The sequence below is a fragment of the Podarcis pityusensis genome, assembly GCF_964106645.2.
Source record: "Podarcis pityusensis genome assembly, chromosome: 6".
Taxonomy (NCBI): Eukaryota; Metazoa; Chordata; class Lepidosauria; order Squamata; family Lacertidae; genus Podarcis; species Podarcis pityusensis.
In genome coordinates, this window is record NC_138030.1 from 1,944,684 (window position 1) to 2,215,775 (window position 271,092).

At 46.8% G+C, this 271,092-nt stretch overlaps 9 protein-coding genes and 1 long non-coding RNA gene across 11 annotated transcripts in view; 2 read left to right on the top strand and 8 right to left on the bottom strand.

The window, feature by feature from the left end:
* The window catches only part of LOC308480070 (BPI fold-containing family B member 1-like), a 19,360-nt gene extending 16,432 nt beyond the window's left edge, over positions 1-2,928 (bottom strand). Inside the window, exons 1-4 of the mRNA XM_081011346.1 lie at positions 2,865-2,928; positions 2,452-2,578; positions 1,432-1,588; positions 717-824 (exon numbers count right to left, since the gene is read on the bottom strand). Coding sequence (XP_080867472.1) covers positions 717-824; positions 1,432-1,588; positions 2,452-2,563 — 377 coding nt within the window. The 5' untranslated portion in view covers positions 2,564-2,578; positions 2,865-2,928. The remainder of the gene's footprint in view (positions 1-716; positions 825-1,431; positions 1,589-2,451; positions 2,579-2,864) is intronic.
* Positions 2,929-8,467: 5,539 nt separating this feature from the next.
* Positions 8,468-34,185, bottom strand: LOC308480108 (uncharacterized protein). Its single transcript, XM_081011453.1, has 11 exons — positions 34,045-34,185; positions 24,952-25,086; positions 21,420-21,927; positions 20,536-20,640; positions 18,565-18,711; positions 17,092-17,155; positions 16,710-16,770; positions 16,475-16,566; positions 15,115-15,157; positions 14,131-14,185; positions 8,468-12,471 (listed from the first exon to the last, which is right to left on the bottom strand). Exons 2-10 carry the CDS (start codon positions 25,073-25,075, stop codon positions 14,151-14,153), a joined length of 1,179 nt encoding a protein of 392 aa, XP_080867579.1. The 5' UTR covers positions 25,076-25,086; positions 34,045-34,185; the 3' UTR covers positions 8,468-12,471; positions 14,131-14,150.
* A 7,647-nt stretch (positions 34,186-41,832) lies between these two features.
* LOC308480012 (BPI fold-containing family B member 4-like) lies at positions 41,833-62,401 on the bottom strand. Of its 2 annotated transcripts, none has more exons than XM_081011215.1 (16): positions 62,278-62,401; positions 61,949-62,080; positions 59,714-60,251; positions 57,630-57,734; positions 55,794-55,937; positions 54,524-54,584; positions 54,105-54,165; positions 52,787-52,878; positions 49,325-49,537; positions 47,972-48,025; positions 47,341-47,511; positions 46,027-46,094; positions 45,641-45,683; positions 44,835-44,898; positions 42,930-43,006; positions 41,833-42,183 (listed from the first exon to the last, which is right to left on the bottom strand). In XM_081011215.1, the coding sequence occupies exons 2-16, from the start codon at positions 62,058-62,060 to the stop codon at positions 42,160-42,162; spliced, it is 1,827 nt and encodes a 608-aa protein (XP_080867341.1). In that variant the 5' UTR covers positions 62,061-62,080; positions 62,278-62,401; the 3' UTR covers positions 41,833-42,159. The 2 variants fall into 2 exon arrangements, with proteins under 2 accessions (XP_080867341.1, XP_080867342.1); XM_081011216.1 differs by having other exon boundaries at positions 61,949-62,083.
* Positions 62,402-70,518: 8,117 nt separating this feature from the next.
* LOC308480026 (BPI fold-containing family B member 3-like) lies at positions 70,519-88,131 on the bottom strand. The gene is made up of 16 exons (XM_081011239.1): positions 88,066-88,131; positions 86,789-86,913; positions 84,709-85,174; positions 84,480-84,584; positions 82,836-82,976; positions 82,676-82,739; positions 81,786-81,846; positions 80,529-80,623; positions 79,578-79,754; positions 76,340-76,393; positions 76,069-76,236; positions 75,331-75,398; positions 73,658-73,700; positions 72,677-72,740; positions 72,496-72,572; positions 70,519-70,835 (listed from the first exon to the last, which is right to left on the bottom strand). The coding sequence occupies exons 2-16, from the start codon at positions 86,898-86,900 to the stop codon at positions 70,797-70,799; spliced, it is 1,734 nt and encodes a 577-aa protein (XP_080867365.1). The 5' UTR covers positions 86,901-86,913; positions 88,066-88,131; the 3' UTR covers positions 70,519-70,796.
* Positions 88,132-97,815: 9,684 nt separating this feature from the next.
* LOC308480067 (BPI fold-containing family B member 6-like) lies at positions 97,816-119,875 on the bottom strand. Its single transcript, XM_081011342.1, has 16 exons — positions 119,801-119,875; positions 117,638-117,818; positions 116,325-116,424; positions 114,499-114,603; positions 114,084-114,230; positions 112,853-112,916; positions 112,633-112,693; positions 111,245-111,336; positions 108,811-108,987; positions 108,014-108,058; positions 105,254-105,412; positions 104,727-104,800; positions 103,554-103,599; positions 100,433-100,496; positions 99,142-99,221; positions 97,816-98,164 (listed from the first exon to the last, which is right to left on the bottom strand). The coding sequence occupies exons 2-16, from the start codon at positions 117,765-117,767 to the stop codon at positions 98,078-98,080; spliced, it is 1,431 nt and encodes a 476-aa protein (XP_080867468.1). The 5' UTR covers positions 117,768-117,818; positions 119,801-119,875; the 3' UTR covers positions 97,816-98,077.
* A 9,479-nt stretch (positions 119,876-129,354) lies between these two features.
* Positions 129,355-151,332, top strand: LOC308480191 (BPI fold-containing family B member 3-like). Its single transcript, XM_081011630.1, has 14 exons — positions 129,355-129,460; positions 131,681-131,785; positions 132,567-132,722; positions 133,827-133,890; positions 134,775-134,838; positions 139,181-139,272; positions 140,168-140,344; positions 142,773-142,829; positions 143,943-144,110; positions 144,237-144,304; positions 145,891-145,933; positions 147,135-147,198; positions 149,075-149,151; positions 151,121-151,332. The coding sequence occupies exons 6-14, from the start codon at positions 139,210-139,212 to the stop codon at positions 151,142-151,144; spliced, it is 741 nt and encodes a 246-aa protein (XP_080867756.1). The 5' UTR covers positions 129,355-129,460; positions 131,681-131,785; positions 132,567-132,722; positions 133,827-133,890; positions 134,775-134,838; positions 139,181-139,209; the 3' UTR covers positions 151,145-151,332.
* A 1,914-nt stretch (positions 151,333-153,246) lies between these two features.
* BPIFB2 (BPI fold containing family B member 2) lies at positions 153,247-177,481 on the bottom strand. The gene is made up of 16 exons (XM_081011386.1): positions 177,401-177,481; positions 175,569-175,705; positions 174,130-174,235; positions 173,898-174,002; positions 172,775-172,921; positions 171,699-171,756; positions 169,937-169,997; positions 166,055-166,146; positions 163,254-163,448; positions 162,595-162,636; positions 161,286-161,462; positions 157,448-157,515; positions 156,841-156,886; positions 154,841-154,904; positions 154,609-154,685; positions 153,247-153,632 (listed from the first exon to the last, which is right to left on the bottom strand). The coding sequence occupies exons 2-16, from the start codon at positions 175,672-175,674 to the stop codon at positions 153,591-153,593; spliced, it is 1,386 nt and encodes a 461-aa protein (XP_080867512.1). The 5' UTR covers positions 175,675-175,705; positions 177,401-177,481; the 3' UTR covers positions 153,247-153,590.
* An 18,945-nt stretch (positions 177,482-196,426) lies between these two features.
* On the top strand, positions 196,427-219,722 carry LOC308480090 (uncharacterized protein). The gene is made up of 16 exons (XM_081011403.1): positions 196,427-196,729; positions 196,954-197,080; positions 198,291-198,378; positions 201,756-201,863; positions 203,587-203,712; positions 204,444-204,495; positions 205,989-206,049; positions 207,395-207,486; positions 209,180-209,353; positions 211,276-211,317; positions 213,259-213,414; positions 214,391-214,464; positions 214,834-214,882; positions 216,074-216,131; positions 217,809-217,888; positions 219,319-219,722. Exons 2-16 carry the CDS (start codon positions 196,972-196,974, stop codon positions 219,358-219,360), a joined length of 1,311 nt encoding a protein of 436 aa, XP_080867529.1. The 5' UTR covers positions 196,427-196,729; positions 196,954-196,971; the 3' UTR covers positions 219,361-219,722.
* A 12,960-nt stretch (positions 219,723-232,682) lies between these two features.
* On the bottom strand, positions 232,683-235,533 carry LOC308480308. The gene is made up of 3 exons (XR_013988019.1): positions 235,476-235,533; positions 234,575-234,654; positions 232,683-233,086 (listed from the first exon to the last, which is right to left on the bottom strand). It is a non-coding gene; the product is annotated as an uncharacterized lncRNA (long non-coding RNA).
* Positions 235,534-236,712: 1,179 nt separating this feature from the next.
* LOC308479500 (uncharacterized protein) lies at positions 236,713-262,663 on the bottom strand (the record flags this gene model as incomplete). Its single annotated transcript, XM_081010213.1, has 13 exons — positions 262,575-262,663; positions 256,776-256,902; positions 255,469-255,556; positions 251,187-251,294; positions 248,493-248,609; positions 247,737-247,788; positions 246,354-246,414; positions 244,922-245,013; positions 243,570-243,743; positions 240,568-240,609; positions 237,994-238,149; positions 237,447-237,520; positions 236,713-236,776 (listed from the first exon to the last, which is right to left on the bottom strand). Exons 2-13 carry the CDS (start codon positions 256,882-256,884, stop codon positions 236,713-236,715), a joined length of 1,137 nt encoding a protein of 378 aa, XP_080866339.1. The 5' UTR covers positions 256,885-256,902; positions 262,575-262,663.
* Between the last annotated feature and the right edge of the window lie 8,429 nt (positions 262,664-271,092).

Below are 271,092 nucleotides of genomic sequence, written 5' to 3' on the forward strand. Positions count from 1 at the left end.
GATGCTTTTGAATTCTGGTGCTGGAGGAGACTCTTGAGAGTCCCATGGACTGCAAGAAGATCAAACCTCTCCATTCTGAAGGAAATCAGCCCTGAGTGCCCACTGGAAGGACAGATCCTGAAGCTGAGGCTCCAAGACTTTGGCCACCTCATGAGAAGAGAAGACTCCCTGGAAAAGACCCTGATGTTGGGGAAGAGGGAGAGTGCAAGGAAAAGGGATGACAAAGGACGAGATGGTTGGATAGTGTTCTCAAAGCTACGAACGTGAGTTTGACCAAACTGCAGGAGGCAGTGGAAGACAGGAGGGCCTGGCATGCTCTGGTCCAGGGGGTCACGAAGAGGCGGACACGACTAAACGACTAAACAACAACAACATCCCAGACTCCTTCGCTCTGCCTCTACTGTTTTTCACTTGAGGTGGGGAAAACATTGGGTGGGGGGCATACTGTCCCCCTTATCTTTCCACATAGGGGGGGTGAGAGAGACAGCGGAAGACAGTGGAAGATAGGAGTGCCTGGCGTGCTGTGGTCCAGGGGGTCATGAAGAGTCAGACACTACTAAACGACTAAACAACAACAACAAGGGACGGAATCCACAAGCCTTTCTGTGTTGGAATGCACTGATCTTACAGCATTTTTTGAAATCCAGGCTCCCCATCAGCCCGCCTGTGTCCTGTTCCACCCAGCCACCCTTTAAGAACCGTAGGGAAGCACTCACAGATTTATTTCAATCTCCACATCTGCTGGGACGGTCACAATAATGTGCTTTGCTACCTCATCCAAACGGATGTCGAGTCGGAGAAGCTCTATGTTTCTAATCTTCACCCTGTTCAGAATGGCAAGGGCACAACATTTAGAACGTATTTTACGGAGCACAGAAATAAAGCATAATAAACAGCGTAATAACAGACGGCATAATAATAAAATCATAACACCGGTCCCCCGTGTCCCCAGCTTTAACAGAGCATAGATTACCATATTTTTCGCTCTATAAGACACACCAGACCACAAGACACACCTAGTTTTTGGAGAAGGAAAACAAGAAAAAAAATATTCTGAATCTCAGAAGCCAGAACAGCAAGAGGGATCGCTGCGCAGTGAAAGCAGCAATCCCTCTTGCTGATTTGGCTTCTGTAATAGTTGCACAGCCTGCACTCGCTCCATAAGAGGCACACACATTTCCCCTTACTTTTTAGGAGGGAAAAAATGAGTCTTACAGAGCAAAAAATACGGTATTTAATGGTTGAAGTCCTGGGTAAAGAATTATGCTTTTGCCTGGTGCCTCAAGGACATCCCACACATGGGGAGCCACCACAGAAAAGGCCTGTTCTCCTGTTGCCCAACTCTGGATCTTGCAGAGAAGGCGCAACATTTTAAGCTGTCTTTTTTCAGTAGCGCACTCCAGATTCCGGCTGTCACATCCCACAGCTCACCCCAAGATGTTGCCCAGAAGCCCGTCCACCAGGCCTCCGAGGACGGGGAGGTTTCCCAGGCCCAGCAATCCGCCAGAACCGCCTTGCAAGATGCTCTGGAGGGGCAAATTCTGGAGACGGCCGACCAGAGCCTGGCTGTCCAACCGATGGGAAATCACTGAAAGCCAATGTGAAAAGGGCAGGTTAGAGATTGATGGGGTCAGAGGGACTATTCTGCTTATGGGCTTGAGAACCTATAGCGGCGGTTGCCAAACTTTTTAGAGACCCTCTTGTGTAGACCAAGCAGTTTAAAAAGGAGAGGAAAGGGACATTTTAACCATCGTTGCTCAAATGAAAATTACCTATGTCTACAGCCAAGAGTCAGGTATACAACGCAAAAGAAGGAAGTCCTTTTCCTAATAACAGTAAAAAGGTAAAGGGATCCCTGACCATTAGGTCCATTTGTGGCCGACTCTGGGGTTGCAGCGCTCATCTCGCTTTATTGGCCGAGGGAGCCGGCGTACAGCTTCCGGGTCATGTGGTCAGCAGGACTAAGCCACTTCTGGTGAACGAGAGCAGCGCACGGAAACGCCGTTTACCTTCCCACCGGAGTGGTACCTATTTATCTACTTGCACTTCATGCTTTCGAACTGCTAGGTTAGCAGGAGCAGGAACCGAGCAATGAGAGCTCACCCCGTCGCGGGGATTCAAACCGCCGACCTTCTGATCAGCAAGTCCTAGGCTCTGTGGTTTAACCCACAGCGCCACCCGCGTCCCTCCTTTTCCTAATAAATGCAGCCAATTCCTCAATATGAATGGAGGCAGTGGCTCAGGCACTTCTTAGTTCCTGCTTGGAAGCTGAGGGTTAAGGGGCACAGACTTGTATCGGCTGAGGCTTGTACATGAGGAGAGAAAACGGGCTTTGGATTGCAATGTTCAGAGCATCCACGTGCCGTCTGGCTCAATGAAGCAAAGGGAAGCAGCGCCAGGCAGGGTCAGGGAAGAGCCCCCTAGAGCCCCTTGTGCAAACCCTTGACTTACAGCGCTGAAGCATTTCTGGTCCAAGATTGACAATGGCCTGAGGGCTGGCATATCCTTGGGTGTTCTGAGCCAGGAGGCCGCAGAAGATGGCGAGGGCCAAAACCGGAAACATCTTCTGTCCTTGGACCTGTTGAGAAGGATGGCGTCGGTGTGATAAGAAACAGGAGAGAGAGGAAGGAGGAAGGTGAGAGGCAGGCTTGCTTTCTGCTGTTCAAGAGCGGGTCAGACTAGATGACCCCCTGGGGTACCGTATGTTTGTATTATGCAAATCTGGAATGCCCCCCCCATGCCATACCAAAGTAACACAATTAAGCAAGTGGAATTCTTCCACTTAGCACGGCTGAGGAATATTTTTTCCAGCCCTGAGTGACAATCTGCCTCTCTTGTGGTGAGTGCACGCGGACCTTTCTTACCTAGATTGCGTAGAAAGTCTCGTCTCCGTCACCTTCTACTCCGTCTGTCTCACGAAAAGCGGGTGGCATTTATATACCTCACCAAGGAGGAAAAGCAAGGCCCCGTGGAATGGCTTCCGCTGTTACCAATCACCAAATATTTGTCTATAGGTTGAATCCTCCCAAATAAACAAATATTGATCATCCCGGCAAGCAGGTGTCAAGTTCAAAAGCAAGTCCCGAACCAGGACTGTGCTTGGGGATTTCTGGCAAGATGAAGCTTCTGGTTATGGCTTAGTTAAATCTCATGGAATCATAGATCGTAGAGTTGGAAAAGACCCTCCAGCCCCATTTGCTGCAATGGAGGAATCTCAGCTAAAGTATCCATAACAGATGGCCATCAAATCTCTGCTTAAAAGCATCATGAATAAGAAACTGGGTACCCACTGGCCCAAATTTGTGTACCTTTGGGAATTGGGAGTCCCAGCTGGACTAGTTTGCCCAGAAGGGATCAAATGAGTTGTGACTCTGGATGGCTTCTTCATTTCTTCTGCCCCTGAGTTCTGCCTCCGCTTTCTGGTACTCACAGGCTGTGTTGGGTCTGTCGATATTCTGCCAATGGTTTCCTAATGAAGAAAAGGGGTGTTGGGGTGTTAATATAAAGGTAAAGGGACCCCTGACCATTAGGTCCAGTCGTGGCCGACTCTGGGGTTGCGGCGCTCATCTCGCTTTATGGCCGAGGGAGCCGGCGTACAGCTTCCGGGTCATGTGGCCAGCATGACTACGCCGCTTCTGGCGAACCAGAGCAGCGCACGGAAACGCCGTTTACCTTCCCACCGGAGTGGTACCTCTTTATCTACTTGCACTTTGACGTGTTTTCCAACTGCTAGGTTGGTAGGAGCAGGGACCGAGCAACGGGAGCTCACCCCGTCGTGGGGATTCGAACCGCCAATCTTCTGATCGGCAAGTCCTAGGCTCTGTGGTTTAACCCACAGTGCCACCCACGTCCCTTTGGGTGTTAATATATCCTCAACATAAAATGGAACTGAATTCAACAAGCTGACCTCTGGGTCCATTATGCTTCATGCATTCACCCAGAGGTAAGCGGCCATTCAAATCTCTTTCCACATTTGCCCATGATGTATGTACTTGGAATTTAGAAAAATGTGTCTGTTCATTACCTTATTCAAACACCCCTGGACGCTTAGGGAGAAGGGCCTGAGTTTTTTAAAATGTGGATGGACTTTTATTTAGATCAGTGGTTCCCAAACTTTTTTTCTTGGACTTCCCTCCTGCCCTTTGTGGGTCCTATTGTTAATCATTTCCTTCTGCATCTTTTATGACAACACAAATCTTTTATCTCTCCATTGTGTGCAAAATTCACCATTAAACTACAAGTGATATTCCAATCCAACTAATGATTTTAACTGTTTACAATGGTATTGAAGATAAGTTATAAATTTTACCCATTCCTTATTATTTTTGGTCTTCCTGATTCCTGGTCTCACAATTTCATTGTACACAGGTTGTACATTGACAATAAAGGTATTATTATTATTATTATTTCTGATTCTTCCAGTCATTTTATAGATATTTCGGCATAATCCATTAACTTGATCTGCCATTCTTCTTTGGTAGGGACTTTATCTTATTTCTATCTGTGGGCCAACAAATTTAGGGGACGATCTCCTAAAAAGAAAGCTCAATGACTTTGGTTTGTTTGCTACTCAGTGGTCCTGCCTCCATCATATGGTCTTCTCCGCTGAAGGGAGAGCCCACCATTTACAGTGGACCATTCAAGTCTGCCATGTTATTTGGCTATGATGCAGTGACCTGCCTACCAGATTTGAACTACATGGTCAAAGAAACTGCCAGGAGCAGCCTCTTAGGTACGTTACTTAAGTATGTTTCTGAGCACAATTCAAAGTGTTGGTGCTGACCTTTAAAGCCCTAAATGGCCTCGGTCCAGTAGACCTGAAGGAGCGTCTCCACCCCCATCGTTCTGCCCGGACACTGAGGTCTAGCTCTGAGGGCCTTCTGGCAGTTCCCTCGCTGTGAGAAGCCAACTTACAGGGAAACAGGCAGAGGGCCTTCTCAGTGGTGGCACTCGCCCTGTGGAACGCCCTCCCACCAGATGTCAAAGAGAAAAACAACTACCAGACTTTTAGAAGACATCTGAAGGCAGCCCTGTTTAGGGAAGTTTTTAATGTTTAACAGACCACTGTATTTTAATACTTCGTTGGAAGCCGCCCAGGGGGGCTGGGGAGACCCAGCCACATGGGCGGGGTATAAATAATTTATTATTATTATTATTATTATTATTATTATTATTATTATTATTATTACCACAAGGTCCTTCCATGGCCAGAAGCTTAGAAGTTTAGATGGTTGATGTGGTGGTGAACAATGAATGGGACTGTTATGTATTCATTGGTCTGTGTTTGTCTGAGCTTGAGTCTGGACTAAGGATTCTGGGCTCCTGTGTTCTGATTTGAGACATGATGTGCAGTCACAGAACATTTCAGGATTTGGGCCTCTGCCATTGGCCCTTAAACCTTGAGTCATGATTCGCAGCTTGGAAGTTTAGACAGCCAATCACGTTGGCAGTGAGAGTGGCCCAGACTTTCAGGAAGGTATATAAGCAGTTGCTTTGCCCCTGTTTCCCAGTTATGTGGTTCAGTAAAGGTTCTTGCTGTGATCACTGTGTCTTGCCTCGTGGGAAGCCACCTATGCTTCAGGGACCTCCATGTTCAGGGGCAGAAAATCTGTGAATTTACCCCCTGCAGACCCTGGGAACTGTTTGAAGCCTTCCTAGAGGCATCTGGGGTGAGAGTGTTGGGCTAGACTGAGCTTGATGTGTGGTCCAGTAGAACTTGTATTAACCAAGGAGCCCTTATTTCCGCAACGGACTGTTCCATTAACTGATCCTGATATAAATGTTAGCGTTAAAAAGACCTTTTTGGCACCCCAGCAGAAATTATCTCCTGCTGTCAGACACATCACTGACACTTCCTCCGAGGACGCAATTAGCTCAGTATCTCTCGGTTCATCAAATAAACTTCTTTGGTTTGTGGTTTTCTTTTCCCCTTTCCCCTCTTTTGTTAATATCTGGCAAGCAGAAGAACATTTTTAAAGTGGCGTGATGGTTGCGCACACTGGCCGTGACCTCCCTTGAACCCTCTTCCCATTGTATAGCCTTTTGTCCTCAATCGTTGACTGAAACTAATCGCAGAGACCAGGAAGAATCTGATATGCCAGCAGGGCAAAGGCTGCCCAGGGTGGTTTGCTAAACCTATGCTGATGCAAACTCTTGGCATGTGCCCCAAAAGGACCCCTGAGCTGTCAGAGAGAGTTGTGGGGCATGATCTTGGATCATGTGTCCAAAACGTGATGATGATGATGATGATGATAATTTATTTATAACCCGCCCATCTGGCTGAGTTTCCCCAGCCACTCTGGGCGGCTCCCAATCGAGTGTTAAAAACAATACAGCATTAAATATTAAAAACTTCCCTAAACATGGCTGCCTTCAGATGTCTTCTAAAAGTCTGGTAGTTGTTGTTCTCTTTGACATCTGGTGGGAGGGCGTTCCACAGGGCGGACACCACTACCGAGAAGGCCCTCTGCCTGGTTCCCTGTAACTTGGCTTCTCACAGGGAGGGAACTGCCAGAAGGACCTCAGAGCTGGACCTCAGTGTCCGGGCAGAACGATGGGGGTGAAGATGCTCCTTCATGCTTGGATCATGTTAAGAACATAAGAAGTACCTGCTGCATCAGGCCCACAGCCTACCCAAGGCCAGTATCCTCTTCCCCCAGTGGCCACCCAGATCCTCGTGGAAAACTCTCCTGCTAGCAGGACAGCACTCTCCAATCCCACAGTTTTCTGCAACGGTTCTTTAGAAGCACTGCTGCCTCTTACCCGGGAGACAGACAGGGGCAGTCTTTGGTCTTCCACATTTCAGCAGCATCATGTGAGAGGCCAAAATTTGATGCCCCTCGCCTTCCATTCTGCTTAATTCACTATGTCATCATTATGACGTCCTGTGGAGCCCCCCTAAAGCCCAGTGCTAACTTTACAATTCTGAGTTTCAACTGCAGAAGTTGGGGACTGATTGAACTTCCAGTGTTATGTACTGAGTTGAATAGGATCCAAAATGCAGCAGTCTGATTGGTCCTAGAACAATAGGATTCAGAATGCAGCAGTCTGATTGGTCTGCAGGAGCCACCCAATCCAGCTCCAGGTGGAAGTGAATCCGCAACCTGATTGGCCTACAGGAAAATCCCGGAATTAGCCAATCACATGGGGCCCATTGTGTAAATAATGTATATAAAGCAGACATTTTGGGGGAACTTCCATTCCTCCTCACTACTATGACCTGAATAAAGAGCATGAAATCCACACTAGACTCTGAGTATATTTCAATTCTGATGACCCTTTTCTGAATCTTTCCCATTTATTTGGTTTGCTAGTAGTTTTATCTTGCCCAGGGCAACCCAAAGCAACTTTGTAAGGTGAGGCGACCAGGAGTGTATGCAGGACTTCAAATATGGTTGCAGCATAGATTTGCAAAACGGCATTATGCTATTGGCAGTCTTCAATCTCTTTCCTAATAATCTCTGTCATGAAATCTGCCTTTTTCATAGTTGCTGCACACTTGCCAGAACCACCGAGAAGAATGACAAAGCAGGTGTGTGTCTGTGACACCACAGGATGGGGGTGAAATTTGGGTCGGTTCACATTTTAGTGCAAACCTTATTCACCCCTCCTAAAATAATAGCATAGCTGTCAACGTTTCCCTTTTTAAAAGGGAAATTTCCTTATTCTGAATAGGATTCCTCGCAAGAAAAGGGAAAAGTTGACAGCTATGACTTCCAGCCTCAAAAACACCACTCCATCATTGAGCCACAGCAGCCTCCCCACTAAATGTTTCCGTGTCCCTTCCGGCTCAACAATGTTATGATTCTATGTACTGGTATGTATCAGTGTCAAGAGCACTGGGGTCTCCATCATATACATATGAAGCTGGCCTCTCTCTTCAACTCAGAACCTTTCTTCCTTTCTTCTCCTCTGAAATGAAATCTGTTTGCTTTTGGTTTTTCTTTATCCTGCGGCCGCCCTAGAGATACTCATCTTTCCCCATAACAGAAGGCTGCAGAGGGTTTTCTCAGAACAACAAATATTTAAAGGCACTAAACCATGACCTTGGCTTTTCTCCTTCAAGCTACGCAAACATAGCTGGCCCCAAAGACAAAACCGTCTCCTTCTGGGAGCGCCATTTCCCTGCGTTGCGGTCATTAGATAGTGGTCAGGCTCCCAAGACGGTAATGCTTTTGCCCTTTGGAGGTGCCAGGTCCTTCTCACGCCCTTTCCAGATTATCGCCAGCAGTTATTGTCTAGCCACAAAAACGGGTAACTCAATCGGCCCCTTGGCTCGCGTCTCGGTTTACACTGTGATGAGGATACAGTCGTGGCACATCAAGCTGCTGAGAGAGAAGACTCACAAAGGACGCCTCTGGTGGGACACATGCAATTGCATAACTTCATTCAGATTGCAGAAGGAACAAGAAACTGCCTTCTTGAATTGGGAAGACAATTAAGAACATAGGAAACTGCTCATGCCAGCTCAGGTCCAGATTATTTATTTATTATGTACATTTAAGACAGTATTTCCCACACTTCTTTGACGACTCTGACCCCTTTTTATCCCCTGTGCCCTCTACCCTACGAAAGGCATTATTCAGAACAGTGGTTTGCATGACCCACTAAGGGGGATAATCGCACGATGACATTCAAAACAGTAGGAATTAATTGTGCATTTATTCCAAATTCCATTTCAAACTATTTAATTAATGCAACAAAAATAATGGACTTGATCTAGTGAAAAAAAAATTTTTTTTACACATTCTTACTAACGAACACATAGTAGGAAATTAATAGCATAAAGTATTTATATGCAGCTCCTTACAAAACAAACCTACACCTGTTACAGTTGTACTGCAACTAATTTAAAGGAAAATCAAGACCTATTACGAATAATTGGCTCTCTTGTGACTCATGACAACACAGAATCGTAAGTAGAAACATGACCAAAGGAAATAGCTTTGAAAGCGATAAGAGCACTAAAACTTTAAACATGAAGTGAGGAAAGTGTTTTGCTCTAGGTTCTAGCCTGATCAATCATATCCTTGAGGCAGTTCACAGAAGATGAAAATAATAAAGAATATAAGGACAAAATAAAACGGCAGAAGCAAAAAGCCACAAAATGACAAAAGGCAGCATAAAACAAGCAGCAAGATCCAATTGCAAATCGAAAAGCTTGGGAGCATAAAAAACACACGCCTTAACTTGGCAAGAAAAGGATGATGAAGGCGTGTTCTCAGGGGCTGGCGGGAGTTGTGATGCAAAACATCTGGAAGGAACCACCTTGGCAAAAGTAGGCAGTAGCTCTCCAGGGCACCAGAAAGGGGTCTTTCGTCTCACTAACTAGTTATGCCAAAAATCAGATCTGGGAACTTCTTTGTCCAAAGCAAGTCTTCCGCTGCTCATTCCTTAATGTCGGTTAAGGCTGCAATCCTCTACATATTTCCCCAAGAGCAAGGGCTCATCCAGATTCCTTTTGTGCCACACTTTCCAGACATAGGTCTATGCTTTCCAGGTCTGTAAGGTAAAGGGACCTCTGAGCATTAGGTCCAGTCGTGGCCGACTCTGGGGTTGTGGTGCTCATCTCGCTTTACTGGCCGAGGGAGCCGGCATACAGCTTCCAGGTCATGTGGCCAGCAGGACTAAGCCACTTCTGGCGAACCAGAGCAGCGCACGGAAACGCCGTTTACCTTCCCGCTGGAGCGGTACCTATTTATCTACTTGCACTTTGATGTGCTTTTGAACTGCTAGGTTGGCAGGAGCAGGGACCGAGCAACGGGAGCTCACCCCGTCAAGGGGATTTGAACCGCTGACCTTCCGATCGGCAAGTCCTAGGCTCTGTGGTTTAACCCACAGCGCCACCCACATCCCTCAGTTCCAGGTCTTTATCCAAGCATTTTTTTTGTCCTCCAGCTTTCTTCCAGGAAAGCCTGCTGAATTAGAACAAACGGCAACCCACAGAAAACCCGATTGATGTTCATTCTGTTTCAGCAATAAGCAGCCAATTTTCCTGGGAAAAGTGGTGGTGGAAGATACAGACCTGGGAAACACAGATCTGTGCCTGGGAAGTGCGGCACGAAAGGAAGTCCGGATCAGCCCCAAGTCTATTGAACATTTAAGTTGTTCAAACTTCCAAGTAGGCATGTATGTGGGTGTAAGCCACAGTCATGTAGGTCCATGGAAATCGATGGGTGCGACTGATTTCAGTGGTTCTACTCTGAGCATGCGGAACACTGAATAGCACCCATAGTCCAAAGGCACATGATGTGGTGACCACATTGAAGCTAAGCAGACCAGTGTTTGGGCTCCTTGGAACCCCATGGACAGGGACTTGAGCCCCCAAGAGAGAAAGAGACATATTCAGGCAATGCAGAAGGGGGTATAAGCCTATAGGATTCTGCCTTCTTAGTATTCATCCCAAAAACCCAATATTCAGCTAACTGGAGGACTTCTTAAACTGGATTTTTAAAGTTAGATATGGATGAGTTCAGTGCTTTATATTTTACAAAATTAATAGATTTTTATGCACTGCTAAATTTTAACGATTGCACATTTTTAATTCTTAAATTAGAAAATGCCTGAATACTTGCATGATCAAACAGACAACTGAGCAAGCATTTCTACAGGTCTAGGTTTTTCTGTTCCTCATTCAGGCTACAAATTGATTACCTGTCAACCCTTCCAATCAATTAATTGCTCTGATTCCCTAAAGCAACAGTTTTCTCTCTCTCTCTAGGGAGTTCTGGTTTTCGTCTAGGTAGGAGTTGTTGTCTCCTCACACCGGCAATTTTTATGTGAGTAACTTGTGTCCCTTGCAGAACTGAATTAATGTTATAATTGTAAGAAAAATTATTCACATCCTTGCTCTTATCTGATCTGTTTGTGCTGATCGACCTCAAGGAAATGAAAACAAGCCTATGTTTTTATATTGTAAGCTGCCTCATGATCCTCAGACGAAGGGCAGTATAGAAATTCTATTAATAACAATAATTAGCTGCAGTAGATATTCTTTAAAGTCTGTTTGCCCCCAGCAACTAAGTGGGGCAGAAGTAAAGCTTCCCTGGTCCACATCTAAGGAGCTGTCCCATGAGAAAGTTGAAACCCACATCTGAAGAGAGAGTGGCCTTGGGATCACGGCCATCTTGCCCACCTCCCAGGGAAGGCATCCTGGCAGCCCACTGAGATACACGAGGGATGGACTAGAATTCCCTGCAGCGGGAATTCTACTACATGCTTTGATAGATGTAGAACAAAGAGTTTGTGAAAGGATGCTGTTAGGAGAATCTGCTTGCTGAGACCGTATTATGGAAGTTTGTGCAAGGAAAACCTGGCCTTGAGCTAGCCTCATGCTGCTGAACTGGGCATCAGGCATGCTTTGTCTCAGAGAATGTGACTCAATTTCGATGCATGTGTGGAGCTAATGCAAGGCTGTGTAACTGATAGGGTCACGGACTCCATTTTTGTGGGTTTCTCATCAGCAATCGTTCTGACCAAGTAAAGACCATCATGGTACTGTATGTTTATTTAAGAAACCCACGGGACCCCCTTGGGTCTGATTCAGCAGCCAGGGTCTTCTGCAACTCTCCAGAATAAGCAACGACGCCTTGCTGGATGTTTGTGACCCCATATCTAAGGGCACGAGCTACTAGTTCACATTTCTTTTGCCTCTGTGTCCGGTTGCCATTCAGGGCAGTCAGCAACACCAGCTGGTCTCCTTCATCCTCACACCAGCCCTGTAGGCTTCGATTGTCCCCATGCTGCAGACTGAATAACTGAGGCCAAGAGCAAGGACTTGCTCAAGACCACACAGAGGGTCTGTGGACAAATTGGGACTGTAGCCAAATCTTAGGGGTTTGGATTGGACCTGTACCTCTCACTCTGGGTGTTTGACCAAATCGCTCTGGTCTATCCAAGTCTTCCTCCACCTGCTGCCCTCAGTATGTTTTGGACTACATAGGAAATAGGAAACTGCCTTATGCAGACTCAGACCACCAGCTATCTAGCTCAGTAGCTTTCCAGGATTTCAGGAAGAAGTCTCTTCCAAGCCTGCCTAGAGATGCTATCTGGGGTAGACCCGGGAACCTTCTGCTTGCAAGGCAGGTGCTGAGCTAAGGACCTCTCTGACTACAATTCCCAGCATACCTGCAAAGGCTGGGACTGAAAGTTGTAAATATCCTAAATATCTTGAGAGCACCAGGTTGGGGAAGGCTGGCCAAGGTATATTCAAGTTCAAGGGACAATATGGTCTCCTGGCATTTTGGGGGCTGCTATAGAGAAGTTGAGGAACATTATCCACCAGCACCATGGAGAAGATGAGGAGAGATGTGTTAAGGATTCACCCCTCAATTCAGTTCCATCTGCCAAGGAGGGCGCTGTTCACAAACTGGATTTTGTCCAGAGGTACAAAGGCACATTGAGAAGACAATGAAAGGTCTGTGAGGCAGGTCATGAGCCGAGAAGCCAGAGGAGCTGCTGGCAAGCTTCATCCTAAAGAAAACACGAGATCAAAGGTGCGGCCGAGCATCTTAGCCGCGTCTGCATGCTTTAAAAGGTAATTAGAAGAGGGAACATTGGCACACCTTTCAGTGAAGTGGCACAAGAGGTGAAGTGGCGGGTTCGAATTACAGGGAGGGGACTGAAACCTGAGGAACGTTAATTCATCAGGAATGTGTCCAGCTTTAGGAACTAACAAGAGACTCCTCCACAAAGACCAGGGTTTATTTATTGCTTATTTGTGGCACTTAGATCCCACCTTTTTTTCCTCCAAGGGGGCCTGTGTGGTTCTCCTCCCCCTCCACATTTAATGCCCACAACAACCCGGTGAGACAGGTTAGGCTGAGAGGCAGCGACTGATTTCCAAGGTCAGCCAATGCACTTCATGATGAGTGGGGATTTCAACCCTGGTCTCTGTCAGGCCCTAGTATTGTTTTGGGGGGACAGGAGGTGGGCAGGTGTGGAGGACTCCCTGGTCCTGAATGGGGTAACTGTGCCCCTGAAGGACCAGGTGCGCAGCCTGGGAGTCATTTTGGATTCACAGCTGTCCATGGAGGCACAGGTCAATTCTGTGTCCAGGGCAGCTGTTTATCAGCTCCATCTGGTACGCAGGCTGAGACCCTACCTGCCTGCAGACTGTCTTGCCAGAGTGGTGCATGCTCTAGTTATCTCCCGCTTGGACTACTGCAATGTGCTTTATGTGGGGCTACCTTTGAAGAGGACCCGGAAACTACAACTAATCCAGAATGCGGCAGCTAGACTGGTGGCTGGGAGCAGTCGCTGAGACCACATAACACCTGTCTTGAAAGACCTACATTGGCTCCCAGTACGTTTCCGAGCACAATTCAAAGTGTTGGTCCTGACCTTTAAAGCCCTAAACGGCCTCGGCCCAGTATACCTGAAGGAGCGTCTCCACCCCCATCGTTCAGCCTGGACACGGAGGTCCAGCGCCAAGGGCCTTCTGGCAGTTCCCTCACTGCGAGAAGCCAAGTTACTGGGAACCAGGCAGAGGGCCTTCTTGGTGGTGGCACCCGCCCTGTGGAACACCCTCCTACCAGATGTCAAAGAGAAGAACAACTACCAGACTTTTAGAAGACATCTGAAGGCAGCCCTGTTCAGGGAAGTTTTTAATGTGTGACATTTTGATGTATTTTTAATCTTTGTTGGAAGCCACCCAGAGTGGATGGGGAAACCCAGCCAGATGGGTGGGGTACAAATAATAAATTATTATTATTATTAGTCCGACCCTCTCACCCCCACTGGCCAGCACTGAATGAACAGCTTTTTCTGCAGAATGGAGATCCAGGTTAGGGGCGGAGCCTCCTGTCGCAGGTTCAGCGAGTGAACTGCCAATCGCATCGTGGGACAGGCTGACGGGACCCTGTTCTGTCACACCGGCTGTTTTCAGGGGCTGATCACCCACACTGCCGCCTTTCGTGGGGGGCTTAAAGGCTGGGAGTGGGTTGCTGGCAGCCCCTGCAGCAAAGGGAAGTCCTTCACTGAGGTTGCGCAGAAAATCCGTGCACGGGTGCGTGGATGGAAGTGACCATCTATGGTTCCTTGTGAAACCACCACGCAGCCATGAAGCCACAGCAGGGAATGGAGGCCGTGAGAGTTTCAGGAGAGCAGAAGGTCTTGGGGATCTTTACTCACCAGATGCTTGCAGAAGCTTGTCAGCGAGTCTTGTGTCCACCAAAAGAACGGGCAACTGCAGAGAAGCAAGCTGATTATTGATTCCCAACCGGGCAGCCCAACCATCGCCTTCCACTCCCACCCATTTGATCTGGCATGGCTGGGGTAGGCCTGATTCCTGGGACATCAAAGGGTGCGTTGTGTCCATAGGGGATCACCCTTGCAGCCTCAACAGCATCCTTAACATTGGGTGCTCCCTTTATAAAATTCAGGGCAGCACCTACACTTTGGAACTCCCTGCCTGTTGTCATCAGGCGCCTTCGCTTTTGGGGCATGCTAAAAACATTTTTTGTTTAGACGAACTACCCGGATCTTTAGAAAGCCAATGCAAGTTTTAATGTGTTTGCAGTCCGTTGCTATTTTAACTTAAGTTATGCTTGTTTATTCATCCCACTGATGATTTTGTGGTTTTATCTCTTTTGTAAAACGCTTGGAGGTTTTATTTTATAATCAAAGGGTGAACACATTTTTATGAAATAACTAAATAAATGCAGTCAAACTAGTTGCATTAGGAGCAGCCATGTTTCCTTCCCCTGTTGACGTCCAAAGCCTTTTTTTCTTTTTTAACCCACAAACAGAGGCAAAAGTCTCAATGGGTGAGTGGAGAATTACCCTCCTCTCTTCCCTAATGCAGTCCCTTTTCTCCCAGCTCAGATCTGAAACAGGAAGTGCCTGAAGCAGGTATTGGGCACAGCCAGGTAAGGTGGTCCCAAGCAGTGGGTTCAGCCCACCACACCTGTGTGTACACCTTTTGCTGCAAAAATAAGCCTCCACATCTCACCTCACACGTGAATAAGGCAGACATATCCATGAATAAATGGGGTTGCCCCCATCCTGTCTGGGTTGGCCCTTGGCCCAGATAGGCGCCAGAACCCCAAAAAAGGAAACATCGTGATTCTTAAGTATCGCAGCCCATAGGGATGGTGGGAAGGAGGGGAAACTTACAGTCGAGTAGCCACTTGAGGAAGGCTCCCGGAAAAGGCTTGTCCTACAAAAGGGGAAGAAAGAGAGTCAGATAAAACATGGCACACATCTTCAGGGACTGGGAGAGATCACTCCATGAAGAAAGTTCTGCTTTCTTCATAAGGATGCAAAAATAGCCTGCTGGATCACGGAAGGACCATATCTGCATGTGTGCCCTCTGCTACATGCTTCTCTTTTTCCTTCCCTGCAATAAGAAAATATTTCTACTTCTGGTCTCAATCTTGTTTTGCCCTCTCTAGCCCCCTTGTGCACACTAATTTCAGGAAGGGGGTGGCGTCAGCTCGGCCCTGCAAAGTGGTGGCATTGCTTGGGTTCCCTTCAAGACATAAAGACATACTTAAAGGTAAAGGGTAAAGGGACCCCTGACCATTAGGTCCAGTTGTGGCGCTCATCTCACTTTACTGGTCAAGGGAGCCGACGTGCAGCTTCCAGGTCATGTGGCCAGCATGACTAAGCCACTTCTGGCGAACCATGCCATTTACCTTCCCGCCAGAGTGGTACCTATTTATCTACTTGTGCTGGTGTGCTTTCGAACTGCTAGGTTGGCAGGAGCAGGGACAAAACAACGGGAGCTCACCCCGTCACGGAGATTCGAACCATGACCTTCTGATCAGCAATCCCTAGGCTCTGTGGTTTAACCCACAGTGCCACCTGCGTCCCTCAAATTACATAAAACTGCCATTTACCTTCCCGCCAGAGTGGTACCTATTTATCTACTTGCACTTCGATGTGCTTTCGAACTGCTAGGTTGGCAGGAGCAGGGACCGAGCAACGGGAGCTCACCCCGTCGCGGGGATTCGAACCGCCGACCTTCTGATCGGCAAGTCCTAGGCTCTGTGGTTTAACCCACAGTGCCACCCATGCTCCCACTTACACACATGCAAAAAGTGGCGCCGAAAGGGGCTTGGAGGAAGTGGGGAATCTCCACCTACTGTAAGGGATCAAGGCAGCCGTGGACTCAAAAAGGTTGAAAATCACTGGTTTCGACAATATAACTGAGATAGCTGGGCCAGTTGTGTGACTCACTCTGTTCTTGGGCTGAATCTCATGCATCTCCACACCCCACTTTTATAAAAGAGGAGGCAGAGATGGGAAGACAGGCAAAGACCCCAAGATTGTGGGAAATGCACCCCTGGGTGTCTACGGAAGTGGAAGCTGTGATCCATATTTATTTCCATTTAAGGGTAATCGTAAAAGCTTGAGGTCCCTGGGGAGGGGAGCTTTGTCCAAGAGAAGCTTGGGCAGAAGAAGTCCTTAGAACATGGAAGCACCCCAGGAGGAGCAGGAGGTGCAAGAAAGCCAATACACGTGAAGAACACACCTTCAGGTCCATTTCAGAAAACTGTCCCGTTGAAATCGGCACGCTGGAGAGAGCTGTCTGGAGTTTCCCAAGGAGCCCGAAGGAGGCGTATTCTGAAGAGGGAGGGGAGAGAGGCATGAATGAGGGCAGGGGGACCACGAGAGAGTCCATTGGAAGCTGGGATGGGGCAGGATTACGCCATCAGCATCTCCCCACAAGCTTGCAAATGAGAGGAAGGTTTAGAAAGGAAACTTACTGTTGAGAGCTTGGAGTTGCATGTTGACAACATTGAACCAGAGTTGGAACACTGGGCACATCTGGAAAGAAGAACAATGCCAACTTCTGAGATATCACAAGATCAGAGTTCTTCAACCTTGGGTTCCCAGTCATCTTTGCCAATAGGGATGATGGGACGTAGTCCAAGAACATCTGGGGACCCAAGTTTGAAGAACACTGGACTAGATGACCCTTGGGGTCCCTATCATCATCATCATTATTATTATTAACATGGAAATAATAAGTCAGATGCTCTGCCACTGAGCCATGACCCTCCCCCAACTACTTGCTCTCCAGTTTCCATTCTTCCAAGCCATTTGTCAGCCTTTTGCCCCAATACATGCAGACTATTGGCTACTCACCACTGAAGGCAGGAGGGTACGGAGGCCAGAATTGATGACGCCACTCAACAGGTTTGCAAGCAAGCTAAGGAGGAAAGGGACAAAACAATCCCAATCAGATTTCAGAGCTGGATCCCCCAATGTCACAACGTGTCTCCTGCTCTTATCACCAAGGAATATGACTTGTTATCTATGTATATATGTTTATGTGTTAAACTAATAAAGATTATATTTTAAAAAAAGGAATGTGACCTTATAGGGAACTGAGTCTTGACTATGATGATTGCTGAGGGCTACTTTGGCCTTGATCCAGGAGTCGGTTGTGCAGTGAACATTATAAAGATGCAGGTGACTGGTAGCCAATAAGAATCGTAGAATCGTAGAGTTGGATGGGTCAATGAGGGACATCTAATCCAACCCCCTGCAATGCAGGAATCTCAACACGTGGTCCCCTATCCAATTTGAAACCATACTGGATTCTACTTGGCTCTGCAGATGTGCAGAGGAGGGTGGTGCAGCAATAAATCTGCAATTTCCCCTTTTCCTAATAGTGAGAGGATTTCTCTGCCCCCTTGCATACTGTTAGAATATTTGAAAAAACCCTATAATTCTAAACAAAACAAGGAATGAAGGGAGGAAATGACAAGGATTCAAAATGGAAACACAATGAAGCTAGTCCCACTGAACTCTGGGAGCTTATCCCCACTTTACTTTTGCTCAGCTCATTCCAGGTAGAGAGATCTGGTCCATGGATGAGCATTGTTTTGTTTTGTTTTGTTTTGTTTTGTTTTGTTTTGTTTTGTTTTGTTTTGTTTTGTTTTGTTTTGTTTTGTTTTGTTTTGTGTTTTGTTTTGTTTCTGCCCTGACCTTCCCCACAAAAAGCTGAAACGGCATGAAAGTCAGTTCAGGTTTCCCATACATTGACGTTTCTTCCAATTGAGCTTTAAAGAGTAGATTTTGGCGGCAAAAACTTCATAGCAAAAGAAAAAGAAAAGTTCCTCAGGCACGGAGCGTTAAGTTAAAAACTTTACCTTGAAAGAGTGGAGGAAAGCAAAGTGTGGATAAGCCCTGAGAGTGAGCAATAAGAGCTGGTTGGCCAATCTGGTTTACATCCAGTCACTGATTCCATTAGCACAAGGACTTCTGCTTCCACAAATGAACGTTCCTCCTTGCTCCTCTGTCCCCACACTCCCCCTAAATCTGATCTGGGGGTTCTTCCAACCCTTTGGAGAAGATTTAGGGAGGACGCATGGTGTACATAATGGGGAGTTCTACTGTGGAAGCAGAAATGCTTGGCTAATGGAATGAGAGATGCCACCTTCTGTTTCAAACACCGCAGTGATTCTCAGAGAGGCAGAGTGGATGAGGTGAAGTCAGAACAGGTAAGGATAGAGGAGAAACTGGGAGAAGATTTAATTTTAGTCTGATTTATTTACACTTCCCAAAATGATAAGGAAACCACCCAGATAAGTCCCCAAAACCTTTAATGCCCACCTGCTTGGCAGCTTGATGCTGAAGCCAGCGACCATATCCTGGCAGTTCTTAAGGACCAGCTTGAGATCTCCCGGTTTGTCTTGGGTTAAGGCCAGGTGAGGGCTGATGTCCATCACCACGGAAGTTCCGCTGAGAAAACTGAGCACCCTGGGAGACAAAGTCAGACAGGGGGGCTGGGCTTTGAGTGTTGGGAAGGGACCTGCAGGGGCCAGAGAGTGTTCTGGGATGTGTCATCAGCTCATGTGGGGAATGGCCAGAGGCTGTAGGGCCTTGCAGAGGCGCTCAGCACAAACTAAAGTGGAAGCTTGACCCAGAACATGCTCAGTGCTCTCTGGCAGCTGTGGGTTGCAAAAGAAAAACCGCAGAGAGGAAAGCTGCCTCTCTTGTCAACCAGCTTTTGGGAAACACCTGGGTCATTGTTTGAAAACCTCTATTCCGTAGCACTAAAACTGATGGGCATCGAATGAAGCTGGATGTTGGAAGATTCAGGACAGATCAACGAAAGTTCTTCTTCATATAGCACATGGACAAGCTGTTAAACTCGTTCCCACAGGAGGCCATGAACCTGGGTGGGTTTGAAAGAGGATTGGACAAATTCATGGAGGAGGAGAGGGCTATTGGTGGCTACTAGCCAGGATGGTTACGTTCTCCCTCCACAGTTGGAGGCAGTGATGGTTCTGAATACCAGTTGCTGGAAACCAGTTGCAGGAGGGGAGAGGAACCCCATGCCCGGGTCCCGCTTGCAGGATTCCCAGGGGGAGACATCTGGTTGTCCACTATGAGGATAGGATGCTGGACCAGATGGGCCTGTGGCCTGATCCAGCAGCCAGCTCTTCCTATATTCTTAGATTAAGACATTGTGGAGCACTCCATGCTCTGGGGATGTCTCTTTGTAGAAAGGCTGGATGAGAATATAGTGTTGCAACTCAGTGCAGGCCACCAACAGCACATAAGGCAGGACCAGACCATGCATGCTTAGACGCGCCTCTGCATCTCCCTCCTGAAGGTTGTCAGGAGCAATGGGGAAGTCCCACAAGGGCATCTCAGCCCTTCTGGTTGACATTGGTTTAACTGCAGAGCTTTGGGGCTGCCTAGAGCTGGTTATGGTGCTGGAGGAGACTCTTGAGAGTCCCTTGGACTGCAAGAAGATCCAACCTATCCATTCTGAAGGAAATCACCCCTGAGTGCTCACTGGAAGGACAGATCCTGAAACTGAGGCTCCAAGACTTTGGCCACCTCAGGAGAAGAGAAGACTGCCTGGAAAAGACCCTGATGTTGGGAAAGATGGAGGGCACAAGGAGAAGGGGACAACAGAGGACGAGATGGTGGGACGGTGTTCTCGAAGCTACCAGCATGAGTTTGACCAAGCTGCGGGAGGCAGTGGAAGACAGGAGTGCTTGGCGTGCTCTGGTCCAGGGGGTCACGAAGAGGTGGACACAACTAAAGGACTAAACAACAACAAGAGCTGGTTGGGGCAGATGAGTGGGACAGTGAAGAAGAACCTGGGGGAACTCAGAAGCATTTGGATAAGGAGAGGCATTGACCACAGTCAATAAATCCTCATTAAGGTGTTTGTGGTGGGAAGGAGCTACCGGAAGAAACCAGGCAACCGGCCCATCCTTTTTGGCCACCTCGACTTGGTATGGAAGCATCTCTGCAAAATCTCAGGCAGAGTTCCTTCCTAGCCCTCCTGCTTATTGGAATCCCTTCAGCTGGAGATGTTAGGGACTAGCCTTCGCTGACCTGGTGCTCTCCCTGTCTTTTGCACTATATCTCCCATCAGCACAGATATATGATGCCAGGGCTGATGGGAGATGTAGTCTGGCAACATCTAGGAAAAGAGAAGGTTGGGGAAGGATGCATAGAGGTGCAAAATATGTCTTCTGCTACTGGACTTTTGCCCTTTCCTGCTCATGTTAATTTCAGAACAAGCTGAATGTGAAGGAAGCAGCTCTCGCTCTCATGACTCACCCTGGCAAATTAGTAGTAATAGTTGCATGTAGGTTGAGCTGTAGCTCATTTCCACGGATGACCTTCCAGGACCCTCCAACAACCTCAAGGTTCACAGCATTAAACCTGTGAGCAACATAACAGAAGGGAGAAGATGCATGGAGACCCCAGAATGGTCGGCACACATTGCAAAGTCATGTATCCATCCCACTCTCTCCTCCTAATGGCACTCATGTGGTTCAACCCCAACAAGATAATAGATCTTGCCTAATAAGATGCTCTTAGAATCATAGAATTGTAGAGTTGGAAGAGATCCCAATGATCGTCTATTCCAACCCCCCGCAATGCAGGTCTCTCAACTAAAGCATCCATGACAGATGGCCATTCAATCTCTGCTTAAAAACTTCAAATGAAGGAGAACCCACCACCTTCTGAGGGAGTCCATCCCACTGACAAATGGCTGTTACCCTCAGGATGGCCCTCCTAATGTTTAGTCAGAATCTCCCTTCTTGTAACTCGAATCTACTGGTTCATGTCCTATCCTCCAGAGCAGGAGAAAACAAGCTTGTTCCCACTTCCATGTGACAGCCCTTTAGGTATTTAAAGTTGGCTGTCATATCTCTTCTCAGTCTCCTCTTTTTCAGGCTAAAGATGCCCAACTCCCTCAACCGTTCCTCACAAGACTTGGTTTCCAGACCCTTGGTCACCTTGGTCACCCTCCTCTGCACCCCTTCCAGCTTATCAATACCCTTCCTAGTGGTAGAAGGGAAGAGAAGGAGAGCAGAATTGGCCTGTAGTGCAACCAGGCCAGAATTAGGGGTGGTGATGGACCTACAGGCTCTCATTCTGGTTGGGGACGTGGTCTGTCAACTGCAACGGCTGCTCCCTTGCCCACACCAACTCACCATTGGAACGGCTCCTTGGATCCTCCACCGCCGAGGAGACCTCCCAGACCAAGTAGGTTTCCACCAAGAAGGCCGTTCTCTCCACCAAGAAGATCACCACCCAGGAGGCCATTTTTGCCGAGGAGATCGCCACCCAGAGCACCACCAAGCAGGCCGCCACCTCCAGATTCACCACCACCACCAAGTAGACCTCCGGTGGTGTTGCCAAGAAGGCCTCCTCCACCACCGAGCAGGCCATCTCCTCCAGCAACAGCGCCGAGCAGGCCACCTCCATCGCCACCTCCAACAGCGCCGAGCAGGCCACCTCCATCGCCACCTCCAACAGCGCCGAGCAGGCCACCTCCACCTTCTCCTCCACCGCCACCAACAGCTCCAAGCAAGCCACCGCCTTTGCTGTCACCTCCACCACCAACAGCTCCAAGTACTCCATCTACTGCTCCTCCTCCGACAGCACCGAGCAGGCCGCCTCCAAGACCACCGAGTAGACCACCTTTGCCAGAATCACTGCCTGCACCAAGAAGATCCCCGTTATTTATATATTACATTTATAGCCCACCTTCTCTCCCCGAGGAGCTCAAGGTGGCCTGCATGGTTCTCCTGCATATCCTTTAATCCCCAGAACAACCCGGTGGGGTGGGTTGGGCTGAGAGGCAAGGAGTGGAGCCAGGCCACCCAGCAATTCATGGCTGCGTGGGGATTTGAACCCTGGTCTCCCTGGTCCTAAACTCCACCCTACCACCGCTGTTTCTGAGATAGTGAGAACCATCCAAGGAGACATGTCCCCAGCGATGAGAGTGGAGGCGCACATCAGCCTAACATCAATCTATAAATGGCTGTCACTGAAACTGCTCCACTGATCCCTTGTGACCAGTTCCAGTCAGGTTGGTAGACAGCAGTCCTGAACACTCTTCAGAAACTGGGGTTTGCCCCTCAAGCCCTTCTAAGTCTGGACTTAGGCCAAGCAAAAGCTATGGTTAGGCAAAGAATTATAGACACCGAGAGACAACAGGACTGCTGAAGGTGCCCCGGCTACAAAATTGTAGTAATTGAGAGATATATAGCTGCTCCAGCAGCATATCTCTTTTTTATTGTATCCAAAAATGCAAAAGGGGCTTTTACACTTGCCAGAAGCTCAGCTTTGCCCTCGCCAGTCTTGGAAGGATCCTTTAAAAAAGTCCCATATGACCAGAGAATTTGCGCCTGTCCATTGGGGGATATAGGGAGCCCTGAACACATATTTTTTAGATGTCCCTTTTACGATGAGGCACGTAGAGAAACCATTGACCCCCTGCTGGTGAGGCTTACTGACCTGCCGGTAAAGCAAAAATTCAATCTTCTCCTGTTAGGCAAAGACCACAAGACGACCCGGATTGTCGCCAGATTCTGTACACAGATCTGTAGGCGCAGACCATCCGCTGATTCAATCTAGTTTGTTAAGAAAATTCCCAAAACCAGATCCACGGGCGACTTTGGGTCATTTCTCTATGGTAGTCTATCTTAAACTTTTTATGTGTTTATACGCCTATCACACTTTTAAACTTAAAATCCATTGTTATATATTGTTTTAAATGTCTTTTTTGCTATTGGGATTGTAGTTCCATTTGTGTTTCACAAGCTGGTCTCTGACCGTAATAAATTTCATGTTCAGATATGTCCCCAGGAGCCCCTTTTCCCCAGCAATGTCTGTGTATAATAGACCTCCCGTGCCAAGTATATTGTCAGTACGGATGCTATTTAAGTAGTCAGACATAAAAATATTTATAGACTACAGTTTCATTAAAAATATATATCCAAGTGGCTTACAAGAAGAACCTGCTGGATCAGGCCAATGGCTCAAGGTCCTTTTCTCGCAGTGGCCAGATGCTCCAATGGGAATCCTGCAAGCAGGATCCAAGCACAAGAGCCTTCTCTCATACTCTGGTTTCCAGCAACTGGGATTCAGAAACATCATGGCCTCCAACTTTGGTGGCAAAGTAGAGCCACTGTGGCTAGCAGCCATTAATAGCCCTTTTCTCCTCCGTGAATTTGCCAAACCTCTTTGAAAGCCTTCCAGGTTGGCGACTGTTGCTGCCTCCTGTAGGAGTGAGTTCCATAGTTTAACTACATAAAGGGACCCCTGACCATTAGGTCCAGGGAGCTCACCCCGTCACGGAGTTTCGAACCGCGACCTTCTGACCATTGGGCCCAGTCGTGACCGACTCTGGGGTTGCGGCGCTCATCTCACTTTACTGGCCGAGGGAGCCGGCATACAGCTTCCGGGTCATGTGGCCAGCATGACTAAGCCGCTTCTGGCAAACCAGAGCAGCGCACGGAAACGCCGTTTACCTTCCCGCCAGAGCGGTACCTATTTATCTACTTGCACTTTGAAGTGCTTTCGAACTGCTAGGTTGGCAGGAGCAGGGACCGAGCAACGGGAGCTCACCCTGTCACGGGGATTCGAACCGCCGACCTTCTGATCGGCAAGTCCTAGGCTCAGTGGTTTAACCCACAGCGCCACCCGCATCCCCTGTACCAGTGGCACAAAACCTTTGCTAAAATAAAGGAGGCAGAACAGTCTATTGTCACATCTCTAGGTCTCCAGGGAGATCAGGTGTCTGCAGTGTATTTCGACGACAAAAAACCAAATAGAGATATTTAGCCACTAACTTGGTGAGCTCCTGATCATTCCCCAGTAATAGAAAATGTATGGCCTCCAACTCTGGTTTCCATTTGGGGATGCAGAACTGATCTAGAAATTGCTGGCGGAGATCAGCATATAGTTCACAATTAAGAACCGTGTGTGAGGGTTTCCACCAGGTGGTCTTCACCTGGGCAAGATCATTCTCCTTCCACCCTGCCTGAGAACCTTCCCCAAAGGGGGCTTGATGGATTTGAATTAAACCTGGCCAGGGAAAATGCCCTTCTTTCTTGAGGGTTAAGCAGACATTCAAGGTAATTGTGGTTAATTTCATGTGCCCAAGAAAGTTGAAAGTTAAGACGGGAGCATGTTTTCTCTGCTGCTACTGTTAGTTCCTGGTGCTCAATATCTCACAACCTAGTTTTCATTATAGCCTTGGCGGATGGTAGGGACATCGATCACAAAAGTTCCACTGACAGCCTGAGTTGCTGTACCATCTTGTTAAACTGTTGTAGTCCTGGGGAAAGAAAGGGGTCTAACAAAACTTCGCTGAGGAGAGCATCTTTACCAGCATAGAGGAAATCTCGCCCAGGCGACAGTCTCTACCTTGTGTTGACCTCCCTCTAGACACAAGGCTGCATAGGGTACACAGCGTGAGACAGTAAAGATCTTGAAGAGGAAAACTGCTTGGACTCATTCTACCAACTGGGTAAACCCTGGCAGCCAAACTGGAATACCATAGTACAACTGAGCTATAATTTTGGCGTTGAAGACCTTGAGGGCAGAAGTTTCTTAGAAATGTGTTTCCCAAGGAATTTCATCTTTGCTTTCCTATAACCCATGGAAAGTGTGGGAGCTGGACTTGTGCTGCCTCTTCAGCTGCCCCTCGTGTCACCCGTTTGAGGTCCAACTCACCTTTTTCAGTCTTTGCTGAGCCTGAACCAAGAAGACCGCCCAGCCCAAGACTTTGCGACGGAGCCAAGGACCTGCAGAAGATGGTGACCAGGCACCACGTCTTCACCACTGTCAAGGTCTTCATCCTCCTTGCATCTGCGAAAGAGAGGGGGGCAGAGCAGGTGGAGGGGTGCTCAGGTGGGAAGGGAACAAGCCAGATGTGATATGAACAGCCACATTTTCTGCTCAAGGTGTGTGGCTTCTGGGTTTTCTTGTGTGTCTTTTTTTCTATTTTAAGCCTGCAGTACAGAGTGTTGTGTTTTGATTGTATGGACGCTACTCTGGAAGGTTGGTGGTTCAAACCCCCCCCCCCCGGACACCTATGATTCTTGCACCGGAGAGGGTTGGACTAGATGGCCCTCAGAGAACCCTTCCAACTTTATAATTCTATGATTCTAAGATTTCTTTGGATGAGATGTTAAAGTGGTGGCATATTTACTAGACTCTCTGCAATGGTATACAGTGGTACCTCGGGTTACAGACGCTTCAGGTTACAGACGCTTCAGGTTACAGACTCTGCTAACCCAGAAATAGTACCTTGGGTTAATAATAATAATAATAAAAATAAAATAATAATAATAATAAAAAAATAATAATAATAATAATAAAAACATAATAATAAATAATAATAATAATAATAATAATAATAATAATGTGTTATTTATACACCACCCATCTGGCTGGGTTTCCCCAGCCACTCTGGGCGGCTTCCAACAAAGTATTAAAATACAGTGGTCTGTTAAACATTGAAAGCTTCCCTAAACAGGGCTGTCTTCAGATGTCTTCTAAAAGTCTGGTAGTTGTTCTTCTCTTTGACATCTGGTAGGAGGGTGTTCCACAGGGCGGGTGCCACCACTGAGAAGGCCCTCTACCTGGTTCCCTGTAACTTGGCTTCTCGCAGCAAGGGAACCGCCAGAAGGCCCTTGGCGCTGGACCTCAGTGTCCAGGTAGAATGATGGGGGTGAAGACGCTCCTTCAGGTATACTGGACTGAGGCCATTTAGGGCTTTAAACGTCAGCACCAACACTTTGAATTGTGCTCAGAAACGTGCTGGGAGCCAAAGTAGGTCTTTCAAGATTGGTGTTATATGGTCTTGGCAGCAGCTCCCAGCCACCAGTCTAGCTGCCGCATTCTGGATTAGTTGTAGTTTCCGGGTCACCTTCAAAGGTAGCCCCACATGAAGTGCATTACAGAAGAAGAAGAAGAAGAGTTTGGATTTGATATCCCGCTTTATCACTACCCGAAGGAGTCTCAAAGCGGCTAACATTCTCCTTTCCCTTCCTCCCCCACAACAAACACTCTGTGAGGTGAGTGGGGCTGAGAGACTTCAGAGAAGTGTGACTGGCCCAAGGTCACCCAGCAGGTGCATGTGGAGGAGCAGAGACGCGAACCCGGTTCACCAGATTACGAGTCTATCGCTCTTAACCACTACACCACACTGGCTCTCACTGGCTTGGACAGTAGTCCTGTTACCATAAAGCACCAATGCTGCAGCAAGCAAAGGCTTTAGCAGCTCAGCCAGCTGCTTGTGGCTGGAAAGCCAGACAGGATGTTTGTGACTGTTGCCATGGGAACAAAGGGGCAGTCCATTCTGTACTGAGCACCGGATGTTAGCTCAGTGTGTGTGTGTCATATGACCCGTACTGGATGTACTTGGGAGGAGTTTCTCCTTGCTGTTGTTGAGTGCAGACATAATTCTCTGTACTGATGTAAGAGGCAGAAATAAATGATGTAAATAGTTTTCTGTCTGCTTCTTTCCCCTCCCTGGGGACACCAAAGGGGAGAGAGGAAGAACGGTGTGTTCCTCTCATACATCTGAGAAGAATCGCCGGACCTCGCCTGCTTATCAGCAGAGGTTGGGAGACGCGGGGAGGTCGACAGGAATATCTGCCGGTGCCTACGCTGGGCACATTCCTCTGACCCAGGCAGAATTCCAACAGTGGCAGCCTTCGGATGGTTGCGATTCATCGGACATCTGCATGAGAGGCTGGTGGATTGTCCTCCTCTGCTCCAAGGAGGAAGGCAAGCGTCTGAAAGCAGCCAGAGGCTCAACAGACAGCTGATGGAAAGAAGAGGTGTTTTCCAGAGCAACAAAGTTCAAGGTATGCTGCATTTCGGGCTAAAAGTGTGAACGCAGGAAGATTAATTCCCTGGTTCACGGAGCTGCGTTTCAAAGAAAACAAGAGCTCCGGAGAAGAAGCCTGCATTCCACAAATTTTTGTGGTAGATAAGATGTCTTATTGAACTGCATTGTTGCTAGGTAACGGAAAGTTGGAAAGTTACTGGCAAAGGGGCTGGACTCTGAGTGAGCCTGGGAAAGCGAAACAAAATCAGAGAATGTTTTGGCTACAAGGAAGGGACTTTCAATAGCAGCCTGAGTTTAGCTGCCAGGTGCAAAAAGCACAAACAACTTGCAGTTTTGCTGCGTGAGAAAGGAAAAAACGACTGTTGGATTTTACAGTTTGTTTGAGAGTGTGGGCTGGAAAGCTGAAGAGGCTTGGCTTCAAGATGGATGCCAAGAAAGGAGCTTTGCCTTGCCCACCTCCCTTGACCAATGACAATTATTCATCTTGGTCTGTGAAGATGAAGGCCCTGCTGCAGAATCAGAGGCTTTTTGATGTAATTGAAAACCCCATCCCTGCAGCACCAACCAGAGGTTGGGAGTCACAGAATGTAAGGGCCAGGACTGCTATAATTCTGTGTGTCTCAGATGATCAGTTGGTGCATGTTCAGCATTTAGAAAATGCGAAAGAGGTATGGGACACGCTGCGTACAACGCATCAGAGAGATGCTGGTTCTTCAGCGTTGCTGTATTTTGAGAAATTGACCAATCTGAGACTTGCGCCTGATGGAGATGTTCAAGCGCACCTGACAGAAATGAAGTTTCTGCGTCAACAGATGGTGGAACGCAATTTCCGTCTTCAGGAGGAAGTGTTTTGCTTCATGATGATAAACAGCCTTAGCCGCACCTACAAGGTTGTTGCCAGTCAGCTTGGTTCCCTACCGGCCGCGCAGCTGACCGCGGAGAGAGTTTGTGCTGTGGTCCTGAATGAACACGACAGACTTGCTGCACTGGAAGAAAAAGACAGGGGGAGGGAAGAACAGAGTTCTAATTCCCCCACTGCTGATGCTAATGGAGAGCATGGTGTAGCATTGAGTGCTGTCCGATGCTACAATTGTGGACAGACTGGGCATCTACAGCGAAACTGTAAGAAGCCGCGCCAGTCAAGAGGAGCAAAGAGCAGCTCTACGAAGCCTGAGGCGTCAGGCAAAAGCCGTTCCAAGTGCCAGGTGAAACCTGCAAAGGCTATGATGGCGAAAGGAACCACGCCAGATGTTGGGAACTCGTTCATAATTGACACGGGCGCAACGGTTCACATGTGCCCGCACAGAGGACTGTTTTCGACGTTGAAGAAGCAAAGCTTCACTGTGAAACAGGCCAACGGTCAGGAATTGGAAGCGACTGGAATTGGGACTGTGTATCTTGAGAGTCTGAACTTGACTATAAGCAATGTTTACCTGGTTCCAGAACTGAGATTTAATCTGCTGAGCGTGTCGCAGATTGCAAAGAAAGGACTGAAACTGTCCTATGATGCTAAAAGCTGCAAGATCTACAAAGATGGAGAACTGTTTCTTACTGCCAAAGAGAAAGATGGACTGTATTTGTTGACTTTTGATCAAAGTGATTACATGAAATGTAATTCTGATGTTTCTAACGAAATCTCTCTTGCAGGTGTGACCAGTGTGAGCACTAAGACCAAGAAGGTCGACAGAGCATTTCAGCGGGTGTATGCTGATGTGATTGGTCCTCTAGAACCATCTAGAGGCGGTGCAAAATATTACCTTGTGTGTGTGGATTGTTTCACAAATTATTCTTGGGTTTATATGATGGAGAAACCGCAAGAAACTTTAGAAAAGTTTCAGGAGTTTTGTGACAAGGTTAAAAATATGCATGATGCTAACATTGATTGTCTTTTCACAGATGACAAACAAGTTTTTCTGTTACAGAAGTTTCAGAGGTTCCTGGATGGAAAAGGGATAGACCACAAAGTGGCACTTTCGCAAGAAGCGTGGAACAGGGGGGTCTGTGTAAAAGTGAACAAAGAATTGCAAAAGGGAATGAATGCGCAATTGCTGAGTTCACATTTGCCACATGTATATTGGGCCGAATCGCTAGCGTCCTATCTTCATGTGTGGCTGAGAAAAGTCTCAACAGAGTTGGGATGTTCTCCTTTTGAGAAGCTGTTCAATAGAAAACCTTCTGTTGCCTATTTTAAGGTTTTCGGGTCTCATGTGAGAACAGAAGCTCCAGGTGGAGTAAAGAATGCCAGAGGCATTTTTGTGGGTTATGAAAAGGGTCTCTACAGAGTAATTTTGTCTGAATCTGGTCAGGTGATTCTCACAAAGTTCCTAGAGAGTGCTCCAAAGCAAGAGCGGATAGTACAGACATTTCCCACAGGAAACGATTCAGATGATGATGATGATGAGTTTGATCTTATTGAGTTCAGTAGTACTGATGATGACAGTGAGAGCTCAGAGAGTTCAGTTGTAACAGTCATTGAGAGGAAATCTCACACAATGGATAGACCTTCACAGGCGAAGGAAGAACCACTGATTGCTACTGGTTCTCAACAGAGTCCAAAGGTTGAACCAGTGAGCACAGAGGATCAGAACCTCTTACGTAGGTCTGAGAGAGCAACAAAGGGTGTACCACCCAAGAGGTATTCAAAGGAGTTTGCTAACCTTGCATATGTTGCTGTTGTAAACGACCAAGGACAGATTGAAGCTGTGTCTGAGTCAGAGACAAAGGCACAACAGAGAGTTGTTAACCAAGGTAATGCGAAGTCACACAACCAGAGAGGTACATTGGTTAAACCAGTGGCGGGTAGTTCCAAGGGTGGAACTGAAACAACAAGGGAATGTTATAAATATAACAACTGTTTGTTTTCTTCTCTGGATGACGCTTTGCTCGCAGCACACATTGATACTTTAGGGGGAGTATGTTACCATAAAGCACCAATGCTGCAGCAAGCAAAGGCTTTAGCAGCTCAGCCAGCTGCTTGTGGCTGGAAAGCCAGACAGGATGTTTGTGACTGTTGCCATGGGAACAAAGGGGCAGTCCATTCTGTACTGAGCACCGGATGTTAGCTCAGTGTGTGTGTGTCATATGACCCGTACTGGATGTACTTGGGAGGAGTTTCTCCTTGCTGTTGTTGAGTGCAGACATAATTCTCTGTACTGATGTAAGAGGCAGAAATAAATGATGTAAATAGTTTTCTGTCTGCTTCTTTCCCCTCCCTGGGGACACCAAAGGGGAGAGAGGAAGAACGGTGTGTTCCTCTCATACATCTGAGAAGAATCGCCGGACCTCGCCTGCTTATCAGCAGAGGTTGGGAGACGCGGGGAGGTCGACAGGAATATCTGCCGGTGCCTACGCTGGGCACATTCCTCTGACCCAGGCAGAATTCCAACAAGTCCAAGCGAGAGATAACTAGAGCATGCACCACTCTGGCAAGACAGTCTGCGGGCAGATAGGGTCTCAGCCTGCGTACCAGATGGAGCAAAGTTAAGAACTTTGCTTCAGGATGAGAACAGAAATCGTGCTCTGGCAGCACCACAGTAGCAGGAGGCCCCATTAGCTAAAGTGGTGCTTCAGGTTAAGAACAGTTTCAGATTAAGAACGGACCTCCGGAATGAATTAAGTTCTTAACCCGAGGTGCCACTGTACAGTGGTACCTCTAGATACGAACGGGAACCGTTCCGGAGCCCTGTTCGCATCTAGAAGCAAACGTAACTAGTGACAGCACGTCTGCGCACGCACGCGTCACTTTTCGCTAATTCTGAGCATGCGCGTGACGTCATTCTAAGCGTCTGCACGTGCGCAAGTGGCGAAACCCGGAAGTAATGCGTTCAGTTACTTCCGGGTTGCCATGGAGCGCAACTCGAACGCGCTCAACCCGAAGCACACTCAACCTGAGGTACCACTGTATTTTCATTCTGAAGAACAAGGAGAGGCAAGTCTGATAATTTCCTCCCTGCCGAACAGCAGAATTTGGTCTGTACCACATAACTTCATTATTGTTGAAGATGACCCTCCTTCCTAGGAGTTCCTGGCATCATTAACTGAGATTCTGACTTGCTAGAATGTCTCTCGCGTTCTGCCTTTGATCAGCGCACGTGTGTGGACTCATTGCCATGACTATTGAAAGAGAGAGGAAGGCCAGGATTCGGGCAGCAGCCTTCAGAGCAGGATAAAATCAAAGGGGTTTGCTGGCATCTCTTTTGCAGACATGCCATGGGACAAAATTGGCTCCTTTGAAATCTTTGAAGCCTGCCTTTGGGGAAGAAAACATGAAGTTATTCGGTATAAAAATAAGCGCTGCTATTTCCTGCTCAATTAAATGTGCCGCTTGTTAAATGCAGGGCTTAAAAGGAAAAAACCCCAAACCTACCTCCATAATAGCTATGGACAAGTGACTGCATGGTCTCCTTGCGGAGCCAGGCTTCTGAGATGACACAGAAAGGTTACTGTGCTCATTTTTGTTTTTAGTCGTTTAGTCATGTCCGACGTTTTGTGACCCCCTGGACCAGAGCACGCCAGGCACGCCTGTCTTCCACTGCCTCCCCCAGTTTGGTCAAACTCATGCTGGTAGCTTCGAGAACACTGTCCCACCATCTCGTCCTCTGTCATCCCTTCTCCTTATGCCCTCCATCTTCCCCAACATCAGGGTCTTTTCCATGGAATCTTCTCTTCTCATGAAGTCTTGGAGCCTCAGCTTCAGGATCTGTCCTTCCAGGGAGCACTCAGGGCTGATTTCCTTCAGAATGGAGAGGTTTGATCTTCTTGCAGTCCATGGGACTCTCAAGAGTCTCCTCCAGCACCATAATTCAAAAGCATCAATTCTTCAGCGATCAGCCTTCTTTATGGTCCAGCTCTCACTTCCGTACATCACTACTGGGAAAACCATGGCTTTCACTATAAGGACCTTTGTTGGCAAGGTGATGTCTCTGCTTTTTAAGATACTCATTTAGACTGACTGATTATCATCTTTCTGCTCAGTTTCCACCAGTGGGAAGGGTCTTTGGGACAAACAGGTGTGACTTTATTATTCTCGCTAACAGTGAAGTCAAGTGGTTGAGTGCCGAAAAGGATGGAGGCAAGCCTGAGCCACAGAGAAAGAAGGAAAAAAACAAAAACAAAAAAAAAACAAAAGAGTGAACCCCAAGGTATGCAAGGGGGGGCATTTCCCTTTTTTCTAAAGGAGCAAAAGGGGGAAGGGGAGATCTCCATGATGACCCCTCATGATCAGCGGCCTCTGGGAGTGATGCAATATCAGAAGGAAAAGGAAAATGGGAAAAGGACTCATGAATTCACAGGTTCACAGAACTGCAGAATGGGGAGGGACCCTAAAGGTCAGCCATTCCAACCCCCTGCAATACAGGAACCGGCTGCTCCAGCCCCTTAGTTTCCTGGAGAAGGGAATGGATAGCGATCACAGTGGAGAGACTTTAATACAAGCATGGATGGGAAAAAATCTAGCGTTATTCCATTTGGAGTCATGGTGGTGGGAATTAACAGAAGTAAAATTAAAAGAAAGAACGTGGTTAAGGTTTATTAATAATATTAACCATTAGGGGACCCATCTTGGACTTTCTGTGAGAAAAGGAAATGAAACTGAGGCACCTTAACTTGGAGGAAAGATGGTTTGACAGAAAGTGGAGTCACTGGATGCTCGCATTGACCAAAGGTTCTAAATTATCTTATCTCCGTCTTTTATATAAATGGCAGGTGGGAAATTGGAAGTTCCTCTCTTGAAATTTTTGCTCATGTTTCTCTTCTTTTGCTTTCTTTGTTTTTCTCGTTCCTCTTTTTATCCCTGTTGTCCCTTTCTTTTCCTGTTTCTTTTCTTTGTTTTGCATCTTTCGTAGTTGCAATTTTATTGTACTGTCAGGAAATTTCAATTAAAAAATCTTACCAGCAAAAAGAAAAAGAGAGAGAGTGTGAGTCCTTTGGGTGTGGAGTGTTCATTCACACGCAAACTGAGCTTTCCAAAATATTAGACATTCCAAAGGGCACTTCCTTGTTATGTGGGATGAAAGGAACCTTTGTTGGTTTCCGTAGAGACGCCACATTGCAGAATCCCACCTTCCCCCCACCCAGGGATCGAGGTGACACCCCTGGTTTCCCCCTTCCTTACTTAACCCCCACAACAACAGCCCTGTGAGGCATGTTAGGCTGAGAGAGGCAGGGACTCGCCCCCCAAAATCACCCGGTGATCTTCATAGCCGAGCAGAGGATTTGAACTCGTCTCCAAGGTTGAAGCGCTGAAAATTGACCTTCCTTTTCGGAAAAGCCACCATCATGTCAACAATCACCTTTTAATCTCCCCTCTGCTTGGAATCATCCCTATCTTCTTCTTCTTTTACTACTATTGATTTTATTTCATATCCGCCGTTACTCCAATGGCTTGGGACAATTGCTGTTTTTGCCAATTTGATCTCCAGGAGCGAATTGAAAGTACATTTCCAAACCTCTGTACACCATTTGACTGTAAAAACAACAACCTCAAAGCAGTTTACAAAAATATAAAACAATTTTAAAAAATACAGCAGTACTTTAAAAAATAAATATAAAAAATATTATTTTTATGATTAAAACCTACAAAAAGTTAGAATACTAAAAGCTGGGCAGGCTTGTCCAAGCAAGACTGTTTTTAGCAGGCGCCACAAAGAATACCGTGAAGGCTTTTTCTTGACCTCATGTGGCAGGGAGTTCCAAAGTGTAGACGCACCACAACTGAGTTCTTACCAATGCAGAATGGGGGTTATGCAGCAGTGCCAATTCTGTCAATCGAAGGGGCTGAGTGGGCACATTTGGGGTGAGGCAATTTCACAGGCAAAACTGATCCCCTTTAGGCATTCCTACGCAAACTGCACCGCCCCCCCCAGCTGCTCTTTGGAAACAGAACAAGCCAAGCCAACCCTGCTGTGTCTTGCTTGGGGGAGAAGCAGAAAACGCTGCAGCAAAAGCGTCAGGAGTTTTGTGTCTCTTACCTGGGACGCCTTGACATTTGCAAACAGGTCTCCGGGGCTGCCTTATCTGCTGCCGCTGCTGCTGCTCTGGCACAAGAGCCCTTATATAGCCAAGCCCAGGGCTGGTATAAGGGGAAAAAGAGGGTTCTGGATTGGCAGCACTCAGAGATGGTATCAAGGCCCTGCACAAAGGATGGATTTCGACACTCAGAAGCAAACAGGAGGCACTTGAAACCGCTCTGGGATGCCTCCTTCAGCACCTGGACTTCTGCTTCCTGGAGATCTTACATAACTTTGTTGTTGTTGTTGTTGTTTAGTCGTTTAGTCACAACCTCAGATATGCAGATGACACAACCTTGATGGCAGAAAGTGAGGAGGAATTAAAGAACCTTTTAATGAGGGTGAAAGAGGAGAGCGCAAAATATGGTCTGAAGCTCAACATCAAAAAAACGAAGATCATGGCCACTGGTCCCATCACCTCCTGGCAAATAGAAGGGGAAGAAATGGAGGCAGTGAGAGATTTTACTTTCTTGGGCTCCATGATCACTGCAGATGGTGACAGTAGTCATGAAATTAAAAGACGCCTGCTTCTTGGGAGAAAAGCAATGACAAACCCAGACAGCATCTTAAAAAGCAGAGACATCACTTTGCCGACAAAGGTCCGTATAGTTAAAGCTATGGTTTTCTCAGTAGTAGTGATGTATGGAAGTGAGAGCTGGACCATAAAGAAGGCTGATCGCCAAAGGATGGATGCTTTTGAATTATGGTGCTGGAGGAGACTCTTGAGAGTCCCATGGACTGCAAGAAGATCAAACCTCTCCATTCTGAAGGAAATCAGCCCTGAGTGCTCACTGGAAGGACAAATCCTGAAGCTGAGGCTCCAAGACTTTGGCCACCTCATGAGAAGAGAAGACTCCCTGGAAAAGACTCTGGTCCAGCCCTCTGAAATGTAGGAATCGCAGCTCAATGCAGGAACAACATCTTTGCATTCAATGTGTCGTTTTATTTTTAAAGGCAAGTAGCATCTGCTTGTGGGGCGGGGTGGCGAGTGATCTTTTCTGGGATCTAGAGCAGGGGCAAAATTGCTCCCAGTGTGTTTTTGCCAGTGCCAAGAACCCCCCCCCCCGTTTCCTGTGATCCCAGGGGGTCTTCCTCTCTCTGCTTCTGGACCATGCCAGAACACAAAAGAATGATGGGAATTGGCTGCAACCTCTAAATCAGGGGTCAGCAAACTTTTTCAGCAAGGGTCCGGTCCACTGTCCCGCAGACCTTGTGGGGGGCCGGAGTATATTTTGGAAAAAAACAAAATGAACGAATTCCTATCCCCCACAAATAACGCAGAGATGCATTTTAAATAAAAGCACACATTCTACTCATGTAAAAACACACTGATTCCCGGACCATCCTTGGGCCAGATTTAGAAGGTGATTGGGCCGGATCTGGCCCCCGGGCCTTAGTTTGCCTACCCATGCTGTAGTCTAGAGGAAGATCGTGGAGTCAAAAACAAAAGCCCGAAGCAGGAATTTCCTGAGTCCTGGGAAGACACTTGGATACTATGACAGAGAGAAAGGGAACATGATGTACAGCCAAATAAAACAGACATGATCTTGTGCTCACCTAAAAGCACAACTTCACCTTCCTCTAGTGGTCTCTCAAGTACCAGAGGGACTAGAAAGTCTTTTTTCTTCTTCTGGAGGGACAAAACTGAAGAGAGCCTCATTTTAGGGCTATTTCCTGATCATTTGCCCTTTCTGCTTTCTTGGAACGTTACAAACAATATTTGCCCGGCGTTTGCAATCTTACTTCCTCCTATTAATCTCAGTGATGCAACTTGAGAGAGAAGAGCGACTCTGAGATTGCCAAAAAGGCTTTCATACTGAATCTGAAGTGTAATTCCTGGGAACCTGAAATAAGTAATAAAGTTGGCTGCCAACTCCTTAAAGATAGACACGATAATTACCGAAATGATTATGCATTCTTTATCAATCTTCTGAGAAACAATACACAAACTTATGCAAAGCCACAGAGGCTTGCAAACTACCCAACCTACGATAAACTTATAATGTCTGATTTCAATGGATTTTTCAAGTGTTTATCTCAGTCTTTTGTTTTCTTTATCTTTTTAGGTAAGTTCAGGAAGATACCAACAAAAGGTAAGTTCGGTGTTGTTCACAATACTGAGAGATGCTAGTGAAGTTGTAGATGGATGTTGATGAAGTTGTAGACAGGGTGCCGGCGTTTTGCACCAGTTTCGCCCTGGCAGTCCCAGTAAGGCCGCTGTTTGCCCCCAATGGGGCTTGCAGGTAGCACACTCCCAAGGCACTGTATTTTTCGCTCTATAAGACGCACCAGACCATAAGATGCACCTAGTTCTTGGAGGAGGAAAACAAGAAAAAAAATATTCTGAATCCCAGAAGCCAGAACAGCAGGAGGGATCTGGCTTCTGGGACAGCCTCTTGCTGTTCTGGCTTCTGGGATAGCCGTGCGAAGCCTCTCCTGGGCAGGGGGATGAAGGCTCCCCCAAGAGCCACACTCCCTTTAAAGAGTGCGCGGAGTATGTGTGCGGCTCTTGGGGGCTTTTCAGGGAAAAGCCCCCAAGAGCCGTACACACACTCCCCGCAGCTCTTTAAAGGGAGCGCTGAGCAGAGCCTCCCACCTACTTTTTAGGAGGTGAAAAGTGTGTCTTATGGAGCGAAAAATACGGTAGTTTTCCGGGCTTCTTCAGTGGTCTAATCTCAAAGCCTTGATATGTATATTGATATTCAGTTTCATAGATAATACTATTTCTTAGCTTAAGCTTAAGAGACTGATTTGCTTAGCAGATAGTATTCTCTATGAAATTCTCTACCTTGGGAGTGTGCTACCTGCAGATTGAGAGTCTTTTGGTCCAGCACTCTGACATGAGGATTTGCGCCAGAGCACCAGACCAAGAAAGGAGCACCTGGAATTCAAAACAGAAGTCAGGATTGGCTTCTCTGATCCATGATGTGGGCAGCCAGATGCCTCAATGGGAAACCTGGAAGCAGGGTCTGAGCACAAGTGTCCTCTCCCTTCCTGTGGTTTCCAGAAACTGGGATTCAGAAGCATTTCTGCCTCCAGCTGTGGAGACAGAGGAGAATCATCCTGGTGAGCAGCCATCAATAGCCCTCTCCTCCGCCATGAGTCTGTCTCACCCCCGTTTAAAGGTTTTAAAGGTTTGTGGCAACCAATAATCCCTCCTGTGGCAGTGAGTTCCATAGTTCAACTATGCGCTGTGTGAAAAAGTACTTCCATCCAGGTTGGTGGCCATTTAATGATAATAATAATAATAATAATAATAATAATAATAATAATAATAATAATAGATTATTTATACCCCGCCCATCTGGCTGGGTTTCCCCAGCCACTCTGGGCGGCTTCCAACAGAACACTAAAATACAATAACCTATTAAACATCAAAAGCTTCCCTAAACATTTCTGGCTCCTGCAGCTGTGAGTTCCATAGTTTGAAGCATTGTGCAAAGAACTACTTTCCTTTATCTGTCTTAACTTTCTGACATTCGACTTTGCTGGGTGTCCACAAGTTTTAGTGCTATGAGAGAGAGAGAGGGAAACTTTTCTCTTTGCACTTTCTCCATGAAGTGTACAGTTTTATAAACTTCTATCCTGTCGCCTTTGACTCGCATTTTCTCCAAACTAAAAAAATCCCAAACGAAGCCCCCTTTCTCCATAGGGGGTCTCACTCCATCCCTTGACCATTTTGGTGGCCCTTATCTGAACCTTTTCCAACTCTGCAATGTCCTTCTTGAGGTGAGGTTACCAGAACTGAACACAGTTCTCCAAATGTGGTTGGACCATCAATTTGTACAACCGCATTATTCTATTGGCACTTTTATTTTCAGTCTATTTCCTGACGATCCCTAGCATGGAATTTGCCTTTTTCACGTCCACCGCTTCCTGTAATAAGATCCGCTGGACTTTCCCTCTGTTTGCTTCCCCTCCACACACCAGACCTTTAAACAGAGTCAAAGCTTTTGCCTGAATTAATTGTAACCTTAAGCAAACTAGCCAGCTTAATAGAGTCATAACCCGACTTTGCACCAGCTGACAATTAAATTAATTTAACCTATTAAATATGGCGCTCTTATCACAGTTCCCAGAAGGCACAAGCATCATTTCAAATATTTGCCTTTAAAAACCTCAAATTTAACGCACAGATTTTTATTTTATTTTTAAACCACTCAGCATGGCAGAGGGAATTATTAGAGGGTGGGACTGCCCTCTTGTGGCTGGTAGTGGGAATGCCAGTTTTGTATGATACGTCTCTTCAGTCTGTTTTTCTCCTATTGGCCAAGGAGTGAGATGCTCAAGGAGATGGTCCTCATGGTTGGTCATCATACAAGTAAGCCCAAGGCTACAGAGAAAAGCTGAAAAACTATCTACGGGTCAGGGTGCCCATTTTTGAAATATATCCGCCTCTTCAAAATAAAAGAAAAAATCCAGTCTCAATCTCAGCCAGTCTTCGCAACCTGGTGCTCTCTAGGTGTCCCATAACCTGTAAAATTACTTGCCTGAATAAAGATCCTTCTTACTCACACGTGAGAGCCTCTGATTTTGTGATTTGGGGCAGGAGCTAGGACTCAAGTTCCCACCATTCCTGCCCCCAGGTCCCCCCCCCTCCTGTGCCAGAGCCTGCCAAGCCAAACTCGATCCCGACGTGTTGGGGCAGGTGGGAGTGGCAGCCCATCGCAAGGAAGACAAAGGCGGCAAGAAGGGGAGAGACTCCATCAGAGAAGGCCTCCTTCCACCTGCCTTGCTCCACCCTCTAGTCTCTGCTTCTCAATTTGTATTATATTATTTTATGTACTGTGGCTTGCAGTTGTTTTACTGATTATTGTTGTTGTTGTTTAGTCGTTTAGTCGTGTCTGACTCTTCGTGACCCCCCAGACCAGAGCACGCCAGGCACCCACTGTCTCCCACTGTCTTCCGCTGTCTCTCTCACACCCCTATGTGGAAAGATAAGGGGGACAGTATGCCCCCCACCCAATGTTTTCCCCACCACAAGTGAAAAACAGTAAAGGCAGAGCGAAGGAGTCTGGGATGTTGTTGTTGTTTAGTCGTTTAGTTGTGTCCGACTCTCCGTGACCCCCTGGACCAGAGCACACCAGGCCCTCCTGTCTTCCACTGCCTCCCGCAGTTTGGTCAAACTCATGCTTGTAGCTTCGAGAACACTGTCCAACCATCTCGTCCTCTGTTGTCCCCTTCTCCTTGTGCCCTCCATCTTTCCCAACATCAGGGTCTTTTCCAGGGAGTCTTCTCTTTTCATGAGGTGGCCAAAGTATTGGAGCCTCGGCTTCAGGATCTGTCCTTCCAGTGAGCACTCAGGGCTGATTTCCTTAAGAATGGATATGTTTGATCTTCTTGCAGTCCATGGGACTCTCAAGAGTCTCCTCCAGCACCAGAATTCAAAAGCATCAATTCTTTGGCGATCAGCCTTACTGATTATAGTTTAGAAATTATTTATTGTAACTGTTGAATGGACTTCTGTTTAACTTGTATATGTTATTATTATTTAATACTATTCTAATGATTGTTGAATGTTACTTTTTGATGTAAAAAGGTAAAGATAAAGGGACCCCTGACCATTAGGTCCAGTCGTGGCCGACTCTGGGGTTGCGGCGCTCATTTCACTTTATTGGCCGAGGGAGCAGGCGTACAGCTTCCGGGTCATGTGGCCAGCATGACTAAGCCGCTTCTGGCGAACCAGAGCAGCGCACGGAAACGCCGTTTACCTTTCCGCCAGAGCGGTACCTATTTATCTTCTTGCACTTTGACATGCTTTTGAACTGCTAGGTTGGCAGGAGCAGGGACCGAGCAACGGGCGCTCACCCCGTCGTGTGGATTCGAACCACCGACCTTCTGATCGGCAAGCCTACCCACATCCCTCTAACCACAGCACCACCCGCATCCCTCATAGTTTAGAAATTATTTATTGTAACTGTTGAGGAGATTTCTGTTTAACTTTTATATGTTATTATTATTTAATACTATTCTAACAATTGTTGAATGTTATTTTTTTGATGGAGGTTGCCTATTTTAAAGTTATGTTTTATTATCACATTTTTGTATTGCATTTGATTGTTATAAGATGTACATTTTTTGTTTCTTCAGCTTGTTAACCGCCTTGAGTATTGTAAGATAGAAAGGCGGTATACAAATTAAAAATGATGATGATGATGATGATGATCTAAGCTCACAGCCTATCCAGGCAGTGGCTTGCAAGGAGGGACCTAAAACATCCTTGTATGCTTCTGAACACCGAGAGGTTCAGCTGAGCCCACTGGTGCCCCTTCCTCCTTTCTCACTGGTTTGTCTACCTGGCATCCGGCACCTGAGCCAGATGCGAGAGGGAGGTGGTGACAAAGGAACGTGGGAAGATGCTTTATGCCTGACCATTTACCCCTCTAGCTCAGGGCCCTCGTATTTATGAGACTGCCTCTCCTGGTCTGCCCCACAGAGGACCGTCCATGAATAATCCTAGTTTAGAGGTCCCGGGCCCTAAGGAAGTCAGACTATCTTCCACCAGGGCCAGGGCCTTCTCAGTGGTGGCTCCGACCTGGTGGAATGCTCTGTCCCATGAGATCAGGGCCCTGCAGGATTTAACCTCCTTCCGTCCGGCCTGTAAGACAGAGCTATTCCGCCTGGCCTTTAATTTGAATTCAGCCTGATCTTTTATTTCCCTTCTCTTCCCTCCCCCTCCCCTTTTTATGAAGATTACCTGCTCTGGGATCCCACAGCTAATTCTCCCCTGGCCTCCTTGCTGGCCCAAGTAGGACCAATTCAGCCAGCTAGCCCTGGGGGTTATCTAATTGATTTTTGATTTTTGAATTTTATTGTTATTCATGTTTTTATACTGTATTTTATGCTGCTTTTATAATTAAGTGTTTTAAAGTGTTTTAAACTTGTTGTTAGCCGCCCTGAGCCTGGTTTTTGAACTGGGAAGGGCAGGGTATAAATAAATTATTATTATTATTATTATTATTCTGACTTGTAATGGCACTCCAGGGTTGTAAACAGAGGGAAAGATTAATAATAATAATAATAATAATAATTCCCCCATCATCACGCGCTGTCTGATCTTTCTAACCGGAGATGCAGGAGACTGAATTTGGAACCATCTGCACGCAAAGGAGGGGCTCTGCCACTGTGCTACAGAAGGTAAAAAGAGCCTGTTGGATCAGGTCAATGGTCCATCTAGTCATGGCAGGGCAGGGGGTTGGACTAGATGACCCTTGGGTCCCTTCCAACTCTAGTCTATGATTCTATCACTAAAAGAAGCAAGTTTTAGAAAAACAAAAGAGCTGCCTCATTGGCACAGATCCTTCTCTTTGATATCAACAGGCCCTCCCAGTGACAATCCATTTGCCCTCATTTCATCGCTGCCAGATGTTTGCTTGGTTGTTGTTCCGCCTGGCCTTTGGCTTGGAATCAACTTGATCCCCTTCCCCTCTTTCCTTTCTCCTTCTGTTATGGAACTCCTATTTGGGGACTTCCCTGTCTTTTTTCTGGCCCATGTAGGACCAGTCTGGATAGTTGGCCTTGGTGAAGACTTGACCTTTTCATCCCCCAAAAGTTTTTGAGTTTCTGCTGAAATGAGGCTGCATTTTAATGTTTTAATGTTGTATTTTAATCTTGTTTTTAAGTTGTATTTCAATCAATTTGTTTTATATTTGGTGTTAGCTGCCCTGAGCCCGGTCTTGGCTGGGGAGGGCGGGGTATAAATAAAATTTGTTGTTGTTGTTTTTGCAATGACTCTAAAGAGACTCAAGGTCACCCCAAATGCAGTGGAAAGGAGAAACGTTTTATTAAAACAATGCAGGAAATGCAGTTTGTGTGTTTATGTGTGTGCACCCTCTCGGAAACGGCAAAGCCGAAGGGAACGGAGGAAATGCCACGATCTTGTGAGTGACAGGGTCTTGCTGGAATCCTCCTGCACTCAAAACCCAGTCTGTGTTTTCCTGGAAGGAGCCCGGCCTGATTCAAATGCATTGTACAGTTTGAAAGATGATGTTGTGGGGCAAATTGGTCTGGAACTAGCTGGCCTTTTCTGCGACTGCCCTTGCGCTCCACTGAGTACCTTCTCGTCTCCTCTTCGACTCACGCAGACAACACAAGCAGATCCTGCAAAAAAGGGCGAAACCAAGAGCTTCAGTTCTCATTTCTGGGACCCCCTCAGCTCTGGTCCAACGTCCTTGTTAGTGGACTCATAATAATAATAATATTATAATAATTTATTATTTGTACCCCGCCCATCTGGCTGGGTTTCACCAGCCACTCTGGGCGACTTCCAACAAAGATTAAAAAAAAGTGTCACACATTAAAAACTTCTTCCCATAAGAACACAAAAAGAGCCCAGACTCTGGACCAGACCAAAGGCCGACCTAATCCAGAATATAGCAATATTTCAAGACATTGTGACCAAATTCTGCATGACGGTTCCTGACATCAAGGAACAAATTTTTGTCTGTGTTTGGATATAAACTGGATGCCATTTTGAATCAAGATGGCGGGCGGAACCTTTCAAAACCCCAAATTTAACCAAATTTAAGAAACTGTAACCAAAATTTCCGTGACGGTTCCTGAAATCAAGGAGCAGGATTTTCTCCATGTCTTAATACGATTGGGTGCCATTTTGAAGCAAGATGGTGGACTGCATCTTTCAGAACCACACTGATTTTAACCACTGATCTCCAAACTGTACTTTTTGGTTTCTAAGAATTCTCAAAGAACTACAGGCACTTTCTGCTAGTAAGTCAATTTAAAAGTCTTCAGGCGTCAAATGCTTCTTTGGGAATGAGCTTAAGCCTGTCGTGACAATTAAGGTGTGACAGAATACCGCCAGGAATTTTCAGAGTTGGTGCACTTACTTCAATGACATCAATGTCAGCGTTGTCAAAGTCTATATTCAGCAACTTGGGGAGAGGAACTCCATTACCTAACACACCTGCAGCCAGAAAGGAGAAAAAATATTAGTTTTCTAGTACGAAGGGGAAACTGTATGTGATGAGGTTGTCTCATCTTATTTATTTTGTACATGCTTCACAAATGCAATTTTACTGCTGATTTTCTGCTGTTTGCATCCATGGTATTTCCCCACAATGTTGGCAGTATAGATCTTTTTTGATAAATATTGTTTTGTTCTGATATCTGCCACAAAATATCACCTGCAGAAAGAGGCAGATTTGATTATTCCCTCCGGGAGAGATGGAACGAGGGATCCCAAAGGTGTGGGAATGTTCAGGGATGCAGGAGAGGATATATTGTTTGATTATAGCTTTTCCAACTTGTGTAAACAAGTTCACAATTTAGCAGAGCAACATTCCCCTTTTTAAACTTGCAGCGGATGGGTTTGCTCAGGCTTGCTAAAGCCTCTATAATAACTGTTCTGGTATTTTCCCCTTATTCCCTCATAAAAGATAAGACACGACACAGTCTTCTATAAAAGTATAAAAAGGTTTACTCACACATCATTCTGTTCACAATAGGATCCCAGAAGGCAAACTTAGCTTAGAAAAGTAACATACACCTGGAAACTATCTCATAAGGAGACAGTCCCTCTGCATCTTTGGCTAAGCAGATGTTGCTTCTTTGATGCATGTAGTCAAAGAGAGAGAGATGGCTGCCCTGCCCTGTGCTTTTGTCGTTACCTGCACAGGTGAGGCCACACCCACCTCTAGTCACATGCAGAGGAAGTCTGTCCCAGCCCAGAAAGAAACAGGAAGTTTACCTGCTGGCTGGACAAACATTCCTCCCCTTGTGTAAACATGTTCACTCTAGGAATGTTGTACTTGACTGCTCTTGTGTTTCACATCCCACAAAAGGGAAATGTAACAAGATATGGGAAAACCAATAGGTCAGCACCTTTCGGGATGGGAGAGCCTTCTTTTCCAGGAGTGATCTAAAGCTTTCAAATTCTGTGGGATCCCTAAAGCAGGTTGTAGGAATCTGGCTACCTGTCCCTGGTGTCAGATGAGCAGCAAGATTTGTGCAAGCGGCTTCTACAGAAATTGGGAGTTTCAGATTTCTCCTGAAACCAGGAAACCAGAGTCTCCAAAATGTACTGAGCTGTTGCAAATATGAGCTGGGCCTTCCAAGAACAAATTTCTCTATTTTGCATTCTTTCTGGTTCACACCTGCCCCTATTTTAAGGTTACCAGATTTTTTTCAATGAATCCGGGGACACTTTTCAGCTTCAGCAGGAATGATAGGATTTTGTATGGGGACTGATTTGTTAATCTGGGGACTGTCCCCAGGAAACAGGGGCATCTGGTAACCTTATCCTATTTATAAAAAATGATAAGACTGTCAACGTTTCTTGGAATAAGTGTTCCACTTGGGAGTGGAAGACCTTTGCACATTTATGAATGATCCTTGCTGTTTTCTGTCAAAATACTGTCCAGATTGCTATTACACCTGCTGCTAAACTGGACCCTTTCACGTCCGATCTTCTTCTATGAAACAACCTACATTTTCCCATCATTTTTATTTTTTATTTTGCAACCAATCACCTCTCTGTTTATTTAATTTCCCTGAGCTGTGGCTCTTCTCCATCCCTGCAGCAAAGCAATTTTTATTCAGGGATCCAAAATCAAGGCTACCTGCGACATCCCTGCACTCCCATCTCATTTCAGCTCTCTGAGCAAAAGATGTCTCCAGGACTACAGACTGAACTGCCCATGGCTTGGCACGCAATTAGTTCCGCTCTGAATTTTCATGCAGCGCGAAAGAAAGTTGTTGGAATGTCAAATCACGGTTTTGTAGAACGTCCTTACCATTCATAGCGGGAAGGAACGCAACATCAAAGATCTTGCTGACCAGCCCCTCCATGAGGGAGACCTGCGTCAACAAAAGAAGTGATTTTCAGTTCAGTTGATAAGTTTATTGTTCTCATCAAAGAGCATGAGAAACCTGTAGCGATAGCATCAATAAAATAATATATATACAGCCATACCTCGGGTTACAGACGCTTCAGGTTGCATTTTTTCGGGTTACGGACCCACCGGAACCTGGAAGTACCAGAGCAGGTTACTTCCTGGTTTTGGTGGTTGCGCATGCGCAGAAGTACTAACTCGCACTTTGCACATGCGCAGAAGCACCGAATTGCAGCCTGCATGTGCACAGACGGGTTGCGAATGCTGCGGGTTGTGAACGTGCCTCCCGCACAGATCACATTCACAACCTGTCCACTGTACTGGTTATACTGTTTTTATGTAGTGTTTCCATTTTTATGATACTATTTTATTTATTCATGTTGTATATTTTGCACACCGCTTAGGAATTTTAAAATAATAAGTGGAGAGCTGGGAAGCAGAGTTCTCTCCATCAGCTCTGCTGTCACAGGTCAGCCCCATCAGGAACTACAGCTTAGAAATTGGTGCCTGAGATTTTATTTCTCCTCTTCCCTCCTTGTCCCTTTCTCCTTGTGTGTCGTGTTCATTTCTCACGCTTTTTAGATTTTAAGCCTCTGAGTAGGGACCATCTTGCTTTGATTGTACGTAAGCCACTTTGGGAGCCTTTTTTGGCTGAAGAGTGGGGTACAAATGTTCTGAATAAATAAATAGATATAACATATTCTTACATCAAATTTCCCAATGGACGAGGAAGCCACTGAGAGATGTGACCTGCAGAAAAAGAAGAAAAAGTGAGAGCAGTCATTGAGGATTCAGACAACCTTAGTTGACTCCAGGGAGGGAAATAGAGATCAGATGCAAAAGGCCTTTCCCACATCCCTCTAAAGGGAGGAAGCACAACTCAGGGAAGGAATGAGGAGAGAGATCTTCAAGTGTTATTTTTATTAATAAAAACCATTTAAAAACAAAAGAGGCTTCTAAGCAGTTTACAAGTTTGAAAACCAATTGCACAAATGTTGAAATATAAACTTCCATAATTAAAATGTGTAACAAAACAATCCCATTATAACACTTAAAATATAAGTGCCCATAAGTTAAGAAATGCCACACTTACTTCTCAAGAGCAACGCTGATTTTCAGTTTGTTGTCCTCAACGGAAAACGAGGCCAGCAAAGTTGTGTCCTGCGGTGAAAAATGGGGAAATGGTTCGTTTCTTAACCAAGCCCTTCCTGATTCCCCATAAGCCCTAGAAAAGTCTGGGTCCCCTAACCATGACTCAATGACTCGAGAGTCACCCCCTGTCTTGACTTTCCCATTGCAGGGCCACACCGGTGGTGGCTCCATCGCATCTTCAATCTGTCCATATCACGCTGCCAGCGTCAGATAAATACTTGCCAAATGGCCATAATTATAGTGTTTCTAACACTACTAAGTTCCTCGGCCAGAGCCTGAAACACAGAATGTGTATCCCTATATAAATTTGGACAATATTTTAGAAGTTCATTGTGGTCCTAGGGGTGGAGCTGATGTAAGGACCACATGGGGACAAGCATGTATGGCAAGCAAGTATACCTGAAGGAGCAACTCCACTCCATCGTTCAGCCTGAGGTCCAGCGCCGAGGGCCTTCTGGCGGCTCCCACCCCGTGAGATGTGAGGTTACAAGGAACCAGGCAGAGGGCCTTCTCGGTGGTGGCGCCCGCCCTGTTGGAACGCCCTCCCAGCAGATGTCAAGGAGGTAAACTATCTGACTTTTAGAAGACATCTGAAGTTTCTAATGTTTGATGTTTTATTGTGCTTTAATCGGTCCCAGCTCCCGCCAACCTAGCAGTTCGAAAGCACGTTGAAAGTGCAAGTAGAAAGTGCAAACCAAACCAAACCAAACTGGAATGTTTTAATGTGGTTTTTATTGGGTTATTAAATTGGAAAACTTAATAAATATTATTTGGAAGAAAAACAACGACTGGCCCAGAGATGGAAAGAAGCTAAAGTCCTGACCAGAGACGAATAACTGATGAAGATAATGGACTATGCCGAAATGGCAAAATTGACCAGGAAAATCAGAAACCAGGAAGAGAAGAACTTTTAAGAACGAATGGGGGAAATTGACACTGTAAAGAACTAAAAACTTTGGCAGGATTTGAGTAACATTTGTAATGTACCAAAAAAATAAGGTAAAATTGGATTATTCAAGAAAAACAGGGAAAATAAGGGAAGCACTGGGAAAAGATTGAAAATAGTAACCATGGAAGGGCGAAGGGGAATCAAAGCATTCAGGGAATCCTAAATGATGATGATGTTTATTGTTTGAATTTAAATTTGTATTGTAAAACACAATAAAAAAATATTTTTTTTTAAAAAAAGGAAGCCTATTCCAGAGGGAGGGAGTGAAAGTGGGAAGGTGTGATGCCGTCATTTCTCGATACTCACAATTTCCAGGGTGCAGAGAGATTGATGAGCGTCATTTGGCTTCGACGCCAGTATTTCAGCACTGGCCATGAGGTGGATCAGGCCCTTGTCTTTCTGCAGCTTCACTGTTGGAACATCAGGGACCGACACCTTCAGAAGGAGGGAGCGCGGCTCTGGGAACATCTGGAACACCTGCAAACCATGTTCGCTTTATTACTTTGTTGTTGCGTTTTATAGCCCACCTGTGTCTGGAGGGCACCGGGTTGGGGAAGCCTGCTATAGATCTCCCTTAAAATCTCTTGAGACTGAAGTGAAAGAATTTATGCAGGGCTAAAGGTCTAATGGGTGGTTTTCTTTGAATTTATGATACCTGTACAGGTATTTTTGCAATGACATCTTAGTGGCAAACAGTCCTTTTGTTCTTGCAGTTGTTAGTTATGTTTTATGCAGGAACCAGGCAATGGAGAATCTTCTTGTTGTTTTTAACTGGGCGCCAATGGAATTATTGCAGCGCCCTTTGCGCAGCTTTCCCCACCGGAGGCTGCTTGGATTCCAAAGTTCACCTGTGCAGGTAAAACTAAGCTGAAGCGCACCAGGCTGCCCCGGGCAGATCTCAGATCCGGGCAGCACAGCGTCAAGTGAGTGGACTCACCGAAGGAATCAAGGCCCCGAGAGTCGATGTCGTCAGAGGAGGAAGCTCAGGGAACTGGGGAGAAGGAAGGGGGAAAGAAAATGGGCAAAAGATAACGCAGTCTCCCCAGCTCTTTGCTAGTTATTTTACTTCTTCATGCAGTGCACCGTTAAACTATGGAACTCCCTGCCACAGGAGGCAGTGGTGGTGACTAAGGTGGAAGGCTTCCAAAGAGGCTTGGACAGTGATCCATGTGACGGTCACCTCCAGGCTTGATTATTGTAACTCACTCTACGCAGGGCTGCCCTTGAAGCTGACCCAGAAACTCCAGCGGGTGCAGAATGCCGCGGCGAGGTTCTTTACAGGGTCCTTGCCGCAGAACCACATTCTCCTCCACCTCCTGTAAGCCCCACAACTTCCCAGTGACGGACATTAGGCTGAGAGGCAGTGACTGGCTCAAGGTTACACCAATTGGGCTTCACAGCCAAACGAGGATTCGAACTCTGGTCTCCCTGGTACCAGTGTGACACTCTAACCAGTACACAAGATACACTCTTGCTGCACTTTTTGGGTGGAGAAGTGCTTCCCAAAATCAGAGCAAAGGTGAATTTCAAAGGAATGGTGTGCTCCATTCACATACTGTTTTGGGGAGTACTCAGTAGCTTCACATTAAAATGAGAAGTGGGTTTCTGCACTGCAGAGAGCCTTGCCTTGCAACTACATAACCAAAAGCAAAGATTTGGCACTTGGGACGAGGCAGGCGAATTTGGAAAACAAGGGTCTAGTTTTCTGAATTCCCCCCTGTTATGTACTGAGTTGAATAGGATACAAAATGCAGCAGTCTGATTGGTCCTAGAACAATAGGGTCCAGAATGCAGCAGTCTGATTGGTCCCAGAACAAGAGGATTCAGAATGCAGCAGTCTGATTGGTCCTAGAACAATAGGATTCAGAATGCAGCAGTCTGATTGGTCCTAGAACAATAGGATTCAGAATGCAGCAATCTGATTGGTCCTAGAACAATAGGATTCAGAATGCAGCAGTCTGATTGGTCCTAGAACAATAGGATCCAGAATGCAGCAGTCTGATTGGTCCACAGAAGCCACCCAATCCAGGTAGAAATGAATCCGCAACCTGATTGGCCTACAGGAGAATCCCAGAATTAGCCAATCACGTGGGGCCCACTGTGTAAATAATGTATATAAAGCAGACATTTCAGGGGAACTTCCATTCCTCCTCACCACTATGAGCTGAATGAAGAGCAGGAAATCCACTCTCGACTCCGAGTAGATTTCACCCCCTGTGCCTTCAGCTTCCCGCCTGGCTGAGAGGTGCCAAGAGATGCCCCCCCCCCCAGCATCCGCTTCCCAACTCACCATCCCATCCGAGATGTCGATGTTCAGGGCCTCTTGCTTCTGCAGAACAGCCACGACGGAGCTGAGGAAGTTCACCGACAGCCCCAGCTGGGAGTTGGTTGTGTCGGCCATGGGGGGCATGGGGGGCATTGGCACCCTTTGCGGCATGGGGGGAGCTTCCGGCTTGCCCAGCGGGTAGTTGAGGAGGGGTCCGGCCACCTGCCCAACCACAGTCTAGAGGGAAGGAACAAGGATGTGAGGCAGGCGGTCCCATTTCGCTGCGTGCGTGATGGGATGGAATCCTAGCTTTGAGGCGGTTTTCAAGGTCATCTAAGAAAGGTGGCAGGGACACAGGTGGCACTGTGGGTTAAACCACAGAGCCTAGGGCTTGCCGATCAGAAGGTCGGCGGTTCGAATCCCCGCAACGGGGTGAGCTCCCGTTGCTCGGTCCCTGCTCCTGCCAACCTAGCAGTTCGAAAGCACCTCAAAGTGCAAGTAGATAAATAGGTACTACTCTGGCGGGAAGGTAAACGGTGTTTCCGTGCGCTGCTGTGGTTCGCCAGAAGCGGCTTCATCATGCTGGCCACATGACCCGGAAGCTGTACGCCGGCTCCCTCAGCCAATAAAGCGAGATGAGCGGCGCAACCCCAGAGTCGTCCGCGACTGGACCTAACGGTCAGGGGTCCCTTTACCTTTTTAAGGAAGGTGACAGGAAACACTAGTCTAATAATCCTGGCAGCTTGAAGGCCTGGATGTGAAATTTCCCAGCCTGGCTCATCTCCACAGTCATCCCAGGCTTTTTGCCCTGAGCTGCTAAATTTATTGGGGTGCCAGTGAAGTCTTGCACTGTCATTGGCTACTAACCACAATGGCTATGCTCTGCCCACAACAGTTGAAGACAGTGATGCTTCTGAACATCAATTGCTGGAGACCACAGGAGAGGAGAAATTTGCTCTTGCCCTTGGGTCCTCCTCATGAGTTTCCCATAATGGGCATCTGATTGGCTGCTGTGTGAACAGGACACTGGACTAGATGGGCCATGGGCCTGATCCAACAGGCTATCCTTATGTTCTTACTTAAGAGGGACATTATCCCATTATCCTTTGCCAAAGGGCAAAAGATGCCATGCAGTGGCACGGAATAAACAGCTGCCCCTTCTGCATCCCAGGCTGGGACATTCTCTGTCCTCAGGCAATGCAGCCACCGGCCGAGGTGTCACAAATTTGTCCAGAGCCAGCCTGGAAGGAGATCTGTGACTTGAAGTGCTAATACTTCAGGCTGACCCAGTCAAGACAAAGAACTGCTTATCACACCCCTTTCCTAGGGCTCATCCTCACCGCACCTGAACATCCACGTTTTCTGCTTTCGTTTTGTCCTCTGCTGACCTCCACAGGTCCATACCTGACCGCTTTGTGCACAGATAACAAAAGTTTTGAAACCTGGAGTTAGGGCTTCAATGGATTTATCTTGGTTTTCATTCCCTCCACCCCTCTGTCTGCTTATGGACCTGCCCCTCCTTTCTTCATCGGTGCCTGTACACACACACACACACCAAAACACATGCACCATTTGTTATCACTCCCCCCCCCCCCAGAAAAGCATGCTGCAAAACAGGAATAGAGAAGATTTCCACCCGGAAATAGGCAGATGGGTTTAGGGCATCGGGTTCCCAGACCTCGAGGAACTTCGCACTGTGTGAATCCCATTGACTTCCTTCCTTCCCTTCCACCTTTGTGCTTAGATTTCCCTCTCTCCATCCCCAGGGGAGAGAAAGAAAGCTTTGCCCTCCCCTTGGAGGAAGGGAAGGAAGGAAAAAGAGACACAAAGCTTCTCTCTCTCTCACACACACACTTGGAAGCGAAAGAAGGAATGGCCTCCTCAACACTCCCCGCCTCCTTGTTTAAAGCTCTATACGGCCTAGGACCCTCATACCTACGGGACCGCCTCTCCTGGTGTGTCCCACGGAGGACCTTATGGTCTTCAAACAAAAACATCTTGGAGGTCCCGAGCCACAGGGAGATCAGACTGGCCTCAACCAGAACCAGGGCCTTTTTGGCCGTGGCCCCGATCTGGTGGAATGTTCTGTCATAAGAGACTGGCTCACCTGGAAAACTTGTGCATGCCATCGATATCACACACATCTGATTTTTCTGAAAGAGCTAATAGCGTGTCTTTGGGGAAGGTGAACAAAACACAACACTTTGTGGCTCTAGGCAGCTGCCACCACAACCGCCTACCGACCAGAAATGGACAGGGCCGCTCCCAGAAGCGACAATGAGGACTAGAGTCCTACAAAGGAGGTGGAGGCAGAAGGGAGGTGGAACTCAACCAAGCAGAGATAGCGGAGGAAGTGTCCACCAGTGTGACCTCACCAGCAGATTCTTAAGATCGCTTTTCGCTTTACTACCAGTTAGCGAAAAGATGGGAAATCAAAATGCCATCCTGGCAGTAGGAAAGTCTTTTGTTCTTGCAAAATAATGAGGGAAGAAGTAGGGCACAAAATGAATTAAGTGGGGGTGCAGATGGCCCCCTGGACAAACTGGCCCTTGGTCCACGAGTCCCTCCCATACCTCAGCAAGGAGCTGTGATTTCCCCTTCCCCAAATAAGACCCAATTTTCATGCCTCTGCCTTTTTTGCCCTGTTTGGAGAGAACCTTTTGATGCTCTTCACAGTCTGAGTTTTCATAATGCAGTATGGCTGGGCATCATCTGCAAATCTTTTCTGACACTTGAAACAACAACTGCAAAATTTTATCTGAGACTCTGACGATGAAGGACCTGGGGCCCACACCTTGCCCTTAAGCCACCATCCATGTTCTGTGCTTCTCCAGGATCAAGGCTCTGAAACATACCCTGGAATTCATGAGAGCTGAGACAGGGTCGTGGCTTTCATTTAGCAAGATTGAAAGTTTGAGACTCTCTGCCTTAGTCTTTGGCTCATGACACCCAATGCATCCACGTTCCCTGGCGTTCCTATCCATTGCCTGATACAGTGGTACCTCTGGTTGCGAACGGGATCCGTTCTGGAGGCCCGTTCACAACCTGAACAGAACGAAACCTGCATCTGCGCATGCGTGAGTTGCGATTTGCTGCTTCTGCGCATGCACGTGACATCATTTTGCGCGTCTGCGCATGCGCGAGCGGCAAAACCAGGAAGTAACCCGTTCCGTTACTTCCAGGCCACCATGGGACGCAACCTGAAAATGCTCAACCTGAAGCAAACGTAACATGAGGTATGACTGTGCTTTGCAAACAGTGACAGAGGAAACTAATAGGACAAAGGACTCGTCCCTCTCCCATTGTTATCCTCTCTAGTGAGTTCAATAAAAGCAGAGCAAGGAGAGCCAGACTCAAAGTCCACTCCCATGGCGGAAGTTGGCCAAGACCCACAGCCAAGCAAAACAGGTGACTTTGTGGAGTCCGAGCCAATCCACGCAGGGGCCACCCCACCATCAAGATCCATCTCAGCAAACTGGGACTTACATTCAAATCAATTTCCAGGAAATGTCCCGTCACGAGTGGAAGGCTGGAGACAGTGTACTGGACACTTCCCAATATACCCAGAGGGACCAGAGCTGAGAGGAAAGAGAAAGGGAAGGAGGAAGAATTTAGGATTTCTCATGCTTTGGATTGTCAATATTTCCCCAGGCTTCTCATAATCAGGGGATTCTGACTTAACATTAGGAAGAACTTTCTGATGGCAAGAGTCATTTGACAGTAGGATAGACACCCCTGGGAAGGTGGTGGGCTGTTAGGTAGCCGAGAACACAACCCCACAGCAGGTTGCCAGGAACGGATAAGACGAGGAAAAGTTCTGACCATCTGCTTTTTATTCAATATTTACGGAGAGAGGTTTGGAACACAGCCTCTTGGAATAATGGTGTTGTCCTGAGTGACTCTCCACCCCATTTTCCTCCCAATTCCTTATTCATCACCATCTCCTCTACGGGTAGTGCTGGGGGCCCTTTGCTTCTAAGCCTTTGCTCTCCTACTTTCAAGGCTCGCCGGGTTCTGGGAGCGGGGATGGTGGTGGTCTGGAATGCTTTCTAAAGACACTGTATCCATCAGCTGTCGCCCTCCTGGTGGTTCTTCTTCTTCCTCCACCTCTCCCATTATTTCCCAGCTTTCCCCCTCATCTGCCTCTGAGCTGTGACCTCCCTCAAGCCCCCGTTGTAATTCTGAACTGTCTTCTTCGTCTCTGGAAGGGTCAGGCTGGGGAGGAGGTCTTCACCGTTCCTCCTCTGCCTGGTCCCTGACATGGACTCCCCTTCACTGGATGCGATGGCCTGGGACTCGAGCTCAGACTCGGAACCATAGGAGTATCAGTCCGCGCCGGATCCTTTGCCTCAGGCATCACCTGAACCAAGTCTGGGGCCTGATTCTGAAGAGCCCCAGTCTGCACAGGTTCTCCTGCAACAAGCACCAGCTGGGCCGAGTCAGGGGCCTGAGCCTGCCCTGGCTCCAGATGCAGGGATTACCTCGTTGCCTCCAGCTGGGCCATCACTTACAGCTGCTCCACTACCGGTTGGGTCAGGGGAGGCTGAGGCGGCCTCTGGGTCTAGTAACCTGCCGACCTCTCCCCAGCTGCAGAGACTCAGGTCTGAGAGAAGGAGAGACCTGAGTACTCGCAGGAGGAGTGCTCGCCTTCAGGCGAGACAGGGAGGTGAGTCGCCAGGGGATCAGGACCGCCGTTACCCCGACAGAGATAAAAGGCTGTCGGACCCCGCCCCAGGTTGCAGGAGCAGTGAGATCATCCATATGAAAGAATGGGAAGACAGAAGGAACCACAAGAGACACTTACAGTTCACAAGTCCCAGCTGATCGTTCACTAAGCCCAGGGTGATGTCTAGGACTGGACACAGCTGAAAAATTCAATGTTCTAATGAGACATTTGTGGCAAAATGTCTGGAATCAAATGGTAATACATGCAAAGCAATTGTCCTAGCAGTTATTGTTTTCTTCCTCCTTTTAAGTTTCGTCAAAGACTATCTCTTTTTTATTATTTTTATTTATGCATTTTCCAAAATTTAATACACGCATCTCACAATTCTCTTTATTCATCTCATTTCTCCAGACATCAAATACTTATCTCACAAGGACAGAGTTTGGTCCCCAAGCCAGGAACTACACTGAATTTCTACAAGTATTTCTACCCTAATACATTTCCTGAGCCTGATCCCATTGCTCATTGGATGATACTTGCCCCGGCTGATCACTTACCAGTTCTGGAAGGAGCTTGTTAAGGACACGTGCCAATAAATTATCCACAATAGGGAGTAGGCTGGAGGGGGGGGGGGAGAGAGAAAGGAAAAAATTATCCCCCAAAAAACCACCCAAACAGTGTAAAAAAGAAGTAATTAAGTATTGTCTGCAGTCTTAAAAACAAGCAAGGTGTGAATGAAAACCAATGAATTTGCTTGACTGATTTTCAGTCCTGAGCACAGATGGGCATGAAAACTGAAAGAGTGTTACCGAAATTCTCGAATACTCCAAAGCATGGGCAAAGGGAACTTTCTCCTTTGCAAACCAGCTTGAGTTTAAAGCCTGTCTGCAAAGGGGAGTGCTTCATCAGCTGCTGTGTCAAAGTGACCGAAATATACTCAGAATCGAGAGCGGATTTCATGCTCTTTATTCAGCTCATACTGGTGAGGAGGAATGGAAGTTCCCCCAGAATGTCTGCTTTATATACATTATTTACACAATGGGCCCCACATGATTAGCTAATTCCGGGATTCTCCTGTAGGCCAATCAGGTTGCGGATTCACTTCCACCTGGAGCTGGATTGGGTGGCTCCTGTGGACCAATCAGACTGCTGCATTCAGGGTCCTATTGTTCTAGGGCCAATCAGACTGCTGCATTCTGGGTCCTATTGTTCTAGGACCAATCAGACTGCTGCATTTTGGATCCTATTGTTCTAGGACCAATCAGACTGCTGCATTCTGTCTCCTATTGTTCTGGGACCAATCAGACTGCTGCATTCTGAATCCTATTGTTCTGGGACCAATCAGACTGCTGCATTCTGTCTCCTAGAATCATAGAATCATAGAATCATAGAGTTGGAAGAGACCACAAGGGTCATCGAGTCCAACCCCCTGCCAAGCAGGAAACACCATCAGAGCACTTCTGACATATGGTTGTCAAGCCTCTGCTTAAAGACCTCCAAAGAAGGAGACTCCACCACACTCCTTGGCAGCAAATTCCACTGTCGAACAGCTCTTACTGTCAGGAAGTTCTTCCTAATGTTTAGGTGGAATCTTCTTTCTTGTAGTTCTGGGACCAATCAGACTGCTGCATTCTGAAGCCTATTATTCTAAGACCAATCAGACTGCTGCATTTTAGATCCTCTTCAACTCAGTAGATAACACCCACCCAGGGGACATCAGGGGAAATCAGGATCTGGCCCACCAACCTCATCCCTGGAATAAATAATGGGAGTCGCTCCATCCCCAACCCCATAAGACGTCAGGTTGGTCAGATGGATGCAGCTCACCCTCTAAGGAGCCTGACTTTAATGCCTCCAAGAAGGGTGTCACAATGGTCGATCACCAGCTTGGGGTAGCCTGTGCCATCCATGGTCAGGCGGACAATGGCCGTGAGGTTCACCTCCACTGCGATGTCAAGGAACCCAAGAAGGCTGCATTGGAATGAAAAGAGAGAGTCTGGTGAAGTTTCTTTGCATGATGCTTTTAATAGCCTTCCCCATCCTGGGGTCCTCCAAAGGTTTTGGATGACATCTCCCACCATCCCCATCATCATACAGCCATGCTGACTGAAGCAGCTGTGGTTCAAAACATCTGGAGGGCACTAGGTCAGGGAAGGCTGCTTTTAAGTTGTTGGGAGGAGGTTGCACTTCCCACATCTGTAAGATGAATGAGCCAGTTGAAGCTTTTTCATTGGAGGGGGGTCTGTTTGGGATGCCACCACTAGGTGAAGGCCAAGGAACAGCGAGCCGGTCAAAGGCCTTTTCTGTTGCATTCCCCTCGTAGTGAAACTCTCTGCCTCTGGAGATCCATCACTCACCACAAATATTGTGGACATATTGTGGCTATTGAGGACATATTTTTCACTCAGCCTTTGAGGTTATTGCCAATTAGGCTGAGGAAAACTGGAAAACAGTCTATATGGAATTGTTCCAACTTGCTGTTTCAAGGTTGAAGATGATTTTTATGTTACATTCTCTTATGTGTTTGACAATTTGATTTGTGAATTGCTCCGGGGGTTTCTAAACTAACCTACTATATATTGCGGAAAGCTGTTTGTTGTGCATTCGGACACTTCGTAAGATATCATAACCGAATTTATCATGGTAGTTCCTCAGATCAAGGGACAGGTTTTCTTCTGTGCTTGAATACAAATGAGTGCCAGCTTGAAGCAAGATGGAAGATCAAACCTTTCAAAATTGCACTGATTTTAACCACTGAGGTTTGTTTGTTTTTTCTTATAATTTCCAAGCAACACTGGGTACAAGCCTACTGGTCATTGTGTGGAGTGTAAATTGACCCTTTTCTGCACTGCAGCTAACAGAAGAAAAGAAGAAGAGCCCAGATGCTGGATCAGGCCATAAGTATATCTAGAGCAGAATCCTGTCTCCCTCGCTGGCCAACAACAGATGCATTCAGGAAGCCCACTGCCAGGTCTTCCTGAAAGTACCCACTCCCATGGTTGCTCCCCCCAAACTGCTATATTCAGAGTCATTCTTCCTCCTAGCTCCTGAAAGCGAGTCCAGAATGAAGACCACCACCACTCAAGAGCTGGAGGCCAGAGGAATGCAAGCAGCCCAGTGTAAACCTCTGGCCAGTCTAAAGAGCAGCTGGTATGGTGCATCTCCTCCTTCCTGTACCATATGGTTAAGAAACTAGGGAGCCTTTGGGCAAACAATATCCTCTGCAGTAATGGTTAGAAGAAGGAGTGTCTCCACCCCCATCGTTCTGCCTGGACACTGAGGTCCAGCGCCGAGGGCCTTCTGGCGGTTCCCTCACTGAGAGAAGCAAAGCTACAGGGAACCAGGCAGAGGGCCTTCTCGGTAGTGGCGCCCGCCCTGTGGAACGCCCTCCCATCAGATGTCAAAGACAAAAACAACTACCTGACATTTAGAAGACATCTGAAGGCAGCCCTGTTCAGGGAAGTTTTTAATGTGTGACATTTTAATGTATTTTTAATCTTTGTTGGAAGCCGCCCAGAGTGGCTGGGGAGACCCAGCCAGATGGACGGGGTACAAATAATAAATTATTTTTTTATTATTATTAAGAAGAAGAACCTCAACCAGAGCCAGGAAGCTGCCGGCAACATGTGCATTAAATTGCAGGGGTCAAGGTGCTCTGCTTACCTCTTACCGTTGAGCGCTACCCTGGTATATAAATCCAAGTGGACTCCAATTCCAGGCAAGAGTCTAAGGTTGATCCTGGGAAGGGTCAGCTCCACAATTCGTAGCCTACAAGGAAGAAGCAGGCAGTGAGGTCATCCAGACAAAGCTCTCTCTTATGACCTACGAGAACCACTCTTTGAAAAATGGATGTGGACACATTTGGACTGGAGATCAGAAAAAACGTTTTTACCTACTAAATGTAAGCATGCAAGAAGAAGACCCTGATGGATCAGACCAAATGCTCCTCTAGGTGAGCATCCTGTTTCCCTAGGTGCCTCCAGGAAGCTCACATCCAGTGCTTTACCAGCTGCACTGGCTCCCGGTGGAGTACAGGGTCAGGTTTAAGGTGTTGGTTTTGACCTTTAAAGCCCTATGCGGCCTAGGACCCTTGTACCTACGGGACCGCCTCTCCTGGTATGCCCCACGGAGGACCTTAAGGTCCACAAATGACAACATTTAGGAGGTCCCAAGCCTCAAGGAGGTTAGCTTGGTCTCAACTAGGGCCAGGGCCTTTTCAGTACTGGCCCCAGCTTGGTGGAACGCTCTGTCCCAAGATACCAGGGCCCTGAGGGACTTGACATCTTTCCGCAGGGCCTGCAAGACAGAGCTGTTCCACCTGGCCTTTGGTTTGGACTCGGCCTGACCCTTATGTTTCCTTCCCCTTATGGTCTTGATTTATCGGCTACTTTAAAATGAGGCTGCATTTTAAATTGCATTTTAACCTGTATTTTAAATTGGTTTCTTTTTCCCCTTCTCTTTTTCCCCTGTCATGTTTTTACTGTGATTTTATTTATGTTAGCAGCCCTGAGCCCGGCTCTGGCTGGGGAGGGCAGGGTATAAATAAAATTTATTATTATTATTATATTATTACAGGTAGGGCTTGGAGCAGCAGCCAACTCCTGCTAGTGGTACCCAGAAACCGGCCTCGAGGGTCATGCTCCTCTCCTCTCACGCTGGAGGCAGTTTGCAGTCAACATGGCTATGCAGGAGCCACTGATAGCCAGTCAGCTTCTATTAGGTGCTCCTCCAAGACCCTCAATAATTTGAAAGTGGTCCGTGGGAAGAAAGGTTTGGGAACTACTGGTGTAGACAATATTTTACTAGAAGATGAGAACGGAAGAAGAGCTGCCTGCTGGATCAGGCCCAAGGGGTCCCACCTAGTCCAGCATCCTGCTCTAAGAGTGGCCAATCAGATGCTTCTTATGGGAAATCCACAAGCAGGATCCATGCACAGGAGCCCTCTGGCCTCCTGCAATTTGCAGCAACTGGTATTCAGAAGCATTGCTGGTTCCAGCTGTGGCTAGTAGCCTTTGATCGCTCTCTCCACCATGACTATCACTAGTCCTTGTTTAAAGACATCCAAGTTGGTGGCCCATATCCTTTTTGAGCTGAGGCGACCAGAACAGTACCCAGTATTCCAAATGTGGCCACACCACTTTCGCTCCCACTACCTTGATTGATATAGTGTGACTTTCCTGTGACTTTAGCAGGGTGAGTCACATACTGTATTATTATTATTATTATTATTAGTTAGTAGCTTTACCTTGCCCAAGGCAATGCAAAGCTACTTACAAACAAACAAATCCGCCACACAGGCTGGATCTACACTCACCTTTTAAACGTTATGAGAACGGTATTAGGAATATCGTTCTAAAAACGTCAAAACAGGAAACATTCTCTTTTGCTTTCTCCCCACTGCCTCCCTGGTTTCTGGTTGCTCTGCAGTGCCTGGTGTCACATTTTAATAACGTTGAAGAGCAGAACGTCATGTGGCTATATGGTTATCGGAACCATTCCTTAACGCTTTCTTAGCGTTAAAAACCATGAGTGTAGATCCAGCCACTAAAACCAGGGGGGACAATACACTGCAAACATCCTACCCACTCCTAAAAGGCCACAGATGGTTAAGGGAGGTTTCTGCCTGAGAAGAGCATTCCACAAGAGCATTCTGCAGGGAGCCACTGCAGAAAAGGCCCTGCTCCCGCGTGGCCACCCTTTATAAGCTGCCGATTAATTGTTGTGAGGATTACGACTCTCCTGCTTACCCTGTGAGTCCCTGGACGGTGCTGAGTAAGCCTCCTTCTCCCAGGATGCCAAGCACGCCTCCACCTCCAAGAAGCCCTCCGTTGCCCAGGAGGCCCCCGTTGCCCAGGAGCCCGCCACCGCCGCCCAGAATCCCTGCAGTGCCAAGCAGACCTCCGCTACCCAGCAGGCCTCCCGGAGCTAGCAGCCCACTAGCACCCGGACCACTACCAGCCCCGCCATTGCCCCCAGGAACCGGAGGGGCAGCATAGGCAGCTTGCATCCCCACAGGGTCACCGCCACCTCCTCCGCCACCAAGCAAGCCTCCGGTGACCCCACCCAGGAGACCCCCACCGCCGCCACCACCAAGGACGCCTCCCAGAAGGCCACCACCACCACCTCCTCCGAGTAAGCCCCCAGTGACACCTCCCAGGAGACCCCCGCCGCCACCACCACCAAGGACGCCACCCAGCAAGCCACCGTCCCCGCCGCCGCCTCCGACCGGAAGTTCTCTCATGGCTCCTTGGAGGGCGTTGCTCTGCGCCATTGAGCTGGAGACGGCTGTGGAAGCAAGTCGGAAAAAGAGGTCAGGGCAGACAGGACGGTGCAGCCGGAGGGTTTCGCTGCTGGGTCTCGAGGGAAGCTCTTCCACGAATGGCACATGCTGGCTGGGTTGCAAAGGGCAGAGCTCAATGGGTTAGATTAGGGGCTCCCAAACTCCCCCACCCCCACCCCGGTTCCATAAACTCGGCTCCAGGGCCCCCTGCCCTACAAAAACAGCCTTATTCAAAATAGTGGCTTGCGTGACCTGCTAAGGAAGAGAGAAGCACATTATAATTCAGCAGAGATGGGGTGGGCTTTGCTTCCCTTGACTTGGGGGGGGGGGAGAGCTTGTTACGATATTCTGTTCCACCTTAAGAGATGTGTGGAATTGTTGTATGTCACATGCCTGTTTACACTCCAGTACAGCTTGCTGGGAACTTCCGTTTCGTGTATAGCTTTTGCTTATGCCCTTTTGCTTGGACACGAAGGGGAGAAGACATGTTTTCTTTGTCCTGAAATAAACTGCTTGTAAATATGCTTTACGCAGCCTCTATCTGCCCTTCTGTTGCGAAGAGTTTTTTTACTCTGCTGGCTTGCGTGCTCAGCTTCTGAAGGATTCTGAAGCTCAAATCGCAGTTACATGCTGATCCAAGGACTGGAGATCTTCTGGCTACCGGCCGGTGGGCTGGAGGCCTGCTTCTGTATATGCAGTTTTGGAGCCCATGCTTGAGAACTAGCAACTTATATCCCAGCTCAACCACTGAGATCACCGGCAGGAACATCCCTAGTGAGGCTCGTTTGACAACAATGAGAAACCGAGCCTTTAGCGTCATCGGCCCAGGGCTGTGGAACTCTCTGCCACTAGAGATTCACCAGGCGCCTTCTGTGCCACCTTTTAACTGCCTGCTGACAACTTTTCTGTTCCGCCAGGCCCAGGCAGGCAATTAAGAGTGGATTACAGGTTTTTTGTTTTCTTAACTTTGCTGTTTTTAACTTATTGTGCTTTTATTGTATGGTTTTGTCCTCTTTTTACTGTTAAAAACCTCTTCTATATGTTTCTGCAATACAGTGGTACCTCGGGATGTGAACAGGATCCGTTCCGGAGCCCCGTTCGCATCCTGAATAGAACGTAAGATGTGACAACGTGTCTGCCCGTGCGCGGGTTGCATTTTGCTGCTTCCGCGCATGCGCATGACGTCATTTTGAGCGTCTGCGCATGCGTGAGTGGTGAAACCCAGAAGTAACGCACTCTGTTACTTCCAGGTTGCCGCGGAGAGCAACCCAAAAGTGCTCTACCTGAAGCACATTCAACCCGAGGCATGACTGTATAGCAGCATATAAATATTTTTGTAAACAAACAAAAACACATAACACCTCTGTCTTGTCTGCATTCATTTTTTGGCCCACATTCAGCCAACACTGCCTCACTCTTGTCTGAACCCTTTGAGGTTTGTTGTTTTGCAGGCCCCCAAATGCTCTGGAACTCGACCCAGGTGGTGCTCCTTAGAGTGACTGCAAAACTCACCCAAAGTGAAATCTTACACGAAATACTGGGAATTCTGGCTCAGGTAATGCAGCCAAGGAATTTTGGAAATGTTAGTAAGGTCAACACTTTTTTTAGGATATTTGCACTCCCAGAATTTCTTAGGGTAGGAGATAAACTGGTGGACCTTGGTCTGTGAGGTCCATTCCAATCCTAGCATGGATAGACTTACCGTTATGCAATACGCCCTTATTGACCCGGATGACAGCATCTGTTGGAAGCAGCTGGCTCTCTGATCGCATCAGCAGGCAGCTGAAGATGGCAACACACCAGACGGCTAACATCTTGGCTGAAGCCGCCACACCTGCTGAGATAATTTTATCCTTATTGGTAATTTCATTGTTTTACCTTTCTTGCAACCCACTTGGAGGGTTGTTGTTGTTTACAAGCAAGCGGTGCATAATTTATTTATTTATTTATTTATTTGCAAAATAAACTAATTAAAAGGCAAATTGGTTAAACTCTGCCAGAGGGTATTCTTGCAGACCAGATCTGAGTTACCTGAGCGCACCTTTCTGAAACTAAGGGCTAAAGGAGAGAAATCAGCCCTGCTTCTGCGAATTCTCGATCACGGAGAGTGTTTGGTGCTGCCCATTGCCTCCTTGCGCTTGCCTTCTCCTGGCTCTGAAAAAGCAGAGGTGGCAAAGGCCATTTATATCAGTGGTGTGCGACGGGGCGGGCATGAAACCAGCGCCAGGGACGTGGAGATAACGGGCTCAGTATGCGGTTTGCCATATTCCAGTAAAAATAATGATTTGCAAATCTGGAACGGGAGTTAAGCAAGAGGGATCAAGTGCCCTCCCTCCAGGTTCCAGGATTTCTTTCTTTGCGTTTGGCAGGAACGATGGAGGAGGAACCGTCTCTCAGCCCACAGGGATTCTCGTTTCTGCAATCTCTTTCTGCTTTGAACAGGGCAGGCAAATAGTTCTCGCCTTTCAGGGCTTATCTAGATAGATCTCATTGTGGACAGTGGCACATTTGGGTAATTTAAGACTTTGGACTTAATGGTCTTGTTCTTGTCTTTGTAAGGTCAGGAGTTTTATTTCACTTACTTTGGAATTTGGTAAGTCAACTCTGCTGTGCTTGGAGGCCTCCTACTCATTCTCCAGGTGGGGACCTGGACTTCTGTGCCCAATTTATGCCCTGATGGCCCTGCTGATTATGGAGATTAGGAAGACAGTTCCGGTGCTCCAAGTCTCATAGAATCATTGGAGTAGAGTTGGAAGGGATCCAAGAGTCATCTAGTCCAACCCTCACACTGCTTTATATTCAGAGTACAGTCGTACCTTGGAAGTCAAACAGAATCTGTTCCGGAAGTCCGTTCGACTTCCAAAATGGTCAGAAACCAAAGCACGGCTTCTGATTGGCTGCAGGAAACTCCTGCAGCCAATCGGAAGCTGCGGAAGCCCCGTCGGATGTTCAGCTTCCAAAAATATTTCCCAAACTGGAACAGTCACTTCCGGGTTTGCAACATTCGGGAGCCGAAACTAAGCTGTTTGAAAACCAAGGTACAACTGTATTGGCTCTCCTTAACAAACCACATAGTGATGGAAGGACCCACTATTCGCATAGTTTTCTGGTTAAAGGTTTTTGCTTTCCCCAGAGAGCTGCTTACTGGATATCATTGCATGTTATTACAAAAAAAAGATGGAAAATTCAGGACTGATAAAAGAAAGTGCTTTTGAACTAGGGAACTCACTGCCACAGGATTGGTGGCCACCAGTCTTTAAAAACCTTTAAATAGGGATGAGACAAATTCACAGAGGAGGAGAGGGCTATTGATGATGATGATGATGATGATGATAAAAAATTTTATTTATACCCCGCCCTCCCTGGCCAGAGCTGGGCTCAGGGCGGCTAACACCAGTAAAATTACAGTAAAAACATAATAGGGGAAAGAAAGAAAAAAACCAATTTAAAATACAGGTTAAAATGCAATTTAAAATGCAGCCTCATTTTAAAAGTAGCCCATAGATCAAAACCATAAGCAGAGGGAAGACATAAGGGTCAGACTGAGTCCAAACCAAAGGCCAGGCGGAACAGCTCTGTCTTGCAGGCCCTGTGGAAAGATGTCAAGTCCCACAGTGCCCTGGTCTCTTGTGACAGAGCGTTCCACCAAGTCGGGGCCAGTACTGAAAAGGCCCTGGCCCTAGTTGAGACCAATCTAACCACCTTGCGACTCAGGACCTCCAAAGTGTTGTCATTTGTGGACCTTAAGGTCCTCCATGGGGCTTACCAGGAGAGGCAGTCCCGTAGGTAGGAGGGTCCTAGGCCACATAGGGCTTTAAAGGTCAAGACCAGCACCTTAAACCTGACCCTGTACTCCACCGGGAGCCAATGCAGTTGGTAAAGCACTGGATGAATGTGATCCCTGGCTTCTAGCCAGGATGTTTCTACTCTGTCTCCACCGCTGGAGGCAGAAATACTTCTGAATCCCAGGTTCTGGAAGCCGCAGGAGGGGAGAGGGCTGCTCTTGTGTTCGAATCCTGCTTGCTGGTTTCCCGCAGGCATCTGCTTGGCCTCTGTGAGAGCAGGAGGCTGGACTAGATGGGTCATGGACCTGATCCACCAGCCAGTTCTCCTTATGTTCTTATGACTTCTAAGCCTCAAATGTGCTCTCCTCACGAGGCAATGGACTCTTTGAATGGCTGTCTCTTCTGCTCAGAAATAAGGGGAGTGAGAAATGATATATAGGATCAGCAGAGAGCAATTGTTGAAAAATATTAAATAATATGGATGAATCCTAATCATAGCTGTCAAGCGTCCCTTATTTGGCAGGACAGTCCCTTATCCCAGAAGAAGAAGAAGAAGAGTTTGGATTTGATATCCCGCCTTTCACTCCCTTTAAGGAGTCTCAAAGCGGCTAACATTCTCCTTTCCCTTCCTTCCCCACAACAAACACTCTGTGAGGTGAGTGGGGCTGAGAGACTTCAAAGAAGTGTGACTGGCCCAAGGTCACCCAGCAGCTGCATGTGGAGGAGCGGAGACGTGAACCCGGTTCCCCAGATTACGAGACTCTTAACCACTACACCACACTGGCCATGTGGTGGCCAGTGCCATGTCCCGCTGCTGTCCCTTATTGATGATGTCCCTTAAATAAGCTACTGAAGGTAATGGGGCCCTTTCTATGTCCAGCTGTCCTTTGTCAACAACAAATTGTTGCTGTTTTTTTGTGTTGAATATATGCTATATGGTAATTTATGGACCTAACAGGTACCTAAAGCCATTTGCACGCAACAAAATATGTATTTTATCAAAGTAATTGTTGATCCCTTATTTTGGCTGCTGATCCCTTATTTTCGAGGCTGCTGGTCCCTTATTTTCAAATCTGTAAGTTGACAGCTATGATCCTAATATAAAGAACTAGACTCAGAGCTGAAAATCTCCTCCCCGCCCCCCAACTGTGATGTCCATCATGGGCACCGGCGAAGTGTTCCATTTCAGGGATTTCCTGTCCTTGAACCTCAGTGTCCTTTTCCTGAAGATTAGCCTGAGAGGATCTCAAGTCTGTAGCCCAGCGCTGATAAAGCTGACGCCCTGTTTTGACAGCTTTGGGTTCCAGTCCCTGCAAAGGCCGTTCTCAGAGAGATGCTGAGATTAGCGTCAGCTGCAAACTGCCACCAGACCATAATGATATCCTTGTCCTGGCGAAATGAACAGTTAATACCCTGGTGAGATAAAACCCAGCAATTAGTTCCCTGATCAAATGAGGGTTACACAACAGGGGTTGTGGGGGGCGGGGCGGGAATTACCTTCCCAAACAAAAAGCAATTTCAAAGCTCATCAGCTCCTTTTCTCCAGGTAAGAAGATCTGTGGGGGAGGCTGGTGAATACTGACCTTAATTCCAAGAGAAAGCACATTGAAATGGGCCAGTGGACCACAGCACACCAAGACAAGACAGGCTATAATCACATCACCATTAACTAATCCAGAATGCGGCAGCTAGACTGGTGACTGGGAGCAGCCGCCAAGACCACATAACACCGGTCTTGAAAGACCTACATTGGCTCCCAGTACGTTTCTGAGCACAATTCAAAGTGTTGGTGCTGACCTTTAAAGCCCTAAACAGCCTCGGTCCAGTAGACCTGAAGGAGCATCTCCACCCCTATCTCTCTGCCTGGATGCTGAGGTCCAGCACCGAGGGCCTTCTGGCGGTTCCCTCATTGCGAGAAGCAAAGCTACAGGGAACCAGGCAGAGGGCCTTCTTGGCAGTGGCGCCCACCCTGTGGAATGCCCTGTCAAAGAGAACAACAACTACCAGTCTTTTAGAAGACATCTGAAGGCAACCCTGTTTAGGGAAGTTTTTAATGTTTGATGTATTACAGTATTTTTATATATATATATTTTTGGAAGCTGCCCAGAGTGGCTGGGGAAGCCCAGCCAGATGGGCGGGGTATAAATAAATTATTATTATTATTATTATTATTATTATTATTATTATTACTACTGTGTTATCATATTTTTATCCTCCTGACCAAAATGCCTAAGGGGATTCTGAGATGGAGAATGAACATAAGAAGTATCTACTGGATGAGACCAGTGGCCCATCTAGTCCAGCACCCTGTTCTCAGTGGTGTGATGGCCTGGGACTTGGGCTCAGACTCGGAATCAGAGGAGTCTCAGTCCACACCGGATCCCCTGCCTCAGGCATCATCTAAACCAAGTCTGGGGCCTGATTCTGAAGAGCCCCAGTCTGCACAGGTTCCCCTGCAACAAGCACCAGCTGGGCCGAGTCAGGGGCCTGAGCCTGCCCTGGCTCCAGATGCGGGGATGACCTCGTTGCCTTCAGCTGGGCCATCACTTACAGCTGCTCCACCACCGGTTGGGTCAGGGGAGGCTGAGGTGGCCTCTGGGTCTAGTAACCCTCCGACGTCTCCCGAGCTGCAGAGACGAAGGTCTGAGAGAAGGAGAGACCTGAGTACTCACAGGAGGAGTGTAGGAGTGCAAATATCCAGAGTGTGGGGTCAGGTGGGATTACTATGAGGAATTATAAAATATGCATCAAGCCATTGTGTGCACGATGAATGCATTGTGTTGACTGGGTTTAATTCATTGACAATAATTTCTGATCAAATCCCACAACCCTCTGCATCTCTGGCCATTTCCTCTACTGCCCATTTCTTTTTCTTGACAAGTCACGTACACAGCCCAGTTGCTTCGCCAGGCAGGCGTCCTGGGCCATAAAGATAGTGGGCAAGCTTCTTTGATGTAGCTTTTCTGATATGTTAATATTAGGATGTTAATATTAGGATGTTAATATTAGGATGTTAATCTTAGGGCCAGGAAACAGATCTCACCTGAAGGTGATAATGATCGCTGTCTTCTTGGCCATCCTTCTTTATCATGTATATTGCTTGTTTATCATCTCCGGGGTTGCCAAATGCACTCCTTTGTAGTTCTGTTTTGTTTACCCCAGAAATATGTGTGCTTAATTAGTTTTGGTAGTTTAACTTTGTCCCCACGTGGGGTTTGTTGAAATGCTCAGAAGAATCTGATTGGTTCTTACGAACACTCTGTAAAAGTTCTTTTGTGAATAAAACCCGAGGGGTGGAGGGTGGCAGAGATTATTATACACACCCTTCCCAGAGTCTTGCTGGTTCAAGCCTCTGTGTATATTCTTATTAATCAGAGTTCAATCCTTCCTTTGCTTTGGGAACGCCTCAGAGGAGGGCTCGCCTTTGGGTGAGACAGGGAGGTGAGTCGCTGGAGGATCAGAACCGGCCATTACCCGGACAGAGATAAAAGGCTGTCGGACCCCGCCCCAGGTTGCGGGAGCAACATTGCTGTATGCCGGATGCTGCCTGAGATCCTGTTCCTGACCTTGCCTGATTATCCACCTCATGTCCTGCTTTGGCCCTGCTGACTCCTCGTGGATTTGGGACTGGATTTGGGACTGAATCATAGAATCATAGAATCATAGAGTTGGAAGAGACCACAAGGGCCATCGAGTCCAACCCCCTGCCAAGCAGGAAACACCATCAGAGCACTCCTGACATATGGTTGTCAAGCCTCTGCTTAAAGACCTCCAAAGAAGGAGACTCCACCACACTCCTTGGCAGCAAATTCCACTGTCGAACAGCTCTTACTGTCAGGAAGTTCTTCCTAATGTTCAGGTGGAATCTTCTTTCTTGTAGTTTGGATCCATTGCTCCGTGTCCGCTTCTCTGGAGCAGCAGAAAACAACCTTTCTCCCTCCTCTATGTGACATCCTTTTATATATTTGAACATGGCTATCATATCACCCCTTAACCTCCTCTTCTCCAGGCTAAACATGCCCAGCTCCCTTAGCCGTTCCTCACAAGGCATCATTTCCAGGCCTTTGACCATTTTGGTTGCCCTCCTCTGGACACGTTCCAGTTTGTCAGTGTCCTTCTTGAACTGTGGTGCCCAGAACTGGACACAGTACTCCAGGTGAGGTCTGACCAGAGCAGAATACAGTGGCACTATTACTTCCCTTGATCTAGATGCTGTACTCCTATTGATGCAGCCCAGAATTGCATTGGCTTTTTTAGCTGCTGCGTCACACTGTTGGCTCATGTCCAGTTTGTGGTCAACCAAGACTCCTAGATCCTTTTCACATGTACTGCTCTCAAGCCAGGTGTCACCCATCTTGTATTTGTGCCTCTCATTTTTTTTGCCCAAGTGCAATACTTTACATTTCTCCCTGTTAAAATTCATCTTGTTTGTTTTGGCCCAGTTCTCTAATCTGTCAAGGTCGTTTTGAAGTGTGATCCTGTCCTCTGGGGTGTTAGCCACAGGGGTGTTAACCTAGACCATGCTACTCGGGTTACCCCCGGGCCCAGCACAAGTGGCCAACCAGATGCCCCTTATGGGGAACCCACAAGCAGGGTCCAAGCACAAGACCAGCTCTCCCCTCCTGTGGTTTCCAGCTCCTGGCATTCAGAAGCATCAATGCCTCCGACTGTGGAGAGCCATCATGACTGATAGCCATCAATAGCCCTCTCCTCCTCCGTGAATTTGTCTAATCCAATTTTAAAGGCATCTGTGTTGGTGGCCATCACTGTCTCCTGTGGCAGTGAGTTCCATAGTTTAACTATCCGTTATGTGAAGACGTACTGTCTTTCATTTGTCCTGAAATCCAGGAGGCATCCAAGGGAGGAAGTGATCTAGTAATAGGTGACTTCAGTTATCTCCACATAGACTGGAGTCAGGACAAAGAGATGCAAATTCCTAGGTAACCTAAATGGCTGTGCACTGGGGGGGGGGGACTGTAATAAGAATTTTAAAGTCTTAGATATATAATAAATGTTCATAAATGTACCAACCAAGCACATACATAGGTCAGCACAGGAAGACCAACCTGAAACCATTTTTTATTCCCAAACTGACCAAGTGTTTTCTCTGCAAGGTCAAAGTAAAATGGAAAAGCCTCCCCATTGTCTTTTCCTTCACAAACCCTGTCTTAAGGGTATGTCTGTCTGTGTTTGAATAGGGTAATCCTGTGACCTGGCTCAGGAACTAAGTATTTGTCATTATAAAAGACTGGCTAGGCTCCCCAGGGTATCCAATCAAGTGAGCATTAACAGGTAACCTGTCAGACGAGATAAACAAGGTAAACAATGCACTCAGATTTCTGCTGTAGACTGCCTTTTCTGTGATGTAGGTATGATGTTTATGGGGTGGTGGTCTTGGGTTACACCCCTTCTGTGATGTATGTATGATGTATGGAGGGGTGGTCTGGAGCTCCAGGGCAGGGAATTTAAAATTTCTATATAAGGGCAGGCACTCCTTTGTTCTGGGGTCCTTCTCCTTTCCTGTGTGTGAGGGGAGCACCCTGTCACAACAGATCAATAAAGATCAGGCTTACTAGCTGCTTTGCTTCTCAATATTCTCTGGTTGGCCTCTGTTATTTTCTCCTACCAATAGGGAACCTACGTAAGGACTCTGTATGGGCTCTTGGATACCCCATAAGGGGAAAAGGGCACATTTTTGTTCACAACAAGACCATGGAGCAAATCACAGGGGAGGTGAAGGCACCCTGGGATGAGTTTCTTCCAGGGACCAGGTATTGCCGCCCAAAGAAATTCCACGCAGAAACTGGTCCCTTTGGAGATTCCTAGTTTGTTTGACTCAGCGCTGCACTACACTAGGACAAGTTGGTTGTGCAAGCAGAAGTGAATATTAAAGACCCTGGCATCGCGTTCACAAAATTGCCCTTTCACTGAACAAAGCAAATGTTGGAAGTTTGAGGCTGAAGAAAATGAAGAAGGCCACTAATTTGGACGGCTTTAAAATGGAAGCCATCAATGGCTACCACTCATAATGGATGTGAACTGTGGTGGTTTCCCAGGTCCTAATAGTCCAATACTCTAACCACTACACCACACCACATCACTGGTGATGCTAGCTGATGGGCAGGAGGACAGGGTTTGATCCTGAATTAGCTATGCCCACTGCGCCCAGCAGGATTCAATGCTTGCTCTTCTGCTGATGAGTGGGGGTTGAAGCCCTTTGCAAAAGGGCTCTTTGAAGCAGCTGTGCTTTGTAAACCACTTTGAGTGTTGTTAGGGCGTTGTTGTTTTTCTATAACCGAGTGGTATATAAGTTTACGGAATAAAATTAATATGGAGAAGTAGCAGTGGTCCCGTGTCTCCCTTTACTAATATTTTAGGGGGCTACAGATGAGGAGGGATGGTTTGGCTAAAACTGTAGCCGTGAGGAGAGATGAAAAGGTCTTCAAAGTGTATTGAAAGTGGAAGAAAAACACAGACAGGCTATAAATGCTGAGAATTTGACATATTTTTACTGAGCGAGGCAGTCAAGAAGCACCCCAGACAGTACACAAGCAGCCCAGAGTTCTTGCCAAGGCAGAACTAGAGGAAACATAGCTGAGGTCATTCTAAAGGCAGCTCTGCAGCTCAATGAGACGATGAAGAAGGATGAGAGAGGACTCTTCTGCAGTCAGATTCCTGGGCCAAGATGTCACCGGGAACAGCAAGGAGCGAGGAGGAGACTTCTGCCTCGGAGCTCATTTCTGCAGCTGTGCGGATACGTCTGCTCTAGAGGAGTTTAGGAGTCACGCTCGCCAGCAATGCATTCTGCCGAGAAGAAAAGCATCACAGTTACGAAAGAAACCTGGCTGCATTTCAATGAGAAACTGGAACATCTCCAATCACTATGTGAGCCCAACACATGGCTATCCTGCTAAATTTGCACATACCCCAGTTTCGTGGTGCAGTTCTCCAGCAAAATAACAGAAACTGCATATATTGGAGGAAAGTGTGCGAAAAAGGCATATGTTCTTGAGCATAGCATACTAATATGTGTGTATTAGTCAGAACTCCATTACAAATGGCAGTATTAAGAGAAAGCAGCAGTGAAAGGCATACAATTCATTAATTAAGCTACATCGTGCAAGAGAGTGTATTCAGAAAGGACTCATTCAGGTGTCCTACATGCCAGGAAATGAAATTCCTGCTGATCTGTTGTCTAAAGTTGTTAACAGAGAACAACTTAAGGTTTATGTACAGAGGTTGCAATTGGGTTGAACCACAGGTACTAGAGGTTACACGGAAAGGGGGAGGATGTTAGGATATTTCCATTCCACCTTAAAAAGGGGACAGGCTGTTGTGAGTCACAGCCTGCGTATTTCCTGCTCACAAGAAGTTTCTGTTTTGTATATAGCTTTTGTTTCTCTCTGTTGCCTGACACGCAGGCAGGCAGTCATGTTTTTTCCTTTGTTCTGACCAACGCTGAATAAAGCTGTAAATATGCTGCTCTCCTGGGTGAATCTTTCATTGTGCGAACTCTGCGAAAAGGGCGTGCATGAGTCCTGGAATGTGGACAGTTATTTCTGAGGCTCGTGTCGCTAATTGACTGATACTGTTCTACGGGAGACCGGCGTGGAGGCATGATGGCATTTGTCTCCCTGGCAGTATCCCAACATGGAGAACTGGATTTAAGACTGGAGAAAATAGAAACAGAAACACTGGAAGGGATAGATCTGTCCTGACTGAATTAAAAGCATGCTTTGCTCCTGAATCTGAAATCCCTTTGATTTTCTTTGCCTCTTGTCTGTTACATTTCTCCTACTATCACATCAGTCAATCTCATCAAATAAAGACATATGAAGCTCCTTACATCATAAGCCACCCACTCTCCTCTCTCCAGCAGTAGAAAGCATGCTTTCCCCTGCCCCTCTTCCTCCCCTGACATGCAGGTCATGTGTCAATCACTGGACCGTTTTAAACTGAGCCCTATTTAGAGTAAACCCCATTGAAATTAAGGAACGTCACATCCATTAGCCTCAATGGAGTTTACTTTGAGTCAGAAGTAGCACTGCAGAACGCGGGTAGCACTGTGGGTTAAACCACAGAGCCTAGGACTTGCCAATCCGAAGGTCGGTGGTTCAAATCTCCGCGACGGGGTGAGCTCCCGTTGCTCAGTCCCTGCTCCTGCCAACCTAGCAGTTCGAAAGCACGTCAAAGTGCAAGTAGATAAATAGGTACCGCTCCGGCGGGAAGGTAAACAGCGTTTCCGTGCGCTGCTCTGGTTCACCAGAAGCGGCTTAGTCATGCTGGCCACATGACCCGGAAGCTGCACGCCGGCTCCCTCGGCCAGTAAAGCGAGATGAGCGCCGCAACCCCAGAGTCGTCCACAACTGGACCTAATGGTCAGGGGTCCTTTAGCATTGAATACAACCCACTAAGTTGCGGGTTCCCAGGCGCATTTTCAAGAAATGAGCAGCTGAGATCTTACATCAACAATGTTGACATCCCCAGCGGCGAAGTTCAGGTTGAAGAGGTTAGGGAGTGGGATTCCTATCTCCAGGGCACCTGGAAGAAAACCAAGAAACAACGCTAGACATGCAGAATGGGTTTTGCATCCCAAAGGCAATGCTGAAACCGAACGCCTATTGCTACAAATACGGCTCTTTTACCGTTGATCACAGGCAGGTATCCAATTTTGAGAAGGTTTGTGATCCAGGTTTTGAGTACGGCAACCTGCAAAAGAAAGAGAGACTTCTGCATCATCAGTTGGTGAGAGAAAGAGATGTGCATAGCTGTCAACGTTTCCCTTTTTTTAAGGGAAATTCCCTTATTCCGGATAGGATTCCTTGCAAGAAAAGGGAAAAGTTGACAGCTATGGAGATGTGACCTGCTGGGTTGCTTACTTCAAATATTTCCCAGCTAAACATTAGGAAGAACTTTCTGACAGTACAGTGGGCGCTCGGGTTGCGAACGTGATCCGTGCGGGAAGCACGTTCGCAACCCGCAGCGCCGCACCTGCCCATACGAGGGTTGCGATTTGGCGCTTCTGCACATGCGCAAAGAGTGATTTAGTGCTTCTGCACATGCGAAAGCGCCGAAACCCGGAAGTAACCAGTTCCGGTACTTTCGGGTTCGGCGCGGTGCACAACCTGAAATCGCACAACCCAAAGTGTCTGTAACCTGAGGTATGACTGTATGACTTCCTCAGGAGGTGATGAGCTCCCCTTCATTGGAGGTTCCTAAGCAGAGGTTGGGTGGCCATCCATCTGCCAGGGATTCTCTGGCTGAGATTCCTGCATTGCAGGGGGTTGGACTGGATGACCCTTGTGGTCTATTCCAACTCTATGATTCTATGATTCTATGACCCTTCCAACTTCACAATTCTATGATGGGACTTCACCCTTTGTAGCTCAAGCACCCAAGGGTTTGTGTGGCTGCCCCAGATGCCGTCTCCACCTCTGCTCCAGCAGAAACCCCCAATCCTGGACGAGTTCAGCCATCTCTTTCTCTTTCAAGTTCCAGGTCAGATGCAGAGACCTTGGGAGTTCTGCTCATGGGACAGGACTTCTTCTCCCCACTCCACCCCGCCCTGCTCCCTCAAAATCTTCTCCAAGGGGTCCACTGCAGTATTTGGTGGAAGGGAGTCTTACATCAAAGGAGCCGATCTGGGAAGACGAGACGTTGAGGCTGACGCTGTGAAGGGAAAGGAAAGGAAAGCATTGGGTGCTAGGCTGCACATCTGGCACAGAGAAGTCCTCCATCATCTGATGGCCCCTAGTCATCTTGGACTACAACTGGTTGGGACTACAGTTCCCAAGACATGTAGAGGACATCATGTTGGGGGAGGCTGGTCTGCAGAGCTTCCAGAGCACGGCCGGGAAAAGATCAGGAAGAAAGGGGACTATAAACACAGTGCAGAATCGAGAATCATGGACTACACCTCTGGTCCCCCCCTGCCCCCCTTACCTCTTAGCAACCCCTAGGTAATCCCACTGCCCTCCAGGGGGCAGCATCACCCACTTTGGGAACCACTGGTCTAAAGGGAGACTTTCTCCAAATCAGGGACGGATTTTGGTAATGTGGCCCCAACCAAGGACAAAATTTGATGAGCCCCCTAAACATTTCTTATTTTCACAACAATTCCTTTTGGTACAGTTGCTTTTTAATGAATCTTCTCAGTAGGTACCCATATAAATATAGGTTTTGCTACTACTACTACTACTATTTTGGCGCCCCCCCACCCCACCCTCAGCTCAGTGTCCCTGTGTGGAAGAACCATCGACACCCCCTTAACTCCAGTCCTGTCCAAATGCCGTTTGTTATTCTGCACCATAACCTAGGGATCTAGAGCATGAGTAGGCAAACTAAGGCCCGGGGGCTGGATCCGGCCCAAACACCTAAATCCGGCCGGTGGATGGTCCAGGAATCAGCGTTTTTTAACATGAGTGGAATGTGTGCTTTTATTTAAAATGCATCTCTGGGTTATTTGTGGGGCATAGGAATTCGGATAGATAGATAGAGATAGATAGATAGATAGATAGATAGATGATGATAGATAGATAGATAGATAGATAGATAGATAGATAGATAGATGAGAGAGAGAGAGAGAGAGAGAGAGAGAGAGAGAGATATGATATAGATAGAGATAGAGAAACAGAGAGATAGAGATATATAGATATAGATGAGATAGTGATATAGAGATCTCTATATCTCTATTAGAGATGATAGAGATAGATAGATAGATAGATAGATAAATGATATAGATGATATAAATAGATAGATGATATAGATAGATAGATGATAGATAGATAGATAGATAGATAGATAGATAGATAGATAGATATAGATAGATGAGAGAGAGAGAGAGAGAGAGAGAGAGATGATATAGATAGAAATAGAGATAGAGAAATAGAGATAGAGAAATAGAGAGATAGAGATATATAGATATAGATGATAGAGATAGAGGTAGAGATAGAGAGATCTCTATATCTCTATATCTCTATTAGAGATGATAGATTAGATAGATAGATAGATGATAGATAGATAGATAGATAGATAGATAGATAGATAGATAGATAGATAATAGATAGATAGATGATAGATAGATAGATGATAGATAGATAGATAGATAGATAGATAGATAGATGATAGATGATAGATAGATAGAAGATAGCTAGATAGATAGAGAGAGAGAGAGAGAGAGAGAGAGAGAGAGAGAGAGAGAGAGATAGTCCGGCCCCCCACAAGGTCTGAGGGACAGTGGAGCGGCCCCCTGCTGAAAAAGTTTGCTGACCCCTGGGCTAGAGCATCAAGATCCACTTACTTGTCAAGAGATAAGGAGACGGCCAATTTTGCTCCTGAAATGCGGACAGATCCACTCAAGTCGATTTGCTGTAAATGCAAGATGACTGGGTAAGAGACTGGCCCCTTTCCTTTCGCTTTTGCAAAACCAGCTTTGGGTTGAGATTCCTGCATTGCAGGGGTTGGCCTAGATGACTAGAGTCGGGTTCCTTCTATGATTCTACGATTCTGCTCTGTTCTGTTCCCAACTTCTATGCCCCACGGAGGTCAGGGAGGGCTCTTTGTTGTGTGCCCTCCTTCCTTTCGGCTAAAAGGAGCTGCCACACCTAGAAAGAGGAATCCTGGTGGCTTTCAAGGACACCTAAGTGTCATTTAAAAAAATAAATAAACCCAACACAGAGACAATTGGGGGTGGGATGGGATTACTGACACCCAAGCAAAGGTTCTTTGAAAAGAAATATTGAGCCAAGAGTGCTAGCAATGACTACCACCTTTGCCTCCACAATGCTTCTAAATATCAGTTGCTGGAAACCACAGGAAGGGAGAGGGGTCTTGCGTTCGAATCCTGCTTGCGAATTTCCCACAGGCATCTGGTCAGCCACTGTGAGAACAGGATGCTGGACTAGACAGGTCACCGGCCTGATCCGGCAAAGCTGTTCTGATGTTCTTACGAATTTTCAACTGCATCGGCTAGATACCCAGGGCAGGGCAGGCGTTGGAGTTTCAAGCTATGTGCCATTCACCCCAGCCCGTTACTTACAGCATTCAACCCAAAGAGAAGCTCCGGGCCGGAGTCTGCAAGGGCGAAAACATCAACGGCAGCAGCGAGGGTCACCGTGAGCTTCCCGTTTTGCAAAGACACTCCCGGAAGGTCGCTGATCCGGATCTTGACCACCAGGGGCAGGCTTGTTGGCAGCAGCCGGGACAGCTGTAAAAAATGGGACAGGGAGAATGATTCGCACTCAGGGCGCAGGGGCAAATCATTTCACATACACACACCAAAAGCGATATGCCCAATAGGGCATCCTTACCTGAGGTAGCACAGATTGAAGTGCAGACGTTGTCAGTGGGACGGCTCCACGGAGCTGGGGGAAAGCAAGACAAATGCAAAGAATTTTAAAAGGGGAATGTCTTCTAAGTGCCACCCTAATCTTTTCCCTTTCAGCCTGACATGGTGATTTCCTTCATGTTCATCCTCTCAAAACAAAGAAAGACGGGGAGAGGGGTTGTTCCCAATTTATAGGTGCAAAACTGAGGCTGAGAATTAATGGGTATATATGTTTGTGTCATGAAATTAAAAGACGCCTGCTTCTTGGGAGAAAAGCAATGACAAACCTAGACAGCATCTTAAAAAGCAGAGACATCACCTTGCCAACAAAGGTCCGTCTAGTTAAAGCTATGGTTTTCCCAGTAGTGATCTATGGAAGTGAGAGCTGGACCATCAAGAAGGCTGATCGCCGAAGAATGGATGCTTTTGAATTCTGGTGCTGGAGGAGACTCTGGAGAGTCCCATGGACTGCAAGAAGATCAAACCTCTCCATTCCGAAGGAAATCAGCCCTGAGTGCTCACTGGAAGGACAGATCCTGAAGCTGAGGCTCCAATACTTTGGCCACCTCATGAGAAGAGAAGACTCCCTGGAAAAGACCCTGATGTTGGGAAAGATGGAGGGCACAAGGAGAAGGGGATGATGGAGGACGAGATGGTGGGACAGTGTTCTCGAAGCTACCAGCATGAGTTTGACCAAACTGCGGGAGGCATGGACTATATGGAACTGGCGGAAATGACTGGTAGAATCCGTGACCAGGGAGAAGAGTCGGTGGAGGAAGATTGGAAGAAATTCAAAGATTACTTACAGAAACACTGCAAAATTAAAGAATGTTAGAGTGATGTTGGATTGAAAATAAGTGGTTTCCAGCTGTACAGGATTCAAAGTTATAGATAGACTAAGATTAAAGATTAGGTTTAAAGAAGTTTAAGGAAATGGAAATTTGGTTTTTAAGAGGTAAAATTTTAATGTTATATTATTTTAAGATTAAAGATTGGGATTAAAAAAGTGGGAAAGAAATTGCTGGACAAACAATTTGAACTGGAATACAAAAGAGGGAGGTATGAGGAGGTCCAGAAAATAAGTAAATTTAAAAATGGAAATGAAAAGGTAATATTGTTTTTAACTTTTCTTTTTCTTTTTTTGTTTTTTGTTTTTTGCTCTTTTTTCTTCTTTGGATTATGTACTGTGCATTTGTGTATTTCTCTTTTATGTTTTCTGTTTAATCTTTTACTGAAACCTTAATAAAAATCATTTAAAAAAACAAACAAACTGCGGGAGGCAGTGGAAGGCAGGAGGGCCTGGCGTGCTCTGGTCCAGGGGGTCACGAAGAGTCGGACACGACTAAACAACAACAACGTTTGTGTATCTACGAACATAATAGCGGTTTAGCTTATTTTTAATTGCTATTTATTTAGTACTGTTTTATGGATTGCAAATGCTTTATTGATTATATATTAATCATATAATATGCCTTATGCATAGTGGCTTAGGTGGGACCTAGGCCCCACAGCTGGTCCATTATACAATCAATGGCAACGGTGCTCACCTGAGATGTGCCGGCACTGAGTTCAGGTGAGTTCTGGCTGAAAAAAGCTCTGGGCGTGACCACATGTAGAATACTGTCTACAGTTCTGGTTACCCCACTTCAAAGAGGATATTGTAGAGTTGGAAAAGGTTCAGCAAAGGGCAGCCCCAATGGTCGCAGCATTTGGGGATTTTTTAGTTCAGAGAAAAGACAAGTAAGATGAGATACAATCGATGCTTATACCATGATGGTTGGAACAGGAAAAGTGGGTAGAGAAAAGGTTTTTCTCTGCCCCCCTCCCCAGCACTAAAACTCATGGGAACCCAATGCAGCTGAATTATTTTTATTATTCTATCCTATTTTTAAAAGACATCTGAAGGCAGCCCTGTTTAGGGAATTTTTTAATATTTAATGCTGTATTGTTTTTAACATTTGATTGGGAGCCGCCCAGAGTGGTTGGGGAAACTCAGCCAGATGGTCGGGGTATAAATTATTATTATTATTATTATTATTATTATTATTATTATTATTATTATTGACTAGGCTCTGCCTTCACAATGGGAGGCAGCGATGCTTCTGAATGCCTCTTACTGGAAACCACAGGAGGGGAGAGTTGCTGATTGAGAAACCTGATTGCTGGTTTCTCACAGACAACTGCTCAGCCACTGTGAGAACAGGATGCTGGCCCAAGTGGGCTTCTGGCCTCATCCAGCACGAATAATGTACATATTATTTTAGTGGGGAAAGCTCTGGAGGAGAAGGGGGTCAAGGAACCACGTCTCCCCCACCCCATGCTGTTTGAGTGTTTGGCCATTTAGCTTCCAGGCTCTTCCTTTCCATCTGCCTGGACCACATCCTTGGTCCATAAATGGCCTCAGCCCAGTATATCTGAAGGAGCGTCTCCACCCGCATCGTTCTGCCCAGACACTGAGGTCCAGCACCGAGGGCCTTCTGGCGGTTCCCTCACTGCGAGAAACCAAGTTACAGGTTGGTCGAGAGTGGATTTCATGCTCTTTATTCAGCTCATAGTGGTGAGGAGGAATGGAAGTTCCCCCAGAATGTCTGCTTTATATACATTATTTACACAATGGGCCCCACATGATTGGCTAATTTCGGGATTCTCCTGTAGGCCAATCAGGTTGCGGATTCACTTCCACCTGGAGCTGGATTGGGTGGCTCATGTGGACCAATTAGACTGCTGCATTCTGGGTCCTATTGTTCTAGGACCAATCAGACTGCTGCATTTTGGATCCTATTCAACTCAATACATAACAGGAATGTTCTCCCTAACTACAGTATATTTACTTATTTGTTAAATTGTGTGTTTATTTGTTAAATTTATATCCCTCCACTCCTCCCAAGGAGCCTAGAGCAACTCAGTACATAACAGGGCCTTCTCGGTGGTGGCGCCTGCCCTATGGAATGCCTTCCCACCAGATGTCAAAGAGAAGAACAATTACCAGACTTTTAGAAGACATCTGAAGGCAGCCCTGTTTAGGGAAGCTTTTAATGTTTAACAGACTACTGTATTTTAATATTTTGTTGGAAGCCGCCCAGAGTGGCTGGGGAAGCCCAGCCAGATGGGCGGGGTATAAATAATAAATTATTATTATATATTATTATTATTATTATTATTATTATTATTATCCTTTGCAGACTCTTCAAGGACTATCATTTCTGGGGCAGGCGACTCACCGCTTGGTCAGTGATGTCTACGTTGAGTTGCCCGTTCTTCATTACCAGCTGCAGCAAGGAGGAAATGAGGTCACCAGAGAGAAGCAACTGGGAAGTGTGGTCCCCAGCTGGAGGAAGAGAGGGCAGCTTGCTTGGGGGAAGCTTGATGGAGTTGCCTTCATTATCAAGCACTAAGACCTGGAAGAAACATAAAAGAAAAAATCAGAAGATCAGAGACATTTGGGGTCCATAGAACTGGACGTCTGTTAAGTATAATTCAGGCATAGGCAAACTCGGCCCTCCAGATGTTTTTGTTTTTTTAAAAAAAATATTTTCAATGCAAAATTACAACAAAAATTACAAACATTGAATCCAAAATAAAACAGTACAAAGAAGAAAACAAAACAAAACAGAAAAAAGAACACAAAAACACAAAAAACAAAAACACACATCTACAAATAAAACCGTATCATCATTCTAATCTAATCTAAACGTAGATTACCTCTATCTTTGTACTTTTTTACACAATTTTTCTCTTTCTTTAACCCTGCAAAGCATCATATCGGTATGTAATGAAAGATGCTCGGCCCTCCAGATGTTTTGGGACTACAACTCCCATCAACCCTAGCTAAGAGGGCCAGTGGTCAGGGATGATGGGAGTTGTAGTCCCAAAACATCTGGAGGGCCGAGTTTGCCTATGCCTGGAATTGTTTAATTGACACCGAAATGGGGAATGCCTTAATGTGAAGGCTTTCACATCAGGATTTTCCCTGGGGCTGAGCTGCTAGATGGGTTGATAACTAGCTGTTGTTATTCTCTGCTTCTCTCTCAGCCTAGCCTACCTCGCAGGGTTGTTGTTTTGAGACTCAAATGGGGAGGAGGAGAAGCATGTAGGCCACCTTGAGCGGCTTGGAGGAAGAGGTGGGATATAAATGCAATTAATTAATCAATCAAACAATCAAGGTGCCTTACATTCAGATTCAGCACGATTTGTTGTTCATCGCTGAACCATGGCAGGCCAGCCAGGGTGTAATGTAGTTTTCCCAGCGTACCGAATGGGCAGACGCCTGTGGAGGAAATAAAAAAGAGTAAGGAGTAAGTAACCAAACAAACCCCTGTGTTGCAAAGAGAACGTCGGCAATGTCTAGGCAACACGATGACCATGTACATATGCAATAGACAATCTTTGTAGAATTCCTTCAAACCATAACAAGTACAAAATGAAATCTTTAGTTTCAAAGTCTCTGAAAATCTTTAAATGAAGCAAGGTACTAGACTTTGTAGAAAAGCAATGACAAACCTAGACAGCATCTTAAAAAGCAGAGACATCACCTTGCCAACAAGTATAGTTAAAGCTCTGGTTTTCCCAGTAGTGATGTATGGAAATGAGAGCTGAACCATAAAGAAGGCTGATGCTTTTGAATTATGGTGCTGGAGGAGACTCTTGAGAGTCCCATGGACTGCAAGAAGATCAAACATATCCATTCTTACGGAAATCAGCCCTGAGTGCTCACTGGAAGGACAGATCCTGAAGCTGAGGCTCCAAGACTTTGGCCACCTCATGAGAAGAGAGAAGAGAAGACTCCCTGGAAAAGACCCTGATGTTGGGAAAGATGGAGGGCACAAGGAGAAGGGGACGACAGAGGACGAGATGGTTGGACAGTGTTCTCGAAGCTACCAGCATGCGTTTGACCAAACTGCAGGAGGCAGTGGAAGACAGGAGTGCCCGGCGTGCTCTGGCCCATGGGGTCACAAAGAGTCGGACACGACTAAACGACTAAACAACAACAACAACAACAAAACGAGGTGGGACTTTACACAACACATAGCTAAGCATTTCACTTGTGCTTTTAGACGGCTCAAACCCTTTCGCAAGCAATGTCTCAGCCAACAATGCAACAACCCTGTACATTAAGGGATCATCATCCTGTCTTGTTTTGTGCCTCATTTCTAAGCACAGGTCCTCGCTTTAAAGCTCTGTGTCCAAGCGTTTGTTTTGTTTGTTTTTTTGCCCCAGCACTTGCCCTGCGAAAACCTGCTTTATAGCGCTGAATCAGAGCAAACCCAAATTGCAGAAAACCCCAACTGCCGTTTGTTCCTGGGGGAAGCAGCAGTGGTGGTGGGGCGCTGTGACACTTCAAAGTGGGGAGACAGCAAGTTGCGCAACATTATATACGCTAGTTGATGATCCAAAGGAGATGGGGAAGGTGGAGGTCATGGAAAACTTACTGTTGACCGTGCCAAGAAGGGTGTTCACAATATTCAGGACAAGATCTACAACTGGACACAGCTGCAACAAAGGGAAAGGAGCAGGAGTGAAGCCACAGAACTGAATGGTCCCCACATCCTTTGTTGTGTTATCTGAAAAATAAATCTCCCTGTGCAGCATGCTGGCCGCTTGCAAGAAAGAAATTCTCATCTGCTTATTCTGGTGGCATCCCAGAGATGCAATGGCAGACAACACGGACAACAAGGGGTGAACCTTTTACTTGTAGCAGCTATTGGTCATCCTGATTGCCAGAAGGGTAAAACTCTAACTCTGAGGTAGGGAACCTTTGGCCTCCAGCTTCTACTGAACTACAACTCCCATCAGTCCTAGAAGTATGGGCAATGGTTGAGGATGATGGGAGTTGTGGTTCAGGAACAGCTGGAGAGCCAAAGATTCCCCATATTGGCAGTCTCCACTTCAAGTGTGGAGCCAGTGTGAGCCAGTGTGGTGTAGTGGTTAGAGAGTTGGACTAGGACCTGAGAGACCAGGGTTCGAATTCCTGCTCAACCATGAAGCTCACTGGGTGCGACCTTGGGCCAGTCACTGCCTCTCAGCCTAGCCCACCTCACAGGATTGTTGGGATTCAACGAAGAAGAGGAGAACCCTGTGTGCCACCTTGAGCTTCTTGCAGAAGAAGGTGGGGCATAATTGCAATAATAAATAAACAAATAAAATTCCTAGGGTATCCTTTTGCCTTGTATCAGTATTTACAGCCGCCTTAACTATGTCTGTTGCTCCATCTCATCCACTGCAGTCTACTCTGAATAGCAATGCCTCTCCTAAATTCAGCAAAACTATGATGCAAAGAAAGTGATCGACAACTGAGCTGGCAAATTCTCGGAAGACTCACCACTCCAGGGAGGACATTGCTCAGGAGATTAGTCAAGACCCTGTCCAAGTTGAGTGGAAGGAACCTAAGGAAGAAAATAATTGGGGACCGTGAGTCTTTAAGGTGTTTCAGTGGCTAGTAGCCACAGTGGCTGTGTTCCTCAGGACCTCTGGTCACTCACCCAGACAGGATCTGAATGTTACCCAGGTTGGTCTTGCAGTTTTCCACAACTAGGATGGGAGTGCCTGACTTGTCCTGGACCAGACGTGCATTTGCTGTGATGTTCACTTCCACCAGAAGATTCAGCAGCCCACCCAAAAGCCTGGAAGACAGAGAAGAGGTGGAGATGAGATCGATCACTGAACCAGGTCCAGTTTCAAAATGTATTCTGCAGGTACTCAGATTGCAATGGCTTCTTTGTCAGGCATTGCTTGGGGCACAAATATCAAAAATGCCCTGCAGGTCCTACGACTCCTATTCTGGGTGTGGTTTTGTTTTCCCCAGCAAGTTTTGAAATCTATTATTTTGACAAAGATGGATAATGGAAGTTATCTCCCATTACACTGTGTAACTGCGGTCTCAGTTCTCCCAAGTATTGGTCTTTAAGTACCCGAAATGGCACCAGCCATGAATGCTTGGTGAACCCAAGTACACAAATGGTTTAGAGAGAGAGATACAAATTGAAGCTAGGGGAGACCCGCTCCCAACAGCCCAATAAGAAGGAATGACTGTGCTCAGTGGCCATAGAATGATGACTGACAGCTGGGGGGAGGGTTGGGGAACTGAGGGAAGGGGGATGGAGTATCCTGGAAAGGGCATGGCTGGCTGGCTATAACAACAATAATGTGTTGCAGATCCCTCTTGTACACTATCTGTGAGTCCTGCACAGATGCTACTCTCTGCAGATTTTCTTTTCACGTGGAAAAGGTTGGGTGCCCTCTTTCTCCCCCTGTGGAAATCAAGAAGCAACCTCTTGTGATTTCTGTGTTCCAGGAGGCAGGACTAGATGACCCTGTGAGTCCCTCCAGACTCCACACGTCTATGAGTCTATGACCCTGTGCACATGGGCACTTAAGTAGAATTGAAGTTGGATCCAGAGATATGTGTGTGCATAGATGTGCTCATGGAATCACTCGTAGATATGGTGATCCACATTCAGTGATGGGGACCCAATCCGCGAACGAGCAGGTACATTGGCTTATTCCATAGAAGTGAATGAGGGAGCTGCTTTGAGTGAAGGATCGCCACCTGTACATGGAAGCCTATCCCCCAACCCAAGCAATAATAATAATAATATTATAATAATTTATTATTTGTACCCCGCCCATCTGGCTGGGTTTCCCCAGCCACTCTGGGCGGCTTCCAACAAAGACCAAAAATACACTAAGATGCAACCCAACCATGGATATGAAGGAGATTGTGTCCCAAATAAATCTTCAGGATACTTCAATGCTGTTTAAGGTTTTTTTATAATCATCATCATCATCATTAAAGACTCTATCTTGAACTGGCTAGGATAGGAGAACACCTGGGAAATTCCTGGTGAAATAAAAATCCTCGTACACTTTTGGAGGATGAATAAGAGGAGAAAATTCTTGGGCCTTCTCAACAGGAACATGGAAGGCTGCCTTATGCAGAGTCATGGCCATTGGTCCATCTAGCTCATCTTTGCCTACACTGACTGGCAGTGGCTCTCCAGGGTTTTTCAGCCCAACCCAGAGATGCTGCTAGAGATTGAACTTGGATTCTTCTGCCTACATAGCAGGTGCTCAGCCACTGAGCCATCGCTCTCCCCGCTTGCTACGTCCCATGGAAGTCAACTCACGTATCTCCCTTGAGAGCAACTTTGGTATAGATGTTCAGTCCGACCCCAACGCCTTTCAAGAATTTCAGTGAGACCTTGGGAAGGACGACGTCCACCAACTTCAAGCTGGAGGGTGAAGGAGAGGCAGTCAGGAGCAGAAGCTAAATCCACAAAGCAACATCTACATCTTGCCATGGGGAAACGTTGAGTTCTTCCCCCTGTGTTTTTCTCAGTAATAGAGATAACTCACCCAAGGAGACCTTCACGTCCAAGGACACCACCGAGGAGACCTCCTTTGCCTCCTAGGGCACCACCGACAATTCCAAGAGGTCCTCCTCCTTGGCCTCCAAGAACTCCTCCAGCCAAGCCTCCGACCAAGCCGAGAGGACCTCCTCCTTGGCCTCCAAGGGCACCTCCAGCCAAGCCTCCGACCAAGCCGAGAGGACCTCCTCCTTGGCCTCCAAGGGCACCACCAGCCAAGCCTCCGACCAAGCCGAGAGGACCTCCTCCTTGGCCTCCAAGGGCACCTCCAGCCAAGCCTCCGACCAAGCCGAGAGGACCTCCTCCTTGGCCTCCAAGGGCACCTCCAGCCAAGCCTCCGACCAAGCCGAGAGGACCTCCTTGGCCTCCAAGGATCCCTCCTAGAAGGTCTCCACTAAGCACTTGCCCCAAGAGTCCCTGGAGCAGGTTGCCTTTGGCCAGTGTATCTGAGATGCCTGGAAGGAAGAGACAGCATTGAGCACAGGGGACAGAAGTCAAGGAAATACAAGTCAGCATTGACATTGTCCTCATCAACTCTATACAAGGACACAAAACAAACAACTATCTCATTAGCATGCTTTTCCACCAGAGGTTGGGTGGACTGAACCTGGTTTATAAGCCTGCCTCTTTCCACGTCCCAGGCAATAAACTGCCTGGATCCTTCGACTGTATGAGTCCAGGCAAGGACATTTCATAGAGTTGCAATAGACCCTCAAGCAGACTTCTATTTCAGCCCCCCTGCAATGCAGGAGTCGTAGCAATCAAATCCCTGACCCATGGCTACCCAGCCTCTGCTTAAAACCTCCGAAGAAACAGAGTCCACCACCTCCCAAGAAAGAGAGCCTGTTCCACTGTCTAACAGCTCTTACCATTAGAAAGTTCTTCCAGATGTTGACTCAGAATCTCCTTTCATATTGCAATTACCATTCACATACAGTGGTACCTCGGGTTACATACGCTTCAGGTTACAGACTCCGCTAACCCAGAAATAGTACCTCAGGTTAAGAACTTTGCTTCAGGATGAGAACAGAAATCGTGCAGCAGCAGCAGGAGGAGGCCCCATTAGCTAAAGTGGTGCTTCAGGTTAAGAACAGCTTCAGGTTAAGAACGGACCTCCGGGACGAATTAAGTACTTAACCCGAGGTATCAGGAACTGACAATAGGGAGCAATTTCTGATTTTAATATTTGTATGGTTTTATGCACTGGTGTTGTAAACCACCCTGATTTTTTTTACTGAATAAAGGTAAAGGGACCCCTGACCATTAGGTCCAGTCTTGGCCAACTCTGGGGTTGCGGCGCTCATCTTGCTTTACTGGCCGAGGGAGCCGGCGTACAGCTTCCGGGTCAGGTGGCCAGCATGACTAAGCCGCTTCTGGTGAACCAGAGCAGCGCACGGAAACGCCGTTTACCTTCCCGCCAGAGTGGTACCTATTTATCTACTTGCACTTTGACGTGCTTTCAAACTGCTAGGTTGGCAGGAGCAGGGACCGAGCAACAGGAGCTCACCCCGTCACGGGGATTCGAACCGCCGACCTTCTGATCGGTAAGTCCTAGGCTCTGTGGTTTAACCCACAGCACCACGTGTGTAGTGGTATATAAATATTTTAATTGCTGAATAAATAAACTGCTGGGAGGGGGCAATGCAATTGTCTGGCTTGAGACGGTCCCCCTAATTTTAGAAATGGAGGTTGTATAAACCTGAATGGCAGCCTGGGGAGGCGCACATCACATCTGCTGTGCATGCGTTATCCTGTTCACTTTTGATTACTGCATGGCAGGGGGGTTGGACTAGATGGCCCTTGGTGTCCCTTCCAGCTCTATAATCCTATGAAACACCTGTGCAGATCTGAGGGTCTCAGTGGCTGTGCTGGCCCATCAGGGGATGAAGCCCGTAGCAGAGGCGCACCTGGGCACACAAGCACCAAGACCATTGTAGCCACTCCTGTTTAGAAGAAGAGGCTGCCAGTTCCTGCTTCTCTGCAAATGCTCATTCAAGAGTCGGGTGGTTCCCTTGGCCATATCTCTGAATTTTCATATTTTAGAAAAATCAGAAAGTTCCAGAGCTCACCATTCTCCAGGACATCCTTATGCAGCCGGGCCATCGAAAGGACATCGTCGGCAAGAGCTTGGGTGGAGGGCAGGAGGCCGCAAAGGAGGAGGACAGTCCAAGCCTTTAGCATCTTGATCTGGTACCTAAGAAAATATTACTGGTTGTCAAAAGGAAGGAAGGAAGGAAGGAAGGAAGGAAGGAAGGAAGGAAGGAAGGAAGGAAGGAAGGAAGATTTGTCTGTGCATTTTTAAGAAAACCATTTTATGCATTGACTTGCTAAGTGCAACCGATTATATCTTGTGATATTTTTCTAAGCCCTGAAACCACCTCTTTCTATCACTGAGAATATTTGAATTTAAAACCCTGGCTTGGGGACTGTCCCCACACAAATTCATCGTAGCTTCTAGCTGCTGTTATTGTGTACAAACCTGCCTTATGCTGAGCCGGACCTTTGGGCCATCTTAACTGGGGATGCCTAATTCTGACACACAGCACGTCTCCATCCTCACCCCCCTGAGGTCTGCCCCAGTCCTGATGGCTGGAGACCCCAAGGGTTGAATCCTGCATGCAAAGCAGCCACAGGTATTCTGCTGCTCAGTTACAGCCTCTTGACTGGAGCAGGACTAATGGATCCGGTGTTTTCCCCACCGGAAAAGCTTTCCCCACAAAAGCCAAACTCTGTTTGGTTAACAATTCAACAACGTATTAAGCCCAACCTTCATGAAATGAATTTGACAGACCACCTTCCATAAATGTCTCCCAGAAGCGAGTCCCATTGAGTTAAACGAGACATATTCCATGTAAGAGTAAGGACTGACAAATCTGTCAGTTTAGGAGTCTCTCGGTTTTTCTCTTCTTCCTTTTCAGTCTTAAGTTGGCAGATTCCTGCATCGTTTTGCCATTTTTTGAAGTTTTCATAACTCTTTCGCATTCTATTGTGCATTCCTCCATGCACATTTTGGTATGCCATTTTGCCCAAGAGACACATTTTTGCAAGCAATTTCCCTTAACTTAATGCATTTTGTACGCTTTTCTTCAGTAATATAGGTATCCTTCTGCACCCTGTTCCCTAATTTTTGCACTGTGCCACAAAAGTGGCCATCTCAAAGACAGCTCTGTTTCAGTTCCCGTATCATTTTGAGATGTGTGAATGGGTTAGATTCGCATCCAAATGTGAACAGAACTGAACTGATCACAGCCTGAGAGCACCAGTGCTCGCAAGATCCTTTCCAAGCTGTGAAATCAAACTCGGCGGTTACTTTGGGAGAAGCAAACCTTGGTGTCTCATCTCCTACCTTGCTCAGCTTGAGGCGTCCCAAGATGCTCCTCACCTGTTGCCGTCTGAGGAAGATGCTTCAGACCCACGGCATGTGGTCCTTATATATCTAATATCTGTGTCAAGAATGAGGAAAACTGGATTGTTTGTGGACAACTCATGATATTTGCTCGGGTGTAAAATAGCAAGTGGTTTGTGATTTATGTCCAATGCAAACATTTCCTTAGAAATCTCAAAAGCTGTGTAAATCGTTGAGCAATGTGTATCGAACATCTAAGGAGGTGTATTTGGTTCAACGTTAATCTGGGGTGCCAATTCCCAAGGGGCCAAGTCAATCATTCCTGCCTACCTAGGGAAAAGCCAAGATTGGGTGTTCCATGCTAGGCGTTGGTGAAGCAAGAGTTAGCATCAGACGCTGACCACAATACTTAAGGGATTATGGCCTTGTTTGCACCAGGGCTTATGCAGGATGGGGTCAAGCATTGATTTCATGCTTTCTGCGCAACAGCCCTCGGAGATCCGTAATGCACCGTGGCCTTAAGCAAAAGGAATTATCAGTAGCTGCTAGCCAGGATGGCTATGCTCTGCCTCAACAGCTAGAGGCAGTAGTCCTTCCAAATGAGAGTTGCTGGAAACCCCAGGAGGGGAGAGCTACCTTGTGGTCGAATCCTGTTTGCGGGTTTCCGACAGGGATCTGGTTGACCACTGGGAAAACAGGAGGCTGCACTCCATGGGCTATTGCCCGGATCCAAATATACCGTATTTTTCACTCCATAAGACGCACTTTTTTCTTCTTTAAAAGTAAGGGGAAATGTCTGTGCATCTAATAGAGTGAATGCGTGGTCCCTGGAGCCGAATTGCCCAGGGACAAAAAGCAGATCATGCTTTTTTCTTTTTTTCTTTTTGGAAAGAGGGAAGTGGGCGTTGAAACAAAGCCACTGATTGTAAGCAATCGGGAGGGAGATAAGGGATGCTAGCAATAAAGGAGGCTGCCTGAGAGCGGGGAGGTAAAGACAGCAAACCTGCAAGGAGAGGAGACAGGAAGACTAAATCAATGAGGAGAGAAATTAGAAGAAAAGGAGGAGCAAAAAACTACTCCAGCTAAGGAAAAGACACTAAGGCAAACAAGAGGGAAGGGAGTGTTGAAAGGAAGCAGCTGATCAGTGGGATCAGGAGAGAGATAAGGGACACTAGAGATAAAGGAGGCTGCCTAGGAGGGGGGAGGTAAAAGCCCATGGATCCTCAGGATTTTTGCATTGGGTCACCCCAAATTCACCATCAGATCACATAGCATGTCCATGGCTACAGCCTGCACCAAAAAAATCACTCACCCACTGTTGTGTGGGGCCACAATGGCGCAAAAATGTGGTTACAAAGCACGGATCCACATGGATTCTCAGGATTTTTGCATTGGACTACCCCAAACTCACCGTCAAATCACATGTCTGTGGCCACAGCATGAACCACAAAAATCATACATCCACGGTTTCATTCAGAATATTTTTTTTCTTGTTTTCCTCCTTTAAAAACTAGGTGTGTCTTATGGTCAGGTGCGTCCTATGGGTTTGTCAAACAACCTCGCTTGTCCAGGAAAAAAGAAATCGAGTGAAGTGAAAAATGACAAGTGAAGGAAGAAAGGGGCAACGGCGAGGGAGACGGGGACCCTCTATAGTACAGTGGACAGACTGAAATAAAAAAAAAATCACCATTTGCATTGTCATTCAAAAATGTGGAAACATAACATGCCTCTCAATCAATCTGCTTTATTGCTCACACCTCTTAACCTTTTGAAGGGAGCTCTGCCCCTGCACCTTTGAGAGCAACCAGCCATGCAGAAACTAAACAGAAGCTTTTCCTGGTGGGGAGATGAATCTTCGCCTCTCTTTTTTCTGCATTCCAGGAAAATCAGGGCCAGTAAAAGGAGCAGGGGGCAACTCCAGAGGCAGGTCTGTTGGTGGAAGTCACTCTGCTTGGAACAGGACTGGGCTCACTGAGCTACTGCAATTCTGTCTCTTTGCTGAGCCAAAGAAGGCTCTCAGAGCAACTGACAAAAATAAGTAATAAGACGATCCCTGCCCTTCGGCAGACAACCTACATTTATGAATTTAGAAAGCCAAGAAATGGAGAGAAACCCAAATTTTCAGGCTGGCCAACCCTGCCTCCTTCTCCTCCTGGCACACAGTTCCTTCCCCTTGGAGCTCTCACTTTGCTTCCTCCCCTTTTGCCACGCAGCCTCATGCAGAAATGGGACACGGGTGGCGCTGTGGGTTAGACCACAGAGCCTAGGACTTGCTGATCAGAAGGTCGGCGGTTTGAATCCCTGCAATGGGCTGAGCTCCTGTTGCTCGGTCCCAGCTCCTGCCAACCTAGCAGTTTGAAAGCACATCAAAGTGCAAGTAGATAAATAGGTACCGCTCTGGCGGGAAGGTAAACGGCGTTTCCGTGCGCTGCTCTGGTTCGCCAGAAGCGGCTTAGTCATGCTGGCCACATGAGCCGGAAGCTGTACGCCGGCTCCCTCGGCCAATAAAACGAGATGAGTGCCGCAACACCAGAATCGGCCGTGACTGGACCTAATGGTCAGGGGTCCCTTTACCTTTTCCTCATGCAGAAGGGCTGGCACTGGCCTTCTCTTGGGCATCGCAGAGCCCTTGGGAACCTGGCTGGGTGCATCACTGACACATCCTCAGATAGAAATTTGGGGGCAGGTGGGTCGGTGCCCTGCTCAAAGTTTTGCATCTGCCAAGCAAACGACACAAACTAGGGAGCTGTTCTTTTCTTGCCCTGGGACAGTTTGAAGGCCTGTGGAATGATAGAGCTGAAATGGGTCCTCCCGAGGCTCATCTAGCCCAAACCCCAGCAATCTTTTGAGCAATATGGGTTTCGAACCCACAACCCTAAGATTAAGAGTCTCGTGCTCTTCTGACTGAACTATCCTGAGTTCTAAGAGGGAAGGCCCTTTTTAAAAGAAGTTATAGATACACACATACTGGGATAGCTCAGTCAGTAGAGCATGAGACTCTTAAGGTTGTGGGTTCGAGTCCCATGTTGCGCAAAAGATTCCTGCACTGCAAGGGGTTGGACTAAATGATCCCCATGGTCCCTTCCAACTCTGCAATATGGATATATATATATAAATACATAGATGTTTCACATGTTTTTTCTCTAGTTTTTTTTAGAGAAAAAACTAGAGGCATATTTACTGAGTATAATGAGTAAAGATGGGAAATTATTATTCTACTCCTTGCACAAAACTGGAAAGGGAAATATACCCACAAAGGATGACTGGATGAATAAACTAATTGAATTTATAGAATCAGCAAGATTAACTGCAGGATTAAGGTACCAATCAAACCAGAAAATAAAAATACAATGGAAATGGTTTGAAGATTATATGTCCAAGTAAGTACTGCTCAAAAACTAGCATGTTGATATGTTTGGATTAATGTTTGTAAAGCTGGTTTAAAAAAAAATAGTTAAAAGAGTTAAGAACTATAAATTTAGATAAAAATTGCAACGTGAAATATTATAATATAATATTTAGGAGGGTGAGGGACGGTGGAGGGAAGTCACAAGGGTGTTTTAATGTCTGTAATTTAGGGTGTTAGGGTAATATGAAATTTGTTTCATGTCTATGTGTTTGTTTGTAAATAAAATTATTTTCTAATAAAATATAAGATTCAAAAAATTTTAAAAAAAGATGTTTCACATGTTTACTGGAATTTCAGCAGCCGGCATTGCTTTGCATTTTTCATTTTAGAAATGCGATTTTTAGATTGCATTTCTCTGTGGTTCGTCACTCTGCACTCTGACGGGAGGAAGGGCAGTATAGAAAGGGGATCAATCATTTATTCATTCAATCCTTTCTCCGGCTCCCCTTTAGGGTTACTCTTTCCCAGTCCCTATACCCCAGAAACGGCAGGGCCTTGTTCTGCTTCTGGTGGGCAGCAGGGCTGATACGCAAAAGCGTTGGCTTGTACCCAATCACTTTCAGGCTCAGAGGAACAGCTGATCTTCCGGGCAAACAAGCCTTGCTGCTGCTGCTGCCACAAGGTTCTGCTCAGGTGACAAGGAGCTTATTAAGGCGGCCATTGTCCCAGCTGAGACGTTGCAAGCTCCATGAGTTTCGATGCCAGAGGAGGAGAGAGAGAGAGAGGCGCACAATGGTTTGCTGACAAGGGCCGTATCATGTTATCTAGGCCTTTGATCCCCATCAGGATTGGAGCCAGATCCACGTAAGAAGGGGGAGGCCACTGTCAGCAGTCCTGCGATAAAGGTCACCGGGTTGCTTACAAGCTCTGGCATGGCGTGTGTGATGATGGAGGCGATGACGCCTGGTTGCAAAAGCGGAATGTCCTGTCTCTCCCCGGTGGTGACCTTTCCACGGTCTTCCTGGGAAGCAGCTCCTGTTTGGAAAAGCCACTTTGAAGAGACAGAGGCCTGGGCAAAGGCTTCGCAAAGGGGAAACTCTGTGCGAAGGAGCTGGGCTGAAAAAGATCCACAGCATTGGGACCACATAACACTGGTCCTAAAGGATCTACATTGGCTCCCAGTATGTTTCTGAGCACAATTCAAAGAGTTGGTGTTGACTTTTAAAACCCTAAATGGCCTTGGCCCTGTATACCTGAAAGAGCATCTCCACCCCCATCATTCAGCCTGGACCCTCCCAGAGTCTTCTGCTGGTTCCCTCACTGCGAGAAGTGATGTTACAGGGCCTTCTTGGTGGTGTCACCCTCCCTGTGGAACACCCTCCCGTCAGATGTCAAGGAAATAAAGAGCTACGCAACTTTTCTAAAACCTTTTCTAAAACCTCCCCACATAGGGCTGCCTTCAGATATCTTCTAAATCTGAAGGCAGCCCTATGTGGGGAGGTTTTTAATGTTTGATGTTTTCTTATGTTTTTATACGTGTTGGAAGCTGCCCAGAGAGGCAGGGGCAACCCAGACAGATGGCTGAGGTAGAAATAATAAAGATTATTGCTATTATTACGAACACTACTGTCAGGGGTTCAGGAGCAGAGGCACAGGAAAGGGAGGAAATAGAGAGCGAGGGGGAGGAGTCCGAAGGTAATGTTAGCGATGACAGCGGTCCGAGGTCTCTGAGTCTTTCCAGCGAATCGGAAGATTCACAGAAAGGGGCTCCCATGGTCAGAGCAAGGGGGGTGCCGAGGGGGACACCCCAGGAAGAAGGGGCCAGAGGGGACTCAGAGAGAAGCAGTTGGAAATCAGGACCAGCGTCCACACCAGAGTGCAGTAGGGGGGAGGAGTCCCAGGCATCGGGATCAGGCGGCGCACTGCCAGTGGGAGGACATGAGTCAGGATTGGCCACGCCTCCATCGGGGAGCGAGGAAACGGTCGAGAGGAAGGTTGAAGGCTGGGCGCGCGCGCCAAGTTCAAATGTACAGGAGGGCGGTGCAGTTGGCAGCCCGGATAGGGAGCCAGGTCCCAAAGCCCGCCGAAAAGACGGGGAGGAGTCAGGGGGGTCAACGTCAGCGTCAGAAGAATCCAGGAAGGAAGGGACCCCGGGGGGTAGCAGGACCCAGAGGAGAAAGGAGAGACGGAAGAGGTGGAGTAAGGCTAGAATCTTAAACTGGTGTACAGGGGGCGGAGACTCAGATGGAGCTTCGCCGATCTAACCATGAGACGTAGAGTTGCACGCAGCAGCTTGAGAATGGAAACTGTAACTCAATAAAGACTTTTGTTTAATGATCGCTGGCTAGCGTGATCCTCTGTGAGCTAGGATCTGGAAGCAGCTCTGACAACTACGCTTAACTGCAAAGGATTAGTTCATTTTCTCCTTACAGCCGCTGGACCCATAATTGCATAGCCGAGGAAATCCAACTCTGAATGATCCTTTTATACCCGAATAAACATATATATGAGACACAGCCCTGTCTGAGCGCCTTGCAAGAATGTAGGTGGCTTGTGAGGGGTGCAGGCAGGAAGCATGATTTTGGTGACACCTGGTTTCCTTTTTACATTTATGTTATTTGTGGGGGTGAAACCCTTACTATTATCTCCACTGAGTGAGGGTTTGTAGAGGGGTCGTGTTGCTCCTTGATGACCATAAATAAGCGATAATACTATCAGGTTTCTTGCAGCTGAAATACCGTCCTCTGGCCATCCATCTTGGTGGTGCCGCAGGGCATTAGAGAAAAGGCTGGCATCTCCCTCCACGTGTGAGCTACCACCACGGTGCCAAGGGTCACAGTGCCTGCTTCCAGGTCCACAGGTTCAAGGTGCTCCACAGAGCTGGAAAAAGGTCTTGCTAGTTATGTAAGTGCTTTTGAATTCTAGTGCTGGAGGAGACTTTTGAGAGTCCCATGGACTGTGAGAAGATCAAACCTCTCCATTCTGAAGGAAATCAGCCCTGAGTGCTCATTGGAAGGACAGATCCTGAAGCTGAGGCTCCAAGACTTTGGCCACCTCAGGAGAAGAGAAGACTCCCTGGAAAAGACCCTGATGCTGGGAAAGATGGAGGGCACAAGGAGAAGGGGACAACAGAGGAGAGATGGTTGGACAGTGTTCTCGAAGCTACGAACATGAGTTTGACCAAACTGCGGGAGGCAGTGGAAGACAGGAGTGCCTGGCGTGCTCTGGTCCAGGGGGTCACAAAGAGTCGGACACGACTAAACAGCAACAACAACAACTATCAGGTGGAGCAATTTCTATTCCTCTGTAGCTTACGCACAATGTCAGAAAAAGGATGAGTTATTTACTGGCTCTATATGTATCTTGACTTTATTTTGCCCTAAAACAATAAAAAATATGGGGAGGGTTCATGGTAATGGTGTGAAAGGGGAGAAGGCAGGCAGCAACTGAAAACCAAATAAATGAGCAATAACTGGAGAAAGAGCCAAGAGTCCACCTCTGCTCCCTTGAGCCTGGCCTTGCGCCCTAGAAGAGTCATTAGTTGGTCTTTGTCTTTGCTTTCTTATGTATTTTGTGTTCTCGTTTTGTATTTTTATGTTGTGAACAGCCCTGTATCTTAGGATGAAGGATGGTATACAATTTTTTAAAAAATAAATAATAAATAATAATAATAAATATACTGGTGAGAAGGTTTAAGGATGGTTCCTCTGGATTTTTTAGGCACTGCTTTCCTATATTTCCAAGGGCAAAAAACTTTTCAACATCATTCTTCTGAGTCCTTCATATATATATATATATATATATATATATATATATATATATATGTCTTTATTAATTTTCAAGAATACAGCTGCGCAAATCAGTCAAAGGAAACAAAAGAACTGTGACAGTAACCGTAACTGCCCGAATGAGTTGCAGAAGTTGTCTCTCGTACGTTCCTCCACTGAAAAAGTAGTTGCATAATTTTCAAAGAAGGCTTCTCCATGACAAAGAAGCAACGAGATAGTTCTCTGCGTTATGCCGTGAGAGTTTTCTGGCGAAACGTATGCAAAGACCTTTTCAGAGAGAGGAAGCCTTCAAGGGCACCAGCTAAGGGCCGGCTCAACAGCAGAATGGGAAGGAGCGGGGCAAATTTGGATTGTAGTCCTAGCTCACTGTCCGCAAAAACTCCTCCTGATCACAGAAAGCCACCCAGGATGTGGGGGTATGTTTTAAGCTGTTTTTAGTTTATTGTTGATTTGATGTGGTGTTAGAATAGAATAGAATAGAATAGAATAGAATAGAATAGAATAGAATAGAATTTATTATTTATACCCTGCCCATCTGGCTGGGTTTCCCCAGCCACTCTGGGCAGCTTCCAACAGAGTATTAAAATACAGTGGTCTGTTAAACATTAAAAGCTTCCCTAAACAGGGCTGCCTTCAGATGTCTTCTAAAAGTCTGGTAGTTCTTCTTCTCTTTGACATCTGGTGGGAGGGCGTTCCACAGGGCGGGTGCCACCACCGAGAAGGCCCTCTGCCTGGTTCCCTGTAACTTGGCTTCTCGCAGTGAGGGAACTGCCAGAAGGCCCTCGGCACTAGACCTCAGCCCATCGGCTGCATGTAGATGTTGAAAAGCATGGGGGAGAAGACGGAACCATGAGGCACCCCACAAGTGAGGGCCCAGGGGTCTGAACACTCATCCCCCCCACTTTCTGAACACAGCCCAGAAGGAAGGAGCGAAACCACTGTATAATGGTGCCCCCAGCTCCCAGCCCCTCTAGACAGTCCAGAAGGATGTTATGGTTGATGGTGTCAAAAGCCGCTGAGAGATCCAGCAGAACTAGGAAACAGCTCTCACCATTGTCCCTAGCCTGCCGGAGATCATCGACCAGTGTGACCAAGGCAGTTTCAGTCCCATAATGAGGCCTGAATCCCGACTGGAAGGGATCCAAATGGTGTTGATTTTATGCATCGTTAAGCTTTGGAACTCCCTCCCCCAGTGATGGCTACGAATCTGGATGGCTTTAAAAGAGGATGAGACAAAGTTATGGAGGAGGACAGGACAATTGATGGCTACTAGCCAAGGTGGCTGTGCTCTGCTTCCATAGTCGGAGGCAGAAATGCTTCTGGATCCCAGTTCCTGGAAACTACAGCAGGGGAGAGTTGGTCTTGTGTTTGAATCCCATTTACGGGTTCCCCACACTCATCTGGTTGGCCACTGTGAGAAGAGGATACTGAACTAGATGGACCATTAACCTGATTCAGCAGATGTTCTTCTGATGTTTCTGAGTATGTTTCTCAGTGCATTTCCCAGCACAATTCAAAGTGTTGGTGCTGACCTTGAAAGCCCTAAACGGCCTCGGTCCAGGATACCTGAAGGAGCGTCTCCACCCCCATCGTTCTGCCTGGACACCGAGGTCCAGCTCTGAGGGCCTTCTGGAGGTTCCCTCACTGCGAGAAGCTAAGTTACAGGGAACCAGGCAGAGGGCCTTCTTGGTAGTGGCGCCCGCCCTGTGGAATGCCCTCCCACCAGATGTCAAAGAGATAAGCAACAACCAGACTTTTAGAAGACATCTGATGGCAGCCCTCTTTAGGGAAGCTTTTAATGTTTAACAGACTACTGTATTTTAATGCTTTGTTGGAAGCCACCCAGAGTAGCTGCGGAAACCCAGCCAGATGGGCGGGGTATAAATCATCATCATCATCATCATCATCATCATCATCATCATGTTCTTATGCTCTTGTTTTTTAACGTTCTTCTTTTCAAGACTACCTGATCCCTTATATCCCATCCAATAACTGAGACCTTTGGGGCTGTCTCTGTGGCACCCATGACCCAAATGCACGTGTCGCAATGCTGCCATGCATCCAGGTTTTCCTGGACGTTACTGGGATTTCAAAGGCGGAATTGACATCTGGGTGGGTTTCCGAAAGGTGGCACTTTAACCTGGATCTTAGGCAAGTCAATCAATTGTGTGTGTTTTTGGTGTATCCTATAAAAAAAATAATCAACAATTTTGGGGCGTCCTGGTCCTTTACTTTTTGAAATATGTCTCGTAACTGCTAGAGGCCATCTGTTCGGTGTTGTGGACCAAAGCCTGTGGATCTTGTTCCATCAGGCATTTTAAGGTAGTGTTTCAGTTTACGATATAGTTTTTTCAGTTCGTTTCATGCATGATTTGTCTTTCTGTCCACAGCTTAGAAGTGTGAGGGATTAAGCAGTATATGAATGTCTTTTAAAAAATAAAGAACAGAGCAAAATCTCACAGGAAGCAGCCAATAGTGAACCGCTGGAAAAGGTTGCCTGCTTCTGTCTGCAGAATTGCGTGGACACTGAGCCCAACTCATTGACATGACGTTCATGTTTCTGAACATCCACAGATTCCTGGCAGGCTTCTGGCCAAAGGAAAACAAAAGAAATGCAGAAGAGGAAACATGGGTTATTTTATTGAAGGAACCCGCAAAATATCATACCAAGCCTCTGGACAGAGAGTTACAGCCTAGAGAGCTGGGAATGGGGGTGAGTGTTTATCAGGCAGGCGATGAAGAAGAGTTCTCCAATCACTGCCCACTCCAGATCGAATTGTAGAGTTGGAAGGGACCCATTCTAGGTGGATGTGCTGTTTTTGTTTTGGATCAAGTGGGATCCTCTGGGATGCAGGTGCAGGTCTCTGGCCTGTTTTTAAACAGACATGTTTTTAAACTTCTCCAAGTGCACCATGGAATCGTCCTCAACGTTGCTGTGGTCCACTTCAATGATCACGACACCCTGCAAAGGTGGCGGGGAAAAGCCATTAGGATTGCCACATTTTTTAAAAAAACAAGGGCTCTGTGTGTCCTTTCAACCACAACCCAATCTGCCCCATGGCCTCAATCTGACCCTCAACCAAAAAATCAAGCCAACCCACCCTGGACCAACTCAGATCTTGTCCTGAATCCGTTTGGGGGGCACAGCTAATATCATACCCTCCAACATTCCTCAAATGGAAATAGGGACATTTCTCACTCTCTCGCCAACTGACCCTCCTTGTGTTAGGATATAGTTCCGTTCCACCTTAAGAGGAACAGACATGACTGTTGTGTGTCACATGCCTGTTTACTTCCAGCACAAGTCTGCTGGGAACATCCGTTGTATATTGCTTTTGCTATTGCTGTTTGCTGGAGACGAAGGGAAGCAGACATGTTTTTCCTTTGCTCCTGAACTATGCTGAATAAATTGCTGTAAATAATGTGCACACATGTCTCTGTCCGCCACTTCTGTTGTGAGGATTTATTCACTCTGCTGATAAGAGCATGCCGAGTCTCTAAACGTATCTCGTGTCGCTGACTGATGCTGTACTGGGAACTGGAGATCGCCCGGCTGCCGGCCGGTGGCTGGAGCCAGCTGGGGGCCTGCCAAATGCCCCCGTCTCCCCGGAAGTATCCCAACACCTTGACCCCCTTTTTTTTTTTGCCCCCCTCACCTCTGCAGAGTATTTTTATCAGAAAGGGGGCACAAGTGCCACCACCATGACACCAACGAAACACAGAACACAAAGTTCAGGCTGTTTCTCTGTGGTTGGAGTACAGGGGTCATGGAATCGTAGGACTGTCGAGTTGGAAGGGACCCTGGAGGTCATCTAGTCCAACCCACTGCAATGCAGGGATCTCATAGCTCAAGCTAAAACCAGCCTGCCTGTTCATCAGACAACCATGCAGGAACGAAAAGCCAACGCAAGGCTGGCAAGCGCATTGCCCCACACTGACCTCCACCATCTTGAATTCAGGATGATTATAGTCAGCCCCCATCAGGTTGGGCATTTTCATCTGGTTCTTTTCCAGGGCATCTGGAAAGTGTAAAGAAGAAAGTCGCGTTGGCTTTAGAGATAGTGGCAGGAAGTCTTACTCATAGCTGTCAACCGTCCCTTATCTGGCGGGAAAGTCCCTTATCCCAGCGCTGTGTCCCGCTGCTGTCCCTTATTGATGATGTCCCTTAAATTTCCCGGGTTTCGAAGGCAGCAGCTCCTCTCCCTCCCTCCCTGCCGGCCAGGGAGGAGGGAGGCTCCAACTGTGTTGCTTGGCTGCATTGCTCACCCAATAAGGAGTCTAAGAATGACTGGGGGGTGGAGCTTGCATGCCTTGTGCCAATCAAATCGGCCACATTGCCTGGGGACTTGCCTTTGCTCAGCGCTTCCCAGCGGACAGGTGACGGTGGTTTCCCTTGTTGCATCCCCTTTGCCGGGTTGCTGCACTGTGGGAACCACCGCTTGAGGCTTCGTTTGGCTGCTGGCTGGGCTTTCTGCCTTTGGCTTGGAGGGGCTCAGAAGTTGAACATACCTGTGCTTGGAAAATCCCTTATTTTGGCTGCTGATCCCTTATTTTTAAGGCTGCTGGTCCCTTATTTTCAAATCTGTAAGTTGACAGCTATGGTCTTACTTCTGAAGGCTGAAGTCATTGCACTGCCAAGACCCTTCTCCTGCCTATGCACCACCTTCAGGCTGAAAACCCAAGTTGCCATTTGTTCTGATTCAGAGTTAAAGAGCAGGTTTTTCTAGGGAGATTGGAGGGGCGAGGAGCACTCAGACACAGACTGGGGAAAACTTGGAGCTGGGCCTAGAAAGCATGGAGCAAAACTTATGTAGGAATGAGCCCTTCCGGACATATCCAGAATACTGCAGTCAGATGCAGTGTCTGGGTGGGAATCGAAAAAATGTCTGGGGAAAACCGTACGTATCGCAACCCGTGTCAGCAGTGTAGTTTTTGGTGATTTCCCTCAAAAACAGGAAATTTGCCAACACAGCTCAACAACTTTGTGCAAAACTAAAAAAAAAAAAGATCTACAACTTTTCTGTCCAGATTTTCACTGTTTGAAATATGGCAACCACCCTAAGCAAACATCACATCTGAAGGCAGCCCTGTTTTGGGAAGCTTTTAATATCTGAAGGACTGTTGTATTTTAATATTTTGTTGGAAGTCGCCCAGAGTTGCTGGAAACCCAGCCAGATGGGCGGGGTATAAATAAATACATTATTATAAATTATTATTATTATCATCTTACCATTCATCCCTGGGACGCAATTGCTGGCTATGGCATTCTGCATATATTCCTTTAGTTGGTCTTCCTAAAACAAGAGGAAGAGAAGAGTTGGTGAGTTGATGGCCCCTAAGTATGGATCCCTAAGTATGGGACGTGGGTGGCACTGTGGGTTAAACCGCTGAGCCTAGGACTTGCCGATTGGTGGTTCGAATCCCCGCCACAGGGTGAGCTCCCGTTGTTCGGTCCCTGCTCCTGCTAACCTAGCAGTTCAAAAGCACGTCAACGTGCAAGTAGATAAATAGGTACCACTCCAGCGGAAAGGGAAACGGCGTTTCCGTGCGCTGCTCTGGTTCGCCAGAAGCAGCTTAGTCCTGCTGGCCACATGACCCGGAAGCTGTACGCCGGCTCCCTCGGCCAATAAAGCGAGATGAGCGCCGCAACCCCAGAGTCGGCCACAACTGGACCTAATGGTCAGGAGTCCCTTTACCTTTAAGTATGGATCATTATTATAAGAGGGGAAGTTGCTTTGTGCTGGAGGACAAATGGATGGACTGCCTCCCTCCCATGGCTGAGATCTACAACCTGAGATCCTTTCAACAGCGGGCTTCAAACCTGAGACCATACACACAGGCAAGGCAGGTTTTGGATCACTGATCAGGACGGAACAAACGTTAGAAGGGGGAAAGTTCCCAGAGCACTATGTGGGAATTCTCTAGAAAGCCTCTTGAGATGTTGAGGCACAACCTCCTGGGACCTGCCATCTTGAAGAATTCCTGTTCGGGCTGCATGCGATTGTATACCAGGGAATCTCTCACAGAGCTAAAGCCACTATTTCCTGAATAATTTTTATCTCCAGATTCTCAAAGAGGGTGGGGAGAAGAGCAGAGGTGGGGTGGTCTAGGCGATGTTTCTGAAAGGTCATATTTGGTTCCAGGACCTGAAGTTCCCCACCATGCCTTAAATCCTTCAAGAGATAAGACAGCAATTCCATGCGTGCTCTTGAGTAGCCCAAGACAACCTCACACTTGGACTTCCGGGGTGGCGCCATCGGCAATGGCAGACTCCCTCTGAACTGGAGGGACTAGCTCCGTGTGAAACGGGTCTTCTCCGCTACGGCGAAGCGGGGACCCTTTTAAAAATCACAGGCGGATGTGACCATGGGACTCGGCGGGCACCTTTAGCGCCTCCCCCAACTTGCAAAGGAACCCACTAACGGGCTCCGAAGTGAAGAGGGGGAAGTGGCGCGGTGCTGTGAGTCAACTGCTCTTTCCGTGGAGCGAAGCCGCATAGCCGTTGCCGGAGAGCGCTGCCTTTTTCCTGGGACAATTTGGACTCTAAAATAAGCACCCGTGAGTACTTAAACTTTGAACAACTGGACCTTAAATAAGGACTTGCGAGCAGAAAGGAATTGGATTTAAAAATTTATTTCAATTTGGTACTGAACGGGAAGGTCTAAACAGGAAGTCAGCCTTCCGTTCTTTTGTAGACAGAATAAAGCAAAGACAACGTAAACTAGAGCTCAGAAAATCGCCTTTAAAGGATTAGATTTCACCATTTAAAATTGTGGAACCCCCCTTCGACAGCAGGAGAAGAAGGGGGATCTTTTTCGGATTGTTTAAAGTGAGTTTAAAGTAAAGTAACTTTCCACCGTCCTGATCCTGGAGCGGGGTGTTAGGACTGACGTTTGAAGCTCATTGACCAGAGACAAACGTTTTTGACAGATAGCTAAAAGAAGAGAAACATAGTGATTCCACTGTTTCCCTTCACATTTTAAAGGAACAAATATTGACAAAATCTTAAAAAGGAAAACTTTGTTGCAAGAACAAATAGAAGTTTTCCCCCTAGAGGGAGACTGTGAAACTGTAACCAATTCCAGGGAGCCGGCAGCTGTCACAGATTACAATCGTGGGAATAGACATTTGACCTTGCAGGACAATGTATTCAGAAGCTCTGTTGTGTGCTTTCTATAAAACAAATGCCCTACTGGAACAGTTACATGAGAAGATGAATTTGATGGCGACATCGACTAGAAATTTTGAACAGACAGTGGGAAAATATGTGGAGCCCACCCAGGAATTAAATCAGGAGCGTGTCCTGACAGAACAGGCCCAACAGGAATATGAGCTTTCGGACTTGACAAATGAACTTGGAAAAAGCCAGATTTGGAAAGAAAAAGTTTGGTTTGGCTTGGAAATGGGGGGCTGGATTGACCCCCCTATGCTGGGATGTTTGGACTTTTCAAATCTGGCAATGGGCCGTGAGATGTTTGGGATTGTGGGGGCTCTTAATTTTGGAGGGTTTTTGAAACATGTTTTTAAATACCACATGGAATTTAGTGTTGAATATGGAAAAGGGGCTGATCTGTCGAGAAGGGTCAAAAATATTGCCAAGCTGGAGTTACCACGAGCACGAGACAAGGGAAAATACAGTTACAAATATGAAGAAGAGCTGCGGAAGGGACATGGAAGAGACTTGAGGGCCTTGGATATAAGGTTGCCAGGTTAATGTGCTAGATCAATGGGATAATAAGGACTGACAAAACCCGGGACCAGGAGGAAGGGACGCTGGATGAAGATTGGATCTGTTTGTATTTCTTTCTTTTTTTACTATTAGGACTGTTTTATAAAATTGATGAATGTTAGAAAAATGTTGGAATGAAATTACTCGGCTTTAGTAAAGATGTTTAAAGAATTATGAAAGAATATTATGGTTATGAGAAGTTGGTAAGGATAAGATTTAAGCTTTAAGTTTCAAGGTTTTTTTTTATAGAAAGATAAAATTAAAACAGTTTAAGGTAATGTAATGACAGAATATTATGAAATATGGAAAGGATTTGCTGGGAAAATTAATAACTAGGATACAAAGAAAGGGAGGAGGAGGAGGTCAAAGAAAGAAGGTAATGACAGTTGAGGATTTGAGAATAATGAATTTGTTTTTAAATGTTTTTAAATGTTTGTGGTGTATTTTTGTTTTTTTCTCTTATTTTGAATTTGTATTCGTATTGTTGGAAGTGGTTTGTTTTTCCCCTTTTCTACTTTGTTAACCATTTTTATTTTGTATTTTCTTCTTTTTTTATTTTTATTTTGTAACATTTTGAAAATCTCAATAAATATCTTATTTTAAAAAAAACCCTCACACTTACATTAATGTCGCCAACTGAGGGAGAAGTCACAGATATTGCTGTTGTCCTGCAAAATGAAAGAAAGGCAGCATGAGAGGACATGCCAGTGTCTCCATCGCTTCCTCCTTGGCTGCTTTCTTGTGCTTAGTGATATTTCATTATTTGTCTTATTGAAGGTTTCCACTACTGCTTTCCTCCTCTCACCTCCCTTCAAATCCTTCCTCAACACCCCGTACTTCTTCCACAAAAGGGCTGTAGATTCAAGACGGACAAAAGAAAGGCCCTCTCCCCTTCACACAATGCAGAGGAAAGTGCGGGGAGCTTGAGAGAGGAAGGAATTCATTTCCATCCATTTTTGGAGAGGACCAACCTGATCCAACATTCCCAAACTAGCTTTTGGATTAGACTAGAACCCCCAGTCGGACAGCACACATTTTGCTTTGGGTTTTTGATGTACAAGAAGTACATGTGAAAATACATGTACTTCATAAAAGATTCACCCATAAATTGTGTCATCCTAGTGAACGCATCAAACAGAATTGAAAAGTGTCTATTTAGTGTAAAGCAGGCTAGCTAACAGGGATGATGGGAGTTGTAGTCCCAAAACAGCTGGAGGGCCAAGTTTGGCCATGCCTGGGGTAAATAGTATGTATCTTGTACTGTATACAGAAAATGCAAACGACAGGATGCAATGGAACAGACTGCTGATTGGATGCCAGCAAAACTGAAACGGGTGGAAATACCTGCTCAACTCATTCTGAGCCTAAATATGGATCAGGAAGGCACACCTTGTGGGAAAATGTCCAGCCTCATATATGCCACCAAAATGGGGGGTGGGGTTGGTCTTCATGGGTGTGAGAGGGAAATGCCATGAACTGTGCCCTCTCTGCTACTGAAAGGAAGCAGCATTTATGATGCTAATGAGCAGATTGACTAATCAAGGTTTTAAGTGCACATGTCCAGACCTGCCACTGAAATTTCACATACCAAGAAATGTGATAAAAGAAATGGAATAAAAGAAACGAGAATGTTTAAGGGGTTTCAATGGGCCATGGGGTGCTTCTTACATCCCTAGAAAAAACCAAAGTTTTAAACCTCATGTATAAAAACAGCCATAGACTTGGAAAAGGCCCCCAGACCATCTTCTTCAACTGAGGATTTGTTGAAGGATGGGAAGAATACTCAGCTCAGTACCTGCCCGTTTCCGGTTGCAAGAAGACTTTCATGGTGTCCTCGACCTGCTCATAGCCAGCATCCCATTTGTGCTCCTGCAATGGAACAACAGAAGGAAGCCCAAGTGAGCACATTGCCCTCCAAAGTGACGCGAGTCTGCAGCAGAGGGAGAAAATGACAAAGGCTCCACCCTTTGCAAATGTACTTAGAGAAATGTGAAACTTTTAATTTGTAAATTTGAATTTAAAAGGGCTGTGTGTGCGCGCGCGAGGGAGGTAGAAGTGTTCAACTGTTGATGTGCAAATTAGCAATGAGGCCAGAAATCCTACGGACTTGTTTTTAACTTTATCAGCCAGTTTCTAAAACATGGCACCAGGCATCTGGAAAACCTGGGGTGGAAATACCTGCTCAGTTCATTCAAATCCTGAATATGTTTTGGGGAGGGGGCAGGGAGGCCTTGTGGGGGGAAAGCCCAGCAGGGGAGACAGCGCAAGTATAACATGTCAGGAGCTGCTGGCCCCTGGGAGTGAGACATAAATTCTGCCTACCATGTCTATGGTGCAGACGGGTTCGTTGTCTGGGTCTGTTTTGACGTCTATTGTTGAATGGACTGCCATGACACTTTTGCCGTCTTCGATGAGAACCTTGGGCGTTTCTACAGATCTGATTTCCAACTTCACTTTCTTTGAGGGGTCCATATCTGCAAGCTGCAGGAAGTCAGAATGCAATTAAAAGCAGCAGTGTAAAGAAGCAGTGAACCAAAAGCTCTTGCAGGTATTCTTATTCTAAGTTTAGTCCTCCTCCTCCTCTGTCGACTCAGGTATTGCCACCCTTTCAATATTTCCCAAAGGCCTTTTTTTTTAATACAGTCATACCTCGGGATAAATGTGCTTCAAGTTAAGTATTTCCGGGTTGCGACCTGGAAGCAATGGAGCGCGTTACTTCCTGGTTTCGCCGCTCGTGCATGCGCAGGCGGTCTAAATGACATCACATGCATGCGCGGAAGCAGCGAAACGCGACCCGCACACGCGTAGACGCGCAGACGCTGGTTGTGTTCGCTTCAGGATGCGAACGGGGCTCCGGAACGGATCCCGTTCACATCCCGATGTACCGCTGTAGTGGGGATATGAAATGTTATCAAAGACCAAAGAAAAGCACTTCACAGAAAATACAGGGTGTCATGCTATCAGCCCTGAACAACTTTCAACTGCCCCATTACATTTATATTTAAGATGCTGGTCCTTCTTCTTGAGCCAAGAAGGACCAGTGTTCTGGCACTTTCTGTTTGGGGGGGGGGATATTGAGTGCATTCTGAGAACATGCGCCACGCTTGTTTTTGGAAACCTATCATTAAGCTTGCATTGTCTGAAGATGCTTCTCTAAGGCTCTGTGATAGTTTGCTTGGCTGCTGTCCCTGACCCCGGTTTCTGCAGAAAAGCCGATTGACGTTGTGTTCCGATTCCGGGAGGGAAGTGGTGGGGCAAGTGGAAGCGTTTTCAGGTTTTCCATAATGGGCATCTGGCTGGCCCCTGTGAAACAGGATGCTGGACCAAATGGGCCATTGGCTGATCCAGAAGATGCTCTTCTTATACTGAGTTCTTCGGATCATTTGTTAATTGGTTGAGAAGATGTGAGGCTTTCACAATGAATCTGCAGCAGAATGTCAAGGGAATAAATTTTTCACCCAATCACACTGTGGGTCATAGGAGCCAGCGCCTAGGGGCCATGGGGTATTCAGCCCCGCAAAAATATTTGAGGGGTGGGTGGGTGTCAGTGTCAAAGCACTTTCCCCAACCCATTTGTGAGAGTGCCTCGCTGGAAGTCTGTCGAATCAAATCAGTCAAATCAAAAATTTAAAAAGGAGTGGAAATGTTTTGATGAATATATGGCAAAATATTGCTCAGAAAACGATACGCTAATATGCCTAGATTAAAATGTGAAGTACTGGATGGAGGAAAAATTAGTAAGGACAGATAATAAGAATATATAGATGATTTGAGAAGATTGTAGAATGCAAAGATTATTGTGAATTGTATAATGTGGAGGAAATCGAGTGGGGACGGAGGGAAGTGGGAGGAGGGAGAAAAGGGTAATATGATGGATTGAGGAAATAGAAATGTATGGGGGGATGGGGAGGAAATGGTGTTGGCTTTGGTACATCTGTATTGTAATGTAATATGTGAAAACCAATAAAAAAGAAAAGGGGAAAAAATATTTGAGGGGGCTGAGTCACCCCAAAGTTGTTGGGCACGGCCACTCAAATGGTGTGTGAACACGACATCATGTGATTGGTTGTGTGGGTGGGGCTTACCTGCCCCCCTAATATTTTAGTCAGGTTGGCACCCTTGTTGTGGCTGCAAATCAAAGGGTGGTTTCACAGGGGTTTCTGCCCCCTCAGAATTCAACCTTCCTGAAGAACGACCAGACGCAGCCTTTCTTCCCCCAGATCTCTCAATGGCAGTTGTCAGGTGGTGGTGTGGTTGCTCGAGAGCAAACAGGCAAGACTCTGACCTGTCTTTTCCAGGCTTTATTCTTAGTGCAACCTATTTACAGTGAAGGGATGCGGATGGCGCTGTGGGTTAAACCACAGAGCCCAGGACTTGCCGATCAGAAGGTTGGCGGTTCAAATCCCCGCAACAGGGTGAGCTCCCGTTGCTCGGTCCCTGCTCCTGCCAACCTAGCAGTTCGAAAGCACGTCAAAGTGCAAGTAGATAAATAAGTACCGCTCTGGCGGGAAGGTAAACAGCGTTTCCGTGTGCTGCTCTGGTTCACCAGAAGCCGCTTAGTCATGCTGGCCACATGACCCGGAAGCTGTACGCCAGCTTCCTTGGCCAATAAAGCGAGATGAGCACCGCAACCCCAGAGTCGGTCACGACTGGACCTAATGGTCAGGGGTCCCTTTACCTTTACCAATTTACAGTGAGAGCGTCACAAGTTCATGTCTGGCTCAGTCACTAGCAGAATCTGGGAGTGGGCGGTCCTTGTACCTCCCCCAGCATAACAGTCGCATGACCCCCATCTTTCTCCTCCTCTCCTTGCGTCGAAACCTACTGCACAGACTGGGCGCTGGCAAAGGGGTCCTTCTCTCCTCTCTGGCTTGCTCAGCCTCGGCACTGAGGCTCTCCCTAGCATCCCCTAGTCCCACCACCTCCTCTCCACTAGAGGTGGGGCTTTCCTCCTCGCCAGAGGAGGAGCTGCTTCACAAGACCTTCAGAGGTTCCCCATAACATAACTGCCCTTCCCCCTCTCGCCTCTGACCTGATGGCAGGTCCCTGACAGCAGTGCTGTGATAAGCAGTGAGAACTCACCCCTGGTATCATTTCTTTCATCTTGCCCACTGTTAGATCAGAAATCTGCCAAAAGAGTGAGGAAAAACCACATGAATGGACAGCTTTAAACACAGCAGTGGCTCCATCCAAAAGTAGGAACAGCTTCTTTCAAAGGCAGAGCCAAGGGGAGCAACGTGAAGAGATGCCACAAAAGCAGGGAATTCTGCTTTCAGTAGTGGTGGAGCCTAGGCTCGGTCAATGGAAATCATTATTAGCAAATGCAAGTGGAAATGTTTCTTTTTCAAAGGTACAAGCTCATCATCAGATGGCAAATTCCGGAAAGCTTGCAAGCAGCCAGATGGCTCCAGTAACAAAAAAGAACCTAAAACCAGCAGTTCTAGTTGTGAACGCTTTCAAATTATCCACTCTTGCTTGCCTCAAAGTGCCACTCAGCAAAACTCCATCCACTTCCTACCTTTGATATCCCTGATCTCTGGCTGTGTCTGAAGACTGAAGACCAGAAATATGAGAACCTACAAGAAACTGAAATTGACTCCCATCCCTAGGTAGGGCAGCGGCAAAGTCGGAACCAACAGAGCCAATTCCACTGGTTCATCCATATAGCCTTGACCTCACCACTGGTCTTCTTTGCCCCAACCAGGTGAGCGGCAAAAACGCCACTGTCAGGAGGACAGGAGGACCTTTGCTCTGACAGCAGCCACCGCTGACTTTCTCCAGTCAGAATTAATGGTGCATCACCTTTAGAGGAAATTCTGTCACAGGCACAGAAGTGGACATGCCAACAGATTCAAGAAATCAAATATCTGCTCACTCACAGAGTCACTAGTAGCATCGCAGTCCATGTTTTTCTTGAATAGTTCCAGCACAGTGTTCAGGATACCCGTTGGTATGATGACTTGAGTAATGCCATCAGGTCTTGCAGAAGACCCTTCAGAACCTGGTGCTTCACAGACATTTGGAATTTCATTTCCATCTGTGTCACGGACTACCGGCTAAAAGAGAAGGTAAGAATAATGGTTGCATCATTTGAAAACTACCCAAAAACATAATCCACATTTACATTCGATGGGATGTAGGACCTTGGCCACCTTCTTTTTTCTTTGTTCTTTTGGTCATTTACAAGTATGTGGGTGAATTACATCCTCCTTGACAGGGCCTTCTCTGTGGCAGCCCCTGAGTTGTGGCATTCCCTCCCCACAGAGGTTCCTTCATTATCTAGTTTCCATTGTATGCTGAACATGAACCTCTTTGCCCTGGCCTTTGACACTTCAGATACATATTTTCAGGAATCAAACTATTCTTATGACCAGTGCTTTTTTTTCCTAAAAAAAATGTTTAGGGGTACTCTCATTTTGACTCAAGACAACCACCATTTTATAGTTCAAATCAGGAAAAATGGACAAAAGTACAAAGATTCACAAAATGTTTAGCGGTATGTGTACCCCTGTGCATCCCCAGAAAAAAAGCACTTCTTATGACTGTAAATTGCTTTCAATATTGTGATTTTTAATTGTTATAGCCTGTGCTAGAATCTTACCGTGAAGGCTGGGTAAGAAATTTTGGTCGCCACTGAAATTTTAAAGCCCAAAGTCCACCACTGAGTTATGGTTCTGTTTTGTTTTGGTTTTGGGTGCTCTTTTTTAATTGCATTTATGTTTTATCATGATAAACTACCCTGGGGGCACTTTCTAGGGCTAAAAGGTGGTATAGAAATGTGTTTGTTTCTTCATTAAGGGAAGTCGTAGTCCCACCCTATTCTGCCTTGGTCAGACCTGAACGCCACCATTTAAGAAGGCTATTGATAAACTAGAAGGGGGGCAGAGAAGAGCAACAAAGATCATAAGGGTATGAAGAAGAAGAAGAAGAAGAAGAAGAAGAAGAAGAAGAAGAAGAAGAAGAAGAGGAGGAGGAGGAGGAGGAGGAGGAGGGGGAGGAGGAGGAGGAGGAGGAGGAGTTTGGATTTGATATCCCGCCTTTCACTCCCTTTAAGGAGTCTCAAAGCAGCTAACATTCTCCTTTCCCTTCCTCCCCCACAACAAACACTCTGTGAGGTGAGTGGGGCTGAGAGACTTCCGAGAAGTGTGACTGGCCCAAGGTCACCCAGCAGCTGCATGGGGAGGAGCAAGGAAGCGAACCTGGTTCACCAGATTACGAGTCCACCGCTCTTAACCACTACACCAGGCTGGCTCTCATCATAAGGAATGGTGGAGGGAGTTGGGAATGTTTAGCCTGGAAAAGAGGAGACTGAGAGATGATATGAGAGCCATCTTCAAATATCTATAGGGTTGTCCCATGGAAGATGGAGCAAGCTTGTTTTCTCCTGCTCTATGGGTAGGATTAAAACCAATGGCTTCAAGTTACAAGGAAGGAGATTCTGACTGAAGTCAGGAAGAACTTTCTGACAGTGGAATAGTCTTCCTTGGAAGGTGATGGACTCTCCTTCCTTGGAGGTTTTTCAGCAGCAGTTGGATGGCCATCTGTCATGGATTCTTTAGCTGTAATTCCTGCATTGCAGGGGGTTGGACTGAATGACCCTCAGGGTTCCTTCCAACTTAATAATAATAATAATAATAATAATAATAATAATAATAATTTATTTATACCCCGCCTATCTGGCTAGGCTTCCCCAGCCACTCTGGGCGGCTTCCAACAAAATATTAAAATACCGTAATGCATCAAACATTAAAAACTTCCCTAAACAGGGCTGCCTTCAGATGTCTTCTAAAAGTCTGGTAGTTGTTTTTCTCTTTGACATCTGGTGGGAGAGCGTTCCACAGGGCAGGTGCCACCACCAAGAAGACCCTCTGCCTGGTTCCCTGTAACCTCACTTCTCGCAGTGAGGGAACCACCAGAAGGCCCTCGGTGCTGGACCTCAGTGTCCAGGCAGAACGATGGGGGTGGAGACGCTCTTTCAGATATACTGAACTCTACAATTCTATGACTCCATGATTCCAAATAAAACTGGCTGACAAGATGTTGGACTAGACGGGCCTTTGGTATGATCCAGCAGGGATTTTCGCATGTTCCTATAACCTTCTGCCTCTGCTTCACAGCTGAGCAGATCCCCTGCTTTTGTCAAAGTCAAGGGGTACAGGCTGCAGAATATGAACACCTCTTGGTTCGCTCCTTTAAGAGCCTTCACTGGGCAATTTCAATTCATAGAAAGGGGGGAGGCTCTGAAAGATCATGAAAAGTGATACTAAGTGCAAGAAGATATAACTGGCACACAGCAGAGCTATCCACACTTACCTTGAACTTCATGTTCAAGGAGCCATCATATACTTCTGGCAGCCCGTCCATTGTATACTGCATTGTTCCCCGCTCACCAATAGGGCATTCCTCTGGGAAAATGACATGGAAAATAATTTGCAGCATCTGACAGGGCAAATAACCATGGGTGATGTAACTATTGCCTTCGCACCTTGCCTGAGGCTTCCCGGAAGCCTGTCCACTCTTGCAAAGCAATTCCTAAGTCCTTAAGCTACTGCCCTGGCAGAATAATATCTTCCTCCATGAATAAATCTGACTCGGGGCTTATCTGCACTCACCTTTTGCCCTGCCCTTTCCAGGCACAGGTCCATGCTTGAAAGCTCCAAGTCCAAACATCATCATCATCATTATTATTACCCTGAGCTTTCCCTGCAAAAATCTGCTCTTTAGCGCTCAATGGGAGCAAACATCTTTGGGTTTCCCTCAGATTGCTGTTTGCTCCGATTGAGTTTTAAAGAGCAGGTTTTCATGGGGAAAGCCCAGAGCAAAAACAAGGCTATGTGGACACCGAGCTTTAAACCGCAGGCTGTGCCTGGAAAGAAAAGAGGAAAGGTAAGTGTCGTCTCCCTTGGGAGGTTGTGGAGGTTTTTAAGCAGAGGTTGGAAGACCATGGATGTCATGGATGCTTTAGTTGAGATTCCTTCATTTTGCTGTATTTTTAATCTTTGTTGGAAGCTGCCCAGAGTGGCTGGGCAAACCCAGCCAGATGGACAGGGTACAAATAAATTATTATTATTATTATTATTATTATTATTATTATTATTATTACAGGGGAGGGGGTTGACTGGATGACTCTTGGGATCCCTTCCAACTCTGTCATAGATTCTATGATAAGCCAGAACAGGTTGCTAAGAAAGAAGGATGCCAGAGAACGTAGCTTTGGTGCCTGAGCTCTTTTCCAAAGCTACGGCTCCGTCTGACTTTAGTCTGAGAAAAATGAACGTGCACATTCTCTGCCGAATGCCCACTTGCAAGATTCCCATTGCAATGCGCAGGATTTCCTTGGCAAGTAAGTCAAAGTGGAAAGAACTGTGGACAGGTTGAGGACCACTGGAAGAGCTGTTTGTTTAAATCCATATTCAGATAACCACCTGGGTTATATATAGCGGAATGAACAGGGTCCTTCATTCATAAAGCTTGTGATCACTGTGGGTCATCTTGGTCCTAGTTCGCCACATACCTGGGGCACTGACCTGAACCGAGCCACCAGTTTTTAAGAGATAAAAGGAGCAGTATAGAACAAACAGCCTTGGTCAACCTGGTGTCCTCCAGGCATTTTGGACTACACTGGCTGGGAGCTGAAGACCAACACTCCCAGAGGGCACAGGTTGACCAAGGCTGGCGTAGAAGGTGCCAGCTGAGCTTACCAAATGCTTTTTTCATCTTCTCCTCTATGTGTAAGAGCACTTTGTCTGTTGCCGGGCACATCTAGAAGAGAGAGAAACCCGAAGGGCAGTGAAGCGGACTCAGCTGCTATTAACATGTTTTCATGTGAGCTGTGCACCAAGCATATTTCTGCACAACCTCAACAGACAACCCCCCCCTCCCTGCCCCCCATAAGTTCTTTTTCAGGTCCATCAGACTCACCATGCCTGGGAGGACTTTAGTGAGGGTAGAATTAAGAAATTTGTTCACAATCTTCGGAAGCATGCTGTGGGGAGGTAAAGGGACTTCGTGAACACGAGGTGTTGGGAGATCTGAGCTGAGAACAAGAGCCATCGCTTCTTTCCTGGCATCAAAACCTATGAATGCGGCTGCTTTTAATAAGAGTTGCCATTGATACACAGCCATCCTCATAGGTTTTGAGACCAGCAGTGCCCAGGGAACTTCTGTTCACCAATGAATTGAAGTTTTTTTGGCGTCTTTTTCCTCCAGAGGGAGAGGCTGCGCACAGCTTTGGCAGAAGCCAAGACAGTGAGCGGGGTGGATCCCGCTCGCTGTCTTGGCTTCGTTTTCAGCCACGGGGCTGGGGCGGGGGAAGCCCGAGCTTCCCCCGACCCCAACCCCCAGAACAGGCAGCTATCCGCAAGCCTTCCAAGTGCAGCAGGAACTCCCGCTGCACTCGGAAGGCTTGCAGATAGCTGCCTGGAGCACCCAGAGTGCAGCCTTTGAAGCCTCCGCAGAGCAGCGGGGTTCTGGCTTTGGGCTTAGCCGCGCAGCCTGTATTCCCTCTATAGGACGCACACACATTTCCCCCTAATTTTTGGAGGGGGAAAAGTGCGTCCTATAGAGCGAAAAATACGGTACCTCCTGTGAATCATGACTTGTTTTCTACCTGGTTGAAAGCATGCTAAGGAGGTTCACATGGTGCCTTCATCGCATGTCTTTAAACACCAGGCAAAAACATCCCTTTTCTCGCAGGCCATTGGCTAATGAAACCATCTATGGCAGGAGTTGACAACCTAAGGCCCATGGGCTTCCATGCACCGCACTAAACCAGCGTGGAGCAGAGCGGGGACTGCCTTTGGCGACGCTGGCTGGCTTCTCATTGGCTGCAGGAAGCTCAAATGTCTGGGGACCCTGTGTGATCGCCACAATGACGAACACAATTTCCTTCTCTGCCCCTTCTGATAGCAGTTGGCAGGGGGAGTCTGGGTCCTAAGACGGGGCAACTGGCAACACAGAGCAGCTTTGCCTGCTCAGGGAATGCCTTGCAGACCAATAGCGATGGGAAACCTTTCGAATGGATGCTGCCATCAAAAAACACAGGACGAAAACACCCCTATTCTGCATACTCAGAGAATATGGACTGCAGAGAACTGGACTGCTGGCCAGAGCAGAATTCAAAGCTCTTCCTTGGAATCTTGCTGGGACTCACCTGCTGGGAAGGTTGGTTTTGCAGCTTATCAGCTCCACCATACAACTCTTTGCTTTCAACCTGAGTTCTTTATTGGCATCGTATTCCATGCAGCTGACTGTTGTCATGTTTGATTTCACCGTGATCTCCATGGTGCCACCTATGAAGCTGCACAAAATGAAATCTGGTTCTTAGGGACAGCAGTTTCTGACATACTTGGCCCTCCCTCACACTTCACAGTGACCAAACCGTTGTCTAAATTCAGAATCTACTGGCTGATGAGAAGTGAGCCCATCAAGCTCTGGGGGGCACCATGTTGGCCATCCCTGACCTAGTGCACCCTTGGGATCACCTAAAGGACTGGACTGTCGCTGTGTCTTTCTCTGAACCACCCTCTGAGATCTTGCCCTGTATTTGGAAGCAAGTTCTTGCTCACCTTTTCCCAGCAATTGTTATCTGGGATCCCACTGACATTTCGATGTTCCCAGGTTCTTGCAAGCGTATTTCAATCACGGGGGGCTGGATATCTTTAACTTTCAGCCTATGGGACAAAAGGCACAATGTATTGAAGCAGAGAGACCATGGAAAGAACAGGCATGGAGTCTAAGCAGCCATCCACGTAAAGCTCTGATTCAATAGTAAAATGAGGGTTTTCTGGGGGAAAGCGCTGGGACCCCAAAACAAAAACTGGGTGGGGGGTGGGGGGGAGGTTACTATATTATGCATTTTTTGTGTTTTTTATAGTGTAAACTACCCTGGGATCCTCAGGTGGACAGCGTTATAGAAATTTAATAAAAAAAATAAAATAAAATAATGCAACTCATTGGGGAATAAATTAGGAGAAATATATCAGCTTCTCTTTATTTCTAGTCTTTATTTTCCACATCACTTATTTATTCTTTAAAAAGTCCTCGCAAATAAAATCATCAGCACCGTGGGGAAAATTTTTCCTAATCTGCACAGGCTTCTATGCGCTTCTGCCAAATTTACATATTTTTGGCAAAGCAGTTTTTCCCTAATATAGTGCATTGTTGTATTTACCCATCCCCAATAAAGTATGCATTTTTATAGACACTGTTACCCCAGTCAATACATTTTTAAATAAAATTCCTTCCCCATACCGACCCAAATGTTTGTGTGACAGGACAGTGCTTTCCAAATAATAATAATAATAATAAATTTTATTTATATCCCGCCCTCCCCAGCCAAGACTGGGCTCAGGGCGGCTAACACCCGATATAAAAACAAATTGATTGAAATACAACTTAAGAACAAGATTAAAATACAGCATTAAAACATTAAAACAGGTCATTGCAAGAGGCTGTCACTTATAGTTTTTGCATACAGGGACAGCATTCCGTGGGCCAAGTTAAAATATGTGTTGATCTTCTCAACTTCTTCCAGTACGCTGGCATTAGTTCGCCTGTCTTCCCAAGTGATATGTATAATTTTTCGGAGACACCATTGATGGAATCTTTTGAGGAGTTGGAGATGGCATTTGTAAGTGGCCCATGTTTCACAAGCATACAGTAAGGTTCGTAGTACAATAGCTTTGTATTTTGTTTTGTATTTTGGTTTCCCTGCGAATGTCCCTGTCTTCAAACACACTCCACTTCAATAGGGAGAAAGCTGCACTTTTACATATTTTTTCATATTTTTCATATTTTTTTCTATCACTTGGGAAGACAGGTGAACTAATGCCAGTGTACTGGAAGAAGCAAAGATCACCAGTGTTGAAGCAATGATTCTTCAACATCAACTTTGTTGGATTGGTCATGCCATGCAGATACTTGATGATCATCTTCCAAAGCAAATACTCTATTCCGAACTTTAAAATGGAAGGTTTAAAGACTCACTCAGGGCAAATCTTTAAAAATGTGGTATAAACACTGATAATGTGGTAACACTGGCCTGCGAGCGCTTTACCAAGGGTGTCCTGGGCTCTGAAGACACTCGAACTCAGGACACAAGGGAGAAACATGCTAAGAGGAAGGCATGCTTGGCAAATCCACACCGTGATCAACTCCCACCTGGAAACCAATGTCCCCACTGTGGAAGGACGTGTGGATCCAGAACTGGCCTCCACAGTCACCTACGGACACACCATTAAGACCATATTCATGGAAGACAATCTTACGCGGCTGCAAGGGATCACCAGAGGAGGTCTTCTCGACACATTTCTACTGGCGCACTGGCATGCCAGGTCCACTTCCTGTTGGTACAGGCTGACATAGCACCCCCCCCCTCCCCAAAATGCCTCACCCTTTGATGCCTTTGATAGCTTTCGCGCCACCCTGGTTTTTGGCCGCAGCTTCTGCCAGTTCCTCCATAATGTTGCTGTCAGTCATGGATTTCTTGGAAGCTGAAAGAGATATGCCAGCCCGTGAATTAGACCAGCAGAGCCCGGTTGCCATAGCTCACTATGAAGCAGCCCACAGGTAAGGCCATTCCTCCATTACTATTAGAATTGTAGAACTGTGCAGTTGGGAGGGACACCAAGAGTCTAGCCTAACCCCCTGCAATGCAGAAATCACAACTAAAGAATCCTTGACAGATCACCATCCAGCCTCCATTTAGCGTCTTATTAGCAGGACATCCCCTTTCTACATTTCCCCCCTTTAAAGAGTTAAGTCTAGTCAGGGTTCTTGTTTAACCAAGATTTTAAACCAGGCTTTGTAAAGCTTCATTATAGGGTTTGGATACATGATGACTTTAGGGACATGGATGGCACTGTGGGTTAAACCACAGAGCCTAGGACTTGCTGATCAGAAGGTCAGTGGTTCGAATCCCCGCGACGGGGTGAGCTCCCCGTGCTGGGTGCCTGCTCCTGCGCACCTAGCAGTTCGAAAGCACGTCAAAGTGCAAGTAGATAAATAGGTACCGCTCCGGCGGGAAGGTAAACGAGGGCCTGGCATGCTCTGGTCCAGGGGGTCACGAAGAGGCGGACATGGCTAAACAACAGCAACAATGTGCCTGTCTGGTATGAAAATCTGATATGTCTCTAAAGGACCACAAAAACAGAAAGATATGTTTTATTCCCATTTAAATCGTTTTAACTGAGTTGCATTGGAGGTGATTTTGGGGAGGTATATTTCCTTTTCTCTTGAAGCGTGGGGCTTGCAGGGGAAGCGGAAGCCAAAACCTGGTCAAGCCGGTCTAGTCTAACCAGGCAAGAAGGCTGAGTCAAGTCCAGGCAAAGGTGAAGGCAGATCTCCCTGAGCAGCTCCCAATGGCTGAGCTTCAGAAGATGTTGTCTCAGCAAAGAGCTGAGTCCGTCTATCCAGTGGTTGGCCCTGCCTCCCTAGGGAGCTAGGTTTATGTTGTGTTTATGGTGTGTAAGGGAAGAACTGGTTCTCTGAGTCTGAGCAAGCTACATCCTCAGTTCAGGAGAAGCCTGGGAAAGGGGATAAGGGTCTTTCTTCCCCACCCAAAGTGGAACAGCCTGTTCCCTTCCTCATCTGCTTCTTTCTCAGGGTAGCGAAAGGGACTGGTTTGGGAGTCATGGCAGATCGACTGCTTCCCAGGAGACATATTTGTACATCCAACAAGTTTATGTTTAAGTTTATGTCACTTACCGACCATTATTGTATGTTTATCAATTTTCACCATGGGCTGACTGCACTCGGAGGTTTCGTCAGAAAGGGCTGCCCGGCTGCAGAAGAGCACCAGCAGGCAGACCTGCGCTGCCTTGAGACAGAGCCCCATGATGCGTCACCACCACGGACGGAAGAAAAGGGAGAAGACGAGACCGAGGACCTGAGGTGGAAGGAGCAAACGTGGAAAAAAACAAACCCACAACAACACGTTATTAGTTTGGCTTATGAATGAATTACGGTGGTTGAGATTTAGAACCCAAAATGAGGGACTTTGAGGGTGCACAAAAAGCGAGTTCAAATGTGTCGCCAGAATTTCTTCATTCAATTAAATGTCTAAGTCACAAAAACATTAAGTCACCATTGCTGTATTTTTAACTTGTCTGTGGGGAGAAGCAAATGAGCTCTTACGCAGCCGCGATGACTTTTGAGAAGATCTATGAATCAATCGGCTCCGCTTTCCCCCCCAGTGGAAATTATTTATTTATTTAGAATATTTCTTAATTGCTTTATATTCACAAGAATCTCGAAGTGATTTGCAAAAAGATGAAAACCAGATGCAATGGGACAGAATTCTCAAAACGCTATACAGAGTAGAGGTCCAGTCCCTGAATAAGATAGGAGTGGAATGCTTCACTGCAGTCCTAGATTCACTCTGTACATGCCTTATAAAGCAGAGCAAACCTCTCTGGTCAGATTGAAAGACCTATCTACTACCATTTTCTGTTTCCCACCATATTTCATTTATTTATTTAGCAAGGTTTATATATCACTTGATTGTTTAAAAAAACCACTTCTGAGTGGTTTACAAAAATGTAAAATAAAAAACTTAAATCTGTTGACTAGAAAGTTAGAACTAAGTATTTAAAGAATGATTTTTGCAACGTGGTTTTTATTCATTTTCATCTTTAAACTGTTTGACATGTTTGCACTGAGATATAGCTCTGTTTGCATTAGAGCACATGACATGCAACAATTTCATAAAAATAAAACAATAAACAGTCAAGAAAAAATTAAAATCAAGCATAAGCTAAAAGCGCATTAAAGCATCTCCGTGCCGCCGTGCCGAGATAGGCTTGCCTAAAGAAAAATATTTTAAGTGGGTGTCAAAAGGCACAAAGTCCTGAAGTGCAGGTGCTGCCACACTAAACGAAATCTGAGCCTGGCTTCAGCTGGGGTGGGTGGGAGATATAAATAAAATTTTATTATTATTATCATCAAACTAAATTCTAATTGATGCAACATTTTAGGGTTTGTCCAAATGACCTGTTTACCCTGCATTTGCCATGTTTTGTTTGCCTAAGGCTTACTTGGAGGTTAGACACAGTCCTGTATTTACTGAGCATTCATTCTGACTTATTTGGGGGCCAGTTATATGAGAATGAGCCTTCTTGATTCGCTTGCACAAAGCTTCTGCGGAGGTCAAACTATGTCTATACTTTATTTAGCATCTGTTCCGATTTGCTTGTGAGGCGATTCTGTGCCTTCCTGTAAATGGTTTACTATTTTCACACTTTTGTGCACATTTTCCACGTCACTTTCCTAGCCACGAAAGTGGATTTGTTGCACCAGGGTGGGTGCTTCCGGGCTGTCGCTATTTTCAAGCCGGATTCAATCACATCCTGGCAAATTCAGGGCAATTCAAGCTGATCTGGAGTTTTTGCAAAACAAACCTGCTTCCCCAAAAGATTGGACTCTTTTGCCAGAAGGAAAGTTACAGGGAAATGCAATTTCCTGGCGCATGCTTGCTTTTGATGCAGCATCACCTAATCTCCCTACAAGCAAATCAGAATGGATGTTCATTTTAAAAAAGTTGTCTGAAAGTGACTGGTAGCAGAGCGCTTTATACCGCGCTAATCTTGCAAACCAAAATTTCTGATATGTGCTTGTTTCTCTCCTGCCAATTAACGACGGTTTGGAGGCTCTCTGAATTAGCTGCAAGCAAATGGTGACATACGAGCCATTTTGGATTTAGTAGTAATTACAGGCTTGTTTCATAATCACACTTGATGAAAAGGACTTTTTGTGCAGAGAATGCAAAATCAGCAAAGTCTCCAGCCTCAAAGGCCGTCTCCAGAACCTTTCTCTTTCTTGTAGATCTCCTACCATCAGAGGTGTCTTGGGGCAACTGCATCGCTCACTTACCTGTCCGGCTGGACTGGAGATTCCTCAGGAGCAGACAGAGCTTCACCTGCTAATCTCCTCTTTGATGATAGGGAAGCGCCAGATATTATATACTCACACCAGGAATGAAAGAACCAATTCAGAGCTTCGATAAGCGCTGGGATGTGCAAAGTGAGCGCACGGTGGCATCTTCCAAGGTAAATATTTTTACTGACATATTGGAAAATTTTGGAGAAGTCGCCGAGTGCCAGGGATCATATGACTCTCTGGGAGGCACACAGAGGCAAGGCACAGGATCAGGCCACAGGAGCCCAGCAGGTGACGCTAAAAAGAGCAGGAGGAGATGGGTGGAAAACGGGGCTGTCCAGAGAGGAGGACGACACACACGTGCACCGTGCGACACGTGGCTCGCACTTTCTCACCAGGGGTTCACCAGCCCTGGCTCCTCTCCCCTGCTATGGTTTTATTGGTTTACTTATTATGGTTTCCCATCCCTGTCCCTCCTTGTAAGGGGGGTTTCATTTGACGGAGAAAGCAGCCAACACTTTCCCCCACTCCAGCCTGGTCCTATAAACTGTTTCACATTAAATAGACGCCACCTCCTTAACATTTATTTATTTTTTTCCACAATAATATTTATTAATTTTCAATAGACGTAACAAAAAAGAGAATATGCAACAACACAACAACAACAGCAACACAATAAAGAAGTGAAAAAGGAGAAAAAAGAATAACAAACTTAACATACCTAAAGAGAGGGGGGGAAAGAAACTCAATTAATTAATTAAAATCCATTTTCATAAACATTTTAGTTGACTTCCTCTAATCTCCTCCATCTGAATTTCCTCTTAATTTGAACGTAGCAGTTTCCAATATCATTATTTCATAAAACAATATTACAGTCGTATTCCAATTTCTTTACCTTTCTTATTGTACATTTACATATTTATACATTTAAGTCTAATTTAGTCCTAGGCCTGATTGGTTCTTTCAAGTGGTTACATATCTTTAATATTAGAATATTTATTCAAGTAGTCTTTAAATTTCTTCCAATCTTCTTGGTAGTCCTCTTCTTTCTAGTCGCAGATTCTCCCGGTGAGATTAGCCAACATTTAACGTGGCTGCTTCTCCAAGATCAGAGGCAGTAATGGTTCTGAACCCCGGTCGCTGAAAATTGGAGAAAAGGAGAGTGATCTTGTGCTCACTTTGGGGTATCTAGTTGTCACCATGAGAGAACACAAAGCTAGACCATTGCAGGCCGTTGACCTGATCCAGAAGACTCTCCTTATGTTCTCAAGGAGTACTGTTTCATTGTTTCAACCCTACCTGTCCTTCCTCCAAGGAACCTGGAGCAATTGATGTTGTGGTTCCAGTCCCAGGGGTCTCCTACCCAGTTCAGGGCTGGACAGTTTAACATTCATAACAGAACTGCATCATGTACCAGAGCCAGTGTGGTGTAGTGGTTAAGAGCAATAGACTTGTAATTTGGGGAACCGGGTTCGCGTCTCCGCTCCTCCACATGCAGCTGCTGGGTGACCTTGGGCGAGTCACACTTCTCTGAAGTCTCTCAGCCCCACTCACCTCACAGAGTGTTTGCTGTGGGGGAGGAAGGGAAAGGAGAATGTTAGCCGCTTTGAGACTCCTTAAGGGGAGTGATAAAGCGGGATATCAAATCCAAACTCTTCTTCTTCTACCTCTAGAAACTGTATTCTCAACATGTACAGTTCTGCGGCCCAGATAAAGGTTACACATTTGTATATATGCCAGCAATTAGGGTGGAATCTGCAGGCATGTTAAAAAACATTGTGAAAATGCTTTTAAAAAAAAAAAAGTTTTGAAAAATGCATTGAATTTGCTGTAGCTCAGAGCTGCCACCTAGTGTCACAATTGCGTATTGCACTTGACAACACAGTCAAAACGTTTTATTTGCAGCTGTATAGCTGCACTCCTGATCACAGAACCACAGAAGAGACCCAGATGGTCATCTGGTCCAACCCCCTGCAATGCAGGAATCTCAACAAGCAGTTCCTCATCCAATTTGGAACCATGTCAGACCCTGTTTATCTTTGCAAATGTGCTTGCAGTTTTATTGCTGCACAACTTTCACAACTTTATCCTTTGCTCTTCTTTCACTAGCTTGGTTTATTCTCCACTGCACTTCCAACTCCTCTCTCTCTCTCTCTCTCTCTCTCTCTTCCTGCCCTCCTTCTGCCTGTCCTCTGATAAAACATGCACTTTCCTACAAACTCCCAACGCATAATGTACCTGCTAGCCCCAAAGTCACCACGACGACTTTTTGCATTCTGCCTTGTCTAAGCACGACATGTGGCTTAAATTCCACCTTAGAAGATTTCCACCTTTATCTGATAGGGCTTTAAGATTTCACAATTAGCAGGGGTTTAAGAGAACTCTGCAGAACACTAAAGATGACTTTGTGGTATGTAATACAATCACTCCATATCCTTCTCTGCGAAGACAGGAAGTCCCTGGGCACTGACACTCTGTGCAGTAAGGACGTCAAAAACATTTCAGTGTGATTTGGTGCCATCGTGAGATCCCCTTTCACCTCTTCCGGTCTCTGCAGATTTAAAAACAACAATGTCGCAACAACCTCATTTGAGCTGTAAGTGTAAAAAGCTCTCTTTTTGCCTAATGCGAAGATTACGGAATAACTGCCTTCCCCACCTTCTTGACCAAAAGAGGAGGAAGTATTATTGGCTATATTTTATTATTCCACCACCACCACCACTGTTCCCCTGGATTTATTCTACGGATCGCAGAGCAGAGCATCGCCTAAGATTTGCGAGTGTGTCTTTCTCCCGATTGAAGTGCAGAGTGTTTGAGGACCCGGACATTCGCAGGGAATCCAAAATGCTTGTTTACAAAGCTATTGTACTACAAGCCTTACTGTATGCTTGTGAAACATGGACCACTTATAAACGCCATCTCCAGCTCCTCGAAAGTGTCCATCAACGGTGTCTCTGAAAAATTTTACACATCACTTGGGAAGACAGGTGAACTAATATCAGTATACTGGAAGAAGCAAAGATCACCAGAGTTGAAGCAATGATTCTTCAACATCAACGTCGTTGGACTGGTCATGTTGTGCGGATGCCTGATGGTCGTCTTCCAAAGCAACTACTCTATTCCAAACTTAAAAAGGGAAAGTGTAATGCTAGTGGTCAACAAAAGAGGTTTAAAGATGCTAAGCTCGTGTGTGTGTCCCAAAATGAAGCCGAAACATCATAGCCCCTTGCTATGGCCAACACTTTAAGAATCCTTGCAGAACCACTCAGATGCCCATTCCTGCCTTCTTCCCTCACCCCTGAAATGTTTTGCTTTACTCCATGACAGAGGCAGCCCACGGTCCCGCCAGCATCGAGCAACAGCCACAATCCACAACAGGCAATGGCCACAGCCAACCCACACATGGAGCCACACAGCCCAAGGGCACAGACTCTGCAGCGCCCATCTTTTGCGCCCATCACACGCCAGAGGTCTGCGCCTCATGCTGCCAAGTGCACATGAAGCTTCCGCATCTGTGCATGGAAGTGCATTGTGGAACATCATCTCCACGGCCCATGAGTGCAGAGCCCATTGTTTCCGAGGTGCTTTTGAACTTGTGCACTATTGATGATAACATCACAGGCAGCGCATGGTGCAACAGAGGTGATAGTGATCTCTGGTTCTTGGCGTGCTTTGCTTGTGTCATGGAAACCTGGCTGCAGCTGTTGGCTTTGTCTATGTACTCAGAGAGTAAGAACAGGTAGTATGGTGAGAAAAGGGGATTCACTCTGTGTAATCTGCAAGAAGCAGGAATCTGTAGGCCAGTACTGATGGGAGTTTATGGAGGTTGTTGGGGGGAGGTTGGGGGGGGGACAAATTGGAGAAGAGCTCTAGCACACCTCCAGTCTTGAGAAAGCCAGGAGAAGGAGGCCATGCTCTGTTGCAGTTCCCCTACATTTGTCATTCTAAGAAAAATGAGAAACTGATCTCTCACAGAGTCTCATCTCCCATGTTTTTTTGCATTGGTGCAGCAACAATGAGCCAGTTTTGAAAGTGGTTTAAATTTCCTGACATATTCTGTGAGCGGGTCTTTGCCTCTGCTTTGACAACTTCTCATGCGAGAAGAAAGGGGAGAAGAGAGAAAGGGCAGCAGACGAAAATGGGAAGGAACTGGAAGAGTTAGGGTAGCAAAGTCCAGTTTGCAAAGAGCAAATCGGTTAAGGCCTTGATTGTCTAAGACATTCAGAAAATCTTGCCTAATGGAGGTCTCAGGAGCGTCTCTCCTAGTTTGCACTACAGTGGTACCTTGGTTTTTGAATGTAATCCATTCTGGAAGACTGTTTGACTTCTGAAACGCTCAGAAACCAAAGCATTCACTTCCAGAAGCATTTATGTCCGGAAAACTCAATATGGAAGCTGCGTGGCATGTTCAACTTCTGAAAAGCGTTTGAAATCATTTGAAAACCGAGGTACCACTGTATATTAATGTTGTTGTTGTTGTTTAGTTGTTTAGTTGTGTGCAACTCTTCATGACCCCCTGGACCAGAGCACGCCAGGCCCTCCTGTCTTTCACTGCCTCCCGCAGTTTGGTCAAACTCATGCTGGTAGCTTTGAGAACACTGTCCCACCATCTCGTCCTCTGTCGTCCCCTTCTCCTTGTGACCTCCATCTTCCCAACATCAGGGTCTTTTCCAGGGAGCCTTCACTTCTCATGAGGTGGCCAAAGTCTTGGAGCCTCAGCTTCAGGATCTGTCCTTCCAGTGAGCACTCAGGGCTGATTTCCTTCAGAATGAAGAGGTTTGATCTTCTTGCAGTCCATGGGACTCTCAAGAGTCTCCTCCAGCACCAGAATTCAAAATATATTAATAAGCTGCCTCAAATGACTGGAGAACCAGAGCAGAAACATCTTAATAGACAAGGTTTTCGATGTTGTCCTTGTCAAACCTGAAAACCACCCTTATAATTCCAAAACAGTATTGCTGGACGTCCACCAGCCAAAGGAATACGATTGAAGCAAATGCTCTGATTAGGTAGTGAAGCCCAGATAAGTCTGAGACATTGTTATTAGTAGTAGAAGAAGAAGAGTTTGGATTTGGGGGTTGCTTTCTTTTTGACTTTGTTAGACATTTTTGTGTTGTATATTGCAAACTGTCCTGTGATCCTCAAACGAAGGGCAGGACAGAAATTAAGTACATAATAATAAATATAGGTACACATTTAGTAGAGCTGGTTTCAAAGATTATTGCTGGCATTTGAAGTCCATTCAAAAGAAGTGCATTTTCCATGGCACCAGCTTAATATTTTACTTAAATCTTCAGCCCACTAAGCAACACAATTGGAGGCATTGGAGAACAATGTAAATCACATTGTGTTACATATGGCCTACATCAAGGGACATTCAGATCCCCTGCAACGTCTTTACAATGGAGCCGGGAGGAGCTACCCGGCTGATGTTTATCACTGTATCAGTCCAGTTGTGGCCGCTATATAAAGCTCAGAGGAAATTGCTTTCTCCAGCCTGGGAAGGTCAGGAAGTTCAGGAGTGACCAGTCAGGACAAAGTTCTAGTTACAGGTAGGTAGCCGTGTTGGTCATACCAATAACAAACTTAGTTGGTCTCTAAGATGCTACTGGAAGGAATTTTTTATATTTTGTTTCCAGTAAGGACAAAGGTAAGGAAAGTTGCAGGTAGATGGTTGAATTGGCCGATGAGTGGGGGGAATGGGGCAGAGGGTTGGTTGGAAAGCAACCTGGGCAGGTAAGCCTCTACTCTAGACATCAGCATTAATTGCAAGATGCTGCGATTTCTGTGCGAAGGCTCTGAAAGGGAGTGGGGCGGGAGTGTCACAGAATAGAACAAAAAGAATCATTTGAGTCCCATGCATGCATTAAACTGCATGGTGTGGTTTAGGGCCACTTGTTGGCACATTTCCCCCAGCCAATCAATGGGACCACAAACCTGAAAACTCAGCAGAGATTTGAGAGGTCTTTTCACTGAAGGTTTTGCTTGCAATGAAGGTTGTCAGTTTTTGGAAGGATCAAACCAATGACATGAATACATGCAGAGAACTTTGCACGCTAATAACCAAAGCGATAACAGTAGAGAAACAGGCAGGGCCCTTTCCTTGTAGAGATGTTTCACAGCGGAGCGTGGCCCTTGTATTCCCCAAAAAATGTGCAATTCAAGGTGAATGTGGAAATGGCAGCCTAAACAAAGGATTTGAGGAATGTTGGGGGAAGCTATTCGATCAAGCAGCTGTCAAAAGCGACTTTGTGGGGCTTTTCTTGCACATCCACACAAAGGAAAGAAATAGTGTGTGCAAAAAATGGGGCTTGTGCAGGAGATCTTCCTAATGAATGATGCTCCTGGACTCCATAAGACATTATCATGGACATGTAAAAGGGTAGTATTGGGAAATCTATAAGGAATTGGGGGGGGGGAATGTTTAAAAGTACTTTCCCCAAAAAAACCAGAGTCCTTTCTCTTGGGGATAATTCAGACGGAAATTCCCAGGTGTCAAAAAAGGTTGTTTAGGTATGCTACAACTGCAGCAGGTGTTTTGTTAGCCCCCAAATGGAAAACAAGCGAGGTCCCAACCAAAGAAGAGTGGCAACTTGAGTTGACAGAATATGCACAACTCGCAGACTTAACATATAGTATAAGAGAACAAGAAGAACATACGTTTAAAGAAGATTGGAAGACATTTATTGAATATATGGGAAATAATTGTGTACAGCTGAAAACACTGGCAGCATTAAGATAAATTCAACAGTGTAAATAAGTTTGATGGATGCAATAATGGAATACTGATTGCTATAGTTTTTGTAAAATATGCAGGGATTTATGATATGTAAAGTGAACCATGGAAAGAGAAGGGAAGTCACTGATATCTTAAGGATGTAAAATGAGAATTTTAAATTGCAAAACAGAAAAATTAATTATATGTGTGTGTGTGTGTGTGTGTGTGTGTGTGTATACACACTTTACCAATATTTCCCCCCGCTTGAGTGACAGGAGGCGTCCTTTTCAGATATTTAAAAGGGCTAAAAAGGATGTAAATGAGAAAAGCATAGTGTGAGTACACTCCTACTTTAACCCACTTGTTAGAATATGTATAGAGAATCCCATGCGCGCACACTTACACACACAAAGGCGCACGTGTGGCGGGATCTCTCCATTGTATCAGGAATTCTGCAAAATCCTGTGGATCTCCTTGCTTATAAATCTGTGAAGCCCGGTCTTCGCACAAATCAAGTCTCCAGTGACTAGGAGAACGGGATTTATACGCCCCAGAGATCTCTCTCAGGAGCTTTTTACCGGATTACTGCTTCTTTGCACAGCAGGGGTGATGACCTGACCCAACTTTCCCAGCAGGTCTCCAGGCTTGAAGATGTGGAGTTTCTTGGGGCTGCTTGTTCTCTGCAGCCTGGTCAGCCCCTCGCAAGGAGGCCCAAAAGGACTTTCACATGGGATCGTGTCCATCGTCAGTCCGGCCACTGCTCTCAAATGTAAGAATGCTTCGTGACTCGTGTTTGCACTGGTTAGGCGCGAGTAGCTCCCTTTTCTGCTTGCTCCGAATCACATCCGTTGAAAACTGGTACCACCTAAACTTGTGAAAGATCCTTTTTATTGATTTCCATGGATTTTTTCAGGAAGGGGGGTGATTTGCTGCCCGTTGCCGACACCTGCTTATTTCTTTCCTTGGCACCACCAGGGTGCAAGGCGTTTGACGGAGCAGCAGTCAGAAAGACTTAGGGGTTAAAGCCAAGAGCTTTGTGGGAGCTATGGAAAAGGGGCTTGGGAGAAGGAAAAGAGGCATGTTCTGGGAAGCATCTTTCAGGGATAAGCGTCAACCACAAGGGTGAAGCAGCAGAGACCTTCAAGGCAGCCCAAGGATGCTTCAGGGAGCTGAGTTTGGTTAAGCTGGAGAAATAGGAGTCCTGGAGGGGAGATAGTTTGAGTTATGAGAACAGAGGGGTTGGCATGGCGACGTTTTGAAGGTCAAGGTGGAGAAATTTGTGCTGGGTGTGGTAGTGGACAGGAAGGCAATCTGGGTATTTAAGGAAGGCCATCACAGTTGTTTTGAAGAGCAGGTTTGTGAACAGAGGAGACTGAGCTGAGCTGTGATGTTCAGGTGGGGGAGCCGTGAGTTGACCTGGGCTTACAGCACATCTTGCATCTTGCTATCACTGTTCTTCTTGACTGCTGCCAAAAGAGGCATCTACATGCTTTACAAGTGCAAAAGCCAATTTAGCAAACATTGCAATATAAAGCTCCCTAATTCAAGTACAGTGGTACCTTGGGTTACAGATGCTTCAGGTTACAGACGCTTCAGGTTACAGACTCCGCTAACCCAGAAATAGTACCTCAGGTTAAGAACTTTGCTTCAGGATAAGAACAGGAATCGCAGCGCAGCGGTGCAGCAGCAGCAGGAGGCCCCGTTAGCTAAAGTTAAGAACAGGTTAAGAACAGTTTCAGGTTAAGAACAGACCTCTGGAACGAATTAAGTTCTTAACCCGAGGTACCACTGTAGTATGCAATGAATCAAACCCACTAAAATATGCAGCAACAAAAACCCCATCTTTAAAAAAATAACAGCAATTTAAAAAAAAGGTCGAGAAAGGTGTGTCATCACCTGCTTTTAGGAACCCCAGAGTCTTTGGGGTAAAATTTAGCCGAGTTAGAATTTCTACAATTTTTTTTGCAGCTCCCTTAGCATGTCATCTGCCTAATCAGCTAAGGTTGCAATCCTAGATACATTTACTGTTGAGTAGACATGGATAGGAATGGGCTGCGAGACTGTGCCCTTCGCGTATCTTCTCCTCTGCTCCAAAGTTCACCACCCTAATCCTTCCATCACGTCATCTGCAGGGCTCTGAGCCCTGGCAAAAAAGAAACAAGATTTCTTGGACCAGTTTCCAGCATAACATTTCCAAAAGTCATTGCAATAAGGCTGAATGGCTCATTGAACATTTACTTTGATTTACCTGGGACGCGGGTGGCGCTGTGTGTTAAACCACAGAGCCTAGGACTTGCTGATCAGAAGGTCGGCGGTTCGAATCCCCGCAACGGGTGAGTTCCCGTTGCTCGGTCCCTGCTCCTGCCAACCTAGCAGTTCAAAAGCACGTCAAAGTGCAAGTAGATAAATAGGTACCGCTCTGGCAGGAAGGTAAACGGCGTTTCCATGAGCTGCTCTGGTTCCCCAGAAGCGGCTTCGTCATGCTGGCCACATGACCCGGAAGCTGTACGCCGGCTCCCTCAGCCAGTAAAGCGAGATGAGCGCCGCAACCCCAGAGTCGGTTACGACTGGACCTAATGGTCAGGGGTCCCTTTACCTTTTTACCTGAGAACACTGCTTTGGTGAGAGAAAACTGGTAGAGAAATACAATATAATGTATCTCAGTGTTCAGTAAACACTGAAAATGGTGTGTGTGTGTGTGTGTGTGTGTGTTTAATAGTTGCCAGAGGTGAAACTGCATAGTATGTAATAACAGACAACCCATGCCAAGCGAATTATTTTCCACCCACAAGATCCTGTGGCGTGATCCTGTTCCTGTATGTTTCAGATGTCTCCTCCGTCTTCCTTCGGAACGAGCTTCTCCAGAGCCACTTCTTGGCCATTCAGTTCCCAGATGTCCCTCACAAAGATAAGCACCCGGAAAACTGGATTAAGGAGTAAGTAAATGACGAGGCATTTGCAGCACCATATTTCAGAGTGGAAGGGGAATCGAGGAAAAGAGCCGGACCCAAAGGAGGCCTTGTGCTGGTTCCAAAAGGGCCTTTATCTCATTTTCTAGAACAGCAGGGAGCATGCTGTCATAATTCAATGTAGTTCTTGGCTGGCTTTGTTCAGGGCTCGCCAGGAATACATCTGAATTTATTTATTCCTTTTAGCACCTGACTGCTTAATCTCCTTTGGCTTTTGTTAACCCAACCTCAAAGCCAGATGAGGTGCAAAGAGAACATGGCAGACATATAAAAGCGAACTTTGATGCCCAAAGGAGCCAAGTCCCATCCTTCTCCCCCCCCCAAAAAAACCCCCAAAGAAGACAACCTCCAAGATCAAGGTGGCCAGAGGTCAATGGGTGCAAGTGGTCACTTGGAACAAGGCAATTGATAGTATAGAATTTACCCCCAAGAGACCTCTCAGCTAAAGGGGCGAAGTGGACACGCCCCTCTTTAAGCTGCACCAATCTTTTGAGAAATGTGAATTGCAGGTGCTGGGAGAACCTGCCCACACCTGGGACCCTGCAAGGCATGGAGAAGGACTTAAAAACTCCCCCCACTCACTGCCACCTTGGTTCTTCATTTTCTTCTCTGAAGGATGCCAGCGTAATTTTCTGGTATTATTTTTACATTATAGTAAATCGTGTAAGAAGGGTTTAAACGACAGACATGGAAATTGCAGGCTGATGCGGAAATCTGGTGACGTTAATTTAAGATTGGGGGGGGGGAGAGAGAGAATTTGGGTGAATATAAAGTTGACCAATTCATGCATCCCTACCTCCTCGTTTTGATGCTATAGGAGATGGAGAGGGGAGAAATCTGTCTCTAGATACGTTCTCCAGTTCATGCATGATTTTATAAATTTCTGTCATGTATCCTCCCTGGCAATCCTTCCCCTTTCCTTTAATCACATGAGTTCAGTTGCGCCCAAGCGCAGCAAGGCTTGCATGCTCAATGTCAAACCTTTATTGGCATATCAACAAAATTCCAGCCCGTGCCACTCAAGGAGAAGACCTTAAGCGTTTTCAGCTGTTATGTTCACCATGGACCACTCAGAAAAGCATCATCTGCATCAGGCCAAAGGGACCGTCTAAGCCAGCATCCTGTTCTCACAGGGGCCAACCAGATGCCCATTGTGGGGAAACCTGCAAGCAGGATCTGAGCACAAGAACAACTCTCCCTTCCTGAGGTTTCCAGAAAGTGGTACTCAGAAGCAGTGCTGCCTCCGATTGTGGAGGCGGATCAGGGCCTTTCTGCCTAGGAGCTCCCAATAGGTCTCTCCTCCATGACTTTGTCTCACCCTCTTTTATAGCCATCCAAGTTGGTGACAACCACTGTCTCCTGTGGGAGGAAGTTCCATAGTTTTAGTTAAACAAAAACCACCAAAGGACCACCTTCAGTGAGTTGTGGGTTGCCATTACATGGCCACTCAGAGAAGAGAATTGTTGTTGTCCTGTGACAAGACAACGGACAGGCTGCCATGACCTCTTACCTGAGAGGTTGGCACGGAGCCTACCTGAAATAAAGGATCTCTTTTACCTCTTGTGTACACAAACGCTTCTCCCAAGTCCAGGCTCTTGTTGATCTCAGATATCTTAAAGGACAAGTGAGAGGTTGAAGTGAGCGTAAAAAGAACCATCTGGAGCTCTTCCCCCTGTTTCCGCCCTTGGGTGCAATTGAGCAATATTGCAATCCATGCCACGGAGAGGGTGTTTGCTCAGATTCAGTTTGCTCTTATGCTTTCTCAAAGGTCAGTCACGGGGAGAGCATGATGCTGGACTGGATGAGCCATGGCCCTGATCCATCCAATGTTCTTCTTATGTTCTTAAGTTCTTACCAGTTTGCAGGAGGGGGCGAATGGCAAAGCTACTACCATCACTGGATAATAATAATAATAATAATAATAATAATAATAATAATAATAATGGGCTACATTGACTCAGCCTTCTATAGGAGCTGGATCCTAACATCTGAAGGGCTCCAGGTTCCTCACCACTGCTTGACCACCAGCTCCCAGCTGTAAAGTGGATTATCTCATGCTCTTGAATTTGAGTGAGCCCCCCGCATCGCCACCACCCCAGCATTAGTCCCCCCCCCCAATATATAGCCAGCCATGGCCAACTGAACGCCCACTTCATTTCTCTCTGCTGCCTGGTTTTCCATCTTCAGGTTGCATGTCGTGAGGGTCTTCACTCCATCGGTCAGTCTGGAGCTGTATGAAAAGGTAGATTCCTTAGTGTGCATCAAGGCCAGATTTCATCTCAGCGGTAAATTGTGAGTTTTACCCCCTTTCCCCCTCCCCCTGCATGCTTTCCGCCTATTTCATTGCTACTGGTTGCCTTTGTTTTGGGTGGGTTGCTTCCCAAGTTAAGGCGTTCCTCTGTGGATATTGTAGGGGAGGGTCTGGAAGGCACGATTTATCACTTGCAGGGTTGAACATTTTGTTCCCCTGTTGTTGTGGTTGTTGTTGTTTTAAAGTGTTCTGTCCAAGTGGCACTGCCAGTTCAGGTGGGGGTCCACAAGACTGTGACCTGGGAGCAAGCAGTCGTTAAGAAATGTGCCATCCACCAGGTACAGAAAGCCATAGGACAAGCCCCACTGGTCAGACCAAAGGCCCATTGACCTTGACATCCTGGTTCCAACAGAAGCCTTTTCAGGATGCTCACGAACAGGGCAGGAAGGTGTTAGCTCCTTCCTGGTGTTTGTTCGCAGCCACTGGCCTTCAGAGATTTGCTACTGAACCCATAAGTCTGAGCAAAACTGGTTAACACCACTGGGTGGCAATGACTTGCCGGAGCTCAGCCCTTGGACTATATATGCTTAGGTTCAGCATAAGGCAGCTACCAGCTGATCATTTTAAGTAGGAGCACAGGCCAGAGGTCTCTATATAGGGCAAGCTTTGGACACAAGCCATAGAACCCCAAATACTGATGCTCTCTGCTGGATTAAAAACATAATGCTTTGCCCAGAAACACAGTGGTTTGGCTGGCGGTTAAGGAATGCAGTGGGGGAGGAATCTCACTGGGGTTCTGTTCAATGTCTCTTCATCTCCTAGCTTTTTCGGCAAACACTTTGAGCGGATTGACATCATCCTAGACGTAGACATAAAAGCAGAAGTCAGGTTTGATGCCTTTTTTGCGGGCGGCTTCCACATCAGACTGCAAGTGTGCAAGAGTGAATTCGCAATCGCAAGGATCATCTGCCCTTCGCAGTAAGTGCTGACGCAATTCGCTCAACGTGCTCGTTCCTACAGTTTCGTCTGCATGGTTTTGGCTGAGAGAGCTGCCAAAGTTGGTCCCGGAATCCTTTCAGGAAACCAGATCCCTTCCCAGCCGCAGCACACACTCGGCTTCACTGCCCAAAGGTGGTGTTGTGGGACTATCAAAGGATAACCATTTAAATAAGTTTTGAGACATTCCTTATTTTGTTTCATTGCTTGCTGCTTGTCATCCTGGGCTTCTTTAGGAGGAAGAGTAGGATAGAAATGTAAAATATAACAATACAGTACAGTACAGTACTACAATATCAATAACAATACTGAAAGCATGTTTACATTCCAAGCAATGCAAAAATATCATTAGTGGCAGAAGAAGGAGCTTTGCTTCTCCTGGCAGCATGACTAGAGATTAGGGCTGGGCAATATATTGATACAGTGGTACCTCTGGATGCGAACGGGATGCAACCTGCGTCTGCGCATGCACGGGTCACGATTTGCCGCTTCTGCGCATGCGCGTGATGTCATTTTTAGCATCTGCGCATGCGCGCATGGCGAAACCCAGAAGTAACGTGTTCTGTTACTTCCGGGTCTCCGCAGAGCGCAACCGAAAAATGCTCAACCTGAAGCAACTTTAACCCGAGGTATGACCCGAGGTATGAAATCCATATTGTGATATCGGTTTCATAATTTTTGACCTGGCAATATATCATGAATCATGGTGTGTGTGTGTGTGTGTGTGTGTGTGTGTGTGTGCGCGCGCGCGCGCGCACGCGCTATGTAAAATTCGCAATGGGGGGGGGAACCGTGAACCAGCCAATGCTTCTCTCAGTTCCTGCAGCCCTTGGTAACTGCATTGGTCCAGGGTTAATTCTGCCTCATTCAGGGAGGCAATAAATCACAAGAGCAGGTGCCAGCAAAAATCGCAATGCGGGGAAAACACGATGCAGCCCAACTTCTCCAGTTCTTGGAAGTGTCTTACACATCTGTAAGATAAGCTTTGCACTCACCAAGAATGTGGGCTTCAGAATGAGCTTATAACAAGCTGCTGCCATCCCAGACCCTTTCCTTCCCTCTTTTCTTACTTGCTTTTTCCTGCAGCTTGTCGGTGAATAATGTGAGGCCCGTTGTAACGACCATCCTTGCAGCATCATTCCATAAGACGGTGAGTTGCAGCTCCATGGACCCTGTGTGTTTCAGCCATGAAAGAGGGTTAAATAAGTCTTGGGGATATCATAATACATATATTTGCAGATTACCAATGTAGACAAGATGCCCCTACAATGATGTCTTCGGGTGCTTTTTAAAGAAAAATAAAAATCGGGGGGCTCAATCAATTTTCCAGCTGGCATCCTGTATTAGCCATTGTTTGCTCTGTTGGAGAAACCACAACTTGTGTATAACTGGATTGTTATTGTTGTTTAGTCGTTTAGTCATGTCCGCCTCTTCGTGACCCCCTGGACCAGAGCACGCCAGGCACTCCTGTCTTCCACTCCTGCAGTTTAGTCAAACTCCTGCAGTCAGCCTCCTGCAGTTTAGTCAAACTCATGCTGGTAGCTTCAAGAAAACTGTCCCACCATCTCGTCCTCTGTCGTCCCCTTCTCCTTGTGCCCTCCATCTTTCCCCACATCAGGGTATTTTCCAGGGAGTCTTCTCTTCTCATGAGGTGGCCAAAGTCTTGGAGCCTCAGCTTCAGGACCTGTCCTGAAGCTGATTTCAGGGCTGATTTCCTTCAGAATGGAGAGGTTTGATCTTCTTGCAGTCCATGGGACTCTCAAGAGTCTCCTCCAGGGGTTGAGGATCACTCCATGGGAACTGTGGCACAGGTCCAAACTCGCCATAAGGCATAAGCGCAAAGCCTAAATTCCAAGTTAAAATGGCCAGAGAGGGAGAACAGAACCATGGACAGAGCAATAGTGGGGTCCAGTGATCGATGCAAAGAGCATGAATTCTTACTCCCGGAGATGTTTTGAAGAAAACCCAGAAGCAAACAAGCTCAAGGGTGAGAAACCAAGGCTTCTCCTTTGTCTCCCTTGCCTTGCATTTCAGGTGTGCACAGCAGTGGAAGTGGTCATCAACGTCTCAGGGGTCGATTTTCTACACACTGCCAATGGTGAGTTACTTTGACTAGCTGCCAAAGCGTCTCTCTCCTTCGTTCTCCTTGCCAACTTCTTGAATGTTTGTTCCTCTTTCTTCTAGAAAAGGAGCCACAAAAGGCTACTGGGCCTCAGTGCTTATGGGCAGCATAAACTTTCGTTGTCAGCAGCATCAGTGCTTTATAAATGCATTGGTTAAATGCATACATTCAGCTACAAGGCCGTGGTAGATAAAGAGGCATAAAAGAAACACAGATAACATCACAAACTGCTCCCGGTGGGTGTCAAGAGGCAACACCAGTTCCTGACCTGCCCGCATGTACTGTATTCTTTGCATGAGAGCAGAGAGGTCGTTTTTTCACCTTGGTTTATTAATAGGGTGAAAAAGTTTCCCAAGAGCATAAAAACACAGGTTCCTATTGTTAGTCTTAACATTTGGTTTATTAGACCAATATTCAGTGGTTAAAGTAGAGTTTGCAGTACCCTGGTTCTTATGCTTTGTAAACCACTTAGAAGCTTATTTTGGAATTAAGAAATAACTCATTATTGTCATTGCTGTTAGTTTAGTTTGTTAAATTTCACCATCGATGCCCACTTAAAAAATCCCCAAAGCAATTTCTTATTGTTAATAATAATCTGTCTGGCTGGTGTACCAGCCACCTAGCGCACCATCAGCCACCCTGTCAGGCCTGCTGGAGGCAGTGGCCGGCTGGGCCTTGGAGTTCCCTAACCTATTGGTATTGGGAGACTTCAACTTCCACGCTGATGCCACTCCCTCCTCACAGGCTCTGGACCTGGTGTCTTCCATGGCGACACTAGGGCTCTCCCAGTTTGTTTCGGGCCCCACACATCAAGCAGGCCACACGCTGGATTTGATCTTTGGCGCCGGTATAGATGTGATCATGTCTCCTTCGATGAAGGTGCCATGGTCTGATCACTACGCTCTGAAAGCCAGGATTGACTTTCCACCCCCACCCTGCTTAGGTGGCGAGCCGATTTGGGCTCGCCCGCAGAGGCTGATGGACCCTGATAGATTCCGTCAAGCCTTGCGGGACCTTGCTCCCCCTGGCGACTCATTGACTGAGCTTGTTGAGGGCTGGAATACCCAGCTCCTGGCAGCCATCGATGAGATCGCACCTAAGCGCCCTCTGCGACCCCGCAGAAACCGGGCTCCCTGGTTTACCGAGGAGCTTCGGAAAATGAAGCGGGACCTCAGACGGCTAGAGCGAGTATGGCGGGGTGCCCGTGACGGAGCCTCAAGAACATCTTATAGGGTTTTTATGAAAACCTATGAGATGGCAGTGAAGGCCGCTAAGAAGTCTTACTTCTCGGCCTCCATTGCATCCGCTAGCTCTCGCCCGGCGCAATTATTTAGTATAATTTGGTCTTTAACGTCCCTTGAAGGACAGCCAAATTTAAATAACAATCTGACACACAGCTGTGAGGCATTTGCGAGCTTTTTTGCGGAAAAGGTCCTGTTGCTCCGCCATGACCTCCCTGCCAATTTGGACACAATAAAGGAACTGGAGGCCCCTCGACTGTCCTCGGGTCCAGTATTGGACCACTTTGACCGGATATCTCCAGCCGATGTGGACAGATTCCTCCAAGCTGGAAAGCCCACCACCTGTCCTCTTGACCCGTGCCCGTCTTGGCTGATTAGAGCGTGTCCAGACGAGGTGCGGGCCCCCCTGGGGGATATTATCAATTTGTCCCTTGGCACCGGGACATTCCCAGGGGAACTGAAGGAGGCAGTGGTGCGTCCGCTCTTAAAGAAAACATCATTAGATCCCTCAGATCTATCCAATTACCGCCCGGTCTCGAATCTTCCATTCCTGGGTAAGGTGATTGAGAGAGCGGTTGCTGAACAGCTTGGTAGGTTTCTGGATGAAACATCTGCTTTGGATCCATTCCAGTCCGGCTTCCGCGCTGGTCATGGGACCGAGACGGCTCTGGTTGCCCTAACAGATGATCTCCGCAGGCAGCTGGATCGAGGTGGGTCGGGGCTGCTGATTCTTCTAGATCTGTCAGCAGCCTTTGACATGGTCGATCACGAACTCCTGGACCACCGCCTTGCCGACGTGGGGATCCAGGGCACAGTCCTTCAATGGCTGCGCTCGTTTCTCTCTGGTCGGGGACAGAGGGTGGCGCTTGGGGGGGAATTGTCATCGCGCCACTCCTTGGTGTGTGGAGTGCCTCAGGGTGCGATTCTCTCCCCGATGCTTTTTAACATCTTTATGCGCCCCCTCGCCCAGCTTGTCCGGAGTTTTGGGCTGGGTTGCCATCAGTATGCTGATGACACCCAACTCTATCTGTTGATGGATGGCCATCCTGACTCGGCCCCAGACACACTGACCAGATGTCTGGAAGCTGTGGCTGGATGGTTACGTGGGAGCCGGTTGAAGTTAAATCCTTCGAAGACAGAGGTCCTCTGGCTGGGGCGGGACGATATGGGATTGAGGGGGCAACTCCCATCTCTTGCGGGGGTGCAATTAGTGCCAGCACCGTCCGTTAAGAGTTTGGGTGTAATCTTCGATACCTCCCTTTCTATGGAGGCGCAGATTACAGCTATAACAAAGGCGGCATTTTTTCATCTCCGCCAAGCTAAGCAGTTGGCCCCTTATCTCTCTCGCCCTGACCTAGCCACTGTGATCCATGCGACGGTCACCTCCAGACTGGATTATTGTAACTCGCTCTACGTGGGGCTGCCCTTGAGACTGACCCAGAAACTCCAGCGGGTGCAGAATGCCGCGGCGAGACTCCTTATGGGGTCTTCGCTGCGAGATCACATTCATCCGGTACTATACCAGCTGCACTGGCTTCCGGTGGAGTACAGGATCAGGTTTAAGGTGCTGGTTTTAACCTTTAAAGCCCTATACGGCCTAGGACCCTCGTACCTACGGGACCGCCTCTCCTGGTATGCCCCACAGAGAAACCTACGGTCTGCAAATAATAACATCCTCAAGGTCCCAGGCCTCAGAGAGGTTAGGCTGGCCTCAACTAGAGCCAGGGCCTTCTCGGCTGCGGCTCCAATCTGGTGGAATGCTCTGTCACAAGAGACTAGGGCCCTGCGGGACTTGACATCTTTCCGCAGGGCCTGCAAGACAGAGTTGTTCCGCCAGGCCTTTGATCAGGGCGCAGCCTGACTCCCTCCTCTGGCAACCTGCACAGAACTTTGCTTAATTGGTTGCCATCAATTTGATTTAATTAATTTTTATAATGAAATATTTTTAGATTGTGTGATTATTTGATTTTTTGATTATTTGATTATTGTTAGCCGCCCTGAGCCCGGCTTCGGCTGGGGAGGGCGGGATATAAATAAAATTTATTATTATTATTATTATTATTACAGCCAGCTGGGTCATCCAAAAGCGAACCTTCCTGGCTAAATGTGGGCACGCAAGGACCTAACAGAGTTTCCCTGTTTTCCGTTTGTTACATCCAGTGATTATTCTTCATTCAACCCTACTCAGCAACAGCTGTAACTGGGGGTCAACAAAAAGAGATGTTTTGCCACTCCTTTGGAGTGGTCCGGGTGTCCCCAGATAGAATGCACTGATAATTATTATTATTATTATTATTATTATTATTATTATTATTATTAATACACCGCCTATCTGGCTGGGTTTCCCCAGCCAATCTGGGCAGCTTCCAACAAAGTATTAAAATACAGTGGTCTGTCAAACATTAAAAGCTTCCCTAAACAGGGCTGCCTTCAGATGTCTTCTAAAAGTCTGGTAGTTGTTCTTCTCTTTGACATCTGGTGGGAGGGCGTTCCACAGGGTGGGTGCCACCACCGGGAAGGCCCTCTGCCTTATTCCCTGTAGCCTCACTTCTTGCAGTGAGGGAACCACCAGAAGGCCCTCGGTGCTGGACCTCAGTGTCCAGACTGGACAATGGGGGTGGAGACGCTCCTTCAGGTCTACTGGGCCTTTGAGGCCGTTTAGGACTTTAAAGGTCAGCACCAACACTTAGAATTGTGCTGGGAAACGTACTGGGAGCCAATGTAGGTCTTTCAAGACAGGTGTTATGTGGTCTCAGCAACCGCTCCCAGTCACCAGTCTAGCTGCCGCATTCTGGATTAGTTGTAGTTTCCGGGTCACCTTCAAAGGTAGCCCCACATAGAGCGCTATGATCCTTTCCTTATCTTCACTCCCTGTGCCGTGCACTAAATGCATCCCTTGTGCCAGGCAAATGAAGCGTGGTCTGTATGTGATGCCTGCGTTTAACCTCGTTCTGAAGCCCGGCTATCAGCTGCTAGGATACTGTAGACAGCATATGGTACTGCTGGCAAAGGACGTTCACATCTGAAATGTGCATTTGTGAGAGTGTAACGCCATCGCTGTGTTTTATTCCTTGCAGTGTTTTTCTCCGTGGGCACAGTGGCTACCATGCAATATCAGCTCGCCAGCCTGCCATTGATAACTTCAAACTACGTCGCGCTGGAATTCAACGTAAGGAGCGTGTGTGACTGCAAAGCCCCCCTGCCCAGGGTCTTTCTCCCCCTGAAGGGAAGCTGAGCTCCATACAAAACATACACAGAGGAGATCTGCCTTCCACTCAGAATTAACCTAGGGAATATGCACAGTCATGGGATGTTGCGCTGGCTGCTTGCAAAAAAAATAAAAATGGCTCTTTTTAAAGGATTAATCCAATCGGTTTGGTTGGCGGCCGTTAGCCGTGGCAGCCAAAAACGGCCAGTTTCAACTCACCAATCCCACTAGCCTGGGCTAGGACTTCTGATAGCCCAACAGGGCTTCCTTCCTCACCTGCACCCTTCCCCCACCCCCAATTGATGAGGGGTGTTGGGACAACCCCCAGAACATCACATGGGGGGAGGAGAGATATTTTTGCGCTCTTAGATGGGTATATTCAGCGTGTCAGGATATTGCTGGGATCCAACTCCCAGATACCAGAATTCCAAGATTGTGGGCTGGAGAGTGATAAAGGTAAAGGGACCCCTGACCATTAGGTCCAGTCACGGCCGACTCTGGGGTTGCGGCGCTTATCTCACTTTATTGGCCGAGGGAGCCGGCGTACAGCTTCCGGGTCATGTGGCCAGCATGACTAAGCCGCTTCTGGCGAACCAGAGCAGCGCACGGAAACGCCGTTTACCTTCCCGCTGGAGCGGTACCTATTTATCTACTTGCACTTGGACGTGCTTTCGAACTGCTAGGTTGGCAGGAGCAGGGACTGAGCAACGGGAGCTCACCCCGTCGTGGGGATTCGAACCGCCGACCTTCTGATCAGCAAGTCCTAGGCACAGCGCCACCCGATAAAGTGATAAAGGCTACCATTATTTTGAGTAACAGCGCTGTGCTTTTCGCTCTTTCTCCAACTGCTTTCCAGATGATCATCCGAACTGGGGGACGATACATTACCCTCCCTGTCGGCGCAGGGCCTGTCACCCTCCCTGTCTTGCATCACCATGGTTTCTGCCTAGGGATGTCTCAGGCAAGCCTGGACGCCATCCTCATGGTTCTGATCCAGATCCGGGTGCAAGAGTTCATTTCCACCCCGGAAGTGGTGAGTGGCGGCACGTCAGGGTTGCAAATTTCTCTGCTTGGTTCATCAAAATTTGCAGGTGGAGGCAGAGACTGAGTCATGTGACCCCAGCACCCAGCTAGCCTTTCGCCTTTGGGTGCAGAAGAGGACGTTTACCTTTCCTTTATTTTTCTAATCCTTTTATTTGATTTTACAAATACAAAATTATAACAGTCCAAACGTATTTCCATAGATAGATATAGATAGATGATAGATAGATAGATAGATAGATAGATAGATAATTTATTACGGTCGGAGACCAGCTTATAAAACACACTTGGGGGTACATTCCCAGAAAGATAACAAACAGTTAAAACAATGTACAACAATAAATTTAAAATTTATAAATGCGATAAGCATACAGACACTTAGAACTTTAAGATATTCCACATATAGAGATTACTCTGAATCTCGCGACTTCCCCCCATTTCCTCCGTGGGTCTTATTATCAACATTTACAACTGCATATTATTCCATAATCTATATTGTAAATCAATCCATATAATCCATGGTATTTGTACATTACAAGGGAAATTAAAATTCTGCTGATGTTTCCATCTGCTTGCAGTGGTCTCTTAAATAACTGACAAATTTTCCCCATTCTTTTTTAAAGTTGTAATAATAAATAATAACAGACCTTTATTGTCACTACACCACCTGCGTGCAGTGAAATTAAATGAGCCCCCCTACCCCCACCCCCTCCACTTAGTCTTGTTCGCGCTCTGTGTGCATGTCAGAATTCAATTGCACCACTATTTTATTTTATTTTTAAGTTTTTGTCCTGTTGGTTCCCGAGTTTTCCAGTCAGTTTTGCCATTTCGGTGTAGTCCATCAGCGTAACTTGACATTCCTCTCTGGTAGCAACTTTGCCTCCTTTTCATCTCTGGGCTATTAGCATCCGAACAGCTGTTGTCCCATACATAAAAAGTCTTTTCTGAACTTTTGGGATATCGGTTCCTAACAAAAAAGCTTCTGTTTTTTTAAACAAAGGTTATTTTAAACATTTTTAGTAGAGGGCGCTTATCTATCCTGTTGCCAATGTTTATGCACATTTCTATTGACAGTGCAGCAGCTTTTTTTAAAGAAAGATTTCATTTATTTATTCACTAAATTTATATCCCTCCCTTCCACCAAAGGAGCCCAGGAAGGCAAACATGCCAATGCTACAACATTATAGTTAAAACATCTCAACACAGTTAAACGCTTTCCGCCATCGGATGGCTGGGAATAAAAGAATGAGAGGCCTCGTGTCACCCTTCATCGCAGAAAGCAAAATGGATTCAGATGTTCCTTCTGCTATGTCCTTAGGGAAGGGCGTTCTGACACCATCAGAGCACCCCATGAACTACCTTGCATGCTGGAGGGTCAAAGTGAGAGGGTCTTTGCAGTGCAACAACGACCCACTTAATTTAAATGAAGCTTTAATAATAATAATAATAATAATAATAATAATAATAATAATTTATTATTTATACCCCGCCCATGTGGCTGGGTCTCCCCAGCCCCCCTGGGCAGCTTACAACAAAGTATTAAAATACAGTGGTCTGTTAAACATTAAAAGCTTCCCTAAACAGGGCTGCCTTCAGATGTCTTCTAAAAGTCTGGTAGTTGTTCTTCTCTTTGACATCTGGTGGGAGGGCGTTCCACAGGGCGGGTGCCACCACCGAGAAGGCCCTCTGCCTGGTTCCCTGTAACTTGGCTTCTCGCAGTGAGGGAACTGCCAGAAGGCCCTTGGAGTTGGACCTCAGTGTCCGGGCAGAACGATGAAGGTGGAGATGCTCCTTCAGGTATACTGGACCGAGGCCGTTTAGGGCTTTAAAGGTCAGCACCAACACTTTGAATTGTGCCCGGAAACATACTGGGAGCCAACGTAGGTCTTTCAAGACCGGTGTTTCAAGACCGGTCTCGACGGCCACTCCCAGTCACCAGTCTAGCTGCTGCATTCTGGATTAGTTGTAGTTTCCGGGTCACCTTCAAAGGTAGCCCCACATAGAGCACATTGCAGTAGTCCAAGCGAGAGTTAACCAGAGCATGCACCACTCTGGCGAGACAGTCTGCAGGCAGGTAGGGTCTCAGCCTGCGTACCAGATGGAGCTGGTAAACAGCTGCCCTGGACACAGAATTGACCTGTGCCTCCATGGACAGCTGTGAGTCCAAAATGACTCCCAGGCTGCACACCTGGTCCTTCAGGGGCACAGTTACCCCATTCAGGACCAGGGAGTCCTGACCATTAGGTCCAGTCGTGACTGACTCTGAGGTTGCGGCGCTCATCTCGCTTTATTGGCCAAGGGAGCCGGTGTATAGTTTCTGGATCATGTGGCCACACCTGCCCGCCTCCTGTCCCCCCAAAACAGTACTTCTGTCTTTTGAAAAGATCTGCCATTTTCAACACGCCATTTTGTGCCAACAGTTCTCCGCTGCCAGCGAGCTGACGACCGTCGTTGCGTCTCTTCTGTCACATCAAAAGGTGAGCAGATGTTTGCTTTTAAGAAGTGTGTGCCTTGTTTTATCTCCAAAAGCCATACTGCAGATAAGGATAACGATAAAAACCACCGAAGGAAAAACAAAAAAAGCAAGGTGGCAGCAAATCACCCTTAGCAGGCAAAATCCAACAAAAACATTTATTTAGGAAACTGCAGAGGTGTTCATAAAGGGCATAGGAGTCTTGTTGCAAGCAGCAGGGGCGAGGGTAGAAAATGTGCAAAAAGCCCCCAGCACAAAATTATCAAAGGCTTGTTGAAGCAGACAAGTCTTTGGCCGGGCATTTAAAAAGGGAAAGCATTGCTGCAGGCAGCTGTGGTTGGTGCAATGTGAGACTGGCAGGTGGAAGGCAAGGAGGCCAACAGTAGAGGGAGCCAGAGCCACAGAGAAGCAGAGCCAATGCCCCCATCTTCCTTTTCCCAGCTGAGTTCTGCTGAGGCCAAGGAAGAGCAGGAAACTGACCTACAGTTGCATCCCCTAGACCAGGCACAGGCAAACTCCGGCCCTCCAGATGTTTGGGACTACAATTCCCATCATCCCTGACCACTGGTCCTGTTAGCTAGGGATGATGGGAATTGTAGTCCCAAACAGAGGGCCCGAGTTTGCCTCTGCCTGCCCTAGACCAGGGTTTCCCAAACTTGGGTCTCTGGCTGTTTTTGGACTACAACTCCCATCATCGCTAGCTAGCAGGACCAGTGGTCAGGGATGATGGGAACTGTAGTCCAAAGACCTGGAAACCTAAGCTTGGGAAACCCTGGCCTAGACTGGTTATAATTTAGGGAGGCAGGCAATTGGGGGCAGGCTGATGTTTGTGGGGCAGTGCCCTATTTGCCTCAATGAACCAGCCTCCACCAGCTGCAGGTCTGAGGGACCTTGGGGAAAAATTCTGCAATGGGTTGCCCCAGTGACTCGCCACAAGCACATGCCCACGTACAGGCATCTTTTATTTTCGTCTGTCGGTCCAATTTGTCCATCGCTTTTTCTTGCCCAGCAAAGCAACTTACAGCCAAACAAACAGATAATAAGCCCCACACAGATACATTAAAACCAGGAGAGAGAAACGCATCAAAAATATCCTTTCTGCCTGCACCCTTCACAGTGCCCCAAGTGTCCGCTGAAGGCGCCGCTGAAAATCACCATCTCTTTGGTCGGAATCCGGAGGATTATCCTGGAGCCCAAGAGAGCCGTCATTGAGCTTTCCGTCGAGATTGCCTTGTTGGCGAAAGGTCCGTCCGGGTCCCTCGTTGGGCTCTTTATCATGAAGGCCGTAAGTGTTGGAATCAAGAGTTTTCTGCGTGGCTTGGCTTTCAAGTCCAGGGAATGGCAGGGAGGAAGGACTTTTCCAGTCTCCCCACCATCTGAGACGTTTTCCTCCCCCCTTGTCTGATTGCAGAACTTAAAACTGAGTGTCCATGCCTCTGTTTTCGGCGGCAGACTGATCTTCACTACAAAACTGGCCAGGTATCTTGCCTCACTGTTGCACGATCGCTTAGTCTCGGGGAGTCGAAGCAGAGCAGGGGTGGACTTCTTTGCAACCCTTGGGGTGTTATAGTGAAGGGGCCATTAAAATATTGTTCTCTATATGATCCCAAAAACTGTTTAAGGCGAGGTTTTTCCAGAGGGTTGAGGTTTTTCACCAGCCAGAAAAACAAGGCTTTTTCTTGCTTAAATGTTACGGTGCAAATGAGCCTCTCGTTGGAATGTCTAGCTTAGGCAATAAAGATAAGAGCAAGCTTGAATGGGCCCCAGTCAGGAGGAGGTAAAATGCAGGAGACAAAGCCCCATCTTATTGCTATCAGTATAAATCACATGTTTCACATTTGAACACGTGTTGAGGCTCATGGCATGGAGAGGCTGGTGTAGGAAGGAAAGGGGGGGGGCAAGCCCATGTAAGGACATAGGAAGTTGCCATAACTTTCGGTTTACAAGAAATCAGGTGGCTTACAGGAGATCAGGTGGTATTCTATTCTGCAAATCTATATAAAGGGGGCGCACCCCGACTACTGTACTGATTGCCCTGTACCTTTGTTTTGCATATGCACTTCAAATAAAAATCCTGTTAATAAACTGCAAGGACATTTTGCCGCTTTGTGTGAATCTGTGCTTCAGGGACCCAATAGCAGATATGTGTGGTGCTTCAATAGAGCGGACTTCCCCAACCTGGTGCCCTCCAGATCTTTTGTACTATAGCTCCCATCAGCTGCAGTCAGGCCCTGCTGCTGTGCGGTTGAGCTTGGAGTGAAAGAAGCCCAACAGTCTTGTCCAGACCAGAAAGCAAGCCTGACCTGGAACCAGAAGCCTTTATAAGGCTCAAGGGATATCACCTCACTTACTCTGGTCTATTGGGATAAAGAGCCTTCCTAATAATAATAATAATAATAATAATAATAATTTATTATTTATACCCCGCCCATCTGGCTGGGTTTCCCCAGCCACTCTGGCTGGGCTTCCAAAAAAAAATATTAAAATACAATAGTCTATTAAACATTAAAAGCTTCCCTAAACAGGGCTGCCTTCAGATGTCTTCTAAAAGACTGGTAGTTGTTTGTCTCTTTGACATCTGGTGGGAGGGTGTTCCACAGGGCGGGTGCTACCACCAAGAAGGCCCTCTTCCTGGTTCCCTGCAACTTGGCTTCTCGCAGTGAGGGAACCGCCCGAAGGCCCTCGGAGCTGGACTTCAGTGTCCAGGCAGAACAATGGGGCTGGAGATGCTCCTTCAGGTCTACTGGGCCGAGGCCATTTAGGGCTTTAAAGGTCAGCACCAACACTTTGAATTGTGCTCGGAAACGTCCTGGGAGCCAAAGTAGGTCTTTCAAGACCGGTATTATGTGGTCTCGGCAGCCGCTCCCAGTCACCAGTCTAGCTGCCGCATTCTGGATTAGTTGCCTGTGTGGCTGGGCGTCCAGCAGTTCCCAATTTTGGCCAGTCTTGGGAGGCAGCATGACGTGAATTGTCACGTCTGTCCTTTCTTTTGGGATATAACTGGCTCACTTGGGTCCTCCATGATGTCTCTCTTGACCCTTATGTACAACTTCTTCTTTCCACAGTCTTGAGCTGCTCCTGGTTTCTTCTCAAGTTGGACCTGTTAACGTAAGCTCTTTTCCATTTAGTGATTGACCGAATTGATTTGACGCCTTGATTGTACCTTCCATAGGGACAAGAATTGGCTACAGTATTAAAGTAGAAGAAATAGAGACACAGCTAGCTAGACAGAGAGACAGATAGACAGAACAATCTGACACGCAAACATTTGCTTAAATAGGGGACCCCCTAGAACAGGCATAGGCAAACTCAGCCCTCCAGATGTTCTTGGGACTACAACTCCCATCATCCCTGACCACTGGTCCTGTTAGCTAGGGATGATGGGAGTTGTAGTTCCAAAGCATCTGAAGGGCTGAGTTTGCCTATGCCTGCCCTAGAAGCTTCATCGTGGCCATGGGAAGTCATGCCAAACAGAGCTTGAGCAGTGTTTATGGAAGGGAGATGAAGTTTGGCTCCAGAGAGCCTCAGGGGGGTAGGGGCAGGACTCTGACTCAGGAGAGGGGGCCAGTAATTTGTAGGGAAGTGTACCAGCCAGGAGACAAGAGTCGGAGGCAGAGGCAGAGGAAGCTTCAGGGCCAGAAGGTGGGGCACAGGATGGGTCAGAAGAGGAGGAGGAAGCAGGTCTGGCAAGTGAAGGGCCAGGTGCTTCCCCTCCATCTCCTGCAGCACAGTATCCCAGAACCAGGAGGGGACTGAAGAGGGAAGAACAGCGGCAGTTTCCACACAGGTGTAGTCTCTGGCTGCATGTGCACAGCCCGTTGGGGGGAGGTGCATAAACTGGTGGAGGGGGAGTGGTCCACTGTTGCTGCAAATGCCCCAGTGAGTGCAAACCTGGGAATAGCTGCCTAAATGCTAAACTGGTTAGGGTGGATATTTGGAGCCAAAGAAGTGACTGCTAAGCTGTGGATGGAAAGGATCCTGACTCTGAATGAATTCCACTGGAGGACCCTTTTTTGCTGCCATGCAATTGACACAATCTTCTCTAGATCATATTTCCTGGAGAGGTGTTGATTATGGAGGCATTGCAAACCACCCGAGACTTAAATCTTCCATGGGGATCTATCAACTCATCTCACAAGAAGCAGTTGTTGAGGAGGTCATTTGCACTGATAGAAAATGCCCCAGCCCATGCACCTCGGATAAAACGCCCCTCTTGAGCCGGATCCAGTCTGAATCCCCCTTGTGATGGTGCATACATCCTCTGCCAGTTTGATTCCTAGATCACTGCCTCCGTTGTTCTGTCTTACAGGTCTCTGTCCTCGTGAAGTTGATGAAGTTGCTTATAGCAGAAACGTTTGTGCCACAAGTCAACGGTAAGGCAACTCAAGTCCCATCTCTGGCACACCCTCTATACATGAAAAGCCCTCTCACACTTCCACATGCGCTGTGCTTAGAAAGAACAGGTCCAAGTAGCTTTCCCTGTCCTGCTCCTTTTCCAGGGAAAACCCACCTAGCTCTAAATCAGAGCAAATGGCAATCTGGAGAAAATTTAAATAGCTGTTTGCTCCGATGGAGCACTAAAGAGCAGTTTTCCTTGGAGAAAGCAGCTGGAAGTACGGATAAGCTCTAATACTGATCTCGACCTTCCCATGTTCATAGAGCCACAACTGCAACACCGATGCATAAGAGCGTTTAGATTCTCCATTTTTGGTTTTTTATATATATAATTTTTTATTAGTTTTTTTAACACACCATTTTCAACAGTAATTAAACATATTTTTACATCTTACTCAATTTTTTTAACTTCCATCAGCCCTGTCTGAAAATTTTCCAATGTCAGCTCTTAGTATACATTTCTTATTTTCCCTGTTACGTTTAAAACTCAGAAACCAATATCTCTATTCTTTATCTACTTTGTAGCACTTCATATATTCCTCTTTACAAAACGTCTTGTAGTCCTACTAGCATAATTTGTTGGTTACAATTGCTTTTCAAATAGTTCATATACTTCTTCCAATCTTCTGTAAATCTCTGGTCCCACAGGTTTCGAATCCTTCCTGTCATTTTGTCCAATTCTGCATAGTCCATTAATTTCGTCTGCCATTCTTCTTTCATCGGAATTTCTTCTTGTTTCCATTTCTGGGCTAACAATACTATTGCCGCAGTTGTTGCAGATAAAAACAATTTAACATCTTGCTTATCAATATCCTGGCCTATAATACCAAGTAAAAATGCTTCTGGTTTTTTAAAAAAATGTGTTCTCCATTTTTGTTGGTGCGTTTCTTTGTATGTGGATTTGGATGGTGCCTTGTACGCCTCCTTTCGGCAACTCCTGCAGCCCAACTGGTGCCAAAGGTCTTGCTCTGCTTCCCTTTCGACCACATCAGTGAGGCTGAGAGGGCGGTCTTGTTGTGTGAGCATCCCAGGACCTCTGGGGACGCCGCCCAGGCTTGTGCCCCGGTGTGCTGGGCCCAGGGATAACCCGAGTAATGCGGTCCAGGTCCGGTCCCGAATCCAAGGGTTCCGCGAAGAGCCAGTTAAACTGGGCCGAGGCAGGACATGAGGCAGGAAACCAGGCGAGGTCAGGCACAGGATCACAGGCAGGATCAGGCAAACAGCAACATTGCTCCCGCAACCTGGGGCAGCGTCCAGCAGCGTTTTTTCTCTGTTGGGGCAGTCCTGATCCCCCAGTGACTCACCTCCCTGTCTCACTTGAAGGTGAGCACTCCCCCTGCGAGTACTCAGGTCTCTCCTTCTCTCAGACCTCAGCCTCTGCAGCTCGGGAGACGTCGGTGGGTTACTAGACCCAGGAGCCGCCTCAGCCTCCCCTGACCCAACCGGTAGTGGAGCAGCTGTAAGTGATGGCCCAGCTGAAGGCAACAAGGTCATCCCCGCATCTGGAGCCAGGGCAGGCTCAGGCCCCTGACTCGGCCCAGCTGGTGCTTGTTGCAGGGGAACCTGTGCGGACTGGGGCTCTTCAGGATCAGGCCCCAGACTTGGTTCAGATGCTGTCTGAGGCAAAGGATCCGGTGTGGACTGAGACTCCTCTGGGTCTGAGTCCGAGCCAGAGTCCCAGGCCATCACACCCGGGGAGATCACTTCAGTGTTGCTAATGCAGCGGTTTGCCTTGCCTAGGCCAATGAAAAGTTTTGGGAATGCTGGTCTAGACTATGGCTCAGACATGACCAAAAGAAAATGCTCCTCTCTGCTCTTCTTTGCTATTGTGCTTATTCTGGTTGCTTTTTTCAGAGTGCCTGGACGTCGGGATCCCTCTGCCTCCAGTACTGCACATTCGCTGGAATTATCCAGCGATTCACTTTACACAGGTAAGTCTGCCAGTGATACCTTCCTTCTAGCCACGCATGAGTCCAAACATGTCTGGGCTCTCTGCTCCATATTCTCCCCATTAGCAAATCCCACACGTAAGATGCTTTTCCATGAATTTCCACATGCTAGGACTACTGGACCAGCTAAATAATCTGCTTTCCAGGAGAAATATTCCTTATATATAACTTCCCTAGCGGACCGTGTTCTCTACAGTGTAGCCCTGATTCAGCTCTAGCTGTGGTAAACTATGAGTAAGAACTAGTGGCTCTGAATGGAGATGCATATCCCATAATAATAACATAAGATGGAGGTTAACAGATTGAGGTTGAATCCTGACAAGACAGAAGTACAGTGGACGCTCGGGTTGCGAACGTGATCCGTTCGGGAAGCACGTTCGCAACCTGCAGTGTTCGCAATCCGCAGTGCCATGTCTGCACATTTGCAGGTCGCGATTCGGCACTTCTGCGCATGCGCAAAGCGTGTTTTAGCACTTCTGCGCATGCGCAAGTGCCAAAACCTTGAAGTAACCCGTTCCAGTACTTCTGGGTTTGGTGCGGTGCGCAACCCGAAATCGCACAACCCGAAGCATCTGTAACCCGAGGTATGACTGTACTGTTTTGGGGGGACAGGGGGCGGGCTGGTGTGGGGGACTCCCTGGTCCTGAATAGGGTAACTGTGCCTCTGAAGGACCAGGTGCGCAGCCTGGGAGTCATTTTGGACTCATAGCTGTCCATGGAGGCGCAGGTCAATTCTGTGTCCAGGGCAGCTGTCTGCCAGCTCCATCTGGTATGCAGGCTGAGACCCTACCTGCCCGTGGACTGTCTCGCCAGAGTGGTGCATGCTCTGGTTATCTCCCGCTTGGACTACTGCAATGCGCTCTATGTGGGGCTACCTGTGAAGGTGACCTGGAAACTGCAATTAATCCAGAATGTGGCAGCTGGACTGGTGACTGGGAGCGGTGGCCGAGACCACATAACACTGGTCTTGAAAGACCTACACTGGCTCCCAGTACGTTTCCATACTAGTCCAGCAGCCTGTTCTCACAGCAGCCAACCCAGCAGACAGCAGGATCCAAGCGCAAGAGCACTCTCCCCTGCTGCAATCCCCAGAAATTCCCAGCAGGAGGACTTTAAATAAAATTACAAACTGATGTGGATAGCTGATTGGGAAAAATGGAGAGGAATTGAAATGGATAGATTCTTCTATCCCTAGTTTCCATGGGCTGGAATGCAGAGAGAAGGCATGAAGACTCCTGGATCTTCTGCTCTTCACTGCTTAGAGCTTCCTCCAGCACTCAGCTTCTTCCTAAATTATGTAGGCCTGTCCTAATACGATCCCCACCATTTATTTATGGGAGTTGTTGTTTAGTCGTTTAGTCATGTCTGACTCTTCGTGACCCCCTGGACCAGAGCACGCCAGGCCCTCCTGTCTTCCACTGCCTCCCGCAGTTTGGTCAAACTCATGCTGGTAGCTTTGAGAACACTGTCCAAGCATCTCGTCCTCTGTCGTCCCCTTCTCCTTGTGCCCTCCATCTTTCCCAACATCAGGGTCTTTCTCAGGGAGTCTTCTCTTCTCATGAGGTGGCCAAAGTCTTGAAGCCTCAGCTTCAGGATCTGTCCTTCCAGTGAGCACTCAGGGCTGATTTCCCTCAGAATGGAGAGGTTTGGTCTTCATGCAGTCCATGGGACTCTCAAGAGTCTCCTTCAACACCAGAATTCAAAAGTATCCATTCTTCGGCGATCAGCCTTCTTTATGGTCCAGTTCTCACTTCCATACATCACTACTGGGAAAACCATAGCTTTAACTATACGAATCTTTGTTGGCAAGGTGATGTCTCTGCTTTTTAGGATGCTGTCTAGGTTTGTCATTGCTTTTCTTCCCAAGAGAAAATGCTTTTCTCCCAGATGTCACCATCTGTTATTTATGGGCAACAATGAGCTAAACTTTTCGCTTTTCCAACGTCTGCAGGGGATGCTGGCATTGTGTGTGTGAGATGGCCAAGGGGACCTCGCATCCGAAGACATTCCACCTGGTTTTGGCTGCGGCAGAAAGTCAAGAGGGATATCTTAGCAAGAAAGAAGAACCTATACCTATCTTATCCTTTATTTTCCTAACTGTGAACCGCCCTGAGACCCCCGGGTATAGGGCAGTATATAAATAATAATAATAATAATAATAATAATAATAATAATAATAATAACAATAACATTTTGCACTTTGTTTCCTGCCTGGGGTCAAGTTGAGGGTGATTTGCACAAATGCTAGATGCTAGGAGCAGGACACTCTCAAATAGGAGGCAGGAGCCTTTGCATAGTCTGTAGGTGGTTAGGCCTTGGGTGTTTTCCATTAACGGGAATGATGGATACAAAAAATAATATTAGAAAGGTAAGAGTGGACTCTTAAGTTTGGCATTGCAAACCCATGCTGAATTTTAGCATGAGTCTGGGTCTGAATGTGCTTCAGTGTGCTTCAGGGAGCCAGTGTGGTGTAGTGGTTAAGAGCGGTGGACTCGTAATCTGGTGAACCGGGTTCGCTTCCCTGCTCCTCCACATGCAGCTGCTGGGTGTCCGTGGGCTAGTCACACTTCTTTGAAGTCTCTCAGCCTCACTCACCTCACGGAGTGAGGAGATTGTTAGTCGCTTTGAGACTCCTTAGGGTAGTGATAAAGCGGGATATCAAATCCAAACTCTTCTTCTTCTCTGTGTTAGGCTGCAGGTCAAATGCAAAGGAGCAGAAACGTAAAACACAGAAGACCAGGTAGCTCAATTATTCCAGACTGCAGGTGAAAGATCTCACATCTTAGAGCTCTCCTATGGAAACAGAGCATCTCCCTAGGCATAGAAAGCTAGCAGATTGAAATTCAGTATAGGCTTCTTCCTGGCATGCTACATTTCTGTGTGCAGGGAGGGAGGCACAATTTTGTGGGGGGGGCGGCATTCAAACATGCAAGCCTCCCCCTGAGGTATGACCTTCACCACTCCACTCTATGAATCAGAGGAATCTCCCCAGAGTTTGATATTGTTAAACTTGTTAAACTTCATGCCCAAAGGCACACTTCTCCACTGCCTCCCGAGATAGACAGATGTCAGCTAAGGTTTCCTGTCCCACAGTCACCCGTACAATTTAGGTGCTTTTTAAGCTTTGAGCACTGGATTGTGGGTGATATTCTACGCTCATGGTGTCTCTCTTCACAATAAAACTTCTTCGCTTTTCTCACCGGCCAGAGAGTGTTTCTGTTTTGTGATGCTGCCCGTGATCCTTGCAACTGCTTTGGCTCCTTTGGCTGCAACCAGAAACAGCCGCTCCATTCAGTATTTCAGGGCTGATATCCATAAAACATCAACGCAACGACTGCTGTGGGCCCCTGCGGAGAGTTACTCTCCTGGCTATGGGCTCCAGGGGGGTATTAAACCATAAATGCCCTTCACTATTACGTGACTAATGTCGTCATTTACACAGCAACTCTTTGCATCACTGTCTGGCGCAAGGGCTGCTGTAAGCAAAGACGAAGGGGAAAGATGCTGGAATTAGAGTGGAAGGAGACCCAGGGGAGGAGGCGGTTGTGATGCCCCTAAAACACCTGGAAAATAAAAATGCCACCGTGTGCTTTCTAAAAGTAAGGAGGGAGCAGCATGTGGAGGGAGATAGCTGCACATGGAGCGCGGGCTGCTATAATCCAATTTGTGGATCAGGCATGGCCAAGATCCGCTCAAGGGTTCCTCTTGAGCACCCTCTGCAAAGGAGCCGGACGTGGCCCTCTCGTATTTTAACTCTGGGCCTTATACATCTCCCACCAGGAAAACTAGGGACTGGGGGAACCCCTAAAATAGATATGGGGTGTATGGGAAGAGGAAGTCCCACTGTGCAGGCAAAAGCCCTTGTGCTGTAACTGGAAAACTTCATTGGCTAAAACCCTACAGAGCATGATGGTTGCCTATTTCATTCTGAAAACGGCTGCAACACCCCAACCAACTGAGATCAGAAAGAGTATTTTAATGAGGCAAAATGATGGACATGATCCAGTTGCATTTCAGCACTTGCAAATCCCATTGATTTCCGCAGGAAAAGTTAAGAATCCATTGAAATCAACACACTTTGCTTTGGCTCGATTGCTGCCCATAGTATTTATTTCACTCAACAACATTTACAGGAAAAGAATTGAGAAAGCAGAACACCTAATGAATGCATGAACCTGTGCATTACTGGGAAGTAAGTTTCCTTTAAATTGGCAGGCCTTATTTCTGAGCGAATGGGTTCCAGATCGCACCCCTGTTCATTGCCTGCTGCCAAACCACCAGGTGTGTTTCCTCTGTTTCATGCTGCGAAGAAAGGTAGACTCTCCTTCATTCAAAAGCGAAAGGATTTGCAGGTACAAAAAGCAGAGATAAATGTGCCTTGCAGAGGAGGACTTGGCTGCCTCTGTGCTCTTCTTTTCAGCTCAGGGCTGGTAGTCAAGGTCACAGTTGACCTGAGCATAACCCTGTAAGTTAAAAGGCAAGAGAAGAGTCAATACATGCTGCCAGAGGGATCTTGGGTAGAGGAACAATATGGAAAGGTGTTCAAATTATCCTACACAGAAGCAGTTTATTTCTGGGGCTCAGGAGACCGGGTGCAAGATGGCACTCAGGAGCCAACGCAGTGCCCCTTCAGATGGCGTTGCACTCCAAATCCCATCGGCCCAACCAGCATGGCCAAGGGGCAACAATGATGGGAGTCGTATGTGGTCCAACAACATTTGGCTCCCAGTATGTTTCCAAACACAATTCAAAGTGTTGGTGCTGACCTTTAAAGCCCTAAATGGCCTCGGTCCTGTATCCCTGAAGGAGCGTCTCCACCCCCATCGTTCAGCCTGGACACTGAGGTCCAGCTCTGAGGGCCTTCTGGCGGTTCCCTCATTGCAAGAAGTAATGTAACAGGAAACCAGACAGAGGGCCTTCTCGGTAGTGGCGCCTGCCCTGTGGAACGCCCTCCCTTACAGATGTGAAGGAAACAAGCAGCTATCTTATTTTTAAAAGACATCTGAAGGCAGCCCTGTTTAGGGAAGTTTTTGATATTTAATGCTGTATTGTATTTAACACTCGATTGGGAGCTGCCCAGAGAGGCTGGGGAAACTCAGCCAGATGGGCGGGGTATAAATAATAAATTATTATTATTGCTACTACTATGGACAGGCTCCCATGTTTTCCAAAGGTGGGTCAATCTGACCTCAGTTATGCTCAGAGTTTAAGGAGAAGACCTTGAGCATCTTCAGCTGTTGTGTTCATCATGGACCACTCAGAAGAACATCAGCTGCACCAGGCCAATGGGCCCAGAATCTAGTCCCGCATCCTGTTCTCACAGTGGCCAACCAGATGCCCATTGTGGGGAAACCCTCAGGCAGGTGATTTGGGAATGTCTTAGCTAAATAAGTGGGGCTGAAGGAAAGGACGGAGGCAGCGCAGCCCAAGGAGTCTCACCTCATGAATCTCGATCTCGGGCTCGATGTACTGGACGTTGTTGAGCTTGGGAAGAGAGATCCCCACACTCAGAGCAGCTGCAAAGGGAAAACAACAACACGGTCAACACCCCCAACTTGATGGGACAACTGTGGGGCATGGGCCCATGTTCTTCATACAGCCCCCCTCCCTCTAGGTGCTGAGCTCCTAGGACCTCAGTGGAGCTGCTGTTGAAGCGATTCGCCTGCATTACCGTTCACGTGAGCCAGGAAAGCATCCTGAAATTCAGAGAGGACCACACGTCTCAAATAGGAGATCTGCCAGGGGAGAAAAGGCAATGGGTTGGTCCCAGATCTTGACATGAGTGATCACAGAGGAGCAAAGCAAGCTCCCTTACGCAGAGTCAGACCACCGGTCTTCCTAGCACAATTGCATCTGCTCTGACTGACAGCAACTAGGGATGGGGAAGAAATTTGATTGACGAAGCACCGAAAGTCTATTCTATCCAATTCACACATTCAGAAACAATAGGCAGAACGATACACGGGACTAAGCTTTGAAATCCGCACTCGCCTGAATTTTGCAATGCAGTTCTCAAAGCAACCAACGTTTACAAGAATGCATGTGCTGAAGGGGAAGAGTGCATGAAAATGAAGATATAAGAGGCAAAAAAATACATTGCATGTGGGGAAATTGCTTGCAAAAAATGCCTCTTTAGTCAAAACTGCATATACAAATGTGTTTATTAGGCAAAATTTGCACTAGGACGCTAGAGAAGTTTCACTTTATGAAACATCACAAATTGCTGCAAAATGTGGAGAACTGAATTTAAGAATGGAAGAAAGAGAAACTGTAGCAGCCGAAATGGACAGATTCTTCCATGTCTTGCAGCAACTCCCCAGGGTTGTAGACTCAGGGCTCCTTCATAGCCCTACCAGCAGATGCTGTCATTCAGCCCGGACACTGAGGTCCAGCTCCGAGGGCCTTCTGGCGGTTCCCTCCCTGCGAGAAGTGAGGTTACAGAGAACCAGGCAGAGGGCCTTCTCGGTAGTGGTGCCCACCCTGTGGAACACCCTCCCAGCAGATGTCAAGTAAATAAACAACTATCTTACTTTTAAAAGACATCTGAAGGCAGCCCTGTTTAGGGAAGCTTTTAATGTTTAATGCTGTATTGCGTTTTTAATATTCTGTTGGGAGCCGGCCAGAGTGGCTGGGGAAACCCAGCCAGATGGGTGGGGTATAAATAAATTATTATTATTATTATTATTATTATTATTATTATTATTATTATGCTGCCAGGAAGTGAACCTGTGACTTCTTGCAAGCAAAACGGGTGTGCCACCCACTGCCCTGTGGTCCTTCCCCCATAAGCAAGGGAGGTTTGGGCCACCTGACCCCCGGATACACGTGCGCATAGAGTAAGAATGAAACAACTCTCTACAGAGAGGCTACAGTTCATTACTGGTGAAACCACAGAGGATCAACATACAGTAGCAGAGGCCAAAAGTTAGAGATGACTCTAAGGGTCAGACCTGGGGCTTTTACACAACTTTTACACATCTGGAATCCCACCAGATGTCAAAGAGAACAACAACTACCAGACTTTTAGGATACATCTGAAGGCAGCCCTGTTTAGGGAAGCTTTAATGTTTGGTGCATTACTGTATTTTAATAAAATAAAAAAATAAAAAATCCTTCCAGTAGCACCTTTAAGACCAACTAAGTTAGTTCTTGGTATGAGCTTTCGTGTGCAAGCACACGAAAAGGTTTCAGTGTATCTGAAGAAGTGTGCTTGCACACGAAAGCTCATAACAAGAACTAACTTAGTTGGTCTTAAAGGTGCTACTGGAAGGATTTTATTTTATTTTATTTTATTTTTGACTATGGCAGACCAACACGGCTACCTATCTGTAACTGTATTTTAATATTTTGTTGAAAGCCGGCCAGAGAAAATTTTGCTGACCCCTGCTGTAGAACCTCAGAGGTTGCGTCAGGGACCCTGCGGTGTGGGAGCCGAGCACCCACAACAATTTTTTTGTGGTTGCTCAGGCACCCAGAGCCCCCTAGAGTCTTGGGATGCTGCAGAAGACGTGGCCTAAACAGGCTCAGAACATCTATTGGACCCACTTGGGAGCACAACATGGGCGTAAAATACACAGCAAACCACCACCACCCCAGCTAAATCCCCCCCAAGCAAAAATCCTGGCTACGTCCATGGAGCGCAGCAAGGAAGGCAAACGGCGGGTGGCGTACCTCTGTTATCTCCACACTAGAAGACTCCACCTCCAAACCAACATCTCTGCAAGACAAAGCAGAACGACATGAGTCATGATGGCATCAGCTGCACCACTGAACTGGACACTCAGGTCCATCAGGTCCCTGAGGAAAGGACGGGGACTGGAGTGTCCCTTTCATCCTTCGCCACAATGAAAGCAGAAAACAGTTGACCCTCATCAGGCGGGGTGGAGGGTGAGGCAGGAAGTAAAATGGTAAGGAAAGTAAAATGTCTGTTGGAATGAAGTTATATGGCTTCAGTAGAAATGTTATAAGGAATTAAGTATAAATAGATTAATAGAGTAGTAAAGGAAAATAAGGTTAAAATGTGTTAAGATAATTATAGGATAGAAAACAGGGGAAGATGGAAAGGAATGGCTGAAATAATTAACAGAAGTGGAATACAAAAAGGGAGGTGTGAGTTGTTTTTGTTTTGTTTTGTTAATTTCTATGTAGTGTTTTTGTATTTTAATGTACTGTTTTTTCTTTGTTTTTGTTTTTGTAAGTGTTTAAATTGTTGTAAAAGGAATAAATATTATTATATAATAAATAAAAAAAGGAAAGTAAAATGTCTGGCTGAACTCACCCATGGACTGCAACTGTCAGATGGAGACTTGTAATGGTGACATCCAGCTTGACAGCTAAGGTCAGGTCCTGCAAACAGAAGACCAGGAAGGGATCGTTTTCATGAGAGAAAGATACAAAGGCTCTATCCTTCATTTGTTTGTTTGTTTCCTTGTTTGTTTATAATACTTTTATGTTGTGAACCATGCTATGATCTTCAAATGAAGGGTGGTATTCAAATTTTAATAGTAATAGCAATAGCAATAGTAATAGTAATAGTGATAGTAGTATACAGTGGTACCTCAGGATGCGAACGGGATCCGTTCTGGAGCCCCGTTCGCATCCTGAAGCGAATGCAACTGGCGACTGTGCGTCTGTGCATGCGTGGGTTGCGATTTGCTGCTTCCGCACATGCGCATGACATCATTTTGACCGTCTGTGCATGCGCGAGTGGCGAAACCCGGAAGTAACGCATTCCGTTACTTCCAGGTCGCCACAGAGCGCAACCCGAAAGCGCTCAACCTGAAGCAACTTCAACCCGAGGTATGACTGTACAGTCGTACCTTGGTTTTTGAACAGAATGCGTTCAGGAAGTCCGTTCGACTTCCGAAATCAAGGCGCGGCTTCTGATTGGCTTCCGATTGCGCAGGCGCACCGGAAACAATAGCGGAAGCCACATCGGACGTTGGGCTTCCAAAAAAAGTTCAAAAAGCTGAACACTCACTTCTGGGTTTTGAAAGTTCGGGAGCCAAAATGTACGAGTACCAAGGCGTTCAACAACCAAGGCACAACTGTAGTAATAATAGGAGCTGCCAGCTGTGATTGTGTTGCTTGTCACACACACCCCACACCCTCTTCCTTTTACACCTCACCCAACCTGCCGCACACACACACCCCACCTGTGCAGCTTGCTTCAGCTCCCTGACCCACCCACAGCTCGCCCAACCCATTGCCCACTGAGAGCAGAAATCCTATATTTTAAAATCCTACATGGGCAGGCACACTCAGTCTCCAGAGTGTTGATGGACAAGTGCAAATATTTATAAACCACTTGACAATTGAAAGCTGCCAAATAGGCAGATAGTAAGATAAAATACAGACTGTAAATAAAAATTGCAGACTTGGTAAACTAAAAGAAATAGCCTCATTTCTACAATAGTACAATTAATTTTCCCTAAAATGACCAGGTCAGACTTCAAGAGGAGACTTCTGCTTAGATGCATCACTTGCTTGATTTGCAAGAGGACAATGCATAAAATATCGGACTTCTGGGTTAGCGCCTCCGGTAATGGCTGAATTCCTCTGACCGGGAGGAATTTGCTTCATGGAAATTAGGGTCTGGCCGCCACGGCGAAGGCGGGGACCCACAAAAAATCACAGGCAGAAGAAGCCTGTGAACGTGGGATTCGGCTGGCACCTTTTTCGCCTCCCCTACTCGCAGGGAAACCCGGTTTCCGGGATCCGGAGCGAAGTGGGGTTAGTGGCGCGGTGCTTCGAATTGACTGCTTCTTTCATGGAGTGAAGCCGCATTGCTGTTGCCGGAGAGTGCTGACTTTTTCCTGTGGACAATTTGATCTTAAAACAACTACCCGTGAGTAGAACGGAAAATTGGATTTTTAAACGTCTTAATTTGGCACCGAAACGGGGAGGTTTCAAACAGGAAGTCCGCCTTCCCCTTTTGTAAATAGACTGAAGCAAAGAGGCTGCAAGCTAAAGTCTTGGAAAGCCTTTCATAAAGGATTAAACTTCCATCGGCTAAAATCATCAAACCCCCCTTGGAAGCAGGAGAAGAGGGGGGAAATTTTAGATCGTGTAAGCCTGCAGGAGAGAGTGAAGAAAGTTAAATTACCACCGCTCTGAACCTGGAAACGGGCTGCTAGTAAGATTGAAGTTTTGGATATGCTCATTGAATGTGAATAGATCGTTTGTTGACAGTAAGTTAAAGAAGAGAAATACATTGTTTCCATTGTTTCCTTCTGCGTTTAAAAAGGAGTAAAAGTAACTGAAAATTGAAACTAACTTTATTGTTTGAACTGTGCTTAAAAGGATTGATACAAATAGAAATTGTTTCCCTCTAGAGGAAGCCTTTGAAATTGTTACAAGAGCCGAGCTGGGGGAATTTTCCACCTGCAAGATAAAACTGTGAGAATCTGGGATTGACCTTGAATCGTTAAGAATGTTGACAGAAGAAGCCATAGTGGTTGCATTATGTAAGATTAATGATTCACTGGAACAGCTCCATAAGAAGACGGATGCGATGACTATAAAAATTGATAACTTGGAACAAAAAGTGACTAATTTGGGACAAAAAGTGAATATTCATACAGAAACTATTCAGGAATTGATACAGGGATCTACTTTGACATGGCAAATTGAGGAGAAGGCGGGGGAGAAAGTTGTTGTTGTGGAACCTAAAGTAGCACAAGTGGAGAGGGAAAGAGCCCCAGCTTTACAGATGCAATTTGATGACTATAAGTGGATGCCTTTTATGACTGAATCAAGAGAAAGCCAGACTTTGAGGATTGGAGCCCCGCTTGGACTGGAGAAGGAAAGTTGGATAGATCACTTCATGCAGGGATTTATTGACCTTTGGGACCTGGACTTGGGTCAGGAGGAGACTGGAGTTGTGGGGACTGCCAGACTTGGAGGAACTTTGAAATACGACTGGAAATATCTTTTGAATTTTAGTTTTAACTATGGAGATTTGGCTGACTTGTCGAGAAGGAATAAAAACATTGCTAGGTGGGAATTTCCCCGAGATCTACTTCTCAGCATCAAAGGAAGGAAAATAAGAACAAGATCAGGAGAAGACAAAGTAAAGTGCATGTATAAATATGAAGAAGACTTGCAGAAGGGACTTGGAAAAGAGTTAAGAGCCTCGGACAGAAGATCACCAGGTTGATGGACTATATGGAATTGACGGAAATGACTGGCAGAATCCGAGACCAGGGAGAAGAGACGGTGGAAGAATATTGGGAAAAGTTTAAAATCTATATATGGAAATAATGTAAAATTAATGAGTGTTAGAAAAATGTTGGAAGGAAATTATACGGCTTTAGTAGAAATGTTTTAAGGAATTAAGCATAAATAAGTATTATAGTATTAATGGAAAATAAGGTTAAAATATGTTAAGATAATCATATGACAGAAAATAGAGAAAGATGGAAAGGATTTGCTGAAATAATTAATAGAAATGGAATACAAAAAGGGAGGTGGGAGGAGGTCGATGAAACAAGGGAATGAAAGAGAGGATATTGAGATGGTATGATGTGTGTTTTTTGAACTGTTTTTGTTCTCGTTTTGTTTAATGTGTTAATGTTGTGTTGTGTATTGTTTATATATTGTATTGTATTGTTTTTTCTTTTTCTTTTTTTTTCTTTTTCTTTTCTTTTCTCCTTTTTGTAAGGTTTAATTAAAAAAAAAAAAAAACAATGCATAAAATATCAGTGTGCTACACACTTGTCTTATTTGAGCTGGCAACTCATTCCAGAGGGCTGGAGCTGCAACACTAAAAGCCCAGGTTCTAGTACATACTAAGCACATCCCTAGGTCACATGGTGCTCTCAGCAGTGCCCTCATCTGAGGAACATAGCTGCGGCGCACGGATATATGAGGTGAGATGGTCCCTTAGGAGATCCATATGGATGTACAACCATTGTAGATGGCGGTTCACACACAGGTGTGCATTTGCACTGCGAGACTCATCCCGGCTGCATTCAGATGGAGCCCAGCACAATGGCTGGTGTCCAGCAAGAGCTTTGACATCCAACCTTCGTGCCGAGCGAGCCGTCATCTCCCTGAGAGCTGCAAGTCGCCAAGGCAGGAGAACAAGGAAACAAAGGCTAGCTGCTTTTACTCACCACACCCAAGGTGAAGAGTGCCTGCGACTGTTGGAAGGATCCGGATTCAGCCACGCCCACCTGGATGACGGGACTGAGGCGCAGGATCGCTGCGCCCTCATGGAAGCTGATCATGGGGAGCTTGCTGACCACCACGTTGAGCATCAAGGCAACAGCCTGGGGGTAACGCTTTGAGATCTATAGTGGGGATGGAAGGAGGGGGGTGTTACTTGCATTGTTGTGGCCCATCGCACACCTGAAGCTGCCTCATGCAGAATTAGGCCCCTTTAGCCCTGGCAGAGATGATTTACCCAATGACGTAGTGAAGGGAACCACAAAGGGCGGTTGCTCTGGGCACAAAATTGTTAGGGGCGCAAAATGTCAACACCCCGCACTGCCTCAATACAGCTGCACGCTTCCGTTGCTGGGCTCCGTTGAAAATGGCTTCTCCATGCGAACCAGAAAGTGACCTTTCCAGACAATGGAACAACTCTTCCACTGAGAGCCAGTGTGGTGTAGTGGTTAAGAGCGATAGACTTGTAATCTGGGGAACCGGGTTCGCGTATCCGCTCCTCCACATGCAGCCGCTGGGTGACCTTGGGCCAGTCACACTTCTCTGAAGTCTCTCAGCCCCACTCACCTCACAGAGTGTTTGTTGTGGGGGAGGAAGGGGAAAAGGAGATTGTTAGCTGCTTTGAGACTCCTTCAGGTAGTGATAAAGTGGGATATCAAATCCAAACTCTTCTTCTTCTTTTCTTATCTCTGCAGCTGCAATCTCCTGGGTGACGCGGATGCCTTTAGGCAGTTGCAGGCACATGCGTACCCCGTCCCTGGCATAGCTGTCAACGTTTCCCTTTTTTAAAGGGAAATTCCCTTATTCCGAATAGGATCCCTCGCAAGAAAAGGGAAAAGTTGACAGCTATGGTCCCTGGGCACTGGCAACCCCTGCTACACCACTGCCTTTACCTTCTCCCTCAGACTCCCTTAAGGACTTATTCCAACTTACCATTTGGCCTGCTCTTAAAAACTTTAAAACTCCACATCTGAGCACTCTTTTCCCCTCCCTTTTTTTTTTTTCCTTTTTCTTTTGCAGAGCTTTTTCTGCAAAAAACTGCTCTTTAAGGCTAAAGCGCAAAAAACCCACAGCAATTCAGGCTCTCCACAGAAAAGGTGTGTGATGGAGAGAGAGAAAGAGGGGTGTTATTGCGAGTGGGTTTGGCCCCACCCACTACTGGAATGCGGCCCCTGACATCCTTCCACCCAGCTAAAATACCTCTCAGATCAAATAAAGGGTTCACCAGGCCTGCATTGGTTCCTGGGCATCACTTACCGAGGGGATGGCCTGCTCCAGCGTGGAGGTGGTGAGGTGGCCCTGAAAAGAAGCAAAGAATTCTCAGTCTCGGGCCTTAGGAACAGCTTGGGTCTCTCCTCTGTCCCCCTGCTCTGAGAGTCCAGGGCATTCCAGGTTTGTCTGTTTCCAGAAGTCTGTCCCATTTCTGCATTATCTCCAAACACTTTTTTTTCTTTTAGAATAGTGTGTAGATACACACACACACACACACACACACACATACATGGAAGTTTAAACTTGTGTGTGTGTGATATGTTTAATTCCTTCTTAAATATTGTTTAGCAGTTTCTATTTTATCTGTAAGCCACTTTGAGTCCTGGACAGGGGAAAAGGAGGGATTTAAATAAACATCATCAACAACAACAACAACAACAAAAAACTGATTTGACAGATTTTTTTTAAATCACACAGCAGTAGGCAAATATTTTTTTTAAATGAATAAAGGATATTTAAATAATTAAATTATTGCTGTGACTTCTTCTCATTGGCGATTCCATTGTTTTATATTTTCCATAAACCACTTTGAGTGTGAGTGCAATCAAGGAGGGTATAAATGTTGAGAAATAAATAAACAGGTTTGGGCTCGCCTCGGCTTAGGGTGGCATTCACTACGCACAAATAACACTCCCTCTACTGACCGACTGGCCTCCGATTTGGAGGTTCAGGGCTCCCGATTGCTCCAGGCTGGCGAAAAGGCTGGCAAAGAGATGCTCCGAGAGGCCCATGTTCACCATGGAGTCGTCGGAAACCGTCTCTGGGGGTGGCAGAGAGAAAGGGGGCAGAGGGCCGGCAGGTTCGAAGTCGACTGGTTTCCCCATCAGCGCAATGACAGCCTGCGGAGATTTGGAAAGAGACAGAATTAAGTGCCATCTCCCTTCCTGAGTTTTCCAACAACTGGTACGCAGAAGCATTTCCTGCCTCCAGTTGTGGGTGTACGGCATCGCCATCCCGGCTAACAGTCCTCAGTAGCCTTATTCTCCTCCATGAATTTGTCAGATCCTCTTTTGAAGCCATCTGGGTTCATCATGACCTCCTGTGGCAGTGAGTTCCACATTTCCATGATGGAAGAACTTCCATTTATCTGTCTGCATCTCATTCTGCTTCGTTGGGTGCCCTCCCACCAGATGTCAAAGAGAACAACAACTACCAGACTTTTAGAAGACATCTGAAGGCGGCCCTGTTTAGGGAGGCTTTTAATGTTTGATGTACTGTAGTACAGTATTTTAATATATATTTTTTGGAAGCTGCCCAGAGTGGCTGGGGAAGCCCAGCCAGATGGGCAGGGTATAAATAATAAATTATTATTATTATTATTATTATTATTATTATTATTATTATTACTTGTGTTATGAAAGAGGGGGGGAAGCTTTTAATGAACTTCCATCAAGTCCCATCTTAGCAGTGCTGGATTTACGTATAAGCTAAACAAGCTATAGCTTAGGGCCCCACTCTCTTGGAGGACCCCCAAAAAATTAAAGGAAAAAAACCTGGATGTACATTTCCAAAATATAAGATAAAAACAAATAAAATAAAACCTACATCCAGCAACAGTGTTTTGTGTTACGTAGGCTCCTATGATGTAAGTCATGGGCCCCATCTGCTTGCCTGCTACCTAAAATATCACTGGTTTGCTCCTTTCTATATATAGGGTGCCTACATTCTGCATCAGATCCTGAAGCTGAGGCTCCAAGACTTTGGCCACCTCATGAGAAGAGAAGACTCCCTGGAAAGGACCCTGATGTTGGGAAAGATGGAGGGCACAAGGAGAAGGGGATGACAGAGGACGAGATGGTGGGACAGTGTTCTCGAAGCTACCAGCATGAGTTTGACCAAACTGCGGGAGGCAGTGGAAGACAGAAGTGCCTGGCGTGCTCTGGTTCAGGGGGTCACGAAGAGTTGGACACGACTAAACAACAACAACACATTCTGCATGGACAGTTGCATGACCACATGTGCAAATGGCTTCAGATACCTATTAGGTCCCTAAATTACCATATAGCATATATTCAACACAAATAACAGTGACAATATGTTGTTGACAAAGGACAGCTGGACATATAAAGGGCCCCGTTGCCTTCAGTACAGGACGCAGGTGGCGCTATGGGTTAAACCAGCACCTGCGGTTCGGCGGTTCGAATCCCCACAATGGGGTGAGCTCCCGTTATTCGGTCCCAGCTCCTGCCAACCTAGCAGTCCGAAAGTACGTCAAAGTGCAAGTAGATGAATAGGTACCGCTCCAGCGGGAAGGTAAACGGCGTTTCCATGCGCTGCTCTGGTTCGCCAGAAGCAGCTTAGTCATGCTGGCCACATGACCCGGAAGCTGTACGCCGGCTCCCTTGGCCAATAAAGCGAGATGAGCGCCGCAACCCCAGAGTCGGCCATGACTAGACCTAATGGTCAGGAGTCCCTTTACCTTTATTTTACCTTCAGTAGTTAGGGCCTCATCAAACCTGCTTCTTAGTCACCTTTTCTCTAAACTAAACTTGAAGGGGAAAAAATCTCAAGTGCTGCAACCTTTCCTCATGGGAGAGTTTCTCCATTCCCTGCGTGATTTTGGTTGCCATTCTCTGAACATGATAAGAGTTCTGCTAGATCAGGCCAATGAGAGGACCAGAGCTGTAAGAGCTTTGCAAGAACTTAGCCAAGGGGATTATTCATTTTCTTCCTTTTTCTTTTGACAAAGCAATAACCATACATATATAAGAATAAAATTGTGCACCCCACCTCCAAGACCATTCCATTGTAACTATCCAACCTCCCAAAATTTCAACACCTCTTGCGATAGTTTGACCCCTTTCTGTTTTAACAGTACAAATTCTACAAACACTCTCCATATCTCCTCAAAATCATCTCTCCTGCACATTCCCCATCTTACCTTAATGGCCCACGCTAATTTATCGTTAATAGCTATATTCCACACCTCCTTGTACCATTCTTCCATTTTATATTCCCCTTGCCCCTTCCACTTCCTGGCTATCATAGTTTGTCCAGCTGTCAATAGATTTGTGAGCAAGTCCTTCATAGCCTGCGAACCTTCTACCCTGTTGTAAATTGATAATAATGCTACCTCTGGACTTTTGGTCATCATTTTCCAAGTTATCCTGCAAGACAAACCGAGGATCCGTCAATATTGTTTCCATCCATCTTCTACGACCTGATCCCCTCCAGTCATTTTGGACTATGAGTCCAGCTGGCTACATCAGATATGTCTTGTGGTCCAAAAGATCTGTTGGGCACCAGGTTGGGAAAGGCGGGTCTACAATGCCCATTAGCAGAAGACTTCCTCGCTCCTACCTGGAGATCTTCCTGGGACCTTCTGCTGCAGGGCAGCTGTCCTGCTCCTGAGCTACATGGCACATCAGTGTTCATGCAAGGTCTGGTTCCCAGGCTAAGTGGGAGCCCCGCAGGCTTGGGGTGGGGTGGGGTGTAGGGAACCTACGTTTAAATCCAAATCGATGTAATCTTCGGTGATCTCAGGATCTTCCATCATGGCGTACTGGAGGCTTGACATGGGGTTGATGGAATTCAGGCCTGCAGGGGGCAAAATGATGGTACAAAGAGGACACTGGGTTACACTGAGGGCTCTGCGTGCAGTTTTAGCTCTGCAGTTTCATCATCATTCATAAATCAATCGTTGTAATGAAGTACCTTCCAATTCAAGTACTGTACAAGGTGCCCTGCCCTTCTGGTCTGGACCCTGTCCACTATCTGTGCTCTGGGGGGGTGATTCAAGGGAAGGACTGCTCTTTATCAAGGGAATAATAATAATAATAATAATAATAATAATAATAATAATAATATTTATTTATACCCCGCCCTCCCGGCCAGAGCCGGGCTCAGGACTGCTAACACCAATAAAATAAAATCACAGTAAAAACATACTAGGGGGAAAGAGAGGGAGAAGGGGGGGACCCAATTTAAAATACAGGTTAAAATGCAATTTTAGAATCCAGCATTGCAGCGGGCTGGACTAGATGACCCTCGGGGTCCCCCCAACTCCAAAGTCCTATGATTCTGTGAAGACACTAAGAACTGCCACGGGCATCAGTTGCAACTTTTAAGAACTTCTGCATGAATTTGCTTTTTCCTCCTCCTCTCACCTTCCTCTTTCCTTGTGTGTTGTGCCTTTTTAGAGCTTGATGTCAGGGACCGAGGACTTAGTACTGGTTTTTATAAGCCAATCTGAGGGCCTTTTTATATAGAGAGCAGGGTATAATATGTTGTGAGTAAGAAGAGTAAGACTTAAAAGTACACCGCTATGGAGAAATGACCTAAACGCTTTAGACTGAAGCCTATCCTGTGGATGTGAGCTTAATCTGTAATAGAAAGAGTTTGTTTTGATGCCGTATGGATGGCTGCATACAAGACTTAACATCTGTACATGCATTTGTCTTGGGAGACAACACTTTGTGTTTGGCAAATGTTTTTACAATTTTCAATAAAGTTGTGGTTTTTTAACGGTGGGGAGAATCCCTGCCTACAAGCTTGCAATCTCTAACTGGGGAAATAAGAAAGAATGCAAAATAATTTGTTATTGAACTATAATCATACAGCCACGGATCAATGGGCTGACCCTGCGCACTGAAGCGTCATATTTTTGTGTTGATAACAAATTAGGTTCTACTCTGCCTTGCAGTGGTCTTTGCTATCTCAGAAGCCTCAGAATGGAGGACTGAAGTTGAACCTTCCGTAGGGGATGCATGAGATCTACCCAATGGGGCTGTGTTGGTATCCTGAACATGGAGAAGCTCTGCCCTTGGCCCAGATCTGTTGGCTTGCTGTTGAAACTGCCTATGAGAACCCACACAAAACCGCACAGCCCCAAGATCTCACAAGAGAACCAGTATGGACCTGGTCAAAGCCAGTAGGCCAACAGAGAGCCAGTCAGGGAATGAACCTTGCAGCTGTTTTCTCAGCAAAATATACCTGATACACTCAAAAGAAAAGGAACCCTCAAGGCTCCCTAACATTTGAAAACAGTCACCAGGAACCCACACACCACTGCAATTCTCCGAAATATCTTCCCAGCTGGCTCAGCTCCAGGACCTTGTTGCAGGAAGGTGGCTCTTGTAATCTTCTGTTGACTGAGCAGGTGCTGGTCAATATTGACCTTCCTCCTTACACGGCCCTTAAAGCATATTTAATTTTCCCATTAAGAGGGATCAAAACAGGACAGAGGGGCTCAGGAGAAACCGACACTGTGCTCTGGAGCGGAGCAAAGAGGAAGTTCCTCCTCCAACAGGTAAACTGAGCTCTACCTTGCATTAACAAGGTCTCCACACCTATCGGGTGGCTTGTTTTCCTGCCCAATCCCTTTGCAAGCAAGTTATGTAAAAGACTCAGGCTGTTCCCCCTTTCTTCACCTTTCCTCTCATTGTTGGCATTTTCGGATGCCATCATGAGAAATTCTAAGGATATATAAAGAGCTTATTGGATCAGCCATTGGCCCATCTAGTCCAGCATCCTGTTCTCACAGCAACTGAACAGGATTTGAGCATCCTCCCCTCCTGTGGCTTCCAGCGCCTGGAATTCAGAAGCATTGCTGCCTCCAGCTGTGGAGTAAGGCCATCCTTCCTAGTAGCCATCAATAGCCCTCCCCTCCTACATGAATTTGCCCAATCCTCATTTAAAGCCATCTAGGCTGGTGGCCTGGGACGCGGGTGGCACTGTGGGTTAAACCACAGAGCCTCTTGGGCTTGCCGATCAGAAAGTCAGCGGTTCAAATCCCCGTGACAGGGTGAGATCCCGTTGCTTGGTCCCAGCTCCTGCCAACCTAGCAGTTCAAAAGCACGCTAAAAAGTGCAAGTAGATAAATAGGTACCGCTCTGGCGGGAAGGTAAACGGCGTTTCCATGCGCTGCTCTGGTTTGCCAGAAGCGGCTTAGTCATGCTGGCCACATGACCCGGAAGCTGTACGCCGGCTCCCTCGGCCAGTAAAGCGAGATGAGCGCCGCAACCCCAGAGTCGGCCACGACTGGACCTAACGGTCAGGGGTCCCTTTACCTTTACTTAGGCTGGTGGCCCTTACCATGGAAGGGAGTTCTATAGTTTAACTATGCGCTGAAAAATAATAATAATAGTAATAATAATAATAATAATAATAATATTAAATTTTATTTATACCCCGCCCTCCCCAGCCAAGAACGGGCTCAGGGCAGCTAACGCCAGATATAAAACAATTGATTGAAATACAACTTTAAAAGCAAGATTAAAATACAACATTAAAATGCTGCCTCATTTCAGCAGAAACTCAAAAACTTTTGGGGGGATGAAAACGTCAAGTCGTCACCAAGGCTAACTATCCAGACTGGTCCTACGTGGGCCAGAAAAAAGCCAGGGAAGTCCCCAGATAGGAGTTCCATCACAGAAGTAGAAAGGAAAAAAGGAAAGAGGGGGAGGGGATCAAGTTGATTCCAAGCCAAAGGCCAGGCAGAACAACTCTGTCTTACAGGCCCTGCGGAACGAAATCAGATCCCGCAGGGCCCTGGTCTCATGAGACAGAGTGTTCCACCAGGCCGGGGCCAGTGTTGAAAAGGCCCTGGCTCTGGTTGAGGCTAATCTGACTTCCTTAGGGCCCGGGACCTTTAGGGTGTTGCTATTTATGGACCTTAAGGGACGCAGGTGGCGCTGTGGGTAAAAGCCTCAGCGCCTAGGACTTGCCGATCGTCAGGTCGGCGGTTCGAATCCCCGCGGCGGGGTGCGCTCCCGTCATTCGGTCCCAGCGCCTGCCAACCTAGCAGTTCGAAAGCACCCCCGGGTGCAAGTAGATAAATAGGGACTGCTTACTAGCGGGAAGGTAAACGGCGTTTCCGTGTGCTGCGCTGGCTCGCCAGATGCAGCTTGTCACGCTGGCCACGTGACCCGGAGGTGTCTTCGGACAGCGCTGGCCCCCGGCCTATAGAGTGAGATGGGCGCACAACCCCAGAGTCGGACACGACTGGCCCATATGGGCAGGGGTACCTTTACCTTTACCTTTATAAATGGACCTTAAGGTCCTCTGCGGGGCACACCGGGAGAGGTGGTCCCATAGGTATAAGGGTCCTAAGCTGTGAAGAAGTCCTTTCTCTGGTGCATTTTGCAATGGCCCTTGCATTCACACTTGTCAATTTAAATGAATCGGGAGGTGGCACACTTCTTAATTTATTATTATTATTGTTGATGGTGCTGTTGTTGTCGATAATAATAGAATATATTTTTACTCTGCGTTTCCACAATGTGTGGTGCACAGATAGCTCTCGATTCTGCTATGGGTTTTATGGGATGGGCGGGCAGAGTAACCCAGAAGCTCCTCCCTTCCCCCCGCCCTTCGTGCGGCAACTTACCAACCAAAGTGCCCAGCCTGGCGTTCAGTCCCAGGACCACGCTGGAGAGGCTCAGGCACATCTGTGTGAAAGGGAAAGTGAGGGGTGGGGAAAGAGGGTCAGTGAGTCAGCTGCAAGGGGTTTGCTCTTTGTCTTGTCACGCGAGAGTTTCATCAGCAGATTGCTGTGCGGCTATCAGGTGGGCCTCCCTACCTTGTGGCTCTCCTATCTCCTCTCAGTCTCCTCTTTTCCAGGCTAAACATACCCAACTCCCTCAACCGTTAGTCATCAGGCTTCGTTTCCAGACCCTTGGTCACCCTCCCCTGTACACCCTCCAGCTTGTCTGTATCCGTCTTACATTGTGGGAGCTGGAGGTGGTCATACGATACGATAATCTTTATTGTCATTGTCCCATACAGAACAATGAAATTGAAAAATCTACATCAGACATTCAAAACCCAACAAGCCTGCTATCCCAGCTATCCCAACCTGGTTAGCCCCCTAAAAACTCTGATACCCCATTTTTAAATACAATGTACTCCCATAGAGACTTCTAACACTGCGTTTAAAACCAAAATCGCATTTGGGTAGAAACTGTTAGGATATACAGTGGTACCTCGGGTTAAGTACTTAATTCGTTCCGGAGGTCCGTTCTTAACCTGAAACTGTTCTTAACCTGAAGCACCACTTTAGCTAATGGGGCCTCATCCTGAAGCAAAATTCTTAACCTGAGGTACTATTTCTGGGTTAGCGGAGTCTGTAACCTGAAGCGTATGTAACCTGAAGTGTATGTAACCTGAAGCGTATGTAACCCGAGGTACCACTGTAGTTCCATTCAACCTTAAAAGGGTCAGGCATGCATGTTGCTTTTGCTATACTGCTGTTTTGCTGGACACGAAGGCAAGGAGACATGTTTTCCTTTGTTCCTGAGCTATGCTGAAGAAAATGCTGTTCATTTTGCTTGCACATCTCTCTGTCCGCCTCTTCTACTGTGAGGTGATTTACACACTCTGCTGACAGAGTGTCCACGGGTCTCTAAACCTATCTGAGGCTCATGTCGCTGGCTGACTGACTGATGCTGTTCCACGGGAGACTGGTGATCGTCCGGAGCCAGCTGGGGGCCTGCCTGATGCCCCCGTCTCCCCAGCAGTATCCCAACAGAAACTGTTTCTTAGGTGGCTAGTCCTAGTCTTTATAACCCTGTACCTTCTTCCAGAAGGCAGAAACTGAAAGAGATCATTTCCGGGGTGCGCACTATCCTGCGCTATCTCTGCAGCTTTCTTATAGCACCTGGAAGCATAGATTTGATCCAAGGTGGGAAGAGGGCACCCAGTTATTCTCTCTGCAGTCTTTACAACCCTGGACAGCATTGTTTTTTCCCTGACTGTTCAACTCCCATACCACACACACAGACCGTAAGTTAATACACTCTCCACAGTACAGTGGAGCCAGTACATAGAGCCACTGACTCGCTTTCCCCCCCAACCCTCCTACATCTTTGATTACTTTACCCTTCCATCCATGTCTTACTGTCTTTAGGGAGAGGGAGGGGAGGGAAGAGAAGAGGCAAGTCCAAGGCATCCTGCCTCTCACATCCCAACGCACTTTGTCGACAGCAACCCTGCAGAACCCAAGATACTCGGTTGCTTGAGATGACTGCCTCGCATTGCCTCATGATCAGGTCCTGAGCAAAGACCTTTCTCGTGTGTGTGTGTGTGTGTGTGTGTGTGCGCGCGCGCGCGCGCGCGTGCTAAAATGGACAGGAATGAGCAAAGCAGTTTACCTTGTCAACCAAGACAGCACGGATGTGGTTCTGAAGGGGTTTCAGGAAGCCCAGCAAACTGGAGAGCAGGACACAGAGGAGAAGAATCAGAAAGAGCAAGTGTTCAAACACTTTCAATTTTTCTCTTGCATACAACTTTCATATGCATATTTTTTTTTCCATTAGAAGAGAGCCAAGAGGTGATCATCCACAATCCACAATAAAAAGGTAAAGGGACCCCTGACCATTAGGTCCAGTCGTGGCCGACTCTGGGGTTGTGGCGCTCATCTTGCTTTACTAGCCGAGGGAGCCGGCGTACAGCTTCCGGGTCGTGTGGCCAGCATGACTAAGCCACTTCTGGCGAACCAGAGCAGCGCACGGAAACGCCGTTTACCTTCCTGTCGGAGCGGTACCTATTCATCTACTTGCACTTTGAGGTGCTTTCGAACTGCTAGGTTGGCAGGAGCAGGGACCGAGCAACGGGAGCTCACCCCGTCATGGCGGGGATTTGAACCGCCGACCTTCTGATCGGCAAGTCCTGGGCTCTGTGGTTTAACCCACAGCGCCACCTGCGTCCCATACAATCCACAGTAGAGGGGGACAAAAGACCATCCCCACAAATGACCTTTAAAGAGATAGAACCCTTGGCTGGTGGGTGACATTTTCCCCACCCCACTGTTTCCTAGGGAACCTCTTGTCTTTTTTTCCACCACCCTCACCCCCTCTGCAAATCTATGGGCAGAGATTTCTCTCCCAGGGAGAAGAGTCTGTATCCCAAAAAATTGTGGGGTGGGCTGGAGGGAGACTGCCTAGGACCCTTCTGCTTGCCACTTTGGGTTCCATGATGGAAGACAAGTGGGACATAGCAGGGAGGATTCGATAAAAACGTTCTTCAGATTACATAAAAATGTTCTTCAGATGTTCTTCAGGTGATGAGAGTTCGCTAGCAGGAGATGAATCTAGCAATAGACCCAGGCTGCTCAACAAAACTCTCTTTTTCAGGGTAGGATAACGAAATCTAGCTAAGGTGAAACTTCATCCCACTTGCAAGAAAGCACAAGTCAAGCCCAACCTGCGCACAGGTATCCGCTACTCACTTGCTACCTCCCAGGAGGATGTCCACGTCTCCCAGAAGGGACTTGCAGGCCGTGACGCTCAGGATGGGGAATCCATGGGGGCTTCTCATGACACGGACGTCAAGCAGGATGGAGGAGCCCACCCTCAGCTCCACTGGAGCAATCAAGCTGCACCAAGGGGCAAGGGGAAAGGTCAGTTGAGGGTGCTGGGTCCCAGGGAGCTCGCGCCTCTCGGTTTGCCCCAAGACTAAGGAGTGCATAGCTTGCTGCTCTCATGGGAGCTGACGTAACCTGCCCACAGTTCTGTAGCCGAATTGAATTTGCTCCTCCGAAACCTCCTACACAACTGAATTTTTCAACCTCTTATTAAATGCCAAGTTGGCATACATGGAGCTTTCATACTCCAAAGTTTACTATCAAAGTTTACTCAACATAAACTCTTGGTTTGCATCACTTGCACCTAAAACTCTGTAAAAAAGAAAGAAAGAAAGAAAGAAAGATCAAGAAAGTAATAGGAGAGAGAAGGAGAGACAGAGAACCCCCATCATTCTGCCCGGACACTGAGTTCCAGCTCCGAGGGCCTTCTGACGGTTCCCTCCCTACGAGAAGCCAAGTTACAGGGAACCAGGCAGAGGGCCTTCTCGGTGGTGGCACCCGCCCTGTGGAACGCCCTCCCACCAGATGTCAAGGAAATAAACAACTATCTGACTTTTAGAAGATATCTGAAAGCATCCCTGTTCAGGGAAGTTTTTAATGTTTGATCTTTTATCCTGTTTTTAAAATTCTGTTGGGAGCCGCCCAGAGTGGCTGGGGAAACCCAGCCAGATGAGTGGGGTATAAATAATATAATATTCGTATCCGTATCCATATTCAATAGTGGAAGAGAGCAGATCTCCCAGAGAGTGTCTATGCTTCAATTTGCAGCCACATTCTGATGGGCTGAAGCTTGCAAACTGCATGCGGTCTTCTTAATACTTTTTAAAACGTATTTCAAGGCCCTCTCACCCACCTGGAGATCCAGGCCTTCCAGATTACCTAGCTCATGATCCTGCGGCACCTGCCCTGACACCTGGGTCTGATAGCTGCTGCTAGTATCCTAAGTTAACCACCCCATAGAACTCTGAACCAGAAGCAGGTCACTCACACGCTGCCTCGGATGTGCAGCTGGGCACTGAGGGACAGCTGGACGCCAGATCTTGGGATCAGCTTCACGGAGAGATGAGGGAGCTGAGCGTTCAAAACTCGGATTCTGCAAAAGGAGGGGAAGGGGAGGGGGGAAATAAATAACCATCAAAACTCAAATGCAGTGGTTCCTAAACTTTTTTGGGCCACCACCTCCTTGGGTTACAGAAACCCCTGGGAGAGACATCACTCACCCCACGACCTTCAGAAGTGATCCAATAATGGTTCGTGGGCTCATGAAATTCGGGATCTGGATGACCATGAGACCTCGCAGCAAGGATGGCTTCCCTTGCTGGCAGACTGTGGAGATATTAAGAGAAGGGGCCATTTTTTATATAATTCTTATTAGATTTTCTGTTTTGCAATTTTAAATACTCATTTAAACATCCTTGCAATATCAATAACTTCCCTTCTTCTCTTTCCATGGTTCATTTTACATATCCTAAATCCCTGCATATTTTACAAAAACTATACCAATCAGTATTCCATTATTGCATCCATCAAAACTTATTTACACTGTTGAGTTTATCTTAATGCTGCCTGTGTTTTCAAGTGTACACAATTTCCCCCCATATATTCAATAAACATTTCCCAATCTTCTCTAAACGTTATGTTCTTCTTGTTGTCTTATTCTATATGTTAAGTCTGCAAGCTGCGCATATTCCACCAGCGTAAGTGGCAATTCTTCTTTGGTTGGGACCTCGCTTGTTTTCCATTCCATATCTGGGATTTGTCCATCAAAAAATGCGTCCTGCCAGAATTTTCCAAAATGGGTTGAAAATGACTGGGGAAATCCAGGTACAGTAATGGCATTCAGAAGTGGCCGAATTTCCCCCAAAAAAGAGCTCAAAAACTTTTGTGTCCGGATTTTCACTTTTTGAAATATGGCAGCCCTAATTAATGGGCATGTGCAACTTAGGTCCAAAATAATAACAATAATAATATTTTATTTATAACCCGCCCTTCCCGGTTCACAAACCGGGCTCAGGGTGGCCAACAAAAAAATTTGAGAGAGGAAGCTGTGCCACGCTGGGCTCTAGGCTTGGCCTCCCCAACCAATGTGATGTGATGTGCGTTGTGCGCATGATATCACATGTGTGATGCATGTTGCATGCATGACATTGCATATGCCCCACATGCCAGCCCCAGCTCCCAAACTTGGTTACAAGACAGCGCCTCTGCTCCCAGATCCTAGTCCAACCACTACACTACACGGGCTTTCACACACTGCTTTCAACAGGTCTACTCTGAATAATTATTATTATTATTATTATTATTATTATTATTATTATTATTTATACCTCGCCCTTCCCGGTTCAAAAACCGGGCTCAGGGGTTCTAACAACAAATTTAAAACACTTAATTGATGCAACAAAAACCAGCATAAAATACAGTATAAAGCATGAATAACAATAAATTCAGAATTCAAAAATCAATTGAGGGGGAAATCCATTCAGAAGAGGTTCTGAATAGACTGCATAGCACCACAGAGCACCGAAGGACCTACAAGCGTCCAGGAACGTGAGTCGGCTGGGCTGTGTCATTCGTGCTAATTCTTGTATGAATACAAAAAATTCACTAATGTTGATTCCAGGTCTTAAAGAGATGCAAGGTCCTGTGGAAGGGCACTCACCATACTCAAGGGCTTCTTGGTTGACCCTCACTACAGTCCCTGGGGTGGACCCTTGCGAGGGGACAAGGAGGCAAAGAAGGACACTCAGGATGCAAAGCTTCAACATCTTCTGCTTTGTGGTGCAGCCGCTGGGCAACCTAGGGGGAAAGGAAGAGGCACGAGAGAAAGGACAATGGTCAAAACCCAAAGGATCTTGCAGCTTCTGTAGGCCAGCAACAGAAGGTCCATGGGAGCAAATAGTGCCTTCAACCTGCTACAACCTGAAATGCCTACTCACTCACAAGGTAAAAAGGTAAAAGACCCCTCTGTCCACTATATCTGAAGGAGCGTCTCCACCCCCATCGTTCTGCCCGGACACTGAGGTCCAGCACCAAGGGCCTTCTGGTGGTTCCCTCCCTCCCTGTGAAAAGCGAGGTTACAGGGAACCAGGCAGAGGGCCTTCTCGGTGGTGGCACCCGCCCTGTGGAATGTCAAGGTGTCAAAGATGTCAAAGATGTCAAAGAGAACAAAAACTACCAGACTTTTAGAAGACATCTGAAGGCAGCCCTGTTTAGGGAAGCTTTTAATGTTTAATAGGTTATTGTATTTTAATATTCTGTTGGAAGCTGCCCAGAGTGGCTGGGGAAACCCAGCCAGATGGGAGGGGTTTAAATAAATTATTATTATTATTATTATTATTATTATTATTGGACAGTAAAGTCCAGTCAAAGGCGACTATGGGGTTGCAGCGCTCATCTGACTTTCAGGCCGAGGGAGCCTGTGTTCGTCCACAGACAGCTTTCCGGGTCAGGTGGCCAGCAGGACTCAACTGCTTCTGGTGCAACGGGACACCATGACAGAAACCAGAACACACGGAAACCCGTTTACCTTCCTGCCAGAGTGGTGCCTATTTATCTACTTGCACTGGTGTGCTTTCAAACTGCTAGGCAGGCAGGAGCTGGGACAGAGCAACAGGAGTTCACCCCGTCGCGGGGATTCGAACCGCCGACCTTCCGATCGGCAAGCCCAAGAGGCTCCGTGGTTGAGACCACAGCAGGACTAGTAACATTCTGTGCATGCCCACCTATGCAGCCTGGGCATTCTTGCTGCATGACATCATCATCATCATCATCATCATCATCATCATCATCATCATAAAAGTGAAAGCTGGAAGTGAGAGCTGGACCATAAAAAAGGTTGATCACTGAAGAATTGGTGCTTTTGAATTCTGGTGCTGGAGGAGACTCTTGAGAGTCCCATGGACTGCAAGAAGATCAAACCTCTCCATTCTGAAGGAAATCAGCCCTGAGTGCTCACTGGAAGGACAGATCCTGAAGCTGAGGCTCCAAGACTTTGGCCACCTCATGAGAAGAGAAAAGACCCTGGAAAAGACCCTGATGTTGGGAAAGATGGAGGGCACAAGGAGAAGGGGATGACAGAGGACGAGATGGCTGGACAGTCTTCTTGAAGCTACCAGCATGAGTTTGACCAAACTGGGGGAGGCAGTGGAAGGCAGGAGGGCCTGGCGTGCTCTGGTCCAGGGGGTCACGAAGAGTCGGACATGACTAAACAACTAAACAACAACAACAACAAACAATAATAATAATATAGAGCAGAGGCTGGAGAGCCATCGGTCATGGATGCTGCAGTTACAACCTGCGTTGAGCCACAAGATTCTCTTCCAGCTCTCTGATGCTGTGATTTTTTGGCTTTTAATGTGCAATGGAAAAGGTGGTGTATCGTTGGCTGCAGGTGGCAAACTCTCCTTCCTTGCAGGTTTCTAAAGAGAGGTTGGATGGTTGTCTTTCAGGGGTACTTGAACTCGCCAGCCCACCCAGAAACTCAGATCTTACCTTACTGCTTTGGGAAGGTGGTAGATCCCAGAGACACTGGCTGGACCACTTCTGCTGCCTCCCTTGCTTCTGTGGGCAAAGGCGACTTGGCTTTTATTTGGCTATCAGGTGTGGACAAAAAGCTGAAGGTCAGGAGACATGTCAAGCTTAGGTTTGCCGAGGGCGTGAAACGTTTACTTGTGGGAAAATGGGGAGCCTGCTTTCTGCACACAACCCACAATGTATATTTGGGATGCAACCAATCAATCTATCCATCCATCACTCTCAAAGAAGCACCGTGCCTGGTCAAACGGGGAGAGGATTAGCAGGTCTCAGAGCTTCTGAGATGACAAGGCATCTGGGATTCAGACCCCACCAAGTCAAACTTTAGGATCCAGCAGGAACTGCTAGCCCTTTATGACACATTTTTTTCCTTTGCAAAAGATGAAAGCCATTTCATTTGTATTGTTTGTCCAAGGGGGGTCTATCTGGATGAATTCTTGGGGTCCCGTACCCGATGTGAGTTAAAATCTAATGGCGGATTCTACTGCTGAACAAGTTTCGTTGGAAGGCAATGACCTCCGCTGTCCACTCAAGGGTCCTGATCCGAAGAAGCTGTGTTGCAGGAGCTGCAATGAAGGGATGGGTAGTGGCACCCGCCTGTGGAACACCCTCCCACCAGATGTCAAAGAGAAAAACAACTACCAGACTTTTAGAAGACATCCGAAGGCAGCCCTGTTTAGGGAAGCTTTTAATGTTTGATGGATTACTGTATTTTAATATTTTGTTGGAAGCCGGCCAGAGTGGCTGGGGAAACCCAGCCAGATGGGCGGGGTATAAATTATTATTATTATTATTATTATTATTATTATTATTATTATTAGGCCCTCCAGGCTCATGGGTGGGCCTTTCCTCCTTCCCCCCAACTCACCTGGCTGCTGGGTAGAAGAAGGACACCCACAGTTTTGGGCTGTGAGTTGAGCTGGAGAAAGAGACCAGCTTGCTCTGTGCTGGAACCAAAGCTGTGACTGATGGAGAAGAAATATCTCCTGGGGTGTTGATGCTGTGAGCACCCCCCCATCCTGTACTCAAGTTGTAAAGGTAAAGGGACCCCTGACCATTAGGTCCAGTCGTGGCCGACTCTGGGGTTGCGGCGCTCATCTCGCTTTATTGGCCGAGGGAGCCGGCGTACAGCTTCCGGGTCATGTGGCCAGCAGGACTAAGCCGCTTCTGGCGAACCAGAGCAGCGCACGGAAACGCCGTTTACCTTCCCGCCAGAGCGGTACCTATTTATCTACTTGCACTTTGAGGTGCTTTCGAACTGCTAGGTTGGCAGGAGCAGGGACCGAGCAACGGGCGCTCACCCTGTCGTGGGGATTCGAACCGCCGACCTTCTGATCGGCAAGTCCTAGGCTCTGTGGTTTAACCCATAGCGCCACTCACGTCCATGCTCAAGTTGTATAAATGTGTAAATAAAATCATATATGTTAAAAACTCCAGAGTCTCTGCTGACCTTCATCCCAAGGAAACCAAACTCTGGGTAAGGACCTGGAATTCCTAGGGCCTCTCATTGCTTTGAGAATGGGGTGGCACATAACTGTATTATCTCAATAATCCTCACATCATTTCATTGGCTCCTGTCCTAGGTGCCTTTCCTCCAACGACCTCCAAGGGGGCATGCATAGTCCTCCCCCACTGCCCCAATTTTATCCTCACAGCAGCCTTTTGAGGTAGGTTAGTCTGTGGATTTGAACCTGGGCCTCTCCAGCCCAGCACTCTAACCACTACACAACACAGTCTCTCCCTCCCTAGTGAGGTAGGCCATTGTTAGCAAAGCCACCCTGCAAATGGAGGCAGAAAGAGAAGGGTTTGCACTGAGTAAGTCCAAGAGAGGCTTTCCAGGTTCAGAGCTCAGCCTTTCAACCATTCCACAGCAACCATAGGCTTCAAGGTTGCCTTCTAGCTAATCTTCTAAGCCATGGGTAGGCAAACTGAGGCCCAGGGGCCGGATCCAGCCCAATCGCCATCTCAATCTGGCCCACGGACAGTCCGGGAATCAGCGTGTTTTGACACGAGTAGAATGTGTCCTTTTATTTAAAATGCATCTCTGGGTCATTTGTGGGGCATAGGAATTCGTTCATTTTATTTTATTTTTTTCAAAATATAGTCCGGCCCCCCACAAGGTCTGAGGGACTGGCCCCCTACTGAAAAAGTTTGCTGACCCCCATCTAAGCTGTTAGGGAATCATCTTGGTTTGGCTGCCACAGACAAATGTGACTTCCCCCTCTGGGGCAGGTTTCCTAAAATTCAGTTCATTGCCCAAATAACTTTTGCAAAGGAGAGGAGGTCTGTGTGCACTGCTTACGACATGCCTGGATATGGGATTTAATCTCCTGGCTCTTTTGTTTGTTGAGACAGCACCAGAAGTGGGCGCAGGGTGTGTGTGTTAATGGCTCTTTTTGAAACGCCCCAGTGAAAGTTGCAAGAGCAGGGCATCTCTGAGTCAACACTCATTCTCCTGAGTTCCTAAGCCATTTAGGCATCCCTTTGTTATGAACTAGCAGGTTTATTTGCTTTCAGAGTCCTTTACCATCTTTCAGCATCCTGATCCTGGACTTGCTAAAGAGATCTTGACGTTGCAAAAGGGCTGCCTTCTCTGCCACTTAGGAGCAAACCACAAAGGTTTCACCTTTGGGTTCACCTGCCCACCACACTGGAGAGCATCACTTAAGGCAGGGGTCCCCCAACTAAGGCCTGCACACCAGATAAGGCCCAAGGGACTTGTTTATCCGGCCCACAGCGGCTGCTGCTGCCCACTCTTACCAGCGCTGCACTGCGCAGCTGCCCACCTCCGGGTCGGAGGAGCACCGGAAATAGCTTGTGTGCATGCGCAAGTGTTCTTTTTGGTGCACATCCGGGTCGGAGGAGGCCCATGTACATGTGCACAAGCTATTTCCGGGGCTCTTCCGACCCCGAAGTGCGCCGGAAATAGCGTGTGTGCACGCGTATGGGCACGCGCTCCCCAGCCCTCCGGCCCGCTGCACAATCAGCACTGGAGACACCGTCCCAAGGCACGATAAGTTTGCTGACCCCTGACTTAAGGTTCAGCACTTAGGCAGGAATAACCAGCTGCACAAATACAAGATGGGTGACACCTGGTTTGCCAGTAGCACATGTGAATCATAGAATCATAGAGTTGGAAGAGACCACAAGGGCCATCGAGTCCAACCCCCTGCCAAGCAGAAAACACCATCAGAGCACTCCTGACATAAGGTTGTCAAGCCTCTGCTTAAAGACCTCCAAAGAAGGAGACTCCACCACACTCCTTGGCAGCAAATTCCACTGTCAAACAGCTCTTACTGTCAGGAAGTTCTTCCTAATGTTTAGGTGGAATCTTCTTTCTTGTAGTTTGGATCCATTGCTCTGTGTCCGCTTCTCTGGAGCAGCAGAAAACAACCTTTCTCCCTCCTCTATATGACATCCTTTTATATATTTGAACATGGCTATCATATCACCCCTTAACCTCCTCTTCTCCAGGCTAAACATGCTCAGCTCCCTTAGCCGTTCCTCATAAGGCATCGTTTCCAGGCCTTTGGCCATTTTGGTGAAAAGGGTAAGCAGACCACAAAACAAAACAAAAATGAATGGAAGTCCAGGCTGCATTGACAGAAGTCTATGTTGGAAATCAAGCCTTTATCAGGAGAAACTTGCAACTCTCCCAGGCACCCGGCTTGGTCTCCTGTTGACCTCCCTGTCTGCTTTCCCGGCAGGATCCAGGCAGAGGTCGCGATAGGCGATCCTTCTCAGCGTGAGAAGAACACACCCCTCTTTCCTGCCCCCCCGGCAGGGGAAAGAGATAGACAGAAACGTATCTACATGCCTTTATTTCTGTCTTTGCAGCGTTACAGAAAACATGACTGCTCTCTTTAAGTTCCAGCAGTCGAGAGAAAACAAACACTTCCTGTCCAGCTCATATTACACTCTGAGCTAATTCCGGTGCCCTCTGCACTGTGAATTGACTGTCCCTCTGTTTCCCACGGAACAGTCCCAACATTCCCATTATGTTTTGTTTTCAAGCTACCAGCAGCTCGCGGCTGCATTGCTTCAATATCGTAACAGTCTAGTGTTTCAATCAAATGAAGTAATAGTCCTACTCTATTCTGCCTTGGTCAGACCCCACCTGGAGCCCTGTGTCCAGTTCCGGCACCACATTTTAAGAAGGATGTTGACAAGCTGCAAGGTGTGCAGAGCAGGGCAACCAAGATGGTCAAGGGTCTGGAAAAGCTACTTCCGCCCTTCGGAGGAGGTGGAGTTGCGGGCTTCACGGCCCCACCACGCGTGCAGCGGCTGGAACCCAGCCCCCACGCAATTGGGGGATCCGCGTCACCTCCTGGCCAGCCAAGCCGAAGCCTGGGGAGGTGAGGACCTAAGGCACGCCCCCTATTGGTGACCCCGGGGGAGTTCCTAGTTGATGTGCATCAGCAGAACTCCCCCTACTGGTGCTTAACCCTTCCCCAGACTTCAAGTGGACGGGCTGAAGCCAAATATAGTTGGTTAGGACCAATGCCTAAGCCAATACCGCTCATCACCTGTAACCAATAAAGTTGTGGCCTTATTTAGCCCATTAACCTTAATAATTGTGTCATGTGTCATTATTTCCACTGGGGCGGACGGGAACTCGCCACACAACCAAGCTTTAGGAGGACAGTTGATGGAACTGGGTATATTTAGCCTGGATAACAGGAGATTGAGAGGAAATATGATAGCCATCTTCATGGTTGTCATGTGGAAGGTGGAGCAAACTTCTTTTCTTCTGCTCTGGAGGGTAGGACCCGAACCAATGGCTTCAAGTTCCAAGAAAGGAGATCCCCACTCAACATCAGGAAGAACTTTCTGAGGGCTGTTCAACAGAAGGTGGTGGACTTTGAGTTTTTCAAGCAGAGGTTGGCTGGCCATCTGTCATGGATGCTTCAGTTGAGATCCCTGCATTGCAGGGGGTGGGACTAAGTGATCCTTGGTGTTTCTTCCAGTATCTGCTGGATCAGACCAGCATCCTGTTGTCACAGTGACCAGCCAGATGCCTGCAGGAATCTGGCAAGCGGGACCTGAGGATGACATATGCAAAACTGCAGTCCAACATACAGTGGTACCTTGGGTTAAGTACTTAATTCGTTCCGGAGGTCCGTTCTTAACCTGAAACTGTTCTTAACCTGAAGCACCACTTTAGCTAATGGGGCCTCCTGCTGCTGCTGCACCGCCGGAGCACGATTTCTGTTCTCATCCTGAAGCAAAGTTCTTAACCCAAGGCAATATTTCTGGGTTAGAGGAGTCTGTAACCGGAAGCGTCTGTAACCGGAAGCGTATGTAACCCGAGGTACCACTGTATCGGTCTTCCCACTGACTTGCAGGTACTGGGAGTGAGTGGGGCAAAGAGGCAAGATGTTATGTACTAAGCTTGGATCCTAGAGCAATAGGCAAGTAGGATCCTAGAATGCAACAACTGATTGACCTGCAGGAAAAGACCAATCAGGCTCCAGAAGGGGAGCAGAATGAGCCAATCAAAAAGGACTCAATGTGTAAATAATGTATATAAAATCCTGAGGTTTGAGGAGCAATTCAATCACTGTTTTACAAGCTACAATAAAGAGCATGAAATCACTACAGGACTCCTAGTATATTTCACAAGATGTGGACAATGTCTTACACATTGCTATATTTCTGCCACACCAATTTGGCTGTGTCGATGGAGCCCTCAGAAGAACCTCCCCCTTGTGTTCTCCTTCTGCAGCTCAAAACTAACATCAATGACCTGGTGAGATGGGATGGGCAGCCCTCCCATGCTTTATCAAGCATAAAGCTCTTAGAAAACCACAGCGACTTACGAAGAGGGCGTGAGCATGGCAGAAAGGGCATAGGCTCCTCAAAGTTCAACAGAAAGTGTTTACTCAAAAGCTAAGCCAGGGCTTTGCTCTCTTTCCTCTCCAAAGGCAAATCCTTGGCTGACGTGTCCTTAGCGCTACTTGCTGACATCCCTGGAGGTCTGGGGCTATGTTGCACTGGCTCCCGGTGGAGTATTGGGTCAGGTTCAAGGTGCTGGTCCCTTAAAGCCCTTTGTGGCTGAGGGCCCTTGTATCTACAGGACTGCCTCTCCTGGTCTGCCCCGCAGAGGACCTTAAGGTCCATGAATAACCATAGTTTAGAGGTCCCGGGCCCTATCCTCCACCAGGGCCAGGGCCTTCTCAGTGATGGCTCCGACCTGGTGGAATGCTCTGTCCCATGAGACCAGGGCCCTGCAGGATTTAACCTCCTTCCGTCGGGCCTGTAAGACAGAGCTATTCCGCCTGGCCTTTAATTTGAATTCAGCCTGATCTTTTATTTCCCTTCTCTTCCCTCTCCCTCCCCTTTTTATGAAGATTACCCGCTCTGGGATCCCACAGCTAATTCTCCCCTGGCCTCCTTGCTGGCCCAAGTAGGACCAATTCAGCCAGCTAGCCCTGGGGATTCTCTGATAGATTTTTGATTTTTATTGTTATTCATGTTTTTATACTGTATTTTGTGCTGCTTTTATAATTAAGTGTTTTAAAGTGTTTTAAATTTGTTGTTAGCCACCCTGAGCCCGGTTTTTGAACCAGGAAGGGCGGGGTATAAATAAAAAATTATTATTATTATTATTATTATTATTATTATTGGCCACAATGGCAAAGTTCTAAGTCAGAGGCAGCAATGCTTCTGAATGCTGGTTCCTGGAAACTGCAGGAGAGGAGAGCTGCTCTTGCAATCAAATCCTGCTTCCAGGTTTCCCATTATGGACATCTGGTCGGCCCCTGTGAGAACAGGAGGCTGGGCTAGATTGGCCATTGGCCTGAACCAGCAGATGCTCTTCTTATGAAGTGTTCCCAGTAGCCAAAAATAAAAAATGGTGGGGTGTTGTGCTGTGGAATCTGTCGTTCCACAAAGTGGTGGAGTGTGTCCCACACACTTGAAAGACCCTGATCTGTTTTGACCAGAATGAGGTTCTCACACTGTGGTCTGTGAACTTCATGAACTGAATTTTCCAGTGCAGGCTCCATGATAAGGTTGCAGAACAATCAAGGATATCTGTACCTTATTGTTATTATTAATAATAATAATTGAATTTATATGCCGCCCTATACCCAGAGGTCTCAGGGCGGTTCACCTGATCACGCACTGCATTTCTTTCTTTCTTTTCTCACAGAGATAAAGGCCGCTTCTTAAACAAAAAGCCAGGCTGGACTATCAAACAGGCTGACTGGGGGCCCTGCAGTGACATTCTCCTCTTGGAATCGGCAGCCAACTTTTGGGGAGAGACCAAAGCCCTCCTAGATGTGAAAACTGCTATCCGGACCTTGAAATGCTTTTTCTGAAGAAGGTTTCCCCGTTCTGCTGCAGTTTGCCTTCCACCAAAAAGCACATTATTTGTATCGCTGCCCACTGAGGCAAAATTATGTGAAATTTGTGGGTGTTACGTTATTCCACCTCATTTATTCTGATGCAAAGGAAACACACTGCAAAAAGGAGAGGGACATTATTAATCGAGAAGGCGCTGGACTTTCGTTCCTTGGACGTTTTTAAGCAGAGGTTGGATAACCATCTCTCATGGGTGTTTAGCTGTGATTCCTGAATTGCATGAATCACAGGCATCCAAGATTCCAAGATACAGGTTCCTGTGTGTGTCTGTGTGGAAAAATGAGCACAACCAGCAATTCACACACCCAACACACACACACACACACACACACACACACACAAACACACACACACACACACACACACACACACACACACACCATCCCTCTGTGGATGCTGTTTAAACCTAAACCTTCAGAAGCTTTGTCTCTCTCTTTTAAAAAAAAAAAAAAACATAATTTTTCAACAATACATTTATTCACCTAGACAGCATCTTAAAAAGTAGAGACATCACCTTGCCAACAAAGGTCCGTATAGTAAAAGCTATGGTTTTCCCAGTAGTGATGTATGGAAGTGAGAGCTGGACCATAAAGAAGGCTGATCGCCAAAGAATTGATGCTTTTGAATTATGGTGCTGGAGGAGACTCTTGAGAGTCCCATGGACTGCAAGAAGATCAAACCTATCCATTCTGAAGGAAATCAGCCCTGAGGGCTCACTGGAAGGACAGATCCTGAAGCTGAGGCTCTAATACTCTGGCCACCTCATAAGAAGAGAAGACTCCCTGGAAAAGACCCTGATGTTGGGAAAGATGGAGGGCACAAGGAAAAGGGGATGACAGAGGACTGAGATGGTGGAACAGTGTTCTCAAAGCTACCAGCATGAGTTTGACCAAACTGGGGGATGCAGTGGAAGACAGGAGTGCCTGGCGTGCTCTGGTCCATGGGGTCACGAAGAGTCGGACACTACTAAACGACTAAACAACAACAACTTTTATTCACACCTTATTAATAACAATACATTAAACGTCAACTTCCCTTCCATGGTTTCCTCCAAATAACAATTACTGCTGCACATTATAATCCAACCATACGTTATTTTTCTCATCTTAGTATCAATACAACTTTTACAGCTGATTTTACTCTAAACCTGCTAATGATTTAACCTGTTCTACGTATGGTCTGCGGACATTCTCCAGGTCTCCTTAAATGCTGTTACATCTTGATCTCTTTTTCTCCCCTTGGCCCGGCTGACTGGCAGGTTGATTTATGTCCGGAGGTTCTAAGTTGGCTATTTACTCAGCGCTCCCTCTAATCACTTGGAAAAACCTGCCAGACCAGATCTTGACATCTCTCTTTCTGCTCCTCTCGTCTTCTCCCAGCTTTTCAGTTTACAAAACGGCTTGGCTGAGGGGGTGGTTGGAAATCACTAGGAAATGATCTGCAAGGGAATGAAATAGGAACTGGCATGGCGGGGGTGGGCTCTCATAAAAGGGGGATTTCAGGCACACAAAGTCAAAATGCAGGTGGGGGTATATCATTTCCCCCCAAAATTTAATTACCTTACAATCCCACCACATATGATAAAATGTCCCCTCCTTTTCCTTACACTTCCAACATATATTTGAACTAGTTTTGTACATTTTCCCTAACTGCATTGGTGTCATATACCATCTGTCCATCATCTTCATATCATTCTCCTTCGACAGGGAACAGTCTGTAAATTTTAAATCAGTTTTCCATAATTTTTCCCAATCTTCCATCATAATGTTGTGAATTGAAGAAAATGTTCCATCTAACATTTTTTTAAAAACCTGAAGCATTTTTGTTAGGGATTGTAGGGAAAGACCTGCCAAAAAAGCTGGAAAACATCTTCATGTATGCGACAACGGCCGCGAGAGTCCTAATAGCACAAGGATGGAAGACTGAAGAAATTCCAACTAAAGAATCATGGCAAGAAAAACTGATGGACTATGCAGAACTGGCAAAACTGACACATAAGCTATGGGACAAGGATAACTGTGATTTCAAAGATGAATGGGAACCTTTACAAAATATTTGAAGACGCAACAAAGTGAATTGGACTCCTTGGCAGGTTTTGAATCAACATTCACAAACTTTTTATTGACATACCCCTAAACATTTTGTGAATCTAAGTTTGGCTTCATTGAGGGGCAGTATTTCAATATGAGTAGGAAAATGAGAGTACCCCTAAACATTTTTTAGGAAAAAAAGTACTGATAAGAATAATAATTTATTACTTATACCCCGCCCATCTGGCTGGGCCTCCCCAGCCACTCTGAGCGGCTTCCAGCAGAATATTAAAAACAGAATATTAAAACGAGTCCCCTGTCTCGTTTCCCCCAAATTTGTCCATTTGACTTGGGAGCAGAAAATACCCAAAATATGCAGCGGATTTCGGATGGCAGAGAGAGACTTTCGGAAAAGATATTTGCCGTTTCCTCCAATGGCAAAGGGTGGCGCTTTCTTTGTCATTTGTCGAAAACATAAGAAGAGCAGGCGGGCAAGAAGGGAATAAATTGCACAGCCTCTGCTTATTAAGAATATCCCCGAACCAAATCCCATTACTTTGAGGCAAAGGCTAACAAATCTGTTTGCAAAGGGAGACAGCTCCTGATGGAGGCGGCTGAGCCCATAAACCATCTCCAGCGCCACCTCCGTGAGTTCAGTCCCTTAGAACTGATTGCTTCTGACAGGGAGCCACAGGTGTTGCTGGAATTGCATCAGCGACGGGAGCGTCAAAGCCCGAGGGGGAAGGCGACAGGCCGAAGAAGCACTCGAGGGCGGAAATGAGACACACTAGATTCTGTGAACCAATATCAGCTACTAAAACAGCCCACTCTGAGCAGGGAAGAAGTGGGAAGGTTTCTGTGCTTTCTGTTTAATTCCAAAAAGTTCTACTCATTTTTTAAAGAAAGTCTAAATAGGTACAAAAACTGAGGACCAGTTCACTGCTGAGTACAGCATCCGCCTCGTATCGTAATTGTTCAAATGCCCATGGACCCAACAGCCATACATGTGTGTGTATAATAGATATGTGTGTATACCAGACCCTCTAAGTGTCCCTATTTTTCAGGGCCATCTCTGATCTAGAGAAGCTGTCCCGGTTTCTGATCTGATCCCAGATTGTCCCACTTTTCCTTTGTTGTTATTTAGTCACGTCCGCCTCTTTGTGACCCCCTGGACCAGAGCACGCCAGGCACTCCTGTCTTCCATTGCCTCCCGCAGTTTGGTCAAACTCATGCTGGTAGCTTCGAGAACACTGTCCCACCATCTCGTCCTCCATCATCCCCTTCTCCTTGTGCCCTCCATCTTTCCCAACATCAGGGTCTTTTCCAAGGAGTCTTCTCTTCTTATGAGGTGGCCAAAGTCTTGGAGCCTCAGCTTCAGGATCTGTCCTTCCAGTGAACACTCAGGGCTGATTTCCTTCAGAATGGAGAGGTTTGATCTTCTTGCAGTCCATGAGACTCTCAAGAGTCTCCTCCAGCACCAGAATTCAAAAGCATCAATTCTTTGGCGATCAGCCTTCTTTATGGTCCAGCTCTCACTTCCATACATCACTACTGGGAAAACCATAGCTTTAACTATACGGACCTTTGTCAGCAAGGTGATGTCTCTGCTTTTTAAGATGCTGTCTAGGTTTGTCATTGCTTTTCTCCCAAGAAGCAGGCGTCTTTTAATTTTGTGACTGCTGTCACCATCTGCAGTGATCATGGAGCCCAAGAAAGTAAAATCTCTCACTGCCTCCATTTCTTCCCCTTCTATTTGCCAGGAGGTGATGGGTCCAGGGGCCATGATCTTCGTTTTTTTGATGTTGAGCTTCAGACCCTATTTTGCGCTCTCCTCTTTCACCCTCATTAAAAGGTTCTTTAATTCCTCCTCACTTTCTGCCATCAAGGTTGTGTCATCTGCATTTTTCCTTAGGGTGTCCCAATTTTCATTGGAGAAACGTTGGAGGGTATGGAGTTATTCAACTTCCCAGACCTCTGTAGGCAATCCTGAATAGGGAAGGGTTTTTCTGATGTTTAATGTTTTATCATATTTTTATATAAGTTGGTAGCTGGCTGGGGCAACCCAGTCAGATGCGTGGGGTACAAACTTGTGTAATGGGACATCCCCATTTCGCCAGAGAAATGTTGTAGGGTATGGTATGCCCATTTGTGTATACCAAACAATATAATGTGTCAGGAGAAATTTGCACTCAAATATTGATGAATGTTCGTGAAGACTTTGTAAAAAAAACTGATATAGAAACATGGAGAACTGGGTTTAAGATTGTGAAAATGAGAACCTGAGGGGAAAACCCGAAACTGACAGATTCTTCCACTCCTGTTCAGGAGGACTCCAGGTTTCTCAAGAGAAGTGAGAAGGTGCAGAAGCTGCAATTAATTGCTTTAGAGAGAGAAAGAGTTGGGCTGACCCAGTTCATTGTAGTCTAAAAATGTATTTTTAACCTTCTGTTGGAAGCCGCCAGAGTGGCTGGGGAAACCCAGCCAGATGGGTGGGATAGAAATAATAAAGTTATTTTTATCATCATCATCATCATCATCATCATCATCAGAAGTCATTCCCATGGGGGTGGAGCCCCAACACACCCAACACATTGCTTTCCTCACTTTTCAAATGCAGTAGCCACCTGCTCAGCTTAAACTGAGCTGAAGTACGGGAATGTAAGTCAGTTTGGAACCAGGCTTGCTTGCTTTCATTAGTTTAAACCAGGGTTTGGGGGGGCACTTTCTGAGCTAACTGAGTTGCAAGCTCAGCTAGAAACAATCTTTGCCTTGTCTTTTAGTGCTCCCCAGTGGCAGCAAGCATGAGTGCAGCTACTCTGGGAAAATCTGAAGCAGCCGTTTTTCTCTGGGTTTCTCCTGCTCACGGTCACAGCTCAATGAAGACACTTATTCTGGGATGCAGGAGATGCAGGTCACCTGGGTGGAGGAACCTGAATGCAGAATTGCTATGAATAGAATAGTTAACTACAGGACATAGGATTCATAGTATGTGACAGGAGCGAGCCTGCGGTAAATTACACAGAGCGAGTTAGAGTTAAATCTTTATTAGCAAAAGCGGGATCTGCACAGGAGCGTCAGGCCCAATGAGCACAGCAACTCATCTCCCGCAGGTCTTGCCCCCCAAGAAGCAGTTGCTGAGACTGAAGGTACCTGCCTCCCCACAATCGCCTCCTCTCCAGGGTTTTCCCCAAGCAATCTGAGACTGCGCCTGCGTGGAGCTAATTTCTCCTCCACCCTCTTCATGCCTCTCCTGGTACTGGAAGACCAGTGCTAAGGGGAGCTCATCACAGCAGGAGGAAAAGACACCTTTGCTTCTTCACCAGCATGAACCATCTCTGTCTCTTGGCCTCCCTCCCACTTCAGCTTCTGCCTCTGAGTCTGGACCTCTCTCTGCCACAGACTCTCCCCGCTCACTAAGCCCTGTTGCCTCTTCACCTTCTGATACCTCCTTCTCCCAGTCTTCTCCCTCTTCTCCCTCTGACCACTCATTGTTGTCCCACCACCAATCCCCAGGCTCTGAACCTTCTTCCCCTGGGGGGTTTCCCAGCTGGTTCCTCCCACCATTCCTCTGCACCCACCCAGTCAATGGCAGGATGATGTTGTGGTTGTTTAGTCGTTTAGTCGTGTCCGACTCTTCGTGACCCCCTGGACCAGAGCACGCCAGGCACTCCTGTCTTCCATTGCCTCCCGCAGTTTGGTCAAATTCATGCTGGTAGCATTTTCATGCACTCCACCCCTGCATGGAAGCTGTAGCCCTTTGCCTTTCTGGGTCTTTCTTCTTTGGCGATGCCTCGTAGCCGAGGACGATTGTCTTCCATAAACACGGTTTGAACAGTGAGCCCGTAAGTGACTGTGGAGGCCAGTTCTGGATCCACACCTCCTTCCACAGTGGAACATGCTGCTTTCCTAGATCTGGTGATAGACGTTGCTGGAATCTTTGAGGGCTCAGGGCATTTTCCCTTGTTGTGGGAAAGAGAGGCGCTCGACCGACCCCCACCTGTTCCCCTGCCAAGGAAAGGAAGTTGCACATCACCTACTCGATCAGTTGGTCTACTTTGACTTCCAAGTACTCCGAAGAGCAGCTGCCGATTCTCAGCCCCAAAGGTACCACCGTCAGCCGGATGATAGCGCAAAATGCGACGTGCACTGTGGCCGGTATCACCCTAAGCAGAGAAGAGAGGAAGGTAAGCTGCTATCCATCCTTGATTCGAGAGGCGAGGCCGAAACGAGGGCTGGGTGGTCAAGGCCCGGCAGGTGCTGATGAAGCACTATGGCCGCCAACACCACCCCAGACGAGGAACGGCTCAGTGGCCAGGCGAACGCTCTGAACACAAATGGTCCCAGGTTCAAATCTTGGCATCTTCAGATAAGACTGGAGAGCCACTGCCAGTAATGGAGCAGAATCAGATTTAGGGTGTTGCCGGTGGTTCCTCCACGCAGGGTGCCCAGCCAAGGGGGCACAGAATTGTGCAGATCTATAATGGAGAAGATCCATTTGGGGCTTGCACAGGGCGCCATATTGGAGGAATCAAATGGGATTTAGCTTCCCCAGCGTCCCTGGCATCCCTTCACCCCCCCCCACTCCCGTGATGGGTGAATCATTGCAAAAGACAGCAGTTTACAAGAAAGGAATAAGGAAGTGAAGTTATCTTGAGAGGGGGACTAATCTTGAAATTCGCTTATAAATCATGTTCCCCAGCGGAGGAACCGGTGGGGTGGAATTCTTGTGATCTTCCTTGCTTGTAAAAATTTTATAATCTTGCTCTGGGAATGCTCATATATCCTGCAACAATATTACAAAAGATTACCTCCCCCCCCCCCTTTAAAATTTAAGGGCCAATATTTGCAGCCTATTAAAGTGCTCAAGGAAATGGAATCTATAAAATATAGCCACTAATTTTACCCTTCGGAACAGTGGAAGAACCATAACTAGTGCTAGAAAAGCACTAGAAGGAATAGAACAATTCGGACAAGTAGCAGGTTTCAAATTAAATAAGAAAAAAACAAAAATGTTATTGAAAAATATGAACTGAGATTTGATTGATACATTGCAGCATCAGAGTGGAATAGAGTTTGTTAAATAAGTTAAATACCTAGGAATCTGGTTAACATCAAAAAATATAAATTTATTTAAAGACAATTACACACCGGTATGGAATGGTACTAAAAGTGACTTAGAAGTGTGGGGAAGAATGAAACTATCCTTAATGGGTAGGATTTCAGTTATTAAAATATGTGTGCTACTGAAAATGTTGTTTTTATTTCAATCAATCCCAATAATTAATGGAGTTGGTATCTTTAGAGAGTGGCAAAAAGCAATTTCAAGATTTATCTGGCAAGGGAAGAAGCCAAGAGTTACCGGTAAATTTAAACTGTTAACAGATATAAAAGAAAGAGGAGGCTTCTCCCTACCACATTTGAAATTGTATTATGAAGCATCATGCCTTTGTTGGTTAAGGGACTGGATATTATTGGAGAATACAGATCTTTTAGATCTAGAAGGATTTGACAACAGATTAGGATGGCATGCATATCTATGGTATGGCAAAGTAAAAGTTCATAAAGGATTTGGAAACCACATATTTTGAAAGTCATTGTATGAGGTGTTGGATAGATATAAAAATCTATTAGAACGTAAGACACCATGGTGGCTCTCACCGCTTGAGGCAATGAATGTAAAAAAGAGAAATATGAGTAAAAATTGGGCCACCTATGAACAATTAGTAATAGAGAGGGAGAACCAATGGAAGCTAAAGCCACATGAAGATGTAAAATGTATGGTGAATGATTGGTTGCATTATCGTCAAGTCAATGAAATGTTTAAAGAAGATAAAAATAAAAATGGATTCAGCTACACAAAATCAAGATATGAATTGGAGTTATTAAATAACAGAGTTAAAATATTATCTAAAATGTATAAATAACTGTTGGAATGGCATTTGAAAGATGAGGAAGTTAAATCGGTTATGATTCATTGGGCCAAAGATATTGGTCATAATATACAAATAGAGGATTGGGAAAAATTATGGAAAGAGGGAATAAAATTTACTGCTTGCAGTGCATTGAAAGAAAACATTATGAAAATGATGTACAGGTGGTATATAACACCAGTGAAGTTAGCTAAAATGTACAAAAGTGATAACAAATGTTGGAAATGTAAAGAAAAGGAGGGTACTTTTTACCAAATGTGGTGGGAATGTAAGAAAGTGAAGGACATCTGGGAAATGATTTATAATGAATTGAAAAAAATGTTGAAATATACATTTGTTAAAAAACCAGAAGCCCTTCTGTTGGGTATTGTGGGTACAGAAATTCATATGAATGATAAAAAATTGTTTTTATATGCCATAACTGCAGCAAGGATATTGTTCGCCCAAAGATGGAAGGAAGAAGGAATGCCAAAGATGAGTGGCAAGAGAAATTGATGAACTATGCTGAGATGGCGAGATTAACCGGGAAAATTCAGAACCAGCAGGACCAGACTTTCCTAAAGGAATGGAAGAAGTTTTCGACATATTTGGAAAGCAGCTGTAACCAATTGACATCGCTTGTAGGGTTAAAAGAAGTTTTGTAAGGAGTAACATAGAAATTATTGTGAAAAGAATTAAGAATTTAGATTTGAATTTATAGCAATAACTTTAGTAACAAAATGGGAAACTGTCGTGTGACGGGCCAATGGCCGTAATAAATATCAATCAATCAATCAATTTAGTAACAAAATGCATAATTAGAAAGGATTTTAGAAAACCACCAGTTGAGGCTGAAGGCTGTGATAGCCAAAAATTTTGAAATGCTGTTTAAAAGGATGATATGCTGGAAAATATGAGGAAAAACCAATAAAAAATATTAATATATTTTTAAAAACAAGAAACACTGGACAAGAAGGTCAGAAACTGTAAAATGAGGGCAGGGTCATAACTATGGTATGGTCTGCTCAAACAATCTATAAAACACACACAAAATTTTTCTCTTCCCTTTAATTTGCATGCAAAAGCCAGGAAAATATCATTAGAAACACTCATCTAGACAAAGATGAGAAATGTCAATTTTTTTTATTCCCTTCTCTTCTGCTTATATATATATATATATATATACATATTCAAAGATATACAAAAATACAAACCCACAGCAAAGTATCTTTTTATAATATATGGAATTAAAACAGTAGGCAAAAACCAAACGGCACCAATCAGCCAATTGGACAAAATTCCTACCAGGCCCCTGCCGCAACGGCAGACGACCCCATGACAGGCATAGCAAGGTCAACACACGAGACCTAAAATTAGGGAGGGTGGGCAGGTGACCCGGTGCGCGCAGCGAAAGAGAAAGCACAAAGCTGCGTGCCCCGCTTAAGAAACCTCTGTTCCCTCCCCAAAGATGGTGTCCCCTCCTGGCTGTGCCACCTGCGCCTTGCTGATCTCGCCAGCCATCACGAAACACCACTTCACACGACCCTCTCGCTCGCTCGCCCCACGCTCCGTATCCCAGCTCCACCTCCTCCGGTTCCATCCAACCCTTTCCCAAAATATTCTGTGGTTTTTTTTAATATACATTTTTATTGATTTTTTAACATATCAGTTCCAACTGTCATACAACATAACTTCTCATCTTATACAATATTTTTTAGACTTCCATCAACACCTCTGATGAGTTTCCGTTCTTTATCACTTATTATGCATTTCTTAGGGATGCGGGTGGCGCTGTGGGTTAAACCACAGAGCCTAGGACCTGCCGATCAGAAAGTCGGCGGTTCGAATCTCCGCGACAGGGGGAGCTTCCATTGCTTGGTCCCTGCTCCTGCCCACCTAGCAGTTCGAAAGCACGTCAAAGTGCAAGTAGATAAATAGGTACTGCTCCAGCGGGAAGGTAAACGGTGTTTCCGTGCGCTGCTCTGGTTCGCCAGAAGCGGCTTAGTCCTGCTGCCCACATGACCCAGCAGCTGTACGCTGGCTCCCTTGGCCAATAAAGCGAGATGAGTGCTGCAACCCCACAGTCGGCCACGACTGGACCTAATGGTCAGGGGTCCCTTTACCTTTATGCATTTCTTAGTTTCTGTACTACATTTAATTGTCCTTAACTAATGATTCTCTTCATAGTCTTTCTTGCAATATTTCAAATAATCCACCTTACAAAACCTCCTGCAATCCTACTAGCGTAATCTGCTCATCACAATTACTTTTCAAATAGTTCATATATTTACTCCAGTCTTCTAAGAATCTATGATCCCGCAGGTTTCGAATCCTTCCTGTTAATTTATCTAATTCTGCGTAGTCCATCAACTTCATCCTCCATTCTTCTTTCGTCGGCAGTTCTTCTTGCTTCCATTTTTGTGCCAATAATATTCTTGCTGCTGTCGCTGCATATAAAAACAACTTACAATCCTGTCTATTAATATCATCTCCTTTGCCAAAATATTCTGAAGCATACGGGGTCTTGGTCTTGGTCACAGCAGTGGCGTTCGAGTGGGTGGGCACCAACCGTTTCTGCCCATGCCCTGATTATTAACATTATTATTTGTTATAGAGTGATTGATGCTTTGCTTTTTCCCCTGACAGAGACTCAAGGCGGCTTACACATGAAACAGAGCCAGCTAAAAACATGGGGGGGGGGGGGAACAGCGGTGGAGCAAGCCAATCGGGCTCCTGGGGCGGCGCGTGTGCCCTGTGCCGAGGGGCCAGTCGCCCGCGGGGCGGAGTGAGCCAGGGCAGGATGCTGGGGGGGAGGCAGCGGGCGGACCAGGAGAGATGCGTGGCTCGGACGTGCTGCAGGCCCTGCAGTGAGTGCTGCCTGGCATTTTGTCACCCCCCTCAGTGGTGACACCCGGGGCATATCACCCCCCCTTCCTCCGCCCCTGGTGGGGAAACCCAAACATTAAAAAACACCTAAACATCAATAGAATTAAAACTATATATAAACACAAGAGGTCTGTAAATACACAATATGTAATTAGGGATGGGTGAATCTTTCTGACTTTTCAGTCTTGAGTTTAGCTGTGCACATTTCCATGTGATCTTTTTTTTAAGTCCTCATGAAAATACATCAACCTTTTAGTGCCAGTTTCCCCTATTGTGCACATTTCCCACTCATATATTTTTTGCATGTTGTTTTTACTACTGCATGCATTTTTATGCACCGTTTGCCCTGGTATATTTGTTTTTGTACGCATCCCTGGGCTGGCAAACAGCACTGCAACGGTTAGGAAAGTGCCAGTTCCAAAGGCTGCCTCCAGCCTTTCTGTTTGCGCATTGTCTTGGAAAGCGCGGATTCTATAGGTTTGCCTTTAACTAAAGAATTAATGGAAGCTCTTCCCTGCCTCTGTTCGTCCTGCTTGCAGCGCTTGGTGATGCCACCTCAAAGTTAAACTGCTGCTGATTCTTATCTGGAACAAATGGCGTCAAACTGGAAGCTGAAAAATAACGTATTTTCAGGCTTAATGGATAGAAATGTGTTTTGCAGATAGCAGCCAAACAACCTGTAGAACTTGGGGGAGGAAACTTGTTTAAAAAACCCCTGACTTTCCTTCCTTCCTTCCTTCCTTCCTTCCTTCCTTCCTTCCTTCCTCTCTTTCTTCCTCCCCTAAGCTCACCAAAGACAGCACACTCAACAAGCATGGAGTTCAGAGCCCATGTTGTGCACCAGCCAGGCTGCTCCTGGTCTGAATGGCCTGTTCATAGCTAAGGAGCACATTCAACCTTTTCTCACAGTCTGAAGTGGCTTGGCTCTTTGCAGCGCGACCCCTCTCTCTGAGCTATTATTTTGGCCACGCCTTCCTAATTTTAGGCTCCACTGGCCCTGCCTTGCTGGTCTATATAATGCACACCTTTTGCCACCTGGGGGAGGGCTGTCCAAGGCAGCCACCAACCACCCAGCCCAGATCAACCAGCAACAGAAGGTAAGGAGACTGGGAGGAGGGGTGGTTCGAGATGAAGTGGTGGGGTAGACTTGGAAGGGTGCCTTTTTTAAAGAAATATTATTTAAAATTAATTTTTCAGCATATCATTTTCAACAGTAATTAAACATACTTTCATTTCAAATTGTGAGCTAGAGACATGCTGCTTTAATGAAGGAGGCCAGACAAAGCCCTTTGACGCATTTTGGTTGTCTCTCTTTCTCCAGGTTACTGCAGAAGCCGCCATGGCCCAGACTGTTCTTCTGAGTGTCGCCCTTCTGAGTGTCGTCCTCTCCTTCCATGGCGCCTTGGGCATCAGTGGCTGCAGAGTCACTCAAACCGGGCTGGAAAACTGTAAGGGAATCTGCCCCTGCGAATGTGCCACTTAAAATCCGCAAGCCAACCATTTATTTATTTTGCAGAAAACCCCCAGGTAGCTCAACGCTTGGTGTGTTTCTCGGATGCAACAACAACCCATACGAACAGGTTCCAGACACGGTTCCTTGCCCTGCCTCCCCTCCCTCAGAGAACCAGGGGAACTGTAGTTTTGCGAGGGCGCAAAGAGTTCTTGGGCCTGCACCTTTCCTAGGATTCCTTCCTTGTGCACCACCAGCTACGACCTTTAAGACATTCTGGAGCTGTGTGGCATCTATAGGGTTGTGGTTGGCATCTGTCTGTCTTCAGAGACATTGGAGTGTGCCTCCGGGGGTGAAGTCAAACTGCTGCACTAGCAGCACCAAAGCGACCTCTAGGGGACAAGACTGGGCAGTGTGTCTGGAGGTCCTGGGATGCCCAGAGGCCCCACTGATGTGGTCCAGAGGAAAGCAGAGCAATGTGTTGGAGCCTTTTCTTCTCCCAAAGATTCCCTGCAAGGCAGTGGAGGTTTAGGATGAGCGCTTTCCTTCTCCTAGATGGGTTCCCTTCCCAGGTGGGCAAGGTTCAGCCAGACGTTCCAACTTCCAGATACCTGCTGAAAACTTTTGCAATTATTCCATCAGGCTTGAGCAGGCAATTAAGAACGGCATCTTTCTGTAAGAGCTAGCTGACCTCTGATTATAATTTTTTATACAGCTTTATATACAGGTGAAACACGGAAAATTAGAATATCGTGGAAAAGTTCATTTATTTCAGCAATTCAACTTAAAAGGTGAAACTAATGTATGAGATAGACTCATGAAATGCAACACAAGATATGTCAAGCCTTTATTTGTTATAATTGTGATGATCATGGTGTACAGCTGATGAAAACCCCAAATAAACAATCTCAAAAAATTAGAATATTAAATGAAATCAGCAAAAGAAGAATTGCAAATAGCTGTACGCCGCAGCAAATAAAGGCTTGACATATCTCACTTTGCATGTCATGAGTCTACCTCATATATTAGTTTCACCTTTTCAGTTGAATTGCTGAAATAAATGAACTTTTCTCATGGCCACGACTTTCCCAATGCTGAATGTGGAAGACTGCTGGCTTGCACCAACCCTGGCTTGTTCCAGGGCATTGAAGAACCTGGCCCTTGCCTCTCTCTTCTCCAATAATCTCCTGTTTGTGTTGTCTTTACAGATTGCCTTTCCACAAAAGATTACTGGGTGCAATCAATGCAAGGTCCTATCCAACAGCTCCCTGTCCCCGCCCTTCCTGGTCTGGTTGGGTGAGTAACGATCTTCCTGCCGGGAAGTCATTAGTTTAGATGCTTTTATGGGAGACAAGCTCCCCTCTCCAAGTTGCTCCGGGTTCTTGTTTCTCTTGGAATCCTGGAAGCCAAGACCCAAGTTTGGGGCAAGCGCTCTTTGGTGAGAAGACTCTCCAGCAGAGATGCAGCATGGCAAAACACACAGCAAAGAGAAGTGTAGAAATCTAGGCTGTGAAACCTTTCAAATGTGTCCTTCTGGTGAGTCGCACAATGTCCCCATTTAAAAGCTTTCCCCAAGCTATCCCACTTCCCTTGCACAGAGAGAGGCCACATATCCGGTAAGTCATAAAGTACTTTACTTACGAACTGTCCAAAAGTCAGGTTCATGTGCTTTTCCATACAGCAGTCAGAAAAGATGCACAGGCAGTTTAAAATGTTGCTTAGTTATAAAAGGTAGACGTAGAGGAGAGAAAAGCTAGTTTCAGACTCCATTCTTTCTGAAACAAAAGAGGCTGGTTAAAGCCATGCGACCGGAGCAAACAGCTCAGACCTCCTCACATGCTGTAATCCACACGCTTCGTCTAAATCGGTGGTCCCCATACTTTTGGGGGCTACTGCCCCTTTGGTTCCATAAACCCATCCCCAATGCCCCTTGCCTTACCCTCTAGAAAGCCTTATTCAGAATGGTGGTTTGCATGGCCTACTGAGAAGAACAACACAGTGAAATTCAAAACTGTCATGGTGGCTTGTACATTTATTCAAAATCCAAATGAAGCCGTTCAATCAAATGGATGAATGTTATCCAGTGATGCCAGATTTTCAAAGTCTGATAAGTCTTTTGCAACTCCAGTGCCCTCCCAACACCTCCTTGCCTCTTAGCACCCCACCCTGGATAATCCCACTGCCCCCCCCCCGGTGGCAGTACCTCTCCTAGCATCTATACATATCCGTACAAAGACTATGGGCCCAGAATTGATTATTGATGGATGACAGTGGAGTTACTTAAGAAAAGAGACCCAGGAGAATCCAGTCTGCCTTAAAGCATCCTGGATTACTTAAACTACAAGGCTAAAGCTAGCCTATCAAAGCTTCCCTTTTATTTTGCAAAGGAATGGCACTCTGCTGAACTCACAAATGTGAGCAAGGACGGATAATATCCAATAAATAGATCCTCTCCTGGCATCTATAAACATTCCTACAAGTACTGCCCACTTTGGGAATCATTGGTCTCTAAAACAATGGCTGTCACCCACCTGAATAGAACTTTGCTAATAATTCAGATGCATAATAATAATAATAATAATAATAATAATAATAATTTATTATTTATACCCTGCCCATCTGCCTGGGTTTCCCCAGACACTCTGGGTGGCTTCCAACAAAATATTAAAATACAGTGGTCTGTTAAACATTAAAAGCTTCCCTAAAAAGGGCTGCCTTCAGATGTCTTCTAAAAGTCTGGTAGTTGTTCTTCTCTTTGACATCTGGTAGGAGGGTGTTCCATAGGGCGGGTGCCACCACCATAAAGGCCCTCTGCCTGGCTTCTCGCAGTGAGGGAACCGCCAGAAGGCCCTCGGTGTTGGACCTCAGTGTCCGGGCAGAATGATGGAGTGGAGACGCTCCTTCAGGTATACTGGACCGAGGCCATTTAGGGCTTTAATGGTCAGCACCAACACTTTGAATTGTGCACGGAAATGTACTGGGAGCCAGTGTAGGTCTTTCAGGACTGGTGTTATGTGGTCCTGGCGGCCACTCCCAGTCACCAGTCTAGCTGCCGCATTCTGGATTAGTCGTAGTTTCCAGATCACCTTCAAAGGTAGTCCCATATAGAGCGCATTGCAGTAATCCAAGCGAGAGAGAGATGACTAGAGCATGCACCACTATGGCGAGACAGCCTGTGGGCAGGGAGGGTCTCAGCCTGCTTACCAGATGGAGCTGGTAAACAGCTGCCCTGGACACAGAATTGACCTGTGCCTCCATGAACAACTGTGAGTCCAGAATCACTCCCAGGCTGCGCACCTGGTCCTTCAGGGTCACAGTTACCCCATTCGGGACCGGGGAGTCCCCCACCACTGGCCGCCTCCTGTTCCCCCAAAACAGTACTTCTGTCTTGTCAGGATTCAACCTCAATCTGTTAGCCGCCATCCATCCTCCAACCGCCTCCAGGCACTCACACAGGACCTTCACCGCCTTCACTGGTTCTGATTTAAAAGAGAGGTAGAGCTGGGTGTCATCTGCATACTGATGGACACCCAGCCCAAAACCCCTGATGATCTCTCCCAGCAGCTGCTTGTTGAAAAGCATGGGGGAGAGGACAGAACCCTGAGGCCCCCCACAAGTGAGAGCCCAGAGGTCTAAACACTCATCCCCACCACCACTTTCTGAACACGGCCCAGGAGGAAGGAGCGGAACCACTGTATGACAGTGTCCCCAGCTCCCAGCCCCTCAAGACGGTCCAGAAGGATGCTTTTGTCGATGGTATCAAAAGCCGCTGAGAGATCCAGCAGAACTAGGAAAAAGCTCTCACTTTTGTCCCTAGCCTGCCGGAGATCATCGACCAGTGCAACTAAGGCAGTTTCGGTCCCATGATGAGGCCTGAATCCCGACTGGAAGGGATCCAAATGGTCCGCTTCTTCCAGGTGTGCCTGGAGTTGTTCAGCAACCACCAGCTCAGTCATCTTGCCCAAGAATGGAAGATTTGAGACTGGGCGATAGTTGGCCATATTGGCCACATCTAAAGATGGTTTTTTAAGAAGCGGTTTGATTACCGCCTCTTTCAGCGGGTCTGGGAAGGCTCCCTCACAGAGGGAAGCATTCACCACCCCACAAAGCCCATCGCCCAGCCCTTCCCGGCTAGCTTTTCTAAGCCAGGATGGGCAAGGATCAAGGAGACAGGTGGTTGGTTTCACTTATCCAAGCAGCCTGTCCACATCCTCGAAGGTAACAGATTGGAATTGATCCCACACAACTTGACTAGACAGGACTCTAGCACTCTCCCGCCCCGGCCCTGCTCCCACGGTGGCGTCTACCTCTTCCCGAAGCTGAGCGACTTTATCTGCAAAAAACTTTGCAAAATCATTGCAGGAGTTCATGTGGCCCGTATCTCTTAATGAATTGCTTCAAAGGTGCATATATCTGCATGGGGGTAAAAAACCCAAGACCCCAATACTTGGGCAGCCTCCTTCCTTTTTTGCTTTTGATGGTCACACGCAGTCGCAGAGCAGTAAATGCTGACACGCCGGAGCTTGCGATGACCACAGCCGGAAGATCCCTTGTCCACCATGGAAATGGCTGGCAAAGGGTTGTGTCGCAAGGAGCATGTTTGCCTTGGGTCGTGGAAACTTCGGCTGGCGCTGCTCAGCCCCCTCCTAACAGCTCCTTTTCCTTTTCTGCAGCTGCCGATTCGATGTCTTGATATCTAAGAGTGTGAGCGTGGTTTTCAGGCCGCCCTATGGAGTGGACGTGGTTGGGTGCTTCGTGGTCCAGATCAAGTGCTCTTTGCTGTGAGTAAGATGCATCCTGGGTCGCTGGGCAGATTTGGGAGACCCTTCATTGCCGAGAGTTGCCAAGACAAAACCGCAAAAGCCTTTGCGCCTGCTCTGCCCGGCTGCTCGCGCACGGCAGGACTCTCCCCTTGGAGCTCTGTGGTTTGAGGACAGGGGGGTGCTGATCTCCTGGCACCCCCTTCCCCTTGGCGCCTGCTGGGCGTAAAGGGCCAGTCTATTCTGGCTGGGTGGGAAAGGGAACCCCAGAGGTGAAAAGGGGCAGATCAACAAAGGCAAACCTGGCCTTTGCTCACTAGGAAAGTGAAGGAACATCTCCACATGCCAAGATGAAATATGCAGGAGAATGAATGAAAGGAACACATGGCCTGGCTCATGACATCCTCTGTCTTGCATTTAAGAGCACTAAAGAAAAATCGGATGGGAGGGTGGCTCTCCAGATGATTTGTCATTTCACATCATCCCCTGACAGCATGGCTAAGGGCACATAGGAACACCGGGGGCTGCTTTTTGCCTGGTCTTCTAACTGCATGCTGTCTGCGCTCTGGATGGACCTTCATAATATGGCCATCGTTCTCTTCTTTCTCTTTCTCTTTCTCTTTCTCTTTCTCTTTCTCTTTCTCTTTCTCTTTCTCTTAAGGCCTTTCTTTTCTTTTCGTTCTTTCTGCCTTTGTTCTTTTTTCCCAATTAAGTAGCTGTTTTAATTCCGTATATTATAAAAATATACTTTGCTGTGGGTTTGTATTTTTGTATATCTTTGAATAGGTATCTCTAGCTATATCTATCTATCTATCTATCTATTTATCTATCTATATCTATCTATCTATCTATCTATCTATCTATCTATCATCAATCATCATCTATCTTTCTATCTATCTAGGAAATATTGAGCAGAAGAGAATGGAATAAAAAAATGTTTGATGGTTCTCATCTTTGTCTAGAGGCCCATTTCTACTGACATTTTCCTGCCTTTTGCATGCAAATTAAACTGAAGAGTAAAATTAGTGGCTATATTTTACAGATTCCATTTCCTTGAGCACTTTAATAGGCTGCAAATATTGGCCCTTAAATTTTCAAGGGGAGGAAGGTAATCTTTTGTAATATTGTTGCAGGATATATGAGCATTCCCAGAGCAAGATTATAAAATTTTTAGAAGCAAGGAAGAATTCCACCCCACCGGTTCCTCCGCTAGGGAGCATGATTTATAAGCAAATTTCAAGATTAGTCCCCCTCTCAAGATAATTTCACTTCCTTATTCCTTTCTTGTAAACTGCTGTCTTTTGCAATGATTCACCCATCACGGGAGTAGCGGGGGGGGGGGGGGGCTGAAGGGATGCCAGGATGCTGGGGTAGCTAAATCCCATTTGATTCATTTGATTCCTCCAATATGGTGCCCTGTGAAAGCCCCAAATTTGGCTGCCCCAAATGGATCTTCTCCATCACAGATCTGCACAATTCTGTGCTCCCTTGGCTGGGCACCCTGCGCGGAGGAACCACCGGCAACGCCCGAAATCTGATTCTGCTCCACTACTGGCAGTGGCTCTCCAGTCTTATCTGAGGATGCCAAGATTTGAACCTGGGACCATTTGTGTTCAGAGCGCACGCCTGGCCACTGAGCCGTTCCTCGTCTGGGGTGGTGTTGGCAGCCATAGTGCCCTCGTTTCGGCCTCACCTCTCGAATCAGGGATGGATAGTAGCTGACCTTCCTCTCCTCTCTGCTTAGGCTGCTACCGGCCACAGTGAGCGTCGCATTTTGTGCTACCACCCGGCTGGCGGTGGTACCTTTGGGGCTGAGCTTCGGCAGCTGCTCTTCGGAGTACGTGGAAGTCAAAGTAGACCCACTGATCAAGTAGGTGATGCGCAACTTCCTTTCCTTGGCGGGGGGACGGGACAGGCGGGGGTCGGTCGAGCGCCTCTCTTTCCCACAACAAGGGGAAATGCCCTGAGCCGTCAAAGGTGTGTGAGATTCCAGCCAAGTCTATCACCAGATCTAGGAAAGCAGCTTGTTCAGGGGCCACTGTGGAAGGAGGTGTGGGTCCAGAATTGGCCTCCACAGTCACTTACGGACTCACTGTTCAAACCGTGTTTATGGAAGACAATCTTCCTCGGCTACGAGGCATCGCGCAAGAAGAAAGACCCGGGGAGGCAAAGGGCTACAGCTTCCATGCAGGGGTGGAGTGCATGAAACTGCTGCCCAGGTGGGGTGTGCAAGGCGCCCCTCCCAGGGGTGTGGTGCGGAGGGAACCGGCTGCAGCAATGGGGCAGGGGCTCACTCCCGCTCCCCAGTCCTGGAGAGGGCGCAGCAGCATTGCAACCCCACCCTAACTCACTTTCTGCCAGAGCTGCTGGGCCGGCCGTGAGGAAGCAGGATCTGAACTTCACCCTCCATGCTCTCCAGCACCCCCTGCTGGCAGGGCACAAGGGGGATCTCTGCCGGGGGGGGGCTGGTTCAATTGCAGTTATGGGAAGCGATGCATAAATGAAATGAACGATAAAAACAGAATATGAAGAAAGGAAAGAGGAGCAGGATTCCAAAGAACCTCTCTGCTAACTTAATTCCTGCTTCTTCTTCTTTTGTAGTTTGCAGCTGCCAGTAGTGGCGCAAATCCTGGCCCCTGTGCTGGATCCTGTGGTAGGTCTCACAGAGCATTTTATCTCCCCTCTGCTAGCAGCCCCACATCAACAAAGCAGTTCCAAAAAACAGGAAGGAAAGTCAGTTGATCGGAGGCCTCTGCCTCTGCAATGCTCTCTTCAGGCGAATCTGGTGTCTCTTGTGCATCTATGCTTTATTGTTGTTGTTTAGTCGTGTCCGACTCTTTGTGACCCCCTGGACCAGAGCACACCAGGAACTCCTGTCTTCCACTGCCTCCCGCAGTTTGGTCAAACTCATGTTCGTAGCTTCGAGAACACTGTCCCACCATCTCGTCCTCTGTCGTCCCCTTCTCCTTGTGCCCTCCATCTTTCCCAACATCAGGGTCTTTTCCAGGGAGTCTTCTCTTCTCATGAGGTGGCCAAAGTCTTGGAGCCTCAGCTTCAGGATCTGTCCTTCCAGTGAGCACTCAGGGCTGATTTCCTTCAGAATGGAGAGGTTTGATCTTCTTGCAGTCCATGGGACTCTCAAGAGTCTCCTCCAGCACCAGAATTCAAAAGCATCCATTCTTCGGCGATCAGCCTTCTTTATGGTCCAGCTCTCACTTCAATACATCACTACTGGGAAAACCATAGCTTTAACTATACGGACCTTTGTCGGCAAGGTGATGTCTCTGCTTTTTAAGATGCTGTCTAGGTTTGTCATTGCATACTATCTGCATGCTATCCTTTGCTTTTCCCTGTAGGACTAATTGCAGTCGTTAACAGTCGTCCGCAGGTTCACCATACCCATTGAGTCAATCACCCATCTCGTACTACCCTCCTGAGAAAAACCCCACCCCGCCCTCCCAGTATATATAAGGGTCTGGTGATTTCTATTTCATGTGACTAACAGGTGGCCATGACCTTTCCAGACCAGGTAAAAGCATGCACACAAAAGCTTATTCTCAGAACAAACTTAGTTGGTCTCTAAGGTGCTACTGGAGAATTTTTAAATTTATTTTGAAAAAGTTCACTCACATTTCAGTTCACGATTTGATCCCGGAAAGGCAGGCTTTAGCTAGTAGTTACATCAGAATCTGTGAGTTCATCTCACATGGAGATTGAACTCATGTGCTGCTGGCTGAGAGCCAGCAGACAGCGAAATTACATTAAGAGAACAAAATGGCTGCAGGAGAGCAGCATTGCAGTAAGAGATCAGCAAGCAAGAGAGCAGGTGAATGTGTGTGAGAGAGAAAGCTTAAGATGGCTGCGTGACTCGGCTCTTTTATGGAGTCAGCCAGGGCTGTGCCCATCTCCCAGGTCACATGCAGAGGGAGGACGCTCCAGACCAGTGGAACAGGAAGTTTGACTGGCTGGACGATCATCCCCTGTATGTCCACTCTAGCAGTACAGGTAATGTTGTACTTGACTGCTCCACTGGATCACATCCCACATCTAGGAGGTCCCCAAAAGGGTACATGAAGGCACCTGCTTGATCTCAAGTGGCAGGGAGTTCCAAGTTTCTGACCCACTGGACCTTCTCTTTTTCTGCAGGTTTGTGGTCAAGCCCAGAAGATAATCATAGAGCTGAACATCGTCCTTGGCCTCCGACTTCGTAAGTGCTAATGGGGTGCACCGCTGGTTTACTTAAAAGACTCACGAGTCGCTTTGATATTTTAAGAAAATCGCAAAGTAGTACGCAAAAGAATAGAATGTCTAAATGGGCACAATAAGATGATATTTAGCCAGAAAACTCTGCGCCTTCACATTAACCCAGTGATGGCCAAACTTGGCCACTGCAGAAACCAATAGCGCAGCTGAACTCTGCTCTGAAAATGAACGCAAATGAGTTTTGGCCAACACAGAGGACACAAACGGCATTAGGAATGAGGTCACCAGGGAGGAGGCTAAAGCTGATGGTCTGAGGGTCAAAAATGAAGTCTAGCGTTAAATAGGTCTTTGGTTCCCAGTCCTGGGATTCTCCTCTTTTTTGTTTTTGAAGTAGAGGTTTTGAGAGGAAAAAGTTTCATTTGGATTTTTGGGGGTGGGGTGAAAGTCCCTATTCTTCAGAACTCCCTGCCTATCAATGCCTTGGCTGGTACTTTTTTCAACACCCACTAAAGCCATTTTTCGCTAGGCAAGCCTACTATGCATTTGCTTTTTCAAACTGCTGATTTTTTGCTTATATTTTTACAGGTTTTTAAAAAAATGCATTGTTTTTAAAGCTATTGTTAATGGATATTGCACACCGTTCTATGTAAATGGTTAAGAGTTTTTTCCATTAAAGCAAAGTGTTATATCGTTCTTGCAAAATAAATAACAGAATATGACCCCGGCCCTGCCCACATTCCACATGTAAAACAATAGGATCCCATTCGCAACCAGAGGTGCCACTGTATTAGATATTTGTTAAATGGTACAAGTCATAAAATGAATGGGTATTGGGGAAATTAAGGTGAAATTAAGGGATGCAGTTAGTCTTAATGTAAAAGAGTTGTGAGAATCTGAGAATCAAAATGTAATTCAACGTATTTAAAATTTCGAGGGCATACGTTGCCTATTTACAGGAGGCTCATTTAATGGAAAAGGATAAATCTTTATGAATGAAAGATTGGGGGGGGGTAACAGGTATACCTCACGGATACTTTGACGAATGCTAAAGGTGTGGCCATTTGGTTCAAAAAGCATTTTTCTTATGTACTTCTAGCCGAGAGGTTGGTACCACCTCTCGCCCCCCCCCCTTAGTCTCAGTGCTGTCCCTTGCAGAACTCAGCAGGGGGCAAGATGGAGACCAGACCGGGTTGCGTCTGCCTGACATTGGCTCTCTGGCGCCACCTACTGCCCGACTCCCGGCCTCCTGCCCCATCAGTCGCAAGAGCTGCCAGCCATCCCTGCTTGGGCTACTGTTCTGCTGTGCTTTGTGGTCCAGCTTTGGAAAACTCCCAATCTTTCTCCCCCAGAGCCAACGCCGTTCTTCACAGGCTGCCAGTACATCTGCACAAGGCCCTATCCGCCTCAACTCACCTCCGGCTACTTGGATTTCCCTTTTGCGGTGAGTGGCTTCATCTTCTAGGAGGTTTGTTACAGGCTCAGAGGGGGTCAGTCTGAATAATGGATGCAGGGAGGGAGGGCTAGAATTAGGGCCGGGCGATATTTCAAGATTGTGATATATCACCAGCTAAACATTGCAATATACTGATAAATCACTATGCCTGAAATAAGGTTCAAGCTACGTACAGGTATACGCGGGTGGCGCTGTGGGTTAAACCACAGACCCTAGGACTTGCCGATCGGAAGGTTGGCGGTTCGAATCACCACGGCAGGGTGAGCTCCCGTTGCTCAGTCTGGGGTTGCGGCGCTCATCTCGCTTTATTGGCCGAGGGAGCCGGCGTAAAGCTTCCGGGTCATGTGGCCAGCAGGACTAAGCCGCTTCTGGCGAACCAGAGCAGTGCACGGAAACGCCGTTTACCTTCCCGCCGGAGCAGTACCTATTTATCTACTTGCACTTTGACGTGCCTTCGAACTGCTAGGTTGGCTTGCACTTTGATGTGCTTTCGAACTGCTAGGTTGGCAGGAGCAGGGACCGAGCAACAGGAGCTCACCCCGTCACGGGGATTCGAACCGCCGACCTTCTGATCGGCAAGCTTGCAAGGAGAGACTCCCTTGATTAGACGCTGGCTGGTGAAGGAACTGACATAGCTCTCAACTTTTCCCTTTTCTTGCGAGGAATCCTATTTGGAATAAGGGAATTTCCCTTTAAAAAAGGGAAACGTTGATAGCTATGGACTGACCAGTCCACCAGGGGGCTGCAAAACCTGCCCTATCCCGGGTACCAGCAACCCACGCTATGCTCCTGCCCCAAGGATCATTTAGTTCAACCGGCTGCAGCGCACGAATCTCAGCTTGCTGCTCTCTGGGCTGGCAGTTCCTTTAGCAGTTGGTGCTCTGACCTTCCCACCTGCTTTCTGAAAGGCCGCTGGACCTGCCATGGGTCGTTTTCCAGCCAGTGACTTTCCTCTTGCCTCCAGATCTTATGTTCGGGCGCAGGCTGACTCACGGTGACTGTGCTGGTCCTGTGGGTTACCCAAGAGGCGAGGTCCAATCCGGTCCATGGTCAGAGGTGCAACGTGGAGACAGTCCGTAGTAGCTGAAGCTGGGTGCAGGGCAGGGAGTCAGGTGAAGTCAGGAACAGGCTTGCAAGCAGGGAGCCAGGGTGGGTCAGGCGCTCAGACAGGGTTCAGGCAGGAACTAGCAACCAACAATGTTGCTCCCACAACTTGGGACTGGGGCTGGCCGGCTTTTATCTGCCCTGAGGCATAGGGCGGCCCTGATCCGCTGGTGACTCGCCTCTCCTGGCCTGGAGGTGAGCACTCCTCCTGCGGGAACTTAGTTCCCTCCGCCTCTCTGCCCTGAGCCTCTGCAGCTCAGGAGAGGCTGGAGGGTTCCCGGACCCAGAGGCAACCTCACCTTCCCCTGACGGGGCTGAGAGTGGAGCACCTGCAGGCAATGGGTCCTCCATCACCTCAGGAGCCAGAGCAGACTCAGCTGACGCCTGCACCTGAGGATCTAGCACAGGTGAGGACCCTTCAGGCTGATGCCCCAGCCCCGGCTCAGCTGGTTCTGGAGGCGGGGAATCCTGTGCAGGCTGGGATCCCTCAGGTTCAGCCTCCGAGTCCGAATCCCAGGCCATCACAGCGACTGCAGTTGGGTCCCACTGAATTTCCCCCCTCTTGTTCTCCTTGCAGCCTCAAATGTCCTGTGGAGGAGCTGTGGTTCCGTGGCCCACCTATCCCATCTACTACCCGCCAGCCACCCTCATTCCTGACGGACACATCTGTTATTATTTCAACGAAGCTGACATGGGCAGCATCTTTTCAACTTTGAGGGCAAGAGATTTGTTCATCCTTGAGCTCACCCAGGTGAGTTCTGCACAATGAGGGCCCTTTCCCTGGGCAATTGACAACAAGCTGGAGGCAGTGGGCGCCAATTTTTTTGGGGAGCCCACTGCCCCCTTGATTCCATAAGCTCACCCCCAGTGCCCCCTAACTTTACCCTGTTAAAAAAGCATCATTCAGAGCAGCGGTTTGCACAACCTGCCAAGGAAGAGAATAACACAATAAAATCCAAACCAGTAACAATTAATTGCACATTTATCCACAATCCAATTTATTTGTTCGTTTAGCTTACGGTAATTAATGCAGCCGAGGTGATCAGCTTGATCCAGGTCTACCAGCTTTTCAAAGTCTGGAAGTCATTGACACCTCCAGTGCCCTTTTTGCCCCTTTGCCTCTTAGTGCCCCTCCAAGATGATTCCACCACCTTTAGGAAGCACTGAGTCAGAGGGTCAACACCAGAAATATTTTTGCCCCGCTCAGTGAAATATGAAGCCTGTGCAAAGATGGCAGCTTGATCTGATTCAGCTGAAGCCCTGGGATTCAGAGATTCAGGGACCAGTTTGTTTATCTGGGCAATTAATTCTCTGCTTCATACTGCTTAAAGTAAGGATAGTAGGAAAGGCTATATTGATTAAGTATTATTCTTCCTTCCCCTCAATACAGCAAGAAACTAGTTTGCAGATTTGTTTGAATCTCTTTAGTTAAACAATCCAATATGGCTTGCTCAGAGGGATAATTCCTGGTGTCGCCTTTTATCCTTCTTAAAATAATAAAGACACAAGAGTCTTTCCTTAAAAGTAGCAAGAAGTTTACTAGAGTCAGGTACGTAGCCTTGTTGGTCTGATGCAGTCGAAATAAATTAAAAAATTAAAAAATTCTCCAGTAGCACCTTAGAGACCAGCTAAGTTTGTTCTGGGTATAAGCTTTTGTCTGCATGCACACTTCTTCTAAGATTTTGTCTGCATGCACACTTCTTCAGGTACACTGAAACAGAAGTCACCAGACCCTTATATATAGTGGGAGGGTGGGGTTTTTCTCAGGAGCGTAGTAGGAGATGGGTGATTGACTCAATTGACTCAATTTGACTTCTCCAAAGGATGACATCCCACACAAACACTCTCCGCTTTTCACATCTGGATCGCAAAGCGGATATGTGTTTTTTTAGAAAAATAGGGAAATCTACAGAAAGGAACAACTACAATTAAAACCCCACATTTAAAAAACCCCAGAACAATTAGCCATGATCCCCTTAGGGCAGTTCTACACTTGCCATTGATAACGTTTAAAATGTGTTATTAAAATGTGACACCAGGGGGTGCTGCAGAGCAGAGAGCCACCGACAATGGGAAACTGCCATTCAGCGTTCTAAACGTTATTAAAAAATAACGTTCTGTAAGATCAATATAGATCCAGCCCCTGCCATAAATATAAGGGTAGTATCCGGTGCTATTTGCAACAGGACATCTGTTTCGTCTTCTCTCTGTGGCTTCACACAACCTCAAGCCTCAGTTTAAGTATCCAGGGAGACATCCTTTCAGACAGCGTGTCTCCTCCCCCCTCCCCATTTTTTTAATTGATTTTCCAAATTTATAACAAACATAAACAAAAAAGAAAAAAATACATATAAAAAACCAAACAAACATACAAACATTCATCCTAACTATTATACTCCCACTTTTATTACCATTGTTAGTTGACTTCTTCAAATCCCTCTAGCTGATTTTCCATATATTTCATTATAGCAGTTTTCCAATACTAATTTCCAGGCCAATTTGGTACTCACAAATATTACTACTTATATTATCTTAGAATATTTTACTAAATAATCCTTAAATTTCTTTTAATTTAAGAAATCTCCTGGTTGACTCTTTGAACAGAGCTCAGCATGGGGGGGGGGGGGGCGCCATGGCAGAACATTATAATCAAGATGTATTTTCTTTCCACAGTCGACTGTGACCACCACTTTAATAATGAGCCACATCCCTGAGGTACGTGATCCTCCTTGGCTGTGTGTCAGGGGAGGGGGAGATTTTCAGAGATTTGTTCATGGACCGGCAGGGTGGCGAAATGGTTTCTTGGGCCCCCTGCGTGTGAGCGACGGACACAACATTTTGGGAGCGATAACGACCACTTTGGAAACACCCCTCAACAAGTTCCGGACAACGATACCCTTTTCCTCTCCCCAGGCGAAGCTCTGGAAACCAGCCTTGCAAGTTTGCAACTTGGTTCAGCTGATGCTGCGCAGCGGGAACCGATTGGCTAGTGCCTGTGTTGTCGCCAGCACATCTCTCCGCTCTGTCCATGGAGCAGTTTTGCAGCTGTTTTCAGGGGCTTCAATGGGGACAGGAAGGACTGCCAGCTGAATCAGGATTTGCTGGTCTGTCACACAAACTGTGAAGCCAGCTCCGACTGAAAGTGAAGAATCCTCTGGGCTGGCTTTTTCAAAAGCATTTTATTGTTTTCCCACATGAGAGAAACACAATTTAAAATACAATAAACAGCAGCAGCTTATAGCTGGAATCGCTGCTTAGAACAAGTTTATGATGCGTATGGAAATCTCTCCAGATGTTTCTGTGGGTCTGGGGAGGTTGTCTCGGTTGAGTGTCCCATCTCATATGGTGAGATATTGCCTCTGGCCTCCCTGAGCTGGCAGGTCAGTTTCTCGACCAGAGCAACAGGGCCACACCTGAGCATGCCACGAATCTTATCGACAGGCCTGCTGCAGAAAACCAATGTTTAGCAATTTCTAAACAAAAAGGCCAGCATCTCCTGGTGAGATAAGTTGATTTCATAGAATTATAGAACAGGAGAGTTGGAAGGGAAACCCAGGGTCATTGTATATTATTGAAATTGTATATTATGTCCTACATCTTGCGCCCATTTAATCATTACTGATTTTCCTTCTTCATCTTTGGTCTCCCATTCCAAAAGGATATTATATGCCTTTTAAAAATAATTTTGTGTTTTCTTCTATCACTTTATCAAATTAGAGCAAATTATATACCCAAGGTAGCCACCAACTGTAAAGGAGATGAATTTATTTGACCCTATCTACATCAAGCTATATTCTATCTTTATCACCAAACTCCGAATATAATTGCACATTGTATTAATTAACATTATTTTTAATATATTAGTGGCCATGTGATAATCTTAGCTTACAAATTTTATTGTTTAATGTCTTAATTTGTATAGTAAGGTACTTTTATAGATCTGTTTAGAGTAGGTAATGTCTTGATAATATAAATGTTTTAAGTATCAATTCAGTATATTTTCTTTTAATTGTTGAATGATTCTGTGTACATTGCGGCAGCCTTTGGCTATGTGCAATAAAACTGACTGACTGACTGACAGCTCCTTAAATACCAAATTGGTCTTCCCTCTAAAAGATAACTTCCATAACACCTTACGTTAAAAACCTGACAGTATCAAATGACCGAAGGTTATTCACCAAAGCCAGAATAAACGTCTTTCCTTCTGCAGTGCTGGAGGGCAGGTTGAGAGGAGTTCCCTACCAGGACAGACTTTGCTTGTGTGCTCAAGACATCGATTCCATAAAACATATTTTGTTGCACTGTGCAAAATATGAGCAAGCCAGGGCTGAACTGATATTACCCTTGCTGGTACCTTTCCCGGGAAAATCAGAGGCTCACTATGTCAGGTTCCTATTGGAAGACCGGACAAATGCTAGAACATTAGCCGTGGCAAAGTTTTTATCAGTGGTTGCAAGAACCAAGGATCCCTAACTTTAAGTTGGAACAAAATGCTTGTTTAACCTGGAGGTAGACTGTCTGAATTGTGCATTGCTTTTCTGGGTCTCTGGACCGTAATAAGGATTGATTGATTGATAACTTCCACCCCACTGATGACGTGCGCCAGAGCCAGGATAGATGATCCTGAGAGGTCACATCTACCCTCTTTTCCGACAGATTGAGTGTCCAGCGGATCTTCCTTCTTTGCTGAAGTTCTCGTGCACAAGCACCTCCATCCAGTTTACTGCTAACGCTGCCATTCTTGATGCTGAGCTGCATATCGATATTGGCTATTCCCAGTCAGAGTTTGTTGGCCTCCTTCAAGCCACAGCGGTAAGTAAAAACACCGGGCAAGTGACCCTTCAGGAGCCGAGAATCAGGGGTGGAATTTTCTGAAAACCTCAATGAAGATTTTATCTACACCTATTTCCCTCCCCAATTCTTGTTTTGCTCCTTGGTCTCAACAAGAAGTGCGTCTCCCCCGATCTCCCCACCCTGCTGTACTGAAAAGATGAACTGTTAGGCACACGTGCTCTCTAGGCTCCTAAAAGCAACCAGCATGCAGCTATAAATGAAAGGCAATAAATTGGTGAAAGATGAGCCACTCCACTGTGCAACCTGAGCTTCGCGTTTAATTTTGCACATGCTTATTTCGCTTTATGGGATGCGGGTGGCTCTGTTAAACCACAGAGCCTAGGGCTTGCCGATAAGAAGGTTGGCGGTTCGAATCCCCACGACGGGGTGAGCTCCTGTTGCTTGGTCCCTGCTCCTGCCAACCTAGCAGTTCGAAAGCACGTCAAAGTGCAAGTAGATAAATAGGTACTGCTCTGGCGGGAAGGTCAACGGCGTTTCCGTGCGCTGCTCTGGTTCGCCAGAAGCGGCTTAGTCATGCTGGCCACATGACCCGGAAGCTGTACGCCGGCTCCCTCGGCCAATAAAGCGAGATGAGCGCCGCAACCCCAGAGTCGGCCACGACTGGACCTAATGGTCAGGGGTCCTTTTACCCTTTACCTATATTACCAATAAAGAGTTTGTGAATGTTTATTCCAAACCTGCCAAGGAGTCCAGTTCATTTTGTTGTTTCTTTAAGTACTTCGTAAAAGGTTCCCATTCTTCTTTAAAGTCACAGTTATCCTTGTCACGTAGTTTATGTGTCAATTTTGCCAATTCCACATAATCCATCAGTTTCTCTTCCCACTGTTCTTTAGTCGGGATTTCCTCATTCTTCCATTGTAAAAAAACCCCGGATTCCTCTCAATCTCCCCTGGCCCTCGGTTTGACTTTGATGCCCTTTGCATCCCAATTTCAGAGACTGAGAATAATTCTCCGCCCGGCCATTGACTGCCAAAGAGGACTGCTGCTGTTGTCGGTGGATGTGATAAGGTAATGCATGCAAGGACCCTTCCCCTGGTTTGGATTAGGTCCCTTGGGACTGTGCATGGAGGCCCTCGTGGGCAGCTGTGGTGGGCTTGGGGCAGAGAGCGTTGTTTGTGGGCACCCGTGACGCTTCTTCCTCCCTGCACACAACCTGACTTTTCCTGGCTCTGGAAAGGTCCCCAGATGTTGGAGAGGCCTGTCTCAGAAAGCAGGGATGCAGGGCTGAGGCTGTGAATGCAAGGAAGTAAAGAGGCCATATAGATTGAAAGTTGCAAAGAGACCTGGGGCTGGTTTGAGATTGAAAGTTGGGGAATGGATGGGGAGGGGATGGCTGGCTCTGCCTCGCATCACAGCGGCTCATTCCTCTCTCCCCAGCGACCTCCAGATTACAGCTGCTTGCAGCGGGAGCCCTTGCACGATTTCTGTAAGTATTGGGTGATTTAATGGGGGCAGCGGGGCTCGTGGGCGGAGCTGACCTCACTCAGCCCTTCCCCCCCCCCCAGCTTTTAGTTGGGCAAAATCAAGATCTCATGAATTTTTGCCCAGGCCATTGTAGGGCATATCGACCGCACAGATTTTAAACCGAGTGACACATCTCTTCCCTCTCTCTAGGGAATCGGGGCCCTGTGGTTTTGAGGGTGGCAGGGACCTCTAGCAGAGACCCCCCAGCCTTGACACCCAACTACAATTCCCATGATTCCTCAAGGGGAAGCCATGGCAGAGTGGAACTGGTGCTGAAGCGATGCTGGTTGCAATGCAGAGAATACGCTCCCGCCTTGCATCTTGCACTTTCTGGGCTCGATGGTTCTCCCCGTGGTCTTCCTTGGGGTCTTCACGCCTCTAAAATTACTAGCATTTGTCGAAGCCCCCAACTCTTGAGCTATGCCATTCAGGGCTCTGCCCAGTATACCTGAAGGAGCATCTCCACCCCCATCGTTCTGCCCAGACGCTGAGGTCCAGCTCCGAGGGCCTTCTGGTGGTTCCCTCCCTGCGAGAAGCCAACTTACAGGGAACCAGGCTGAGGGCCTTCTCGGTAGCGGCACCCGCCCTGTGGAACACCCTCCCACCAGATGTCAAAGAGAAGAACAACTACCAGACTTTTAGAAGACATCTGAAGGCAGCCCTGTTTAGGGAAGCTTTTAATGTTTCTTAATCTTTGTTGGAAGCCGCCCAGGGAGGCTGGGGAAACGCAGACAGATGGGCAGGGTACAAATAATAAATTATTATTATTATTATCCAACACACCCTGGTAGAAGTGCTACTTACCTACCTTTCCCCCAGTCTCCTTCCAGTTGCTTTGAACGGGACCCCAGAAGGCATCTAGTCCACCCCTTTGGCCCAAAGGCTGGTGGTCTCCGACTCACCCTGCTGCCCCACTCCCTTTCTTCCCTATACGGAAAGCAAGTGCAAATGCAGGAAAGGTGCAATGCCTCAGAAGGTGGCCCCATTCTCCTTCATTTGGAGGCTGCATGGCCATGCGTCGTGGATTCTTTAGACGTGGTTCCTGCACTGCAGCGGGTTGGACTACGTGACCCTCGGGGACCCCTTCGAAGTCCACAGTTCCATGATTCCCATCTGCCTCTCTCTTGACGCGTGGAGGGTTTTCTTTTCGCAGGGCTCCGTGATAGAGGAACTGTTTCCGATAAGGACACACTGCCAGAACTTATTCAACGGTGAGTGTCGCTCAGGGGCGCGTTTGGCTGAGACGGCTGGTGAGATTTGCACCGGCTCTAGCATCTCCTTGTGACTTTGCCGCAGCGAAATCTAGGGGATGGTCGGTTTAAAGGTTCCAGCATTCGGGGACACTTGACATGAATGTCGGGGGCCCCCCAATCCTCACTTGCCTCCCAATGGAAAGCCTTGTGAGACTGGCAACTTCCGTGTGGGTAAAAAAATAAATAAAAAGCATGGCAGAAAAAATAACTCAAATATGATGTGTTGCCAAAGGCTTGGAGGACTCTAAAAAACCCAAGCTGTTTGGTCAGGACTCCCTCTCTGCAGTATATACAGTGGTGCCTCGCAAGACGAAATTAATTCGTTCCGCGAGTTTTGTCGTCTTGCGATTTTTTTCGTCTTGCGAAGCACGGTGTCGGGAAAGTTTTGGAAAAGCTTCAAAAATCACCAAAGTCTTTAAAAACCTCAAAAAAGGCTACCACACCGCGTGCTATGAGTTGCTCCTCGAAGTCAAGTCGCAACTGTATTAACGGTGTTAAGAAAAAGGAAACAAACTTGCAAGATGTTTCCGTCTTGCGAAGCAAGCCCATAGGGAAAATCGTTTTGAGAAGCAGCTCAAAAAACGAAAGACCATTTCGCTTAGCGAGTTTTTCGTCTTGCAAGGCATTCCTCTTGCGGGGCACCACTGTAGTGGAGTTTGGCTTTCCTAATGGTCTTAAGCTGTCTACCAACCTAACAATAAGTCTTTCCCAGATATACCGTGTTGCTTTTTTTCCCCTTCTATTATTTTTGATGCCTTGATTTCTTTAATTTATTTCACCCACCTTCCTCACCCCTTTGGTGGTACAGGAAAAACAACTTACTCCTTAACTTAAAGAAAACAAAAGAGATAATTGTGGACTTTAGGAAATGTAAATGGAATATTCAGCCACTTATTATTGAGGGGAAGTGCGTGGAACAGGTCTCGGTGTTTCGATTTCTGGAAATGGAGTTGAGAGATGACCTAACCTGGGGAGAAAACAGCAAAGAACTGATGAAGAGAGAACAGCAGAGGTTATATTTTCTGAGAATCCTCCGGAAAAACAATCTCTCAAAGGACCTGTTGATGGCATTTTACCATTGTACTGTGGAGAGTGCATTAACTTATGGTCTGTGCGTGTGGTTTGGGGACTGCACGGTCAGGGGAAAAACAATGCTGTCCAGGGTTGTAAAGACTGCAGAGAGAATAACTGGGTGCACTCTTCCCACCTTGGATCAAATCTATGCTTCCAGGTGCCATAAGAAAGCTGCAGAGATAGTGCAGGATAGTGCGCACCCCGGAAATGATCTCTTTCAGCTTCTGCCTTTTGGAAGAAGGTCCAGGGTTATAAAGACTAGGACTAGCCGCCTGAGAAACAATTTCTACACAAATGCAATTCTGGTTCTAAACACAGCATAAGGAGTCTCTATAGTATATTGTATTTTAAAATGGGGTTTCAGAGTTTTTAGGGGTTTTTGAATGTCTTATGTAGATTTTCAATTTCATTGTTCTGTATGGGACAATGACAATAAAGATATTGTATCGTATCGTAAGTGCTCCAAGGCAAAAATGCCAGGGGTATCAGTCTTTAGCTCTTGCGATGTGGGCACAGCCATAACTGCATAATAATTTTTTTATTCCCCATCTTCTCCTGCAGAGAGGCTGAGAGGCGGATTCCCCTGGCCTTTCCCCATAAACTGTGCCTGTTCCTCCTGCCGTGACGTCATTGTTATCCCGGTGAGAAGAGAGACTTTAATTTGTATGCCAGTGTTGGGTGGGAGTGCCTAAATCTCTGTTTGGGGAGAGAATGGGGGATGTAAGAGACGGGAGAATTGGGAAATAAGGCGGGGAGACCACTGCGTCCCATAATCCCTCTTCTGTATTCGTAAGAACTCGATCATTTAGTGTGGCAGCAGCTACCCTTTGGAACTCCCTGCCTCTTGATGTTGAGCTTAGAAATGCTTGTGTGAATTTTATTCTGTTCTGGTATTTTAACTCCAGCTCAGGAGGCAGATCAGAGCCATTCTGGCTAGTAGCCATGAGAACGGGGGGAGTTTGGGGTGAGGAAGGTCTACCTTTTGGCTATAGGTTGACTTCCACCAAGGATCTCTTTAGCTGCCCCTGTCAGGCTCCCTCTCCAACCCATCCCGCTTTCCACTTCCCATAGTAAAGTTTCATTTCATTTATGTCCCTTCTGCTGTGTCCCGAGGGACGCGGGTGGCGCTGTGGGTTAAACCACTGAGCCTAGGACTTGCTGATCAGAAGGTCAGCGGTTCGAATCTCCGCGATGGGGTGAGCTCCCGTTGCCCGGTCCCTGCTCCTGCCTACCTAGCAGTTCGAAAGCACGTAATGCAAGTAGATAAATAGGTACCGCTCCGGCAGGAAGGTAAACGGCATTTCCATGCGCTGCTCTGGTTCGCCAGAAGCGGCTTAGTCATGCTGGCCACATGACCCGGAAGCTGTACGCTGGCTCCCTCGGCCAGTAAAGCGAGATGAGCGCCGCAACCCCAGAGTCAGGGGTCCCTTTACCTTTACTGTGTCCTGAAAGGGTCCCTGTTTGCCGGGATTCCTTCCGTTGCCACCTCCCCCCCCATGCCCCCGTTCATTCCAAAAGGGCCTGTGCAGGAGAACTTCCCAAAGGAATTGTGCCCCGAGTTTATTATTTCATAAAAGTTATATACCCCCTTTGATTGGGAAAGGAAAACCTCGAGGGGCCTTGCAAAAAAGAGAAAAGAAAATGTGTACAAGGTATTTGTAACAATGCAAGAAATATAATTGTACAAGGGAAATGTATACGGAAAGTTTAATTACTGAAACAGATTAAAAGTCCCGTCAGCTTTCTAAGCACCTGGATGGGCTTGTCTAAACAAGAATGTTTTTAGCAGGTGCCAAAAAGTGTCCTGCCACTTTGATGGCCATAGGCCGGGAGTTCCAAAGTTTGGATGCTGCCACACTAAATGATGGAGTTCTTACAAAGGCGACACGGGTGTTAACGTAATGCAGTGGCCCCAATTCCCCTTCCCCGGAGGGCATGTGTCCACTGTTTGGCTTTTCTGCCTCAGGTGCCAGAATTTATAGGGACCTGAGTTGAAGAGGGTGGAATCCAGTGGTGAAATGGGAGGTTCATCATTCTCACCCAATCTCTCCTGGCCTTTTTTAAAAAACAGAAATTTGCCATGTGGTGCTGCAACCTGAACTACCGGCCCTGATGACCTCGGGTGGCTGGAGAAGACCCTTCGACGGAAGCCAGAGCGGTCCCTTTGCTTCGCTCAGAAGGGGGAAAAGGCGGGGAAACCCGGGTGGTTGATTTCTCTATGTTCTCTTTAGTGGGATGGGGTCAATCATGCACAGGGGTGTATCTTCAATTGTGCACATCTTTAGATCTTGCAATCAGGGCTTTTTTCAGCTGGAACTCAGTTGGTGCCATTCTAAGAGAACAAGGGAGGCGTTTGTGGTGAGTTCTGGCACCTATTTTTCTAGGAAAATAGCAGTGCTTATTCTGCTTAAGGGCAGTTTTTCAGGGGTGATTTTAAGTGCTAAAGGGTGAGAAGAAAGTTGTTTCATTAAAGAATCTTTGGGCTGCATTCCTGAGTTGTGGTGTTTGATATTTCTTTATTTAATTGCTTTGTCAAATTTATGCACTGTTTGATTCAACAAACAAACAAACACACCCACCCCTCAAAGCGGTTTACGAAAAGGTGAAATGACAAAATCAGGAATAATCTGCAATACTTTAAAACATGCAGAGAGTTAAAACAGATTAAAACTTGCATCAACTTTCTAAGCCTCTGGACGGGTTTGTGTGAACTAGAACACTTTCGGCAGATACCGAAAAGAATATGGCAAAAACAGCTGCTTGGCCTCAAGAGGCAGAGAATTCCAAAGTTGAGACGCTATCGCACTAAATGATCAAATTCTCAGCTAGCTCCTCACTGCTTGAGATATTCGCACCTAACCAAGGCTGTGCTTTGCGCGCAGCTGCATTGCTTACATGTTAGTACGGGGGTCTCCAATCTTTTGGGGACAATGGCCCCATATGGAATTTGAAGGAAGTGCAATGGGCATCCGTCACAAAATGCCATGATGTGTGTGTGTGGCACAATGCAAAATGGAAGCCACAGCTAAAAGAGACAGGACCACAGTATGGTGCAGGCAGCCCCCAATCAATCGATGTGGAAAAGCTGCCTTTATGTGTTAGCAAAGTCACTTAAATAATGCAGATGGAGTCCAGAGAGAAATAAATCCAGATAGCACTTTACTGACTAGCCTGAACAAAAACAGTGTATAATGTGAGGAGAAAGAAACAGAGGCTTTGTATTTCTTGGCCCCTAGGCATTGGCTCCGATGGTGAGTTCCCAAACATTTCCTTAAAAAGTTTCTTTCCAAAGTTTCTCTCTTCCACCAGCGTGGGAAAAGGACTACTAGTAAAAAATAAAAATGTTTACTTGCAAACTCTTCAAAGGTCAGATTCGTGCCCTTCAGAAAGTTGCACAGGCAGTAAAACTTTGCTTAGTTACAAAGTGGGGAAAGTTCCTAAATTGCTGGTATAAGATCTCAGGAGTGGCTGGTGAGAGCCATGCGGTCTGAGCAGCCAGCTGAAACCACTTCCTACCCTCCAGAGCAGGAGAAAACAAGCTTGCCCCATCCTCTTTGGGATGCCCCAGGGCACCATTGGCCCATTGCAGAACACGCCCACAAAACCCCCACAGATCGGGAGGGGCCCAGGCAATGGCTGTGGGCTGATGGGACTTGTAGTTCCCGGAGGGCGCCACGTTGGCGGAGGCTGGTTTAGACAATTGCAGTTCTCTTGCTGCCACTTTCCGCACTCCGACTGACTCAGTTTAGTGCCAGTTCCCCACGGGCTCCTCTTCCCTTTGATGCCAACTTAGCAGACGGCACATTAGAAGAGCTCCTTTTGCTCAGAGACTAAAAGCGCGGAGGACGCTTTGATGTCGGAGGAATTACGATCAAAGCTCCCGCCGGTGCCACAATGCAGCTGGCTCTGCAAGCGAGGAGGAAACAAAGAGGCTGCTAAGTGCACTCTGGTTATATTCAGATCAGAAGTGAGGAACTGATGAGTGGAAGAGACCCCACAGAGACACAAGGCCTGGCACTTGCTTTGGTTGTCGCCCGGGGACTCGAAACCCAAAGCGCTTTACGGAAGAGGGTGGGGCACTGCCTGACCAACCCCAGTTTTTCCTAGGGGTGTGAAGGCCTGGAAGAAGGATCAAAAAGGTTTTTTGGGAGGAGAAACCACCCCAATTCCACCCCCTTTTCCTCCCTGTTTGTTTCTGAAGATTTGGGGAAATAACAGAAAAGTGAGGAGGGAGTGACCTCATTTTTCAGATATTTTCCCCAAAAAAATTGCACATTTCCAATTTTCTTTCAGCCAGCCCCGACTTTGCTGACTTCTGACTTAGAAGCAGCCTAGCCCAGGGGGTGGCACTGCCAGAGAGCTTCCTCTGGGTCCTTGGCCTCAGGTTTTGCCCTTGCAGAACTCATCAGGCGGTAAAAATGGTGGTAAAAATGGACTCTGTGTGTGTGTGTGTGTGTGAGAGAGAGAGAGAGAGAGATACAGAGAGAGAGAGAAAGAGAGACAGACAGACAGACAGACAGACAGACAAGGGAGCCGGCGCTTGTCCGCAAACAGCTCCTGGGTCATGTGGCCAGCATGACTAAGCCGCTTCTGGCGAACCAGAGCAGCGCCCGGAAACGCTGTTTACCTTCCCGCCAGAGCGGTACCTATTTATCTACTTGCACTTTGAGGTGCTTTCGGACTGCTAGGTTGGCAGGAGCAGGGACCGAGCAACGGGAGCTCACCCCGTCGCAGGGATTTGAACCGCCGACCTTCTGATCGGCAAGTATTAGGCTCCGTGGTTTAACCCACAGCGCCACCCGCGTCCCAATGTGAGTAAACTTTTTCAAAATAAAGTTAAAAATTATTCAGCAGCACCTTAGAGACCAACTAAGTTTGTTCTGGGAATAAGCTTTCATGTGCTTGCACACTTCTTCAGATACACTGAAACAGAAGTCACCAGACCCGTATATATAGTGGGAGGGTGGGGTCATCTGCATACTATCCCTTGCTTTTTCCTGTAGGACTAATTGCAGTCGTTAACAGTCGTCCACAGGTTTACCATACCCACTGAGTCAATCCCCCATCTCCTACGACTCTCTTGAGAAAAACCCCACCCTCCCACTATATATAAGGGTCTGGTGATTTCTGTTTCATGTGACTAGTAGGTGGCTGTGACATTTCCAGACCTGGTAAAAGGCCAAGTCATGTAGCCACCTCCCTCTCTCTTCCTTCTTTTTCATTCTGCTTGCTTCCAGCTTCACCTGGACTACACTCCTGGTTTTCAGCCAGCAGTCCCATGGTTGTCTCCCTTTGGGGGTAAACCTATTTCTATGTATTTGTAACTTTAAGTCTAAAGCCTGCCTTCAGGGATCTGCCTGATCATGAATAAGACTGGTGTCTTTATTCTTTTTGTTGTTGTTATTTAGTCGTTTAGTCGTGTCCGCCTCTTTGTGACCCCCTGGACCAGAGCACACCAGGCCCTCCTGTCTTCCACTGCCTCCCGCAGTTTGGTCAGACTCATGTTTGTAGCTTCGAGAACACTGTCCCGCCATCTCGTCCTCTGTCGTCCCCTTCTCCTTGTGCCCTCCATCTTTCCCAACATCAGGGTCTTTGCCAGGGAGTCTTCTCTTCTCATGAGGTGGCCAAAGTCTTGGAGCCTCAGCTTCAGGATCTGTCCTTCCAGTGAGCCCTCAGGGCTGATTTCCTTCAGAATGGAGAGGTTTGATCTTCTTGCAGTCCATGGGACTCTCAAGAGTCTCCTCCAGCATCATAATTCAAAAGCATTCATTCTTCAGTGATCAGCCTTCTTTATGGTCCAGCTCTCACTTCCGTACATCACTACTGGGAAAACCATAGCTTTAACTATACAGACCTTTGTTGGCAAGGTGATGTCTCTGGCAGGATGATACCTCATAGCAAATCAGGGAGCCCATGGTCCATCTACTCAAGGATCGACTCTGCTGGTGAGCAGCAGCTCTCTGTGGTCTCCAGTGAAAAGAGAGTCTCTTTCCCAGCTCTGCTTCCTGCAGAGTCTGGGACCACTGGCATGCTAGGTCCTCCTCCTGAAAGGCTTTGCCATATAGAAAACCAGCTCCTTCATCTCTGCATTGGATGTGAAATTACTGTCAGGTCTTCTTCTCAGTGAGGCCAGTTTCATGTATGCAAGGATGCAACCTGACTTCAAGACTGGTAAGAACCAGCTGAAGGGGAACTTACAGGCTCCATGTAAGGTTCAAGGAGTGAAGCAAAGCTTCCCATCATGCCGCGGTCATGTGGCAATGCTTCCCTTCCACCAGAACACAAACTATACAGTACAGGTAAAATATATGCCATGTTAGCTGTCTCCACTATTAAAACTTTCTCAAAGGATACATGCTCTGATTTTACCATCGACTTAATTAATCAAGAAACCAAAGACACTGTTTTACCTGGTGAAATTGTGCTTATGCCCACCCAATTGGCAGGCCCACTACCTCCTAAAGTCGCAGGTTTAATTTTACCCAAATTTTCTGCGGCAAAGGAAGGAATCCAGGTTATTCCAGGAGTCCTGGATCCTGACTATGTGGGCACAATAATGGTTCAACTTTGGAGCCATATGCCCATGCAGCTAAAGAAGGGTGAGTCTTGGGCGCATTTGGTGGTGCTCCCTTCTCACCATACTGCTTCTATTATGGATAGTAATTTGCACGAGCTCTCTCCTTTTCCCCCACAGCTCTTAGCTGTAATCCAGCGGATTGGTCATCAGAAACTTCTTCGTAAGTACAAAATAAATGGCAAGGTTCTGGAAGGCTTGATTGACACGGGCGCGGACATTTCTGTAATTTCCAGTAGTTGCTGGGACCCCACGTGGCCCCTTGAGTCTGCCTCTGCAGTTTGTGGTGTAGGTGGACCTCAAACCTCTTCCAAAAGCGTACAGTGGCTGCCTGTTTCTCTGCCTGATAGCTCTGAAACCATTGCATATATCCAGCCCTGTGTGTTAAAAATCCATCTCAATCTGTGGGGCAGAGACTTACTACAACAATTACAAGCTACCATTCAATTTAATGAGTAAGCTTGCACTCCCCCTCAACTGGAAATCAACCACCCCGGTATGGGTAGAACAATGGCCCATAACGGGGGAAAAGCTACTTGCTTTAAAAGGATTGGTGAATCAACAATTATCGGCAGACCATATCGAGTCTTCAGTTAGCCCCTATAATACCCCCATCTTCGTCATAAAAAAGAGTGGGAAATGGAGATTTCTCCAGGATTTAAGGAAAATTAATGAAATCCTTGAACCCATGGGGCCTTTGCAGTGTGGTGTGCCTAATCGAAATGTTGAAGCACGTAATCGTAAGCAGGTACTCGCTTGGTGTTAAATAAGGATTAGGCAGACTCAGCATTGGAGAATAAGAAGGTAAGGTTTATTGCCAGGCAATAAGGACCCAGTTTGGAATCTCTTCCAAAAGGAACTGGGACCCCGATTGACAGAAATCCAGAGGTCTTATACCTGAGCAGATCACAGCAAATCATAGATCATGAGACAACCATGAGGGACTCACGATATTGTCAGGGAAAATTAGCCAATTAGCAAGCTTCTTGCCATGCTTCCAGCTCCTGGTCAAGCACTGGTCAAGCACAGAGTTCTAGTTCTGCTTTCCGCTGCTTGCAGTGACGCTCTGTCTAACCTCTCCCCTAGTTATGACAGGACAGTGAGTTTGGAGATTTTGTGGTTTTGCTCTTCCTGTTCTGTGGATTAATTTAGCCTGTATCTGAGGGGATTTTGTACCAGTATCTCTGATTCACATCTTCCCCTTGTCCAGGGTACACGGGTGTTTGTAGGGGAAAGGTCGGCTCCTAACTTTGCTGTTTCAAGCAGTTTGCAGTTAGCTAAGGCACAGCTTCCCTTTGATTCAAAATGGATTTTAAAATACTGTAAGCCCTGATCATGTGTGAGCATATATGAATATATTGATTACTGATAACTGATTATATGGATAGCATAGGGGTAGCCCTTCTTCCTTGCCTCAATGTGATCCCACATTCTTATCAATTGGCTATAATAGATTTGCAAGATTGTTTCTTCTCCATTCCCCTACAGGAGAAGGATCGTAAATTCTTTGCTTTCACTGTTCCTGTGTTAAATAACAGCCAGCCCACAGAACGGTAGTCCTACCGCAAGGAATGCTGAATTCCCCTACCATGTGCCAACAAACATCAGCCATGGCACACCCTGTTGCTTAAGCCGTTTGTCCATCGTATTACCCAAAAAGCATCATCTGTCCCGCTCTCGATATCGCTGCAATATTGAACTGACTAACGATTGTGATGATTCTATTTCTCTTCCCAGTAGGTCTGAATATATCTCTTTAGCTGTTTCTCTCCTAGGAGTCCCTGGATTGGCTGTACGCAATAGTAGGAACATTAACTCTTTAGCTTGTTCTGCAGCAAAAGCCCTGAATTTTACTTCTCAAGCGCTTCATCTTCTAAATAAAGAGCAGAGTGAACTCCAGCATGGTCTTCTGCAGAACCGCGCTGCTATCGATTATCTATTGATGCTTCATCATTACGGCTGTGAACAAGTGGATGACATGTGCTGCTTTAATATTACTGATAATTCCAAAGCCATCCAAAAGCAAATCTGTCATTTGCAAAATCTTACACACCACATTAAACAGGACGTTGGACTGTCTGGCCTGTGGGATTCATTCACCCAGTGGCTCACTGGCTGGTTGCCAAACCTGAATTGGCTTCATAATCTCTTTCAATATGCCATTGTCATAGTATGTATATTGATTTTGCTATGTTGGTTCCTCCAATGCATTCCTGGACTCATAAGTCTTTTGTCTCGGCTTCTCTCTCCCCCTCAGCCACCCAATAAAATCATTGCTGCCTACTTTGCGAAATTGCAGCATCAGCAGTAAACATTAGGGATGATGTGGGCAGACTTATTTCGGGCATGCGCTGGCATACCTCGCATCCCGAAGTATTTTTGTCCCATCTGTGAGGAGAACCTGAGCTTACAGGGTTAAACAGCTCAGAGTGTACGCCCTGCCTACTGTTGGGAGGGGGGAAATTCTGCGTCATTTCTGAGAGTCTCCAGCCTTTGTCTCTCTCTACTTTCGCTTTTGAGGAGAGAGGACGTGTTTTCATGATGCTGTTCGCTGTGATAGATAATGGATAGTCTGCTGTAAATAAAACTGCTTTTAGCTGCTAAGATCCTGAGTGGACTTTATTTAAGCACACTGAAGCATGCACTGGAGTTTTTGCAGCTTTCTCTTACCGCTGCTGATCTCTGCTTTTGCTCAGAGCATCGGAATGTGGAGTTTGGAATGCAGAGGCCTGGCCAAGAGACTGCGCAGCCAAAGCGGGCCGGACGCCAGGCTTATCTGAGCAATAAATCAATCTCCTTCAGACCATCAACCCTGGCGAACTTATTTTGGGCATGCGCTGGCATACCACGTATCCCGAAGTATTTTTGTCTTATTCACCCAGAGCACCTCGCAAATAAGAAAAGAAAGGGGGAGATGAAGGGAAGCATTGCCACATGACTGCGGCATGATGGGAAGCTTTGCTTCTGCACATAACTGTGGCATGATGGGAAGTCTTGTTTCTAAGCTTTACTTCTGCTCACGCTGCACAAACCGTGCTGATGCTAAGACATTCCCTCATCACCCTGGTACGTTCTGTTCACCTTGAGTTCACACCATATCAATCTGTACTTATCCCTCTGTGTACATTCCTTTTCGTACCACCCTGGTACGGGCAGTCCATTAGTAGCACCACATCGATCATGATAAGAAGGAAACCATGCCTGTCTAAACTCCGCGTTCCTTTTCCCAACCTTTAACCTATCGATGATTAATGTCTTATATGCAATAATTAATGTCTTATATGCAACCCTTGCTTTGTACTTATGTTAACCAATCAGCAACAAGCACATACGTGGCAAACGCTGTAATATCCAATAAAAGGGACTCTCCGGGGCTTGCTCGGAGATGCCTCCCGTATGACACTTACCTACTCGTCTGTCGTTCATTTCAACCCAACAAAGGAGGGTTCCAGCATGTACAGTAAAATAATGGGTTGAATAAGGTTGCATTTCAAGGCATGTGGTCAGAGGTGAGATAGTTGGGTGAAAGCAGGTGGTCGGGTAGAGAATGAACAGGTAACATGGCATATATTTTACCTGTACTGTATAGTTTGTGTTCTGGTAGAAATTCTTTCAGCTCTGTCTGGTAATGCCGTCTGTCCAGCTGGGAATCTGGGTGTGAGCCTCTGTACTTCAAGTATACCTGAAGGAGCGTGTCCACCCCCATCGTTCTGCCCAGACACTGAGGTCCAGCTCCAAGGGCCTTCTGGTGGTTACCTCTGTCAGTATTTGTTTGGACTGGGTGTTCATCAGTATGCAGATGACACCCAGCTCTACCTCTCCTTTAAATCAGAACCAGTGAAGGCGGTGAAGGTCCTGTGTGAGTGCCTGGAGGCGGTTGGAGGATGGATGGCGGCTAACAGATTGAGGTTGAATCCTGACAAGACAGAAGTACTGTTTTTGGGGGACAGGGAGCGGGTTGGTGTGGGGGATTCCCTGGTCTTGAATGGGGTAACTGTGCCCCTGAAGGACCAGGTGCGTAGCCTGGGAGTCATTTTGGACTCACAGCTGTCCATGGAAGGTGACCCGGAAACTGCAATTAATCCAGAATGCGGCAGCTAGACTGGTGACTGGGAGTGGCCGCCGGGACCACATAACACCAGTTCTGAGAGATCTGCATTGGCTCCCAGTACGTCTGACAAATGTCTTCCTGGGAGAAAGCCTGCTTGGTCCTTATGAATCTCTTCCATCAATACTTTCTTCAGCCTTTTAGCCAGAATGTCAGCAAAAATTTTGTAATCCACATTAAGTAACGATATAGGGCGGTAGTTCTTAAGTTGCGTCTTTTCTGTCTCTATTTTCGGTATAAGTGTAATATAAGCTTCTTTCCACGATTCTGGTGCCTTTTTCCCCTCTAAGATTTCATTGCAGACTTCCTTCAAAGGTTGTAATAACCACTCCTTCAAAGCTTTGTAGTATCTGGAAGTCAGCCCGTCCGGTCCCGGAGATTTGCCCAGTTGCATATTTTGAATGGCACCTTCTATCTCCTGTTCAGTTATTTTCTGATTCAAAACTGTTTTACTTTGATGAGAAATTTTTTGTAATCCATGTTTCTTAAGAAAATCGTCTATGTCTTTTTCTTTCTGTGGCCCTTGTGCATATAATTGTTTAAAGTATCTCTGGAAGCAGTTTCTAATTTCATTTGGGTTGGAGATGTTCTTTCCTTCCACCTTAAATTTGTAACTGTATTTAATTTTTGTCTTTTCTTGATTTGCCAAGCCAATAATTTACTACATTTGTCTGCTGATTCAAATGTCTTTTGTCTCATTTGTTTAATTTTCCATTCTATTTCTTGATTCATTAGTTCCAAATACTGTGTCTGATATAACTTAATTTCTCTCAAAATCTCCTGAGACTTTGGTTTGGATCTTAATTTCTTTTCCCCTTCTTTTATCTTTTCCAGGATCTTGTCCTTTTTCTCACTTTGGATTCTCTTCTTTATTGCATTCTGTTGTATCAAGAATCCTCGCATAACTGCTTTGCTTGACGGGGACGCATACTCTCCATGCTGTTAATCACAGGCAACCAGCTTTCAGGCAAACTTGAAAGGATAATGTAGGTTTGGTCAGTCTCATCATAACGCTTACCTCTCTGCTGTAGTTGAAGAAACAGATTTCAGCGTTTGAAGATGAGTTGCCAAACTCTCTTCAGCCTTCTGGTCAGAGAAATGATAGTTCCAGCAGTTTCTCTGACATGCATTGCCCTTAATAAATTCCAGCACTCAAACATTGTGCTGGCATTTGCTACATGCAATAACTGAGAGTTGCTGAAACACAGCATAATTTGGGCACGAGCCCTTTCATCCAGCCGTTTTTCCTCAGCAGAGTCAGTTCTCAAAACCTCAGTTTCAACACAGTCCCACAGTCCATCTCTCCTTAGCAACTGCTGCATTCTAATTGACCAACTCAGCCAGTTGCTCTCTGAGAGAAGTTCAAAAGGGATGCCTCCCCCAATATTTACAACTTGGGAAGACTGGAAATCTGCCATCTCTGCTGGTGCTTGCTGAGCCCCTTCTGTGGGGCCTCCAGCAATCTCTCCTGACTCTCTCTTTAGAGTCCAACTAGATGGTCCTGGCTGGCACTCACTGGATTCTAGCTGCTGCCTCTGTTGACCCTCAGGTCCCGCCTGGCTCTGCAACTGGTGTAGCCGCTCTGTGAGTCGCCTACTGTGGTCCTCTAGCAGTTCAAGCTGTTTCAGTAGCCGACGCAGAGTGCTTTCCTGATCCTCAGATCCTAGCCGCTCCAGCGTCGCTGCAGACAGTTACAGCTTGCCACCAACTGCTCCAACACACAGCCACTGGCTCCATACACCACCAGGACTCACCAGCTCCCTGCTCAGATGCTGTCAGTAGTTTTGCACTCTCCACATGCTCAGAAACAATGGGCCCATAACCTGTCAGTGTTTGTAAAAAAAGGGGGGGTTCTGACCTCCCTTTGTCACCTCAGCCTGGTCCGCGGACCCTTATCGGCATATGAGTCCATGAGAAAAGTATCCTTGCAGAGTACTTTCTGCTTTTATTCTTAAAAGTCTTTCTGCAAAAGCGACTGACCAACTGTATACACACCAACACTTCTAGCTTTCACTAACCAACCAACCAACCAACCAACCCAACAACAAACTAACATTTCTCACTCTATATATACAACCCGGTGCAGGCCGCTGACCCATGCTGACCCAGCTTTTTAAGCATTAAGGAAACAGCGGCCAATTTTTATCCGTGACAACCTCGCTGCGAGATGCCAAGTTATAGGGAACCAGGCAGAGGGCCTTCTTGGTGGTGGCGCCCGCCCTGTGGAACACCCTCCCATCAGATGTCAAGGAAGTAAACAACTATCTGACTTTTAGAAGGCAGCCCTGTTTAGGGAAGTTTTTAATGTTTGATGCTTTAGCATGTTTTTAATGTTCTGTTACAGGACATGGGTGGTGCTGTGGCCTAGGGCTTGCTGATCAGAATGTCGGCAGTTGGAATCCCAGAGATGCGGTGAGCTCCCGTTGTTTGGTCCCAACTCGTCCAAGTGCAAGTAGATAAATAGGTACCGCTCCAGCAGGAAGGTAAAAGGTATTTCCGTGCGCTGCTCTGGTTCGCCAGAAGCGGCTTAGTCCTGCTGGCCACATGACCCGGAAGCTGGACGCCGGCTCCCTCGGCCAGTAAAGCGAGATGAGCGCTGCAACCCCAGAGTCGTTCGCAACTGGACCTAATGGTCAGGGGTCCCTTTACCTATACCTTTAATATTCTGTTGGGAGCCGCCCAGAGTAGCTGGGGAAACCCAGCCAGATGGGCAGGGTATAAATAATAAACTTGCTGCTGCTGCTGCACACACACACACACACACACACACACACACACACACACAGTCCATTTTTACCCCCATCCTCCTGCCTGATGAGTTCTGCAAGGGCAAAACCTGAGGCCAAGGACCCAGAGGAAGCTCTCTGGCAGTGCCACCCCCTGGGCTAGGCTGCTTCTAAGTCAAAAGTCAGCAAAGTCGGGGCTGGCTGAAAGAAAATTGGAAATGTGCAATTTTTGGGAAAAAAATATCTGAAAAATGAGGTCACTCCCTCCTCACTTTTCTGTTATTTCCCCAAATCTTCAGAAACAAACGGGGAGGAAAAGGGGGTGGAATTGGGGTGGTTTCTCCTCCCAAAAAACCTTTTTGATCCTTCTTCCAGGCCTTCACACCCCTAGGAAAAACTGGGGTTGGTCAGGCAGTGCCCCACCCTCTTCCGTAAAGCGCTTTGGGTTTCGAGTCCCCGGGCAACAACCAAAGCAAGTGCCAGGCCTTGTGTCTCTGTGGGGTCTCTTCCACCCATCAGTTCCTCACTTCTGATCTGAATATAACCAGAGTGCACTTAGCTGTCTCTTTGTTTCCTCCTCACTTGCAGAGCCAGCTGCATTGTGGCACCGGCGGGAGCTTTGATCGTAATTCCTCCGACATCAAAGCGTCCTCTGCGCTTTTAGTCTCTGAGCAAAAGGAGCTCTTCTAATGTGCCGTCTGCTAAGTTGACATCAAAGGGAAGAGGAGCCCGTGGGGAACTGGCACTAAACTGAGTCAGTCGGAGTGCGGAAAGTGGCAGCAAGAGAACTGCAATTGTCTAAACCAGCCTCCGCCAACGTGGCGCCCTCCGGGAACTACAAGTTCCATCAGCCCACAGCCATTGCCTGGGCCCCTCCCGATCTGTGGGGGTTTTGTGGGCGTGTTCTGCAATGGGCCAATGGTGCCCTGGGGCATCCCAAAGAGGATGGGGCTAGCTTGTTTTCTCCTGCTCTGGAGGGTAGGAAGTGGCTGGCTGCTTTCAGCTGGCTGCTCAGACCGCATGGCTCTCACCAGCCACTCCTGAGATCTTATACCAGCAATTTAGGAACTTTCCCCACTTTGTAACTAAGCAAAGTTTTACTGCCTGTGCAACTTTCTGAAGGGCACGAATCTGACCTTTGAAGAGTTTGCAAGTAAACATTTTTATTTTTTACTAGTAGTCCTTTTCCCACGCTGGTGGAAGAGAGAAACTTTGGAAAGAAACTTTTTAAGGAAATGTTTGGGAACTCACCATCGGAGCCAATGCCTAGGGGCCAAGAAATACAAAGCCTCTGTTTCTTTCTCCTCACATTATACACTGTTTTTGTTCAGGCTAGTCAGTAAAGTGCTATCTGGATTTATTTCTCTCTGGACTCCATCTGCATTATTTAAGTGACTTTGCTAACACATAAAGGCAGCTTTTCCACATCGATTGATTGGGGGCTGCCTGCACCATACTGTGGTCCTGTCTCTTTTAGCTGTGGCTTCCATTTTGCATTGTGCCACACACACACATCATGGCATTTTGTGACGGATGCCCATTGCACTTCCTTCAAATTCCATATGGGGCCATTGTCCCCAAAAGATTGGAGACCCCCGTACTAACATGTAAGCAATGCAGCTGCGTGCAAAGCACAGCCTTGGTTAGGTGCGAATATCTCAAGCAGTGAGGAGCTAGCTGAGAATTTGATCATTTAGTGCGATAGCGTCTCAACTTTGGAATTCTCTGCCTCTTGAGGCCAAGCAGCTGTTTTTGCCATATTCTTTTCGGTATCTGCCGAAAGTGTTCTAGTTCACACAAACCCGTCCAGAGGCTTAGAAAGTTGATGCAAGTTTTAATCTGTTTTAACTCTCTGCATGTTTTAAAGTATTGCAGATTATTCCTGATTTTGTCATTTCACCTTTTCGTAAACCGCTTTGAGGGGTGGGTGTGTTTGTTTGTTTGTTGAATCAAACAGTGCATAAATTTGACAAAGCAATTAAATAAAGAAATATCAAACACCACAACTCAGGAATGCAGCCCAAAGATTCTTTAATGAAACAACTTTCTTCTCACCCTTTAGCACTTAAAATCACCCCTGAAAAACTGCCCTTAAGCAGAATAAGCACTGCTATTTTCCTAGAAAAATAGGTGCCAGAACTCACCACAAACGCCTCCCTTGTTCTCTTAGAATGGCACCAACTGAGTTCCAGCTGAAAAAAGCCCTGATTGCAAGATCTAAAGATGTGCACAATTGAAGATACACCCCTGTGCATGATTGACCCCATCCCACTAAAGAGAACATAGAGAAATCAACCACCCGGGTTTCCCCGCCTTTTCCCCCTTCTGAGCGAAGCAAAGGGACCGCTCTGGCTTCCGTCGAAGGGTCTTCTCCAGCCACCCGAGGTCATCAGGGCCGGTAGTTCAGGTTGCAGCACCACATGGCAAATTTCTGTTTTTTAAAAAAGGCCAGGAGAGATTGGGTGAGAATGATGAACCTCCCATTTCACCATTGGATTCCACCCTCATCAACTCAGGCCCCTGTAAATTCTGGCACCTGAGGCAGAAAAGCCAAACAGTGGACACATGCCCTCAGGGGAAGGGGAATTGGGGCCACTGCATTACGTTAACACCCATTTACAGATAGGTAGCCGTGTTGGTCTGCCATAGTCAAAATAAAAAAGTTCCTTCCAGTAGCACCTTAAAGACCAACTAAGTTAGTTCTTGGTATGGTTAACACCCATGTCGCCTTTGTAAGAACTCCATCATTTAGTGTGGCAGCATCCAAACTTTGGAACTCCCGACCTGTGGACATCAAAGTGGCAGGACTCCTTTTTGCATCTGCTAAAAACATTCTTCTTTAGACAAGCCCATCCAGGTGCTTAGAAAGCTGACAGGACTTTTAATCTGTTTCAGTAATTAAACTTTCCGTATACATTTCCCTTGTACAATTATATTTCTTGCATTGTTACACATTCCTTGTACACATTTTCTTTTCTCTTTTTTGCAAGGCCCCTCTTTACCAATCAAAGAGGATATATAACTTTTATGAAATAATAAGCTCAGGGCACAATTCCTTTGGGAAGTTCTCCTGCACAGGCCCTTTTGGAATGAACGGGGGCATGGGGGGGGGGGAAGGTGGCAATGGAAGAAATCCTGGCCAACTGGGACCCTTTCAGGACACAGTAAAGGTAAAGGTAACGGGATCCCTGACCATTAGGTCCAGTCGTGGCCGACTCTGGGGTTGCGGCGCTCATCTCGCTTTATTGGCTGAGGGAACCGGTATACAGTTTCCAGGTCATGTGGCGAACCAGAGCAGCACACAGAAACGCCGTTGACCTTCCCGCCGGAGTGGTACCTATTTATCTACTTGCACTTTGAAGTGCTTTCGATGGGGATTTGAACCCCCGACCTTCTGATTGGCAAGCCCTAGGCTCTGTGGTTTAACCCACAGCACCACCCACGTCCCTCGGGACACAGCAGAAGGCACATAAATGAAATGAAACTTTACTATGGGAAGTGGAAAGCAGGATGGGTTGGAGAGGGAGCCTGACAGGGGCAGCTAAAGAGATCCTTGGTGGTAGTCAAGCTATAGCCAAAAGGTAGACCTTCCTCACCCCAAACTCCCCCCGTTCTCATGGCTACTAGCCAGAATGGCTCTGATCTGCCTCCAGAGCTGGAGTTAAAATACCAGAACAGAATAAAATTCACACAAGCATTTCTAAGCTCAACATCAAGAGGCAGGGAGTTCCAAAGGGTAGCTGCTGCCACACTAAATGATCAAGTTCTTATGAATACAGAAGAGGGATTATGGGACGCAGTGGTCTCCCCACATTATTTCCCAGTTCCCCTGTTTCTTATGTCCCCCATTCTCTCCCCAAACAGAGATTTAGGCACTCCCACCCAACACTGGTATACAAATTAAAGTCTCTCTTCTCACCGGGATAACAATGACGTCACGGCAGGAGGAACAGGCACAGTTTATGGGGAAAGGCCATGGGATTCCACCTCTCAGCCTCTCTGCAGGAGAAGATGGGGAATAAAAAAATTATTATGCAGTTATGGCTGTGCCCACATCGCAAGAGCTAAAGACTGATACCCCTGGCATTTTTGCCTTGGAGCACTTACGATACGATACAATATCTTTATTGTCATTGTCCCATACAGAACAATGAAATTGAAAATCTACATAAGACATTCAAAAACCCCTAAAAACTCTGAAACCCCATTTTAAAATACAATATACTATAGAGACTCCTTATGCTGTGTTTAGAACCAGAATTGCATTTGTGTAGAAATTGTTTTTCAGGCGGCTAGTCCTAGTCTTTATAACCCTGGACCTTCTTCCAGAAGGCAGAAGCTGAAAGAGATCATTTCCGGGGTGCGCACTATCCTGCGCTATCTCTGCAGCTTTCTTATGGCACCTGGAAGCATAGATTTGATCCAAGGTGGGAAGAGTGCACCCAATTATTCTCTCCACTATATACTGCAGAGAGGGAGTCCGGCCTGCATTTGATGCAGATAAAGTCCTGACCAAACAGCTTGGGTTTTTTAGAGTCCTCCAAGCCTTTGGCAACACATAATATTTGAGTTATTTTTTCTGCCACACTTTTTATTTTATTTTTTACCCACACGTAAGTTGCCAGTCTCGCAAGGTTTTCCATTGGGGGGCAAGTGAGGATTGGGGGGCCGCTGACATTCATGTCAAGTGTCCCCGAATGCTGGAACCTTTAAACCGACCATCCCCTAGATTTCGCTGCGGCGAAGTCGGAAGGAGATGCTTGAGGCGGTGCAAATCTCACCAGCCGTCTCAGCCAAACGCGCCCCTGAGCGACACTCACCGTTGAATAAGTTCTGGCAGTGTGTCCTTATCGGAAACAGTTCCTCTATCACGGAGCCCTGCGAAAAGAAAACCCTCCACACGTCAAGAGAGAGGCAGATGGGAATCATGGAACTGTGGACTTCGAAGGGGTCCCCAAGGGTCATGTAGTCCAACCCGCTGCAGTGCAGGAACCACGTCTAAAGAATCCACGACGCATGGCCATGCAGCCTCCAAATGAAGGAGAATGGGGCCACCTTCTGAGGCATTGCACCTTTCCTGCATTTGCTCTTGCTTTCCGTATAGGGAAGAAAGGGAGTGGGGCAGCAGGGTGAGTCGGAGACCACCAGCCTTTGGGCCAAAGGGGTGGACTGGATGCCTTTTGGGGTCCCTTTCAAAGCAAGTGGAAGGAGACTGGGGGAAAGGTAGGTAAGTAGCACTTCTACCAGGGTGTGTTGGATAATAATAATAATAATAATTTATTATTTGTACCCTGCCCATCTGTCTGCGTTTCCCCAGCCACTATGGGCGGCTTCCAACAAAGATTAAGAAACATTAAAAGCTTCCCTAAACAGAGTTGCCTTCAGATGTCTTCTAAAAGTCAAATAGTTGTTTAGTTCCTTGACATCTGAAGGGAGGGTGTTCCACAGGGCAGGTGCCACAACAGAGAAGGCCCTCTGCCTGGTTCCCTGTAGCTTTGCTTCTCATAATGAGGGAACCGCCAGAAGGCCCTCGGCACTGGACCTCAGTGTCTGGGCTGAACGATGGGGGTGGAGACACTCCTTCAGGTATACTGGGCAGAGCCCTGAATGGCATAGATCAAGAGTTGGGGGCTTTGGCAAATGCTATAATTTTAGAGGCATGAAGACCCCAAGGAAGACCACGGGGAGAACCATCGAGCCCAGAAACTGCAAGATGCAAGGCGGGAGCGTATTCTCTGCATTGCAACCAGCATCGCTTCAGCACCAGTTCCACTCTGCCATGGCTTCCCCTCAAGGAATCATGGGAATTGTAGTTGGGTGTCAAGGCTGGGGGGTCTCTGCTAGAGGTCCCTGCCACCCTCAAAACCACAGGGCCCACAATTCCCTAGAGAGAGGGAAGAGATGTGTCACTCGGTTTAAAATCTGTGCGGTCGATATGCCCTACAATGGCCTGGGCAAAAATTCATGAGATGTTGATTTTGCCTGACTAAAGGCTGGAGGGGGGGAAAGGGCTGAGTGAGGTCAGCTCCATCCATGAGCCCCGCTGCCCCCATTAAATCACCCGCTACTTACAGAAATCGTGCAAGGTTTCCCGCTGCAAGCAGCTGTAATCTGGATGTCGCTGGGGAGAGAGGAATGAGCCGCTGTGATGCGAGGCAGAGCCACCCATCCCCTCCCCATCCATTCCCCAACTTTCAATCCCAAGCCAGCCCCAGGTCTCTTTGCAACTTTCAATCTATATGGTCTCTTTCCTTCCTTGCATTCACAGCCTCAGCCCTGCATCCCTGCTTTTTGAGTGTTCTGTACTGAGTTGAATAGGATTCAAAAAGCAGCAGTCTTATTGGTCCTAGAACAATAGGATCCAGAATGCAGCAGTCTGATTGGTCCACAGGAGCCACCCAATCCAGCTCCAGGTGGAAGGGAATTCGCAACCTGATTGGCCTACAGGAGAATCCCGGAATTAGCCAGTCATGTGGGGCCCATTGTGTAAAGAATGTATATAAAGGAGATATTCTGGGGGAACTTCCATTCCTCCTCACCACTATGAGCTGAATAAAAAGCATGAAATCCACTCTTGACTCCGAGTATATTTCATTGAGACAGGCCTCTTCAACACCTACTCATCTGGGGACCTTCCAGAGTGTGAGTTGTGTGCAGGGAGGAAGAAGCGTCATGGGTGCCCACAAACAACGCTCTCTGCCCCAAGCCCACCACAGCTGCCCACGAGGGCCTCCATGCACAGTCCCAAGGGACCTAATCCAAACCAGGGGAAGGGTCCTTGCATGCATTACCTTATCACATCCACCGACAACAGCAGCAGTCCTCTTTGGCAGTCAATGGCCGGGCGGAGAATTATTCTCACTCTCTGAAATTGGGATGCAAAGGGCATCAAAGTCAAACCGAGGGGCAGGTGAGATTGAGAGCAATCCGTTTTTTAAGAGATTTAGACTCCGTCCAGCTTTGCTCACATCAGATGGAGTCTTGTATCAAACGACCACTTGCGCACAGACGCTGCATGTTTCTTTTAAACTGAAATAAGCATGTGCAAAATTAAACGCGAAGAGGAGTGGCTCATCTTTCACCAATTTATTGCCTTTCATTTATAGCTGCGTGCTGGTTGCTTTTAGGAGCCTAGAGAGCACGTGTGCCTAACAGTTCATCTTTTCAGTACAGCAGGGTGGGGAGATCGGGGGAGACGCACTTCTTGTTGAGACCAAGGAGCAAAACAAGAATTGGGGAGGGAAATAGGTGTAGATAAAATCTTCATTGAGGTTTTCAGAAAATCCCACCCCTGATTCTCGGCTCCTGAAGGGTCACTTGCCCGGTGTTTTTACTTACCGCTGTGGCTTGAAGGAGGCCAACAAACTCTGACTGGGAATAGCCAATATCGATATGCAGCTCAGCATCAAGACTGATAGCGTTAGCAGTAAACTGGATGGAGATGCTTGTGCACGAGAACTTCAGCAAAGAAGGAAGATCCGCTGGACATTCAATCTGTCGGAAAAGAGGGTAGATGTGACCTCTCAGGATCATCTATCCTGGCTCTGGCGCACGTCATCAGTGGGGTGGAAGTTATCAATCAATCAATCCTTATTACGGTCCAGAGACCCAACAAATCATTACAAAGCAATGTACAATTCAGACAGTCTACCTCCAGGTTAAACAAGCATTTTGTTCAGATAGGGATCCTTGGTTCTTGCAACCACCGATAAAAACTTCGCCACTGTTAATGTTCTAGCGTTTGTCCGGTCTTCCAATAGGAACCTGACATAACGAGCCTCTGATTTTCCTAGGAAAGGTACCAGCAAGGGTAATATCAGTTCACCCCTGGCTTGCTCATATTTTGCACAGTGCAACAAAATATGTTTTATGGAATCGTTGTCTTGAGCACACGAGCAAAGTCTGTCCTGGTAGGGAACTCCTCTCAACCTGCCCTCCAGCACCGCAGAAGGAAAGACGTTTAGTCTGGCTTTGGTGAAAAGCCTTCGATGGTTTGGTACTGTCAGGTTTTTAATGTAAGGTGTTAGGGAAGACCAGTTTGGTATTTAAGGAGCTATCAAAGGCTGCCGCAATGTACACAGAATCATTCAACAATTAAATGAAAATATACTGAATTGATAAAAACATTTATATTATCAAGACATTACCTACTCTAAACAGATCTATAAAAGTACCTTACTATACAAATTAAGACATTAAACAATAAAATTTGTAAGCTAAAATTATCACATGACCACTAATATATTAAAAATAATGTTAATTAATACAATGTGCAATTATATTCGGAGTTTGGTGATAAAGATAGAATATAGCTTGATGTAGATAGGGTCAAATAAATTCAACTCCTTTACAGTTGGTGGCTACCTTGGCTATATAATTTGCTCTAATTTTCCCGCTAAACCCCAGGAAGCGCTTTCTGACAGGAAGAGCTGTTGGACAGTGGAACAGACTCTCTTGGGATCTGGCGGACTCTCCCTCTTTGCAGGTTTCCAGGCAGAGGTTGGGTGGCCATCTGTCAGGGATGCTTTAAGCTGAGATTCCTGGACATGATAATAGATTTGGATGGCATGCCTACCTCTGGTATGGAAAAGCAAAAGTGCATAAAGGATTCCACAATCATTTAATAAGAAGATCACTGTTTAAAGTATGGGAGAAATACAAAGGTTTATTAGAACCCAAAGCGCCATGGTGGCTATCACCTATCGAAGCACTATCACTTAAAATATTGGGTGGAAAAGGAGAGTGGCCAACATAGAGAGAACTGTTGGTGGAACAAGAGGGGAAGTTAAAACTGAAAGAATATGATGAAATAAAAGAGCATCTTCAAAGCTGGTTACATCATAGACAATTACAGGATATATTTAAGGAGGATAACAAAAAAGGCTTCTCATATTTGGCTTCCAACTTCCAAAAGAAAGTGATAGAAGAAAACACAAAATTATTTTTAAAAGGCATATAATAGCCTTTTGGAATGGGAGACCAAAGATGAAGAAGTAAAATCAGTACTGATTAAATGGGCGCAAGATGTAGGACATAATATACAATTTCAATAATATACAATGACCCTGGGTGTCCCTTCCAGCTCCACTGCCCTATAATTCTATGAAATCAACTTATCTCACAAGGAGATGCTGACGTTTTTGTTTAGAAATTGCTAAACATTGGTTTTCTGCAGCAGGCCTGTCGATAAGATTCGTGGCATGCTCAGGTGTGGCCCTGTTGCTCTGGTCGAGAAACTGACCTGCCAGCTCAGGGAGGCCAGAGGCAATATCTCACCATATGAGATGGGACAATCAACCGAGACAACCTAGCCAGACCCACAGAAACATCTGGAGAGACTTATCGGAGAGATTTCAATATGCATCACAAACTTGTTCTAAGCAGCGATTCCAGCTATAAGCTGCTGCTGTTTATTGTATTTTAAATTGTGGGAAAACAATAAAATGCTTTTAAAAAAGCCAGCCCAGAGGATTCTTCACTTTCAGTCGGAGCTGGCTTCGCAGTTTGTGTGACAGACCAGCAAATCCTGATTCAGCTGGCAGTCCTTCCTGTCCCCATTGAAGCCCCTGAAAACAGCTGCAAAACTGCTCCATAGACAGAGCGGAGAGATGTGCTGGCGACAACACAAGCGCTAGCCAATCGGTTCCCGCTGCGCAGCATCAGCTGAACCAAGCTGCAAACTCGCAAGGCTGGTTTCCAGAGCTTTGCCTGGGGAGAGGAAAAGGGTATCGTTGTCCGGAACTTGTTGAGGGGTGTTTCCAAAGTGGTCGGTATCGCTCCCAAAATGTGTCTGTCGCTCACACGCAGGGGAGCCAAGAAGCCATTTAGCCACCCTGCTGGCCCATGAACAAATCTCTGAAAATCTCCCCGTCCCCTGACACACCCATCTCACAGCCAAGGAGGATCACGTACCTCAGGGATGTGGCTCATTATTAAAGTGGTGGTCACAGTCGACTGTGGAAAGAAAATACATCTTGATTATAATGTTCTGCCATGGCGCCCCCCCCCCCCCCAATGCTGGGCTCTGTTCAAAGAGTCACCCAGGAGATTTCTTAAATTAAAAGAAGTTTAAGGATTATTTAGTAAAATATTCTAAGATAATATAAGTAGTAATATTTGTGAGTACCAAATTGGCTTGGGAGTTAAATGTTTTAAATTGTATGACACTATGGATAGAAGTGAATATGCTAAGAAAGAAAGATGTTAATTGATTAAGTTAATCTTATTGGAAATTAGTATTGGAAAACTGCTATAATGAAATATATGGAAAATCAGCTAGAGGGATTTGAAGAAGTCAACTAACAATGGTAATAAAAGTGGGAGTATAATAGTTAGGATGAATGTTTGTATGTTTGTTTGGTTTTTTATATGTATTTTTTCTTTTTTGTTTATGTTTGTTATAAATTTGGAAAATCAATTAAAAAAATGGGGGGGGGAGGAGACACGCTGTCTGAAAGGATGTCTCCCTGGATACTTAAACTGAGGCTTGAGGTTGTGTGAAGCCACAGAGAGAAGACGAAACAGATGTCCTGTTGCAAATGGCTCCGGATACTACCCTAATATTTATGGCAGGGGCTGGATCTACATTGATCTTACAGAACGTTATTTTTTAATAACGTTTAGAACGCTGAATGGCAGTTTCCCATTGTCGGTGGCTCTCTGCTCTGCAGCACCCTCTGGTGTCACATTTTAATAACACATTTTAAACGTTATCAATGGCAAGTGTACTACTGCCCTAAGGAGATCTTGGCTAATTGTTCTGGGGTTTTTTAAATGGGGGCTTTTAATTGTAGTTCTTCCTTTCTGTATATTCCCCCATTTTTAAAAAATAATAACATCTGCTTTGAGATCCAGATGTGAAAAATGGAGAGTGTTTGTGTGGGAAGTAATCCATTGGAGCAGTCAAATTAAACAATCCCTAGAGTGGACACAGACAGGGGGATGTTACCCCAGCCAGTCAAACTTCCTGTTCCACTGGTCTGGAGCGTCCTCCCTCTGCGTGTGACCTGGGAGATGAGCACAGCCCTGGCTGACTCCATAAAAGAGCCGAATCACGCAGCCATCTTAAGCATTCTCTCTCACACACATTCACCTGCTCTCTTACTTGCTGATCTCTTACTGCAATGCTGCTCTCCTGCGGCCATTTTGTTCTCTTAATGTAATTTTGCTGTCTGCTGGCTCTTAGCCAGCAGCACATGAGCTCAATCTCCATGTGAGACGAACTCACAGATTCTGATGTAACTACAGTGGTAACTCTGGATGCGAACGGGATCCGTTCTGGAGCCCCGTTCGCATCCAGAAGCGAACGCAACCTGCGTCCGTGCATCTGCGCGCACGTGGGTCACGATTCGCCGCTTCTGCACATGCGCACAATGTAATTTTGACAGTCTGCGCATGCGCGAGCGGCGAAACCCGGAAGTAACGCTCTCCGTTATTTCTGCGTCGCCACAGCGCACAACCCGAAAATACTTATCCAAAAGCTATTTCAACCCGAGGTATGACTGTACTAGCTAAAGCCTGCCTTTCAGGGATCACATCGTGAACTGAAATGTGAGTAAGCATCTTCAAAATAAATTTAAAAATTCTACAGTAGCACCTTAGAGACCAACTAAGTTTTTTCTGGGAATAAGCTTTCACGTGCATGCACACTTCTTCAGATACACTGAAACAGAAGTCCCCAGACCCTTATATATATATATAGTGGGAGGGTGGGGTCATCTGCATACTATCCCTTGCTTTTTCCAGTAGGACTAATTGCAGTTGTTAACAGTCATCAACAGGTTTACCATACCCATTGAGTCAATCACCCATCTCCCACTACCCTTCTGATAAAAACCCCACCCTCCCACTATATATAAGGGTCTGGTGACTTCTGTTTCAGTGTATCTGAAGAAGTGTGACACCAGGAATAATCCCTCTGGGCAAGCCAAATTGGATTACTTAATGTTATGTACTGAGCTGAATAGGATCCAAAATGCAGCAGTCTGATTGGTCCTAGAACAATAGGATTCAGAATGCAGCAGTCTGATTGGTTCACAGGAGCCACCCAATCCAGCTCCAGGTGGAAGTGAATCTGCAACCTGATTGGCCTATAGGAGAATCCCAAAATTAGCCAATCACGTGGGGCCCATTGTGTAAATAATGTATATAAAGCAGACATTCATTCCATTCCTCCTCACCACTATGAGATGAATAAAGAGCATGAAATCCACTCTTGACTCCAAGTATATTTCACTTAACTAAAGAGATTCAAACAAATCTGCAAAGTAACTTCCTGCTATATTGAAGGGAAGGAAGTATAATACTTAATCAATATAGCCTTTCCTACTATCCTTACTTTAAGCAGTATGAAGCAGAATATTAATGGCCCAGATGAACAAACTGGCCCCTGAAGCTCTGAATCCCAGGGCTTCAGCTGAATCAGATCAAGCTGCCATCTTTGCACAGGCTTCATATTTCACTGAGCGGGGCAAAAATATCTCTGGTGTTGACCCTCTGATTCACTGCTTCCTAAAGGTGGTAGAATCATCTTGGAGGGGCACTAAGAGGCAAAGGGGCAAAAGGGCACTGGAGGTGTCAATGACTTCCAGACTTTGAAAAGCTGGTAGCCCTGGATCAAGCTGATCACCTCGGCTGCATTAATTAAGCTAAATGAACAAATAAATTGGATTGTGGATAAATGTGCAATTAATTGTTACTGGTTTGGATTTTATTGTGTTATTCTCTTCCTGGGCAGGTTGTGCAAACCGCTGCTCTGAATGATGCTTTTTTTTAATAGGGTAAAGTTAGGGGGCACTGGGGGTGATCTTATGGAAACAAGGGGGCGGTGCTCCCCCCCAAAAAAAATTGGTGACCACTGCCTCCAGCTTGTTGTCAATTGCCCAGGGAAAGGGCCCTCACTGTGCAGAACTCACCACGGTGAGCTCAAGGTTGAACAATCCTCTTGCCATCAAAGTTGAAAAGATGTGGCCTATGTCAGCTTCGTTCAAAAAATAACAGATGTGTCCGTCAGGGACGAGGGTGGCTGGTGGGTAGTAGATGGGATAGTTGGGCCAGGGAACCACAGCTCCTCCGCAGGACATTTGAGGCTGCAAGGAGAACAAGAGGGGGGAAATTCAGTGGGACCCAACTGCAGTCGCTGTGATGGCCTGGGATTCGGACTCGGAGGCTGAACCTGAGGGATCCCAGCCTGCACAGGATTCCCCACCTCCAGAACCAGCTGAGCCGGGGCTGGGGCATGAGCCTGAAGGGTCCTCACCTGTGCTGGATCCTCAGCTGCAGGCGTCAGCTGAGTCTGCTCTGGCTCCTGAGGTGATGGACTCAAGGCAGGTCCAGCGGCCATTCAGAAAGCAGGTGGGAAGGTCAGAGCGCCAACTGCTAAAGGAACTGCCAGCCCAGAGAATTGCAAGCTGAGACTCCTGCGTTGCAGCCGGTTGAACTAGATAACCCTTGTGGCCGGGGCATAGCATGGGTTGCTGGCACACGGGATAGGGCAGGTGATGCAGCCCCCTGGTGGACTAGTCAGTCCATAGCTATCAACGTTTCCCTTTTTTTAAGGGAAATTCCCTTAATCCGAATAGGATTCCTCGCAAGAAAGGGGGAAAGTTGAAAGCTATGGGTCAGTCCCTTCACCGGCCAGCGTCTAATCAAGGGAGTCTCTCCTTGCAAACTTGCCGATCCGAAGGTCGGCGGTTCAAATCCCCGTGACGGTTCCGAAGGTCGGCAGTTCGAATCCTCCGTTTCCGTTCGCTGCAGTCCAGTCGTGGCCGACTCTGGGGTTGCAGCACTCATCTCGCTTTATTGGCCGAGGGAGCCAGCATACAGTTTCCGGGTCATGTGGCCAGCATGACTAAGCCGCTTTTGGCGAACCAGAGCAGCGCACGGAAACACCATTTACCTTCCCGCCGGAGCGGTACCTATTTATCTACTTGCACTTTGACGTGCTTTCGAACTGCTAGGTTGGCAGGAGCAGGGACCGAGCAACGGGAGCTCACCCCGTTGCAGGGATTCAAACCGCCGACCTTCCGATCGGCAAGTCCTAGGCTCTGTGGTTTAACCCACAGCGCCACCCGCGTATGCCTGTACATAGCCTGATCCTTATTTCAGGCATAGTGATTTATCAGTATATTGCAATGTTTAGCTGGTGATATATCACAATCTTGAAATATCGCCCGGCCCTAATTCTAGCCCTCCCTCCCTGCATCCATTATTCAGACTGACTCCCTCTGAGCCTGTAACAAACCTCCTAGAAGATGAAGCCACTCACCGCAAAAGGGAAATCCAAGTAGCCGGTGTTGAGTTGAGGCGGATAGGGCCTTGTGCAGATGTACTGGCAGCCTGTGAAGAACGGCGTTGGCTCTGGGGGAGAAAGATCGGGAGTTTTCCAAAGCTGGACCACAAAGCACAGCAGAACAGTAGCCCAAGCAGGGATGGCTGGCAGCTCTTGCGACTGATGGGGCAGGAGGCCGGGAGTCAGGCAGTAGGTGGCGCCAGAGAGCCAATGTCAGGCAGAGGCAACACGGTCTGGTCTCCATCTTGCCCCCTGCTGAGTTCTGCAAGGGACAGCACTGAGACTAAGGGGGGGGGGCGAGAGGTGGTACCAACCTCTCGGCTAGAAGTACATAAGAAAAATGCTTTTTGAACCAAATGGCCACACCTTTAGCATTCGTCAAAGTATCCGTGACGTATACCTGTTACCCCCGCCCCAATCTTTCATTCATAAAGATTTATCCTGTTCCATTAAATGAGCCTCCTGTAAATAGGCAACGTATGCCCTCGAAATTTTAAATACGTTGAATTACATTTTGATTCTCAGATTCTCACAACTCTTTTACATTAAGACTAACTGCATCCCTTAATTTCACCTTAATTTCCCCAATACCCATTCATTTTATGACTTGTACCATTTAACAAATATCTAATACAGTGGCACCTCTGGTTGCGAATGTGATTCTATTGTTTTACATGTGGAATGTGGGCAGGGCCGGGGTCATATTCTGTTATTTATTTTGCAAGAACGATATAACGCTTTGCTTTAATGGAAAAAACTCTTAACCATTTACATAGAACGGTGTGCAATATCCATTAACAATAGCTTTAAAAACAATGCATTTTTTTAAAAACCTGTAAAAATATAAGCAAAAACTCAGCAGTTTGAAAAAGCAAATGCATAGTAGGCTTGCCTAGCGAAAAATGGCTTTAGTGGGTGTTGAAAAAAGTACCAGCCAAGGTATTGATAGGCAGGGAGTTCTGAAGAATAGGGACTTTCACCCCACCCCCAAAAATCCAAATGAAACTTTTTCCTCTCAAAACCTCTACTTCAAAAACAAAAAAATCCCAGGACTGGGAACCAAAGACCTATTTAACGCTAGACTTCATTTTTGACCCTCAGACCATCAGCTTTAGCCTCCTCCCTGGTGACCTCATTCCTAATGCCGTTTTGTGTCCTCTGCGTTGGCCAAAACCCATTTGCGTTCATTGTCAGAGCAGAGTTCAGCTGCGCTATTGGTTTCTGCAGTGGCCAAGTTTGGCCATCACTGGGTTAATGTGAAGGCGTACAGTTTTCTGGCTAAATATCATCTTATTGTGCCCATTTAGACATTCTATTCTTTTGCGTACTACTTTGCGATTTTCTTAAAATATCAAAGCGACTCGTGAGTCTTTTAAGTAAACCAGCGGTGCACCCCATTAGCGCTTACGAAGTTGGAGGCCAAGGACGATGTTCAGCTCTATGATTATCTTCTGGGCTTGACCACAAACCTGCAGAAAAAGAGAAGGTCCAGTGGGTCAGAAACTTGGAACTCCCTGCCACTTGAGATCAAGCAGGTGCCTTCATGTACCCTTTTGGGGACCTCCTAGATGTGGGATGTGATCCAGTGGAGCAGTCAAGTACAACATTACCTGTACTGCTAGAGTGGACATACAGGGGATGATCGTCCAGCCAGTCAAACTTCCTGTTCCACTGGTCTGGAGCGTCCTCCCTCTGCATGTGACCTGGGAGATGGGCACAGCCCTGGCTGACTCCATAAAAGAGCCGAGTCACGCAGCCATCTTAAGCTTTCTCTCTCACACACATTCACCTGCTCTCTTGCTTGCTGATCTCTTACTGCAGTGCTGCTCTACTGCGGCCATTTTGTTCTCTGAATGTAATTTTGCTGACTGCTGGCTCTCAGTCAGCAGCACATGAGTTCAAGCTCCATGTGAGACGAACTCACAGATTGTTATGTAACTACTAGCTAAAGCCTGCCTTTCAGGGATCAAATCGTGAACTGAAATGTGAGTAAACTTTGTTATGTACTGAAGTTCTCACCCTGGGCCAGCAGGGGGATACTGTAGATAGTTCAGGTCCACATATGCAAATAAGGGATCGAAAGTGACATTCAGTGATTGGATAGTTACAGAAAATGGTTACTGTTGCGTTCTAGTGGAGCTCTATATAAGCAGGCTGGCTGAACCCTTCAGTTCAGTTCTGTTCTGGCCTGTGAATAAGCAAGAGCTGTTTGAAGAATCACTGTGTCATCTGATATGTTCACCCACAACTTAACAAACTTCTTCAAAATAAATTGAAAAATTGATGCTTTTGAATTCTGGTGCTGGAGGAGACTCTTGAACTACAAGAAGATCAAACCGATCCATTCTTAAGGAAATCAGCCCTGAGTGCTCACTGGAAGGACAGATCGTGAAGCTGAGACTCCAATACTTTGGCCGCCTCAGGAGAAGAGAAGACTCCCTGGAAAGGACCCTGATGTTGGGAAAGATGGAGGGCACAAGGAGAAGGGGACAACGGAGGACAAGATGGTTGGATAGTGTTCTCAAAGCTACCAGCATGAGGGAGGCAGTGGAAGACAGGAGGGCCTGGCGTGCTCTGGTCCATGGGGTCACTGTGAGTCGGACACGACTAAACAACAACAACAACAACGACAATAAAGCATAGATGCACAAGAGACACCAGATTCCCCTGAAGAGAGCATTGCAGAGGCAGAGGCCTCCGATCAACTGAATTTGCTTACTGCTTTTTGGAACCTCTTTGGGTGATGTGGGGCTGCTAGCAGAGGAAAAATAAAATGCTCTGTGAGACCTACCACAGGATCCAGCACAGGGGCCAGGATTTTCGCCACTACTGGCAGCTGCAAACTACCAAAAAAAAAAAAGCAGGAATTAAGTTCTTTGGAATCCTGCTCCTCTTTCCTTTCTTCATATTCTGTTGTTATTATTCATTTCATTTACGCATCGCTTCCCATAATTGCAACTGAACCAGCCCCCCGGCAGAGATCCCCCTTGTGCCCTGCAGGGAGGGCGGGTACTGGAGAGCATGGAGGGTGAAGATCAGATCCTGCTTCCTCACGGCCGGCCCAGCAGCCCTGGCAGAAAGTGGGTTAGGGTTGGGTTGCAATGCTGCTGTGCCCTCTCCAGGACTGGGGAGCGGGAGTGAGCCCCTGCCCCATTGCTGCAGCCGGTTCCCTCCGCACCACACCCCTGGGAAGGGCGCCTTGCACACCCCACCTGGGCAGCATTTTCATGCACTCCACCCCTGCATGGAAGCTGTAACCCTTTGCCTCCCCGGGTCTTTCTTCTTGGGCGATCCCTCCTAGCCGAGTCTTCCATAAACACGGTTTTAAGAGTGAGCCTGTAAATGACTGTGGAGGCCAATTCTGGACCCACACGTCCTTTCACAGTGGAACAAGCTGCTTTCCTAGATCTGGTGATAGACTTGGCTGGAATCTCACACACCTTTGATGGCTCAGGGCATTTCCCCTGGTTGTGGGAAAGAGAGGTGCTCGACCGACCCCCGCCTGTCCCGTCCCCCCGCCAAGGAAAGGAAGTTGAGCATCACCTACTTGATCAGTGGGTCTACTTTGACTTCCACGTACTCTGAAGAGCAGCTGCCGAAGCTCAGCCCCAAAGGTACCACCGTCAGCCGGATGGTAGCACAAAATGCGACGCGCACTGTGAGCCTAAGCAGAGAGGAGAGGAAGGTCAGCTGCTATCCATCCTTGATTCGAGAGGCGAGGCCGAAACGAGGGCACTATGGCCGCCGCCACCACCCCAGACGAGGAACGGCTCAGTGGCCAGGCGTGCGCTCTGAACACAAATGGTCCCGGGTTCAAATATTGGCATCTTCAGATAAGACTGGAGAACTTCTGCCAGTAATGGAGCAGAATCAGATTTAGGGCATTGCCGGTGGTTCCTCCGCGCAGGGTGCCTAGCCAAGGGGGCACAGAATTGTGCAGATCTGTGATGGAGAAGATCCATTTGGGGCAGCCAAATTTGGGGCTTGCACAGGGCGCCATATTACAAAAGAATACCCCCCCCAAAAAAAAAAATATAAAGGGTTTAATTTGAGTCGAGTGCAGAACTATCCAAGTCCGTTAAACACACAAGCCAATATTTGCAACCTATTTAAGTGCTCAAGGAAATGGAATCTGTAAAATATAGCCACTAATTTTACTCTTCGGTTTAATTTGCATGCAAAAGCCAGGAAAATGTCATTAGAAATGCTCCTCTAGACAAAGGCGAGAAACTTCAAACATTTTTTTATTCCCTTCTCTTCTGCTCAATATTTCTTAGAGAGAGAGATAGATGATAGATAGATGAGAGAGAGAGAGAGAGAGAGAGAGAGAGAGAGAGAGAGAGAGAGAGAGATGATAGATAGATAGATAGATATAGCTTGAGATACTTATTCAAAGATATACAAAAATACAAACCCACAGCAAAGTATCTTTTTATAATATAAGGAATTAAAACAGCTACTTAATCGGGGGGAAAGAACAAAGGCAGAAAGAAAGAACGAAAAGAAAAGAAAGACCTTAAGAGAAAGAGAAAGAAGAGAAGGATGGCCATATTATGAAGGTCCATCCAGAGCGCAGACAGCATGCAGTTAGATGACCAGGCAAAAAGCAGCTCCCGATGTTCCTATGTGCCCTTAGCCATGCTGTCAGGGGATGATGTGAAGTGACAAATCATCTGGAGAGCCACCCTCCCATCTGATTTTTCTTTAGCGCTCTTAAATGCAAGACAGAGGATGTCATGAGCCAGGCCATATATTCCTTTCACTCATTCTCCTGCATATTTCATCTTGGCGTGTAGAGATGTTCCTTCACTTCCCTGGTGAAGGCCGGGTTTGCCTTTGTTGATCTGCCCCTTTTCTTTTTTTTCTTTTTCTTTTTTTTAAAATGATTTTTATTAAGGTTTCAATAAAAAGTTAGACAGAAAAACATAAAAAAGAAATACACAAATACACAGTACATAATTCAAAAAAAGAAAAAAAACACAATAAAACAAAGAGCAGAAAAAAGAAACAGAGCAATTAAAAACAATATCACTTTTTCATTTCCGTTTACTTATTTTCTGGACTTCCTCTTTTGTATTCCAGTCCAAATTATTTGTCCAGCAATTTCTTTTCCACTTTTTTAATCCCAATCTTTAATCTTAATGTAATATGACATCAAAATTTTACCTCTTAAGTACCAAATTTCCATTTCCTTAGACTTCTTTAATCCTAATCTTTAATCTTACTGTAATATAACATTAAAATTTTACCTCTTAAATACCAAATTTCCATTTCCTTAAACTTCTTTAATCCTAATCTTTAATCTTAATCTATCTATAACTTTATCCTGTACAGCTGGAAACCACTTATTTTCAATCCAACATCACTCTAACATTCATTAATTTTACAGTGTTTCTGTAGATAATCTTTGAATTTCTTCCAATCTTCCTCCACCGACTCTTCTCCCTGGTCACGGATTCTGCCAGTCATTTCCGCCAATTCCATATAGTCCATCAGTTTCATCTGCCATTCCTCCAGCGTGGGAAGTTCTTGTGTCTTCCAATACTTTGCGATAAGTATTCTTGCTGCTGTTGTTGCATACATAAAGAAAGTTCTATCCTTTTTTAACACCATTTGGCCGACTATGCCCAGGAGAAAGGCCTCTGGTTTCTTAGGGAAGGTATATTTAAATACCTTTTTTAATTCATTATATATCATTTCCCAGAAAGCCTTAATCTTTGGACACGTCCACCAAAGGTGAAAAAATGTACCTTCAGTTTCTTTACATTTCCAACATTTGTTATCGGGCAAATGATAGATTTTTGCAAGTTTGACTGGGGTTATGTACCACCTGTATATCATTTTCATAATATTCTCTCTTAAGGCATTACATGCCGTAAATTTCATACCTGTGGTCCACAACTGTTCCCAGTCAGCAAACATAATATTATGTCCAACATCTTGTGCCCTGCCCCTTTTCACCTCTGGGGTTCCCTTTCCCACCCAGCCAGAACAGACTGGCCCCTTACGCCCAGCAGGCGCCAAGGGAACAGCAAGAGCTTTTTTGGACGGGAAGGGGGTGCCAAGAGATCAGCACCCCCCTGTCCTCAAACCACAGAGCTCACGGCCAAGGGGAGAGTCCTGCCGTGCGTGAGCAGCCGGGCAGAGCGGGCGCAAAGGCTTTTGCGGTTTTGTCTTCATAACTTTCGGCAACGAAGGGTCTCCCAAATCTGCCCAGCGACCCGGGATGCATCTTACTCACAGCAAAGAGCACTTGATCTGGACCACGAAGCACACAACAACGTCCACGCCATAGGGCGGCCTGAAAACCACGCTCACACGCTCACACGTCAGGACATCGAATCGGCAGCTGCAGAAAAGGAAAAGGAGCTGTTAGGAGGGGGCTGAGCAGCGTCAGCCGAAGTTTCCACGACCCAAGGCAAACACGCTCCTTGCGACACAACCCTTTGCCAGCCATTTCCATGGTGGACAAGGGATCTTCCGGCTGTGGTCATCGCAAGCTCCGGCGTGTCAGCATTTACTGCTCTGCGACTGCGTGTGACCATCAAAAGCAAAAAAGGAAGGAGACTGCCCAAGTATTGGGGTCTTGGGTTTTTTACCCCCATGCAGATATATGCACCTTTGAAGCAATTCATTAAGAGATACGGGCCACATGAACTCCTGCATTGATTTTGCAAAGTTTTTTGCAGATAAAGTCACTCAGATTCGGGAAGAGGTAGACTCCACCGTGGGAGCAGAGCTGGGGCAGGAGAGTGCTAGAGTCCTGTCTAGTCAAGTTGTGTGGGATCAAGATGAACTTTAACAGGGAGAAATGTAAAGTATTGCACTTGGGCAAAAAAAATGAGAGGCACAAATACAAGATGGGGGACACCTGGCTTGAGAGCAGTACATGTGAAAAGGATCTAGGAGTCTTGGTTGACCACAAACTTGACATGAGCCAACAGTGTGACGCGGCAGCTAAAAAAGCCAATGCAATTCTGCGCTGCATCAATAGGAGCATAGCATCTAGATCAAGGGAAGTAATAGTGCCACTGTATTCTGCTCTGGTCAGACCTCACCTGGAGTACTGTGTCCAGTTCTGGGCACCACAGTTCAAGAAGGACACTGACAAACTGGAACGTGTCCAGAGGAGGGCAACCAAAATGGTCAAAGGCCTGGAAACGATGCCTTATGAGGAACGGCTAAGGGAGCTGGGCATGTTTAGCCTGGAGAAGAGGAGGTTAAGGGGTGATATGATAGCCATGTTCAAATATATAAAAGGATGTCATATAGAGGAGGGAGAAAGGTTGTTTTCTGCTGCTCCAGAGAAGCGGACACGGAGCAATGGATCCAAACTACAAGAAAGAAGATTCCACCTAAACATTAGGAAGAACTTCCTGACAGTAAGAGCTGTTCGACAGTGGAATTTGCTGCCAAGGAGTGTGGTGGAGTCTCCTTCTTTGGAGGTCTTTAAGCAGAGGCTTGACAACCATATGTCAGGAGTGCTCTGATGGTGTTTCCTGCTTGGCAGGGGGTTGGACTCGATGGCCCTTGTGGTCTCTTCCAACTCTATGATTCTATGATTCTAATTCCAATTTGTTACTTCTGAGGATGTGGACAGGCTGCTTGGGCAAGTGAAACCAACCACCTGTCTCCTTGATCCTTGCCCATCCTGGCTTATAAAAGCTAGCCAGGAAGGGCTGGGCGATGGGCTTCGCAGGGTGGTGAATGCTTCTCTCTGTGAGGGAGCCTTCCCAGACCCGCTGAAAGAGGCGGTTATTAAACCGCTTCTTAAAAAACCACCTTTAGACCCGGCCAACTTGGCCAACTATCGCCCAGTCTCAAATCTTCCATTCTTGGGCAAGGTGATTGAGCGAGTGGTTGCTGAACAACTCCAGGCACGCCTGGAAGAAGCGGACCATTTGGATCCCTTCCAGTCGGGATTCAGGCCTCATCATGGGACTGAAACTGCCTTGGTTGCACTGGTCGATGATCTCCCGTGGGCTAGGGACAAAGGTGAGAGCTGTTTTCTAGTTCTGCTGGATCTCTCAGCGGCTTTTGACACCATCGACCAAAGCATCCTTCTGGACCGTCTAGGGGGACTGGGAGCTGGGGGCACTGTCATAAAGTGGTTCCGCTCCTTCCTCCTGGGCCGTATTCAGAAAGTGGTGGGGGGGATGAGTGCTCAGACCCCTGGGCTCTCACTTGTGGGGTGCCTCAGGATTCTGTCCTCTCACCCATGCTTTTCAACATCTACATGCAGCCGCTGGGAGAGATCATCAGAGTCTTTGGGCTGGGTGTTCATCAGTATGCAGATGACACCCAGCTCTACCTCTCTTTTAAATCAGAACCAGTGAAGGCAGTGAAGATCCTGTGTGAGTGCCTGGAGGTGGTTGGAGGATGGATGGCGGCTAACAGATAGAGGTTAAATCCTGACAAGACAGAAGTACTGTTTTTGGGGGACAGGAGGTGGGCAGGTGTGGAGGACTCCCTGGTCCTGAATGGGGTAACTGTGCCCCTGAAGGACCAGGTGCGCAGCCTGGGAGTCATACTGGACTCACAGCTATCCATGGAGGCACAGGTCAATTCTGTGTCCAGGGCAGCTGTTTATCAGCTCCATCTGGTACGCAGGCTGAGACCCTATCTGCCTGCAAACTGTGTCACCAGAGTGGTGCATGCTCTAGTTATCTCTCACTTGGACTACTGCAATGCACTCTACGTGGGGCTACCTTTGAAGGTGACCCAGAAACTACAACTAATCCAGAATGCGGCAGCTAGACTGGTGACTGGGAGCAACCGCAGAGACCATATAACACCGGTCTTGAAAGACCTACATTGGCTCCCAGTACGTCTCCAGGCACAATTCAAAGTGTTGGTGCTGACCTTTAAAGCCCTAAATGGCCTCAGTCCAGTATATCTGAAGGAGCGTCTCCACCCCCATCGTTCTACCCAGACACTGAGGTCCAGCACCGAGGGCCTTCTGGCGGTTCCCTTGCTGCAAGAAGCAAAGCTACAGGGAACCAGGCAGAGGGCCTTCATGGTGGTGGCACCCGCCCTGTGGAACGCCCTCCCACCAGATGTCAAAGAGAAAAACAACTACCAGACTTTTAGAAGACCTCTGAAGGCAGCCCTGTGTAGGGAAGCTTTTAATGTTTAATAGATTACTGTATTTTAATATTCTGTTGGAAGCCACCCAGAGTGGCTGGGGAGGCACAGCCAGATGGGTGGGGTATAAATAAATTATTATTATTATTATTATTATTATTATTATTATTAAGCATCTGATTAATTGGCAAAGTTCTATTCAGGTGGGTGACAGCCATTGTTTTAGAGACCAATGATTCCCAAAGTGGGCAGTACTTGTAGGAATGTTTATAGATGCTAGGATAGGATCTATTTATCGGATATTATCCATCCTTGCTCACATTTGTGTGTTCAGGAGAGTGCCATTCCTTTGCAGATTAAAAGGGAAGCTTTGATAGGCTAGCTTTAGCCTTGTAGTTTAAGTAATCCAGGATGCTTTAAGGCAGACTGGATTTTCCTGGGTCTCTCTTCTTAAGTAACTCTACTGTCATCTATCAATAATCAATTCTGGGCCCATAGTCTTTGTACGGACATGTATAGATGCTAGGAGAGGGACTGCCACCGGGGGGGGGGGCAGGGGGATTACCCAGGGTGGGGTGCTAAGAGGCAAGGAGGTGTTGGGGGGGCACTGGAGTTGCAAAAGACTTATCAGACTTTGAAAATCTGGCATCACTGGATAACATTCATCCATTTGATTGAGCAGCTTCATTTGGATTTTGAATAAATGTACAAGCCACCATGACAGTTTTGAATTTCACTGTGTTGTTCTTCTCAGTAGGCCATGCAAACCACCATTCTGAATAAGGCTTTCTAGAGGGTAAGGCAAGGGGCATTGGGGATGGGTTTATGGAACCAAAGGGGCAGTAGCCCCCAAAAGTATGGGGACCACCGATTTAGACGAAGCGTGTGGATTACAGCATGTGAGGAGGTCTGAGCTGTTTGCTCCGGTCGCATGGCTTTAACCAGCCTCTTTTGTTTCAGAAAGAATGGAGTCTGAAACTAGCTTTTCTCTCCTCTACGTCTACCTTTTATAACTAAGCAACATTTTAAACTGCCTGTGCATCTTTTCTGATTGCTGTATGGAAAAGCACATGAACCTGACCTTTGGACAGTTTGTAAGCAAAGCACTTTATGACTTACTGGACATGTGGCCTCTCTCTGTGCTAGGGAAGTGGGATAGCTTGGGGAAAGCTTTTAAAAGGGGACATTGTGTGACTCACCAGAAGGACACATTTGAAAGGTTTCACAGCCTATATTTCTACATTTCTCTTTGCTGCGTGTTTTGCCATGCTACATCTCTGCTGGGGTGTCTTCTCAGCAAAGAGCACTTGCCCCAAACTTGGGTCTTGGCTTCCAGAATTCCAAGAGAAAAAAGAACCCGGAGCAACTTGGAGAGTGGAACTTGTCTCCCATAAAAGCATCTAAACTAATGACTTCCCCGCAGGAAGATCGTTACTCACCCAGCCAGACCAGGAAGGGCGGGGACAGGGAGCTGTTGGATAGGACCTTGCAGGGATTGCGCCCAGTAATATTTTGTGGAAAGGCAATCTGTAAAGAAAACACAAAGAGGAGATTATTGGAGAAGGGAGAGGCAAGGACCAGGTTCTTCAATGCCCTGGAACAAGCCAGGGTTGGTGCAAGCCAGCAGTCTTCCACATTCAGCATTGGGAAAGTCGTGGCCATGAGAAAAGTTCATTTATTTCAGTAATTCAACTGAAAAGGTGAAACTAATATATGAGGTAGACTCATGACATGCAAAGCGAGATATGTCAAGCCTTTATTTGCTGTGGCGTACAGCTATTTGCAATTCTTCTTTTGCTGATTTCATTTAATATTCTAATTTTTTGAGATTGTTTATTTGGGGTTTTCATCAGCTGTACACCATGATCATCACAATTATAACAAATAAAGGCTTGACATATCTCGCTTTGCATGTCTATCTCATACATTAATTTCACCTTTTAAGTTGAATTACTGAAATTAAAGAACTTTTCTACGATATTCTAATTTTCCGTGTTTCACCTGTATATAAAGCTGTATAAAAAATTATAATCAGAGGTCATCTAGCTCTTACAGAAAGATGCCGTTCTTAATTGCCTGCTCAAGCCTGATGGAATAATTGCAAAAGTTTTCAGCAGGTATCTGGAAGTTGGAACGTCTGGCTGAACCTTGCCCACCTGGGAAGGAACCATCTAGGAGAAGCAAAGCGCTCATCCTAAACCTCCACTGCCTTGCAGGGAATCTTTGGGAGAAGAAAAGGCTCAAACACATTGCTCTGCTTTCCTCTGGACCACATCAGTGGGGCTGAGAGGGAGGTCTTGTCCTCTGGGCATCCCAGGACCTCCAAACACACTGCCCAGGCTTGTCCCCCAGAGGTCGCTTTGGTGCTGCTAGTGCAGCAGTTGGACTTCACCCCCAGAGGCACACTCCAATGTCTCTGAAGACAGACAGATGCCAACCACAACCCTATAGATGCCACACAGCTCCAGAATGTCTTAAAGCTCGTAGCTGGTGGTGCACAAGGAAGGAATCCCAAGAAATGTGCAGGCCCAATAACTCTTTGCGCCCTCGCAAAACTACAGTTCCCCTGGTTCTCTGAGGGAGGGGAGGCATGGCAAGGAACCGTGTCTGGAACCTGTTTGTATGGGTTGTTGTTGCATCCGAGAAACACACCAAGCGTTGAGCTACCTGGGGGTTTTCTGCAAAATAAATAAATGGTTGGCTTGCGGATTTTAAGTGGCACATCCACAGGGCCAGATTCCCTTACAGTTTTCCAGCCCGGTTTGAGAGACTCTGCAGCCACTGATGCCCAAGGCGCCATGGAAGGAGAGGACGACACTCAGAAGGGCGACACTCAGAAGAACAGTCTGGGCCATGGCGGCTTCTGCAGTAACCTGGAGAAAGAGAGACAGCCAAAATGCGTCAAAGGGCTTTGTTTGGCCTCCTTCATTAAAGCAGCCCGCCTCTAGCTCACAATTCTTCCAAGCAGAAACTTAAAGACCAGGTGCAGAAAAGACAGGTGGTGATAGGCATGCAAGTTTTTATGGGGTCTGCCTTTGAGCTGGTCCATACTGATGCTTCAAAGCATGGGTAGGCAGACTAAGGCCCGGGGGCCGGATGTGGCCCAATCACCTTCTAAATCTGGCCGGCAGACCGTCTGGGAATATGCGTGTTTTTACATGAGTAGTATGTGTGCTTTCATTTTAAATGCATCTCTGGGTTATTTGTGGGGCATAGGAATTCGTGCATTTATTATTATTTTTCAAAATATAGTCCGCCCCCCCACAAGGTCTGAGGGACAGTGGACTGGACCCCTGCTGAAAAAGTTTGCTGGCCCTGCTTCAAAGTGTCAGTCGCACTTGCATTTTGATATTTAGAAAAGCCACTGTGGCCCTTCATGACCTTCTGGAATTCTTACTATATTTGTAACCTTTATGCTGTTGGATTTTCTGGATCAAACTGATGACTATTTTGACATGCAGCATATACGGTATTAATAATGCAGAGTTTTAAAGAATACAGTGGTACCTCGGGTTACATACGCTTCAGGTTGCAGACTCCACTAACCCAGAAATAGTGCTTCAGGTTAAGAACTTTGCTTCAGGATGAGAACAGAAATCGCGCGGCGGCAGCAGGAGGCCCCATTAGATAAAGTGGTGCTTCAGGTTGAGAACAGTTTAAGGTTAAGAATGGACCTCCAGAACGAATTAAGTACTTAACCCAAGGTACCACTGTAAAAGCTTTACTGAATTAAAATAAACTTCTTCATAAACAACATGGTTCCAAACAGTCTGACTGAGATTACATACAGTGGTACCTCGCAAGACGAATGCCTCGCAAGACGAAAAACGCGCAAGACGAAAGAGTTTTCCGTTTTTTGAGTCGTTCCGCAAGACAAATTTCCTTATGGGCTTGCTTCGCAAGACGAAATGTCTTGCGAGTTCTTGCGAGTTTGTTTCCTTTTTCTTAAAGCCGCTAAGCCGTTAATAGCCGCTAAGCCGCTAATAGCCGCTAAGCCGCTAATAGCCGTGCTTCGCAAGACGAAAAAACCGCAAGACGAAGAGACTCGCGGAATGGGTTCATTTCGTCTTGCGAGGCACCACTGTACTGACTCTGCTCACAACTGAGGCAGACTGACATTGACTGACATCTTACAGAGAACATAAAAGAGAAACTGGCTACTAAGTCACATGACAGAGTGACTCCACACTTAGCAGTCAGGCCTGGAGAACTTGACTAGGCGCAAATGATTGTGCAGTCCCAGCACTTCCCCGCCTGCTTGGCTGCTTCGGCTCTCGTGTGTCTTTGTCACATGACCTATTTGTCTAGCAATAAACAATAAAGCCTGTCTTATTCCTGACTTGCTGTTATATACAATGGTACCTCGGGTTACAGACGCTTCAGGTTACAGACTCCGCTAACCCAGAAATAGTGTTTCAGGTTAAGAACTTTGCTTCAAGATGAGAACAGAAATCGCGTGGTGGCTGCACGGCAGCAGCAGGAGGCCCCATTAGCTAAAGTGGTGCTTCAGGTTAAGAACAGTTTCAGGTTAAGAACGGACCTCCGGAACGAATTAAGTACAGTGGTGCCTCGCAAGACGAAATTAATCCGTTCCGCGAGTCTCTTCGTCTAGCGGTTTTTTTCGTCTTGCGAAGCAACCCTATTAGCGGCTTAGCGGATTAGCGCTATTAGCGGTTTAGCGGCTATTAAAGGCTTAGCGGCTTAGCGGCTAAAAGGCTATTAGCGGCTTAGAAAAGGGGGGGAGCGGAAAAAATCGCAAGACTCGCAATACTTTTTCGTTTTGCAAAGCAAGCCCATAGGGAAATTCGTCTTGCGAAGCGCATCAAAAAACGGAAAACCCTTTCGTCTAGCGGGTTTTTCGTCTTGCGAGGCATTCGTCTTGCGGGGCACCACTGTACCGGTACTTAACCTGAGGTACCACTGTACTGAGTTGAATAGGATTCAGAATGCAGCAGTCTGACTGGTCCTAGAACAATAGGATCCAGAATGCAGCAATCTGGTTGGCCCTAGAACAATAGGATCCAGAATGCAGCAGTCTGGTTGGTCCTAGAACAATAGGATTCAGAATGCAGCAGTCTGGTTGGTCCTAGAACAATAGGATTCAGAATGCAGCAGTCTGATTGGTCCTAGAACAATAAGATCCAGAATGCAGCAGTCTGATTGGTCCACAGGAGCCACCCAATCCAGCTCCAGGTGGAAGTGAATCCGCAACCTGATTGGCCTACAGGAGAATTCCGGAATTAGCCAATCATGTGCAGCCCGTTGTGTAAATAATGTATATAAAGCTGATACTTTGGGGGAACTTTCATTCCTCCTCACCACTATGAGCTGAATAAAGAGCATGAAATCCACACTCGACTCCGAGTATATTTCACTTGCGAATCAGGATACGGCTTGCTTTCCCCAAAATGTAAGGTTCACCCTCTTCACCTGAAACTTATCTTGTGTAGGCATAATGGCAATTTGCAAGAAGCAGGCATTAAATGATGCATTTCAAAGGAAACTTGCAATGTCCTTTGCACAAGTTAGCAAGGAGGGAATTGGAGTCCAGCGTGGGTGCTGGAGCTAGCTGGGCTGTGGGAGGTTGCTGTATCATGGAAAACTTTAATATAAATAATTTCACATGCAAAAAAGCAGGGCGGCAGTGATACAGTGGTACCTCGGGTTACATACGCTTCAGGACTCTAGCGTACAGACTCCGCTAACCCAGAAATATTACCTGGGTTAAGAACTTTGGTTCAGGATGAGAACAGAAATCGTGCTCCAGTGGCGCAGCAGCAGCGGGAGGCCCCATTAGCTAAAGTGGTGCTTCAGGTTAAGAACAGTTTCAGGTTAAGAATGGACCTCCAGAACGAATTAAGTACTTAACCCGAGGTACCACTGTACTGATGTTGAATACAATGTCCCTATTTTCACCTGAGGACTGTAGGAGGGAATGGGCGTGGTGATTAGAGTGTCAGACTGAGACCTGGGAGAGACCAGGTATGAAACCTTGAGCTCTTTAGAGGGGAAAGGCGGGGTGTAAATACTGCAAAATAAAGGAAGAAAATAAGACAGACAAAAGAAGGAGAGGTTTTGTTTTCATGGGGGAACAACCAGCAACCTCGGACGCGTGGGAGCCTTTAAGCTCAGGCTTGTACCTGGAAAGAGCAGAGCTAGAGGCCATAGCTGTCAACGTTTCCCTTTTTTAAAGGGAAATTCCCTTATTCCAAATAGGATTCCTCGCAAGAAAAGGGGAAAGTTGACAGCTAGTTGACCTAGCTGTTGACCTCTAGTGACGTGGGTGGTCTGACACTAAGTAAAAGTGAAACCAAAGAAGTGCCATGGTCAGATCACTTCCTGGTGCAACTGGACTTCTCCGTGACCCTTCCCCTCTGCAGGGAGGTGGGACCAATTCGGATGGTCCGCCCCTGTTTTTGGGGGACAGGGGGCGGGCTGGTGTGGAGGACTCCCTGGTCCTGAATAGGGTAACTGTGCCCCTGAAGGACCAGGTGCGCAGCCTGGGAGTCATTTTGGACTCACAGCTGTCCATGGAGGCGCAGGTCAATTCTGTATCCAGGGCAGCTGTCTACCAACTCCACCTGGTACGCAGGCTGAGACCCTACCTGCCCGCGGACTGTCTCGCCAGAGTGGTGCATGCTCTAGTTATCTCCCGCTTGGACTACTGCAATGCGCTCTACGTGGGGCTACCTTTGAAGGTGACTCGGAAACTACAGCTAATCCAGAATGCGGCAGCTAGACTGGTGAGTGGGGGCAGCCGCCAAGACCACATAACACCGGTCTTGAAAGACCTACATTGGCTCCCAGTACGTTTCCGAGCACAATTCAAAGTGTTGGTGTTGACCTTTAAAGCCCTAAACGGCCTCGGCCCAGTATACCTGAAGGAGCGTCTCCACCCCCATCGCTCAGCCTGGACACTGAGGTCCAGCGCCGAGGGCCTTCTGGCGGTTCCCTCATTGCGAGAAGCAAAGCTACAGGGAACCAGGCAGAGGGCCTTCTTGGCAGTGGCACCCGCCCTGTGGAACGCCCTCCCACCAGATGTCAAAACGATAAACAACTACCTGACATTCAGAAGACATCTTAAGGCAGCCCTGTTCAGGGAAGTTTTTAATGTATGATATTTTAGTGTTTTTTGGTTTCTAATTATTATATTATTATAGCTATGGCTAGAGGCAAGTGTGGGTGAGCCCTGGGTCTTGACAGTCTCCAAGATGAGGTTGATCTCAACAGGGTCTGCAGCTTGGCTTTGCCTGTCTGTTGGGGATATTCCTCCACTGAGCAGGAGCTTAGACTAGATCTTGGGACACGGGTGGCGCTGTGGGTTAAACCACAGAGCCTAGGGCTTGCCGGTCAGAAGGTCGGTGGTTCGAATCCCCGCGACGGGGTGGGCTCCTGTTGCTTGGTCCCTGCTCCTGCCAACCTAGCAGTTCAAAAGCACGTCAAAGTGCAAGTAGATAAATAGGTACCGCTCCAGCGGGAAGGGGAACGGCGTTTCCGTGCGCTGCTCTGGTTCACCAGAAGCGGCTTAGTCATGCTGGCCACATGACCCGGAAGCTGTATGCCGGCTCCCTCGGCCAATAAAGCGAGATGAACGCCGCAACCCCAGAGTCAGCCACGACTGGACCTAACGGTCAGGGGTCCCTTTACCTTTTTTAGGTTCAGCCTGGAGAAGAGGAGACTTGAGAGGGGACAAGAGAACGGCTGTCACACAGAAAACAGAGCAGAAATTGTTTTCTCCTGCTCCAGAGAGGAGGACCAGGACCGATAGATTCAAATGACAAGACTCAACATCAGGAAGGACTTTCTGGTGGTAAGAGCTGCTCAGCAGCAGAATGGACTTGCTTGGAAAGGGCTCCCTTCACTGGAGGTTTCTAATCAGAGGTTGGATGAGCACCTGTGAGGGATTCCTTAGCTGCGATTCCTGCATTGCAGGGGGTGGGACATGCAATGGCTCCTGGGGGGTCCTTTCCAATGCTATAGTTCTATGATTGTGCGATCAAACACAAGAGCCCCTTCAAGGTATATTACACCTGTGAAATTAGCTAAAATGTATAAGACGAGTAATAAGTGTCGGAAATGTAAAAAAAAAAAAAGGAAGGAAGGAAGGAACATTTTATCATATGTGGTGGGAGTGTAAGAAAGTAAAAAAACTTCTGGGAAATGATATATAATGAGTTGAAAAAGATGTTGAAATATACCAGAAGCATTTTTATTTGGTATTATAGGTGAAGATATCAATAGGCAAGCTGTGAAATTGTTTTTATATGCAACAACAGTGGCAAGAGTACTGTTAGCCCAGAAATGGAAGCAAGAAGAAACTCCGATGAAAGAAGAATGGCAGGCGAAATTAATGGACTACGCAGAATTGGATAAATTGATAGGAAGGATGTAAAAAATGGTGTAAGGAATGAAAGTATGTTTAATTACTGTTGAAAAAGATATGTTGAAAAATTAATTAAATTTTTTTTTTTTTTTTTAAAAAGACCTCCTTCCAAGCCTACCCCACCACTTCATCTCGAATCACCCCTCCTCCCAGTCTCCTTACCTTCTGTTGCTGGTTGATCTGGGCTGGGTGGTTGGTGGCTGCCTTGGACAGCCACCCCTCAGGTGGCAAAAGGTGTGCATTATATAGACCAGTAAGGCAGGGCCAGTGGAGCCTAAAATTGGGAAGGCGTGGCCAAAATAATAGCTCAGAGAGAGGGGTCGCGCTGCAAAGAGCCAAGCCACTTCAGACTGTGAGAAAAGGTTGAATGTGCTCCTTAGCTAGGAACAGACCATTCAGACCAAGAGCAGCCTGGCTGGTGCACAACATGGGCTCTGAACTCCATGCTTGTTGAGTGTGCTGTCTTTGGTGAGCTTAGGGTAGGAAGAAAGAAAGAAAGAAAGAAAGAAAGAAAGAAAGAAAGAAAGAAAGAAAGAAAGAAAGGCAGGAAGGAAGGAAGAAAAGTCAGGGGTTTTTTTAACAAGTTTCCTCCCCCAAGTTCTACAGGTTGTTTGGCTGCTATCTGCAAAACACATTTCTATCCATTAAGCCTGAAAATATGTTATTTTTCAGCTTCCAGTTTGACGCCATTTGTTCTAGATAAGAATCAGCAGCTGTTTAACTTTGAGGTGGCATCACCAAGTGCTGCAAGCAGGACGAACAGAGGCAGGGAAGAGGTTCCATTAATTCCTTAGTTAAAGGAAAACCTATAGAATCCGCGCTTTCCAAGACAATGCACAAACAGAAAGGCTGGAGCCAGCCTTTGGAATTCGCGCTTTCCTAACCGTTGCAGTGCTGTTTGCCAGCCCAGGGATGCGTACAAAAACAAATATACCAGGGCAAACGGTGCATAAAAATGCATGCAGTAGTAAAAACAACATGCAAAAAATATATGAGTGGGAAATGTGCACAATAGGGGAAACTGGCACTAAAAGGTTGATGTATTTTCATGAGGACTTAAAAAAAAGATCACATGGAAATGTGCACAGCTGAACTCAAGACTGAAAAGTCAGAAAGATTCACCCATCCCTAATTACATACAGTGGTACCTCGGGTGGTACCCCCCAAACTATCTCTTCTTTTTTAAAATATTTTTTATTTACAATTTCAGCATAAGAAAATTTCAAAACATATCATATTCATTATTTTCCCCCTTTTTTCCCACCCCCCATCAACCCTCCCAAGACTTACCTCAGCTCCCCTCTTTGATTTCTCAGCATATATTATTCTCTGCATGTTATAAACTTGTACATACAGTGGTACCTCGGGTTACAGGCGCTTTAGGTTACAGACTCCGCTAACCCAGAAACAGTGCTTCAGGTTAAGAACTTTGCTTCAGGATGAGAACAGAAATCGTGCTCTGGCAGCAGCAGGAGGCCCCATTAGCTAAAGTGGTGCTTCAGGTTAAGAACAGTTTCAGGTTAAGTACAGACCTCCGGAACGAATTAAGTACTTAACCAGAGGTACCTTACGTTATCTATCTATCATGTTATCAACCAATAAATTGGTGTATATTTATTCAAACCCTGCCAAGGAGTCCAATTCATTTTGTTGTCTTTTTAGATAATTTGTAAAAAGCTCCCGTTCTTCCTTAAAGTCACAGTTGAACTTGTCCCGCAGTTTCTATGTCAATTTAGCCAGTTCTGCATACGTCATCAATTTTTCTTGCCATCCCCCAAACTATCTCTTGAACACCCTCAATAAATATTTTCAGAATCCAGCTATGATCAGTACCTTCAGCCACTTAACCTTTCCTGTGGAGTGCAGTTGAAGTTTGCACAATCATTGTTCAATAAAGTTATAAGCATGTCAGCTCCAAAAGAAAAAGAGAATATTTTGGAAAAAAGGAAGAAATGTTTGGAATCTGATTGCAGACCTTCTGCATCACACCTGCTTTGATGTTGATCTTTAGCCCTACGGTGTGACCGGCCAGGCATGCTTCATTGTGGGGGAATGAATGGGGTAGGACTGGATTCTATTAGCAGCTTCCAGAGCTGACGTTGTTCCCTGCTCAAGGTGGCGCATGCTAGTTTTTCATTAGCCACAAGTGTCTCTCTCCAGACAGATTGGACTTTGATCCTTGGAGTTTAGCAATGTGCCAGAAAAGGCCAGACGACCGATAGCATCTCCAGCCGGGAGCAGTGCACGCCACCAGCTCAAATGCACACTCCATAAAAACTTGCAGGCCAGAATAGGCAGACTTAACATATAGAATAAGAGAACAAGAAGAACATACGTTTAGAGAAGATTGGAAAATGTTTATTGAATATATTAACACAATAGCAGGTTTTTTTAAAAAAAATAAGCACTTGTAATATTAAGGAGAATGTTTAAATTTGGAAATAATTAAGGATAAGTAAATTATAGACATGTATAATATAAGATGCCCCAAAAGAACCAGGGAGGGAATGGAGGGAAGTCGATCGGATCCGCGCAATTCCAAAATGTGGATCTAATACGGTGAGAAAACGTTTTCTTTTCTAATTTTATTATTATTATTATTATTATTTCTTTTTCCCCATGGTTTATATTTACTGTTTAATTGTGAAAATTAATAAAAAATATTATATAAAAAAAGAGAAGATTGGACAAAGTTTGTTGAATATATGGGGGGAAATTGTGTACACACGAAAATGTTGGCAGCATTAAGATAAATTCAACAGTGTAAATAAGTTTAGATGGACGCAAGAATGGAATACTGAAGGGTATAGTTTTTGTAGAATATGCAGAGATATGATATGCAAAAAGGACCATGGGAAGAGAAGAAGGGAAGTCGGGACTTCCGGGTTGGCGCCTCCAGGCAATGGCGGAGTTCCTCCGATCGGGAGGAATTTGCTCCGCGGAAATTAGGGTCTGACCGCCACGGCGAAGGCAGAGACCCATTGAAATCACAGGTGGGAGAAGCCTGTGAACTTGGGATTCGGCTGGCACCCTTTGCGCCTCCCCTACTCGCAGGGAAACCCTGATTTGGGGATCCGGAGCGAAGTGGGGTGAGCGGCGCGGTGCTTCGAATTGACTGCTTCTTTCACGGAGTGAAGCCGCATCGCTGTTGCCGGAGAGCGCTGACTTTTTCCTGTGGACAATTGGATTTTAAACAACTACCCGTGAGTAGAACGGAAAATTAGATCCTTAAATTCATTAATTTGGCATCGAAACGGGAAGGTTTTAAACAGGAAGTCCGCCTTCCTTTTTTGTAAACAGATTGAAGCAAAGAAGTTGCAAGTTAAAGCCTTGGAAAGTTTATTTTTGTAAAGGATTAAATCTCCATCGGTTAAAACTATTAAACCCCCCTTGGAAGCAGGAGAAGGGGGGGGGGAATTTGGACCTAGTGAGCCTGCAGGAGAGAGTGAAAAAACAAATCACCACTGCTCCGAACCTGGAAACGGGCTGCCAGAAAGAGTGACGTTTTTGACAGCTAGCTAAATAAGAGAAATATATTGTTTCCATTGTCCTCATCTGCGTTTAAAAAGTAGGAAAAGTAACTGAAAACTGAAACTAACTTTATAGTTTAAATTGTGTTTGAAAGGATTGATACAAGTGGAGGCTGTTTCCCTCTAGAGGGAGCTTTTGAAACTGTTACAAGAGTGGAGCTGGGGTTTTCCAGCTGCAAGATAAGAACTGTGTGAAATAAAGTTGACCTTGGATTTTAAGAATGTTGACAGAAGGAGCCTTAGTGACTGTATTATGTAAGATAAGCTATTCGCTGGAACAGCTCCACAAGAAGACGGATGCTTTGAATACCAAAGTTGAGAACTTGGGACAAAAAGTGATTAATTTGGAACAAAAAGTGTTCATTAATACAGAAATTGTTCAGGATTTGACACAGGAACCTACTTTGACAGGACAAACTGGGGAGAAGACGAAGGAGAATGTTGGTGTTGTTGAACCTAAAATAATACAAGTGGAAGCCCCAGTCTTACAGAGGCAAATTGAGGATTATAAGTGGAGGCCTTTTATGAATGAATATAGAAAAAGTCAGAATTTGAAGATTGGAGCCCTGCTTGGATTGGAGAAGGAAGGTTGGATAGACTCTTTCATGCAGAGATTTACTGACCTTTGGGTCCTGAATCTGGGTCAGGAGGTGACTGGAGTTGTGGGGGCCTGTGGATCTGGAGGAGCCTTGAAACATGATTTGAGATATTGTATGGACATTGGTTTTAGCTGTGGAGAGTTGGTTGGCATGTCAAGAGGGAATGGGGGCATGGTTGGGTCGGGGCCTCCCCAAGACCTGCGCTTCAGCATCTTTAGCATCAAAGAATATGAAGAAAAACTGCAGAAGGGACTTGGAAAAGATTTAAGAGCCTCGGACAGAAGATCTCCAGGTTGATGAACTATATGGAATGGACGGAAATGACTGGCAGAATCCGAGACCAGGGAGAAGAGATGGTGGTAGAAGATTGGGAAAGTTTAAAGTTTATATATAGAAATATTGTAAATTTAATGAGTCTCAGAAAATTGTTGGAATGAAACTTTATGGCTTTAGCAGAAATGTTATAAGGAGTTAGGTATAAACAAGTATTTCAGTATTAATGGAAAATAAGGTAAAAAATATGTTAAGATATTCATAATGATAAAAATAGAGAACGATGGAAAGGAATTGCTGAAACAAGTAATAGAAGAGGAATACAAAAAGGGAGGTGAGAGGAGGTCAATGAAAATAAGGGAATGAAAGATAGAGTAATGAAATGGTATGGTATATGTTTTTAAATTGTTGTTGTTTTGCTTTGTTTAGTTTAGTGTGTTAAGGTTGTGGTTTGTGTTGTTTATTGTATTGGTTTTTTCTTTTTTCTCTTTTTTTTTCTTCTCTGCTCTATTTTGTTTTTCTTGCCTCTTTTCTTCTTTTTTCTTTTCTTGTAAGTTTTAAAAGCAATAAAGATTATTTTTTTAAAAAAGAGAGAAGAAGGGAAGTCATTGATAGTTTAAGGATGTTAAAATGAGTATTTTAAATTGTGAACAAATTCTGCTTGGAAGAACTGTGAGCTAGAGGCGGGCTGCTTTAATGAAGGAGGCCAAACCAAGCCCTTTGACGCATTTTGGTTGTCTCTCTTTCTCCAGGTTGCTGCAGAAGCCGCCACGGCCCAGACCGTCCTTCTGAGTGTCGCCCTTCTGAGTGTGGTCCTCTCCTTCCATGGCGCCTTGGGCATCAGTGGCTGCAGAGTCTCTCAAACCAGGCTGGAAAACTGTAAGGGAGTCTGGCCCTGTGGATGTGCCACTTAAAATCCGCAAGCCAACCATTTATTTACTTTGCAGAAAACCCCCAGGTAGCTCAATGCTTGGTGTGTTTCTTGGATAATGATAATAAAATAATAATAATAATAATAATAATAATAATAATAATAATACAATTTATTTATACCCCACCCTCCCCAGCCAAGGCCGGGCTCAGGGCGGCTAACAACCAATAATAAAAACAAGTTGATTGAATACAACTTAAAAACAAGATTAAAATACAACATTAAAACATCAAAACATTAAAATGCAGCCTCATCACAGGAGAAGAAAGGAAAAAAGAAAGAGGGGGAGGGAATCAAATTGACTCAAAGTCAAAGGCCAGGTGGAACAACTCTGTCTTACAGGCCCTGCGGAAAGAAATGGGGCCCTGCGGAGTGGGGTGGGTGAAGGGATGTTTTAAACAAATGCTGACTGCCCCATTAGGGGCCAGGGACGCTGGGGCAGCTAAATCCCATTTGATTCATTTGATTCCTCCAATACGGCGCCACGCACCGGGTACCACTTGACCTTGCTACACCACTGGGAGAGGGAGGACCTTCCAGCAGGAATTTCTGCCAGACAGCATCCCAGTGGGGAAATATGGCACCCTGTGCAAGCCCCAAATTTGGCTGCCCCAAATGGATCTTCTCCATTACAGATCTGCACAATTCTGTGCCCCCTTGACCACTGAACCATTCCTCGTCTGGGGTGGTGGCGGCGGCCATAGTGGCGCATCAGCACCTGCCAAGCCCTTCGCCGTCCAGCCCTCGTTTAAGCCTCGCCTCCCAAATCAGGGCTGGATAGCAGCTGGCCTTCCGCTCCATTGTCCATTGTTCTTTCTCTTTGCCGTCTGATGCTAGAGAGAGAGGGAGCCATGTTGCAGTGCTCCCTGTGTGTTTATATGTAAATAAAGTAGATTAGCCAAAATGCTGAGTTGCTGAGGTCTGTCACGCAAGGTGCGCAAACTCTGCGCATCCCCAAGTGTGCCGGTGTCGGTTGGCATCAGTCGCTGTGATATTCGGGCTGAAGAAAGCTTTTGAAGCTCCCGAATGATCGACCAGGAGGGAGAGAACATGCCAGTCGGGCATGTGTCTCTGCCAGGGTCCTACTCAAGTGTAGGCTGAACTCCTGACAGAGGAGCCCTAGATTGGTGGCCACCTCTGCCTGCTGGTTGAGGCCAGTTCCCTAGTTTGACCATGCACTACGAGCAAAACTGCTTCCTTTTATCTTCCTCGAATCTTCAACATTCAGCTTTTAGAGGACAAGGATCCAGAGATTACGCTAAGGGTGGCCAAATTCTGTGCGACTGAAAACTTAGGCAGCAAGCTGTACTACCAAAATGATTAAGGTTTGAAATGACAATTTTAGGTTATATTTTAATAATCAAGATTTTATATATATTTTTAACTGCTATACAGTCATATCTCATGTTACGTTTGCTTCAGGTTGAGCGTTTTCAGGTTGCGTTCCGTGGCAACCCGGAAGTACCGGACAGGGTTACTTCCGGGATACGCCGCTCACACATACGCAGACACGCAAAATGGCGTCACGCGCATGTGCAGAAGCGGCAAATCATGACCCGTGCATGCGCAGACATGGGTTGCGCTCCTTTCAGGTTGCAAACGGGGCTCCAGAACGGATCCGTTCGCAGCCAGAGGTACCACTGTATCTGTACTGTCTCTGTTATACCCAATTGCAATTCAATGTATTCCTGTTGTGTTTTATGATTTTCCTGATATTGTAAGTGAGCCAGAACTGGTCTGTGAGTGTAATAATAAAATTCATTCATTCATTCAGCTTTTGCCGTTACGAGAAAAGGAAAGAAAAAATGCTCCATCCACTCTCTTCATGCCATGCACAGTCTCATAAACCTATGAGCTCGCAGAAGTAGCTGCTCACCCTTGTGGGGGAGCTGAGGCGCCAGCTTCCCAGGTAGAATGTATGGGGCCGACGTCACCTAGCGCATGACGCCGTGGGCATGGCATCGGATGTTGAAGGAGCTGAACGCAGCGGCAGCGTAGCTTCAACGGTCCGTCGGCACTCCTCCTCTGCCACCACCAACTGGGCTGCTTCCCTTTTCCTCTCCTGCCATGGCAGGAGGAGGAAGAGGAGGAGCTGGCTGCCAATGCCATGCTTGGCCTCCTCCACCCTTTTTGAACATTAGGGGCAGCCCCCTCCCCCAAAGTATTGGGGGGAGGGCAAAAGGACTCTGCCCCTAGGACAGGGGTCTGCAGCCTTTAAGACAAAAAGAGCCACTTGGACCCGTTTCCGAAGGGGAAAAAAACTGGGAGACGCAAAACTCGTCATTATAAAATTAACTTTTTTGTCACTTTTTTATTATTTCTTTGTTTGACCCCTCAGAATTACTCCTCCTCATAGAAATAAACGTTAAATTAACAAGTTACCTTTGTGTGTGTGTGTGTTCTTCACTCCCCTTCAAAACAGTGACCAGCGTACATGCCCCCTTTCAATGCAGTGACCAGCGTACATGCCCCTTACAATGTAGCGGGCGGGTGGGAAGGTGACGTCGGGACGCTGCGTGACTAACGCACGCACCGCCCCCCATGCGACGTCACAGCCAGTATAGCGCCCGCCACAGTGGGGAGTGTCGGGGCGCACAATGCGCCTCCTCCCCTCGCTAGTATCTGCCCCGGAGCCGCGGCAAAGGTGTAAAAGAGCCACATGTGGCTCCGGAGCCACGGGTTGCAGACCCCTGCCCTAGGAGATGGTCCCAGGGCAGGCACACTCCCGAGGGGGGCAGGGCATGGAGGGTGACCTCCCAGGCGCGGGATAACCGCTCGGGTGCACAGAACAGCGTGCACGCCCTGCAGCTGGGGGCGGAGCAAGCCCGCTTGGACTACTGCAATGCGCTCAACGTGGGGCTACCTTTGAAGGTGACCAGGAAACTACAACTAATCCAGAATGCGGCAGCTAGACTGGTGACTGGGAACGGCCGCCAAGATCATATAACACCGGTCTTGAAAGACCTACATTGGATCCCAGTATGTTTCCAAGCACAATTCAAAGTGTTGGTGCTGACCTTTAAAGCCCTAAACGGCCTTGGTCCAGCATACCTGAAGGAGCCTCTCCACCCCCATCGTTCTGCCCGGACACTGAGGTCCAGCTCTGAGGGCCTTCTGGCAGTTTCCTCACTGCGAGAAGCAAAGTTACAGCAAACCAGGCAGAGGGCCTTCTCGGTGGTGGCACCCGCCCTGTGGAACACCCTCCCACCATATGTCAAAGAGAAGAACAACTACCAGACTTTTAGAAGACATCTGAAGGCAGCCCTGTTTAGGGAAGCTTTTAATGTTTAATAGACTATTGTAGTTTAATATTCTGTTGGAAGCCGCCCAGAGTGGCTGGGGAAACC

Excerpts from the sequence above, each read along its gene's own strand:
- LOC308480191 (XM_081011630.1), top strand. The coding sequence starts at position 139,210 with ATGCAATATCAGCTCGCCAGCCTGCCATTGATAACTTCAAACTACGTC. Across the intron at positions 139,273-140,167 it reads ACGTCGCGCTGGAATTCAAC|ATGATCATCCGAACTGGGGG; the intron begins GTAAGGAGCGTG and ends ACTGCTTTCCAG. Across the intron at positions 147,199-149,074 it reads GTTTGTGCCACAAGTCAACG|AGTGCCTGGACGTCGGGATC; the intron begins GTAAGGCAACTC and ends TGCTTTTTTCAG.
- LOC308480067 (XM_081011342.1), bottom strand. The coding sequence starts at position 117,767 with ATGGGGCTCTGTCTCAAGGCAGCGCAGGTCTGCCTGCTGGTGCTCTTC. Across the intron at positions 112,694-112,852 it reads CTAAAGTCCTCCCAGGCATG|ATGTGCCCGGCAACAGACAA; the intron begins GTGAGTCTGATG and ends TCTCTCTTCTAG. Across the intron at positions 111,337-112,632 it reads GAAGATGAAAAAAGCATTTG|AGGAATGCCCTATTGGTGAG; the intron begins GTAAGCTCAGCT and ends TCATTTTCCCAG.
- LOC308480090 (XM_081011403.1), top strand. The coding sequence starts at position 196,972 with ATGGCCCAGACTGTTCTTCTGAGTGTCGCCCTTCTGAGTGTCGTCCTC. Across the intron at positions 201,864-203,586 it reads CAGATCAAGTGCTCTTTGCT|GCTGCTACCGGCCACAGTGA; the intron begins GTGAGTAAGATG and ends CTCTCTGCTTAG. Across the intron at positions 211,318-213,258 it reads TAATGAGCCACATCCCTGAG|ATTGAGTGTCCAGCGGATCT; the intron begins GTACGTGATCCT and ends CTTTTCCGACAG.
- LOC308480026 (XM_081011239.1), bottom strand. The coding sequence starts at position 86,900 with ATGCTAAAGGCTTGGACTGTCCTCCTCCTTTGCGGCCTCCTGCCCTCC. Across the intron at positions 85,175-86,788 it reads TAAGGATGTCCTGGAGAATG|GCATCTCAGATACACTGGCC; the intron begins GTGAGCTCTGGA and ends TCTTCCTTCCAG. Across the intron at positions 72,741-73,657 it reads CCCAGATCGGCTCCTTTGAT|GTTGCCGTACTCAAAACCTG; the intron begins GTAAGACTCCCT and ends TTTCTTTTGCAG.
- BPIFB2 (XM_081011386.1), bottom strand. The coding sequence starts at position 175,674 with ATGTTGAAGCTTTGCATCCTGAGTGTCCTTCTTTGCCTCCTTGTCCCC. Across the intron at positions 171,757-172,774 it reads ATCCTCCTGGGAGGTAGCAA|TTTGCTGGGCTTCCTGAAAC; the intron begins GTGAGTAGCGGA and ends CCTGCTCTCCAG. Across the intron at positions 153,633-154,608 it reads CCGAGATCGAGATTCATGAG|GGTTATGCTCAGGTCAACTG; the intron begins GTGAGACTCCTT and ends TTTAACTTACAG.
- LOC308480108 (XM_081011453.1), bottom strand. The coding sequence starts at position 25,075 with ATGAAGACCTTGACAGTGGTGAAGACGTGGTGCCTGGTCACCATCTTC. Across the intron at positions 20,641-21,419 it reads TCCAAGGAGCCGTTCCAATG|GTTTAATGCTGTGAACCTTG; the intron begins GTGAGTTGGTGT and ends TGTTGCTCACAG. Across the intron at positions 16,567-16,709 it reads GCAACTCCAAGCTCTCAACA|AATACGCCTCCTTCGGGCTC; the intron begins GTAAGTTTCCTT and ends CTCCCTCTTCAG.
- LOC308480012 (XM_081011215.1), bottom strand. The coding sequence starts at position 62,060 with ATGTTAGCCGTCTGGTGTGTTGCCATCTTCAGCTGCCTGCTGATGCGA. Across the intron at positions 54,166-54,523 it reads ACAAGCTCCTTCCAGAACTG|CTGTGTCCAGTCCTAGACAT; the intron begins GTAAGTGATCAG and ends TGAATTTTTCAG. Across the intron at positions 46,095-47,340 it reads CTCTCTGCACCCTGGAAATT|GACACAACTTTGCTGGCCTC; the intron begins GTGAGTATCGAG and ends TTTTCACCGCAG.